This window comes from Perognathus longimembris, chromosome 20 (genome assembly GCF_023159225.1).
Source record: "Perognathus longimembris pacificus isolate PPM17 chromosome 20, ASM2315922v1, whole genome shotgun sequence".
Taxonomy (NCBI): Eukaryota; Metazoa; Chordata; class Mammalia; order Rodentia; family Heteromyidae; genus Perognathus; species Perognathus longimembris.
The window spans coordinates 30,959,908-31,230,147 of record NC_063180.1 but is presented as its reverse complement, the minus strand read 5'-3'; the positions used below and the strand labels follow the sequence as shown (position 1 = coordinate 31,230,147).

Genomic DNA, 270,240 nt, shown 5'->3' with positions numbered 1-270,240 from the left:
AAAATAAGCACGTATTCACTGCTGCACTCTCGTGTAAGCAAAAGGGTCTCTGGCCTCACGCATAGACACAGCGTCCATCTCCAAGGCAGGGTAGGGCACTGGTTGGCACCCAGGACTTCAGATGAGGGAAGTCCAAGGGCAGTCATGACACTCCGCACTGACCATCACTCCCCGTCCCCAGGCACCAGTGAGCCCCACCTGCCTCTGTCTCCAGCATTCATCTTAGGTGGTTAATTGGAAAGAAGAGTCTCATGGACTTTCCTGTGTGGGCTAGCTTTGAACCATAAGCCTCAGTTCTCAGCCTGCTGAGTAGCTAAGAAGACAGGCCTGAGCCACTAGTGCCTGGCTCTTATTTTCCTTTCTTTACTAGTGTCCATTTCTTCTACATTATTTGTCATTGTTCATTTTGCCTGTTTCCTCTACTCACAGGTTTTTCTCAGGTACCTGAAAATCTTTTGTTTTCTTTAATAAAAGGCCTAGCTAGGTGCCAGTGGCTCACACCTGTAATCCTAGCCACTCAGGCGGCTGAGATATGAGAATCATGGTTCAAAGCCAGCTTGGGGTAGGAAAGTTCATGAGACTTTTATCTCCAATTAATACCAAAAATCTGGAAGCAGACCTGTGACTCCAGGGATAGAGGGCCAGCCTTGAATGAAAAAGATAAGGGGCAGAGTCCAGGCTCTGAGTTGAAGCCCCGGGACAAAGACCAGCACAACTATTGAAAGCAAGAGTGGTGCTAGCTAGGGCTGTCCAGATGCTTCCCTAGAGCACCACCTGGTGGCCGTCGGCAACCTTTCCCTCCCTCAACACAGAACCAGAAGGCCCCATAAGCTGCTGACTCCCAAGCCCTGGTGCCACCGCAGCTGACTACACATACCTGGATGAGGTCCAAGATCCCAAGTTCGCTCTCTGATGAGTCCACACAGAACACGAAGTAGAGGGTGGCGTAGTGCCGGTAAATCAGCTTATAGTCAGAACCGCCAATCAAGCTGCACAAGATAGGAAAGGCTGACATGCCTGAACCAAGGAATGAGAAGGGCCCACAGAAAGGGGAAGGCTGGACACTAGAGCAGGGCCCTTTCCACCACATGAAGGGCAACTGAGTTTGGCAAAGGTAGCTGAAGCCTTCACCTCACCTGCCCTCCCTCCCCTCCTCACAGGGGCTGCACATGGTAGTACTATTTCCCAAAGCAGCCATGCTAGACCAGGGCAAGCTGCAGCAGGGCCCCCCACCTGACACTTGAGGGTGCCAGGGAAGCCATAACAATGGCCACACGGGAGAGGACAGGGGCTGACAGGTTACCTTCCGCCTTCCAAGAAGTTACAGATGTTGTCGTCCCGCTTGAGGACGAGATGGAAAGTCTCCCGCACAATCTGCTGCTGAATTTCTTCTGGCTGTAGCACAATGAAAACAAAATCAGTGGGCAAGGCTAAAGAGCCACACCCCAGGAATGAGGACAGAAAGACGGAAGGACAGAGGCAAGCTCAGCCTCCTGAGTACCCCGAGGAAAGACAGCACTGATGTCCGACTATTTGTTGTTTTATTAGTCATAGGGCTTGAACTCTGGGCCTGGGCACTGTCCCTGAGCTTTTTCCGCTCAAGGCTAGTCCTCAACCACTTTAAGCTACAGCTCCATTTCTGATTTTCTGGTGGTTAATTGGAGATTTCTGGTGGTTAATCAGATTACAGGTGTGGGCTATTAAAGCCTGGCTTTTTAAAAAATATATACTTCAATTTAATCTTGTAGTAAAATATAACTTAGATGAGTTTGTTGGCTCTGGCTGTAGTCTTGCCTACTCAAGAGGCTGAGATTTGAGCATCTGAGTAGCTAGGATTACAGGCATAAACCGCCAACACCTGACCCTTAAGACTCTTACCTCCAATAAACTACTCAGAAGAGCCTAGTGGCAAGAGTGCTTGTTTCACTGTTTCGCATACATGAAGCCTTGGGTTTGATTCCCTACCACCACATATATATATAAAACGGCCAGGAGTGGCGCTGCGGCTCAAGTGGCAGAGTGCTAGCCTTGAGCAAAAAGAAGCCAGGGACAGTGCTCAGGCCCTGAGTCCAAGCCCCAGGACTGGCAAAAAAAACCAACCCAGATGCCCCTCCATAGACGAATGGATCAGGAAAATGTGGTACATATACACAATGGAATTTTATGCCTCTATCAGAAAGAATGACATTGTTCCATTTGTAAGGAAATGGAAGGACTTGGAAAAAGTTATACTAAGTGAAGTGAGCCAGACCCAAAGAAACATGGACTCTATGGACTCCCTTATTGGGAATAATTAGTACAGGTTTAGGCAAGTCATAGCAGAGCATCACAAGGCCCAATAGCTATACCCTTATGAACACATAAGATGATGCTAAGTGAAATGAACTCCATGTTATGGAAACAATTGTTATATCACAGTTGTAACTACTTTCAAAGTCCTATGTGTATGTGTAGTTTCTATTATTGATGATGTTCTTGTATCACCTTCCTGTGTTTGTACCTACACTATCTCTGTAATCTTATCTGAGTATATTGGAAACTGTGTTTACTGGTATTGGAAGTAGGAAATTCAAAGGGAATACCAAATTTGAGAGACACAGGGTAAAAAAAGAGAAACAACTACAAAAGCAATACTTGCAAAACTGTTTGGTGTAAATGAACTGAACAACTGAACACCTCGGGGGGGGGGGGGAGGGAAAGGGGGGAGGGAGGGGGGCATGAGGGACAAGGTAACAAACAGTACAAGAAATGTATCCAATGCCTAACGTAAGAAACTGTAACCTCTCTGTACATCAGTTTGATAATAAAAATTTGAAAAAAAAAAAGAAACAATACTAATAACAATTGGTGAATATTTAGCCCTACTTGTTGAATCACTGAAGTCCTGTTAAAAATACTAGTAGCAAAATTGTTTATAAAAATGAGAATAAAGGCAGACACTAAAAGAAAAAAAAAACGAAAAAGAAAAAGCTGGAAGTGGCAAGTGGTAAAGCGCTAGCCTTGAGCAAAGAAGCTCAGGGACAAAGGCCAGGCTGAGTTCAAGCTCCAGGACCAGCACCAAGAAATTAAAATGAAACAAACTATAACCTGTTTTTACAGCTCCATAAAAAGGCAGGGGGGGGTGACTGGGAATGTGGCTTAGTGGTACAGTACTTGCCTAGCATGCATGAAGCACTGGGTTCGATTCCCTAGCACCACATAAACAGAAAAGGCCAGAAGTGGCACTGTGACAACTTAAACAAAGCCCTGAGTCCAAGCCCCAGGACTGGGAGGGGGGTGTGGGGAAAAGGCTGGGGGTGTGGCTCCAAGAGTAGAGCATTTAAACATTAGTACCACGCACAGACACACAAAAGGATATGATGAAAATTCCAGCAAAAGGGATTAAAACCTGAAAGGTTTATTAACTTGCCAATAGATAGATTCAAGAGTAGCTCAGGTGGAGCTGAGTCCTGACTGAGTTTTCTACTTCTCTCTTGGGTCTCATTCCGAAATCAAGCCACAAAGGAAGTGTTCAGCCAAGCGCTGTGGCTCAAGCCTGTAATGCTAGCTACTCAGGAGGCTCCATCTCAGAATTACAGTTCAAAGGCAGCCTAAGCAGGAAGCAACAAAAAAATCCAGATGTGGAGCTATGGCTCAAGAGTACTAGCCTTGAGCACAAAAACTCAGAGACAGCCCTGAGTTGAAGCACCACGACTTGCACACCAAAGGGGGGGGGGGGGAGGAAGGAGGAGGAAGAGGAAAAAAGAGGAAGAAGAGAACAACAATTCAGAGACAGGAGGCAAATAATAAGGCTTGTGTTTTTCCAGAGGGATGCTTTTGGAAAATTCAAACATGACCACACTGTGCCCTCTCATGACAATTTCTCACCACTTCTCCATTTTTAAAGAGACCTTTTCCCTCTACATAGAAAATGAAAGGTATCTAGGAGTGGAAAGTTCCAGCCAATAATAAAGTAAAATAGCTCCAAAAAGGAACTTTTCCAGTTCCTAGATGGAAAAGAGAAGAAAAAAAAAAGCCAATGACTCTTTGACATTTAAAATTCTATGGAAACATGTTTTCATTTTTTGGTGGTGGTGGTGGTATTTGTTTTGGGTTTGTTTGGGGGGCTGCAAAGGAAGGGGGTGCAGAAAGGAGGGGCTGAATAAATGCAATGATGCTATCCAGTATGCACTAAGTGCAAAATGAACTATGTAACTTGTGGGCATGGATGGGGGAGGGAAAGTGAAGGATGAAGTGACACTGTCCAAAAAAGAAATGTAATCATTACCAGACTTATGAAATGGTAACTCCTCTGTACATAACCTTAATAACAATTAAAAAACATTAAAAAATAAAATATTATTAAGGCCTGGGAATGTGGCTTGGTGGTAGAGTGCTTGCCTAGCAAGTATGAAGCCCTGGGTTGACTCCTCAGTACCACATAAACAGAAAAGGCCAGAAATGGCCCTGTGGCCCAAGTGGTAGAGTGATAGCCTTGAGCAAAAGGAAGCTCACGAACAGTACCCAGGCCCCGTGTTCAAGCCCAAGGAAGGGCTGGCAAAAAATAAATAAATGTATACATAAATTTTAAAAGTGCAGTTAACAAGCATCACAGCTGGGAAGTGACGTCGTCTGAAGGAAGTGACGTCATCTGAAGGGTTTCCCACTGAGACGAGTCCCACCGTCACCCACACTTGGGGCCCAGAGTCTGAGTGTCACAAAACGGAACGGAAAGGCCAGGGTCTGGGACGCGGGAAGAAAGGTTGGGGGCGAGGGGCGTGGGGCGCCAGCGGCCGCCCTGCGTCCAGACGGAGGCCCAGCGCGAAGCAGGAGCCCTGGGCAGGCCTTGAGCGGTGCCCGCCGACACCCAGGGCCGCGGGGCTCGGGGACAGGGCCCCGGGGGGCGCGGCGAGGTCGTCCGCACTCACGAAACGCTGGTAGAAGCGGACCAGCCGCGGCTTCCCGTGGTTGTTGAAAACCAGAATCGCCTGGATCATCGTTGACAGCCACGCTTCTCCCTGCAGTACTTCCAGAAGGCACCTACTTCCGCCACAACAAGGGGACTTCCGGTTAGTGTCCCGCTAATAGAGCGCCCCCGGGAGCTTTTCCGGACGGCTTTCATATACGTCATCCGGGCGTCCCCGTCCCATTCCGGAAACACAGCCCGCGCGCGGAAGGGTCCGCTCTCTGGCGCCCTGGAGAGGCCTGCGGGTTTGGGTGCTGCTGAGCGCGGGTGGACATCGTGCCGCGGCGGACTGCTGTATCTCCACTTACATGGCAAATGGCAGAATGAGAGATCTTTAATGCAATTTTATATCAAAACACTGGCGATCGCAAATTGGTAACAGGCTTGTTGCCTGTGCAGGTGAAGTGGATCGTGCTGCAAGTCTATCCAGGGGACTGGCGTTATGTATGAAGTCTTCATGACATTAGACTCCGAGAAATTAAATGCATTGTTCTACGTACTTACTAGAAATACTACAGGAGTTTTCAGAATTGGTCTGAGACATTTATATGACACCGGGAAATGTTGGTGGCCTATCTGGTATTACAATGGAGTCATATTACATGGAATAAATTTTCACTGCGCAGGATTGCAAGTGAATACGGTAAAGCGTGACCGGTAATTGTATCTAAGGGGAGGGCCAAGTCTCTGGTGACCCGGACCAGGCCCTGGACTGGGCTTTGGTGTGCCAGCCTTTGGGTCCTGGGCACCTCAACCAAGGTTCTCATCTGTCCAACAAGCATGGAGCAGTTTCCTTAATTGGGAAGTCGGAGGGAAGTCTACTCATCTCAGACAGTGTTACAAACACAAAGGGAGCCAGCACTGGAACAGGCCAGTGCAACAAAAGTGATTTTAAAACAGAGGTATAGACATAAAGCTTGTTTTTGGTTTTGTTTATTTATTTATTTATTTATTTATTTTTGTGTTTTTTTTTTGTTTTTTTTTTTGTTTTTTTTTTTTTGGCCAGTCCTGGGGCTTGGACTCAGGGCCTGAGCACTGTCCCTGGCTTCTTTTTGCTCAAGGCTAGCACTCTGCCACTTGAGCCACAGCGCCACTTCTGGCCATTTTCTGTATATGTGGTGCTGGGGAATCGAACCCAGGGCCTCATGTATATGAGGCAGGCACTCTTGCCACTAGGCCATATCCCCAGCCCCCTGGTTTTGTTTTTTTAAATAAAAATCCAAAGGGGGCGGGGGGAACAGATGTGGATGTGTGGCTCTGGTAGACTCTAGGCTTGAGCAAAAAAGCTAAGGACCATGAGTTCAAGCCTCACTACCAGCACACACACAAAAACAAGTGTAGGTTTTAAGTTTGAATCTTTGGGTTCAACTTCCTTCCTCTGAGAGTAGGGAATCTCAGCACTTCAGTCTGATATGCAAAAATACGGGTAACTTTCTGTCCCAGAATTGCTGTGCTCATTAAGATATTCTAAAGTACTTAGCATACATACTAGCACTAGGGCTGGGAGTTTGGCCTAATGGTAGAGTGCTTGCCTAGCATGCACAAAGCTCCGGCTTCCTCAGTACCACATACACAGAAAAGGTCTGAAGTGGTGCTGTGGCTCAAGTGGTAGAGAGCTAGCCTTGAGCAAAAAAAGCTCAAGGACAGTGCCCAGGCCCTGAGTTAAAGACCCAGAACTGACAAAAAAAAAGTACTATCACTAGAAGCTCTATGTTCTCTGCCTATAGTGACCATGGAAAGCACCCAACACTGTCTGACCCATGAGGGAGACTGGGTACTCACCAGGTCACCACTGCCCCCTCTTCCCGGAGCTGAAGCACAATCCCTATGACATGGTCACATAAATTTCAACTAAGGACACACAGACTCCCCATCTAGATATCCACACCAATCTGGGCTTGGGTACCCTCCCCAGGGGGCAGTGGTTATGATGAAAACAGGATTTTTTGTTTCAGGATCATGGTGCACCTAGAAGACCATCAACACCAGATAAGAACCCAGTTGGTGGGGAGGAATTCTTTCTTGAAGATTTATTCATTGGTAGAAAGTTCTCAAAGTACAAAACAATGAGCAAAAAAAAACGGTAGAATCAAAAATGTGTCCCAGAACTAGGGGTGCAGCTTGGTGGCAGAGCACTTGCCTAGCACACGTGAAGCCCTGGCTTTGATCCCCAGCACCGCTGGCATCAGGCAGGGACCCTCTCCACCCCCAGCCCTTCCACCATACAGGCCACAGCCCGGGATCCCTCCACCAATGTCCTGATCTTGGATTTGATTTCAGCAGAGCTTGTTTAAAGGCTAACTCAGAGGCAGCATCAGGAGAAGCAGGTAGAGCCTGGCTGGCTGGCTGCTCCCTTCAGCTCCAGGGTGGAAGTGGAGGGGGCCAATTCTCGAAGGTTCCACAGGAAGTGCAGGCTGGACCTGGAAGGCATCCATGGCCCATGAATATCAGTCGTCCTAGAGAAAGACAAGGGGCAACAGACCTTCTGTGAGTCTTCAGACAAATGAGGGTTATGTCACGTGCCCCCCCCCCATCCTTGGAGCTGACCCCACAGCCAGCCTGGCAACTCTACTGTTTGACAGCTAACTTTATTGGAACAAAAGGACCTTCACACACTGTCCACCGCTTTGGCCAAAACCATTGCTCTCAATGCTCCATGGAGGGGGAACTTTCAAAATCTACAGTGCTGGGCACTCTGGCTCATGCCTATAATCCTAGCCACACAGGAGCTTGAGATCTGAGAATCAATGTTTGAAGCCAGCCTGGTCAGACAAATCTGAAAGACTCTTATCTCCAAATAATCAGCAAAAAAAAAAAAAAGAAAAATATCTGGAAGTGGAGTGGTGGCTCAAGTGAGAGAGTACCAGCTAATTGAGGAAAATGCCAGGTAACAGGGAGAGGCCCTGAGTTCAAGCCTCAAAACTGGAAAGGGAAAAGAGAAGAAAACCATGTGGTTCAAGTCAGCCATTTTCCAGCTGTTCTGGACGGGGTTTCAGACTAACAGACGTGGGGGTGGGGGTGTGTACACTTTCCACGGCATCAGTGTATTCACCTGAAGCAGACGTACTGAGACCCCAATGACTATCGCTGGCTCCTTCTGCACCCCTTCTTCCCACTCCTGGCTTTTAGAAATCTTTGGGGCTTTATGTTAGATTCAGCTCCATGGATAGCAAGGTCTCAGAGTGGCCCTCTCCATAAATTCCTTGAAGAAATTTCCCTGATGCTAACAGTCTCAGTATTTCCCTGGATTTCCAACAAAGCAGGGAGCATGATTTACCCTGGGTCTTATCCTGCTGCCACCAGAACCAGGATGTCTAAACCTCTATGAAGACATACACAGGTACCAATGCCAAGTACACGGCCAACCTTGACCTGACCTACCCACTCCTCATCCTCTGCCCCGTCTCCCTGCTCGCGGATCTCAGGGGTCCCCTCAGAAGATTTCTGAGCCATGATGTTGTCTGTCCAGGACGCCCCTGTCTTTGCATCACCAGCAAAATTACACTTGGTCACTGTTCCAGCCTCCAGCTTGGCTATCGACTCTGAAAGGAGAGAAGAATTCAACTGTCCCCCTCCTTGTGTCTGGAGCTAATCTGGAAAGCCCCCCCACACACCAGGTCTGGGTTGTCATAGTTCTCTCCAGGCCTGGGTGGGGTCTCTGGGGCCCTGGGTAGGACTTGGCAACATGAGGGTACACTGCTTACCTAGGAAGGGGCCATTGCCCCGAGTTTTCAGCCGTACCCCGGTCCCCAGCTCCAGCTCCATGGCCTCCATCTCTGACTCAGGCATCCAGAAGGCCACCGTGTGCTCGGGGGTGAGGCTGGCTGTCAGGGCCAGCAGCTCTGGCTTGTTCACCAGCTCCTGCAGGGCCTCCGGCGTGAGCCTGTCTGTGTCCCCCTTGGCCTCCACCTCTGCAGGCATAGGGGTCTCAGGGTCAGCATGCCAGACGGCAGGTACCTCAGAGGGCCCCAGGGGAGGGCTGAGTGCCACCTGTACCCCATTGCCCATAGGGTGGGACCCAGCACCCCAGTACTCATCAAGGAACCACAGTCTGTGCTGACTTCCTCTGTGTCATGGGAAATAGGCATGGAACTGGGGCCTACCAGAGAAGAGATGTGAATGAAGCCAGGCCTGTATAGTGCTTGGCACTATGCCTGCCACACAGCAGGCTTGCTATGACAGTTAACATGTGTTTTTGTTTGTTTGGGGTTTGTGTGTGTGTGTGTGTGTATGCCAGTCCTAAGACTTGAACTCAGTGCCTAGGTGCTGTCCCTGAGCTTTTTTTTGCTTAAGGCTAGCACTCTACCACTTGAACCACAGCTCCACCTCCAGCTTTTTGTTGGATCATTGGAAACAAGGGACTCACTGACTTTTCTGCCCAGGCTTCAAACCATGATCCTCAGATCTCAGCTTTCTAAGGAGCAAGGATTACAGGTGTGAACCACAGTGCCTGGCTTATAAGTTACCCACCTTAAGATATGGTTGTAGGGCTGGGGATATGGCAAGAGAGCTTGCCTCGTATACATGAGGCCCTGGGTTTGATTCCCCAGCACCACATATACAGAAAATGGCCAGAAGTGGCGCTGTGGCTCAAGTGGCAGAGTGCTAGCCTTGAGCAAAAGGAAGCCAGGGACAGTGCTCAGGCCCTGAGTCCAAGGCCCAGGACTGGCCAAAAAAAAAAAAGATATGGTTGTAACAGCACCAAGTGGTGGGGACAGGGCCCAAGAACCCAATGAGGATCTGGGCAGTAGATAGGAGGTTGCCAGGCCTTGGCTTAGCATAGGCACAGACACTGAGAGCCCAAAGCCAAGCTCCAAGGGGAAACTGCTAGACTGTGGGGAAGAGCAGAGTTGGGAAGGACAGTGTGATCCCTGACTGAGAGCAAGTGAGGAACAGGAAGGAATGTGCCAGGGACACCCCGGCCTCAAGGCCAACCACACTGAGAAGCCACTGTGTAGGTACTACGAGTCAGAGATGGGGCCCGCCACGCAGAGGGGGGCACAGAGGGACACAGAGGGCAGAGGTCAAGCACCTACTGTAGGAGGATGGGAGGAAGCCAGTGTTCACCTTCCTGGTGTCACTGAAGTTGGGCTCGATTTCATTTCCCTTGGCATCAAATTTCCGGCGGTGGATGCGACTGGGCCTGATGTATAGTACATAGTAGCGTTCCTGGGGCGGGGCAGAAGAATGAGGGGCTGCTCCGTCCCCCACCCCCAATCCCTCACCTCTATCCTAGAATCCCACCTCCATTCAGAGAGGCCCAGGCTCCTTTGACACCCCGTTTGAATATCCATCCAGCCATGCACCCATGTGCACTGAGCCACCAGGCCATGGGCACAAAATTCCACGCAGAAGTTGTAGCCCAAGCACTGTGACTGCCAGATACCTTAAGGCTAGGGTGGGGTGCCATCAAGATACCATAGAAAGGGCACTGAAGCTGGGCCAGGAAGCTCAAGCATTTAATCCCAGCCATTTGTCCCTGGACACCTAAGGGGGGAGAGGGGAGGTGGTGGTGGAGGGCATGACCCCAGGAGCTAGGGCAGCAAGGCAGAGGGCATGGGGAGGCACAGGGTGATATCAGGATAGATCTGGTAAGGACTGGCCTTGTCCTCTCTGGGCCCAGGGCTGCACTGTAAGATTCAGCCAGGCCCTGCCCCCCACCCCCCACCCCTGACCTCGGAGGCACAGCCCACAGGCAAAGGAAGGGACTACAGGGTCTGGGCACTGGTGAGGCCGCACCAGGAGATGCGGTGGCTGGGGACTGGGAGTCCTGGGGGGGGGGGGGGGCTCACCTTCCTGCCCTGGGCATCAGAGATGCTGTGCCGGGAAACTTCGGCCAGGTGTCCCTCCAGCAGGACGCCGGGGCCACTGCAGGGAGAGAGAGACGCCGCGGGTTGCGACACCACTGCCTTCGGAAGGAGCCACAACTCTAGCCCCGGGCCCCGCGGGCCGGGCCGGGCCGAGCCGGGGCCGGGCCAAGCCGGGGCCAGGCAGGAGCCGCGCCGGGGCCTCCAAGGGCCAAGGGCTGGGGTACCAACTGCACCCCATGGACAGCGGGGTCCGGAGCCATGGTCACCGCACAACCTGGCCCTGGTGGGCGGCGGATCCCCGGGTCCCTGGGCTGGGGGCGGCCCTCCCTACCCCTTGGTGGGCGGCGGGGGTCCCCGGGCAGGCTGGGGGCGGCCCTCCCTACCCCTGGTGGGTGGCGGATCCCCGCGCTGGGGGGGGGGGGGGGCGGCCCTCCCTACCCCTGGTGGGCGGCGGGGTCCCAGGCGCCCGGCAGCCGCGCGCCCCGCACCGCCCGGTTCCGGAGCGCGCTGTCGTCGTAGATGCGGCTCATCGCCTCGTCCGTCGCCGAGGCCCGCGGCCCCTACCGCAGGGATTCCGCGGTGCACAGCGGGGAGCCTCCCGGAGGCCGCGCCCGGCCCCGCTGGTCACGGCCTGCGGATCCAGGAACGGCACCGCCCGCCTTGGTGCTCCCAGGCCGGACTTAAAGGCGCCGAGTCCCATCCCGACGCCCGGGCTGTGCACCGTGGCCGCAGGGTGGGGAGGGGCTGAGGCGCTGGCCACTAGCTCGCTGGCTCTCCCTCTCTCCCCCTCTCCCTTTCTCCCTCTCCACTTCTCTCTCTCCTCTCTTTCTCCCTCTGTTCTCTCTCTCTCCCCTTCCCCCCTCTTTGCTACTGAAGGGATATCCTGCACCCGTGCACAAAGGGGAAATTGAGGCCCAGAGAGCAGATTGGGGAGATGGGGTGGTCAGCATGGGACCCCCCCCCCACCGTAGCAGGGAGAGGCCTGGGGGTGCAGACCCGAAGCCTGGGCTTAGGGGTCAGATCCGTACTGCACCTTACCATACGGTGGGAGCCGGGACAACTCCCTCTCCCTTTCTAAGGCCCAGATCCTTCCTTTGCCCACACTGTGCTTGAACTCCTCCAGCCCCGCCAATACGCCTTGCCCAAACCCGTCAGTCTGCAAGTACAGTTTCCAAGAAGTAAGGAAGGGATCCCCTTAAACCCCGGGGTTTGAGCTTCGCTCCACATAACACTATGAACCATGCCCCCCAGCCTTCCGTGAATGATTTTTTTTAATGGACATTTACTACTGGGTTAGCATAAAGATGATTAGATTATAATATATGAAAACATCTTCTAAGGTCTCAGATTGGTTAGACTGGGTTAGCGGGCACCATTTTGGAAGGCGCCCAAATGAGGAACACCTCTGAACCCTCACCGAAAGTCTATAGAACAGGCTGCTTTAAGCCCCGTCTCAGGAAAGGGAGAGTTTTTGTCTTGTTTTGTTTTGCCAGTCCTGGGGCTTGAACTCTGGGCCTAGGAACTGGTTCCTGAGCTTCTTTTGCTCAAGCTGCAGCACCACTTCCAGCTTTTTCTGTTTATGTGGTACTGAGGAATCAAACCCAGGGTTTCATGCATGCTAGGCAAGCACTGTACCACTAAGCTATATTCCCAGTCCATGGATGAGTTGTTGCATCTTAACTCAAGCGCATCGGCACAGTCTGCAGACCAGGCAGCCATAAGGAGAAGCCCAGGGCTGGGCTCAGGCTGGACAGTGCTCAGGCCCTGAGTTTAAGCCCCAGGACTGGCAAAAAGAAGGAGAATCCCTACCTACACTGGTGGCTTATGCCTGTGTCATCCTAGCTGAGATCGGAAGATCTAGGTTCAAAACCAGTCCTGGCAGAAAAAAAATCTCTGATCTCCAATTAACCACCAAAATGTCAGAAGTGGCAGAGTACAAGCCTTGAGGAAAAAAAAAAAAAGCTAAGGGTCAGTGTTTGGGTCCTGAGTTCAAGCCCCCCTGTTGGCATTAAAAAGAAGAACTAACCTAGAAGCAGCAGCAAAACAGCCTGAAAGAAACACAAAGACACTACAGAGCAAAAACCAAACAAAGGCTGCAGTGGGGAGCCAGAGAAGCATCAAACAGAGGCTAGGGGGAGGACTAAACCATCCATCATGCTCCATCAATAAATGCAAATACAGGACCTGGTTTGGAAAGAAAATCTATGGTGGGGTTTGGATCAGACATCTCTTAATGTCACCTCAGTGTGCTGGCCTCACATTCTTCTATCTACACTGGCAGAAATGCCTCCCGTCCCCCTGTGAACACTTCACCCCCCCCCAAACACCCCTGCATTCACTCCTGAGTTCAAATCCCAGGACCAGCACACAAAAAATTATTACAGGGCTGGGGATATGGCCTAGTGGCAAGAGTGCTTGCCTCGTATACATGAGGCTCTGGGTTCAATTCCCCAGCACCACATATACAGGAAATGGCCAGAAGTGGCGCTGTGGCTCAAGTGGCAGAGTGTTAGCCTTGAGCAAAAAGAAGCCAGGGACAGTGCTCAGGCCCTGAGTCCAAGCCCCAGGACTGGCCAAAAAAAAAAAAAAAATTATTACAAGCCGGGCATCAGTGGCTGATGCTTGTAATACTAGCTACTCAGGAGGCTGAGATGTGGTTTAAAGACAGACCTGGCAGGGAAGACCCTGAGACTCTTATCTCTAATTAAACACAGAAAAAGTGGGGAGTGGCTCAAGTGGTAGAGTACTAGAATTGATAGAGCAATGCTCAGCCAGCCCCAGAGTTGGAGCCCCAGAACCAGAAAAAAATTATTACAAAAACCTGTCACCATTTACCAAAGACAGCTATGATATATGTCCCAGTACAGCGAAGAAAAAAAGGAAGGAAAGAAGGGAGAGAGGTGTAAGGGGTTGGAGGCATGGCTCAGTTGGTAGGGTGCTAGCCAATGAGTGAAAGCATCCAGTACCAAGATGGAGATCCAGTCTCAGACCAAAGAGAGAGAGAGAGAGAGAGAGAGAGAGAGAGAGAGAGAGAGAGAGAGAGTATACATTTAACCTAAGAGTAAAACAAACTTAAATCAATATTTATTGGCAATTTGTGTCTTTCTTCTTTTATTCTAGATCAATCTGGAGGTTTATCCATTTTATTGATCTTCTCAGAAAACCAGCTTTTGTCGTGTTGATTCTCCTCTAATGCTTGTTGCTTTCCTATTTTATTGATTTGTTCTCCTATTTCCTTCTTAGTCCTGACTTTTTGAGTTGAATTTGCTCTTCCTTTTCCTTTTATGTTTGAATTCACAGAAATTTCCCATTTTCTTTTTCCTATTATTATTATTATTATTATTATTGCCAGTCCTGGGGCTTGAACTTAGGGCCTGGGCACTGTCCCTGAGCTTCTTTTGCTCAAGACTAGCACTCTACTACTGGAGCCACAGTGCCACTTCCAGCTTTTTCTGTGTATGTAGTACTGAGGAATCAAACCCAGGGCTTCATGCATGCTAGGCAAGCACTCTACCACTAAACCACATTGCCAGCCCCAAATGTCCCATTTTTCTATAACAAATGGTTGTACATCTATTAATTTCCTTCTGAAAGGCCTGTGTGCATGTGGTGATTTTGTTTGAATGACAGGTTACATTTCTTCCAAAAAAATTAGGATATTTCACTTTTTTTTTTTTTGCCAGTCCTGGGCCTTGGACTCAGGGCCTGAGCACTGTCCCTGGCTTCTTTTTGCTCAAGGCTAGCACTCTGCCACTTGAGTCACAGCGCCACTTCTGGCCGTTCTCTGTGTATGTGGTGCTGGGGAATCGAACCCAGGGCTTCAAGTATACGAGGCAAGCACTCTTGCCACTAGGCCATATCCCCAGCCCAGGATAGTTCACTTATTTTATGACTTAAATTTAGGGCTTGAGCACTGTCCCTTTGCTTTTCTGCTCAGAACTAGTGCTCTACCATTTGAGACACCCTTCCACTTCCAGCTTTGAGGCTGGCTTGGAATCTTGATCCTCAGATCTCAGCCTCCAGTGTAGCTAGGATTATAAATCTGAGCCTTGGAGCTCAGCTTTGACCTTGCCTCTTACTTGGGCACTTAATCTCTTCCTGTCCTCTGAGAGTGACAGGTGGCATTTAGCCCAGAGCACCCAAAGCAGGGAGATGCAAAAGAGAACTAAAATAGAGGAGGTTATTACTTGTTTTCAGAGAGAAAGCCTAGGAATTAAAACTCACAGCTGTAAGTGCCTAGGTGGGAAGTCATATCCCAAATCCTAAACCCCACCCCATACCAAAGGATTCAGTTGGCTTCCTTCAGCCTAAAGAGAGAGCTGGACAAACTATTCCAGGATTAGGGGCTAACTTAACAAAACAAAGACACACTTCCCACCACCACCTTACCCTGGGGTCAAGTGGGCCCAGAGAGCCGATATTTGTTTTTATGCTAGTACTGGGTGTAAGGTCTACCCTCTGGAGGACTTCATGAAGATGCCCACCCCCCTCAAAAAAGTCTGTTTCTTCATTACTTAGGTAACTTGCATACCTGAAGGTAGCCACCTCCCCTCCCCTGGCCACACCTCCCTGCCCTTGCCCTAGATAAGGCATGGGTGGATCGTGGGTCAGCCCTTCTTTCCAGCCACCTGCCAGCAGTTCAGCAGACCTTACATTAGGGCTTGAATTTAGGGCCTAGGCACTGTCCCTTAGCTTCACCCTCAACTTCTTGAGCCACAGCTCCACTTCTACCATTTTGATGGTAGATTGGAGATAAGAGTCTCCTGGACTTTTTGAGCTCAGCTAGCTTGGAACCAAGATGTTCAGATCTCCTATCTCAGCCTCCAGAGCAGCTAGGATTACAGAAGTGAGCCACCAGGGCCCAGCCCCCCACCAACCCATCTACAATGGAATGCTTGGAACTTTCCCGCCCTGGGGACTGTGCTGACGTCAGCCCTGTCAATTGAACCTGGAGCCAGGAATTCCTTGGGGCCAATCAGAGTGAGTATTCAAACCCCAGAGGGTAAGGTTGTCCTAGTCCCCTGCATGGAAACCACCTGGCTTTAAGAACTTCACTCACACTTACCCTTTTCTTGACTGACTTCTTTCTCTGGAAGCCAGAACTGGGACAGCTGCACAGAGAACAAGAGCAAGCTTTGTTTTCTAGTGTTGCCAATCATAGTCAGAACATGCACGCATGCGTGAGTGCATGTGCACAAGTGTGCCTGTGTGTCTGTGTGTGCACACGTGTGCACCAAACATACTAAACCAGAGGTGTCACTGAGCCTTAAATTTATGATTAATTTTTTAAAAATCAAAAAGAAATATTTTTAAATAGAATAAAATTTTAAATACTGACCTGTACAGTAAGTGGAAATCAGGAAATATGCATATACTATCAGATCTTATATATAAAAGTAGAGGCTGGAGCCGGGCACTGGTGGCTCACGACTGTAATCCTAGCTACTCAGGTTCAAGGCCAGCCCAGGCAGGCAAATCCTTGAGACTCTTACCTCCAATTAACCACCAGAAAACGAAGTGGTGCTGTGGCTCAAGTGGCAGAGTGCTAGCCTTGAGCTGAAGAGCTCAGGAATAGTGCCAATGCTCAGAGTTCAAGCCCCACAACCAAAAAAAAAAAAAAGTAGAGGGTGTGCGTGGGTGGCTCATAACTGTAATCTTAGCCATTCAGGAGACTTGAGAGCTGAGAATCTTGATTGGAAGCCAGCCTAGAACCAGAAGTCAGTAAGACTCTTATCTCCCATTAACACTTAGAAAACTGGAAGGGGTGCTGTGACTCTAAGTAGTAGAGCACTAGCCTTGAGCAAAAGAGCTTTGGGGGCTGGGAATGTGACTTAGCGGGATAGAGTGCTAGCTTGCATGAAGCCCTGGGTTCTATTCCTTAGCACCACACAAACAGAAAAAGCTGGAAGTGGCACTGTGGCTCAAGTGGTAGAGTGCTGGCCTTGAGCAAAAAGAACCAGGGACAGTGCTCAGGCTCTGAGTTCAAGCCCCAGGATTGGCAAAAAAAAAGCTCTAGGATAGTGCCTAGGCCCAGCGTTCAAATCCCATGACCAACAATAAATAAATATATATATATAAATACATATACATCTTTATATAAATTAATTACTCTGGTGAGATACACACCAAGGCAAATGACTCTCCCTGCCTGCCATGGCAAGAGTGTGTGTGTGCATGTGTGTGTGTCTATGCTTTCTTATCTTCCTGTAATAAGCCACTATTGCTTTTCTAATAAGAAATAAAATCATTTTGAGGATTGACCAGAGAATAAACTGACAGATCAATAGAACAGAAGGGGAAACTGAGAAAGAGATTCAATAGATAAGGAATCTGACCTGCAGTAAAGGGGGAAGTGGGGTCGATGGCAGTTGCAGGATGGCAGTTGCATCCAATTCTTTGGCTTTCCTACTTAACAATTTGGAAGATAAAGTTGAACTCTGTCTTACACCAGATGCTAAATGAAATCTTACATTATGTGAAACCAAACAAAAACTTGGATTTTTTGTTGTTGTTGTTTTAGAGTTAAAAACTTGGATGCTTTGGACTGGAGGCAGGCTCAAGGAACAGAACACCTGCCTAGCAAGCCCAGGGTCATGAGTTCAAAGATAGGCCATGGGAGCTGCTGCGCACTGGTAGCTCACTCCTGTAACCCTAGCTACTCAGAAGACTGAGATCTGAGAATCAATGTTTTAAGCCAGCCCAGGAAGTTAAGTCCCTGAGACTCTCGGCACTCATTAAAAGCCAGAAATGGAGCTGTGGCTCAAGTGCTGGAGTACCAGCTTTAAGAGGAAAACAATAGGGAACCAAGCCAAGGGCCTGAGTTCAAGGTCTAGTACCGACACAAAAACAAAACAACATGCTTTTTACAACTAACACCTGTAAGGGTCCCCAGAAAGGAAACCTGCCACATGGTTCAGGCAGAAATGATTTTACTGGGGGGAAAGCAAAATGCCAACCAACACAAGATGGAGGTGTGGAGAGACAGAGGGGAAGGAAGAAGGGAAAAAGAGAGAAAAGGAAAGAGCCGGGACTGTGTTGAGCCAGATTATATAGGAAAAGGTGGGAGATATGGCCAGGTGGATTGGATGTGACCTCAGAGAAGGAGGAGGTAACTTCCTCCAGGTGTGCCAGTTACCTAGGTAACGCAGGTACTGGGTGCAGACTTAAACAGGTAGGGGGGCATCTGCATGGAGCCCTCCCTGGGGTGGACTTTACAACACCAAATCACAGAAATATATTTGTGACATTTATAGCAAAGCATGGAATCAATATGAATGTGTTTATGAGTAGAATTACAGAGAATAAATGGAAAAAATAAAATAGCAGCAGTTGTAAGCTATAGAGATGAGCTTAATGGGTATTTTAATTTTCTCTTTTACTTTTTCCTATATTTTCCAAGCATTTACCTATTAAAAACATGGCATTATATTTTTCTAACCAGAAAAATGTGGTGGCTGGAGGTGGAGCTACTGGAAGAGCTCTTGCCTAGCATGTATGAACCCCATCCCAACACTGCAAAATAAGAGGGACGGATGGAAGGAAGGAAGGACAGATGGATGGATCTGTGACTGGAAGGAATGATATGCACCCAGGGCTTCAGGCATGCAAAGTAAGCAGTCTACCACTAAGCCACCTTCCCAGCCATCTGTGATTTTTTTTTTAAGCTAAAGAGAAGTATATCAATAAAAATAAATAATAAAGAGAAGATGTGAAAGGAAATCAGATGGCTTTAAGGTTTGAAAAGAGAAAGTTGAAGCCATTTAAAAAGAAAAAAATAAGCCAGGTGCCAATGGTCACACCTGTAATCCTAACTACTCAGGAAGCTGAGATCTTGAGGATCTCTGTTCAAAGCCAGCCGGAGCAGAAAAGTTCCTGAAATGCTTACCTCCAATTAACCACCAGGAAGCCAGAAGTGGAACAGTGACGCAAGTGGAAGAGCGCTAGCCTCGAGGAAAAAGGGTAAGAGTGAGTTCCCAGGCCCTGAGTTTAAGTCCCAGCACTGGCACCAAAAAAAGTATTTTGCTTAAAGTGCTACAAAAAGTCTGGAAAATCTAACACTAGGTGTTTCTGAGCAGGCGAAATGAGGGCTGGGAGTAAGAAATGAAAGTAACTTCAAACATTTTCCAAATTCTGAAACATTTGTTGGTGTTACATTTTAACATTTAGTGTAAATATTTTAAGGGAAAGAAATAGAACAACCAGTCAGGAGCTGTGGCTTATACCTGTAATCCCAGCTACTCAGGAGGTTGAGATTCCAGGATCAAGGTTTGAAGCCAGCCTGGAAGCCCAAGCAAGAAAGCCTCTGAGACTCTTGCCTTGAATTAATCACAGAAAAAGACGGAAGTGGAGCTGTGGCTTAAGTGGTACAGCGCTAGTCCTGAGCAACAGGGAGCTCAAGGGACAACATTCAAGCCTAGAGTTTCAGCCCACTTTCAAAAACAAACAAACAAAAAAACAGACAGAAGGGGCTGGGGATATAGCCTAGTGGCAAGAGTGCCTGCCTCGGATACACAAGGCCCTAGGTTCGATTCCCCAGCACCACATATACAGAAAATGGCCAGAAGCGGCGCTGTGGCTCAAGTGGCAGAGTGCTAGCCTTGAGCGGGAAGAAGCCAGGGACAGTGCTCAGGCCCTGAGTCCAAGGCCCAGGACTGGCCAAAAAAAACCAAAAAACAAAAAAAAAAAACAGACAGAAGATCCCAGGTCAATACAACGTACATTCTTCCCAGTGTAGATGTGTGTGTATCTGTCTGTCTGTGTGTTGGTAGGTACATGATAGACAAACAGATGACAGTCAGACAGATAGCAAAGGACTTAGATTGTTTCTACAAAAAGATACAAATGGCTAACAAATACAAGAAAATATGCTTGGCAGGATGAATCAGAAAAATGCTGATCACAGTCATGAACCACTAGAACAGAATGGCTACTATAGGTATCTAGAATAGCTACTCTATTTATATGACAATACATGTAATATATAGCTATGTCCCAGTCAACAGAGTACATGTATCCTTTACAAAGTACACATAGAATCTACATGGCAGACATCCTTAGGCCTCTCCTCTGAGTGGCTCACAGCCTTGTGACATCACCTCCTGCCACCAGTCTTGATTGGATGACTGACTCTGCAGGGGCAGAGCTGCCTACAGCAATTGGGCCCCTGTGAGCAGGCCTCTGTTGGAGACTTGAGGCCTGGCTTTGTGTTGGAGTGCGAGTTCTGGGCTTGGGGCCCAGTGGGCTTTCATTATTTTATGCCCATGACGGGATCTGAAGAGCCTTGGGCATCTTCATTACAGTCTGTGGCATCCACAGGGTTAGGGTTCCAGAGAGGTTGGAGCTCACTTTCCCAAGGGCTTCTGGGTCCTGAGATCCTTCCCTGTTCCTCTTGACTTCTCAAGGATCCCTCCCCAGCCCCCTCTCCTGAGACCCCAGGCAGAGTCCTGGAGACCCCAGGGGTCCTGGTGGGTTATTCTGGGAGCAGCTCTTTAAGAATGGAAAATTCTAGAATGAGAAGCGAAAAGTAGACACACACCAGTGGCCACCACAGGGGCTCTAGATGGCACCAGAAGGTAGGGCTGGGGACTTAGCCCAGTAATATAGTCCTTGGCCTAGCATGAGCAAGGCCCACCCTACACAGACACTCCCTTAGTGGGCTATATACACTGTATGTTTTTGCCCAGGCTGGCCTGGACCAAAAAGGTCCTCCTACCTATGCCACTCCTGTAGCTGGGATGATAGGCAGGAGCCACTGCACCCGGCACTTACTGAGCCTTCCACAGCTCTTCACGCAGCTCACCAGGTGTCAGAGGTAGAGTTCCACCTGCCTTTGGCACACATGGAGGCCCTGAATGCTCAGGAGGTCTCACGTGGCTTGCTCAAGTCTCGTGAATCCTGACAGAGCCAGACTCGACCCTCAATCTCCCATATCATTCACCCACGGTGGTTCCTGCTGAGGAGTGGCCAGCCCCTAGCTCCCTGTTGCCCACTCTCTTCTAGAACCTTCTAGCGAACAGTCTGGCAGGACCCTGGCCAGGAGGCTCACAGCACCTGGGCTCCCCTCCTGGTCTCCCCGGCTCTGGCTCTGCCTGGGGCTGGCTCCCCTCCCCCCCCTGGAGGATGGCTCTGTGTTTCAGGACAGAAGCCAGATGACAGCACAGTGTCTGTGGAGCCCTGGGAACATATGTGGCGCGTCTATTTGGGGGTGCTGAGGAGCCTGGAGCTCCGACTGTTTAAAAACATTCCTTCTCCTGCAGCAAGACGCATCCTCCAAAGAGGAGTATGAAATCAATAGTGGAAATCCAAATTGGCTCTGAGACTCACTGATCTAGATATGGAGAGGAGAGAGAGAGAGAGAGAGAGAGAGAGAGAGAGAGAGAGAGAGAGAGAGAGAGAGAGAGATATGAATCAGGGAGGGTTTTTTTTTTTATCTTTCCTTTTCTAAAAATTGTAAATGACAGAATACCCAACCCACATTAAACAAAATGTAGATATATTGGCATATATAGCAGCAAAGCCTCAAGTGTGGTCCATATTCAGGTGTAGCTTGATCAAGCAGAGTGATTCTAAGTCCCAACTTCTCAGCTCTGCTTCTCCACTATATTGGCTTCACTTTTTTTTTTTTTTTAATTCTAGCAAGTTAGTTCCTTTTCAGGAAAGGGAAAACCTAAGGCAAATAAGCAAACAACTGAGTTTCACTGGCTCTCACTGTCCTGACTTGGCTTAATGCCTTCTTTGAACCTGGGTGGGGAGAGGGGGGAAGGAAGGAAAAAAGGAAGGGAGGGAGGGAAAGGACACTGAGTCCAGAGAGGCTCCCAGTGTCACATAGATAGGAGGTAGAGCTGGATTTTAACCCAGCTGGAAATTGAAGTGAGAAGTGAGAGCCGGGCCATGGGCAGCCTGTTCACGCAGTATAGGCAAGCACTGGGGATCTAGGTGGCAGAAGAGAAGGTGCAGGCCCAGAGGGTTCCTCTCTGACATAGCCACTTAAAAACCCACTGGCAGCTGGGTACCAGTGGCTCACACCTGTCATCCTAGCTACTCAAGAGGCGGAGATCTGAGGACTGCAGTTCAAAACTAGCAGGAAACTCGCTGAAACTTTTATCTCCAATTAACCAGCTAAAAACCAGAAATGGAACTGTGGCTCAAGTGGTAAAGCACCAGCCTTGAGTTGAAAAAGCTAAGGGAAAAGTGTCAAGGCCCCGAGTTCAAGTCCCAGGATTGAACAACAAAAAAAAATAGAACTTTATTTCTGCTTGTTGGGATGATGGGTAATTTTCATATTTTTCCTTTAGCCCTTGGAGTACTTACCAAATTTCTTTACCAAATTTACCATTTTTCCTACTGCTTGAGCAAGCTACATCACACACACACACACACACACACACACACACACACACACCTCCATATAACTAATACGTACAAGTTGGTGAGCTCAGACTGTAGCCCACATGTTAGATCACCCCATCAGGACAATTTGAGTGTCCACTGCCTCCAGAAGTTTCCTCCGGTCCGCCAGAATTGTTTTATGTGCTGAGAATGATTATATTGTTTTACAACAATTGCTTAGATATTTCAAAAGCTAGTTCTAACTTCTCATTCATTTGTAGTGAAAGACTTGGCCCAGCTTTCCAGAAGCTTCCTGGTGAGCTAAGGAGCCAGGCCACCCACACCCACACCCACACAGGTTGTGCTGCTTGAAACAGTCATTCCTCTTCCCTAGGAGAAGTTTGGTGAACTAAGAGGAAAGAGGAACTGGCCATTTTGGTGGCTGATTTGGGCTCTGGATTGCATGGCCTCTATTGTGGGAGGGTATTGTTTCCAAAGAGAAAAGAGCTTTTTGTAAAGGGAGATAAAGGGTGGGAAGGGGGAGGATGGGGGAGGATGAGGCAGGGCTGGGCAGATAGATGCCTGGAGAGAGGCCGGGCTGACACCACTCTGTGGGTGGACTTGTGAAGGTCCTTGGGCTCTGTCCTCCCTGCCTGCCCTGGGCCTCCATGTGTGGCCAGCCCTGTACCTGGGCTGTGTGTGTCCATAGGGGCCCAGTAAACAATCATTGTCTGTGAGAATCAATGGAAGCATGAAGGCAACAATCTGAAATAGAAAATCTGAGCCGTGCAAGGATCAGGTGCTCTCATGGTTGGTTTCTTTGGGTCTTCTCTCTCTACGCTAGGGGTTCTAGCCCTGTCCTGAGCTGCCTGGGGCTTTCCACCAAACAAGTCAGTGTCACTTATCCAGTCTTCAGTGATTCCACCTGCCCATGCCAGCCAGCCCTTCCTGCTGGTTCTGATCTCTGTCGTCCCATTCCCTGTGCTCCCCATGCCCCTTCACTGACTGGATTCCTGATGGAAGGCTTGGTGTTAAAAAAATAAAAAAGAACAACAAATCAAATATTATCAGGAGGCTGAGATCTGATGGAGGTTCATTGCCAGCCCGGGCAGGAAAGTCTGTGAGATTCTAATCTCCAATGAACCATCAAAAGAGCCAGAAGAGGAGCTGTGGTACAGGAGGGAGCACACCAGCCTTGAGTGGAAAATGCTCAGGGACAAACACCCAAGCTTCGAGAGTTCAAGCTCTAGGACGACTAGCACAAAACCACAAAAAGAAGTGAAAAGGTCATACCCTTGCTGAGACCAGCTCCTGTCCAGATTTTCCAGTTTACACAAGTGTCATGTGTGTGTTTCTTGTCCCACCTCCATTCCTCCAAGCAACCCCAGGGGGTGGGCAGGAGCACTTGTGGAGGAGTCCCAGCAGGAGGTGTGGGGGTGGAGGGCAGGGCCTCCTAAGAAAAGGGGAAACCAAGGCTAGGGGTGGTGGGGCCAGGGCCTGTGATTCCAGCAGTCAGGATTACAAAAGAAGAAAAAAGAAAGGAAGGGAGGGAAGGGAGGAGGGAGGGAGGAAGGAAGATGTTGAAAAAAACAACAACTGTAAACTGTACACTGGGTGGCTAATTCTGAGGAAGTTCCTCCTTCCACAGTGATGACCACAGGAAGTGTTTAATCTTCTCTGGGCCTCAGTTTCCTCATCTGTAAAATGATGACACCTAAAATGCAATAGGAGCCTGGCACAAGGAAGACTATATGAGAAGGTTATGGCGCTGAGATAAAAGTGGAAGTCTGCAAACCTCCCACCAGTCCAGCTTGCTGTTGGAAGGAATTAAGAGGAACGAATCTGGGAGTACTACCATTTGTTAAGACTGAAAACGTGGGCGTCTCTATCTCTAGACAGGAAGAGCAATTTGTGACACATTACTGGGCGAAAAAGATTACAATTCAGTAGGTGTAGAGTGAGGCTGGTTTTGTAAAATAATAACAACAAAAATTTACGTGTATAGTCACTAAATACTTACTTTGTGTAGTTTTATTACGTGAGCTTACATGTAGAAATAGACACATCAAACATCCACTTTCAGTTTTACTTGGTGTTCACATTCCTTCACAATAAAGTTGTGGCCCAAGTGTCGGATGTGGACACGCAGGAAGATGGGGTGTCTGTCTTCTTGAACCAGGAGAGGTGTATGCTACTGCCAAGCTCATCTGTGGTTGGCCTGGGGAGCCTGAACCCCAAAAGTGAACTGGGGCTCTAGAGAAGTCAATAACTCAGCCCTATCTGGAGTGTACTTGTTCTTCCCCAAAGTTTCTCTGGATTCTTATTTGCTTCTGGGGCAGGCTACAACTTCCTAACCACACCTGTTTGGTTCTGGTGTTTCCCAGGCTCTTGATCTGGTGTGGGTGTCCCCAATGCGGCCACCTTTGAAGGAATGTGCTCCACTGTGGGACTGGTGAGTCACTCTGGCTTCAACCCATAATCTCATGTCCAGGCTGCCAGGGCCCTCCCTGTCCCTCCTTCCTTTATGGTCCTGATGAATAGAAGAAACTTAGCACTGGTGCTCAGGTACCAAATGCCATGCTGGGTGGGGGCTCCTGGAACCCTCTGGACCAGGTAAAAGCGGGTACTTCCGGTCACATTGTTAGAGGAGAAAATTCAGAATCTGTGGTTGGATTGCCCAGGGATTTGCAGCCAGTTAAGTCTGGGCAATCAAGCATAGGACCCAGTCTCTGAAACCCCACAAATCTCGTCCCCATTGTTTGAGTGAGGAAACTGAGGCTGTCATTCACCCAAGTCGGAACCCTTGACAAATGGGAGGGCTCTTACTGTCCTCCAGTCCTTCCTTCTTGAATGCTAACGCCTTACTCCCAACTTGTACTCAAAGCCACAGCAAGTACTTGAATTCCTGGAGGTTCCAAGAACCTGTAGGACTGTCCTCCCTTGCCCTGGGGACAGGCTGTTCCCTTGTATGTATTTGGCTGGCACAGGCTGAAATCTTCTCCAAGTACTCTAGGCCAAGCACCTTTCTAAGTGCTTACTTGGTTCTCTCTTGGGCCTATCAATGGCATGGTGGTTGCCTCTTCTTGTTCCTCCCCCTGCCCAAAAGCCAGGGTAAGAATCTCCTCATGCTGATGGCTAGATCTTGAGCAGCCAGCGCCTTGACTGCCAAACAGTGAATACTTAGCCAGGGTTTGATGAACAAATGTTTGACCAGACCCTGTGTTTTGCTTTGAGGAGTGAGTTTGGCTTGGCAGAGCTAAGCCACCGGGGCAGGTAATTTCCTGGTGTTAGTGAGGGTGCAGTGAGCTGAGTAATAAACAAACAAACAAACAAATAAACGCTCATGTTCTGGCAGAATCAAACTTTGGTTTCTGTTTTTCTCATTCCTAGTTAGAAATCCATGGTGTCCTGAGTGACTGAGGAGGTGCTTCCAGCACCAGGAGGTGGTATAGGTGGGGTGAGGGTCAGTAGCCTAGGGGCCACAGACAGTGAAAGCTCAGGCCAGCAGGCTGGGGGGGGGGTGGAGGAAGGGACAGACTCTGGTGGGGGGTACAGTCATTGGGGAGACAATGGGGAGACCCTCTAGTGAAAAGCCAGAGGGAGCAGGGGAGTGTGGGCACAACTGAGAAGGGGTAGGAAGGGGGAGAGGGAGAGAGTGGCAGGATCAAGGCTTTCTCCTTCTTCCCCAAGACCATACTCAGCTGTAGTCGCCCTCCCTTTGTTTTGCACCAAAGCCTTCGGGGGTCCCACTGAGACCTCAGTTGCCCCCCCCCCCCCCGCACTCCCCCGCCGGGCATCCAGCAGGTGCCCAGTACTTATTGGGGAAATAATAAGAAACATGAGTAACTTTGCCCTGGGAACTTTCTCCCGGTGCTCCCCCACTTCTCCCGAGGAGCCGAGGGCAGAGCCGGTCTTGGGAGCTCGCCCAGGCGCCCCATGAATAATTGACCCTGGCGGGCGCTGTCCACGAGCTCAGCTCCACCGGCAGGCTCACAGTGGAGAGGCGCCTGGAGGCGGGGTGGGTTGCCGGGGACCCCAGCAGTGCGCCATCGGGGCCAGAGGCTCAGGACCGACTCGGGGTGTGTCAGTGAGGCCCCCCCCCACCTCCGGGCCGCCCCCTCGAGCGTGCTGTGCCGTCTAGGGCTCAGCTCACAGTGCTCCTGGCTCACGACTTCACAACACCCTGCACTTGGAGGGACCCCGCACGCTGGGGAGGGGGGAGGTCCTTCCTTCCCAAGGGCGCCCTTTGCTGCCCCCGGGGGTCGCCTGGGCCCCCGCGGTGCGGGCTAAGGATGCCCCCCCCCATTCCCATGCGAGCTCCCGAACGCTCCCTTCCCCCCTTGTTAATCTTTGTTCCCCTTTTCTGCTGAGGAAAAGAAAAAAGAGAGAGAGAGAGAAAGAAAAGAAGGGGGGAAAAAAAGGCGTGACTTGATTTTCAAACGAAACTCCCACGGCAAACAAAACGCTTTTAGAGAAGCGAGAGAGGAGGAAGGAGGAAGGAGGAGGAGGAGGAGGAGAGGGAGAGGCCCGGCTCGCCTCCCCCCAGCCCGGACTGGGGAGAGCGAGGGACAGAGAGAGAGGGGGGGGAGGAGAGGGGGAGAGGAGAGAGAGAGAGGAAGGGAGGGAGGGAGGAAGGGAGAGAGAGAGAGAGGGAGAGAGAGAGAGGAAGAGAGAGAGTAAGGGAGGGAGGGAGAGGGAGGCAGGCCGCCGGGGAAGAGAGGAGAAAACTTGGGCGGACGGGAGGGCGCCGGGGAAGGAAGTGAGAAACAAAAGAGAGATAAAAGGGCGGCGCTGCGGGCGCTGCGGGAGGAGGAGCCGCCCGCATCTCTTCGCGTCAGCCCTGCCTCGTTCCCTTCTTCCAGGGAGGGAGGGAGGGAGAGAGAGCGAGAGAGAGAGAGAGAGAGAGAGAGGAGAGGGAGGGAGGGAAAGCGAGGGAGGGGGAGAGCGAGGAAGAGAGCAATCTACAGAGGAGAGAGGGAGGGGGCAGAGAGGAGAGAGGAAGAGAGAGAGGAAGAGAGAGGGAGAGAGGGGAAGAGAGGGAGAGAGAGAGGGGAAGAGAGAGAGAGAGAGAGAGAGAGCCGGAGCGAGGGCGCAGGAGCGGCGGCGGGCGCGCGTGGAGGCGGCGCGCGGCGGCAGTCGGGGCGGTGGGCAGCCAGGCGCCCCCCGGCCCGGCCCGGGCCCCCGAGGACCCCACGCAGGAGCCGCGCCCGGACCCAGGGTGAGTGTCCCGCGTCGCCGGAGCCCCGGCTCCTCCCCTCGGCGCAGACCCCGGGGCGCAGGGGGGACGCGGGGGTGGGCGCTGCGGCCGCGGCCGAGCCGCCCCCGGCCTCCCCCGGGGACCGAGCCGCGCCCCCCGCGCGCCCCGCGCCGCAAACATGTCGTCTCCTCCTTGTACTTCCACGTTCCCGCATGCCGGGAGCCGGGGGAGAGAGAGCGAGAGCGGGGAAGAGGAGAGATGGCGTCGGGGGGGAGGGGAGGGGGGAGGCGAGCGCGCGAATCAGAGAGAGGGAGAGAGGGAGAGAGAGAGAGGAGGAATGGAGGGAGGGATCGGAAGGGAGAGAGAGAGAGAGAAGGGGGAAGGGGGGAGAGATAGGGAGAGGGAGCGAGGGAGGGAGAGAGGGAGCGAGGGAGGGAGGGAGCGAGAGAGAGAGAGAGAGAGAGAGAGAGAGAGAGAGAGAGAGAGAGCAAGCAGAAATGAAAGGAAAGCGCGGCGGCGGCGGCGGTGGCGACGCCGGGCCCGGGAGGCGGCGGCGGCGGCGGCCCGGGCCCCGCACGGTGGGGTCCCCGCACGTGGGGTCCCCGGCGCCCGGCCGGCTCCCCCGCACCCGGCCCGGGACTCCTAGTCTCACCCCTCGCCTCCCCGCGGCTTCACGCAAACTTTCCTCTCGAGGCGGGCGGGGCGGCGGCGCGGCGCCGGGCGGGGGGCACCGGGGCGCCCCCGGCGCGGGGAGCCGCGGGGACCCCTCCCGGTCCCCGCCCTGCGGCCCGGCGCGGCTCCGGCCTGGGACCTGTTGAAGGCGCTGGCCGGCTCGGGGTGGGGGCGACGGCTCGCGGGGTCCCCCCGCAGCCGGCGTTCAGCCTCCCGGGGCTCAGTTTCCCCCCCCCCCTTCTCCGTCCTCCTCTCCGGGTCTCCTCGCGGTCGTTTTCTAATGGAACGGACCTGTGGGGCGCGATCGCCGGCGTCGGGCCGGGCCCAGGCCGCCAGGTGGGCGCGAACCCCTGGGTGCCACCACCCCAACCCTGGACTGGCGAACCAGAGCCGACGGCGTTGGCGGGTTTATTTATTTTTCCCCTACTTGCCTTTTAAGATGACTTTTTACAGTCCCTGCAAGTGCGCCCTTCCAGTCTGAGCTGTGGTTCTGGAGACCGAGGGGTCGGGGCCCCGCCCCGCCCCGCCGGCCTGGGTTTTACCCAACCCCAAAGGGTAGTGAAGCCATGGGCGCCCGGCTCCGGGTGGTTTGGGCCAGGCCCAGCAGTGGCCCCGGAGGCCCCTCCGGGTCCCCGCGGAATCAAACGACCAGGCCTAGCGCCCCACCTGCCACGGGGCCTCCTGTTCCCATTGGGAGCTCTCCACCTATGGCACCTGGAGGAGACTTAATTAGGAGCGGGTGACCCCCAACAGGTGTGGGGAGGGGGGCTAGGCACTCGTGGGGGTCACCCGGCCTTCTTTGAAGACGTCCTCAGCCCTGCCTTTGTACACGTGTAAGTTAAGAACAGTCAAAGTTCACTTCTGCCTAGTGGAGGGCCGGGGTGGGTGGGGAGAGATTGCCAGCAAAATGGTAAAGCCTGCCTCCATACTTATATTCCCATCAAAGTCCCTGGCCTGTCTGGTTGTGATTTTTGAGATGTAGTGAGGACATCCCGTCTTCGGTTGCCAGTGTTATTTTGCAGTTTTCCTGGTGATTGTCCACCCTGGTAAATCTGGACCCATCACCTCCCAGTCTTGGAGAATCCCATACATAAGCCCAGCCACCCCACAGGGCTGCTTCCAGCCCCTGGGGTGGTGATGAACAGGGAGGGGGCGTGAATAGGGCTTGGCCTGATTGCCTGAATTCTGCCCTGTCAGGGATCTGCAGGGAGCCCCAGTGGGGGCCAAGGCTCAGGCTGGGTCCTGGGCCCTTTGATTTGTCATCTCAGAGCTGTTCTCCCCCGTTCCCCTGTGTGTGACCCATTGGTTCTGTGTTTAGATCACCTCTCTTCCAGCTCTAGGTTCTCAGTACTGAGAGGAGAAGTTAGGAAAGGTCTGGAGTAGGTGGGGTTGGAGGAAGGGACTACCAGAGATTTTGTACAACTTCTGTTTTGTGGCCCAATCCTGTCTGTCCTTGAACTCTATCCTCCTCCTTCAGTCTCCCTGGGGCTGGCATTACAGACAGATACCACCACACCCTGCTCTGGTTTAGCTTCATTTTTAGATAGGATTAAATAGATAGACACAAGGAAGAGCCCTCTGCCCCTTGGAGGACACAGGCGAAGGTTCACTGCTCCTACCAGTTCTGACACTAGGTGCTGACTCTTTGTTACCTCCCACATCCTACGTGACTCCCCTTGGCCTGGTGCCCAGCAGGGTCTCAGTTTGTAGAACTAAGGAATCCGAACTACCAGGCCTCAGTGAATAGTGGTTCATTTGGCCGTCAGTTCAAAGGAACCTTGGGCTCATATGTAGGAGCCAGGTAAACTGTCTTATTTTCTACATACCCTGCTCTGGGAGGTTTGAGAGCCAGTGGGATTACTAGGAGAACTGGCTATTTTAATACTGACTTCAAAGTCCAGCAGTTCCGCAGGGTGGAAGTTTAGTCATCAGGATGTCCTAAATTACCATCTTGTTTTATTTTTGGTGATACAATGGATTGAACTCAGGACCTTGAGTTTGCTGGGCAGGTGCCCTACCGCTGAGCCATGCCTCTGGTCCTAAATTACCCCTTTTTCTTTTTTTGGGTCTCCACTACTTTCTCCATAATTTGTACTTGTATGTGGCTTGTTTAGGATTGGACAGAGGGAAAAGAATACAGACCTAAGGAAGGATGAAAGCTCTACACATATCTGCATTCGTGGATTAGGACATGCTAGAATGTTTGCTTTGGCGAGTGTAGAGGTCTTTGCCTTGCTTTCTTTTGTGTTTATTTGGCTCTTTCCCAGCCTAGAAGCTCTCTTGGTCCGTTCCATGGTGGACCCTCCATAAATACTTGTGGAGTGAATGTTCTGGACATTAGAAGCAAGATTTTCCTCTCCTGAGGAGCCCAGAAAAGACGCGCAGAGGCAGGGACAGGCAGGTGATTGATGGCTGCCGCAGAGTTGTACGGTGATTCATTGTTTCAAACAAGCTCTAGACAGGTGAGACAGGAGGGGGCTGGGAAGAGAGGATGGAGAATGGGTGGAGGCTCCAACAAACAATAGAGAGGTTTTGAATTGGACTCAGAGATGGGGAGAATGATAGAATTTTACATCCTGGGCCTGGATTATGTTAAATGCGTTATGTATGTCCGTAAATCATCTCCCATAGTCCTCCTGGCTGTTCTCATCTGATAGCCTGGGAAACAGAGCACAGTGGAGTTAAGTTATCTGTCCAAGGGCACAGAGCTGGTACCTGAACCCAGGGGACTTTGGACGTGGTGTCTCGGGAATGCTTCGGGTTCTTCTGGAAGGGTGGCAGAAGTGAGAGGAAAGCCACTGTCACATTGCAGTGGAGTGAGGCTGGTCAGGGTGGCCGTGGCGCCCGGAGGTGCCTCATTCTCGGAGAATGAGTCGGGCTAGGGTGGTACCCAGGGCCCTTTGCACGTGCTGAGCCAGTGCTCTGCCATGGGGCACATTGTTGAAATTGGTGGGGATTGTAAAGGTAAGAAATGTCACTTTTCTCAAGGCTGCTAGATGCTGGCCCTCTACAGGAGCCGAACTTCCACTCCATCATGCCCGACCAACCTTTTGCAGACCAAGGCAGTCTGCTATAACCACCATCATGAGGGTCCCCTCCTCCTGGAGCGTACAGTCTCGCTTCTAGGCAGACATTAAACTAATAATTACATAAATACTCTTTTAATTACAGTTGTTATAAATGCTTCAAAGGAAGAAGTTCAGAGGCATAGGAGCCAATAATTAGGGGGTGGGGGAAGGGACACCTTCCCAAAGGGAAGGCACTTAGACAGCACCCTGGGGGAGGAGCCTTCTGCTAAGGTGCCAGGGTCTTGTGTGTGTGTGCGCGCGTGCGTGTGCGCACACGTGTGCCTCCTTGCGTGTGGGTGTGCTGGTACTGGGGCTTGAACTCAGGGCCTGGGTTCTGTCCCTTAGCTTTTTTGCTCAAAGCTAGCACTCCGCCACTTGAGCCACAGCTTCAGGTCCCGCTTTTCGGTACTTAACTAGAAATAAGAGTTTCAGGGACTTCATGCCTAGGCTGGATTTGAACCTCAAACCTCAGATCTCAGCTCCCTTATAGTAGCTAGGATTACAGGCATGAGCCACCAGCACTTGGCTCAAGAATAACTTAAAAAATATATTGCTCTATATAGCGAGCAATGGGATGGGATCTCTTTTTAACAATGGGAGAGAGAAGTGGACATTATTGTTTTTATTTGTTTCATATAACCACCTGGACTGCTTTTGAAGTTGAGTATTGACAGATCCTTTGTCTTTGTTGAAGAAAAAAGTGCTGTAGAAGGGACAAAACTAAAGGTGTTGGCCATCTATAATACAAGACTGTAATTTATAGCATAGAGCTTCCTCAGGGTGGAGAATTTTATGTCCTTAAGAGATAGAAAATCGTCCCCCTGTGCGGTATCATATTGGTTTTCCAGGCTGGAGTGGTCACTCCTTAAGGAAGACATGAGATCTTTTTCACTGCTCCCCCGGGCGGGCGGGTAGGAAGTTTTCAGATGTGTGTTTCTGAGTTGGCACGTCCCATGGCCTGCCAGGGTACTGCTTGGCACGTTTACATGGGGGTGCATGCTAATGGTCCACCCTGCCTGTCTTCGCATGATTGGTCGGTGAAGGTAGAAGTGTGAAGAACATCACAGTGTCACCTGTGAATTTGGACCTAGTTACTGGAATGTGCGATTGCATAGGAGGTACTCTAAACGTTTCCCAAATGTGTGTACATTTTGGTATTTGAGAGGCTTTTAAGGCTTTTTGGTTGTTGTTGTTGGTTTTGTTTGGGGAGGGGTGTGTGTGTGTGCAAGCGCGCCCATGCTTTCTCGCCAGTCCTGGGGCTAAACTCAAGGCCTAGGTGCTCCCTTAGCTGTTTTTTGTTTTTTTTTGTTTTTTTGCCAGTCCTGGGCCTTAGACTCAGGGCCTGAGCACTGTCCCTGGCTTCTTTTTGCTCAAGGCTAGCACTCTGCCACTTTAGCCACAGCGCCACTTCTGGTCTTTTCTATATATGTGGTGCTGAGGAATTGAACCCAGGGCTTCATGTATACGAGGCAAGCACTCTTGCCACTAGGCCATATTCCCAGCCCCTCCCTTAGCTGTTTACACTTAAGGCTAGCACTCTACCACTTGACCCACTGCCCCACTTTTGGCTTCTTACTGATAATAAAAGTCTCACAGACTTTCCTGCCCAGGTTAGCTTTGAACTGCCATCCTTAGATCTCAGCCTCCTAAGTGGTCAGGATTACAGGCGTGAGCCACCAGTGCCCAGCAAGGCTTTTAGCTTTTGATCCTGAATCGGACCTGAGACTTGCAGCCGCCTTCCCGGATGCTCCTCAGGATCTTCTGATGCTTGAATAATTAACGACACTTCAGTGGAACTTTCCTTCCCCTGCTTCGGGACATCCATTCCTCCCTGCAAGGGCCAGCCGGTGAGCGGTAGCTCCATTCCTGGCTTCTCTTCTGCCCTTCCCAGGGCTACTTGGTAACTTAAGCAGAGGTCTTCTGTTTCCTCTGCAGAGCTCAAGGGAAGGAAGTTTGCTCCCTCCCACACTGCGGGGGGGAGGGGGCTTTTCTGCCTTGGTTGTAAAACAATTCATTTCCTGTCACTGATGAGATGATGAAGTCTTAGCTGGGAAACTACCCCTCCTGCTTTTTCTTTCACATGAGGTCTTGATGTGTGCTCAGGATGGAGACCCTGGCCTGGGTGATGCCTCTTCCTCTGCAGGTGCTGTCCTCAAGCAAGGTCAGAGGTGATCTTGCCCCTCAGCAAGGCTGAGCAGGGGAACAACTTCCTTGTCCTGCCCTCTGCTGGTTGTAGGAGCTCTAGGGCTGGGCTCTGCGTTGTCCTCTGTGACCCCAGGTGGGCTGGGGGCTCCCCAGGAAAACCTCAAGGACCCTATGCTATGAGTCCTGGCCTGGAGATAGTCATCTGTCAGGAAACAAGCTGGTGTGTTTTCCTGGAGGAAGCTGTAGAACAAACATCCTGCCCCAGTGTAGAGACACCCCCTTCCCCCTTACTGGTGGGCTGAGGATTTCCTGAGTAGCCCAGACTCTGGCCCAGGGGATACCTTAGGCACCCTGGTCAGTCCTGTTCTTGGGGGGTGGGCCAGAACAGTGTGGGGGGTGGTTACTGAGGAAGTCACATTACCCAGACTAACTTGAGCCTTCCTGTTTCTTCTGCTAGCTTCCTCCTTTTCCGTTCTTCCTCCTCTGCTCCTGGGCCGCCTGTGGCCATCCTAGGGCTGCTGAGAGCCTTCTTTTCTCTTCCTGTCCTTGTGTCACCACCCCTGTGCCCTCCTGTCCTGGCAGGCCTAATGCAGCCCAGGCCATGGGCTCCAGGAGGCCCAAGTACCTCCTTTTAAGAGACCCAGTGTGCCAGCTGCTGCCCGGATGGGTTTCAGAAAACAAAAACACAAAGGCCCAGCTCCTGAAGGGGGCCGACAGCTGGGTTTCTAGGAAGCTGGTGATGACTTGTGCGAGGCGGGCGCAGGCAGGGAGAAGAGCCGCGGCTCCCCTGGGTGGGCTTTGTTGAAATTTTCATTCATTCTTTCTCTCAAAGTGCCAGCAACGGTGTCACTCTCTCTGTCACTTCTCCCTGTTAGGTGTCTGGCTGGGGGCGGGGGGAGGAATCTGTCCTGTCCTCCCTCACCCTGCTCTCTCCCTCCTCCTGTTCGTGATAACTCATCACAGAGCCCACTATGTCCATGTGGAACTTGTCACTCTGCTGCTGTGGTCAGTTAAGATTTGGCAAAGGTAGGAGTTCACTTTTTTTGTGTATATATGCTGGTCCTTGGGCTTGAACTCAGGGCCTGCTTGCTGTCCCTGAGCTGTTATGCTCAAGGCTCGCGCTCTACCACTTGAGCTCTGGCTTTTGGTGGTTCAGTGAAGATAAGGATCTTTATGGGCTTTCCTGTCCAGGCTGGCTTTGAACTGTGATCCTCAGATCCCAGCTTTCTGAGTAGCTGGGATTATAGGTTTGAGCCTCCAGCACTACTTGGTGAGGGGAGAGGTCCACAATTAACAATGTGCATGTACTGAATGGGATGGTGTCATGCAAGAGGCCTACATAGTGGGGTGAGGGGTCCTCTGAGCACCGCAGAGTCTCTGCGGGGTGCTGGGCCCTACATCCTTGTGTCTTGATGGCCATGTGATTATTCTCCACAGAGAAGGCTGCCTCTGTGGTCAGGCCTCTTTCTCCTTGTTCTTTTCCCTCTGGGTTCTTCCTCCTGCTCACCCCTCTCAGCCTCTGCCCTGCATGTCTCAGGATGTAAGGACACAGGACAGAGTCAAGAGTAAGCCACCCCCCCCCCTTTTGGGGGACAAACCTGGTGATGGCAAAATGTCCAGAGAGGGAGCCCAGGCGCCCAGCAGGACGCAGTCACCTGTTCTACTGCGCGAGTTGTGTGTGCTATGATGAGCGTGGGAGTTCCTTACTACCTCCTCCTCCCACAGTGTCTCCTTCCTTCCAACTCCTTCTCCCTCACTTGTCCCCTCTGGGTGGATGGCCACAGAGCAGGCCTTCCAGGTGTGTCTTGGGCTCGTGTAGTGCTGGAGTGGGCAGTGAACATCCTGGTTTGTCGTTCTTGCTTCCATTTCCAAAAACCAGGCCGGACACCGGCCGTCTTTAGGTGTTGGCATTGTCTGGGTGTAAGTCTGTGTGTCTCTGGTCCTTCTCATGGCTTCCTTGACTCCCTGACCTGGCCTTAGGCAAATAAACATTGAAAGCAGTATTAGTATTGTTAGCTGGCCTTAGGGACATTTGGTAAATACAGACAAATGTTTGAGCAAGAATTGTTCATAACAATCCCCAACTGGAAGTGACAGCAGGCCAGGTCCTCTCGTGGTGAATTCTCCATCTTCAGCATGGATATATCAGGCTGTATCTGAACCTGGTACAAGCACACTCTCTTGATAGACTGTATGGCAAGCAAAAACTTCTGGAAGACTCTGTGTTGTAAGCACGCATATGCTTTGCTAAACATTCTTGTCAGCTCCCAGTAGCCAAATGCAGGAATTCCTTTCTCACCATGACAAACCCCACACCAGTGAGGGTCCTTTGACTGCCCCACGGTAAACCTAGCCAAATTATTATGCATTTAAAAAGCCAAGTGCCAGCCTGTAATCCCAGCTACTCAGGAGGCTGAGACCTGAGGATCAGGGTTTGAAGCCAGCTTGGGCAGGAAAGTCTGGGAGACTCTTATTTATTTCTAATTAAACACCAAAAAGCCAGAAGTAGAGCTGTGGTTCATGGGGTAGAATGGCCAGCCTTGTGTGGAAAAGCTAAGAGACTGAGCCCTGGCTCTGAGCTCAAGCCCCAGTATGGGCACATACAATTATTGCACACAATTAAACAAACTCCAGCTATAAACCAGCTACTGGCAAAATGTAAAGCACTCTCCTAAGTTATGGGGCCAGGAAGGAAATAAAGAATAGCGTGACACATATTTAGAGAAATGTTGAAAGCCCCAACACCATGTCACCAAACCTATGGGAAACAGCTGGCGCCCTTCTCTTAGCCTTAAATGCTCTCAGTATTAAAAAGGAGAGAAGAAAAAGAATAAACCCAGCATTCAGCCTGAGATCTTAGAGAAAAATAAAAACAGCCCTAAAGGAAAAGAAGAAAAAAGTGATGGCAGAAGTGAAAACAGTGACACAGTGAATTTAGCAAATATATCCAAGAGATAATTATGTTTTTAAACAAACAAGTCCACTAACCTCTGGCAAATTATTTGAGCAATAAAACTGATAAAGAAAACACAGTAGGGGCTGGGAATGTATGTGGCTTAGTGGTAGAGTGCTTGCCTAGCATGCATGAAGCCCTGACTTCGATTCCTCAGCACCACATGAACAGAAAAAAGCTGGAAGTGGCGCTGTGGCTCAAGTGGTAGAGTGCTAGCCTTGAGCAAAAGGAAGCCAGGGACAGTGCTCAACCCTGAGTGCAAGCCCCAGGACTCGGGGGGGGGGGGGGGGAAGAAAACACAGTAATAAGAATGGGAAAGGGGGGCTGGGAATATGGCCTAGTGGTAGAGTGCTCGTCTCATATACATGAAGCCCTGGGTTCGATTCCTGAGCACCACATTTATAGAAAAAGCTGGAAGTGGCGCTGTGGCTCAAGTGGCAGAGTGCTAGCTAGCCTTGAGCAAAAAGAAGCCAGGGATAGTGCTCAGGCCCTGAGTTCAAGCCCCAAGACTGGCAAAAAAACAAAACCAAACAAAAGAATGGGGAAGGGAACATGGCCACTTACAGGTCTGGAGTTTTTTTTTTTTTTAAATAGAAAATTGATGCAGAGAGAATAAGGGAAATGTATTCTTAACTGGGCGCTGGTGCCACACACCTTTAATCCTAGCTAATCAGGAGGCTGAGATTTGAGGATCACAGTTCAAAGCCAGCCCAGACGGAAAAGTCCCTGTGGGACTCTTATCTCCAATTAACCACTCATAAACCGGAAGTGGCACTGTGGCTCAAAGTGGTAGAGCAACCAACCTTAAGCAAAAGAACTCAGGCACAGTGCCCAGGCCCAGAGTTCAAGCCCCAGGACTGACAAGAAAAATAATAAGCAAGGGGCTGGGAATGTGGCGCAGAGTGTTTGCCTCGCATCCATGAAGCCCTGGGTTCGATTCCTCAGCACTACATAAATAGAAAAAGCCCAAAGTGGCGCTGTGGCTCAAGCGGTTGAGTGCTAGCCTTGAGCAAAAGGAAGCCAGGGACAGTGCTCAAACCATAAGTCCCAAGCCCCAGGACTGGCAAAAATAATAATAATAATAAACAAGTCTATACCTGACTTACATAACTGTGACCCCTGTGTATATCACCTTTATAATAACAATAAACTTAAAAATAAAGATTCACAATAGTAGCTGAAATTTGAGAATCTCAATTAAAAGGGGACCTTTTGGGGGAGGAATTTATGATCTTTATTCAAGCGCTGCCTCCTCTAGCCCAGAGTGCTGTACCCCAAGGGTCATGGCTAGTTAATTTCAAATTTGATACAGCTGATAGTGGTACAGTGTTCCTTGGTTTTAGCCAAAGATGGAGAGCTCTCTGGTTCATTCTAAAAGTCAAAGTCATATGGATTGGCTGGAACACGGCAAAGAACCATGTTAAAGAATCCAGTAGTATTTTACACAAGCCATCACCATAACCTGGCGTTTTGAGGAAAAAAAAAAGAAAGGTCATTATTAGGAAAGCTTAATATAGCAACTGCACCATGCTAATGAGTTAAAGAAGTAAAACTATACTAACTCCACTATATGTAGGGGAAGAAATTGATTAAATTGAACAGTCATTTCTCCCTAATCAATATGCTGTAAAGGGAACCGAAGGGTGCATTCTAAGCATGATGGGGAGAGGATCAGTGTTATAAATAACTAATAAACACTAGCGGCATCGCTGTTACACCAGAAACACAGTGCGGTCGCCGTGGCCATCGTGTGTAATACTGCCATTCGATGTTAGCACCATCATGCTGAAGTAGAAATAAATATTCAGAAAGAAATAGAAAAATGGGGGCTGGGGATATAGCCTAGTGGCAAGAGTGCCTGCCTCATATACGCGAGGCCCTAGGTTCAATTCCCCAGCACCACATATACAGAAAACGGCCAGAAGTGGCGCTGTGGCTCAAGTGGCAGAGTGCTAGCCTTGAGCGGGAAGAAGCCAGGGACAGTGCTCAGGCCCTGAGTCCAAGGCCCAGGACTGGCCAAAAAAAAAAAAAAAGAAATAGAAAAATGGCTCATGCCTGTAAATCTAGCTACTCAGGAGGCAGGGATCTGAAGATCAAGGTTTGAAGCCAGCCAAGGCAGAAAAATTGGTTGTAGGAAATGGCCAGCTGCCCCTTCCTCTGTGTGTGTGTGTGTGTGTGTATACTCGTGTGTGCATGTGCCATGCTGTACCGTGACATGGCAGTGGTGCTGGATGGTAGCAGGCTTGTCAGGAGGCAGCCATCGGTTTCCTGCTGATTAACTCTCTTCCTTTCCGTCTTCTAGCAGCCAGCAGAGCCTGGCAGTCCGTTGGCCAGCCTCCTCGGCCTCCAGCTAGCTCTGGAGTTCCCACCTTCCTGCCTACTGCACCCTTTTGCAGGCCTTTAGATGGAGCCCGCTGGGTGGGGTGCCTGGGCTTTGTTCTGTCCCTGGGTGGGGTGCCTGGGTTCCAGCCACCTTAGGTTTTGCCTGCAGGTGTGTTTGTTTCATTTGCACACCTGGCACCTGGCAGGGAGTCTCTGCCAAGTCATCCCCTGGTTGGACCTAAGAGATTTGGTCATTTGAGTTGCAAGCCGTCTGGCAGTGTCAAGAGCCTGTGCCTACTTGGAGAAGGCCCACTGGCCAGCAGGGGAGGAGGCGTGTGCAGGGGGGGATGCAGGGTCCCTAGCGGACATGGTTATGCTTGAGTAGCAGAGACCAGGCAGAGAAGGTGAGTGCATGGGGGAAGGGGATTGGGAGCAGCCATGGCTGGCGTCCAGCTGTATCTGTATGTGATGACCACATTGGCCACCCTAGTGAGTGGTGTGGAGGCCATTGGAGTCTTGATGTCAAGCGCTGAACTGAGCTGGGGTGGATGAGGCCTTAGGCTCCCGATGTGGACAGACTTAACATGGTTGCTCCACTGCCTGTGTAGAGTTGCTGCAGTAGGCAGGGCTCCCAGGGCAGGGGAGGTGTTGACATCCCATCTCCCCTCCCCCACTTTTTTTTTTTTTGCCAATCCTGGGGCTTGGACTCAAGGCCTGAGCCAGGGACGAGTTCTTTTTGCTCAAGGCTAGCATTCTACCACTTGAGCCACAGCACCACTTCCCGCTTTTTTTCTTTATTGTCAAAGTGAAGTACAGAGGGGTTACAGTTTCATATGTAAGGCAGTGAGTACATTTCTTATCCAACTTGTTACCTCCTCCCTCTTTTTCTGCTAATGCAGTGCTGAGGAATTGAACCCAGGACTTCATGCATGCACTCTACCACTAAGCCACATTCCCAGCCCCACCCCACCCCCTCTTTTTTAAAAATTGTTTGGTGGGTCCTGAGGCTTGAAGTCTGGGCCTGGGCCTTGTCCCTGAGCTTTTGTGATCAAGGCTAAAGCTCTACCACTTGAGCCACAATTCCACTTCCAGCTTTTTGATGGTTCACTGGAGATAAGAGTCTCAGCCTTTCCTGCTGGGTCTGGCTTCAAACTGTGGTCCTCAGATTTCAGCTTCCTGAGTTGCTGGGATTATGGGCATGAACCACTGACACCTGCTTCCTTTTTTTTTGTTCTTTATCTACACTTTCTTTAAAAACTCTGACACTCCCTTCCTGCAACCCTGCTTCCTTCCCCTCCTGATTGCTTCCCCCCTATCCATGGCTCTTATCTGGGGAAGCCCTTCCCACTGAGGGCCTGGCACCGGAATGTCCCCAGAGGCTGCTGTAGAGTGGCTTGGGCGAGAGTCTCCCTGCTGTGAGGGCTGACCCTCCTGGGGCCCTCTGCCTCTGTCCAGATGGCCCATGCCCATCAGGTTCCTGGAGTGAGTTCTCATTGTTAGCATTTGTCACTCGCCACATTCATCTGTCAAGCCTTACTGGCCACAGTGGAAAGAAAGCCTGCTCCATTCCCCGGCTGGGGACACACCAGGAGCCCCAGTGACAGAACCAACTTGGCCATCCATCCCAGAGACAGCAACTCCCATGAGGGCCATGGCAGGATGTGTGAAAGGTTAGACAGAAGCGAGGCCAGGTCCCGTCTGGCCTCCTGTCCCCTCTGAGAACAGATCTACCCTGGGTTCTGTGATTTCTTGGCCTAAAACCTGGCTTCCTAGGACTGTGAGGGCCATGGGCCCTCTGTGGCCTTCGTGGTGCTGTCTACCCTGTCACCCTGTCTCTAGCCTCTGTCCCCCAGTGTGGCCCTTCTAGACCAGTGCCCGGTGGCTTCTGCCCAGAGGACCTCTGGGAAGGGAGGAGGAAATAGCAGATGTAGGAAGTCAGGAATAGGGGAAATCTGGTTCCCATCCACAGCCCCTTGGGGCAGAGTGAGGGGTGCAACCTGATGTTCACTCGGCTTTTTAGCCCTCCCTGGTCTCTGGGGTGGCCTGGGCCCACGGGTGCAAGGGGAATGCTGGGGAAAGAGGCCCCAGCCCGTGCCTACCTCGTGGTGAGGACACAGGGGAGTACAGAGCAGGGACGGGGACGGGGCCCTGCGGTTCAGAACGGGGCACAGGCTGGGTGACCAGCCAGGACCACTGTTGGGAAGAAATCTTGGGTGTCTCACGTACCCTGCCAGCATGAGACAGGCTAGGCTGGGCTGAGCTGGATCACTGCAGTGGCCCTGAGCTGATGGAAGGGAACCCCTGGTTTCAGCACCCCACTTCAGGAGCCACAATGAGTCTGAACATCTTAGGGTGGTAAAATATGGATATGGCCCCAGAGATAAGACATGGGTGTCCTGGCGGCCAGGGGTCTCCTAGCCAGCCTGGCTGCTCAGGCACCGCTGAGCTGTGCCACTAGTCATTTCCCTGTTGCCCACAGAGCTGGGAAGGGCTGGCCGCGGCAACACCGGTCCCTGTTGCCTTTTCTGTCCACTTTGGCATTCAGTCCAAATAGAATTTTGTGAACCTTAGGGCTTGAACTCAGGTCAGGGCCTGGTGGCTGTGCTCTACCACTTGAGCCACGGCTCTACTTCCAGCGTTTTTGGTAGTTAATTGGAGATAAGAGTCTCATGGACTTTTCCTGCCTGGGCTGGCTTCAAATCGCAGTCTTCCGATCTTTAGATCTCAGTCTCCTGAGTCGCTGGGATCATAGGCGTGGGCCACCAGTGCTCAGCGTTTCACATTTTTGTTTTTAAATTGCCAAGCTTGACAGAATAGTGAAGAGCCCTTGGCTTGCTCATTGTCACCATTTGCCCATCTTTGCCCTTCCTCACAGACAGATGATTGTGGAGCGTCCATTTGAAAGCCAGGTGCTTGACCCCTACGTATCTCAGCCAGGTATGTTTCAGGAGGTTGGATGCTAAGTACCGGTAGCTGGCTCAGCACCCGTGTCTGGGCTGGTGGCAGGGTTCAAGAGGTGGATCTCTCATTCAGATTTCCCCAATTGTCCTCCACAAAATGGGTTTTGTGACTGTTTTCCTGGTCGGACAAGCTTTATGCCTTTTATTTTCCTTATTCGGTTTATTTCCTTAGGGTCTTTTAACCCAGAAAGGCCTGGGTGCTGGGTACAGGCTTGTGAGGCTCGGGCTTTGCCAGCCAGCTGTCTTCTAGCATGGCGCCTGCGTGTTTGCCTGGTTGAATAAGTTCATGTTCTGTTTGCATAGTTTCAAAACTAGCCCGAAAGTCGCTTCGTTGTGTCTCCCAGAAGGTCCCAAGGCGCGGGTGTTCCCCCTGGAGGTTGCTCCCCTTTGTCCTTGCCTGTGAGTCAGACAGACACCCCTCAGCATGAGTAACTTTATATTGTATTTCTACCGTGTTCCAGCTGACTGTAAAGATGATTGTACGCACTCGGCAGCAAGTCTGACCGGTTGGGCAGGTGTGTGGACCGGGGCACAGGCTGGCATGGCTCTGTGGAGACAGTTGGGGGACAGGTTAGCGTAGTTCTGTGGAGGCAGCTGGGGGACCGGGCACAGGTACCAGGGGGACTGGATCAGGTGTAGGGTGGGCCTGCCGCCGCCCTGGCTCTGAACTGGGTATCGTGGGATACGGGCCAGCCTTCCTCCAGACTCCAGGTGGTGGCTCTGAGCTTTTGTCACCAAGTCCAGGTTGCTGCCTGCTGGAGTTGTGCAGGTCATCTCCAGCCTGGACTTGCCCTGGCCACCAGCTGTCACACCACTCCCCTCCCTCCCTGTGCCTCCCTGGCTTACACCTGGGATCTGGGAAGCCAGACGGCCACAGCCTGTTAGGACCCAGCTCAAAGGCTCAGGCCCAGGACACCCCCTGAGATGCACCTACCTGAGACCTTCTCTGTGCTTCCCAGGCCTCCTGGTGCTGTTTTTTCTCTACTCCTGGGGGTCTACTCCTAGGGGTCGCTGAGGCTATGAGGGAAGACACTTAACTTGTGAGAGGGGAATACTTGTGAGAGTGTCCACACATGCAGGCTGGGGGTGGGGCTTTGAGGAGCCTGGCCCACTGCCTCCTGGGTGCCCCACCCCGCAGGGTCGGTGTGGCACAAAACAGCCTACTCCCCTCCTCAATTCCTAAGAGTTGGGGCTCCCCTGTCCCATCCTGGAGGCCTTCCCCACTGTGTTCTCTCCACTCTTACCTGTTGCCAGTTGTGGGGCTTCAGTTCTGGGCCTGGCACTGTCCCTGAGCTCTTCAGCTCAAGGCTAGTACTCTACCACTTTGAGCCACAGTGCCACTTGGGTTTTCTGGTGGTTCATTGGAGATAAAGAGTCTCACAGACTTGCTTGGGCTGGCTTTGAACCGTGATCCTCAGATCTCAGCCTCCTGAATAGCTAGGACTATAGGCGTGAGGCACCAGTGCTCAGCTTCTTACTTGCTTAAATAAAAGTAAACACAGGCTTCAGATCTCAGTCCTCACACCTCAGCTTCCTGAGTCGTTAGGATTACAGAGACGCCAGTGTCTGGCTGTCTTAATATCCTAAAGTAATTCCATGTGGCGAAGCTGCCCTGACCCTGTCTGCCCAGGCCTGCCCTTCAGCTGGACATCTGCACCCCTGGCTCCCGTCGGAACCAAGGCCCCTGCTATGCCAAGTTGTAGCTGCCCGACGTCCTGCCTGTCTAGTATACTATGCCCTACGATTTTGAATATGAGGTCAGTGCAGCCCATTCATGGATACTGCCCTAGGAATACGTGGGAGAGCTGGCTGGCACCAAGTAGGCACTCAATAAACACTCGTTATTTGCATATGCCAAACTGAAATGCAAAAGTGGCTTTGCATTGTGGTTCTATTAAGTTTTGGCTCCAGAGCTCCCGTTTCTTTTCCAGGGGTCCCTCTATCCAGCATCCTTGATGACTTTGGAGTCTCGGGGACCCATTCCAACTTCAGCCTTCTTGACAAAGATGGCAGAGTCACTGTGCCCCCTTCCAGCTGCACACACACCAGATGGGGCTTCAGTATCCTGGGGCCCTGTTGGCCCTCATTGCTTTGTAATTGCAGCCCAGGCCTGTGAGCCAACCTAGACTGAGAGCTCAATAGACAGGGAAGGCTGAGCTCGCTCAGTCAATCAATCAATCAATAAACCAATCAGTCTTCCTCCCGCAGCCTCTCCTCCAGGCATCTCTCATTACCCAGGTCTGATGATCAGGCAGAAGCAGCCTCTGCGTAAAGGTGACCCCATTTCAGGTTTGTCATGACAGCCAGGAGGGACAAGAGAAAAGCAAGACAAAGAAGAGAGCCCTGGATATTTGTCTGACGTCTCCAATGGAAGTCTGGGAGCCTTGGTGCCTGGGCTGAGGCTGTGTGTGAGTGCTGCCACCCCACAGCTGGTGTGTCCCAGTGTCCCAGGCAGGAAGTACAGAAAACTGCACTCTCCTCCTGGGCTAGTCAAGACCCAAAGACTAAAGGAAAATCTAGATCCCAGACCAGCTGCAGTGGCATACACCTGTGGTCCAAGCTGAGAGGCTGATGTGGAAGGAGATTCCCATCTCAAAGGAGAGAAAAAGAGAAGGAAGGATGGCAGCCAGCCAAGTGTGGCAGTGCACACCTGGAATCTCAGCAGTTGTGCGGCTGCGGCAGGAACCTTGCAAGTCCAAGGCCAGTCTGGGTGACATGAGACTCTTGACGATGTAATCATGTGAGTGCAAGCCTGACACCACAGAGGCCCTTCCTTCTGGGAGGACAGTGACGCTACAAACAGCCAAGGCACGGAATGAACCCTACACCGTGGGAGTGGCTTAAATAGAGAGTACCGGCCCAGCAAGCATGAGGCTCTGAGCTCAGGTCCCAGGGGTATCGAGTGAACGAATGAATGCAAGATAAAGCATAAACATAATAGTAACATCAGTAAACTAATCACATTTTTCAAAAAGGAACAGAAAAAAGTAAACTTTTCTTCCTGTACTTGGGAGGCTGAGGTAGGAAGAGCATGAGTTCAAAGCCAGCTTGGGCTATAAGGCAAGACCCAGTCTCAGAAAAATCAAAAGTGAGGGCTGGGAATGTGGCTTAGCGGTAGACTGTTTGCCTATGCATGAAGCCCGGGGCTCAATTCCTGGACACCACATAAACAGAACAAGCTGTTGACAGTGAAAGTGGAAAGAGTGGCCATTTTTAGAAAAAGAAAATTAGTCTGAGGGTACTTGTTCATGGTCCTGGAAAGTAAGAGGATGTGCTTAGACACAGTGCAAACAGTGCATTTCAGTTAGATTATAATGTAAGTGTACAGGAGATGGGGAAGAAGCGTTCTTCATCAACAGATACTATTGTAGGGAGTACAATAGGGACTCCCTATTGTAAGGACTCCATCTTGACATGGTAGGGACTGTTGGGGGGGAGTAGATTAGGTCAACCTGACCCCAAAATTCTGCTTCTGTAAATGGCTTGCTTAACTTGTTTGTTTCTTGCCCTATCGCCTGCGTCAACCTCCTACATCTGTGTTATGCCTTTACCTTTATAAACCCCAAATTGAGGACTGCTCCGGGTCACAGTGGCAGCTCGCAAGCATGCACTGAGTCCCTGGCTAGTCAGCCCACTTTCCACTGTCGAAGTTTCAGCTCCTGAGTCTATGCTGTGTCCCTGGCCGGTCAGTTTGCTTTTTGCTTTGCTTCCCCAATAAATCCATCTTTTTGCTTGAAAAGAAAACGAACAAAAAAACAGAACAAGCTGGAAGTGGCGCTGTGGCTCAAGTAGTAGGGTGCTAGCCTTGAGCAAAAAGAAGCCAGGGACAGTGCTCAGGCCCTGAGTTCAAGCCCCAGGACTGGCAAAAAAAAAAAAAAAATCAAAAGAGAGCTAGTGCCAATGACTTACACCTATAATTCTAGCAACTTAGGAGTCTGAGATCTGAGGATTGCCTTGGCAGGAAATTATCACATAGCTGGAAGTGGAGGTGTGGCTTAAATGGGAGAACGAGAGAGAGAGAGAGAGAGAGAGAGAGAGAGAGGAAACTCAGGGACAGTGCCCAGGCCCTGACCTCAAGTTCAGTCCTCAGCACTGGCGTGCACGCGCACACACACACACACACACACACACACACACACACACATCAAAAAAGAAAGCCCACCCTTTCCTCCTTCTGAACAGCCTCTCTTGAGGCTAACTGGTCTCTGGGCTGTTCAGGAATGTCATTCATTGCACGAGAACCTGGTGGGCTGGCCTTCTTCCCTGGGCACCACTATGGGCCGGACAGACTCAGTACAGGTGGAGTAAGGCCCTCAAAACACCCAGGGCCACAGGGCCCCGGGCTCTCTCAGCCACTGCCAGGCCTGGGACAGGGACAGCTGACCCTGAAATAGAGCTGATGGCTGCCAGAGAACGCTTCTCGGGGTGTCATGAGTTTGGGGGGGATCTTTACAATAGCTCTTTGATGTCTCTCCCACGAGCCAGCTGTATTTTCCGTACTTCGAGTGGTGAACTTAACGGTTTTCAGCCTCTCCCTCCCCAGAAAGGAGAGAAGGAGGAAGGAAGAATGGGCCGGCATTGTCCTGTGATTGGCACTGTGTGTGAATGGGGATCGCTGCTCCTTTTCAAGCGCCCCTTTCCATCCCCTGCACGCTGCATTCACGCTGGAACATTCTTTCAAAGCTTCTGTCTTTCTCTCCCTCACCCTTTGTGTGCGCCCTCCTTCTTCTTGCTTCTGCCTTTCATTCCCGCTCTGCCATCTCTCTCCCTCCGATGGCTCTCTTCTCCTCTTTTTCCCTCCCTTTGCTTCTTCTATTCAGTTCCTCTTTTTTCTTTTCTTTTTGCCTTACCCCCCCCCTCCATTAAAAAAAAAAATCTTTTCTTCTTCTTTGCTTTTGAATAGCGCTTGTGTTTTCAAGGGAAAGAGACCAGGAGAGAAGTGCTTTCATTGGAGAAGGGAGCCCATGGGTGTTTTGTTGTTTTTTTTCCCTCCATCACACTCCCCAGCGTGCACTGAGCTTGTGGGTCTCCATCAGCCCCGCTTTGAGGGGTCGCAGTATGTGGGAAGCTCCCCGCCCCCCCCCCCCCAGGCCAGGCGAGAGGCACATGGGAACCCCGGCAGCTGGGAGAGATGGAAGGAGGCAGATGTGAGATTCTGTGTTTTCTGCCTGGCCTGAGGTAGGGCTAGTGTTAGGGGGAAGGTCAAAGGTGAACATGAATCCCCAAATCTCTGTTAGCACCAGGAAAGGGCTTGTTAGAAATGGCGGGCGGTGTGAGTTCACGCGAGAGCTGGTCCACGGGCACTGTCCACAGACATCCCATTAGCCTCCCCCCCCACCCCCCAGCCTCCCACTAGCTTGTCCCACAGCTTCAGGAGCAGTGGGCCCCCAGGGTGACCAGGCCTCAGAATGGCCCTCTGGAGAGGAAGGACCTGCCTTCTGGCTTCACACAGAAGCTGTGTTGACACATGGCATATGACAAGGCCAGAAATGACCCCCTGCTAAACTCCTACGCTGCCCACAAAACCTGCTTGGGACCCTGCTTCCCCAGGTAGAGTTAATCACAGCTCCCTTTGTATGCCTGGGACTTTGATACTTTTGATGTTGTTGCTATGATTCACCATGTGTCTGAGGTCAGAGACTATACTATGGTTTTTTATTTGTATTTGTTCTGTTTTGTTTTTTGGTGCCTGTCCTGGGGCATGAACTCAGGGCCTGGGCACTGTGCCTGAGCTCTTTTGCTCATTAAGGCTGGTGTTCTTGAGCCATAGTGTCACTTCTGGTGTTCTGGTGCTTCATTGGATATAAAGAGTCTCACAGACTTTCCTGCCCAGGCTGGCTTTGAACCATGATGGACGGATCTCAGCCTCCTGAGTTACTAGGATGACAGGCCTGAGCCAGTGGCTTGCCTGGCTTCAGAGACTGTGCTGTCATCTCTGTGTTGTCATTCTCCCAGGCATTCCCAGGAGAATGCTGCTCCACCCACTCCCCCGGCGCCGTCCACGCCTGCTGCAAAACGGTGTTGCCACACACCAGTTGTGCAGTGTTTTGAACCTTAGAATCTGAGACCTGGAGGTCAGAGGGGACATTGCCCCTTCCGAGGCGCAAACCCGGCCCGCTCCTCCTCTACACCCCTGCCTGGCATGGGAGTGGGTGCCGCCTGAATGTTGAAGCGTGGGCGCAATTTGTCATGGCAGCTGTGGAGCTGACAGTCGGTGAGCGCCCCAGAGGCTGTGAATCCTGCTGGCTCCTCCGGAGGTTACCCTCCCCCCATATCCCCCTCCCCAGGCTCCGTCATCTAGAGTGGCCAGGGCCTCCCCCAGGAAGATGGGGGGCCAGATGAGGCTGGCAGGAGCAGGAAGGGGTGGCAGCCAGGCCTGAATGGAGGACAGGCCATGAGTCAGGTGCTCCGAGCTTCCTGGAGGGCGGGGCGGGGTGGTGTTTGCCAGCTCTGTGGGTGACATGGGCTGTGACCTGTCTAGGCCTCTGTGAGCCACACATGATGTCCTGTGTGGGGGATGAGGTGGAAGGGATGGAGATGGGTGGGGACACCACTCCTCTGTATGTCTACTGGAGCGGAGCCCTCACATGGGCCTCAAGGGCAGGGCTCGGGGACTACCAGGTTATTCCAGTTTAGACAAGAGTACTCATGCTCCTCCCCCCCACACACCTGCAGATGCTGGGGAGCAGCAGGGACAGGGCCCCTAGCAGGCTGTTCTCCTTTAAGGCTGGACATCGGGACCTGGCTGTGTGGCCCCGTGCTAAGAATAGCAGTGAGGCCTCCGGGCAGCCAGGTCCTGTGTTTAGTACTTCCCAGGCAAAGACCTGGCATCCAGCTCCTATCTACAGTCCAGGCCAGTGCCTCATGACCTGCTGGGAAAATTGTCCTCACAACCTGATCTGCTGGGGACTGTAGGTGTGCACACTAACCTAGGATGCTTTGTCGGTTGTGGGGCTTGATCTCTGGGCCTGGGCACTGTCCCTGAGCTCTTCAGCCACTTCTTGTTTTCTGGTGGCTAACTGGAGAAAAGAGTCTCACAGACTTTCTTGCCCGAGCTGGCTTTGAACTGCGATCCTCAGATCCCAGCCTCCTGAGTAGCTAGGATGACAGACAGACATGAGCCACCAGCGCCTGCCTACCTAGCTCTGAGTGTCTTATTTAAACCACCACTAAAAGCTTGGACTGTAATGCCTCATACCCTGTAAAAGACATAAGGACTGGCTAGACTGTATTGTTCAGTTCAAGGAATATGACAAGGAGAAGAGTGCATATGTTTTCAGAGTTGAGAGGTGTGGCCTATAATCCCAGCCCTTAGGAGACTGAGGATTTAGAGTTCAGGGCCAGTCTGGGCTACCTTGCTTGATACTATCTCCAGAAAGAAAGAGGTAGAGGAGGGAGGGAGGGAGAGAGGAAGGAAGGAATAAAATTGTTCAGAACAGGTGCAGCCCTTTAGTAGGTGAGTAATAATGATATTTTCGGTCCCTGCCTGGTGACACTGTGGATGGAACAGTGAAGGCAGAGGCCACCGTATTTGTAGGTCACAGGGAGATACTGTGTGTATCACCCTGTTTGGATGTCACCCAGTGTCAATGATTAGATGGGACACTTTTTTTTTTTTGGTGCCAGTGGAGATAGTCTCAGGGACTTCCCTGCCTGAGCTGGCTTTGAACCATGATCCTCAGATCTCAGTCTGCTGAGTAGCTGGGATTGCAGGTGAGAGCCACTGGTGCTGCCCTGTATCTGGAAGTAGTTACCTACAGAGCATGCTTTGAGCAGCCATACTCTGAAGGCTTCCTCTGCCTTCCTGGACCTCAGAAAGGCCCAGAAGCAAGTTGGTAATGGATGGTAGTGCTGTGAACCCACCGGGGGCTTGGGTCAGGGTTAGATGAGATAATGCATTTGGCCTGGGCCAGGACAGCACCGCTGAGGGCAGCAGGCCAGTCTGCCCCACTGGCATGAGGATTTTGTCTGCACACGCGCTGCCCAGAGCCTGCTAGGAAGCCCTCGTGCAGTCAGGCCTGGAAAAGTCTCTCTCTGTAAACTGGAACGGGCCCAGGCCATCCCTTCCCTGCCTGGCTTTCTGAGTCCTGGAAGAGCTTGCAAGTTTCCTGTGGGCTGAGGTTCATTTCCAGCATCTCCATTCTTTCCTTGAACCCCACCAAGTTGTTTTTACCATGTGTTCACCCTTGGCCTCCGTGTTCACCTTCGGTCTGTCTGCAGGGGCTTTTGTGATAGGGAGAATGTATCACACATGGGGCCCAGGCAGTCTTGTTTCTTGTGTGCATGCACGGGTTGCAGTGGTGAGAGCAAGGAAATGGGTTGGAGGCATGGCTCAGTTGGTAGAGCGCTAGCGATGAGCAAATGTTTCAGGTATCCAGTTTAAGACCCAGTCTCAGACCTTTGAAAAAAAAAAACTGGGCTGGGAAGGGTGGCTTAGTGGTAGAGTGCTTGTCTAGCATGCATGAAGCCCTAGGCTTGATTTTTCAGCACCACATATGCAGGGAGAAAAAGCTGGAAGTGTCACTGTGGCTCAAGTGGTAGAGTGCTAGCCTTGAGCAAAAGAAACTCTGGGACAGCGCCCAGCGCCTGAGTTCAAGCAACAGGACTTGCCAAAGAAGAAAAACAAAAACAAAAAACAGCTAGGAGCAATTGTTTTTCTTTTATTTTTATTTATTTATTTATTTTTGGCCAGTCCTGGGGCTTGGACTCAGGGCCTGAGCACTGTCCCTGGCTTCTTTTTGCTGAAGGCTAGCACTCTGCCACTTGAGCCACAGCGCCACTTCTGGCCATTTTCTATATATGTGGTGTTGGGGAATCGAACCCAGGGCCTCATGTATATGAGGCAGACACTCTTGCCACTAGGCCATATCCCCAGCCCCCAATTGTTTCTCAAATGCAGTTTCACCTCGGTACCTGACTCCCAGTATCTTAATCTTTTCTAGCCTCACCAGAGAAGCAGCTATTGGGCATGGGCAGGTTGCTTGTTTCTCTCTCTCTCTCTCCCTCCCTCCCTCTCTGTCTGTGTGTCTGTGTGTGTGTCTGTGTGTGTGTGTGTGTGTGTGTGTTTGAACTCATGGGATTTGAACTCATGACTTCATGCTAGCTCAAGTTGTCCGTAGGTGCTCTATCACTGGAACTTTGCCTCCAGCGCAGCATTTGGCCAGTTATTTTAGAACTATGATCTTTGGGACTTTTCTGTGGGGGCTGCTATTGGAACTTGAGCCTGTGGCTCTCCTGAGTGTCTGGAATTACAGGCATGAGCCACCAGTACAGGCAGGGCCTTGAGGAAACCCTCACAGCCTGCAGGGAATGCTGGGCGTCTTGTTTTTTTCTAGTCATCTCCACTAGAATCAGGCTAGCATTCAGGTCACCTGCATCTGTGTCAGGTCTGGGCACAGGCTCAGGACCTGTCCAGTGACCTTCCCAGAGCCTCCCGCTAACCCTCCTGTCTATCCAGCACCACTGCCTCCCCGCCAGCCTCTGCCTCCGCCTCTGTGAGCCAGTCCTGGGGCTTGAACTCAGGGCCTGGGCTCTGTCCCTGAGTTGCTTTTGCTCAAGGTTAGCACCCTATCACGTGAGCCACAGAGCTACTGCCGGCCTTTTCTGTGTATGTGGTACTAAGGAACCCAGGGCTTCATGTATGCTACACAAGCACTCTACCACTAAAATGCTCCCCCCCCCCCCCACACACCCTCCGTGTGGCCCCTGCCTCCTCGGAGCAGCCCACCTGGCTGGACTGCGCCTGGTCAAGTTCAGGTAGGTGGACTTCTACTCCTCCCACGGGGCTTCCGCTCTGCTCGCTGTGTGTACATGTCACCTGCGAGGGGAGCGGGGAGAGGATGGCCGCCCCGTGCGTCACTCCGTATGACGTCCACGTGTGTACACTCTGCCGAGCCAGCCTGCCAGCCAGATGGCCCCTCCTTCCCCCGTCCGCCAGGCTGTATGTGAATGGAGGAGAGGCTGCGTTACTCTGCGCCTGGCACCCATTGGGACCTGACTCCGGTGTGTGGGTGACTGCAGAATCAATGCTGATCGTGGCACGGGGGTGGGCGGGGAGACAGCACTGCCAGGGGCTCGGCAGGCATGAGGGCCAGGCATGGAGGCCGGCTGGTTGGCTCTCTGGGTGGAGGGGAGAGGGCTTGGGAGCACTCCCCCAGTCTCCTCCTCATCCACCCCGCCTGCTCGCCGCTCCTCTTGTCATCAGCCCCTTCCCATCTCCAGGCTTCAACTAGGGTTGGTGATCTTCGGGCCCTACCCAGGGCCCAGTCGTGATGGCCTAGTAGCAGTAACAGCCCTTTCACTGTGGCCCTTCTGTGTGCTGCAACCCTCCTGTGCGTAGCCTCCTCGCCCAACGCCCACCAGATGTGTTATTTCCCTTCCCTTCATTGTTTTCTATTTTTATTTTATTTATTAGTTTGTTTGGGCAGCACTAGGATTTGAACTCAAGGTCTTACACTTGTTCATCTGACACTCTGCTACTTGTGCCACACCTCCACCCTGTTCGTGTGTTGTGTGTGTGTGAGTGTGAGAGTGTGTGTGTAACTGTCTCCTGGTATCTTAATCTTCTTACAGGAGAGTTACAGGCACGAACAGCCAGTGCCTGGCTCGCCACCTGGATCCCAAAGGGGACAGACCTGAGGTTAGATTCAGTTTCCATTTATTCTCTAGCATATTCGGAAACCTGGGCAAGTCCCTCAGTACTTCTGAGCCTCAGTTTCCCACTCTGTGAAATGCTCTTCGTTGCTAAGATGCTGTGTTCTGTACACACAATTTCAGTGGGATCTCATCTCAGCCAGCCTAAAGGAGGGGCTCAGTGTGTGGCCGTCTCTTCCTGCCATTGTCCATGGCCCCCCTGTTACACACTGGAGACGAGGCCTGCGAGGTTGGGGAGCTGTCTGAGAAAGTACAGCTGACAGTAGCCCGGCTGGGGGCGGAGGACATGGAGGGGGGCCGCTCCTGGCTTTTTCCTTGCCCTGCTCTTCTCTTCCTCCTTGGGCTCCCCAGAGGCTGGCCAGCCTTTTAGGAGAAGGTCATCGTCACCTCTGGGGGCTTGGGTCCTGGGTCTCGCTGTGTCCTGGCACAGGCAGGCCCTGGCCAGCTGCAGACAGGATGGGCCAGGCGGGAGGGACATTGATGACACAGCTTTTTCCGTCACACTGCCCATGGGGCTCCCCCCTACACTGGGAGAGAGGGAAGGGGGCAGTGAGGAAGAGCATGGCTGGTCGTGTGACTTGGGTGCATGGCAGCTCCCCCGCCCCCCGCTGGTAAGACAGACCAGCCCTTTTTTTTTTTTTAATTTTTTTTTTTTTTTGGGTGGCCAGTCCTGGGCCTTGAACTCAGGGCCTGAGCACTGTCCCTGGCATCCTTTTTTTTTTTTTTTGCTCAAGGCTAGCACTCTACCACTTAAGCCACAGCGCCACTTCTGGCCGTTTTCTATATATGTGGTGCTTGGGAATCAAACCCAGGGCTTCATGTATACGAGGCAAGCACTCTTGCCACTAGGCCATATCCCCAGCCCACAGACCAGCCTTGGTTCTGCCTCTGGCTCTGGACAGGCTTCCTTACCTGGGCACAGGCACATGGCTGGGGTGGTCCTGCCCTTGCACCATCCTGAGTGGGGTTCAGCTTCTCTGGAGGAGCTGGGGTCCCTCTAGGGTGCCTCCCCCAGTGGGCCCTGTCTTCCAACCCCCACCTGGGTGTCTTCCTTCCTCTCCTGGGTGAGGGCTGGGCTGTCTTTCCTGATCTAGGTCCTGACCCTGAGGGGAAAGCAGAAAGGCAGTGGGGACCCAACTAGAAGAGAAGGCATGATGGGACCGGGGTTTTCCCTTCCTTCCTTTTTTTTCCTTCTTTAAGCAAGAGATGAGTAAATGTTGCCCTGAGGCCACAAGAGGACATTGGAGGAGACCAGAGGGAAGTTAGAGGGTGGGAGAGGCCGGAAGCAAGGGGGGGTAGGTTGCATTCCCTCCTGCCATGGGGGAGAGATGGAAGGAGAGAGATGCAGGAACAGAAGACCGGATGGCAGAGCCAAGGATGGGGTTGCCATGGAAACGGAAGAGAGGAGGAACGGAGGGAGAGGAAGACAAGATGGAGAAGGCGGAGGGCTTTGGGAGGGAGGGGCTCGAAGGAGCTGGGTGAGGAGGAACAGAAGCTTGATGGCTCTGGGGTAGCAGAAAAGGGGAACAGAAATTCCACCAAAAGAAAGCAGAGAGGGTAGACCCAGCCAGGTGAGGGAGGGTTACCTTGCCACCCACAGGGTGCTTGCCTCAGTTCCACATGTGTGAGATGAAAATGTTTCTCCCTGCTCCTAATGGACCCCTTGGGTCTAGAAGAAAGGACACGTGCTGGCCACGGGGCCTGGCAAAGTTCAAGCTCAATACATAACTTGTTCCTTCTTTTGAGATTCTTATCTATGGCCCTTGAACTTGTGCAGCCAACTTTGGATTTTGCTGTTGTTGTTGCTGTTTTTGTTTGTTTTCTGTTATGTGAACTCGGTGACTTTGGTGTTCACCAGAGCTCTACAGTTTGAGGAAGAGATTTCTTTTTTGTTTCTGGAATTGGAGGAAAGACAAGGAATCTTCCAGAAACATGAGGCCTGTTGTCCCTAGCCCAGGGGGGAGGAACTAGTCCTACAGCTCAGGAAAAGGAAGTGGGGGAGGGGGAAGCCCATCAGTCTCAAAAAAGAGGGGAAAGAGGGCTAGCCAAGATGAGCGGCAGCCCCTTGGGGCTTGTGGGTTGGTGGGAGGAGCTGGGGCTCAGCCAATCTGTCTACAGAGAAAAGGGGAAGCTGAGGCACCGAGAGACTCCCGTCAGGAATAGGCTGTCCCCTCCCTGGGGCCCAGTGGTGCTGGCAGGAGCTGGAGGTCTTGCACAAGGCCTCAGTGTCCAGCTCTCCCTTCCTCTTCCTCTCTGGGGTGGGGCCAGGGGGGATTTACCTGTCAGATCAGGGTGAGGACAATGGGGAAACAGGACCAGCCAGCCAAGTTTCACTTCCGGGAAAAGCCGGGACTTGCATTTCCCCTTTTGCTGAGTTCTGCTTTGTCCCCGGGGGCAAAGGGCCCAGAGCCACCCCACCCTATTCCAGTCACACAGCTGGTGACAGCCCAAACTGCCCAGCCTGGGCAGTTTGCCCTAGCCAGCTGCCCCAGGTGAGGGCTTTGCTGGGTGCACTAGCTGACACCTAGCAGGTTCTCAAGGCGTTGACTTAACACACGGACTTAGTATTCAATTGCAGGCATAGGGAGGAAGGAACCAGATGAAGAGGCAAAGCTGTCCCAAAGCCCTGGACTGTGCTCAGGCCAGCTGCATGCAGGGGTGGGGACCCACTAGGCCCAAAGGCTGGCACCGTCACAGTGCCTGAGTGCACAGAAGGCCCAGAGCGCCCTGTGTCTTTGGTTGGTTTGTGTTTTATTTCTCTGTGGTTATTGTGTGTGTGTGTGTGTGTGTGTGTGTGTGTGTGTGTGTGTGTGTGTGTGTGTGTGTGTACTAGAGCTTGAACTCAGGACCTAGGCCCTGTCCCTTAGCTCTTTTCATTCAGAGCTGGCGCTCTACCACATCTCCACAGTTGGCTTTTGGGGAGTTAGTTGGAGATAAGAGTCTCACAGGCTTTCCTGCCTGGGCTGGCATCAAACTGGGATCCTCTGTTCTCAGCTGGGAACCAACAGCACCTAACTGATTTGTCTTTGGAAACCCAAGACTGGCCTTCAACTCTTCTCCTCCTGCCTCAGCCTCCCAAGGGCTGGGATGAGAGGAGGGTACCACCATACGCAGATCTTGGCTTTTGAGATGCTGTACTGGGAGGTGGGGGAGACTATCTGGGCGTCACCAGATTATTCTGGTTGGTTCTTTCTTCAAAATGGCTCTTGTCCTTCCAATCCCAAATCGGACTGGACGGACTTCAGGGATCTCACCTGGCGTCTGCCTCACTCTCTGTGTCCCAGGTGACACGAGCTGTGCTGGCCCTGCCCGGCCTCCCTCCACTCCAGAACAGGGTGAGAGAGGGTTTCCAGGTGAGGAAGAAGCTGAGTGACAGGGGTAGACCCTGTGCCGGCTTTTGCAGATGAGGAAACCAAGTCACCTGCCCAGGGCCACAGAGCTGGGCCGTGGTACTGTGGAGTGGGAACTGAGCACTGCATAATGCAGCTGGTGTGGGGGGGGGGCGCTGTGTGGGGGCAGGAAGGGGTCCTGCTGAGTCTCAGAGGTTATACTTCCCTCCCTCCCCAGGGGCAATGCCCAGCTGGGGGAAATGGCTAGCCTGACTCCCAGGCTTTGTTTCTTGGCCTCCACAGCCTCTTTCTCTCCTTTCTTCCCTCTCCCTCCCTCTCCTTCTCTCTTTCTCGCTCTGTCCCTCCCTCCCCCCTTCAGCTCCTCCTCTACCCCTCCTTCTTGTGTCTTCATTTCTACCCTCTCCCCTGTGCTCTCTTTCCCTCTTCTCCCCCCTCCTTTTTCCTCTTTTCCTCCCTTCTTCCTCTCTCCCTCCTCCATGATTTCCCTTCCCCCACTCTCAGCACAGCTACACTCAGACAGCTTCTGTCTCTCTCTCTCTCTCTCTTCCTGTCTGTCTGTCTCTCTCTCTCTCTCCTTGCCTTTGATATTTGCTGGCTCAAGTGGTGTGTGGAGACCAGGGTAGCCCTGGAGAAGGCCCGGCTGCATCTGGCTAATGGATGCCCTGTCCGAGGCCAGGGTCCTCTGAGCCCCTGTATTTTGGGCTTGGGGGATTTTGTTCTGTGTCTTTGATCTTGGAAGGGAGGTGCCACCAGGGGCTGTGGGCCACCAGCAGCACCCACTGAGATCTCCCTAGGCTCTGGGCATCCCACAAGGAAAGGCATGGGAGGGAGTGAACCAGAGGCTGGTGCAGGAGAGTCGAGCCCGCCAGGGGGCGCTGCCGAGCTGCTCCTCTGTACATGGAGACTACAGACAGCAACACTTAACACCTTTCCCCACCAGGTGGTCAGTGTGAGAGAATGCTGGGCCCACTGGCCAGGCGGAGGCACCTGCTGGCCCTCGGTGACCAAGGCAGCCTCTGAGAGCCCAGGAGGCCAAGTCAGAGCCATGAAGTGACCAGACAGGGCAGCAAGGGGTAGAGGCCCAGGTGGGGTCCCAGCTCTACTCCATTATGTGGCTGTGAAGTTAGCCCGGTGAGCACTCTATGCTCCTAGGTGGGTTGTGGCTCCCATTGGCACCTCTCCCCACCCCCTCTCCCGACCTGACCACCTGTTGCCGCCTGGGCATCTGTATTCTGCCGTCTCCTCACCACCCCTGTGGAAATGGAGAGCACAGAGGCCTGCGTTGGAGGCCATGTGAGCCATGAGCCACAACACTCAGATTTGAGCTCAGAACGCAGTGCCAGCTTCCTAGCGTGGTCTTCACCGAGATCAGCAGGTCCCGCCTCTGGGGAAGTCTAGAGAAATTGCTGAGTTCAGCGTTTGTCCAGTACCACAGCGCATACACAGGGCGCCCGGTGCTGTGTCAGGCCAGCCACACACAGGGCAACGACACCCCCAGCTTGCTCAGAAAGTGGGGTGGCTGCCAGGACCACCACAGCTGGGTCCAGTGGGCTCCTCTGTGGCACAGGGAACGCAAAGCCCGCCTCCCACCCCACTGCTCCAGCTTAGCGGGTGATTTCTGCACAAATGAGTAAACAAGTGCCCAGTTCTCAGCGATTGCCCTCACAGCAACCAAAGTTTTGCTGAACGTGAGGCCTGAGGATGAGAAAACCCCTCAATTCTGTGTCCCACAAACGACGATGTTTATGTGTGTGCGTGTACACGTGCCAGTTCTGTAGCCTCGACGCTCAGATCCTCCAGGTCTCAGCCTCTGTGGCGGACTTTTCTTAACATGTGCGTACGGCTTAGGATTTTGAGATGAGTCCCGTCACCTGCTATGACTATGGAGCTGTCACATCTTTTCTCTGGAGGCTTAGATGGGGAAACTGAGGCATGAGAGTATCTGCACAGCTACCTGGGGCAGCTTCGTCTTGAGTGTGCCCCCCCCCCCAACCCAGAGTTCCAGATGGACCCCAGCCCCTGACAGATGCTGCCTGCTGATCCCACAGTACACAGAGCGGCTCTAAGCTTAATCTCCAGTGTCTGTCTCAAGACAGTTCCTGTCTGGGGTATTTATAACCTCAGGAAGAGGAAGCTCCGTGGGGCGCTGGGAGGCTGGGGCCCCAGGCCTGGGCCTGTTTCCTGGGGAAGAGCTGTCAGTTGGCCACATGCCCGGCTCCAGCCCTGGGAGGAAATCAGGCATTGTAGGTTGGGGCCACCCAGGGACGGTCCTCTGGTGTGTGCACACTGCCCTCCCTCTGGTGTGTGTCAGCCCCCAGCTGGGGCATGGGGACTTCCTGGGGGCACACCAAGGTGCTCCAGAGTTCCGGAAAGCCCTGGTGGGTGCAGTGCAGAGCGGCTCAGCTGGGGCTGGCACCTCGGGGTGGGAGGGACGACTGTGGTGTATGCAAAGCACAGGTTGCACAGGGCTGAGCAGGTGCATGCCCCGGCTGCTGGCGCCCCTGGGAGGGAGGGCGCATAGTGCCAGGTGAGGTGGGTGGCTTGGCTTTGTGTACCGGAACTGATTAGATCAGAGACTGTGACTTTGGACCTGGAAGCTAGTTTGTTTTTTTTAAATCAATATGAATTTAGAGGGGTGCGTGCGTGCGTGTGTGTGTGTGTTCCCTCCCACCACCACTACCACCACCCTTAGGTGCTAGTTCTGGGGCTAGGTGTACTCTCTGAGCTTGGTGCACAAGTGCTCTTCTTACTTGAGCCTCAGCTCCACTTCGGGCCTTTTGGGTAGCTAATTAAAGCTAAGAGTCTCAAGGAGTCGCCTACCCTGGCTGGCTTCGAACCACAATCCTTAAAGCACCCAGCCAAAGTTAACATATTTAAATATGTAATGTTTCCTTAATCGAGAAAAGTAATAGCCCTCTCCATAAGACAGACATTTTACACCCAAGCTGACGAGGTGGCAGCCGATGTTCGAGACCAGATTTATTTTTGTATGTTGACTTGTTTTTATCCTATATATAAAAAGCCATTCTTACAGCCAGAGCCACCGCCAATGTGACAGTTGTTTAACACCTCACAGTAGTCTCGAGAGCTGTGTAAAATTAATTACCCCGGTGGCAGAGCCGGGGGGATGGCCGCATGGTGGAACGTGGTCCCTATCACATTTGAGTTGATGGTGGTTTTGATCGGTTCTTCAAGTAGTGGAATTGTTAAGTTTTTGCTTTTCTGAGTTTTTGCAGTTTCTGGAGACTTCTGGAAGGACTTAGAGGGTACAGATGGCAAATCACGAAAGTGCAACCTCCCTGTTTTACAGGTGGGGAGACTGAGGCCAGGTGGGGGCGGGGCTTATCCAGGAGTCCACGGGGGGAGGCGGCACTGGCTACGCACTGTTGGCTCTGTAATTATAAGCGTATCCTGCTCTCCAGGCAGAAAAAGATCTAGGGAGTCTGCGCTATATAGAATTAGCCCTTTCCCTCCTCTTCCCTCCCCTCTCCCCCCCTTCCCCCCTTTCCCTTTCCCTCCCCTCCCCTTCTTCCTTTCCTTCTTTGCTTCTTTTTGTGCTGATACAAAAATGGTTTGAACTCACAGCCTTTGGTCCTCCCTTGTCTTTTTTACTCAAGGCTGGCACTCCACCGTTGGCGCCATGGCTCCACTTTCAGCTTTTTGCTGGTTAATTGGAGATTTAAGAGTCCCTCTGATGTGTCTTTCTGGGCTGGCTTTGAATCTCGAAAGCCGATCTCCGCCTCCTGAGCGGTCAGGATTCCAGAGACGGTCCACGGGTGCCTGGCTGTGACCTGGCAGCTATAATCAGTGTGCCCCTCTCTCCCACAGCGATGCCCTCCTAGGCGGCCTGCGCGGGATGGAGCGCTTCAAGGACTCAGGGACACAGACCGACGCTGTGGTGGTGCTCTCCCTGGCCCAGGCTGCCGTCCTGGGCCTGGTCTCCGAGAATGAGCTCTTCGGAGCGACCATAAGCGCCGAGGCCTTCTACCCTGACCTAGGGCCTGAGCTGTCCGGGACGACTATGGGGGACCCCGGGCCGCCGGGCCCCGATGTGTACCAGCTGGCGTGCAATGGGCGGGCGCTGGAGGAGCCCGCCGAGGAGGAGGTGCTGGAGGTGGAGGCCGCCTTCGAGAAGCACACGCGGCGGAAGACGCGGCCACCCGTGCGCCTGGTGCCCAAGGTGAAGTTTGAGAAGGTGGAGGAGGACGAGGAGCAGGAGATCTACGAGGTATCGGTGCCCGGGGACGACAAAGACGCCGGCCCAGTGGAGGCGGCAGCGGAGGCGGCGGGCGGCGGCTGCGAGGCCCTGGTGCAGAGCAGCGCCATGCGGATGATGGACCTGAACGCCTTCAGCCGCAAGCTGCGGCCGCTGCGGCACACGCCCCGCACGCCCCGGCCGGAGCTGGACACGGCGCCCTTCGAGCCCCCTTTCCCCGAGCCGCAGCCCGGCATGGCGCTGCCCGGGCCTGAGGCCTTGCCTGCTGAGTGCGGGTTCGAACCAGCCCACCTGGCCCCACTGAGTGACCCCGAGGCTCCTGCCCTGGCGTCCCCGGAGCCCGGGAAGCCGGAGTCCGGCTTCGTGTGGCAGGAGGCGGGGGAGTTCGAGGCAGATGCGGCAGGCTCCACGGCCGAGCGGCACAAGAAGGCACAGCTGGACCGGCTAGACATCAACGTGCAGATCGACGACAGCTACCTGGTGGAGGCGGGCGACCGGCAGAAGCGCTGGCAGTGCCGCATGTGCGAGAAGTCGTACACGTCCAAGTACAACCTGGTGACGCACATCCTGGGCCACAACGGCATCAAGCCGCACTCGTGCCCTCACTGCAGCAAGCTCTTCAAGCAGCCCAGCCACCTGCAGACGCACCTGCTCACGCACCAGGGCACGCGGCCGCACAAGTGCCAGGTGTGCCACAAGGCCTTCACGCAGACCAGCCACCTCAAGCGCCACATGCTGCTGCACTCCGAGGTGAAGCCGTACAGCTGTCACTTCTGCGGCCGCGGCTTCGCCTACCCCAGCGAGCTCAAGGCCCATGAGGTGAAGCACGAGAGCGGCCGCTGCCACGTGTGTGTGGAGTGCGGCCTGGACTTCTCCACCCTCACCCAGCTCAAGCGCCACCTGGCTTCCCACCAGGGCCCCACGCTGTACCAGTGCCTCGAGTGTGACAAGTCCTTCCACTACCGCAGCCAGCTGCAGAACCACGTGCTCAAGCACCAGAATGTGCGGCCCTTCGTGTGCACCGAGTGCGGCATGGAGTTCAGCCAGGTGCACCATCTCAAGCAGCACTCCCTCACGCACAAGGTAAGGCTGCCCGCGTGCTTCGGCATGGCCGAGAGGCGCTCAGACACACTCATGTCCCCCCGCCCTGTGCCCACTGGTTTAGCTTCATGAGGGTGCTAGCGAGAAATAGAAGGGAGCGTCTGTTTTCTTGTGGTTCAAGGCCATCCAGGGAAAGAAAGTCTATGAGACTCTTTTCTCCAATTAGCCACCAGAAAAGTGGAAGTAGAACTGTGGCTTAAAGTGATAGATGGCTAGCCTTGAGTGGAAGAGCTCAGGGACAGTGCCCAGGTCCTGAGTTCAAGCCCCATACGGGACCAAAAAAAAGTAAAGCAAAAGCGCAAGACCCTGAGTTCTGGCACTAGTTTGTTTTATTCCTAATAATAGGGTTTAAATTTGTGCTTGCTAGGCAGGTGCTTTGTGGCTGAACCATACCTCTAGTCGTGTGTGTGTGTGTGTGTGTGCGCGCATGCAAGCACTTAAACTCAGGGCCTGGGCACTGTTCCTGAGCTCTTTTGCTCTACCACTTGAGCCATAGCTTTTTTGGGGGGTGATTGGAGATGGAAAACCTCACGGACTTTCCTCTCCAGGCTGGCTTTGAACCGCAGTCTTCAGATCTTAACCTCCTGAGTAACTAGGGTTATAGGTGTGAGCCATCGGTGCCCAGCTCTGAAATTAGTTTTTTAAATAGAAGAACTTACTAAAAGAAAAAAAAAGTTTTTTTGAATGAAATGTTGATAGGACGCTTGCAGGACCAACAGAACACTGTTTGGGAGTCATCTTCTCTCATTCCTAGATGGGAGGCCAGAGGCCTGGATGAGCCCAGGGAGGGGACACAGCAGGCAGAAGGGCAGAGGAAGCTCTTTGTTCCTCCCCCTGTCTGAATCCGTCCTTTAGGAATGGGCAAGATAGATTGGGTGCTCGAGGACTGCTCCATGTAGGACATTCTGAGGGAAAAAAACACAGGTGGTCCAAGCATGCATGACTGATCTCGTGTGCCCCCAGGTGCAGGCCTAAGTGCACAGGTGCGCTGGTGGCAAATTGTAAGGCCACACCATCCTTGCACTGGGTTCCATGTCCTGCATTATCCCGGGGTTACTCGGGAGCACCCCCAGAAAGCTTGTGTAAAGTGAGGCCCTGACCGTGATGGGCGTCCGCTTGCCCCCCTCCCCCCAGGGTGTGAAGGAGTTCAAGTGCGAGGTGTGTGGCCGTGAGTTCACGCTGCAGGCCAACATGAAGCGCCACATGCTGATCCACACCAGCGTCCGGCCCTACCAGTGCCACATCTGCTTCAAGACCTTCGTGCAGAAGCAGACCCTCAAGACACACATGATTGTACACTCGCCTGTGAAGCCATTCAAGTGCAAGGTACTCGGGTGTCGCCTTGTCTGTGCTTGGGGCACCCAGGTTTCTGGGGTACCCTGGGTGATGCCTTACCTGGCTTGGGGGTGGTCAGGTCAGGGTTGCCAGGTGAGGTCCACAGCCCAGAAGTTGTGTTTCTGGAGAGCCAGGGACCCAAGGGAAGGTCCTTGTGTAGTCGCAGAAGGGGCCCGGGTCTGGGACTCTGTGTGGTGACATCTGAGTCCTGGACTTTCCCACCCAGCTCTGAGAGAGGGGGCGGCGACCCACATAGCAGTGGATGGATGACCAGCCAAAGGGGGCTTTGGCCTACACCAACGGCTCACACCTGTCATCCTAACTACTCAGGAGACTGAGATCTGTGGACCATGGTTAAAAGCCAGCCTGGGCAGACTCCTATCTCTAATTAACTGGCAAAAAAAGCTGGAAGTGAAGCTGGGCACTGATGGCTCATGGTCTGTCATTTTAGCTACTCAGGAGGCTGAGATTTGAGGATTACAGTTCAAAGCCATCCTGGGCCGGAAAGTCAACGAGACTATCTCCAGTTAACCACTAGAAAACCAGAAGTGGCGCTGTAGCTCCAAGTGGTAGAGTGCTAGCCTTGAGCAAAAGAGTTCAGCGTCCAGGCCCCTAGTTAAAGTCCCCCCCCAGCCCCGCCCCCCCCCCCCCCCCCGACAAAAAGAAAAGCTGGAAGTGGAGCTGTGGCTCATGGGGCGGAGCACCAGCTTTGAACTATAAAGCTAAGCAGGAGCTCAAGGCCCTGAGTTCACAAAAATAAAGGAGAGGGCTTTGCCCTGCTGTGGAGGAGGCACCTGGGAGAGGACCAGGGATGGGGGCTCCCACAGGCTCACGGCTGCTGTGTTCCAGGTGTGCGGGAAGTCCTTCAACCGCATGTACAACCTGCTGGGCCACATGCACCTGCACGCAGGCAGCAAGCCCTTCAAGTGCCCCTACTGCTCCAGCAAGTTCAACCTCAAGGGCAACCTGAGCCGGCACATGAAGGTGAAGCATGGCGTCATGGACCTCGGCCTGGACAGCCAAGGTGGGTGGGCCGTACGCAGAGGACGGAGTGGGAGCGACAGCAGCGTGCCGCCCTCGGGAGCCGCCTGGCCAGCTAGGGGAGCAGGGAGGCTGGCCAAGGCCGAGACCTCAGTGGGGTGGGCTCAGAGCTGGAGAAGGGGGGACCCCGGGGGGACGTGCTGGCAATAATGGTGGGGTATTTATGTCTGCTTCCTAGGAGTGACATGAGCTCATGAAAACAATACTATTAATAAAAGTAATAACTTACATTTATCGAGTGCTGTGTGACTGGTGGTCCTCACAGTGGGGTTGGCTCTGGCACTGCCTCCCCCCCGCTTCTACAGAGGCAGAAACTAAAGGGCAGAGACAGAAGGCCATTAGTAGAGCGCTGGCCGCCTCGTTGTCGCGAGATGACGTTTGATAAGGGGCGGATGGGAAGAAAGGACAGAAGTAGGGAGGGATGGCAAGAGAGGAGGTAAGAGAGAGGCCATGGAGCTCACCACGGACACACAGAGGGCGGCGCTGAGCTTCCCAGCCACAGAGAGTGTCACAGTCGGGTGCACTCTGCACAGTGCCTGCCGGAGAAGGTTCCCTGTGCTCACAAGAGAGAGGTATACATAGGCCTGCCACTAGGATCTGTGAGAACATTCCAGCACAGCTGGTAGAAGTTTCAGAGGTGTTCACAACAGCCTCTCCCTTCAGCCCCCACACCACAGAGCTAACCATTGACCTCTGACATGGCAGGGTGACTGGCCATGTTGGAATTTCTCCCTAGATGGCAGCAGGACCCCAGTGAGTGCTCCATGGGCGGGCATGGATGCCCTGTGCATGGAATCTTGGCATCCTTGCCCCTGGTGTCTGTCCAGCCCCGCCCCCTGGTCAGGTGCTGTTCTGCATGGGGTCCTGGGTGATGGTGGTGTAGCTTGGTGGGGGGGGGGGGGGCAGTTCCCCTAGGACGACGGTTGAGGCCCGGCTTCCGCTGCAGGAGGGCAGGTGGGAGAACTGGAATCTTCAATAGTGCCTGGGTCCTCACTGGTCTGCTAATTAAAGATCTCACTTTGAGAACACGTGACCTCAAGCCAGAGCCATGGTCCCGGTTATCACAGGCTCTTTAGTGGCTTCTAGCAGTGGCGTCTGTCTCCTCTGTAGCTGAGCCACCAGGGGAGATGACGGAGCCAACCTGGCCTACACAGATGGTGCCAGGATGGCCGGACCACTGTCTCCAGCCCGCCACTAGCCACTCTTAGGGTCCACAGCTTCCCAGTGGCCACCAGAGGACACGGTGCTGGTGAGGGGCGATTAGCCTATCACTTGTAGGTGCCAGCAGGTTCTAGGTGGGATCACCTGTGCTCTATATGGCTGTCATTTGGGGAGGTAGATCACTGTAAAAATATGTAACAATAATAGATTGTTTGCTAGGCCCGACTGGACTGAGCCAACAAACTTAAAGATGACCGGGGGGTGCCCGGTAGAGACAGGGAGAAGCTTTCCCCCAAGTGTTTCATATAACTTCCTTGCTCATAACCAGCTGTGTAATTGGAGGGCAGGAAAAGAACTGGCCCAGGCTATGGGGGTTGGGAACCCAGTGAAGTGGATGTAGCCAATACACAGTTCAGCCTGGCATGAGCTAGGACATGGAGAGGCAATTGGGAGCTGACGTCCACAAGGATGTCAGAGTCTGTCAGGCCCCTCTCTCTGCCCTCAGCACCAGCTGGGATTTTCCTCCTAGTCCCAGGAGGGCTGCCAGTGCGCACAGGAGTGAACCAGTCAGAGCCTGCTCCCTTTATAGTGCTTTGAACTCATTGGAGAGAAGGTTTAAGAAACTGACTAGCAGTCATCTCCAGACCAAGTGACCAGATTAGATCGTGGAGTTCACCTCCCAGACTCTGGGTGTCATAACTGGGCTGGTAGTACTGGGATCTACTGGTTGGAGAGCAGAAACACAGCCTAGTCAGTGCCTTGCCATAAACAGGAGGAAGAACTATGCCCCAGATGATAATCCAGCCAAGGTCAGAAGCCCTGAGTGTACTTAGCAAGGTCAGATTCAAATGCATATTCTCAGTGGGTGGGCAGAATATGTAGTGGGTGAGCTGTAGTCCCTGCCAACCAACCTCTCTGGGTGAGCCTCTGCCTGCCAGCCTCCGGAGCCTCCCGTTGGCTAGGCAAGTGCTCTACCACCCAAGCTAAGCTTCAAGTATACCTGGAATACCTCCATCTGGCTGTTGTTAAAACAATAAGAGCTCTAGAAAATAAGATTTCAGTTTGATAAACTAACCAGCGGCCTCTGTGGAGCTGCCTTGGGTGTGTACACACGTCCTTGGAGAGGCCAGGAGTAGACTGGGTGGAACTGGTTTAAAGCAGGAATGCTGGCAGGAGGTCAGAGGACAAACTAACTGCTCTCTCCAGCACCTTCTGGCAGAGCCGTTGCAGTTGGAAACAAGAACACTGGCGGGGTAACAAACTGATGAACCTCTCTGAGCCTCAGCCTTTTGATTTACTTACTGAGGTTGCTGTAAGCATTGGATGAACTGGGTATGGGAAGGGTTTGGTGAGCAGTAGGTGCTAAACTAGTGGCCTTACAGAGCCTTGAGGAAGTGCACAAGGATTTCACGTTGTGAGAGTGAAAGGAGGCAGAGCTAGGAATGTGGCTTGGTGGTAGAGTGCTTGCCTAGCACGCATGAAGCCCAGGGTTCGATTCCTCAGCACCACATACACAGAAAAAGCCAAAAGTGGGTGCCGTGGCTCAAGTGGTAAAGTGCTAGCCTTGAGCAAAAGAAGGGTACAGGGACAGTGCCCAGACCCTGAGTTCAAGCTCAGGGCTGGCAAAAAAAAAAGAAGAAAAGTGACAGAAGTTTCAGCAGGGGCAGTGGCTGCCCCAAAGTCCATGCCCAGACCCCTCAGTGTTCACATAGTACCAGGCTGCCAAACCTTGAGAACAGTCTCCGAATAAGTCCTGTGCCAGCGGTGCACGCCTGTAATCCTAGCTACTATGGAAGCTGAGATCTGTGTATGGATCGAAGTTCAAAGAAATCCTACTCCACAGTTAATCCAAGGAAACACTGGACAGGAGGAAGTGTGGCTCAAGTGGTAGAGCACCAGTCTTGAGTGAACAAGCCAAGAGAGAACATGAGGCCCATGAGTTCAAGCCCTAGTATGGGCATATACAAAGAACGTCACCAGCCTCCTTTGCAGGGGTGACCGGCTCCCCACCAGGCAGTATCCAGGCCTAACTCCACCCTTCTCTTACAGACCCCATGATGGAGCTGGCGGGCCCCGACCCCTCTGAGCTTGACAGCCAGCAGGAGATGGAGGACTTTGAGGAAAATGGCTACACCTTCGCTGGCGTGGATGGCAGCACTGAGGCCAATGCGCTCACCGAGCAGGCTATGAAGGAAATGGCATACTATAATGTGCTATAGCGGGTGGGGGCCCAGGTGTGGGGGGATGTCACGAGGGGGGGGTGAAGGGTGGGGAGGCCCACGGACCCCACCCCAGAGCACAAGCTACTGTCCCACAGTCCCCAGCCCCCCACTACGAGCCATGCACCACCACCACCCCAGGGACCTTTCGACCAAATGGAGACTGTACTACTGGCCTCGTCCTGGCGAGGAAAGGGACACAGGCCCTGGGCTGGGCCCCCCTGGCCTGCTGTGGGCGGGTGGGAAAATGCTGGCAGGATCCAAGGACCCAGAACAAGAGTCCTGACAATTGAGCCAAGCTTTGCTTCTCCTCCAGGCCAACCCCTGCCTGGGCGGGAGGCGGGGAAGGGTATCTGAGCTCCCATGCTGGCCAGCACTGCCCCCCACCCAGGTCCACAAGCCCCTTCCCCACCCACCACTGAACAGTCAGGCAGGGCACTGCTGTCTACCTCCTGGGCCTGCCCAGCCCCCAGCCAGCGTCCTCCCTTGTGCCCCTCATCCCTGCCCTTCCGCCCTGTCTGGGAGTGCAAGTCCCCTAAAGTGAGTGGATTGGGACGAATGTCGCTCGCATCTGCCCTGCGTGGGGCACCTCCGTCCTCCTCCATCCAAGGAGATCGGACACTTGCGTGAGGCCTCAGGATGCCAGGAGCCCCCTAGGCCCAAGGCAGTGACAGGGTGAGGCGTCTCTGGGGACCCCCAGGGGCATCCTCAGGGAGGCCAAGGACACCTGCCGGGGACGAAAGGACGCCCAGCTTCTCATAAGCAAGTAGGTGTGTTGAGGATGGGGTCTGTCATCCGGCTCCCAGAAAAGGGCAACATACTTAAAAATGAAGACCATAGAAGAAAAACAAAAAGATGTTTTAGCAAAAGGGGGTATTTTGAAGATAATTTATTATTTCCTTTTCTTTCCAAATCAGTTGTCACTTGTTCCCCTCCTTCCCTACCCCCCCCCCATTTTTTTTGGGATGGAGATACATTTGTTTGTTTTCTTTTTCTTTTTCTTTTTTTTTTTTTTTGTGCCAGTGCTAGGGCTTGAACTCAGGGCCTAGGTGCTGTCCCTGAGCTTTTTTTTTTTTTTTTTTTTAAGCTCAAGGCTAGTGCTCTACCACTTGAGCCACGGCTCTACTTCCAGCATTCTGGGCAATTAATTGGAGATAAGAACCTCAGACTTTCCCGCCTGAGCTGGCTTTGAACCACAATCCTCAGATCTCAGCCTCCCAAGGGGCTGGGATGGCAGGCATGAGGCCACGCCGTTTCTTCTTGAAAAGCTGTGTGCTGTGAGAGTGCCCCCCCCCCCTCCCCAGCCCGACGCCACCTGGCCAGGCTCTGGCTCCCAACTGTAGCTACGGGCTGGGGGCCTGGGGAAGCTGGGGCCAAAGGCAGAGGGAGAGCCCAGGCTGATTGCCCTGTGCTCACTGCTGACTGCTCTGGAAACCACAGCTGACAGGCCCAGGGCGGGGAAATAGCACATTCAGGAACTCTGGGCATGCAAGCCCCCAGCTCCAAGCCTCTGTGGGGAGGGGCTTTGCTGGGAGCCACTAGCATGGGCCAAGAACCCAGGATGAGCTTGGTATGCAGGAGCTTGCCCCTGCTCCAGCCCCAACTCCCTAAGTGAAGGAGTGGGCCAGGCCACCAGGTGCCTGTGATCAGAACAGGGAGTGGGGTTGAACACAGTGGCTCCGCAGACTCCAAGGCTCCGCCTCCCCCCCCCCCCCCATGTGCCCGCCGCAATGCCCCTCAGGTGGCAGTGACTGCAGCGTCCCTGCACAAGACATTTTTCCCCTGCTGAGCAGAAGGCTTCCCTCCTGTAAACTACCTCTTCCCACAGCATCTTTCTCCCCCCTGGTACCAAAAAGCACCCCGCACCTCCTTCCCCCACCCCTCCTGCCAGCACAGTGGCCTTGGTCTTGGGAGCCAAAGGGGAAAGTCTGGCCCAGGTGGGGGGGAGGGGGTCACCTCCAAAATCAGCAGCAGCCCTCTGTGAGGTTCTACACTTGAACGCCCCCTGCCCTGTGCCTGGTACCTGGGCAGTGCAGAGGGGTAGATGGCACACGCACAGTTTGAGCCGGGGTGGTCTTGGTGAGGTCTTGCCCTCACTCCTCCCCAGCCTCCTCAGCCTCCTCAGGAGAGGCATGGCGGGGGGGTGGGGGGGAACTCCTGGACGAATTCCATTCTAACTTATTTTGACGTGTATACAAACCAACTGTTTTAGAGATTCCTCTTGTGCAGAGCCCTACTGTGTTTTTATGTTCCTGTTGAAAAGAGAAGTTTACTTAGCAATAATTATAAATAAATGGAATATTCTTTAGTGAGAGTGCTCCTTCCCACAGCTTTTAGGGGCCCCCCTCCCCCAGAATGAAGGCTTCTTGTGTCACTGGGGGAGGGGGGACCTGTGGCAGGCCCCTTCAGCAGGCAGCAGCTCCAAGCCCAAGGGAAGGGTACAGGCTAAGGCCTCCAGACTCCCCACTCCTTCACCCCAGGACAGAAGCCCCAGCTTTTCCTGCAGCCCTGAGGGAGTTGGGGAAGTGGGGGCAGCCAGCATGGGGGAAGGGCTGTGGCCTGTGCCTGAGCACCAAGGCAGCAGTGAAACTTGGGGTTGCTATAGTAGTCCTGAAGGATTCCCTTGGTATTTAGGAGAGACTGGTTGTAGGGCGCCCTCTTCCCATACCTTAAAGGTACCAAAACCCAAAGGTGACCAAAACAGAACCCACATGCATTGTCCTCTCTACAGTTTTGGGGAGATGAAGTCAGATTCAAGTCTGAGTTTGATAGGCAGGTGTTCTACCACTTGAGCCACGCCCACATCCACACCTACTAATGTGAATATCATACACATACCATATCACTCAAGGCATAATGATGTGGGGGGGGAGGGTCATAGGCATGACTCCCCCCCCCCCCCAATCCTGCAGCCACAGTTCCACTTAGGGATTTTTGGGGGGGGTAGTTTATTGGAGATAGGGACTTTACTCCCCCCAATTCTCAGATGTCAGCCTCCTGAGTAGCTAGGATTATAGGCATGAGCCACTAGTGCCCAACTAGGCATGTCTTTTAGATGTTTCCATCTGTTTGAGACAGCACTGTGGAACTGCGTGACCCTGGATGGCCTCAAACTCAATCCTGCCTTAGACCCACAGGCATGAAATACCACAGCGGGTTCTTTACAAATATGTCCAGTCTGAGGTTGGTGGATCTGAGGACGCAGAGCCTGTGTGTATGGAGAGCTGACTATTTTATCAAGTACAAGTTGACTTGACTTGGGTGTAGCTCGGTGGAAGAGTGCACACCTGAGACGTTCAAGGCCCTGGGTTTGATCCATAAATAGCTCAGAAAAAAAAAAATAGGTACTCAATGTTGTTTGCCAGGACATTTGAACTCAAAGCATGTACCTTTGGAACGACTTTTTGTCGCTTCACTTGTCTAGCTTTGCTGAAGCATGGTGAAAATACAAGTGTGGGATCCACGGATCGGGACTACAGGGGTCCCCCTCCCTTCTCATCCAAGTATGCCAAACCCAATAGCCCTTCAAAGCAGGCACATGGGGAACCTGATTTTAGTAATAGAGAAAAGGGCAGATAGAGGCCCAGAGACATTGAGGTTAAAATTAACACAACCAAACATTAATATCCAGATCTGGGCACCAGTGCTTCGTGCCTGTAGTCCTATCAATTCACGAGGCCGAGATCTGAGGATCATGGTCCAAAACCACCCTGGGCAGCAACGTCTTGAGACTTGAGGGTCTCTGCCCCAGCTGCCCCTTCCCCTCAGGAACACACACTACAGACAGTTTTGTGAAGAGCTTTTTAGTAGCTAAGTAGGACCCCATGTGTTCAAGGCAGTAAAAATGACGGTGCGGAGCACACTGACCGGCTGAGGTAAAGCACACGGGGAGGAGGGGAGGAAGGCACTCAGACTTTTGAAAACATCTCATTAAAAACCAATTGTCCCCTAGGAAGGCCTCCAGAGAGTGGGGCTGTGAGGCTCAGCCCTAACACATGTGGGGAGGGCCCAAGCACCAGGGCTGGTCCACACCGCGGCCAGGCAGCGCCTCCCTTACGGCTGGCCCAGAGCTCTGTCCAGGTTGTTCTGGATGGCGTCCAGGAAGTCTGTGGTGTTCAGGTAGTGTTCATTCAGCTTCACACTGCCAGGGGAACGCCAGGTACATCAGGGGCAGCTCAGGCTTCCCCGAGGCCATCAGACCCTTCCTGCTAGGGCAGAGCCTGGGCCTGGCCCTCTGCTGTCTGGCAGAGGCCATGGATACCTACAGCTCACTACCAAAGGGCAGAGGAGCACTGCACTGATTGAGCAGGCATCTAGGAAGGCCGATCTCTTTGTCTAGGCCCCTGGATGCCACAGTTTCGATGGGGATGGAGGAAGAGCCAAGCAGGGGCCATAGGGGACCCATCATTAGACTGAGCCAGTCCTCAGCACTGAGCACTGAGAGCTGGTCCTGCCCCAGGCCCTTGGCAGCTACTCTTGTCCCTCAGGGATTTCCTAGCTTCCTCCCACCTGGGCTGAGCTCCAGCCCTGCCCGGTGCCCCAGACCACGCACTTGCTAAGGCCATGGATGCAGCCTGCCAGGTCCTTGGTCATGGCTCCGCCCTCCACAGTTTCCACGCACACCTTCTCCAGGGTCTGGGAAAACCTGCAAGTGGGGGGTGGGGGCAGGCAGGGTGAGACCCTGCAGAGGTGAGGGCAGACCCCTCGCACAGGCCTTGCCCTCTGCCTCACCTGATGAGGTCCTGGTTCCCATCTAGCTTGCCCCGATGCTCCAGGCCCCTAGTCCAGGCAAAGATGCTGGCAATGGGGTTGGTGCTGGTAGGGCGGCCCTGGGGATAGGGGTCATGGGTCACTGGTGTGTATAGGCACCTGCTCCTAGATGGATGGGCCAGCCAGCCATCAATCAGGGCCAGAAGCATTGGGCCTTGGGGTAGTCGTCCTTGTGCATGGCCCCCACTCACCTTCTGGTGCTCCCGATAGTGGCGGGTGACCGTCCCGTGAGCAGCCTCTGCCTCAATTGTCTTCCCATCCGGGCAGACGAGCACAGATGTCATCAGGCCAAGAGAGCCAAAGCCTGACAAGCAGGAAGACCCTTCTGTCAGCATAGACTCTCCACTCAGACCACCCAGGGCTGAGCTCAGCGCCCCACCCCCCACCCCCAGTGCAGCTGCAAGGATCCTGGGGGGGGAGGAGGGCTGTTGCTAGCATGCTAAAACACATCCCCACCTCTGGGATCCCCAAGGTCCAGGACCCCAGACTCCTGTAACTCCCAGGGGGTCATTTCAAGAAGAAGAAGAAAACAGCACTGTCTAATTCATAGGATATCTCTGCTGGCTTGGGGCTACTGTGAAGCTTTGTGATTTATTTCCAAGTTTCTCAAATCCAGAAGTCAGTTCACAAGACCTTTTCTGTGATCAAGGAGCCTGGGGCCCAAAGGCAACTCCATAGCACTGAAATAAGGACTCTGCAGACCCCAGGAAGGCCACGTGGGCAGTCTGCATATATAAGAAAATGATTTGCCCTTGAATTTCTGCTTTTCCTTTGTCTGTGTGCCATAGTCCTTGGGCTTTTTTTTTTTTTCTTTTTTTTTCTGGAGACAGTGTGTCACTGTGCAGCCCAGGCTGATTACAGAGGATGAGAGGCCTGGGGTCCTCCCAGCATACCCTGCGCCAAGATGTCCGACTGTACGTCTCCATCGTAATTCTTACAGGCCCAAACAAAGCCACCTGAGGACTTCAGCACCTGAGCCACCATGTCATCGATGAGCCGGTGCTCGTACCAGATCTTGTTCTTGTCAAAGTCGGTCTTATAGTGCCTGGGAGCAAAAGGGCTTGTTGCAAGGAGAGGACGGGAGCCTGGCAAGTGAGGGACCCCTCCCCGAGCCTCAGCACCAGCCCAGGGCACCAGGACAGTGCCCTCCCCACACGGGAGGAGGATAACACCCGGGCGGTAGGAGGCTCTGGAATCTTCGGGAAGCAGCAAAGGAAGAGGCTGTTACTTGTCAAAGATCTCCTGGAAGATGTCCTTGAACCGCCCATCGTAGGCCTTCAGAATGGTGTTCTTGGTGCTCATGTACAGCGGCCACTTCTTCTGGATGGCATACTGGAAGCAGCTATGGGCAAAGCCCGAGATGGACTGCAGGAAGAGTAGGCACAAGCTGCCATGGTATTCCAGCCAGGGGACTGCCAGCTCTCCTCCACGTTCCCGGGCCAGTTCTCCACAACATAGGCCATCCGTGCCTTCCAAAAACCCACTTAACCCCAGCTACCATGGAGTGGGTGTTGGTGATTGTGGCTGGTCTGTGAACTCCCCCCAAACTTCTGATAGCAAGCAACCACTCCGACTTTGCTTTGGAAGGCTCTCTCCTCCTCCTCCACCTTCTCCTCCTCCTCCTCCTCCTCCTCCTCCTCCTCCTCCTCCTCCATTCCTGGACCGGGCAGCTGGGGTAGGTCCAGGCTTCCAGTTTACTGGCCCACTGCCTTAGCCAATCAACTTAGCCAAACAGGCTGTCCTGATGTCCTGTCTCTGCTCCAAAGGGCCTCCCCAGGCCTCCGTGATTGGGTCAGAGATGGTCATGTGACCCAGACCTGGAAGTAAGCACTCTCTTCAGATAAAGTAGCCAGCCAGGCAAGCAGGAGGGTAAGCTTAGAAGTAATTACAACCATCAGCCCTGCCAGCACAGAAGAGAGGAAAGGTGGACAGAGATGGAGAGACAGGCTGGGGAGGGGACACCAGGCTCACCTCGTCTGTATTGTACATGCCCATGCCCACGCCACCCGCAGGAAAGTTGTACACTTCCCACTCCTTGGCACTGCTGCCATCCTTTGGGGTGAAGACCATCTTGAACGTGCCAGCCCGATCCACCACGAAGTCTGTGCACTTGTACTGGGGAGCAGAGAGAGGGGTCAGGTCAGGGGCTCCCGTGAGGCCTAGGACCACAGACTCTATCTCCCAACCAGGCCTACCTGATCGCCATGAGCGTGCCTGCCAATGGTGATGGGTTTAGTCCAGCCAGGTACGAGGCGGGGGATGTTTTTGCAAATGATGGGCTCTCGGAAGACAGTCCCCCCCAGGATGTTCCGGATGGTTCCGTTAGGGCTCTTCCACATCTTCTTCAACTTGAACTCTGTGAGGTCAGAGGCAAAGTGGGGCTGAGTCTAGGACGAGAATGGTGAGGCTTCTGCTGGTGCCTTTGCCTGAGCAGAGGATGAGCCAAGGCCCCTGCGCTGTCGAGAGGATTAAGGGAGCTGTGTGTGTGGCACGCCTGGAGCAGAGCCTGGGCTGGGGCCAGGGTCTGCCTCCACCTCCCCACGTCCCCCATGGAGGTAAAGCACTAGCTATCTGAGGAACCCTAACTTCCTCCAAGCCCTCATTCTGGCCCCAATCCCACTCCAGGCACTACGACCGGGACCCTCCCCAGCACACCCCCACCCGTGTCCTGGCACCTTCCACTCGGGCCTCGTCGGGAGTGATGGTGGCACACTTGACGGCAACACTGTACTTCTGGGTGGCCAATGCAGAGTCGATGGTGACCTGGTCATTGGTCTGGTCGCGGTTCGGGAGCCCAAGATCGAAATACTTAAGCTGGACATCCACATGGGGCAGGATGAGCTGGGGAGAGAAAGGGCAGCCCATTAGTCCTGGCTTCGGAGCAGGAACAGGAGGAACAGGGGCAGGCCTGCAGTCTGGACTGTGGCAGGAAGTACCTGGTCAGGGAGCGCAGGGGAGGGCTGAGGCTGCTCCTCCTCCGCAGGGCCTGTGCAGAGGTTAGGCCTCCACAGAGAGCACTGAGCATGTCAGCTTCCATATCACACGGCCCTGAGCATGGGCCAAACCCCTACCTGTACCATCTGTCGTGGCCCAAGAAGTAAGCCACGTCCCAGCCTTGGCCCATTTAGATTTTTCTAGGCAGTGTGCCCCTCACATCCTCCAAGTGCTCGGAGACCTTCACAGTTAGAAGTGGAGGTCTCCACAGCGGGGCATGGAGGTTCGTGCCTGTAATCCCAGCACTCTGGAGGTTGAGTTAGGAAGGTCATGACTTCACTACATAGTGAAACACTCTCAAAACATAGATAGAGAAAGAAGCTGAAGCTGGCCACTGTGGCTCACACCTGTTATCCTAGCTACTAGGGAGCCTGAGATCTGAGGATTGCGGTTCAAAGCCAGCCTGAGCAGAAAAGTCTGTGAGACTTTTTGTTTGTTTTTTTTTTTTTTGGCCAGTCCTGGGCCTTGGACTCAGGGCCTAAGCATTGTCCCCGGCTTCTTTTTTTTGCTCAAGGCTAGCACTCTGCCACTTGAGCCACAGCGCCACTTCTGGCCATTTTCTGTGTATGTGGTGCTGGGGAATTGAACCCAGGGCCTCATGTATACGAGGCAAGCACTCTTGCCACTAGGCCATATCCCCAGCCCTGTGAAACTCTTATCCCCAGTAAACTATTAAGAAAAAGCTGGAAACGGCACTGTGGCTTGAGTGGTAGAATGCTAGCCCTGAGCACAAGAGGCTCAGGGACAACTCCAGGCCCCGAATTCAAGCCCAAGACCAGCAGTGAAATAGAATAAAATAAAGAAGTGGTGGTCTCAGCCTTTCTTCTGTGAGCACACACACTGTGATAGGGACCACTCAGAGCTCCCAGGGCTTCCCTGGAAGCCACAGGCCATGGCGAGGATCCAGATGGATAGGACATGGGATTGGCCATGAATCCATGCCATTAAAAAAAAAAAAAGAGCCAGGCACAGTGGTGCGCACCTATAATCTGAGGTACTCAGGAGGCTGAGGCAGGAAGATCACTTAAGTATGGGAGTTCAAGGCCAGCCTGAGCCAGACTTCATCTCAAAAAGAAAAAAAGTTTGAGTGGGCTAAGCAGCCACTGGCATGGTGGCTCACGCCTGTAATGCTAGCTACTCAGGGAGCTGAGATCTGAGGAGACCCTTCATCCCCATTTAACCAGCAAAAAGCCAGAAGTGGAGGCATGACAGAAAAGCCTAGCAAGAGCATAAGCACTGAGTTCAAGCCACACACACACACACACACACACACACAATTTTCTGCACAAGAAAGAAGCCTGGCCAGGAGGTAAAAGCACTGCTGTCGACCAGAAAGTGGTGAATCCTGGGGGCCTGAGCCACTCAGCCCTGCCCAGAGAGCCGCCCCCGGGGCCGCACCTTCTCCTTAATGAACTGCCAGATGATTCGAGTCATCTCATCACCGTCCATCTCCACCACCGGCTTCGCCACCTTGATCCTCTTGTCAGCATCTAGAACCAGGCATGGCACATCACACCCTGGGCAGGGCACAGGGGAGGCCCTCCTCCCAGCCAGGGAAGGAGAGGCGGATAGTGCCTGCCCCCCCACCTCCCCTCCTGAACAAGCAGCTCCCCTGCATGTGCCCAGCCCCCCCCACCCCCCGTGGAGATGAGCCTGAGTGATGCCCCCCCCCCCGGGCCCAGGAGCTGGGGTCAGCCTGGCCTGGGGGGGGGGGGGTGTCAGCCTGGCCACTCAGGTCCTGTCCCCAGGAATATGCAGAAAACAGTAGAGGTGGAAAGGACCTAGCCAGGTTACTTGCCCAGAACCAAAGAAAAAGGAAACCCAGGGGCTCCTGCCCCAAATCCTCAGGGTAGGCAGAGACCCTATTTATCCAATCCTTTTTTTTTAATTTATTTTTTATTTTTTGCCAGTCCTGGGGCTTGAACTCAGGGCCTGGGCACTGTCCTTGGCTTCTTTTTGCTCAAGGCTAGCACTCTACCACTTGAGCCACAGCGCCACTTCTGGCCTTTTTTGTTTCTGTGGTACTGAGAATGGAACCCAGGGCTTCATGCATGCTAGGCAAGCGCTCTACCACTAAGCCACATTCTCAGCCCCCTATCTAATCCTTCATAGTTTTCCTTCCCTGTAATTATATCTGCAACTCACTATCCTTCCAATAAAATTCTCTCAAGGTTCAGGCTCAGTTTACCACCTAAAAGTTATAGAGCTTGAAAATGGCCAAGCTAGGAGGACCCAGACCAGGCATATGTGGCTCCTGGGATTGGAGCTGAGTCCCTCATTCAAGCTGCCTCACATGAGTTAGTCCTATAGCAAAAAAAGCCAACAGGTGGCTGATGGGGGGTCCAGAGCCGAAGTGGAGGGGGCCAGCAACCAAGGGGCTCTTCAAGCAAAGTCCGACTTGTGAGATTAACCGAGTGTAGACAGGACAGCAGCACACTCCTCTGCCCACGGCCTGGGACAACACAACAAGCCTCAAATGGACAGTGCCATGCACACAGACACCAGCCAGGAACTGCCCTGCGGAGCACTGAGCCTTTCCTGGAGCAGCACCCCAGCAGCCCACGGCTACTAGGTTGCACACACCCTCATACAGCACAAACCAGACAAGGATTGGAAACATTTCCTTGTGGACAGAAGACAGAAGCCTACAAAACACAAGCCTCAGGCTGGAGACACCGCCCAGCCCCGTGGTGGAATATGTGTCTAGTGTTTGTAAGGCTCTGAGTTCCACTGCTAGTGCTGCGGCAGAAACAAAGCCAGGGGCCTGTGACTCACGCCTGTAATCCCAGCTATCCAGAAGGCTGAGATTTGAGGATTGTGGTTGGAAGCCAACCTGGGCAGAAAAATCGGTGAGATTCTTTTTTTTTTTTGGCCAGTCCTGGGGCTTGGACTCAGGGCCTGAGCACTGTCCCTGGCTTCTTTTTTGCTCAAGGCTAGCACTCTGCCACTTGAGCCACAGTGCCACTTCTGGCCATTTTCTGTATATGTGGTGCTGGGGAATTGAACCCAGGGCTTCATGTATACGGGGCGAATACTCTTGCCACTAGGCCATATCCCCAGCTCTCTGTGAGATTCTTTATCTCCAATGAATCACCAAAAAAGCCATAAGTGGAAGTGGGGCTCAAGTGGTAGAGTGTCACCGTTGTCAGCGCCCAGGCCCTGAATTCAAGCCCCAGAACCAGTACACTAAATAAATAAAGTCCTTCCTAGAAGTGAAAGCCTTAGGAACATTATGTCGTTACACAGACTCGTTGCAAAGACAAATGTTATACAATTCCACTTACGTAAGACACCGGGAGGAGTCAAATTCACCAAGAAAAGTGGGGTGGCCAGGCCGGGGACAGGGTAGGGGGTGGGGAGTTACTGTTGGATGGATATAGAATTTCAGTTTTGTAAGATGAGAAAGTTCTGGAGATGGTCGGTGCTGCTGGCTACACCCAACATGCCCAACACTAGTGAATGACACACCTGAAAAAGGTTAATATGGCAAATGCTATATTACATTTCCTGCCAGTATAGAAACGTAAACATTAAAATGAGGAACTTGAGCTGTAGGGGGAAAATTTTTTTTTTTTTTTTTTGGCCAGTCCTGGGCCTTGGACTCAGGGCCTGAGCACTGTCCCTGGCTTCTTCGCGCTCAAGGCTAGCACTCTGCCACTTGAGCCACAGCGCAGCTTCTGGCCGTTTTCTGTATATGTGGTGCTGGGGAATCGAACCTAGGGCCTCGTGTATCCGAGGCAGGCACTCTTGCCACTAGGCTATATCCCCAGCCCGGAAAAATTTTTTAAAAGCAAGAATAAGCAAGAGGCCCTGAGTTTAAGCCACAGCACTGGCACAAATGAGTGAGAGAATTTAAACAAGCCCCTTTCAAAAAAGCAGAAAATGTTACATACAAACTCCTATCATTGGGGCTGGAAGTGTGGCTTAAGTGGTAGAACATTTGCCTTAAATGCTCAAGGCCTTGAGTTCTAGGTCCCAGGATATAATAAATTAATACAGATCAATTTAAACAAAAACCAGTCACAGCCTGTTTTGAAGAAGGGGCCCCACAGCAGCAAGAGGACACTTCCTGGGGCCCAGCTGAGCGGCTGAGGGCACCTCTTTTGCTCCAGCCTGCCTTGTGTGCTCTATTACCCCCAGATCGTGGGATCTCCAGGCCTTGCTGATGCTCAGCCTGCATGGTGGGACAGTGCCACACTCTACCCCTCGAGGACCATGGTGACCAGGCCCTGGAAACTCCTAGGAGGACAGCCACCGGCAGTTTCCGAGTGACATGTTGCAACACTGCTTCCTGCAGGGAAGCGTGTGGGGCAGAAGGATACCAAGTCACAGGAGGCCCACCGAGCCTCCTCCCCAGCATGGGGAAGGATTCTAAAGGGGCCCTGCTTCTCCCAGAGGCATCCCCTCCCTGGAAGGCAACCCCAGACGCCTCCACATTCTTCCCAGCCAACGACCAGGTTGTGCTGGAGCCACCTCCCTCTCTAACTCCCACATCCAGACCAGCGACAAATCTTATTGGCTCGCCTTTCAAAACATATCCAGAACCTAGCCATTCAGCATCCAAGCCAGCACTGACCTGCCAGAGCCTGTCAGTGTCTCTAGTCCCGCCCCCCAAAGTCAGAACACACTTGTTAAAATGTTAAGTCGTGTCACTCCCCAAGCCCTGCAAAGCCTCCTTTTGTAAAGATCAAAATCCTCAAAAATGGCCTGGAACCCAGGCTGGTAGCTCAGGGGTAGAGCATATGCCTAGCATGTAAACACATAACATGTCCAGTTAGTGAACAATGTATCTTGATCAATCACACCCCAACGCGCCCCCCCCCCATTCTCCCACTTCCTACCTAACCCTTTACATTCTTGTTTGTTCGTTTCGTTTTCTTTGTGTCTGTACTGGAGCTTGAACTCAGGCCCTAGGTGCTATCCCTTTGCTTCATCACTCGAGGGTAGCACTCTACCATTTGAGCCATAGCTCCACGTCTAGATTTTTGGTGATTAATTGGAGAAAAGTCTCATGGACTTTTCCCCCCTGGGCTAGCTTTGAACCATGATCCTCAGCTCTCAGCCTCATGAGTAGCTAGGATTACAAGTATGAGCCACTGGCACGTGGCATTTGTGTTTCCGTTTTGATAGATTTCACTTTTTTTTTTTTTTGTCCAGTCCTGGGGTTCGAACTCACCAGGCACTGTCCCTGAGCTTCTTTTGCTCAAGGCTAGTGCTCTACCACTTGAGCCACAGCATCACTTGTATTTATTTTTCTATTTATGTGGTACTGAGGAATCAAACCCGGGGCTTCATGCATGCTAGGCAAGCACTCTACCATTGAGTCACATTCCCAGCCCCAGAAGATTTCACTAACTTTCTGCTCCCACTGGTCTCAAACTCTAGCTCCCAAGTAGCTAGAAGGTTGGGTTAAGGTGAACTTGGGTTTGTGGTCAGGGCTGCCCTGTTGCCACTGGACATGCTGCCACCTCTCCCACCAATTGCCCCTTCTGGGACAACTGCCACACAGAGGCTGGGGAATTCTGGCCAGCAGAATGCACCGGAGGCATAGTGTGACCCTGCCTATAAACGGCTCATTGCCCGGGAGCAGCAGACAGCCCTAGCAGTTTCCGATCTGCAATCTGCTCCAGCGGTGTGACTCAGTGCTAGTTTGCCCAGCACAGGTGAGGTTCTAGGTTGGATCTCCAGCACCAGAAAAAGAAAAAAAAAATGCAGCCAGATGCAGTAGTTCACACCAATCAATCCCAGCTACTTGGAAGGCCTAGGCAGAAGTATCACTAGTTAAAGGCCTGCCTGAGCAACTTAGGAGACCCTATCTCCAAGTATCAAAGGGCTGAGGGTGTAGCTTAGAGGTAATGCTCTTGCTAGCACATGCTAGGCCCTGGATCCAACCAAGTACTTCAAAACAAAAGTAGGTTTGGAGGAGTGGCTCAGGTGGTTGAGCACTAGCCAGTGAGCAAAAGGGTTAGGTAACAGTTCCATTCCCAGTCTTGGGAAACAAAACAAAACAAAAATCACAGCTGGTTGGCATTTTTAATACGGCCTCATCTATAGTATAAACCCCATTCCTGATTTTTCTTCTTCCAGGTTTAGCCCACTGAGGAGCAGTCTCCAGCACCTCCCACCCCCAGCGCAATCAGCCCCGCAGGTCTCAACTCCAGACAGAACATCTGAGCATTCAGGAAGCCACTGCCAAGATCTGCAGGTGACATAGCCAGGAGTAGAATAAAGACAGGCAGGTAAGTCTTGCAGTGGTTCACGGCCCAGAGCTCTAATTTATCAGAACCACCAGCCGCCCTGGCTGGAGGCTGCATGGTTAGAAAGAGACTTGTGTTGGAATTTGACCAGCGGCAAAGTCACAGGACCAGGTTAGCCAAAAAAAAAAATCCTTTCCTTGTCGGTGAGGGGAATGCCAAGTATTCTGTCTCCAGCAGCAGTGCCAAGTAACAAGTGCCAGAGCCCTCTGTGGTGCACACTAACCTTTCCACCCCAAGCATGCCCCTCTAATCACCGCCTGCTCAGGGACTTTGAGAAGAAGCTGCAGCTGACTGCTTTGTTCATGTGAAGCCCAAGTCATGTCCTCAGAGGAGCCTTATATTGTTGTTAGTGTGGTCTTCTCTTGTTTTGTTTTTCCCTTTTAACATCACAGCATAGGAAGAACTGGAGCCAGGAAGGTGCCTGTGGCTCGTGCCTAGCTACTCAGGAGGCTGAGACAGGAGGTTGGCAGTAGGAAGTCCAGGCAGAAAAGTCTGTGAGACTCTTAGCTCCAAGAAACTACCCAGAAAAGGCCAGATGTAGCGCTGTGGCTCAAGTGGTAGAGTGCTAGCACAAAGAGGCTCAGGGACAGCACCCAGACCCTGAGTTCAAGCCCCAGGACCACCAATTAAAAATAATAATAAAATAAAGCCATGATGCCCTGAGGTTAAGCCCCAGTCCTGCACTAAATAATAAATAACTAAATAGCGGAAATTGGAAGAAAATCATTTAACTGGTACCAGAGTTACAGGACGCGGCCCTAAGGGAACTCAAGTGGGGACTTGAAACCCCATGGAGTTTCAGAGCTGACTCTTTAAGAGAGAAAACCTCCTTGGCAGGAGAGGCAAGGCTGGCCCCCGGCTCTAACACGGTTAACGATTACCCCACTCCACTCCGGCCAGGGCAAGCCTGCCCCGCTCATCCTCCCTCCTCCCCACCCCCACCCCGCTTCCTCATTCTCCAGGCTAACACCAAGGGCTCTCTGCCAGGTCCGAATAGAAGTTTCCCTAGCAACAAACATCCGAAAAGTCTGAGGCCTTTTGTAGCAGGGCACTGGGTGACCAAGGTGAGGGAACGGCCAACGCCTCAATGCCAGGCCGGACAGCCTGCCTGGGCCATGGAGGTAGGCCACGCTCCAGCTCGCTCGCTCGGGAGGAGGCAGTCCTCTCCCGAGCAGATAGATGCTGGGCGCACTGTGTGGCAGTAATCAGAGAAAGTGATGTTGGTTGCGCGGCTGGATCTCTGCAGCCAAAGCAAGTCAGTCAGGGAGGCTGGGGACGGGGCTGGGGTAGCTGGCTGTGGGCATGCGCAAGGCCCCGGGGTGGATTCCCTGCACCGAAAGAATGAGAGGGGGAAGGGAGGAAAAGGGGAAGAAGAGAAAGAGGAGGGGGGAGGGAAGAGAGAAGGAAGGGAAAAGAGGGAGGGGGGAAAAGAAGGAAAAGACGAAGGGAAGGAAGGGCAAATCGGAGAGGCCTGGGAAGGAGATTCCCGCGCAACGGAGGGGCTGGGGGGGAGTGGCAGCCAAACAAAGGCGGACCGAATGCCAGCTGTCCAGTAAAGGCTCCCAAAATAGCCGCCGTGGGGCTGGCGGCAAGGCCGGGTGAGCGCAGAGGGCGAGGGGGCGGAGGGGATGTGTCCCCACCCGCCTTTGTCTGCGCCAGGACGTACGGCACCCCCCCCCTCCCCTGCCGGTCCCCCCACGGGGTGGCCTGTGTCCACCCAGCACAGCACCCTCTGGGGCGGGACACCCCTAAGCTCCCCCCCCCCCAACACCAGGGGCACAGGGCAGCCCCGAGCCCAGCCCTGGCAGTGATCGCCGGGGTCCTTCCAGTCCCCACCCCGGTGCCCGGTGCGGCCCGGTGCGGCCTGGTGGGCGCGCGGGGTCCCCAGCCCCGGGAGTTGCCACGCCGCCCGGCCCTCCGCGTGGCACTCACAGTGGCGCCGCGGCTGCTCCGGCAGGCTGGGGGTGGTCAAGGCCGCCGGCGCCCAGGCGGGCCCGGAGCAGCCTGGAGCCGTGCGCAGGGAGCGAAGGACCCGCAGGTAACCGGCCATCTCGACGCAGGGTGGGCGAGGGGCCGCGATCCGAGCGCGCGGCTCTCGGCGGGGCCTGGCTGGGTCTCCAGCGCAGGATCGGGGCGGGGCTGCAGGCTGCGGCCTTATTGGGCATTATCTGGGAGGAGGCGGGGCCGGGCTCCGGGTTCCTCACCCCTCCCTCCCGCGGTTCCTCCTCCTCCCTCGCGGCCCCTGGGGTTCCCGCCTCACCGGAGCCCAGCGCTCCCCCGGAACCGCGCCGAGCGCTGCTCCACCGGAGCGGGCCCCCGCACTGGCTGGCTGCCGGTGGCCGACACCTCGCTTAAAGCCTTGTGTCCTTGGCGTTTGGTGGCTGAGTGAACCTGCGGGGACACCCATCAGTTGCGAGTTCCGCATTCTGGAGCCAGGACCACGCACCGTGGGTCCGCGTGAGTCAGCTCCCACATCCAGCCCACCATGTGGCTTGTCCAAGACCGAGAGCAGAAATTCTTTCCAAGGGACTGGGAATATGGCCTAGTGGTAAAGTGCTCGCCTCGGTATACATGAAGCCCTGGGTTCGATTCCTCAGCACCACATATATAGGAAAAAGCCAGAAGTGGAGCTGTGGCTCAAGAGGTAGAGTGCCTTGAGCAAAAAATAAGCCAGGGACAGTGCTCAGGCCCTGAGTCCATGCCTCAGGACTGGCAACAAAACAAAGACAAACAACAAAAACAAAGAAATTCTCTCCAAGGCTCACTGGGTCGCACTGCGCGCCCTCCCCTCCCCTGTATCAAATGGGAGGGAGAGGCCTCAGGGGGGCCAAGGAGGCCTCAGAGGGGCCAAGGTGCTGAGCCATCGCCACCTTCGGCTGCCAAGTCCCATATGGGTAGCCTCGAACCCAGGGCCTCCAGCGTGAGAAGCAAGCTCGTCGCCAACACAGGGCGTCCAGCAATGTGAGGCAAGCAAACAGTTACTGGAGCGTGCCTTGTCCGTTTTTATCTGTTTGTATTGGAGAGGCGGGACCCATGGGTTCTGGCAACAGACAGCCAACTTGTTACCTCTTAACCCGTTTTCTTAAAATAGACACCTGCCAAGGGCTGTGTTTTATTTAGAAAAACCTAACGAATCCTTCTGCATTCCCAGGTGCATAGATTCAGTGCGAACAGGAACAACCTTTCTGCCCTGTGTCCCTAGCCACCAACATGTGTGTGTGCATGGTGCACGTGCACACACACAGCCTCATAATGAACATTGCCAGATGGAACTGCCCCAGGAAGGTGACCTTGAACCGCTGACTTCAAAGCTTCCCTCCAGTACAATCAGGCCAACAGAGTTACTGCTTTGGATCTGGAGTCCAGTACAGTGGGCCCAAGGGGAGGCTGTGTTAGAACTCCCAAAGTCTAATGTCTCTGTCAAAGATCTGGTCTGGAGCAAGTGTGTCCCTTTACTATTTTCTCAATTCTCTCGCTTAAAATACGGGTAGAGGGGCTGGAGGCATAGTTCAGGTTGTAGACACAGGTGATAGAGCACCAGCCTGGGAGTGAAAGAGTCAGACCCTCAGTTCAAACCCTGGTCCTAGAAAAACAAAACAAATACACTGGTAAGCTAGGCACTAGTGGCTCGTGCCTATAACGCTAGCTGCTCAAGAGGCTAAGATCTAAGGATTGCAGTTCAAAGCCAGACAGGACAGGAATGTCCATGAGATTCTTCATCTCCAATGAACCACCAGGAATGTGAAGTGGTGCTGCAGCTCAAAGCAGTAGAGCATAATAAGCCTTGGAAGAAAAAGAACTCAGGGACAAAAAGAGCTGAGGGTCCGTGTGCAGACCCTGAGTTCAAGCCCCACTACCAAAACACAACCCACTGGGAGATACTGGGAAGGTGTTGGCATTTGACTTTCACACTGGCCTGGAAATATGGTCATATGAAGCTTCTAGACCTCAGTCTTCACATCTGTACAGCAAAGGAGCCAAAGGTTGTGGGGGGGGTGCGCGCATGCGTACGTGCCAGTACTAGGGCATTCATTTTCTGGAGTGTCTATACACAAAGAGTGATATTTGGCACTGAGAGCTAGGGAAACAGGGTCTCTGGGCCTAGCTGGGGTCCTCCAGGGAGGGTAGGACTGCAGAGGTCCCCGTAGCAGCTGCCTGGACATGCACACAGCAGAACAGTGACTCAGCCCTTGCTCCCGGCTGGAAGAATGGCCACGCCATTATTAGAAATGGGAAACCTGCAGAAGGAGCGGGCCATGGGGGAGAGCTATTTATGGGCATCTCCCCATTGACTTCCTGCCAGCAGACTGGCTCCTGTCCCCCACTCGATTTGCCCTGCCACTTTTCCTAACACCTTCCCGCAAAAGCAGAGTCCTCTACATCCACCCCACAGCCCCAACACCTGCAGTGGCTCCCACTGAGTGGTACAGTAAAACCGGGATTGTGTATGCCATCCACACCCTGTTTTTCATCACCATCCTCTTGTACTTTCCTTCCTTCCTTCTTTCCTTCCTTCCTTCCTTCCTTCCTTTCTGCCCTGGGGCTTGAACTTACTCCCTGCACCTAGCCACACCCTACATCTCCACTTTCTGATGAACTGGGATCTGAGTCTCAATTCTGGATTTATTTTGTTTTTCTGAGTGTGTTTTCCAGGCTTGAACCCAGGGTCTGGGTGCTGTCCAGATTTGTATTTCCTGGTTATAGGCAAGGGATACAACCTTAATCGTAACACTTGGGACGCTAAGGCTGGAGGAACAAGTTTGAGGCCAGCCTGGGCTACAGAGTGAGTTCAAGGTCAGTCTTGAACCTTGTACATATGCAATCCTATCTCAAATATTGTTTAATTTAAAGCACACATCGTGTGTGTGTGTGTGTGTGTGTGTGTGTGTGTGTGTGTGTGTGTGTGTGTGTGTGTGGTCAATACTAGAACTTAAACTCAAGGCCTGGGCACTGTCCCTAATCTTTTGTTTTTGTTTTTGTCATCCTTGGGCTTGAACTCCGGAACGCTGGGCTTGGGCCCTGTCCCTGAGCTCTTTTGCTCAAGGCTAGCACTCTATCACTTAAGCCACAGCACCACTTGCAGTTTTCTGGTGGTTAAGTGGAGATAAGAGTCTCACTGAGCTAGCTTTGAACCTTGATCCTCAGATCTCAGCCTTCAGTGTAGTCAGGATTATAGGTGTGAGCCACCAATGCCCGGCTTTGTTCCTAAGCTTTTGGGCTCAGGGCTACTACTTGAGCCACACCTCCACTTCTGGCTTTGGGGTGGTTAATTGGAGATCAGAGTCTCACTGACTTTCCTGACTGGGTTGGCTTTGAACCTCAATCCTCAGATCTCAGCCTCTAGCGCCTAGCCACACATCTAAATTTAAAAACCAATGGACCCGGGCTGGGGATATAGCCTAGTGGCAAGAGTGCCTGCCTCGGATACACGAGGCCCTAGGTTCGATTCCCCAGCACCACATATACAGAAAACGGCCAGAAGCGGCGCTGTGGCTCAAGTGGCAGAGTGCTAGCCTTGAGCGGGAAGAAGCCAGGGACAGTGCTCAGGCCCTGAGTCCAAGGCCCAGGACTGGCCAAAAAAAAAAAAAAAAAATGGACCCAGCCCCTTAAGTTCAGTCCAGCTGCCCAAGCCCTTTAAATGAAGGCTTCCTTTAAGTGAAGGCTTTTTCCTCTGGCTTTTGGGAAGGGTTAAAACCCAGGGGGAGAGGAAGTGAGGTCAGAGGAGAAGGACACCCACAGATTGGCTGGAATGAGCCCAGGGTCTCCACAAGGGGACACAGGATAAAGATCAGAGCAAAGTGACTTGACCCTCAGGAGTCTTCTCACACGGGTGGAAGTGTGGTTGGGAGGGCCTGACTCTCCCAGGAATGCTGGGGCCTTGCTGCCTTTCCCACTGGCCAACTGCCCAGAACCCACGGAAAGTTGATGTCTTTGCCAGAGTCAGGACAGAGGCATCAAACTGCATTTCTAGTGCTGTCATTTCTTTTCACCACACAAACGCACTCATGCATGCACACACACACACACAGCGAAAGCGAGAGAGTGAGAGAGAGAGAGAATATCTTTTAAAACCATGTTTAGGCCAGGCTCCGGTAGCTCATCACTGAAATGCTAGCAACTCAGGAGGCTGAGATCTGAGGATCACACCTTGAAGCCAGGACAATCCTAGAGATTCTTTGTTTTGTTTTTTTTTAAATTGCCAGTCTTAGGGCTTGAACTGAGGTCCTGGGCACTGTCCCTGCACTTCTTTTGTTCAAGGCTAGCACTTTGCCACTTGAGCCACAGCGCCACTTCTGGCTTTTTCTGGGTACTGAGGAATCGAACCTAGGGCTTCATGCATTCCAGGCAAGCACTCTACCACTGAGCCACATTCCCAGCCCAGTCCTAGAGTTTCTTATTCCCCAATGAACAACCAAAAGATAGAAGTAAGCTATACCTCAAGTGGTAGAATGCCAGTATTTAAAAAATATTTTTTATTTTATATTTATTTATTTGTTTGTTTGTTTATTTATTTATTTATTTTGCCAGTCCTGGGCATTGGACTCAGGGCCTGAGCACTGTCCCTAGCTTCTTTTTGCTCAAGGCTAGCACTCTGCCACTTGAGCCACAGCGCCACTTCTGGGCATTTTCTATATATGTGGTGCTGGGGAATATGTGGTGCTCAGGGCTTCATGTATGCAAGGCAAGCACTCTTGCCACTAGGCCATATCCCCAGCCCTAAAAAAAAAAAATATTGTTATTATAAAAGTGATTAGAGGGGCTGGGGATATGGCCTAGTGGCAAGAGTGCTTGCCTCATATACATGAAGCCCTGGGTTCGATTCCCCAGCACCACATATATAGAAACCGGCCAGAAGTGGCGCTGTGGCTCAAGTGGCAGAGTGCTAGCCTTGAGCAAAAAAAGAAGCCAGGGACAGTGCTCAGGCCCAAGCCCCAGGACTGGCAAAAAAAATAAAAAGTGATTAGAGAGGGGTTACAATTACATAAGTTAGGTCATGAGTGCATTTCTTTTTGTACAATGTTACCCTTTCCCTTGCTTTCTCCCAGTTTTTCCCTCCCATTCCACCCACAAGTGGTATAGTTCATTTTCTCTCTCTCTCTCTCTTTTCTTTCCTTCCTTCCTTCCTTCCTCTCTCTCTCTCTCTTTCTTTCTTTATTTTTTCTTTTTTTTTTGGCCAGTCGTGGGCCTTGGACTCAGGGCCTGAGCACTGTCCCTGGCTTCTTCCCGCTCAAGGCTAGCACTCTGCCACTTGAGCCACAGCGCCGCTTCTGGCCGTTTTCTGTATATGTGGTGCTGGGGAATCGAACCTAGGGCCTCGTGTATCCGAGGCAGGCACTCTTGCCACTAGGCTATATCCCCAGCCCTCTTTCTTTTTTCTTTGTTGTTGGTAGTGGTCATGGGGCTTGAACTCAGGGCCTGAGTGCTGTCCCTGAGCTCTTTTGCTCAAGGCTAGTGCTCTACCACTTTGCACCACAGCTCCATTTCAGGTTTTTAAATGGTTGATTGGAGTTTCTCAGGGACTTTTCTGCCTGGGCTGATTTTTAACTGACATCCTCAGATTTTAGCCTCCTAAGTAGCTGGGATTACAGGCATGAGCCACTAGCACCTGGCTGTATAGTTCCTTTTTAACATAGTGTCCAGTGAATACCATTGCTACATTTGTTCACTCTTATTCCCTCCATTTCTGTGCTTAGAATGCCAGTCTAAAGGGGAAAAGCTAAAGGACAGAAACCAGGACCTGAGTTCAAGCCCAGGTGCCATCATATACACACAAAAACAAAACAGATTTGAGAAAATCGGGCCTTGTAACTTGGTGGGAGAGCCTTTGACTTTGGTTTGGACTCTGTCCTGAGAGTTTGGACTTAAGCCCTAGCACCAGAAAAGGAGCAGAGTGGATTTAAACGTAACCACAATTGAAAAGCTCTTTGATACTATTTTGGTTCCCACATTGTAACTATGAAAACGATCTCTTACACATTTTGTTACCAAAAAAAAATCCTGTTGGAATGACTTCTTTTTTTTTTTGGCATGTGGTAGTGGCTTGTGTGTAATTCCAGCACAGCAGCAGTAGGAACACAGCTCCACTTCTGGAAATAAGAGTCTCACAGACTTTCATACCCTGGCTGGTTGATTTCATGCCTCAATCCTGAGATCTCAGCCTTCTGAGTTGCCCCTGGCAAAACTGGCAACTTTTTGTGGTCAGCCAGGCACATCTCATTTAACAACCAAAAGAGAAGATTAGGAATAGGCTATGCAGGTCCTAACGTTTTTTGAACAGTGGTTTCATTTCTTGTCATTTTAATGATTAGTAGTTTTTTCCAGCCTTCTTTCCTGGTTTCATCTCCACTCCTGAATGTTCTTTGTTTTTTTTATGTATTCTTATGACTTCCTGACACCTTGCCCTAGCCATTTTGACTCAGTTTTGTTCCTGAGTTATTTCACTTAGCACAATGTCCTCAAGGTTCATTCAACAAATACCTCTTTTTTCTTAAAAAAAAAAAATTGCCTATTTTGGGGCTGGGGATATGGCCTAGTGGCAAGAGCGCTTGCCTCGTATACATGAAGCCCTGGGTTCGATTCCCCAGCACCACATATACAGAAAATGGACAGAAGTGGCGCTGTGGCTCAAGTGGCAGAGTGCTAGCCTTGAGCAAAAAAGAAGCCAGGGACAGTGCTCAGGCCCTGAGTCCAAGGCCCAGGACTGGCAAAAACAAAAACAACAACAACAAAAAATTGCCTATTTCAAGCCCAGCACCAGGAGCCCACGCCTGTAATCCTAGCTACTTAGGAGGCTGAGATCTGAGGACTGAGGTTCAAGAGCAGCCTGGGCAGGAAAGTCCAAGAATGAGATTCTTCTCTCCAATTAACCACTAACAAGAGATGCTTGTACCTCAGCATGTGGAACAGCTGGACCATCTTGTAACACCTCACGGTTCTGTGCCTAACCGCTGGCTTTCAAAGTTCCTGGTATCTAACTATTGTCTCTCCTGAGCCCCAGCTGCTCCAAACCCCAGCAGGCCTTCTTTTGGGGGGACAGACCCCCCCCCAGGCTACTGCAGGGGTGACCTTTTTCCTCCCTGGCTCCAGGCTGTCCTGCATTCTGATCCACCTGCATCCACACCCATAGAGGCAGACTGTCCTGGAATGTGCAATGTGCTGGGCGTGTTTGTGGCTCATTGTGGCCAGCTGCTGGCCAGTCCACCCTGTCAGGTGTTCCCAAGGTCAAGGGGAGCAAGGCCAGAGAGCCTGATGGCCAGGTTGGGGGTGGGGGGAGGGAAGGGATGCCCCTGCTCTGGGCCTCAGTGAGGAATGACCTTGGTCCTCAGATCCCACCCCTCTGCTGCCCTCAAGAGTTTAAAGTCCTTGATCCAGTCCAGGGCCAGTGGCTTCACCCTGTAATCCTAGCTCCTCAGGCTAAGGTCTGAGGATCATGTTTGGAAACCAGCCTGGACAGAGAAGTCCATAAGATCTTATGAACAATTACTCAGCCAGGAGCCAGAAGTGGATGGAGCTGTGGCTCAAGTGGTAGAGTGCCAGCTTTGAGTAGAAAAATTAAGCAAAAGCCCGAGGCCCTAAGTTCAAGCCCCCATTACTGGCACTGTGTGTTATGTGTACGTGTGTGTGTACGCATGTGTGAGGTATGTGTATATTGAGTGGCATGTGTATATGTGTGGTATGTATATACGTGTGTATTGTGTGCGGTGTGTGGTATGTATGTGTGTGTGTGCGTGGTATGTATGGGGGTGGCATGTGGGGGGAGGGGTTTGTTGCCCACACTGACCCCTTTCCTCAGAAACGTATTTGCCTTTGATCATTCGGACCTGAGGTCTAGGAGGAGGCAGGTGGATGTCCTCTCACTGGGTCAGTGGTGGGCACAGGTGCTACGGGATGGCTCTGTGATCGGCTGGTCAGGTCTGTCTGGGCAAGGCCAGGCCCCGGAGAGGCAGGTGGGAGAAGTCTGTGTGCTCTGGGGACAGGAGTCCAGGGAGGCAGGGGACAGTGCCCTGGAGGCCCCGCAGGATGTGTGGTGGTATCCAGCCTAGCTGAGTGGAGCAGCAGCTGCCCATGGACAAGGTTGGTGTGGGAACTGTGGGTGGAGCCCTGTGTGGACTCGGGTGGGAGGTCTGCTGGCAGGCAGGCCTGTGCCTGGCGCGGGGGCACCCCTCTTAGTCAGCACCACTGGGGCTGTACCACACAGCACAGCCTGTATGTGTGTGGCCCGTACTGTGTGGTGGGCAGTACCACGTCACACGAGCCATACCACACAGCGCGGGCTGTACCACGCGGCTGCACAAGTACAGACGCCCGAGCTCTGGCAGGGCCCGAGGCTGACACATGCAGGTTGGGGGAGCAAGGAAATCGTTCCTAAGAAGCAACACAGGACCCTGGAAAAAGTCCGGGAGAGTGTGGGGGCTTCAAAAGTACCCAAAAAGGCCACCGGGGAGAAGATCAAAAAGATGCCAAGAGAATCCTGCAAGAGAAACTAATCGTGGAGCTGGCAGTTTTGTGTGAGAGCACCTGTGATTTCTACCACTCGGGAGGCTGAGATCTGAAGACTGCAGTTCAAAACCAGCCTCAGCAGACGCATCCAAGGAACTCTGGTCTCCAACTCACTGCCAGAAAGCTGGAAGTAGAGCTGGGAGCCACGGGCGCATGCCTGTTGTCCTACTCAGGAGGCTGAGACTTGAGGATTGTGGTTTGAAGCCAGCCTGGACATAAAATTCTGTGAGACTCTTATCTCTAATGAACTACTCAGAAAAAGCCAGAAGTAGCCAGAAGTAGCACTTGGGCACAAAATGGTAACCTGCTATCCTTGAGCACAGTGAGGCTTGGGGACAGTACCAAGGCCTTGAGTTCAAGTCCCAGGACTGGCAAAATAAATAAACAGCTAGAAGTGGAAGTGTGGCTCATGTGGTAGAGCACCACCTTCAAGGGAAAAAGCCAAATGAGAGCTCAAGGCCCTGAGTTCAAGTCTCAAAACTAGTGCGCAGGGGCTGGGGATATGGCCTAGTGGCAAGAGAGCTTGCCTCATATACATAAGGCCCTGGGTTCAATTCCCCAGCACCACATATACAGAAAACGGCCAGAAGTGGTGCTATGGCTCAAGTGGCAGAGTGCTAGCCTTGAACAAAAGGAAGCCAGGGACAGTGCTCAGGCCCTGAGTCCAAGGCCCAGGACTGGAAAAAAAACAAAAACTAGTGCACATGCACAGACATACAAACACACATACATACATATACATACCAATCAAAACAAAAAATGGATCTGATGATATATATATATATATATATATATATTTTTTTTTTAACCACATTAGGAAAAAAAGTCAGAGCCAGATGCCGGTGGCTCAAGCCTGTCATCCTAGCTGCTCAGGAGGCTGAGATCTGAGGATCATGGTTCAAAGCCAGCCTGGGCAGGAAAGTCCATGAGACTCTTATCTCCAATGAACCACCAGAAAACCAGAAGTGGCGCTGTGGCTCAAGTGGTAGAGTGCTAGCCTTGAGCTGAAGAGCTCAGGGACAGCGCCCAGCCCAGAGTTCAAGCCCCATGACTGTTTAAAAAAAAAAAAAAAAGTCCTATAGTGTCCTTGACACTGAATTTGTCACAGGACCCCCCCAGGCTCTGGCTCTGCAGCCCTTCATTTCTCTAGCATCCCCCACTGCCCTTCTACTGTTGGGGTTTCACACACACACACACACACACACACACACACACACACAGCTGTTTAACCAGTGTTTAACCAGCTCTCTCCTATCCCCTTCCTTGGCAAAGTGACTAATGAAGATATTTTCCTAAACAGAGCCTGTTCTCACTTCTGAGTGCATGGGGACCGCCATCTGGAGCCTGCATCGGTCCCTGGAGAAATCGATTCAGGGGAGATACCAGCTGAGGCCCCTCTGCCGCTCCGTGCCGCCCTCCTCCCCGGCCGCCAGTGAAGGGACCTGAGGCTGGCCTCGGCAGTGCCCTGCGGCGGCCTGCCGACAGCCCTCGGAGCATCCCAGAGCAAGCCTCAGAGCCAGCCGGGCTGCTGGCACTGGTGGCTCATGCCTGTCCTCCCTGCTAGTCAGGAGGCTGAGACCTGAGGATCAAGGTTTGAAGCCAACCTGGGGAAGGAAAGTCTCTGTGTGAGACTCTCTCCAATTGAACCCCTAAAAAGCTGGAAGCAGAGCTTTGGCTCAAGTGCTACAGCACCAGCCTTGAGTGGAAAAAACTGAGAAGCGGCTGTGGGCCCAGCGTGAAGTGTGTTTGGCCTATCTTTTTATTTCTCATCAGCTTCAGCTCAGAAGGAGCCACTTGCGAGGCCACTGGCCATGGGGATTTCTCTCCAGCAGATATATTAGGCAAAACCAGGCCAGCTTCCCCCAGTAGTGCCACTGAGGTGCCTGGGTAGCCACCCTGGCCTCCTCCTCCCACTTCCCACCCACCATTCCATCTGTGCCCAGTTTTTTGTTTGTTTTGTCGGTCCTGGGGCTTGAACTCTGGGCCTAGGTGCTATCCCTGAGCTCTTCAGCTCAAGGCTAGTGCTCTACCACTTGAGCCATAGCACCATTTCCAGTTTTCTGATGGTTCATTGCAGGTAAGAGTCTCATGGACTTTCTTGCCCAGGCTGTCTTTGAACCGTGATCCCCAGATCTCAGCCTCTTGAGCAGCTGGAATGATAGGCAGAAGCCACCAGTGCCAGGTTATTGGTGCCCAGTCTTACCTCTTCCCTGGCAGTCTTTGCACTGAACTTTGGCCAAAACTGTTCCATAAATGTCTTCTCTTTATTCATCTATTTATTTTGAGACAATAACTCATCAGGTGGCAGAAGCTGGCCTTGAACTTGTGGTCCTCCTGCCTCGTCCACTGGAATGCTGGGATTACAGGAGTAGGCTACCATACTCAGCCACTTTTTCCCATTTTTAACCAGAGCAGAGGCTTGAATTAGGTCTGTGAACGTTTGTGTGTGCTTGCTCTCTCCTGAATTCTAAGGGGTGTGAAACCCACAGGAAGATCTGGAACTGACGCCACCAAGTAGAATGTTCTAGTATCTGTTCTTTTCAAGACATTTCTGGCAAAGAACCCCTGCTCCCTACTCCTCCCTTCCCCCACATGCTCCATCAGGTGGAGGCCTTTCTGTCCTAATGATGTGCTGTTAACTTAATCTCTGAGCACAGTCAGATGGGTGTAGCATGAGTTAGGACATCAGCACATGAATTTATTTTATTTCTTTTTTTGCCAGTCCTGGGCCTTGAACTCAGGGCCTGGGCACTGTCCCTGTCTTCGTCTTGCACAAGACTAGCAATCTACCAGTTGAGCCACAGCACCAATTCTGGCTTTTTCTATGTACGTGGTGCTGAGCAATCAAACCCAGGGCTTCATGTATATGAGGCAAACACTCTACCACTAGGCCATATTCCCAGCCCCAAGAGTCAGAAATTTTTACTGTGGCTTTAGAAACACCAAAACACCTTTTCCCACATATTCACACTGAGATTCCAACTTGCCGTCCCCACCCCCCTTATGCCCCCAGTAATTTTTTTAGTGCTGAGATGGAACCCAGGGCCTTACATATGCCGGGCAAGCATTCTACCATCAAGCTGCAACCCTGATAGGCAGGGACTCTACCACTTGAGCCATGCTTCCATCCCAGCTTTTTACTGGGCATTTTAGAGTTGGAACCACGGGGACTTTTGCTCTTGGGCTGTCTCTGAGCTTCAATCCTCTGGATTTCAGCCTCTGGGTAGCTAGGATTACAGGTTATCTTTTTCCTTCTTTAAATGTGGTTCTTGGGATAAAGCCAGAGCCTCTTGTACTCTTCCAGGGATATACATCTCAGCTTCAATGATTTGTGCTCTGTTCTCAGTTTTTGTAGCTCTAGTGTCTTCACAAGTCAAAGCAAAACAGAAATTCTGTCTCTGGGAAGGTCAACCTGCGGTGCCACTTGTGGCCACCAGGAGGTGCACTCTCCTCACTCCTGGGCTAAGGGCCCAAGGTGGCAGGGCAGGTCCAGCGGTGCCAGGTCTCAGCCTCGCAGGGCTAGGAAAGGGGCCCCTGAGACCAAGACTGGGGTCTCCACAGGTCCCCCCTCCCCAGGCTTCACCTATTCCTGCAAGTCTGTCAGCAGAGAGGGTGCACATCTGGGGCGCAGAGGCTCTGTTGGTCAGGCTGGGGCAGAGGTGACGTTTAAATTACAGACTGGGCAGGAGTGCTATGCTGGCAGCTTGGCCCAGGAGCCAGCGGGGCGGGTGGTGTCTGGGGCATGACCCGGGCTGTGGTGAAGATTAGGGTGCTGGGTGGGGCCTGGCTGGGAAGGCTGAGAGACCAAGGGTGTGACCCCCACACACACACACACAACAAGAGAGATAGGTTGCTTGGGGCGGCCTACTGTGGCTCCTAGCCTGGGTGGCTGGGCACTGTGGGGTGGGTCAGGGTGAAGCCCACACGTGTTCCTCCCGTCCTCTCTGGTCTGGTCTCAGTCTTCCTGAATGTTACTTCTCTAAAGGTAGCTCTTCCCAGCCCAGCCAAGCGACCTGCTTTCTCCACTGACAGGCCTGCCTGCCTGCCTCCCCCTTCTTCCTCCCTCCGTCCTCTTCCCAACCTCAGCTCATCCAAGTAGACAGCACTTGCCTGGGGCCCGCTGTACAGGCCCCGTGGAGATGGCGGACATTTCCCTCTCTCCTGGTCTCTACAGTCCCCTGGTCTCCGTAAGCTGTTGCTTTTGCCAGCTTGTTTTGTGCCAGTCCTGGGTCTTGAACTCAAGGCCTGGGTGCTCTCCCTCAGCGTTTTACACTCAAGGCTGGTCCACTTGAGCCACACACATCTCCACTCCCAGCTTTTTTTTTTTTTTTTGGCCAGTCCTGGGCCTTGGACTCAGGGCCTGAGCACTGTCCCTGGCTTCCTTTTTGCTCAAGGTTAGCACGCTGCCACTTGAGCCACAGCACCATTTCTGGCCGTTTTCTGTATATGTGGTGCTGGGGAATCGAACCCAGGGCCTCATGTATACGAGGCAAGCTCTCTTGCCACTAGGCCATATCCCCAGCCCCAGCACTCCCAGCTTTTTAGCGGTGAGCTGGAGATAAGAGCCTCGTGGATTCTTCTGTCCTGGCTGACTTTGAACTTCAGTCCTCAGATCTTAGCCTCCTGAGCGGCTAGGATGACAGGCGTGAGCCTTCAGCACCCCCAGTTGGTCTCCATTATTTTATTCATGCCTCTCCCTTGGTGGGAAGTTCTCCCTGCCCCTCTCTGCCCAGCCAGATTTGACCATCGTCCGTCCTTAGTGGCCTCCTCAGGCCTCGATGGCCTGCCGCGGCTCCCCGGGTGTGAAAGCCCAAGGTGGGGCTGGTGACGCCCGCTGGCCCGGCAGGTCCTGCCAGCATGTGGTGTCTGCTCTGTCTTCACAGCCCAGGCTGCCAGGACTTTCACTTGGCACAACACCCGCCGTGACTTCTCTCCTACTGCACGGCGTCCATGGTTGGGTTAGGCAAGGACGGAGAGAAAGGTATTGCCCCATTCAGCCATACCATGGGCGGATGGGAGGAGGACTGGGCCAGGAGCATTGTGTACGGACACCGCCTTCGCCGCCTCTCCCTGGGTACGGACCCTGAGCTCTTTTCACTCAAAGCTGGTGCTCTACCACCGGAGCCACAGCTCTGCTTCTAGCTTTTGGGTGGCTCATTAGAGATAAGAGTCTCATGGGCTTTCTTGTCTAGGGCTGGCACATGAATAGGCCCAGGGGCTTTGGTTTGGTTTATTTGGTTGAAATCTCCGTTGTGTCTTCCCAGTGCAGGACCACCACTGTCCCATGGGTGGTCGCGTCTGCAATGCCCTGTCTCTCCTCAGGGTGGAGCTAGAGAGCCCTAGCCACCCACCCAGCCAGGAGAGACCCTCACCCAGCCAGGGGCCCACCCAGCTGTCACTCCCAGATTCCTCCTGAGGAAAACATCTGAGCCCAGCAGTGTGAGTAATGCTAGGTTTCTCTTCTTTTCTTTTGCCTCTAGTGGGAAATCACCAGGTCTGGCTTTTCTATTTGGATCCCTTTGTTCTTGGTCAAAGCAGCCTTGTAAAATGACACCCTTTTCACAGGTCTCTGGCCTGTGGAACAAGCACTTCAGGCTCCCCCTGGCCCTTACAGGGAATATTAATTAAGGTTATTGGTCTGCTGAGGAAACTGAGGCTTAGTGTTGGTGATATGTTTGAGGTCCCAAGCTGTGGGAAGAGGGGGGCGGGATGTGGGACACGTGTCAAGTCATTCCGTAAGTGTGATCTGGGTGATTTTACACAGAAACCTGGGCTCTTCCAGCTACTTGGGAGGCCGATATCTCAGAATCATGATTCAAAGCCAGCCCAGGCAATTAAGTCTGTGAGACTCTTATCTCAATTAGTCAGAAAACAAGCTGGAAAGGAACCAGGTGCCAGTGGCTCATGCCTATAATCCTAGCTAGCTACTCAGGAGGCTGGGATCTGAAAATCAAAGCTCAAATTTAGGGGCTGGGAATGTGGCTTAGTGGTAGAGCGCTTGCCTAGTGTGCATGAAGCCCTGGGTTTCATTCCTCAGCACCACATAAACAGAAAAGGCTGGAAGTGGCGCTGTGGCTCAAGTGGTAGCCTTGAGCAAAAAAGAAGCTCAGAGACAGTGCCCAGGCCCTGAGTTCAAGCCCAGGCTTGGCAAAAGAAGAGGGAGGAGGAGGAGGAGGAGGAGAAGGAGGAGGAGGAGGAGGAGGAGGAGGAGGAGGAGGAGGAGGAGGAGGAGGAGGAGGAGGAGGAGGAGGAGGAGGAGGAGGAGGAGAAGGAAAAGGAGGAAGAAACAAGGCTGAGCCACCACCCCCCACACACACACCCCATTTCAGTGGTCTAAGGTCAGTGGTGAGAGCCAGATGAAATTCCAATGCCAAGGTCATAGAGGCTGGTGGCTGGGACTTGGGTGTTGTCACACCACTCTCCTGCATGACCCTGGAGAAGTCACCTTGCTTCCCTGTGCCTCTCTTCCCCAATCTGAAGAATGAGAAGATGGCAAGGGTTAAGTGAAATGACCCAGATGGCCATAGTAAGAGGCACCACCTGTGCCGTTGTTGTGGTTGTAATGAAATCAGGAGACCTCCCCCAGGTCACCTGCCTCTTGGGTCACGGGGGACCCAGGTCCCGTGGGAGCAGCAGCTCCTGGGCCAGTGCAGGTGTCTGGGAAAGTTTGTAACTGGATTAAAGAGAGCAGAGGCCCCAGGTGCTCGCTCGCTTGCTCGGTGCTTTGGCTGGCTGGGGGCCAGTTTCCTGCTGGGGCAGGTTGCTCCTGGTAGGGCTGGCTCCGTGGTGCTGTCCCCTTTTCCCTGTCCCTGGGCTGCCAGCTGGAGGCTGAGGCTGGGCCCAGGGAGGGGGAGGCGCCGTGGTCACAACCCAGCCCGGGCAATGCACTTCCTCTCTGGAACTCTGCTGGGGTCAGGGTAGCCAAAGCAGGAAGCCCTGGGGCGCTGGGGGTGGCTTTCTAGGGCTGGAACTTTCCTTCCAAGCTCACTCAAGGACACTGGCCTTGGTGGGAAGAGACGGAGGCTGGAGCCTGAGGTCTAGGGGTTGAATGCTGGCTGCGAATGGAGCAGGGGGTGTTCCCCCACACACACACTTTGATCCGCTTGCCCCTTTGCCCTGGAATGCTTGTGCCCAGGCCTTCACTCAGGGCCTGCCCTCAGGGGTCACTCCCTGGGCTCCCCCTCCCAGCAGCCCCAGCCTGAACCCCTCTCCCATCATCACCCTTGCTGCGCTGTGGGGAAATCCAGGGCACATCTGGCACAGACCTGGTGCTCCCCTCACACACCTGGAGCACAGCTGGCGCTCCTCTTGCTCTCACTTCTCTAGAGTTCTGTTTTCATTTGTCACACCCTTGGTGGTTTCCAGACCCCTTCATCTCCCTGCAGAATCTTCTATCGTAGGTACTCCCACAGTGCCTGGCTCTCTGGACACCAGGAGCTCCCCACAGGGGCCCCAGCTCAGTCCCCGGTGCCCCTCCGCCCCCTGGTCTGCCCCGTGCTCTGCTGCAGTGGCTTTCACAGTACGTGTGGCGCGTTTGCTTTCCAGCCCACGCTCATCCACGGCGTGGCGCCTACCACGTGCCTGTAATAGCCCTGTGGGGCAGGTAGGGCAGGACCATAAAGGTTTTATACAGGAGAAAATTGAGGCACTCTGAGGCTTATAGAACTTGCCTGGGGCTGAGTGCCTCCTTAGCTGCAGGGCCAGGACTAGAACTTGGATCTTAGGAAGAGATTTGCATGAGCCACAGCTCCACTTCTGGTTTTCTGGTGGTTAATTGGAGATAAGAGTCTCAGGGACTTTCCTGACTGGGCTAGCTTTGAACCACATCCAGCTTCCTGAGAGGCTAGGATGACAAGGGTGAGCCACCAGGGCCTGGCTGCTCTAAATTTTTTGAGATCTCCAGGTGTCAGACATCCCTCAGTACCCAAGTGGGTTGGTCCCGCGCCTCTGTGAATACAGCATCTAGATACTCAAGTCCCTTAGATAAAACCACATTCATTTGCATCTAACCTATGGACATGCTTCTGTGCACTTTCAGTCATCTTGAGATGACTTGTCATATCTGATACAATGTAAATCTTGGAGTCAGATGTGATGCCTCACCCCTGCCATGAATGATGACTCACTCCAGCACGGAAGAGGCAGAGGCAGGAGGATCCCAAGTTCAAAGCCAGCCTGGGCTACATAGCAAAACCCTGTCTCAAAAAAACAAAGCAAACAAAAAACCCCCAAACCTCTAATCCGGTATGGTGTCACAAGCCTGTAATCCTAGCTACTTGGGGAGGCAGAAACCAGAGTATCACAGTTGGAGCCAGTCTTGGCACAAAGTTCGAGAATGTTGAAAGGGATGACATTGATCAAGGTATATCGTATTTGTAAACTGCTTTGTTCATCGGTGGCTCCTTTATACAACTACCTAAAGATTAGAAAAAAAAAAAAACAACGACTTTGCATGGCTCCATCTCAGTGCAAGGCTCGAGATAGGGGTGTGTATCTGACATGCCAGCAATGGGAGGAAACAAATAGGGTCACAGTCCAGCCCAGCCCAGGCATAAAGCAAGACCCTACCTCAGAAGCAACCAGCAAAAGCCAGGTGCCAGTGGCACCTATCCTAATCCTAGCTATTTGGGAGGCTGAGATCTGAGATGTAACGTTTGGAGCCAGCCCAGACAGACTTTTTTTTTTTTTTGGCCAGTCCTGGGCCTTGAACTCAGGGCCTGAGCACTGTCCCTGGCTTCTTTTTGCTCAAGGCTAGCACTCTGCCACTTGAGCCACAGCGCCCCTTCTGGCTATTTTCTATATATGTGGTGCTGGGGAATGGAACCCAGGGCTTCATGTATATGAGGCAAGTACTCTTGTCACTAGGCCATATTCCCAACCCTCAGGCAGACTCTTGAGGCCCTTATCTCCAGTGAACCAGCATCAAGTGGGAGCAGCGGGAGCTGTGGCTCAAGTGGTAGAGTGCCAGCTGGGAGGGGGTAAAGCTTAGTGCAAGGGTGAGTCACTGAGTTCAAACCCCAGTACCTCCCATAAGCAAAAACAAGCCAGCAGGGCTGGGAATATGGCCTAGTGGCAAGAGCGCTTACATGAAGAGCGCTTACATGAAGCCCTGGGTTCGATTCCCCAGCACCACATATACAGAAAACGGCCAGAAGTGGTGCTGTGGCTCAAGTGGTAGAGTGCTAGCCTTGAGCAAAAAAAAAAAAAGGAAGCCAGGGACAGTGCTCAGGCCCTGAGTTCAAGGCCCAGGACTGGCCACCAAAAAAACAAGCCAGCAGATGCTATGTCGATGGTGGTTGCTGTGTGCTGTGCTGCTCAGGGTGTGAAGGGGGAGAGAGGGCACGCGTTCAGTACAGTTATGTCTGTCTCGGGCCTGAGTGCTTTGTGCTGACTGCTTGGGTGGATCGGTGCCGAGGGAAGCTGCGGACACGGCATGCGGGTTGCACACACGTGGTCACCCGCACATGTCACCCAGGTGAATTCCAGAATCGCTGCCCTCTTCCTCCACGGCAAAATGCCGACTCCTCCCCCAGTTTCTTCTGCCAGGAATCACAGCAAATGCTTTTGCGCCTTGGCTGCATAGCACTTAGTACCGAGTACTTAATGTGCAGTACCTCCGGGGAGTACTCAGTACAAGTACTTAGCATTCTACCCAGTGCTTCACATATATTCAGTGGCAGATGAGGCTCCAAGAAGGGACCCTCCTGGTATTTCCACAGGTTTGGGTCAGAGACCTTACATTATGTATCTAAAACCAAACAACTGCTAAACATAAAAAGATCTAGAATAGACCTATCAGTGGATCACAATAGCTCAACAGCTATGTACATATGATCATATAAGATGAGGATAAGCAAAAACAACTCCAAGAGGAGGACACAGGAGGACTCTATTATTGACGTTACATTTAAAGTTCTAGGTGAATTTCCTTTGGTGTACGCTGCCACGTGGCTACTGTATATGATTTTGGTACACTGGGAATTGTATATATGCCTACCTGACCTAGGGAAGGGAAAGAAAAATGAGGGTGTAAGACATCACAAGATATGTACTGCCTTATTATGTAACTGTACCCCTTTTGCACAACACCTTGTCAACAAAATTTATTTAATAGTAATAATAATTTTTTAAAAAAGGGACTCTCCTATACGGGAAAATGGGGAAGGCGGGGCCTTCTTGCCACGCTTACCCGCGTGGGAATTCGCCCAGCTGCAGGGAAGACAGAGTTCCTCGTGTTTAAGTATTCAAATCATAATGCCATCTTTAGATGCCTTCGCCTCCTTTTGCTCACCGCGGCCTTTTGCTGGGTCTTTCAGGAGAGGGAAGAGACAAGGAGCTCCCAGCTACCCTGTTGTGATGGACGGATACAGACCAGCTCCTCAACACAGAGGCCTATACCGGCAGGAGCAGGTGACCATATGCTGGTGCCAGTCTTGGGGACCTTTGAGGGTGACTCTTCAACCTTCTCTGTTTCATTTTGTTTTAAACCTAGGATCTCACTATGTAGCCTGGACTGGCCTTGAATTCCCCAACCTGCCTCGAACACCCCTCCGTGCTTGGATCATAGGCATGTGCCATCTCGCCTGAAACTCTCTTCTTTATGCATCTTTGTGTTCTCTGAAGTCTCTTTAGTGATCACCACATCAAGGATTGGACAGGGCAAGTGCTCTACTGCTGAGCCATAACCCCAGCAGCCTCGGAATTTTTGTTTGTTTGTTTGTTTTTACCGTGATTTTTCCTTTATAATCAGGCAAAAAATGTAAAGTCGTTTCATTTTGGAAAACTCCTTGGGGAGGCTGAATAGAAGAAAGAGACCCTTATGGGTGAATGACAAGTGTCAGTCAAGGCCCTGTGGAGGGACCCTCGAGTTGGGTCACAGTGGTGAGGTGCTGAGGGCTAAATAGCTGGTTTCTTTCTTTCTTTTTTTGCCAGTCCGGGGCCTTGAACTCAGGGCCTGAGCACTGTCCCTGGCTTCTTTTTGCTCAAGCCTAGCACTCTGCCACTTGAGCCACGGCGCCACATCTGGCATTTTCTATATACGTGGTGCTGAGGAATTGAACCCAGGGCTTCATGTATACGAGGCGAGCACTCTTACCACTAGGCCATATTCCCAGTCCTAAGTAGCTGGTTTCTGAAGAGTGAGGTAGAAATCTCAGCTACCATCCTCCTCTGTAGGGCTGAGGGTTAGTGTCCAAAGGCGTCGTGGTGATGGGGGAGAAAGGCCGGGAGAGAAGTGACTCGTGTCCGGGCAGTGAGTGGTCATGAGTCACAGGGCAGGCGAGCGTGGAGTTTCCAGGCCGTTAACTTATCTGCCCGCACCTGTGTGAGTCAGGGCAGCTCAGCCAGGCGAGTGCATCCACCTCCCTGCCCTGCCCAGCCACACAGACACCTCAGCTGTGCCTCACAGGAAGGTGTGGTCCATACGCCATGCCACGGAAGCCACACACAGACCTCCGAGGGCCGAGAGAGGCCAGGAACTGTCCATGGACCCGAGACAGGGTACACAAATGTCACTACGTCCTTTCCTGTAAGGTTACCCTGGTCTGTCGCTCAGAGCAGCTGTTTCCTGAAGAACCGGAAGCAGCCAAGTTGTCCTTCCATAGTGGTCCATTATGAGACATCGTGGCACATCCAGAGAGGGGAATGTTATAGAGCTGTTAAAAAGGATGAAGGAAGCCAGGCATCCATGGCTGTAACCCTAACAGAGCAGGAGCAAGTGCTGAGCAGTGGTGATCGGAGGCAGGAGTTCGAGGCCAGGAGGAAAGACTGCACAGCCCTGAGAGGCCGCCACTGTGCCAGCAGAGGCGTGGGGGCCTGGCAGCGGGCAAAGCGGGCCAGCAGATAACACAGCTGCCGGGGCAGCTCAGGAGAGATAAGTAAGCAGCAGTGCCCAGACCAGAAACACAGCCACGGGACTGTGGGTTTGGTTTTTAGGAGAGAGAAAATGGGGGGAAAGGCTCCATGATTCAAGAGTTCAGAGAAATTTATCTTAAGAAAATAATAAAGAGGCTGGGAAGGTGGCTTGGTGGTAGAGTGCTTGCCTAGCATGCAGGAAGCCCTGGGGTTGATTCTCAGCACCACATACACAGAAAAAGCTGGAAGTGGAATTGGGGCTCAAGTGGTAGAGTGCTAGCCTTGAGCAAAAAGAAGCCAGGGACAGTGCTCAGGCCCTGAGTTCAAGCTCCAGGACTGGCAAAAAAAACTTTGCTCCCTCCCTTCTTCTGATCTCAGTGCTCCAGGCTGGGCCAGAGAGCACGGAGTGGCAAAATCCTGGTCTGGGCAAACCCCAATGCCCAAGAGAGACCATGCCATTCTGAGTACCACTGCTCTGGGTGCCGGAGCTGAGCGGAGCCCGGCTTTCTTGTCCTAATTTCCCATGCTGGGCCAAGCACGGGTCCAGGTGCTGCGCCGATTCTGTCTGAAGCCGGGCAGCCATTCCTAGGCCAGGCCCAATGTCCTTGGCATCCGGCCCTGTGTCTGCCAAACCTGGAGAACTCGGCGGGCCCTGCCGACCAGGGCTGGCAGAAACCAAGATCTTGTCCTCTTTCCACTTAGACAGGCATGGGCTGTGGAGTTCTGGAAACTTCTGACCTTTTGTAGGGCATTTCCAGAGCGCCTGCTAGGCTGGGGGAGGGGCTGCTCTGTGACTTAACCCTTTCCCTGCCAGGGGAGAGTGGAGGCCATCGCCTGTTTCTTGTTTGATAGGCTGGGGAGGTGGTGGGTGGCAGGGGACAGAATAGTCCTGAGCGCAGAGCTGTCCCCTGTGGGTGGACAGGAGCTGGGCAAGGGTGGTGAGGGCTTTGAGGGAGGGGGAGGGCTGGCAGGAAAATCAGGAGAAAATTCCGCCTGCCCAGTAGAGAGGCCCACTAGAGGCCTGGGACTGGGGGTCAGGTGGGGACCAGGTGAGGGCTGGGTGAGGGGTATCTGCACCTAAACTCAGGACTGCTCCCCTTCTTGGCCACCATGGGTCTACAGAACGTCATCAGCCACGCTGCTGCAGACATCTGGGGCTAGCTTTGAGATGGGTCTTATTAGGTTGCCAGGCCTCTGCTGAGAGGAGCTAGGACAACATGGGTCAGAGTGAGACTGGAGTCAAGAAGGCAGGAACACCCAGCCCTGATGTCACACCAGAGGCTGAGAGCTGAGAATCACTGTTCAAAGCCAGCCTGGACAAGAAAGACTGTGAGACACTCAAACTCCAATTAGCTACCAAAAAGCTAGGAGTGGCTCAAATGGTAGAGTGCCAGCTTTAAGCAGAAAAGCTAAGGAACAATGCCTTGAGTTCAAGGTTTAGGGCTGGCACACAAACACACAGACAGACACAGACACACAGTATAAGTGCTGAATTATCCTTGCTTTTTTATTTTTTATTTTTATTTTTGGCAATCTGGGGCTTGAACTCAGGGCCTGAGCACTGTCCCTGGCTTCTTTTTGCTTAAGGCTAGCACTCTACCACTTGAGACCCAATGCCACTTCCAGCTTTTTCTGTGTATGTGGTGCTGAGGAATTGAACCCAGGGCTTCATACATGCAAGGCAAACACTCTACCACTAAGCCACATTCCCAGCCCCTATCCTTGCATTTTTTGTTTTGTTTTGTTTTGTCAGTCACGGGGGCTTGAACTCTGGGCTTGGGTGCTGTCCCTGAGCTCTTCAGCTCAAGGCTAGCACTCTACCACTTTGAGCCACAGAGCCACTTCTGGTTTTCTGGTGGTTAATTGGAGATAGTCTCACAGACTTTCCTGCTCAGGCTGGCTTTGAACTGCCATCCTCAGATCTCAGCCTTCTGAGTAGCTGGGATTACATGTGTAAGCACCAGTGCCTGGCTTCTTTTGTACTATTTCATAAGTCAGGTAATGAGTAAATTCTTTTTGTTAGTCATGGGGCTTGACCTAAGCACTGAGCACTGTCCCTAAGCTCATTTAGCTCAAGGATAGTGCTCTACCACTTTGAGTCACCATTTTGTTGGATTTTTTTTGGAGTGGTTAATTAGAGATAAGAGTCTCACAAACTTAACTTTCTTATCTAGGCTGGGTTTGAACCACAATCTTCAGATCTCAGCCTGCCGAGGATTTCAGGTGTGAACCACCAGGGCCCAGAGCCTGTTTCCTTTTGGACAATGTCGCTTCTTCCTTTGCTTTCCTGCAGTTGCTTTTGTTGTTTTGAGACAGTCTTGCTACCTCCTCCAGGCTGGCCTGGAACTTGAGATCCTCCTGCCTGTTTGCAGAGTGCTTGAATTACAAGTGTGAGCCACTGCCCTCACCCTTTATTTAAAAAGAATAGTAGTCAGATGGCAGTTAAATATACAGTCTCTCATATACTTACTTTTGTAAAAAAAAAAAAAAGAAAAGTGCAAGTTTTAAACAGCTGACAGCCAACCTGAAATACAGTGTGACAATCTTATAAAAACCAAGCACACTCTTGCCATGGATTCTGGGGCGAGCATTCCAGAAGAATGAGATGTCCGTTCATACAGAAGCTGCTCGTGGCTGCTGGCTTTGTAATCGCTCCAAACCAGAAGCAGCCAAGGGTCCTGCAGCTCAGCGGTGAAGAGTTCAACTCTGACCCATTCACTCTATGGCACACAACTCAGTCATAAAGAACTGTTGGGCGTAGTGGCACACATCTGTCATTCCAGCACTTGGAAAGCTGAAGCAGGAGGAGCCTCAACTGAGGCCTATTCTGGGCTACATAGTTAATTTTGGCCAGCCTGGGCTGCGTAGTAAGACCCGTTTTTTTTTTTTTTTTTTTTAAACAAAGAATAAAAGAAAGAGCTGGGGATCTAGCTCAGTAGTAGAATATCATCTCAGTATGTGGGAAGGTTTGAGTTCATGTCCCCAATACCACATGTGTACAAATCTGCATACACACACACACACACACACACAGAGAAGAGGAAAGGGGTGAGAAGGACAGAGGTCCCACCTTTGATTCCAATTATATAATGTTATTAAAATCATAGACCTAAAAGCTGTATTTGTGGGGACACAGGCGGAGGGGGACATGTGTGGACACAGTCACTGAGCTCCCTTGAGATGAGGGAACAATTCTGTCTTTGTGTGTAGTGTGTATACAAAAGGCCCAGAACCACATACTTGTGTGTATATAGTACACACACACACGTGCACATGTGTGCATGTGGAAAATGGGTGAAAACTCACTGATAGGTCTATATTTAACATTGTAAATATGCATATATATAATTTTTTTTGCTAGTATTGGGACTTGAACTCAGGGCCTGATGTTCAAGCCCAGCTCTTGACTCTCACAGCTGGTACTCTACCACTTGAGTCATGCCTTCAGTTCTTGGCTTCTTGCTGGCTACTTGGATATAAAGATTTGTCTGTACAGGCTGGCTTTGAACTGTGATCCTCAGATCTCACTCAGTCTCCTGAATAGCGAGCCACCAGTGCCTGGCTCAGGCTGAGCTTTGAATGTTCCTTTTCTTCGTGTGTGTGTGTGTGTGTGTGTGTGTGTACGTACATACTAGGCCTTGAATTTGGCACTGGGGTATCCTTCCTTAGCTTTTTCTCTCAAGGCTGGCCCTTTACCACTTGAGCCATTCCTCCACTACTGTTTTTTTTTTTTTTTTTTTTTTTTTTTGGTGGTGAATTCAAAAGTCTCACAGACTTTCCTGCCTGGGTGGGCTTCCAACCATGATCCTCAGATCTCAGCCTCCTGAGTAGCTGGGATGACAGGCAGGAGCCACCAGCTGGTGCTGGGCAAGTAGTGTCATTTTTCATTGTGATTTCCTGTAACAAATGAGAGTTGATGTGTCAACAGGCAACAACCTAACCACTGCAGCCCTTCTCTTGGAGCCTGCAAAGATGGCCCAGGGACTTAGGACTCTGGCTGGCAGAGGCCGGCTCCGGCTAGCTCCTCGCCAGAACTGGTTGTTCCAGGAGCCGCCCAGGAAGCTGTGGCTGCTCTCCAGAGCCAGCACCAGCAGAGCTGGCCGGGGTGGGCCAGGCCGGGGTCACTGGACCACAGGGGCAGGTGTTTATTTAGACGCATGCTCTGTCCACGCCTAGGCCCAGGTCACCTGCAGGACGGAGAGGCCTGCTGTGGGGACTGAGACTGAGGGGGGAGGGCCACGGGCAGCCTCCCGCAGGGGCAGGGGAGGTGGTCAGCCTGGCTGAGCCCAGGAGGGGTCCCCCATTCCCCTATTCCCACTAGGGGTGCTTCAAGGTCAGGGAGAAGGTCGTGAAGGGTGCAGCCCCAGGCGGATCAAGGTCACCCCCCCCCCTCCTTGTGAGAGTGAGCTGGAGAGGGAGGAGGGGGAGGGAGGGGGAGGAGAAGGAGGAGAAAGGGGAGGGAGGCCGGGGGAGGGTGGTGGAGCCCAGGCCTCCAGACAATTCCCGTAAACACGGGGCGGGGCCGGCGAGGCGGGCGGGGCGCAGCATTTCCGGGGACACGGAGCACGCCTGGACTACGGTTCTCCAGACACTCCTGGGCCCCGGGGGTCCCCGCGCACAGGTGGCTCCTGGTTGGGCTGTGACTGACTGCAGGTAGGCGCCGGGGGGTGGGGGAGGGGGGAGGGGGCGGGTTGGGGGGTCGCGCCTGGGGTGGAGGTGGGGTCTCTGCCCTGTGGCTGGGCACCCGCGGACCCCACTCCGTCCTGCCCGCCCCCTCCCACGAGGGCCCCGCCTGTCGCCCTCGGGCCTCCGGGGAGTGCGTTGCCATGGCAGCCGGAGGCCGGGCTCTTGTTGCCATGGCCGCCGGGGGCCTCGCGGGCCGCCGATCCTTTCCGTGCACCCTGCGGCACCGCTCGCGCCGCCCCTGCTCCCGGGTCGGTGGTGGGACCTGTCTGGGTTCCCCCTCCGGTGGCGGGGACGGGGGTCTCTGATTAGTCCCTGGGTCCTGGCTGCTTTAGCAACAAGGTAGATTTCAGGGCGGGGGGGGGGAGGGGAGGGGAAGCAGAAAGGTGGGGTCCTGGGGCTTTATCAGAACCGTTGGGGTCCAGTACCAGGTCAGCCAGGGGGAATTCCGGTCCTGGAACCCGCAGGTCCCCGCAGGTCCCCGCACGCACGGTGCAGCACCTGCAGTGTGAGTTCAGAACCGCGGGCGCCTGTCAGGCCCCGGGGAGGGAAGCACAGGGCTTTAATCCAGAGATGCCTGCATCGGAGCGTGGGGTCCCTCCTCCCCACGGCCCAGACACTGGCTGAAGGCCAGGGCTTGAACTCCATTTCCCGGCTGTGTCTGTGGCCCTTGGAGATCAGGGCTGCGCTTCGTGTGTGGAGAGCTCATGCCCTGGGCGACTGCTGACCTAGACATGGGGGCCCGCTGGGTGTGGTGGTGGTGGGTGAGCACTACACGTGGAGCACCCTGGAGGCCCCAGACTCCATCCACAGCACCACAACTAATGATACAACAGGGACCCATCCCAGCCACCCAGGAGGTGGAGGTCTGAGGATCTGGGTTCTTATCTCCAATTAGCCAGCAAAAAGCTGGAAGTGGAGTCGTGTGTCTCAGGTGGTACAGTGCCAGCCTCAAGCAAAAAAAATAAATAAATAAAAGCTAAATAAATTCAAGCCCTGCTACCAGCACACAGAAATAGAGAAGGCCAAAATTCAGGGAAACAGGGCTGAATGGAGGAAAGGATGAGGGAAGAAGAATGAAAGGAGAAGGAAGGAGCAAGGAGGAGAGAGAGGGAGGGAAGAAAGAAGGAAGGAAGGGAAGAGGAAGGACAGACAGCTTCTGGCAAGAACTGATGAGGAGATGGCACCGGTTGAAATTCTGAGCCTGTTAGGACAGTCTGTCCCTCTAAGTTCTGGAGTCTGCAGATCCGGGGTCTGGTGCAAGTCCTGACTTGGGGCTGTGTGGCCCCAGCAAGGCCCTGGCTCTCTCTGTGCTTCCGTGTCACCTGTGGAGTGGGTCCCTCCCACTGTGGAGATTAAATCTGTGATGAAATACAAAAGGCCAGCCTGGAGCTCACTTATGTAAGTGCTAAGAAAAATATCTCCCATGCTAATGGCCTCTTTGATTTAAGTGGATTTGTCAGCTGTTTCGTGTCAGGGTTGTGCAACTCCTCCAGGAGGAGGTATGGTTCCTTTTGATCCAAGAAAGGTGAATTTGGAAAAGTTCTCTTTTGGGAAGAAGTCTGGGTGTCTGCAGGCAAAACTGCCTTAAAGCAGCGTTTGCCTCGTTTTGGGAGGGGGGGTGGCGACCAGAGGAAAGCTCTGATGCCTTTCCTTCAGAAATGGATGTCTGTCTTGAGGTTCCTGGTTTCCACGTGGGGCTGGGGGCACCCCCTTGCTCTGTACATGTACAAGGCTGCCCTGGGAGCCCCTGGCAGCCATCTGGGAGAGGGGCATTATGGGAGATGTGATGAGAGCCTCACTGTGCTTTTTGGGGGTCTGTGGAGCTGGTCTCACTACTGTCTTGGGTTTTTGTTGTTGTTGTTGTTGTTTGTTTTGTGCATGTCCTGGGGCTTGAACTCAGGGCCTGGGTGCTGTCCCTGAGCTTGTTTGCTCAAGGCTAGCGCTCTACCACTTGAGCCACAGCGCCAATTCAGGCTTTTTCTGAGTGGTTTCTTGTTGATAAGAGTCTCACAGACTTTCCTTCCTGGGCTGGCTTCAAACCCTGATCCTCAGATCTAGGCCTCCTGAGGAGCTGGGATTACAGGCATGAACCACTGGTGCTTGGCATCTAGTCTTGTTTGAGTTGTCACCTGACGTTTAGGTGGCTGGTGGGCACCCCAAGTCCATCTATGTCTGCTATCCTTGGAGCTCCAGGAAATTGGTGACCCCACTTGGTCTCTCCCCTGCCAAACCTGCCCGCTCTCACCCACCCTTTGGGCTCGGAGACACAGACAGCCACAGCAAGCGTGGTCAGCATCCACTGGGTCACCGGAAGGGACAGAAACTTGGAGTGTGTGGAGGTGTTCATTGCTAGGAAGGGAGGGGCTGAGGAGAGTGAGCTTTGGGCCTCTGGGGCAGAGGCAGGACTCTGGCCTTCAGAGGTCAGTGGCTCAGGCTAGGCAGGGCAGAGTGGATTTAGGGAGAAGGATGTGGGGAGCCAGGTGCCTGTGGCTCACACACTTGTCATCCTTGCTACTCAGAAGGCTGAGATCGGGCTGGAGATATGACCTAGTGGCAAGAGTGCTTGCCTCGCATACATGAAGCTCTGGGTTCAATTCCCCAGCACCACGTATACAGAAAACAGCCAGAAGTGGTGCTGTGGCTCAAGTAGTAGAGTGCTAGCCTTGAGCAAAAAGAAGCCAGGGATAGTGCTTAGGCCCTGAGTCCAAGCCCTAGGACTGGCAAAAAAAAAAAAAAAAGGCTGAGATCTGAGGACTGTGGTTCGAAGCCAGCCCAGGTGGGACAGAGTCTGTGAAATTCCTAATCTCCACTACACTAGGAAAAAAGCCACAAGTGGGGCTGTGGTTGTACGTGCTACCCTTGAGCACAAAAGCTCAGGGACAGGGCTGGGGATATAGCCTAGTGGCAAGAATGCCTGCCTCGGATACACGAGGCCCTAGGTTCGATTCCCCAGCACCACATATACAGAAAACGGCCAGAAGCGGCGCTGTGGCTCAAGTGGCAGAGTGCTAGCCTTGAGCGGGAAGAAGCCAGGGACAGTGCTCAGGCCCTGAGTCCAAGGCCCAGGACTGGCCAAAAAAAAAAGCTCAGGGACAGTGCCCAGGTCCTGAGTTCAAGCCCCAAAACTGGCACGCCAAGACAGAAAGAGAGAGAGAGACACAGAGAGAGAGAGAGAGAGAGAGAGAGAGAGAGAGAAAATGGGTGGCAAGTGGAGAGATGGTGCCTGACTCCTTGGTACCTGGAGAAGCCTGTCAAGAAGCACCTGGAGGCCCGGCCTGGGGCCTTGCACCCATCAGAGGTTGGAGGGCAGGAAAGAGTCACCTGCAGGTATGAGCCGGGCATCGCTGGCTCCCAGGCTTTCTAGTCCCTTGGTGAGCCGCCCATGGGCACAGAGGGCACCTCCTGAACTCAGGGCAGTGCCGGCATGGACTTCATGTTCCGCCCTGCCTGCGCAGGGACAGGTTGAGCCCTGCCGCCTGCAGCTCGGCCCTGTGGGGCGGGGATCCCTCGCGGGGAGGGGAGCGGCTGGCTCAGGCCCCAACAAGCCCCAGTGGGGGCGGCCGCTCCCTGCCACCGAGGGTGCACCGGGTGGGGCCGGCTGTGGGAGCTGCAGCCTCAGCACCGGGCTTGCAGGTGGCAGCTGAGCCCCAAAGGAAGGGCCTACAGGGAACCACTCGTGTGTGCATCCAAGATGGCTCAGTGGTAGTGCCACGGCCCAGGGGTGACCTTCACACCAGGGGGTGGTGATGATGTTTTGGGGAGATGACCCAGGGGCACTGCTGGTGACTTTACAGGTCCACTCCATGTCCCTCAAGTCCTGCTAGGAAGCCAAGAGCAGAGGGCTTGTGCGGCCAGCCACACAATGGGCTGAATTCCTTTGCTTTTTACTTATTTATTTTCTCTGTGCCAGTACTGAGAGGTTTGAACCGAGAGGCCTGGGTGCTGCCTCTGAAACTTTATTTATTATGTATTTATTTTTGCTCAAGGCTAGTGCTCAACCACTTGAGTCACAGCTCCACTTTGGCTTTTTGGTGGTCAGTATCATGGATTTTCCTGCTGGGGCTGGCTTTGAACCGTGATCCTCAGATCTCAGCATCCTGAGTAGTTGGGATTATAGCCCAGTCAGTGCTGAATTGTTTTGTTTCTACAGAAGAACCAGTGGGGGAGCTCACTGTGTTCCACAGTTTCAAGGAGGGGGAGCAGGGGGGGAAGGAGGAGAGGGAGAGGGAAAAGGAGGGGGGAGGGAGAGAGGGAGAGAGAGAGAGAGAGAGAGAGAGAGAGAGAGAGAGAGAGAAAGCTGAGGGGGGGAGGGATCTAGTGTGGGGAGTAGAGGTGAGGCTGTTTGTTTACTCGCCTTGCCAGCCCCTGGGTCCCAGCTGCCCGAGATCAGAAGGCAACACCAGTGCTGGGTGGATGCCCCATGGAAGCGCCCAGCCCCCAGGGCCTGGCAGCCATTGGCTGATTTCAAAGCACACGCTGGGTGTGCCAGCGTGTGGCCTCCTCATCTAAATGTGTCAAGGCTGCAGCTGAGCTGGGCCGGGTCCCAGGTCCCTGGGGCGGAGAAGAGCAACTCCCCCGGCCTGGGCTGGGTGGGGAGCTGCCATCGCTGGGCAGACTGGCATCCACCGAGGGCTCGGGGCTACGAGGGGATGGTGGCAGGGGGCCAGCACCTGGAAGCTGGGCTGCAGCCAGTGCATGTCTGTGAGGCTTGGTGGGCAGCCAGGAGCAGGCAAGCCTGGTGCTGCCCCAGAGGGCCGGGGCGCCCTGCACTCGGGCTCCACGGGGCTGCCGGAGGCCCCTCCCCCACCGACAACCGGGGACGCCCAGCTGCTCGGCTGAGCCAGACCTGCGGTGCCCAGCTCCCCTAGGCGTGTGTGTGTGTGTGTGTGTGTGTGTGTGTGTGAACAGCAGCCTGGCAGGGCCCATCATGATCAACGCCACCCATCCACGCCCAGATAGAGATTTGATGGAGGGACAGCTAATGAGTGTTTTTGTTATTGTTGTGCCAGTTACTGGAGCTTGAATTCAAGGTCTAGATGCTCATCCTTTAGCTTTTTGGCTCAAATCACTGGTGCTTGACCACTTGAGCTACAAGCTCCACTTCCGGCTTTTTTTTTTTCTGGTTAATTGGAAATAAAAAAAAATCTCTCTTTAGGGCTGGGGATATGGCCTATTGGCAAGAGCGCTTGCCTTGTATACTTGAAGCCCTGGGTTCGATTCCCCAGCACCACATATATAGAAAAGGGCCAGAAGTGGCGCTGTGGCTCAAGTGGCAGAGTGCTAGCCTTGAGCAAAGAAAAGCCTGGGACAGTGCTCAGGCCCTGAGTCCAAGGCCCAGGACTGGCAAAAAAAAAAAAAATCTCTCTTTAATTTTTCTGTTGGGGCTAGTTTGGAATTACAGTCTTCAGATCTCAGCCTCCTGAGTAGTGAGGACAACAGGCGTGGGGCATGGAGAGCCTCCCAGGAGGGAGGGGGTCGGGCGGGCGTGAATGGGCGGGCAGATGTCATGATAAGTTCCTCTCCTTGTCTGGGGCCATGGCAGAAGCTTTGCGTTTCTCTCTCTGGAGCTCTTTATAAACGCTGACATTCCGGCCCGGAAACCCTTGCCTGCATCCAAGCGTGGCCGAGAGGAGCAGAAGACCCGTGGTTGGTGTGGGAACCAGCCTCTATCTAGCCCACGGGAAATCCGCTCCAAGATTTTTTTTCATTTCTTTTGTGTTCTTGTTCTTCCCGCCCAGGGAGCACACAGTAAAGCACTCAACTAACAGACAATGGGGGGGGGGCAGGGGGAGCAGGATAGAGCCACCGCCACGCTGGGGTGTGGATTGGTGGGCTCTTCCCCTGGGGACCCTTGTGTTGCCTGCTGTGGGGGGATGGAGATGGTCACTGTTCTCTGGGGCTTGTTGGCCGCCGGAGTCACAGACATGCTTTTGGAGTACTTGAGCCGCCTGGGGCAGGATATAATTAACCACAGAGATGCACAGCCCTGCCTTCTCAGAGAGCATGAACTTAGGCCTCACACAGCCCGATGTTGCCAGGATGCCAGGGCCGACCCACCTCCTGCCCACTCCAGAGCTACTGAGGCAGGGATTCAAGCTTTGACAGGTGCCAATCAATCCGGTAGCCACCGGCCAGGTATGGCTGTAGGTAAGAGTGGCTGGTGGAAGATACACAAGGAAATGTACTTGGACTTTCGCATCATTTCTTAGGATTTTTCCCCCCCATCATCTATATCTTGTGCTGATACTGGGCTTTGAACTCAGGGCTTGGGCACTAAGTTCAAGCATTTTCTATTTATTTATTCTTTGTCCTGGGGCTTGAACTCTGGGCCTGGGTGCTGTCCCTGAGCTCTTCAGCTAAAGGCTAGTGCGCTACCATTTTGAGCCACCGCACCGCTTCTATTTTTCTGGTGTTTTAATTGGAGATAAGAGTCTCACAGACTTTCCTGCCCTGGCTGGCTTTGCACCTCCATCCTTAGATCTCAGCCTCCTGATTAGGTAGAATCACAGGCGTACGTCAGCCATCAGTACCCAGCCAAGCATTTTTTTTTTCCAGCCCTGAGGCTTGAACTCTGGGCCTGAGCACTGTCCCTGGCTTCTTTTTGCTCAAGGCTAGGACTCTGACACTTGAGCCACAGCTCCACTTCCGGCTTTATCTGTATATGTGGTGCTGAGAAATCGAACGCAGGGCTTCACATATGTGAGGCAAGCACTTTACCACTAGGCCATATTCTCAGCCCCCAACCATTTTTGCTTGGCATTTTGCTCAGCCTTTTTGCTCAAGGCTTCTACTCTACCACTTGAGCCATTGCTCCACAGCAGGCATTTCACTAATTGGAGATCAGAGTCTCAGGGATTGATCCTCAGATCTCAGTAGCTAGGATTCCAGGTGGGAGTAGACATCTCCCCAAACTAAGGATGTTACTTTGTTTTACAGTACTGAACATTGCACTCAAGGCCTCCTGCTTGCTCTGCCAGGACTCCACCATTTAAGCCTCACCCCCCTCCCCAGTACCCCCTGCCTCTCTTGCCTTTCACCTGATTGACTTCTCTGGTGTCCAGTGTGGTTTCCTAGGGTGTTACTCCCTAGATCAAGGGGAGACGATTGGGTGGTCCCTAATGCAATTGGGTGGTCCCCAAGGCATCGCAGCAGGTGGCCAGGCATCAGCCAGTCCTGTTACTGCCGTTACTACCTTGCTTAAGGTGGCACCCCCCAGATCTCTCCTTCAGAGCCTCATTTTCCCGTTACCCAGTCGTTAGCAGGACAGACTGTGACAGGACATTAGCAGGACAGTCTGTGGGCGTCCCACCCCCTCCATTAGGATCCTTGCTTGAGTCAAGAGTTTTCTAATCATTTCTACATTTATCAGCAACCATTTCCTGTAAAGGAAAACCTTCTCTTTACCTCTCTCCAACTTTGCCTGTGCACTAATGGGCTGCATTTTTATTTCGGTGCATTAGAGGAAGCCATTACTTGGTGATGCCGCTGGAGGCTGATGGAGATCATCAGGCCTTCCTGCATCCTTCTGACCCCATTAGTCTTGGGTCACATCTTTCCTCTCTGGCTCAGCAATGTCCGGGAACATTCTCCTTTTCCTCTTAGGTCAGAGATTACCTTGTGCTTTCCTTTTCATTCTCTAAGAAATGGTGGTTGCTTTTTTTTTTTTTATTGACCAGTCCTGGGACTTGAACTCAGGGCCTGGACTCTGTTCCTGAGCTTCCTTTTGCTCAAGGCTTTCTATCTTTCTACCACTTGAGCCATAGCTCCACTTCCAGCTTTTTTTTTTTTTTTTGGTCAGTCCTGGGGCATGGACTCCAGCATTATCCCTGGCTTCTTTTTTGCTCAAGGCTAGTACTCTACCACTTGAGCCATAGCTCCACTTCTGGATTTTACTGTTTATGTGGTACTGAGGAATCAAACCCAGGGCTTCATACATGCAAGGCAAACACTCTACCCCTAAGCCATATTCCCAGCCCCTTCCACCTTTCTTAATAGTTAACTGGAGATTAGAGTTTCATAGACTTTCCTGCCTGTCTTCAAATCTCAGTCCTCAGATCCCAACTTCCTGAGTAGCTAGGATTACAGGCAGGAGCATTGGTGCCAAATACCTGCCTATTACTATTATTTGTGTCAGTCTTGGGGGCTTGAACTGATAGCCTGCGTGTTGTTCCTAAGCTTCTTTCCCCAAGGCTAGTGCTCTACCACATGAGCCACAAATATACTTCTGGCTTTTTGATGCTTTAATTAGAGATAAGAGTCTTACAGACTTTCCTGCTCGAGCTGGCTTTGAGTCTGGATCCTCAAATCTCAGCCTCCTGAGTAGTAGGATGATAGGCGTGAGCCACCAGAAGTGCAAGTGTGCCCTCTGTCCTCACTTCCATCCCTCCACCCTGAAGAACCTGGTGGAGAGATGAGGGGTTCTGCTGTGCTGGGCCTGCAGCTTACTATTACTATTATTTATCATCAGTGACTTGCATTAAGGTGTAAGAAATGCTTAACCAAGTTTAGGATGACTCAAAAAACTAGGAGGGAAAGCCAAAGGTATGATAATAGGATCAATATTCAAAATGACCTCAGTGGGATGAAACCTGGGCCAGAACCAATAGATTTAAGAGATAATTATGAAGTTCTGTATGGGGTTGATGAAGTTCATGGGATAATTTCATGCTTGTGGGTGCTCTTCACTGGGTCAAAGTCCACATTACAGTGTACTTCTGGTTGTTAGTTGACATGAGCCAGCAGTATTCTGTCTCTGAGGTTACTTTCCATCAGCCAGTGTTTATTGACTGTTGGCCTACTTTGTGTCCAGGCACTGTTGTATATGTTTTTGTGGTTGATGTTATTTCTGCCAGTCATGGGGCTTGAACTCAGGGTCTCATGCCTTTGCTTGGCTTTTTGTGCTTAAGACTGGTGCTCTTCTACTTGAGCCATAGCTCCACTTCTGGCTTTTTGTTGGTTAATAAGAGGTAAAAGTCTCATGGACTTTCCTGCTTGGGCTGGCTTTGAACCTTGATCCTCAGATCTCAGCCTCTTGAGTAGCTAGAGTTACAGGTATGAATTGCAGGTGCCTGGCTCTGATTTTGGTTTTCAAAGACTCTTTCTGGCTGTTGTGTTGAGAGTGGATTGTAGGGGAGCACAAAGAGGAAGTGGGGAGACCCATGAGGAGGGCTTTGAATTAACCAATTGAGATGGGTGGGGCCTGGGGGTCCCGGCAGGTGCAGAATGGTTAGGTTGTGGACTTGCTAGTGGACTGGATGAGTGGACAGGGGGGTGGAGGGTGCTAACCTCTGGCAAAAGCACTACATGGGCAGCTTCAAGATGGAATTGCCATCAGATGCCACAGAGAAGGCTGTGGTTTGGAGTAGAACCTTAGTAGTTTGGGGGGCAGCAAAGGGGAGAGGAGAAAGTTCATGTGGGTTTGGTATCCTAGTCAGCCAGCCAGGTGGAAATGGTGGAAGCCTATTGGAGTTCAGGATGGAGCAGGGAGGTCTTGGCCCAGGCACCCAGACCTGAGCGAGGGTGGAAGGAAGCGTGGGGTGCTGGTACTGTCCACGCTGCCAGTGGGATTCTAGGTCCTGTGCTCCCAGCCTGAGCCCCCTGCACCCCACCCCCCAGCTGCAGGTGAGGGAAACAAAGGGATGGGGTTCTGGTGGCAGATTTTGGCTGAGGGGGTGAGAAGAGGCCAGGTTGCAATAGTCACAAATTCCGGAAGATATGGTCGCTATTGCCATGGAATGAGTCTTTTCACCATAGCCACTGGGGTTGCACTTAGTACCCCCCTTGCCCGCATGGAAAAAGCTGAAACAGGATCCCCAAACCAGTGGTCCTTTCAGTGATACTTCTTTTTTTCTGTGCTGGGGTTTGAACACAGGGCCCAGGGCATGCTGGGGTGCTCTACAACTGGAGCCATGCCCCCAGGAGCCCCCCCCCCAAATTGGTGGCAGAGCCCAGGGGTCTGGGCTCCGTCCGATCTGCAGTGGGCACCCTTGGAGGGTCTGGGGCCTGGCAGGTTGTGGGGAGTACCGCCCCCCCCCCCCCCCGCCGCGTTTAGTCCTTTAAGGCTGTTGGCAGGTCTCCCAGACCAAGGCCCAAGGCTGAGCCCGGTGGGTGATAGCAGCCAGGCTTGTGTGAACCCTGGGGTCTGACACCCGATTCGTGCAAATAAAGACCCAGGAGCCAGGGACCCTGGGCTCTGCGCCAGGTGGGAGCTGAGTTTATTGGATCACCGACAAGCCGGTGCGGGGAGGGTCCCGGAGGGGGAGGTGTCTAGGAGGAAGGGAGATCCCGAGGCACGGGGGTCCCGGAGGGGGAGGTGTCTAGGAGGAAGGGAGATCCCGAGGCACGGGGGTCCCGGAGGGGGAGGTGTCTAGGAGGAAGGGAGATCCCGAGGCACGGGGGTTCCGGAGGGGGGGGTCTAGGAGGAAGGGAGATCCCGAGGCAAGGGGACCTCGGAGGGGGGTCTAGGAGGGGGTTCCGAGGCAGGGGGACCCCGGAGGGGAGGGACAGGAAGCTAGGAGTCAACCCACGACTCGTTCCCAGCAGGTTCCCGGACCTGCCCGCCCCCTGCCTCCCCCACCCCCCCACCCCCGCTCCCCGGAAGGCGGACGGGAAGGGGCGGCTGGGCCCACGAGTCCGGAGAGACCTCGGCTTCTTCCCCCTCCGGGCCCGGCGGCGGAGGGTGCGGGTGGGAGGCTGGGACCCCGGTAGGGCGGGCGCTCGGCCCACGTGACCGCTCACCCCACCCTCCCCGCCCGCAGGTCGGAGGCGGGGGCCGCCGAGCGGCTCGGGCCGGGGGCGGGGCCGCCGCCTGCGATTCAAGTTGAGCAACCTGAGCCGATCCCGGGACGCCGAGACCGAGACCGAGACCCACGACCCGCGATCCCCGCGCGGATCCCGGCCGGTCGCCGAGCCCGATCCCGGACCCACGACTCCCCCTCTCCAACCCCGGCCGACCGCCGATCCCCGATCTCGACCGCCACGACCCCAGCGCGGTCGCCGATCCGGGCCGCCATGGTCCGGGCGCGGGGCTCGCGGCTGTCCCCGCTGCTCCCGCCGCCGCCGCTGCTGCCGCTGCTGCTGCTGCTGCTGGAACTGCTGCCCCTGGCGCGGGCGCTCAGCCCCCGGGTCAGCCTGCCACTGGGTGAGTGCGGGGCGCTGGGACAAAGGAGGGGCCGGGGTGGGGGGGCTCGGGGTCCGCGCGGGCCCCGCCTCTCCGCTCGCGGGGCTCGGGGAGGGAGCGGCCGCGGCCAGGCCCCCTCCTCTCCTCTCCCCCTGAGTGGGGAGGGGGGCTGCGGCATGCGCACCCCGCGGGGCCGGGGTCCCCCGCCGGTCCCCCACCCGCCCCCCCCCCGCGCGTCCGCCGGCCTTTGGAGCCGCCCCCGAGCCCGCCATGGCGCACGGCGCGGTAAACACTGGGGTCTGGTTTTCCCTGCCTGTCGCCAGCCACCCTCCCGGACGGGGGCGGGAGAAGGGGGGGCTGGCGTCCCTCCCCGACCTCCAGCCGTATCTGGCCAACCAAAGGGGACCCCAGGCTCTGTGTCCTGCTAGGGGTCCCCAAACCAAGGAAGCCACCCTCGAGGTAGCCAGGCCCCCCACCCTCTCGCTCCTCTCCCTTTCCCTGGTTGCTTCTCAGGCTCCTCCTGCCCCGCCACCCCCCCCCCAGGAATTATGGAGTTGGGTCTCAAGCCCAGTCAGTGCCTTTTGCTCCCTGCACCCCGGTTTCCTTATCCTCAGAAATGGAGTGCAGCCACAGATGCCTTGAAAGCTACATTAGCCACCGTGTGGGCTGGACAATAGATTTCTGCAGGACCGTCCTTCCCCTGAGGTCTTCAGGTTGTTAAGATACCACACAATAAATGAGAGGTGGCAGCCTCTACCACACTTCCTCCTCCCTACAGCTTCTCCACCCCTAAGGAAAGAGTTAGCATCAGCACCTCAAATTAAGGCCAGGGCCTCAGTGGCCCCCAGTAACCCTGTCTGAACCTCCTATCTGAAACATCACAGATGACCTAGAGTTCAAGTCCCACCTCAGCCACTTAGTGCTCATATGACCATCTCTGGGCCTTGGTTTCCTCCTCTGTAAGATGGGGATAATCACCGTGCCTGCTGATAGCTGGAGATGGTGAAGATGGATTCATGGTAGGCTGAGAAAGGCCTCAGGATAGGGCTTGGTGCAGAAGCCGCTTGGTAGGTGAGGGCTGGTAGTGCTGTGTGTTACACTGGGACGCTCCGCTCCTGCAGGTAGCTGGGTGGCTCTGCCTAGGGTTGGGTGGGGTGGGTGGGTTTGACTCCTCCAGCCTCTGGGGTGCCCCATGGGGTGAACTGAGGAAGAACAGATGTCCTGCGATGCTATACTGCCCAATAAAGCTCACTACTTCTGCTGCCACGGTGACTCTCCTGATGCGGAGACCCTTCATCTCTAGGAGACAGTAGGGAGTCAGGGACACTGCTCTTGTGGACGCTGCTTAGGTCCGGGGAGGCCTCATGTTCCACTGCGGACCAGGGTAGCGCCTCTCCTGGGGTGGCGGCCTGGCAGAACTGGCCAGTGGGGGCTGGGGCAGCTGAAACCCCAGTGCTCCAGGACCTGCCCTGTGACTCCTGTGAACACACACAGGCTGTAGTGGGGACGTGTGTCACCCCGGCACTCCCGCATGGGGCCTGGCTCACCCACGTCAGCGCAGGCCTGCAGAGGGGTCCTAAGGGCCTGAAATGCCGTCTCCGTCCCCTCCCGCTAGGTTCTGTGGCTGGGTCTGCCCAGAGGGAGACCCCTTTTCTTGTTCTAAGGCCCTGGGATAAATGGCTCACAGCATCCCAGGAATGACTAGGGAGCACATGGCCATCCTAGGCTGAACTGCCACTATGCCTCAGTTTCCACCAGGCCCTCAGTGCCTATCTCCTTTTGCCCTCTACATGCCAGGCCCCGTGAGTCCCCCAGGGGAATCGCCTGGCGGAGAGCAGGCTTGCCCCTGCGTGGGGCCTGAGGTGGCTTCCTGTCTTCTCCCTGGGGGTCTTGTTAGATGTTCCTGGCAGCCTGCCCATCCTGCCCCCCCACTGTGGCCATAGGATGTGGGGTCCCCTGGGACCCTCCCCCCAAGGTCCTCTCAGGGGCCACACCCCCTTTCCTGCCCTACCCTAGTCCCCTGGGACACCGATGCTTGGGGACAGGTGCTCTATCCATGATTTCCAAGTCCCCACAGTGGGAAGTCCAGTTTGTGCTACCTTAGGGGTCCCTTCTAGACACCGGCTCCTATGAACGGTGTGGGAGCAAGGGGTGGCATGGTCCCCTCTGTCTGCGGTGGAAGGAGGCAGGGCCAGGCAGGAGGAGACAGGGCCGGGTGTACGTCCTGTCAAAGGGGTGTTACAGGGGACAGTGTGGGATTAGGGTTCTCTGCACTAAAGGTTGCCATGTGAGTTTCAGGACCAAAGTGTGGTCAGGAATGACATGGACTGCGGGGCCTAGTGCCTCCCGGCCTGGTCACATGGAAAGAAAGGAAACAGATGTGTTCCTCAGGCCCACCAGAATTCCCCAGGCCCCCTTGTTATGAATGTCTACACCAAGCCCACCCCTTTAACCCCAGCTGCTCAGGAGACTGAGATCTGAAGATGGTGTTTGAGCCATCTTGGGCAAGAGAGTCTGTAATCCTTACTGTCAGTTAACCATCAAAAAAGCCAGAAATGGAGCTGTGTCTCAAGTGGTAGAGAACCAGCCTTGAAAAGCTAAGAGACAGTGCCTGGGTGCTGAGTGTAAGCCCCAGGACTGACACAAACAAGTTAATAATAATAACAACTGATCAGAGAGTAGGGTGCTGGGCCGGATCAACTGTTTGTCCTCAGATCCCAGAGCTGGCCTCCAGGATCGAGCCCCCCCCCCCCGCCCCCCGGGTGCCAGCTACCTGTGTCATCTCCTCCTGCCTGGCTCCTGGCCTCCCCATTGGTGTGGCTGGGTTGGGGCAATTTAGAACTCTGACTCTGGATGCTAAGAGCCTGACTGGACTGGACAATGAGCAAAAGCATCCGGTCCTGAGTTCAAGTCCATGCCTGTTTCCACGCTGGCCAGTCTGGGGTAGTGGCAGGACCCATCCGTTTCCCGGCTTACTAGAGGATTACATGAAATAACAGATGTAGAGTGTCTGGCACCCTGCCTGGCACGTGCTGCGTCCCCAGGAATAGGTGCTGGCTGTGTGTGTGTGGTTTTAGCTGCCAGGGCTGTGGTCACACGTGCTATGGGTGCCGTTACCCCCCCCTTCCTGGGGAGAAGGCTGCACCCTCTCCCCGTCCCCCCTCCCTGCTCTCGACATAACTCTTGCACAATGTGGGGGCATCTCCGCATGTAGCCGGCATGTTCATCCTCCAGGCTGGGGACGTGGCACGGTGTGGGTCAAGACTCCATTCAGGCCTTGCTTGCTTCATCCCCTTCTTTGAGGTCTCCCTGCTCGTTCTTTAGCCACCACTGTTGGGTGACCATCCTTGCCACAGGGCTGGGGTCAGCACGTTCGTGGAGCCTGGAAGAAGGTAGTGGGGAGATGGCCATGGGCGTGTCTGTCTGTCCTGTCTTGTGGACAGGCTGGGGTCCTGAAGGGCTGGAGTCTTGCCTTGGTGTGTCATGGGAATTCTGCATGTTCCCCAAGCAGGGCCTAAGTGGAGACTTGCCTCCTCTTTGGCCTCCTGTGGGAGGAAGAAGGCCCGTCCTGGCGCCCAGGGGCATGCCACTAGGTGGGCTTTGGGGAATGGAGGTGTTCAACCATAGAGAGCACAGTGCTGAAGCTCAGAGAAGCTGATTTATTCAGTCAGGGGCATCAGCTAGAAAAAGACAAAGCCTAGTGTGGGCCGAGGCTCCCGACTCTTCAGAACCACATTCTTCCCAGAACACAGCACCTGCATATCAGTTGTCTGAAAGTAGTTAAATGAGCCAGCTTTGCCCTTCAGTAATGGACTAGTTACGTAATTCCATCTGGTAAGGAAATCAGTTGAGGTCACTCCTGGGCCTGGCCCGGGGGCCAGCCGAGGCCCGAGGGCATGACCAAGTTGGAAATACGGCCTGCGGAGCCCGCCAGGCACATAGATTGCAAGCAGGGAGGTGGTGGGCCAGCACCAGCCCAGATTTTATTTGACTTCCCAGTGGCTTAGGAAATTAAATTAGTGGCTGATATTTAGAATTTAGCAATTCTTTTTTTTGCCAGTCCTAGGGCTTGGACTTAGGGCCTGAGCACTGTCCTTGGCTTCTTTTTGCTCAAGGCTAGCACTCTACCACTTGAGCCACAGCGCCACTTCCGGCTGTTTCTATATATGTGGTGCTGAGGAATCGAACCCAGGGCTTCATGTATACGAGACTAGCACTCTACCACTAGACCATATTCCCAGCCCACTTAGGAGGTTTTATATATTAAAAAAATCCAGGTTTTCCAGTTTTTAGAGGACCTCATTCCTCCGGGTGGCTGCACCCACCAGAGCCCCACTGGCAGCCGGGCCTTTCCCGGGGAAAGGGGTGTGGGGGCTGCCCGGCTGCGTGCTGGTAACATCTTCCCAGCACCAGTGACTCTCCCCCAAAAACTGGAGGAGACATGGCATCTCAACCTGCATCCCCTTGGCGTGCTGAAGTGGGGGAGCGCCTCTCGAAGTGTGTGGACACGAAGGGTTCCTGGCAGCCGCTGGGGTGCAGATGCCCGAGGACAGGTGTGATGGGCATCTGAGATGACCCCCCGCTGGCTGTGGGCAGGGAGGAGAGGAGAAGAATGGACACTGGTGGCAGGAGTGTGCGTGGGTGTCAAGTGTTCTAGGCTGGACATTTAAAGGAAACAAGTGCTTTGGCCCAGCAGGGTCTCCTGGCTCTGTGGTTGGGGAGTTGGGGTTGTTTGTACCCAGTGGCCCCAATTTCCTTAGACCAAGTAGAAGCCTGAAGGTCCGGGCATGGCTTACCGGGTGAGAGCCCGCGTGTACAAGACCGTGGGTTTGATTCCTAATACTGCTGTAGGAAGCAGAGGCAGCTGGGTGTCAGTGGCTCACACTGTAATCCTAGCTACTCAGGAGGCTGAGATCTGACGATCAAGATTCAAAGCCAGCCTGGTCAGGAAAAGTCTGTGAGACTCTTACCTCCAATTAACCACCAGAGAACCGGAAGTGGCGCTGTGGCTCAAATGGCAGAGTGCTAGCCTTGAGCTGAAGAGCTCAGGGGACAGCACCCAGGCCTAGAGTTCAAGCCCAACTGACACACACACACACACACAGAGCAAAGAGGCCGTGGAAGCGTGGATGGGGAAAGGGACTGGGGAGAGTGGACGTGGATGAGCTACATCCTCCGTGGGCCCAGGAGGGTGGGTGGAGCTCGGGCCTGCACTGGCACCAGCAGCCCTGGCAGCCTGGCGCAAACCGCACGATCTGGGGCCCCCTGGGAGGCTCCCTAGTGGCCGTGGCAGAGGCCAGGGAGAAGAGCAGGTCCCTGGGGGGGAGCCCTGGGCTTCTGGTTCACTCCTACCCCAGGCTGTGAGCGGCCCTTCCCTATGAACTTCGCCCTGGTGATGGCAGTGGTGGGCCAGGCAGAGCCGGGCAGGGGTGGCTGCCACTTCCTGCCCCGCGCTGGGCGCGTACCCAGGACTCCTGCTCAGGTCAGGCCTGGATCGACTTCACTGCTCATCGTAGCTCAGGCAGCCGCTTGAGCGGCTGCTGCTGTGAGTGGACCCCTGTTCCAGGGACTTGTCCCAGCCCAGACTCCTCGGTGTGCACAAGTGACAGGTGACCCCTTCCCCTTTCCTGGCTGTGGCTCTCAGGGAAGCTGGGACTTCCTGGCTTCCTCCTGCTGGGGCCTGCAGAGGGGGCGGGTGTGAGGGCCAGGTCAGCATCTTGAGCGGTGCCAGGTGCTGCAGAGAAAGGTGGGGTGGGGCTCTGAGTCACGGTGTTACCGAAGCCTGCAGCTGGCCAGCCTGGGTGGGGACCTGGCTGAGCCCTATTCCCGTCTTAACCCAGAAAACTCCCAGCTTCCGGCTGAGTCAGGGAAGGGATGGGGTGGAGGGTCTATGGGGCTGGGGGCTGAGTAGTTTCCACATCACTTCCTGCTGAGAGCCCACACACCTTGGGGGGGGGGGGAGCTGGGACTACAGGTATGCCCAGCCTAGCTCACCCTTGCTCTTGTGGGTGGGGCAGCCCTCTGGGTAGGGAGGTTTTAGGCCTGCTGGGAAGTCAGCCATAGCCCAGGCCAACCGCCTCTGTGAGGACAAGATTGAGGATGAGGGGACCCCCAGACATAGCAGAGACCCACAGAACAGACTGAGTGACCGAGACTTTACCAGCCTCTCACAGGGAGCCTGGCACAGAAACAGCTCCCTCCAGCCTCTCTGTGCAGAGAACACACAAGCATGGGCAAGCCTTGCGGCTGCACAAGCACACGTGCGCACGCGCGCACACACACGTAGGCAGGCTTAGGCAGGGCCTCCGGGACAGACGTCTGCACAGACACTCTGTCACTCCGAGGTGACCCCAGGCCCCCTGGGAGCTTAGACAGCTGAGCACGCACCTGCCCAGGCACGCAGCTTGTGCCTGGAATCCACACACCCGTCCCAGGTGCTGAGCTTGCTTTTAAGCTGCTTCTCGCAGCTCACCATGAGACCCTCATAGCCACGTCCCTGAGACCCTTGTCACCACATCTACGCCGCACGAGCCGCACCCCGGCGTGCAGGTGAGGAGACCTGGCTCCCCCAGCCGCTCCACCCTATCCCTCTGGCTGCTCTGGCCCAGCTGGATTTTCCTGCAGGGTTCGGGGGTTTTATTTTGGAGTCACTTGGGCATTGACCGCGTGCCAGACACCCCGCCAACATGGGATAATGTGTACAGAGGTGTTTTGAGCATGGCTGAGGCAGCGCAGGTTATTATGAAGATTATTATTTACATACATAATCTCATTCCTGAACAGCCCTGCCAGGTGGTGCTATTATGATCCCATTTTGCAGATAAGGAAACCGGGGCCTTAAGAGGTTAGGTTGTTTGTCCCAGTCACCCAAAGCTTTCTGAGAAGCAGAAGCTGGACTTGAACTCAAGTCTCTTGACTCCAGTCTACCTTGCAGCCAGTGGGAGCCACCAGTCCTGATGAAGTCCAGAAGGGCAGGGGTCCTCAACACACACACATACACACACACCACACACCACACACTTTTCCCCTTTTCTCTTTAGCCACAAGGGGGTTCAGCACTAAATGTACAGCTCCTCTCTAGAAGCAGTGTGGATACTTTATGATCTGCTTTTATGAATCTTTCCCTCCTTTCTATTTAAATGTCTTTGTTCGGTTCTCCACACACACACACACACACCCGTCTCTGCTTCTGACTTAATGTTTGCATTGCACTCCGTTCTTTGCTTTGTGTTGGTGCAGTCTGAGGAGCATGCTGGGCTACTGGACATAGACACACACACACAGTCATTGGATTGACGACCCTGTCGGCTTGTAGCTGCTTTGCTGGCTCAGCATTACGCCAGGGCGACTTTGTTTACCTGGTCACAGTCCACTGGCCCATGAAGATGTGCTGGGCTTTGGCTGGGGGCTGTGTTCTTTTGTGTTTTTAGCTTCTCATCAGCTGTTTAGGATTTTTTAAATCCTTTCTCTCCAAACCCATTAGCTGCTCAAAGCATAAACAAGAGCCAGGTGGTGATTTCGTTTGTGTCTCCTTCCTGCACTCTTGATTTGCATCATTCACATCACTCAAGTGTAATCTCTCCCGTGACATCCACAAGAGGCAGAAATCCACCGGCAGTCTCACTTCCCGCTATTTTTCCTGTTTATATTTTTCTTTCAGGGTAAAAGAATCAGTTGTGTATACTATTTTGGCCTCCATGTTTTGCTTACCAGGAGATACTTAGTATCATTGCTTATTATCACACATCTTACAACATTGGATGCTACTTAAAATTACTATTAATCAACAGAACGTGTGTGTGTGCAAGCGCAGGTATCAGAGCTTTAACTCAGGGCCTTCCGCTTTTGCTTGGCTTCTCCCCGTCCCCCCCCCCCCCCCCCCAGCTTTACTATTTGAGCCCTAGCTAGCTCTACTTCCAGTGTTCATTCTGATGGTTAATGGAGATGAGGTTCATGGACTTTCCTGCTTGGGCTGGCTTTGAACATGGTCCTCGGATCTCAGCTGCCTGAGTTGCTAGGATGACAGGTGTGAACCACCAGCACCCAGCTGAGTAAACCCAACCCTTCACCACCCGTCCCCTCGCTGACCTTCCTCCCTGTAGCTTGGCCCATTCTAGAGTTTTCTCTAGGTAATGCGCGTCCTCCTTTCCCCAGGTTCGGAAGAACGGCCGATCCTCAAATTTGAAGCAGAAAACATCTCCAACTACACGGCCCTCCTGCTGAGCCAGGACGGCGCCACGCTGTACGTGGGCGCGCGGGGAGCCCTCTTTGCGCTCAACAGCAACCTCAGCTTCCTGCCCAGGGGGCCATACCAGGAGGTGAGGGGCACTGCCCGGAGCTGGCAGTGGGCAGGAAGGGAGAGGAGGACGCCCTGGGACTCCCGGCCCTCGGTCCCTTTGCACACCGCTTCCCTCTCCTTCCCTAGCTGCTGTGGCCCGCAGACACAGAGAGAAAGCAGCAGTGCAGCTTCAAGGGCAAGGACCCCAAGGTGAGCCAGGGTGGGCAGAGATGGGGGGAGGGGGGCTGACCAACCCCTGCCCCATCCTCCTGTCTCTAGACGCCTAACACAGACTAAGTGCCAAGCATCAGCCCCCTGGCATGGGCAGTGGGGTGAGAGTTGGGTCTCTCTGAAGATGCCCCGCAATGTTGGGGCCTAATGGAGGCTGCCCAACTTCACCTCCTGCCTCTCCTCCTCCCTCTCCCTGGCCCCAGCCCCATTCATAGAGCCTCCTGGGCGGGGGGGGGGGGGGGGGCGGGGAGCGGGGAGGGCGGGGGGCGGGGAAGCCAAGGGAAAAGAGCTCCAACTTTGGGGTCAAGGTTCAAGTCCTTCCTATCTTGACTCATCCTTTATTCTGCCAGTGTCTACAAAGCATTTCCTTTGGAGAGGGGCAAACCCTAGGGCCTTGAACTTGCCTGGCAGATACTACACTCCCAGCCCCCATCTCCCCCCCACTTTTTTTTTGTCAGTTGTGAGGTTTGAACACAGGGCCTAGTCAGTCCTTAAGCTCTTTCACTCAAGGCTAGCACTCTACCACTTTGAACCACAGTGACACTTCCAGTTTCCAGGTGATTAATTGGAGATAAGAGTCTCAAGGACTTTCCTGACAGGGCTGGCTTCAAACCTGATCCTCAGATATCAGCCTCCCAAGTAGCTGGGATTATAAGCATGAGCCACCAGTGCCCAGCTCAACCCCCTGTTCATTGAGCACATGCTCCATGCTAGATAAGAGTTGTGGGAAAGAAAAAACAAAAAAAAGTGCCAGTCAAGTCAGTTCAAAAGGTGGTGGGGGTTATTCTTAAAAGTACAAAGAGATATTTGAGCAAGACATTGCCAGCCTGAATTTGGGGGGTGGAGGTGTGGAGAGAGGAACAGTTTTGGGGCCTCAGTTCTCTTTGTGCAAAACTGGGAAAGCAGTGGGAGAGTTGAGCAGAGACAGGATCTAGAACCTGGTCTTTTTCAGATCATTTGTCCCTTCCCAGTGTGTTGGTCAAGTCAGTGACCCGAGAAGGCCAAGTGCCATCCTGGGTTTCATAGTGAGACCCTGCTATGAATGAATGAATGAATGAATGAGAGTAAGTGACAGAACCAGAGCTGTGGCTGCTGTTCCCAGATCTGAGTGTCCTGCTGCTGGGTGGGGCCTGGGGTTCCGGGGGGGAGGGAGGGTGCTGGGCAGCGCCCCTTGGTGGCACGCCTGGGCATGACACCCTGTTCCCCCACAGCGTGACTGTCAGAACTACATCAAGATCCTGCTGCCCTTGAATGGTACCCACCTGTTCACCTGCGGCACGGCCGCCTTCAGCCCCCTGTGCACCTACATCGTGAGTGCCTGGGCCCTGCGCCTCCTGCCCCACCCCAGAGCTGTTGTGGGTGACGGGAGGCCCAGCTTCCTAGCCCTGGGGGTTGGGGTGTCATGCAGGGGAGGGGGCGAATGAGCCCAGTCCTCATTCGCTACATGCCCTGAACTGTCTGTCTGCCCATTCCAGAACGTGGCCAACTTCACCTTGGCCCGAGATGCAGCGGGCAACGTTCTTCTGGAGGATGGCAAGGGCCGCTGTCCCTTTGACCCCAATTTCAAGTCAACGGCCCTGGTGGTCGGTGAGTGACCAGGAAGTTGGGCAGGGGCGGAAGGGCCAGGCCTCAGCAGTGGCTCCTGGCTCAGGCTGGTGGCTAGTGGCGGCCCACACTGAGCTGATTCCCAGGACTGTGTGTGGTGCCCAGTGCTGAGTTCCTGCTTCGGCAGGGGGCAGGGCACTGGGGTCACCTGGGCCCTGGTTGAGGAGCAGGGGGCAGGAGGCTGGGGTGACCCCAGCCCTGAGCAGGGAGCGATTCCCACGGGAACATTTTCTTGGCAGATGGCGAGCTGTACACAGGCACAGTGAGCAGCTTCCAGGGCAACGACCCAGCCATCGCCCGGAGCCAAAGCCCCCGTCCCACCAAGACCGAGAGCTCCCTCAACTGGCTGCAAGGTGAACACGGGCCTCCCACCCTGTTGCGGGTGCCCCTCCTAGGGGGAGGGGACCTCCCCCAGTCTCTGGGGTCCTGGCTGACTGCTCCCCACTGGTCCATGCAGACCCTGCCTTTGTGGCCTCAGCCCACATCCCGGAGAGTGTGGGCAGCCTCCAGGGTGACGACGACAAGATCTACTTCTTCTTCAGCGAGACTGGCCAGGAGTTCGAGTTCTTTGGGAACACCATTGTGTCTCGAGTGGCTCGCGTGTGCAAGGTGAGCAGGCCCAGCAGGCTGGGCGGTCGCTGCCCTAGGTCGGGAAAGCAGTGAACGTTGAGCCTTCTCCTGACTCACCCCCTCTCTCCCTCTCCCTCTCTCTCCTCCTCTGCCTCGGGCCGTGACCCCATCCCGTCCGTCTGTGCTGCAGGGCGACGAGGGTGGCGAGCGTGTGCTGCAGCAGCGCTGGACATCCTTCCTGAAGGCCCAGCTGCTGTGCACTCGGCCGGAGGACGGCTTCCCCTTCAATGTGCTGCAGGACGTGTTCACGCTTCGGCCTGGCCACGACTGGCGCCGCACCCTCTTCTATGGGGTCTTCACATCCCAGTGGTAGGGTGCCCGCCACTGGCTGTGGGGAGGGTGGTGGGCAGCAGGCTGGGCCCCCGGCCTCCCCTGGCCCCTGGCCTCACCTAGCCGCTTGCTTGCAGGCACAGGGGCCCCGCGGGGGGCTCGGCTGTGTGTGTGTTCAGCATGGAGGACGTGCGCAGGGCCTTTGAGGGCCTCTACAAGAAGGTGAACCGGGAGACACAGCAGTGGTACACGGAGACGCACCCAGCGCCCACTCCACGGCCCGGCGCGGTAAGTAACCCCCCCCCACCCCAGCCCCACTCTATGCCGGCACCAGGCCTGCCCAGCACTGGCGGATAACACAGCACTCAGCCTTCTTGAGGCTTTTCTTCTCTTTAAGATGGAGCTTCTGTAGTCGCCCCTCCCCACCCCATCGCAACTGTGGGTTGGTTATTTCTCTGTGCCACTTCCGGAGCTTGAACTCAGGGTCTAGGTGCTGTCCCAGAGCTTTGTCTCTCAAGGATAGTCCTTTACCACTTGAGCCACAGCTCCACTTCCTGCTTTGTTTCGGTTAATTGGCAATAACAGTCTCGTGGACTTTCCTGCCTGCGCTGGCTCTGATCTGGAATCCTCAGATCTCAGCCTCCTGAGTAGTTGGGATTATACAGGTATGAGCCCCAGGCACCTAGCTTTGTCAATAATTTTATCCAGAGGTTGGGAATATGGCTCAGGGGTAGAGTGATTGCCTAGCATGAGTGAAGATCTGGGTTCAATTCCTCTGTACCATATGAACAGAAAAGGCCAGAAATGGCACTGTTAGTCAAGTGGCAGAGTGCTAGCCTTGTGCAAAAGAAATCCAGGGATAGTGCCTAGGCCCTGAGTTTTCAGGCCCCAGAACTGGCAATAATAATAATAATAATAACAATTTTATCCAAATGGTCCTTGGCAGGTAAAGATATGTCCTCCACCCCTGCAGGCTAGGCCTAGGCCCCCAGACTAGCACACCAGGAGTGTGCTAAAAGCAGATGTGCTGCGTCCCCCGGGTAGCGTGGCCTCCTGGTGTCCCTGGCTCACCAGGCTGCTTTTCCTCCAGTGCATCACCAACAGCGCCCGGGAGCGGAAGATCAACTCCTCCCTGCAGCTCCCAGACCGGGTGCTGAACTTCCTCAAGGACCACTTCCTGATGGATGGGCAGGTCCGCAGCCGCATGCTGCTGCTGCAGCCCCAGGCCCGCTACCAGCGTGTGGCCGTGCACCGAGTGCAGGGCCTGCACCACACCTACGATGTCCTCTTCCTGGGCACCGGTGAGCCTGAGCACCCCAGCGGGCCTTGGCTCCCAGGGAGGGCGTGGTGGAAGGGGGCGTGGCCGGTGGGCGGGTCTGCGATGGGGCGTGGTGGAAGGGGCGTGGCTGAGCAAGGCCCGTTCCTGTGCCAGGTGATGGCCGGCTGCACAAGGCGGTGAGCGTGGGCCCCTCCACGCACATCATTGAGGAGCTCCAGATCTTCTCACCAGGACAGCCTGTGCAGAACCTGCTCCTGGATGGCCACAAGGTGAGGGCACTGGGAAGAGCCCTGCGTCCTGCTGGGGGCCTCCGTTAGCACCAGGCAGGCCCCACTGTGGTCCTCCCTTGTCCCCAGAAGGATGGAGAATTAACAGAGCTGGTCATTGGCAGTCACCCTGCAATCCCAGCTCCTCAGGAGGCTGAGGTCTGAGGATTCCGGTTACGAGCCATCCCAAGCAGTGAATCTTATGACATACTTAGCTCCATTAAACCACCAGAAATCTGGAATTGGAGCTGTGGTTCAAGTAGTAGAGCCTCAGCCTTGAGTGAAAAAGCTAAGGGACAGCACCTAGGCCCTGAGTTCAAGCCCCAGGACCCACACACGTACAAAAAAACCCAAACAGAATTGAGGCTCATGACCCAGGCTGTCAGAAAGTGGGGGTGGCGGGGACCTGATAGAGACCCTTGCGGTGGCTCTTGAGGACCCTGGTGCTGGCGCCCGCTGCCTGTGCCCACCCTTCTCCCTGTGTCTTGACTGCAGGGGCTGCTGTATGCCTCCTCCCACTCGGGCGTAGTCCAGGTGCCCGTGGCCAACTGCAGCCTCTATTCTACCTGTGGGGACTGCCTCCTCGCCCGCGACCCCTACTGCGCTTGGGACGGCACCCACTGTCGGCACGTCAGCCTGTACCAGCCTGAACTGGCGTCCCGGTGAGTACTCGCCTGCAGACCCTGTCACCCCTGCATGCCAGGCCCCATCCCTTCCCTTGCTTTTCAAGCCTCTCTGGATGCTGTCATTCATACCCACTGACTGTCTACATAGTTATTCCTTTTCTAAAAAATCGGCTGGTGCTGGGGTTTGAACTCAAGGCCTGGCACTTACTTGCCTGATGCTCCACCCTTCAAGCCATGCCTCCAACCCCTGCATACTTTTTCCTGCATTCTCCCCCTCCCCCCTTCCTCTCAGAAGTTTGCTAGGTCAATCAATAATTGACTGAGGCTAGGCACCAGTGCTCATGCCTGAAATCCTAGCTACTCAGGACCCTGAGACCTGAGGATCATGGAACAAAGCCGGCCTGGGCAGGAAGGTCCATGAGACTCTTATCTCCAGTTCATCACAGAAAAAGCCAGAAGTGTCACTGTTGCTCAAGTGGCAGAGTGCCAGCCTTGAGCAAAAAGGAGCCCAGGGACAGTGCCCAAGCTCAGAGTTCAAGCTGCTGGACCAGCTGCCCCCGCCCCCCCCCAAAAAATCACTATGGTACAGGCCTATAAGCCCAGCTATGCACAACATCCTAGATAGAGTCTCGGCCTGAGCAGGCAAAGCCTGAGACCCTACCTTAAATACAATTGCCTACTTCAAAAAGACCCAAATAGGAATTTACAGACCTTGACCTTGGAGGTTTCACTGAAAGGACCATGACCCTCCTCCACCCATAGACTCAATGTCCTCAGCTTTTGTGCTTGGTCAAGGTTTCCATTTTCTGAGTACATCAAGAATTCTCCTTCTTTCTGGGCATCATGGCATGTGCCTGTTACCCTAGCTATTTGGCCAAGATTGGGAGGATTGTGGTTCCAGGCCAGCCCAGGCAGAAACGTTCACAAGACATCCATTTCAACAGAAGCTAGACACTATGTGCACCTGTCACCCCAGATATAATGGGAAACAAAAAGTAGGAGGGCCGCAGTCTAGGCAAGCACCTGGGCAGGAAGCAAGACCCTTTCATAAAAATAACCAGTGCCAGGCTGGGAATGTGGCATAGCAGTAGAGTGCTTGACTAGCATGCATGAAGCCCTGGGTTCAATTCCTCGGCACCACATAAACAGAAGTGGTGCTGTGGCTCAAGTGATAGAGTGCTAGCCTTGAGCAAAAAGAAGCTCAGGGGCAGTGCCCAGGCTCTGAGATCAAGCTCCAAGGCTGCCAATAAATAAACAAATAAATGCTGGCAATAGAAATAACCAACCAACCAGTGCAAAAAAGGGCTAACATACACAAGGCCCTGAGTTCAAACCCCAGTACCACCCAAGGGGAGGAAAAAAAAAAAAAGAATTACCCTTTCTTGCCCGACATGGTACAGTGCGCCTATAATCCCAGCACTTGGGAGGCCGAGGTGGGAGGATTGCAAGTTTAGGGCCACGCTGCACAACAAAGCAAGATCCTGTCTCAGACAAATTAAAAAAAAAAATCTTTTGTGTTTATTGTTCAGATAATGACCTTAGGGAGACCCAGCTGTCCTGGATTTTTTTTTTTTTTTTTTTTGGCCAGTCCTGGGCCTTGGACTCAGGGCCTGAGCACTGTCCCTGGCTTCTTCCCGCTCAAGGCTAGCACTCTGCCACGTGAGCCACAGCGCCGCTTCTGGCCGTTTTTTCTGTATATGTGGTGCTGGGGAATCGAACCTAGGGCCTCGTGTATCCGAGGCAGGCACTCTTGCCACGGCTATAATCCCAGTCCCCTGTCCTGGATTTTATCTGAGGACACGTTGTGCATTTTGTAATGAAGGAAGGAACGTAGCTGGTAATAGCACGTAATGTCTACTGGCAAGGAGAGGTGTTCTCAAGCCCCCCGTGGGGGTGGGGATCTGCCCCACCCACCACTTTGGGCCTGGAGCTCCCTGAGCCTCAGGCCCCCTACCCCGTCCACCTCTCTGTGGAGGTGGGAGAGGCATGGCCCATAGTACACCCCAACCTATTCACCCTCTCTCTGGTCCCCAGGCCATGGGTCCAGGACGTCGAGGGGGCCAATGCCAAGGAGCTGTGCAATGTCTCTGCAGTCAGGCCTCGATCTTCCGTGCCAGCAGGTAAGGGGGCTTGGCGTGTTCTCTCGTAGGCCTGGGTGGCCCTAAAGGTCCTCCCTCACCTTCTCCTCCTCCCCCGCAAGCAAGGCTCTAGAAAGTGAGCCTCAGGACAGTCCTGGGCATCCTAAGTGGTCCGTGGAGGAGCAGGAGCACAGCTGGAGGAGGGGGGTGAGCCGGGACTAATGTGGAGCCCAGCCTCACTCTGCCCCCTGCCTCTGCCATCCACAGGCAAGCCCTGTGAGCCGGTCCAGGTCCAGCCCAACACGGTGAACACCTTGGCCTGTCCGCTCCTCTCCAACCTGGCTACCCGCCTGTGGCTTTACGATGGGGCCCCAGTCAACGCCTGCGCCTCGTGCCGTGTGCTGCCCAGCGGGGACTTGCTGCTGGTGGGCGGAGAGCCAGGGCTGGGCCCGTTCCAGTGCTGGGCCCTGGAGGGGGGCGTCCGACAGCTGGTGGCCAGCTACTGCCCCGAGGTGCCTGAGGACGGGGGTGCAGGGCCGGGTGGCAGGGCGCCCATGGTCATCAGCACGTCTCGTGTGAGTGCGCCTGCGGTGGGCGCAGCGGGCTGGGGCGCAGCCAGGTCCTACTGGACCGAGTTCCTGGTCATGTGTGCGCTCTTCGGGCTCGCCGTGGTGCTCCTGGTGCTCTTCTTCCTCTACCGGCACCGGGGCGGCATGAAAGCCTTCCTGAAGCAGGGCGAGTGTGCCAGCGTGCACCCCAAGACCCGCCCTGTGGTGCTGCCCCCGGAGACCCGGCCTCTCAATGGCGTCGGGCCCCCCAGCCTCCCTCCTGACCACCGGGGCTACCAGGCCCTGTGGGACAGCGCCCCCGGACCCCTGGGCGCCCTCGAGTCGGAGAAGAGGCCCCTGAGCATCCAGGACAGCTTTGTGGAGGTGTCCCCCGTGTGCCCCCGGCCCCGGGTCCGCCTGGGCTCCGAGATCCGGGACTCAGTAGTGTGAGCTGGCTCCGGCGACCCTGAATGCGCAGAGGGACCAGCTGGACCCCACTCCTCGGGAATGCCCCACGGCGCCTCGAGCTTCAGCCACACAGCAAGGACCCCACGCCGCGGCCCTGCTGTCTTGGCCGGAGACGGAGCCAGGACGCTGCTGCTCCTCAAGGAACCTGAGCCCTTCATTTAAACAGCGGAAAATGTGAAGCCACAGCGGGGAGTGCCCACCGGCACAGCTGCCCAGTGCCACATGGACGCCCTGCGCAACGTGGACGGTGCGAGGCACCACCCGCCCGCCTTTCCTAGACGCCCCAGGCCAGGGCAGCGGGGCTCAGCCGGCCTGGGGTGTGCCAGGGCCGGCCTCACCTCAGCACCTCAGGGACCAGAGGCCTTGAGCCCTCACCCTGCCCTGCGCTCAGGCCCAGCCCTGGACTTTTCCGGCCTGTATCAGGCCGTGGCCACTCGAGGGCAGAGCAGAGCCTAGAGGAGTTTGTGACATGAACACTTTCCCCCAGGGACACCTGGAAGAGACTCCTTCCCTCTCTCATCCCAGCCTGCGAACCCCATTTCCCCACCCAGACACCCTAACTGCACCCCAACTTCTCGTCCCTTCACCCCTCACCTGTCTCCACTGTAAGGGATACCGACACTGCCCAACACCAGAGCCCTCCATCTGGGTTTTATATTTTTTTAATAAGATGCACTTTACTTTTTTTTTTTTTAATAAAATCTGAAGAAATGTTTAGTCATAGCCCTTCCTGTGAAAAGACTTTTGCTTCTTGAGTTTGGTGTTTCTGGGTGTACCACACCTCCTCTTCCTTGGGGCCAAGGGAGTCAGGGCCGACCAGCCAGCAACACTGGGGGAACTTGGTCACTGTGGGCAGGGGTCACACTGTGTACCACAACCTTTTACTTTGCATCTGGTTCAGTTCAGCCAGGGTGAAAACAGGTTTCTGTTTTCTGATACTGGAGCTTAAGCTCAGATAAGATTCTTTTTTTTTTTTTTTTATTGGTTGTGGGGCTTGAACTCTGGGCCTGGGCGCAATCCCTGAGCTCTTCAGCTCAAGGCTAGTGCTCTACCACTTAAGCCACAGTGCCACTTTGGTATTCTGGTGGTTAACTGGAGATGAGAATCTCACAGGTTTTTCTGCCCAGCTGGCTTTGAGCCATGATCCTCAGATCTCAGACTCCAGAGTAGCTAGGATTACAGGTGTGAGCCACCCAGTGCCTGGCTCAGACCATCCTTAGATCTCAGCCTCCTGAGTGGTTAGGATTACAGGTGTGAGCCTCAAGTGCCTGAGAAATAGGGTTTTTGTTGTTTGGTGCTGGTCCTGGGGCTTGAACTCAGGGCCTGGGAGCTATCCGAGTTTTTTGCTCAAGGCTAGTGCTCTACCATTTGAGCCACAGCTCCGCTTCTGCTTTTTTGGTAAGAGCCAAGTGTCATAGCCTTGCTATGGGCTGGCTTCATACTGCGATCCTCAGATCTCAGCCTCCCGAGTAGCTAGACTATAGGTGTATACCACTAGTGCACCCAGCTGAGGGTTTTTTTTTAATATAATTTTTAATTTCTCAAGTGATTTCATCATAAGATGTATCTAGCACAGTTGGGCACTGCACGCCTGTAATTCCAGCTACTTTGGAGGCTGAGGGAGTTGGACCAAGAATTAGAGGTCTCTCTGGGCAACTACATAGCAAGACTTTACCTCAGAGTTACAGTCTTCTAACGCCTGTACAAATTCACACCACGACCCCCCAGTCAGACTTGGTTAAGTTCCAGCCCTCATTCCACCTTAGTATTCACACCCCCACTTGGGGTGGGGATGGTTTGGTGTCCCGTTGGCCCCTCTTGGGTGTGACTTTCTTCTCAGCATGATCAAAGTCCAGCCCTTCTCCAAAGCGTTTCTGGTGTCACACGCAGGGCCAGAGCTTCTCATGCTTTATTACTCATTAGCAGAAACACAGTGATGACCACAGTAGTATGGGGAGGTCCCCCCTGTGGGGGGCCAACTGCACAGTGCCAGCTCTAGCCTAGACAGGCCAGCAAGGCTGGCCTGCACATCTCGGGCTTCACTGGGTGCAGTGCAGCGCAGTAGGAGCCATCTTGGATGGGGACCATGCTGTCACAGGACAATTTTAAAGGAGCTGCGAGAGAGAAGAGTGGGTCAGGCTGCTGCCCACTGAACCTAGGGCCTCCTACATCTCCAGCCCAAGTTAGGTTTGCTGATGGTGGGGACTAGATCCTCTCCTTTCTGGTAAGGGCCGTGTCCTCCATGCACTGGCCCCTTCCCTCTGGAACACAAGCAGCCTGAGACATTCAGAGGAAGCAGAAACTACCACCCCACTACTATCTCCCATGGCAGGGTGAGGATCCCTGGACACCCAGAATGCCACTGTCACACCTGGCAAAGTCCGGAGAACGGGAGATGACGTGCTGGAACTCAGAGAGATTGATGGTCCCATCCCGATCGATGTCTGACTCTTCCAGAATCTGAGAGAGGGGAAGCTGAAACCAGGGCCCCAGACCTCCCCTCTCTCGCTCCCAGGCCGGGTGAGGCCCAGCCTAGTGCTGCCCGCACCGCCACTCACGTTGTCGATGAGCTGCTTCATCTCTGCTGCGCTGAGCCGAGTGTCCTCACCCTCGCCCGTGAGGCAGTTCACAAGCCGGCTCAGATCCTCCCTGTCCAGGGTTCCGTCATCATCAAAGTCTGCAGAAAGGACACAGGCGGCCAGAAAGAAGTCAGGAGCTCCTCAGTTCCCACGTGCAAAGCCACGTGGAGAGGACCAGCGCTTACCGAAGATGCGGAAGGCGTAGTGGGACTTGATGTCTGGGGTCGCCGTGTCACTGAACACACTCAGGAGGTCCAGGAAGTCCTCGAAGCTCAGGCTGTCTCTGGTGGGGGACGTGGAGAAGACCTTGCAGATTCTCTCCTTGAAGGGATTGGCCTAGGTGAGAGAACTCTGTGAAGGTCACAAGGAAGGTCACAGGATACAGCCTGGTCACATGGGCAGCAAACCCTACTTAGGAACCTTGAGAGAGTTCAGGCTTGTGGGGGAGAAGCTTCTAGGCCAGGATGGAAGCACACAAGGGCCAACCCAGTCAGCTGGTGAACAGGCAGCAATGACTTCCTGGACATATAAATCAAAAGCATCTACAAACTAGGTGTGGTAGCACATGCCTGTAATCCCAGCTATCTGGAGATAGAGGTAGGAAGACTCTGGTGCAAAGGTAGCTAAGGGCAAAAGTAATGGACACTAAAAGCAAAGAGGACTAGGGTGTGGTGGTACAGCTGTTAGCCTAGCAGATGTGAGGCCTTAAGTTCAATCACCAAAGCTGGAGATGTGGCTCAGCCACAGAGTGCTTGGCCCTGGGTTCGAACCCCATGACCACCTCCAAAAAAGGAATATACAACATAAGTAGGTGAGAGCAGAAAGAGGAAGGCATCCTAAACAAAGACAAGACAGGCTATGTTAAAACACACTTAAGGGCTGAGAATATGGCTTAGTGGTAAGAGTGCTTGCCTTGCAAGCATGAAGCCCTGGGTTCCATTCCTCAGCACCACATAAACAGAAAATGCCGGAAGTGGCGCTGTGGCTCAAGTAGCAGAGTGCTAGCCTTAAGCAAAAAGAAGCCAGGGACAGTGCTCAGGCCCAGAGTCCAAGCCCCATTTATTTAGCAATAAATAAACACACACAGTTAACAACTATCATGTCACAGGTACTGGGCCAGGCTCTGCAGCGGAAACTTCACAATCAGCCTGGGCAACAGGTCTCCCAAACCCGAATGAGATAATTCAGTTCCTCAAAGGGACAAAACTTTTTTGAACCTCTAACAAGATGTTCTAGAGCCTTAGTTTAAAAAACACTGTTCTAGATAATTCTTCAGGGTGCTTTGGTAAAGTCATTGATACCAGGAAATCAGGGTCAAGCAGGAAAAAGGCCTGAATGGGGAGGGGTGATATCAACTCCAGTGGGTGGGCATCAGGGGTCCAGCAGTGAGGGTGGATGCAGCTTCGTACCTTGAGTTCTGGAAGGCTGAGGATCCGCTCAAGGGACACTCGAGCCTGCAGAGACTCCTCCACACCCATGTGTTCCTGAGGCAGCAGCTCACAGAACCTCTTGTGGGCTCTGGCAGAGAAGGGGTACATGTGGGTACTCTGAAGACATCCAGTCCCCTGTAGGCACTACTTCCCAGCCCTGCCACTCCCTGCCTGTAACCATCACCAGAGGCTGGGCCACACGCAGAGAACTTGGAACCAAGGCAGCCAAAGAGAGCTAAATCTGGCTAGCCACCAGGGGCTCACGCCTGTAATTCTAGCTTACCCAAGAGGGCCAAGATCTGAAGATTGTGGTTCAAGGCCAGCCCATGCATGAAAGTATAATAGACTTTCATGTCAAATTAACCACCACGGGGCTGGGGATATAGCCTAGTGGCAAGAGTGCCTGCCTCGGATACAGGAGGCCCTAGGTTCGATTCCCCAGCACCACATATACAGAAAATGGCCAGAAGCGGCGCTGTGGCTCAAGTGGCAGAGTGCTAGCCTTGAGCGGGAAGAAGCCAGGGACAGTACTCAGGCCCTGAGTCCAAGGCCCAGGACTGGCCAAAAAAAAAAAAAAAAATTAACCACCACAAAGCCGGCAATGGAACACAGTGGAGTGCCAACCTTGAGCAAAACAAGGCCTGGAGTTCAAGCTTCTAAACAAGTAAAATAAAATAAAAATAAAGAGGCTGAGAAAGGAGGCAGAAGTCAGCCCTAACCCACAGGAAGAAAAAGAGCAAAATTAACACCTCTTTCCCACTTTAACTTCTAACTCTCCTCCCACTCTCTTGTCCTCCTCAGGAACCGCACCCAGGTCCCCTGGCTGTCAATGCCATTTGCTCTGCATCTAGTCTTGGGCAAGACTTGGAGAGCAAACCTCCCTGCCCCCGGCCTCCTGGTCCGTGGTGCCCACTGCAAACTAGGTGTGACGCGGAGCCCAGGTCCTGGCCCAGGGTCAAGTGCTCCCCCTAGCCAGTCCGGATCCCCGAGACCTCTCTGCTTTTGCCAGTGGGCAAAGTCGGCCTACAGCTACAACAGCCCCTGGCGAGGCAAGGTGAGGCGAGGGGAGGGGAGCACAGGGCTTGAGATCGCCCAGCTTTTACCCCCTCCGGAGATGCCCAGCAGCCCCCGCCGGCCCGGCGGAATGAGGACAGCGGGACTTGTACTCCGGTCTGGCCACCGGTTCCAGCACCGTGGAGCCTCCCTCTGGTCCGGCCAGCCCCACTCCCCGCAGGCCCGGAGGGACGGCACCATCCCCAGCATCCCCTCCACGGCCGGCCCCCGATCCCCGGCCGCGGCGGGTCCAGGCACCACTCACAGCAGGATCTCTTGCTTGGTCAGGAACGTCAGGTCCTGAAAGGCAAAGCCACAGAATTTGGGGTCATCAGGCCGCCCGCTGCCAGACCCCGCTCGGGCGCAGCCCCACGCGCGAGCCCCGGGGCCGGGCGACCCGCGCACCTGGTACTCGGCCAGCAGCTCCTTCGACAGACGGCTGCCCGAGCCCCCCATGGCCGCGCCGAGCGCTCCGACAACTCTTCCTGGGACGCCGCAACTTTCTCACTTCCGCCCTCGAGCCGCGTCCCCGCCCCGTCTCCTCGGCAACCGTCCCCGGGACCGCTGCCCCGGACTCCGCCCCGGGCTCCCAGCTGCGCTCAGCACGCTAGGCGAGCTCCCGGAGTCCCAGCACGCTGGAGGCGGGGCCGGATGCATCTGGGCGGAGCCTATGCTCTTGGCTCGACAGCATTTGGTCCCGCCTCCAGCGTGCCTGGGGCGGGGTTGGAAACCTATGGGCGGAGCCTTTGATCATAGCCCCGCCCTGCCCCAGGCACACTGGAGGTGGGGCCAAATGCTTCTGGGCGGAGCCTATGTCCCTGCTCCCGCCTCTCTTATGGGCGTGGTGCATGCGCCGCGCGCGTGGTGCCGACTACGCCTGCGCGCTGGGCGACGCGACCTCCGGACGTTCGGAAGAGCGGCTGCGGGACTTTCCTCTCCGTGAGCCCGGCCTCGCCTGCAGAAAGGGTCGGTCGCAGTCCTGAGCCGGGCCGTCTAGGGTACATCTGCGAAGCTCCTGCAGCCCAGTGACCAGAAAAGCTCCAGACTCGCTCCGCCCGCGCCTCTGAAGGCCCCGCAGCCCCGCGGAGGCCGCAGGCCCGAGGCCGGCCGCGGAGGACCCGCCCATGCCGGGCGCTGTGTGCGGTCGTCTTCCATTCTGGGAACGGGAGAACGAGGTAGGCTCCGGGTTTCCCATCGCGGTTGCGTAGGTCCGGGGGTGTCCATTGATAGATCTGCCCGCGGGCATTTAGGAAGGAAGTGGTCAGGCCGGTTCTTATCGTTAACCGATGCTAGGCCTGCTCTGTCCCCGTCCCCAAAGTACCTCCATCCCGCCAGGGAGTCCCATGACCTGTTTGCTTTTGTCCCTCTCAACCCCCAGGACAGTGTGGCATATAGTAGGCCCTCAGTAGATAGTTTTCGAGTGCAAACACGAATGAGCTAATCTGGTCTACTGGAGGAGGTGAGAATTCCGAGCCCCTGGGATGTGGAAGTCTAGGTGGCCTTCATTATTGACCCTCCCAATTCATTCGTGCATTTATTTTCATTGGCAGAGAGGTCTGAAGTGAAGGCTTCCCACCAGCTAGACAAACCACCCCTCAGCTACCTTCCAAGTTTATCCTCTGCTGAGCTTTGCAGTCTACACCTAGGCAGGTAAGTCATAGTTTAAAATCATTAGGTGGTTAGAGACCTGTGTCCTGGCCCGGCCCACTGTAATGGTAGGCCTCCTTCAGTAAGTCTTCCCTGAATCTCAGGGTTGTCAGCCTTATGCAGTTGCCAGTGCTTTTCCCAGACAACTTGTATTATGTGCAATTTAGGGTTACTGGAATTTATGATTGGGTTAATGTCTCTTCACTGTCCAGTCCCGGATCCGGACCTAGTCTATGAGAACCAAGAACCTCAGGTCCCAGGTGGACAGTTGTTATGTCAGTATTTACTGAGTGACTGTAGCTTGCCCAAGACTCCAGCATAAGGTGGACATCTGAACATGACTTGGTTTATATCAGCTGTAACCACAGGGATGTCTCACATTGTGAAGTAACCATAAGGATTTTCCTAGAGCTCACGGGCTTGGAGAGTTCACCAAAGGATGACCTGGCAGGGAGAACTTTCCACCAAGGGAAACATACGAGTAAAACCACAAAACCCAAGCCTGTAATCCTTGCTACTCAGGAGGCTGAGATCGGAGGATTACAGTTTGAAACCAGCCCAGGCAGGAAAGTCCATGAACTTCTTCCCTCCAGTTAACTGTTAAAAAGACAGGAGAGCTATAGCTCAAAGGGTAGAGCACCAGCCTTGACTAAAAAAGCTAAAGGACAGCACCCAGGCCCTGAGTTCAAGCCCCAGTACCAACGCACGCACACACACACACACACACACACACACACACACACACAATCTCTCTATGTCAATGTGTGAGTTCCACCACGTAGAAAAGTGTTAGGTAGAAAAAGCACCTTTGTTTTTCTTCCCCTTATGTAGCCCAGGTTGGCCTTAAGCTTGTGATCATCCTCTGCCTCCTGAGCGCTGTGATTACAGGCACGTGATACCACACCGGATTCAAGATTCTGTTTTAAAAAGTATTATCAGCAACTTGCAAGAAACACCCACTAGGAAAAAAGGAAGCCCTGTGTTGCCCTTCTCTTGTGTGGGGGTGCTGCTCCTCACAGTCATGGCGCCGGTGCTGTGGAAGGGACTGGTGGGCCTGGGCCTCTTCGTCCTGGCCCACGCTGCCTTCTCCGCCGCACAGCATCGCTCTTACACGCGCCTCGCAGAAAAGGAAGATGAGTCACTGCCCATGGATACAGTTTTTCAGACGCTTCTGGCCTTTGCGGTTACCTGTTACGGCATAGTTCATATTGCAGGGGAGTTTAAAGACATGGATGCCACTTCAGAGCTGAAAAAGAAGACATTTGACACCTTGAGGAACCACCCATCTTTTTATGTGTTCAATCATCGTGGTCGAGTACTGTTCCAGCCTTCTGATACTACGAAGTCTTCAAACCAGGATGCACTGTCCTCAAACACATCGTTGAAGTTAAGAAAACTTGAAAACTTGAAAAGTTAAGAAAACTTTACAAACGAAGTAACAGGACAAAGAAGTGAAGAGTGGAGTCTGGGGTAAAACATACATACACACATAAGTATATTTCAGATTCGTTTTAAAAAGATCTATGGCCTTTGTACATTGTTAATCAAATCATTAATGGAATGTAAGTTGTCTATTTTAGATCTGTCTTTTTTTTTTTTCATTTGAACCGACTCCATAATTTCTGTAAAAGTCATTGTTTTAAAAGCATTTCCTTGAAAAGTGTTGGGTTTTGGAATTATTAAGTTTCTTCTTCTTTTGTATTGGTTTTTAGGAAGCCTTTTGAAAGTCCTGTATGGCTACTCTGTTCTTTAGTGTGAGTGACAGGGAGGTAATCAGCTCTTACCAGATGGACTTCCCTGATGAGCCCCAAGGGGTAACTTCACCATTTTCTGATGTCCCCTTAAAACATAGCTCGTGCCAGTACTAGGGATTAAACTAAACTCAGGGCCTTGCACTCTTGCCTGGCTTTTTTCACTCAAGGTTGGCTCTCTGCTACTTGCGTCACACTTCTACTTCTGGCTTTTTGCTTATTGGTTGGAGGTGAGTGTCAGGGCTTTCCTGCCCATGCTGGCTTTGAACTGTGATCTTCAGATCTCAGCCTCTTGAAAGCTAGGATGACAGGTATGAACCTCTGGCAGTGGGCTCCTCTCCTATTTTTTTTTTGTCTGTGATCCTTTCAGGCCAGCCCATGGCGACTCCTGGTGATGTAAATGAAACTTCATATCTGCTGTCTCCCAACATCTCGGACTGGGATGGGCAAGTCATCCCTGACTTCACCTATGGGCAGGAGGAACTGGCAGTAGAGGGGGTTCAGTGGCCGCAGGTCCCCAGGGCCCTAGACACACAGCCATGGTCCCGCTTTGACTCTGCCCTCCGTGCTGCCTGGACACAGCGGGTGGAGCTGGGGCTCTTCCGCTACCGCCTGGGCACATTGCAGACTCAGACCCTGCCTGGTGCCGTGGGGCTTGTGGCTCAGCTGAACGTGGAGCGCGGGGTACAGAGGCGGCGCCCCCAGGACATCCAGAGTGTGAGGCAGGCCTTTGACCCCCAGCAGTTTAACTTCAGGAAGATCGGGAGGGGTGAAATTCTATTCCGTCTACGCCCTGAGCCCTCCTGTGGCCGCCAGGATGAGGACAGTGACACCCTGGTGGTGATCAATGTGAGTCCCCTGGAGCATGGACATGTGTTGCTGGTACCAGAGCCTGCTCTGGGGCTCCCCCAGCGCCTGCTGCCCGGGGCGCTACGGGCCGGGTTGGAGGCTGTGCTGTTGAGTCTGCACCCTGGCTTCCGAGTGGGCTTCAACAGCCTGGGGGGCTTGGCCTCCGTGAACCACCTCCACCTACATGGCTATTACCTGGGTCATAGGCTCCCTGTGGAGCAGGCACCCAGTGTCCCCCTGGACCCCAGGGGCCGTCTGCATCTCCTCCAGACCCTCCCCGCGCCCGGCTTCCTCTTCTATGCTAGCAGGCCAGGGCCGGACTTGGAGGCCCTGGTTAGCAGGGTATGCCGGGCCACGGACTATCTAAGTGAGCATGAGATTGCACATAATGTGTTTGTGACCCGCGGAGCTCCACCTGGAGAGGTGTCACCTTCCTCTGTGCTCACTGGGCTGCGAGTCCTTCTGTGGCCCCGGAAGTCCAGCTTTGGAGTAAAGGAAGGCGAGGCTTTCAACGTGGCCCTCTGTGAGCTGGCAGGGCACCTCCCTGTCAAAACCTCCAAGGACTTCAGCAGCCTGACAGAGGCAGCAGCTGTGGCCCTCATTCAGGACTGCCTGTTGCCCCAGGCCCAGGCGGAGGAGGTTCAGGCCGCCCTCGTGGCCCTGGTGGCCAGAGAAGAGCTCTAGCCCTCCCCGGTGGTGGGAGTGCCGGTCCCCAGGCTGTTCATTTTCATGATTGCCTAGGATTCTCACGAGTCAGCCTAAGAAGGATAAAGGAAGCACTGACAGCTGGGCTCTGAATGGGAGAAATTGGAATAAATTTCATGATGTACTTTATCTGGTGTTTCTGCTGCCTCTTTCGTCATGAGAAAGTGTGTGAGTTGCAGGCTCCTGGCTCCATGTGGGGACCGGACCCTCATGTTTGCCTTTGCTCTGATGGTTATGTCCCCCCAGCCCAGGGCTGCCATTGTCCTCTCTCTCTCTTTTCCCCCTTTCTCATTAAGGTTTTTTTGTTGTTGTTTTGTTTTGTGGTTTTGTGGGGGTTTTTTTGTCAGTCATGGGGCTTGAACTCTGGGCCTGGGTGCTGTTCCTGAGCTCTTCAGTTCAAGGCTAGTGTTCTAGCACTTGAATCACAGTGCCACTTCTGGTTTTCTGGTGGTTAATTGGAGATAAGAATCTCATAGCCTTTCCTTCTTGGGCTGGTTTAGAACCCAGGCATGAACCACCAGTGCCTACGATTTTACTAAGTTGCACAGGCCAGCCTTAATTCCCAGGGCTCAAGATCCTCCTGCCCCAGCCTCCCAAGTATTGGGACTGCCGATGAATGCCATCACCCCAGGCTTGTCTACCACTCTTTTTTTTTTTTTTTTTTTTTTGCCAGTCCTGGGGCTTAAACTCAGGGCCTGAGCACTGTCCCTGGCTTCTTTTTGCTCAAGGCTAGCTAGCACTCTACCACTTGAGCCACAGCACCACTTCCTGCTTTTTCTATATATGTGGTGCTGAGGAATCAAACCCAGGACTTCATGTATATGAGGCAAGCACTCTACCACTAGGCCATATTCCCAGCCCCTCTACCACTGATTTTTGTGTCTCTGTCTCTCCCTTGGCATCTCGCCCTTCATCCCTTCTTCACCTCCCTAAAATTCCATCTTGAATTTCCTCCAGCCCCCAGTATGAATTTATATGTCATTCACATCATCTCATGTGAAAATAATTCCTCGCAGCTCCACAGTGCAGGTCCTCTTACTGCTGTATCCACAAGTGAAGAGATGGTGGCTGACAGATATAGTCACTTGTCTAAGGTCAAGCAGCTAATACAAGGCCATGAAGCAGAACCCAGAATCTGAGGATGTCTCTGGTCAGGAACTCCAGCTCTGAACTCACCCCCTTATGCCAAGTCAAGAGACTTGGCAAAGTCTGCTTAGCAGCCACAGGACTTCAGTCTGTCTTCAGCTATTTTGGAGCTATAGATGTGAACCGTGGCCTACATAGACATAGTATGGGAGGGATGCATACATACGTAGTGGCAGCCGTAGGTGCACTGGCTGTACCATTACCTCAGTCCTAGTTTGGGGGAAAAACTGATCTTTGTCATCATTGCTCAGGATAAGCCAGTCAGCAATGGCAGGTGGTTATCAGGAGACTCTAGTTCCTCAGGAGCCATTTCAGTCCCTTGTTATAAAGATGCTACTGGTCAGTAAGGATTCCCCTTCCCGGCTCTATAGTGAGGTGACTCCGCAGAGATGTACAGAATGCTGCAGCTGCTGGGAATACGGCCTAGTTGCAAGAGTGCTTGTCTGGTATACATGAAGCCCCAGGTTTGATTCCGCAGCACCACATATATAGAAAATGGCCAGAAGTGGCGCTGTGGCTCAAGCGGCAGAGTGCTAGCCTTGAGAAAAAGGAAGCCAGGGACAGCGCTCAGGCCCTGAGTTCAAGGCCCAGGACTGGCAAAGAAAAAGAATGCTGCAACAGTGCCCAGCTGCCCCTTGCCTGGGCAGTAACCTGTGAGTATCTCATCTGCCACCAGAATTCCTCCACAAAACACTCAGGGGCCATCATTTTGTCGTGGATTTTTGGAGTTGGTAAAAGAATACCAAGATGGGAGAATAAGAGAGCTAGGATTCCTAGAAGAATAAGGAAGATGATGGTCAGCTAAAGAGGGGCACACGCACCGCTGGTGCTGAGCCTGGGAGATTGAAAAGGTCGCATTGCTTTGTTTTCTGTGCTATGCCAGTAGCCTCCACATTGATTCCAAGGGAACGGGCCAGTCAGTGCTGCCCGGAGTGCTTGTGTGTTATACAGTCCTGTCCCCCTTACTCCTTTGGATTGTTAAGACAGCAAAGGAAAATACTGGTGAGAAGTGAGTGCAACAGAAATGATGGCTGCCACGCTCCTGCCTCCAAACTTCCTGGGGAAGAAGAGTCCCTAACACGCAGGATGGGGTCAGACGAACTTCCAGAGGTGGGTGCCAGCTGCTGGCTGAGAAGGCTCCCAGCAGAAGTTTGGGCTCCTGTGTCCCCCAATGGGATGGGGCTGGCCCTGGCTGTGGGAGGCCTTGGAGTTTCATTGGGCTCAATCCTGCATGAAGCTTTAATGCAGGATTTTAGATAGATGTTTTCTATTCCAGAAGAAGTTACAAAATGCCACTGGGTTAAAGTAGACGATGCCCCCATAACCATATTACAAGGAAAACACTTGTAGAGGGCTGGAGATGTAGCTCAAGGAGTAGGGTGCCCCGTTGGAAAGCAAACGACTCTTGATGACACCCGGGAGGGTGTGGCTCCAGGAAGCCCCGCCCCCAGAACGCTACTCCAATGGGGGGTCATCTTCGTCTCCATGGCGACGGCGGCGCTGCCGCCTGGGCCGCCACCCGGGACCTCGGAGCCGGGAAGTTGACCCGAGGGGGAGCCGGCTCCCCCTCCCCCGGCGGGGACCCGCAGTCGTGTGGAGCAGAGAGGCGCGCCCTGGCGTCCAGCTACGCTGGGGAAGAGCCGGAGCGGGCGATGAGCGAGCGACCGAGCCCAGCCCCGGGACGCTAGGGGCGGGCCCTCCGCTGTCCTCGCCACCTCAACCTCGGGTGGGCAGTGTCCGCTGGAGTGCGGGGCCCCAGCTGCACGCAGGGAGAAACTGAGCCCTGGGGCAGGGAGAAGAACGGCTAGAGAACCTGTGATCTTCGGCCATCTTTTATTTTCTGCTAAGATTTTTTTAAATAACATACATTATTATCCAAGAGGGGGTCGGTGGTGACATTTCCATACTTGCATAAGTACACCCATCAGCTTCACCCCTCTGTCACTCTTTGTCCTCCACCCCGCTTCTTAAAACAGCTTTCACAGTAGCCTTCACCCTTGCCTATGGAGGCCCCTCCCCCTCCCCTGGACCCTGCCTCTGGCTAACACACACCCGCCACAGAGCCTGCTTTACTGTTGTTTTTCAAGTGTACACTAATTGTGCCAAGAGGTTTCAGCATGATAATTCCTATGTGCATTCACACACATATGTACATATATATATTACATTGCCTATTTTGAATTCAAATATTAGAGCTGTTCCCATTTTTTCCCTTTTTACATTTATTTTGTACATGCATCTTAATCAGACTGAGCTTCTCTATTGCTGTTTGTTGCCTTGTCCCGCCCCCCCTTTCAGTGAGATTCTTTATGCCATTATGCCATCTTCATACATGAAAGCTATGCCTTTCAGTGTTATACACTCTGCACCATTCTTTCTTCCTCTTCAGCTGTATTTGAAAGCAGAGATCTTGCCATACATATGCATAGGCTCTCCCAGCCATCTCCTTTCCCATTCACTAACAATGATGGCCAAAACCAAGGTCGTGGCTCCTGCCAGCTCTGACCTCCTGCATGGACTGTGGTGTGTCCCTATCCCCCACTACTTGGCAGTATCCCCTTCTATGAAAGGAATGTTCTGTTCTGACATCCTTTCAACACCCTGAAGAGCCTTCAAGTGAATTCCTGCAGGCCTGGAAGGAGATCTCATATCACATGTCTATATTGTTCCCACCCCTTCCCCTTAGAATCTAAGACAATGGACCTGAGTGCCAGTAAGTCCAGCGATTCTGAGGAAGACTTCGCAGAGGAAGAGGATTCGGGGGAGGAGTGTGTGAAAGAGGAAGCTGCCATCCCTTCTAAACCTTTGCAACAGGCAGTCTCAAAGACAAATGAGAATGGGGTTCGCTTAGCCATTGTAGCCAAAAAAATTCCAAAGAAAATTATAGCCACAACTGACACAGATGAAGCTGGAAGGCGGAAGAGAAAGCGGAAACGCAGGTGCCCTATCCCTGAGCAACCGTGGCTGTTTGGCTCCTGGGAGCCACCCCCAACTACACCAGCAATTCTTTTTTTTTTTTCCTGCCAGTCCTGGGGCTTGAACTCAGGAACTGGACACTGTCCCTGAGCTTCTTTAGCTACCACTTGAGCCACAGCACCACTTCCCCTTTTTCTGTTTATGTGGTACTGAGGAATCAAAGCCTGGGCTTCATGCATGCTTAGGCAAGCACTCTACCACTTAACCACATTCCCAGCCACCCACCAGCATTTCTGAGGTGGGATCCAAGCTCTTCCCTCAGCCTTTGCAAAAGGATGGCTCGAGTCATTCACCTTTAGGTACAAGAGAAACAAAAATCAGGACCATCGGGACTGGTTCCATTTGAAATTTCCTCATGTTTTTATCACCCTTGTCCATCCTTGAAGTTGCATCTAGAAAAAATGCATTAGTGTCGTGAATGTTTTAGGTATCTCTTCATCTCAGGGGCTGGCCCCTTCCTTGCTCAGCCTGATTTTTGTTATCCCTCCATTCCAGACCCCTGACTATCAACCTGACCAACTGCAAGTATGAGAGCGGTAAGCACCAGCAGCTCGCGCCCAGGGCTGTGTACCAGGGAGGGGCTCCAGTCAGACCCATTCCCCGGGCTTTGCCCTGCTGGCCTAGAACCTATATTGAAGTTCTTGGGTCTTCCCCACTGGGCTCCTGGAGGCATTTCTAGCAGTTTAAATTAGTCTCAGTGGTAGGGAGGTTATTGCCACAGTTAACTAACAGGAAAAAGGAAAAACAGCAGAGTTGTTATTGTGCCCATTTCCGCTAGATTTTAACAAGAGATGAGACAAGATCGAAGTTGTTGGTTTTTTTAAATGATTTTCAGGGATGGTTGTGAGAAGGGGCTATAGATTAGTGATGGAAAGTTTGCCTAGCATGCACAAGGCCCTGGGGTGATCCCCAGTGCTGAAAAACAAAAACAAAAACAAGAGGGGCTGGGAATATGGTCTAATGGTAGAGAGCTTGCCTTATATACATGAAGCCCTGGCTTTGATTCCTCAGCACCACATATATAGAAAAAGACCAGAAGTGGCACCGTGGTTCAAGTGGTAGAGTGCTAGCCTTGAGCAAAAAGAAGCCAGGGACAGTGCTCAGGACTGGAGAGAAAAAAAAAAAGACCATAGTTATTTTTATGGACTTTGAAGGCACTTCAACAATTAAAAAAAAATCACCAGCTAGGTCAGGCTTCTCCTTCCTCCTCTCTTCCTCCTGTCATCAGTTGAGAGGCCTCCAGTTGGGCCAATATGACCCCTATGTAAGGTACAGGCCAGACAGAAACAGTCCTGGTCAAGAGACAGGGCTGAGAGAACCAGAGGGCCAGATTCTTGTCTTCATCAGTTATGGTGGCAGGGCCCAGCATGATGGGCACATGCCAATTCATAAACTTGGAATTCAGATGGGGGGGGGCAGAAGAACTGCCTCCCTTTCAACCTTTGGTCAGTTCTGTGTTGTCCCTTCCCTGACCCAGCTAGAGGTGCAGGTCTTGTTTCTGGAACCTGTGCAGGCTGTACTGACAGTGCTGTCTCCGCAGTGCGACGAGCAGCAGAGATATGTGGCTTGAAGGAGGTGGGGGAGGACGAAGAGTGGACTGTGTACTGGACAGACTGTTCTGTCTCACTGGAACGAGTCATGGACATGAAGAGGTTTCAGGTACCACCACCCTGGCCTAAGATCCCAAATGACACCACCCCCACCCCTCCACCCTGGCACTTCCTGTGGCTATACGCTGTGCATCCGGGTCTTCCCCTGGACTCAGGGACCTCTGCTCCAATGAAAATATCCCCTTGGTGGTCACACTCCATGAGATGATGTGCTCGGCCTGGAGGCATCTGTGACTTGCCTGCCTCTTGCAGGACAGGAGGGGGACTGGGAGGCAGCTTCAGAGCTAAGTGCAGAGGATGTAGCTCAGTGAATGGGCACTTGCTTTGCATGCCTGAGGTCCTGGGTTTGATCCTAGGAAAAGACAGCTAACAGCAAGTCAGCTGAATGGTCCAGCCACCCTCAGTTTATGTTTGGCATTCCACAACCATTGAGACATCAGTGTGGTACAATGCATGGTGGCACAAACACCTGTGAGCCTGTCACTTGGCAGGTTGAGACATTACTTTCGGAAGTTTGAGGGCAGCCTGACCTACGTATCAAGACCGTTTCTCAAAAATAGATCAGTGAGCTCCTATTTAGTGGTTAGTAATAAGTCATGCATAGCTTCATGATGGTGATACATTTCTAAGAAAAAAAAAAACTTTTTTGGCTGTGTGCCTGTGGCTCATGTCTATAATCCTAGCTACTCAGGAGGCTGAGATCGGAGGAGGTTCAAAACCAGCCTGGGGGCTGGGGATATAGCCTAGTGGCAAGAGTGCCTGCCTCGGATACACGAGGCCCTAGGTTCGATTCCCCAGCACCACATATACAGAAAACGGCCAGAAGTGGCGCTGTGGCTCAAGTGGCAGAGTGCTAGCCTTGAGCGGGAAGAAGCTAGGGACAGTGCTCAGGCCCTGAGTCCAAGGCCCAGGACTGGCCAAAAAAAAAACAAAACAAACAAACAAAAAAAAAAACAGCCTGGGCAGGGAAGTCCACGAGACTCTTATCTCCAATTAACCACCAGAAAACTGGAAATGGCACTGTGGCTCAACGTGGCAGAGTGCTAGCCTTGAGCAAAAGATCTGAGACAGTGCCCAGGGCCCTGAGTTCAAGCCTCATGACTGTCAAATGTCAAAAAAAAAAAAAAAGTGCCCAGAAAACTCAAAGAATTCTGGGGGCGTGGCTCAAGGGATGGCAGGGCTGAGCAAGACAAGCAGCTGGGCTCCCAGCAGACACACAGCAGTGCCTGTGGTCTCTGGGCAGCTGGTTCTTAGTCTCATGATTTCTTTGTATTGCCACGTGTTATTCCAAAGGGGGTGTGCGGTGTGTGTAGAAGGCTGGGTGACCTGGCTGGTAGACCCTTGTCCAGCCCCCCTATTCCCTAGCCCTGGTGTGGAGGCAGGGGACCGGCCAGTCAAGGATTTGTCCAAGGAGCCTTGGGATTTTTCACCCTAGTGGTGATGCACAGTGTGTGCCTCTGTTTCCCCATCTCCCTTAGCTTGCCAGTCCTCCCTTGCTTCCAGTGGCTGGAGTCACCACAGGCTCTTTTTCAGAAAATCAACCACTTCCCTGGTATGACTGAAATCTGCCGCAAAGATCTGCTGGCCCGGAACCTCAACCGCATGCAGAAGCTGTATCCCACCGAGTACAACATCTTCCCCCGAACCTGGTGTCTCCCGGCAGAGTGAGTGAGCCTTGCCCCAGGGCGCCTAGACAGGGGTCACCTCCAGACTCTGGCCTGGGACCTAGGCATATCTCAAAGGACTGGAAGTGGAGGAGGGTTCCAGGAAGCCCAGGCCAGAAGCAGGAAGCCCTCCCTAGAACAGAAACCTTTGACCAGCCCCTCCCTGCACACAGTTATGGGGACTTCCAGTCCTATGGTCGCCAGAGAAAGACCCGAACTTACATCTGCAAGCCAGACAGTGGCTGTCAGGGCCGGGGCATCTTCATCACCCGGAACCCCCGGGAGATCAAGCCTGGGGAGCACATGATCTGTCAGCAGTACATCTCCAAGGTGAGGGGCCCTCACAGCCCACCTGTCCCTGGGCAGGGCTCAGGGTCCAGCCCTCCCAGCTTGACTCACTCAGAGGCAGGATGGAGCCAGGATCCACAGCTATCCTGCTCTAGTCGGAACTCTAGTTTTCCCAGTTCCTAGTTGGTGTGGGGGAAGGGGGACAAACAGGTTTCTTACCCACTTTCTGTGGCCGTTGCAAGGATTCATTGTATCATTATGCACTGGAAGCATTTGCAAGGGTGGCACATAGTGTTTAGTATTTACTATTTCCTCTGGGTTTGCCTGCTCTCAGCCCTTTCTCATTGATGGCTTCAAGTTCGACATGCGAATCTACGTCCTAATCACATCCTGTGATCCTCTTCGCATCTTTATGTACGAGGAGGGCCTGGCCCGTTTTGCCACCATGCCCTACGTGGAGCCCACCCATAACAACCTGGTGAGGGACAGGCGGCCATCCCCTTCTCCTCCACTGCCACAAGGGCTGAGGGAGAACTGAGGAGCCAGGGATGTCACTCTCCCACAAGACCAAGGAAGGGAGCCAGTGGGTGCCACTTGGCTGTGGGAATGGCACAACGATCCTCACTAGAGGTGCCAGGTACCCTCTCCCTCTGGATCTTCCAGGACAGCAGCCGGGGAAGAGGGCTGGAGATGAGCAGTTCTGGGGGTGAAGGGGTGGGCAACACAGAGATGAGAGGAGGGCTGCCCAGAAGCAGCCTGAGCCCACTGGATCTGCCTTCCACAGGAAGATGTCTGCATGCACCTAACCAACTATGCCATCAACAAACACAATGAGAATTTTGTGCGGGATGAGTCCATGGGCAGTAAGAGGTACCCTTCTCTGTCTTCTCCCTCCTGTGCCCCTAAGCCTACAGTCCCTGGATCCCATGAACACCTGGCTGGCTTTCGGCAGGTTGAATGCCTGAGCTCTGCTTTTATAAGCCTGGTCCTGTGCCCGAGCTGAGCGCAGACTCAGTCACGAATAAACCCAGTAACTGACCCCGGCTCCCACTGCTAGTTGTCCTGTAAAGCACAGGGGCCACCACACAGAATTAGGGTTCATACCAGGGAGCCTCCTCCTGCAGCCAGGCCCTGCTGGCATAGAAACTGGCCTTCCTCTGAGCACTGGGCCTCGCAGGAAGCTGTCGACCCTCAACGCTTGGCTACGCGAGCACAACTACGACCCCCGAGAGCTGTGGGGGGACATTGAAGATATCATCATCAAAACCATCATCTCGGCCCACTCTGTTCTCCGCCACAACTACCGAACCTGTTTCCCCCAATATCTGAGTGGAGGCACATGTGCCTGCTTTGAGATCCTTGGTTTTGACGTCTTGCTGGACCACAAGATGAAGCCGTGGCTGCTGGAGGTGAGCCTGCTCTCCCGGGCCTTGTCTGACCAGGGTCCAGAGCCTGCGTGAGCACACCTGTGAATGGGGCCCTTGGGAACAGAGAAGGGAATGGGATGGGGAGCAGCACAGGGCATGAGGCCTCAGCCCTCTAGACCTGCCAAGGGAACCCTGGTGGCTCCTGGTCCCGGCTGTGCTTTGAAGGACTTTGCAGTCAGGCTGTCTGCCCGGCGACATGCACAGCCTGGGCATCTGACCTCACCGACCTCATCTCCCCCACCCTGGAGCTAGGCGTGGGAGAAACCCCCACCTTCTCCGGTGGTCTGGAGAGGGGCCGATGATGTCTCTGGCGGCAGGTAAACCACTCTCCGAGCTTCACCACCGACTCCCGTCTCGATCGGGAGGTGAAGGATGCACTTCTGTGTGATGCCATGACGCTCGTGAACCTGAGGGGTTGTGACAAGAAGAAGGTGCTAGAGGAGGAAAAGCGGCGCATGAAGGAGCGCCTTTTTCAGTACCACCTGCCGCTGCGGGAGAACAGGTGCGCCCCATTGGCTCGCTGCTCCACTTGTCATTGCTCTCCTGGGAGTAGAGCCCTCCAGAAAGGGAAGGCCACTTTGTGGGGGGAGGGGGAGAACTGATGACCTATGACAGATACTGTTTGCACAAATCATTTACATCTAAATGGATACTAAATCCTATATGCAACATATCCACAATTCAAGCAACACAACAGTCTATCTTCTGCCCTTCTCCAGCTACCCAGTTTTCCTCCCTGGAGCCAATCAACATTCTCAGTGTAAAGTTTATACCTGCACAAACCATTAAAGCACAAATACAATGCATTTATTGAAAATACTTCTCTTCCTATCTAACTACACCATCGTGAAACTTTCACACTTCGTATCCTGCATGGCAATGTATTTTTTATTTTTTATTTTTTTGCAGTCCTGGGGCTTGAGCTCAGGGCCTGAGCACTGTCCCTGGCTTCTTTTTTTGCTCAAGGCTAGCATTCTATAACTTGAGCCACAGTGGCACTTCTGGCTTTTTCTATATATGAGAAGCTAAGGAATCGAACCCAGGGCTTAATATATATAAGGCAAGCTTTCTACCACTAGGCCATATTCCCAGCCCCTTTCATAGTGTTTTGATTTATTCATATAATTGTCACACTTTGCGTATAGGTAGATAATACTTAGATTTTTTACAGATAAATCAAATGTTTGAAGTCAGCCTGGTCAGGAAAAGTCTGAGAGACTCTTACCCTAATTAACCTCAAAAGGCACAAGTGGAACTGTGGCTCAAGTGGTAGAGTGCTAACCTTGAGCCAAAAGAGCTCTGGGACAGTGCCCATGCCCGGAGTTCAAGCCTCTCCCCAACCCTCCTAAATGTTCTGTAGTGAATTTGTATTGGAGTTCTTGTGTAAGAGTGAACTCAGATTTCTGAAAGCCAAGCCTGTTTACAGGCCGTGGGCCAGCATCTGTTGGTTCTTTTGCATCTGTTTCTAAACTCCTTTGTTTCTGGTATTGACATCCAGCAAAGTGCAGCTCCCAACGTTCTCAATTACAAGAGACTTGCTCTCTATTCCGGCTTCACAGTAATGCCCAAAACTCCTGGCTACACACAAGGTGGGACTGGCCAAACACAGGCATGGCAGAGGCCCCCCCCCCCTCCCCTGAGCAAGGGGCGTGGAAGGCCAAGCAGCCTGGAGAAGGTTGTGAATGCCTAGCCAGCCTCGCTTGCCCTTCTGAGCATTCTCATGGCTACCCTCTCGCTCCCCGGAGCTTGGTTTCCACAGGCAAGAACAGATTGAGTCATCCCAGGCAGCCATGCTGGATCAGGAGCGATATGAAGACTCCCACCTCGGGGGGTACCGGAGGATCTACCCTGGGCCTGACTCAGAGAAGTATGAGCCCTTCTTCAAGCACAATGGCTCCCTCTTCCAGGAGACTGCTGCCTCCAAGGCCAGAGAGGAGTGTGCCAGGTACCTGGCCCTGCTGCTTCCCAGCTGCAGGCTGGTGGGGCAGCCCCCCAAAGCTGCCTCCCTCCCCAGCAGGGGCAGTGGAAGCCCAGCACTTGAGGAAAGAGGAATGAACTAGCAGATCCTTAATGACCCTGTCCTCTCCAGGGGGTGTCTCTTCTTTCTTGTCTTTCCCATCAGTTCCAAGTCTAGATCATAGTTCCTTTCTCTGCCCATCCCTTCACCCCCTTCTCCCAACACAATACCTCTCAGTGTCTGAAGTCACCCTGTCTCCATCAGGCAACAACTGGAAGAGATTCGTCAGAAGCAGGAACAGCAAGAGAACTTGAGCACCAAAAAGAGAAAGGAAAACAAGGACCAGATCCAGGGAGAATCAGCTGGGGAGAAGAACCGGTGCAAGGCAGGGGCCCGGGCACTCTACACTCACTTGGTTTACAGAAACCGACACCAGGAAAAAGAGGTGTCAGGGGTTTTGTGGCTCTTTATCTTTCTGCAGGGAAGTGGGTTGGGACTCCTAGAGAAGGGAATCTCTGCTGGCCTCTCCTCCCCTTGCCTGAGAGATGAGTTCGTAGTCAGTAGATTGAATCTAACCTTTTGGAATGGGAGGTCAGAGAATGGACAGCAAAGGGAACCAGGCCATCATGGGCCAGGGGAGGGAGGGAGGCGGAGCAGGCAGGGGTCAGGGAGCCATCCTTGCTGAGGGTTGGGGACTTGACCTTGGCGATCCTGCATTCATCTCTTGTGTACCCTGTAGCTGCTACCAGTACCAGACACCATGCAGCCTCAAGAAATTGTGGAAGAGGAGGAGCTAGAGCGGATGAAGTCCATGCTACAGAGGGAGAATCTTATCAGAAGCCTGGGTATTGTAGAGCAGCTTCACCGAATGCTGCACCTTAACCACCGGGGCCAGAAAAATCTTCCTGAGTATCGGGTGAGGGTCCCTACGAACCCTCCCACAAAGCAAGGGAACAAGGGCTGCGATGCCAGCTCATGGTGGTGGTTAAACCAAAGGAGGTTGATGTGATGGCATCAGTTCATGGAGCTTGGGAGAGCTGAGTGCACTGGGCCTTGGGCCAGGGTCTGTTGGTTTTTTTGCATCTGTTTCCAAACTCCTTTGTTTCTGGTATTGATATCCAGCAAAGTGCAGCTCCCAACTTTCTCAATTACAAGAGACTTGCTCTCTATTCCCGTTTCACAGTAAAGCCAAAAACTCCTGACTGACAAATAACAAGGCCACCAGGACACTGCTTGGTAGTTTCTGTGTAATCGTCTCCCTAGCACCGCCAGTGGCCTGGCTATATAGGAGAGACAAGTCAACAATCTTGGGCCAACAAAACGGCTGCCACATTCACTATTCTCTGGGCAAACCCGCTGGGTGCTCTGTTTTTGTTGAACCCCAAAGGAGAAACTGGTTAAATAGTGGCTATGGCCGGCCTAGAAGAGATTTCTCAGTTACCTATTTTTTCCAACACTCCATCCGGCCTCAGCAGAAGTGTGATAAGGGACTGCTCTTCTCCTCTAGCCTAGATTTCACCAGGACGGGCTGGGTAGTCAAGAACTGCAACCTCTGAATCTGGTGCCATTGGTGCTCCTGAGAGGGGCTGTCTCAGAGCAGGGACCCCCTCATATCCTGCAACCACTTCGGCCCCATATATTGATCCCCAGGATCTTAGGGCCACTGTCAAGCACAAATGCTGCAATTGTACAGCACTCTTGGTACCATCTGAAGCCCAAGAACTTCAACTGGACGGGACACTCAGCCGCCACTGGCTCCTGTTCATTGTCAATGAAGAATGGTAGAAGGCCCTATTTTTCCAGCGCCAGAGTCAGGCTCACTAGACGTAAGTATAACAAAGTAGTTACAGTTACCTTGACCTGTGTAAATTTTCAATATTGAACAGAAGTGGGATGTGAGTAGAATACAGTGCTGGCTCTGTAGGAATGGGGGAGCTAGTGGACCCATTTACTTTCTTCGGTGTAATGACCCTGGTGATCAATATGGCAGAAATCTAGTCCAGGTCCTTAACAAGGGTAATGGGGAATTCTGGTCAGAGGTGCAATTGTAATCGAGTGTGGTAATGATGCTAAGGGGACACACTGGGTGCTACTCCTGTGTGTATTTTTTTTATTTTTTTTTTGCCAGTCCTGGGGCTTGAATTCAGGGCCTGAGCACTGTCCCCTGGCTTCTTTTTGCCCAAGATTAGCACTCTACCACTTGAGCCACAGCGCCATTTCCGGCTTTTTCTATATATGTGGTGCTGAGGAATGGAACCCAGGGCTTCATGTATAGGCACTTTACCACTAGGCCATATTCCCAGCCTCTGTGTGTCGGAGTTTGGATCATCTTTGGGGAAGAGGTGAATGAATCTTTTCTGTGCGTACCAACTCAGGGGGACCCATATTTTCACTGCAGAAAGCCAAGCCAGCAGAAGGCTAGAAGCTATAAATAGAGTCCTGGCAGAATCGGTGCCACACACTTTAACTCCAAAGCAGGGCTATCTTCTGCAACGGGAAAGAGAAGACAGCAGTTCATGGACTGAATATGCCTTGCCCTCCAAGGTGAACTCCGAGTGCAGAGTGGTCAAGGCCAGGGCCGTCACGCTCTGCCCTGCCTCTGCCCCCGTGACGGATCCGGCCGGCAAAATCCTCAACCTCAGCCAGTACAGGTAAAAGCAGGAGGGGAGCCCAGCCACTCCACCTACCCTGGACAACCCCCCTCAGGTTTCCGAAGGCGCAAAACCAAAGACTGCCACCGAGTTCCAGTTTGCCAATTTCTGGCCAGGAATCCTGTTTGCAAAAGGCAAGACACCAAGAATTCTTCAACACTTGATTCTTTGGGGACCGGTAAAGCCGAAACGCTGAAGGGCCGAGGCCGGCGTGTTGTGGGCTCCTCGAGCCTAGGCTGGGTTTAGTTCTGTGGGGGAAAAGTCCGGACCCTGAGCGCGGCCCGGAGCGCGAGATCCCGAGGCGACGAGGAGGCCCCCTTCCCAGCGGAGCCCGGTGCCGTGCGATCCCGCGGGGCCTCGCCCTTTCCCGCCGGCGACTGGCAGGCCTGGGCGGCCTGGGCCGGAGGGCGGGCCTCGGCAAGTGAATCCGTCTTTTTATTAAAGTTTATGTCGTTTTCCAGGCGCGTCCAGTACCTCATTTAGACCCATGCGAGGAGGTAAGCCACAGGTAGGGGCGGGGTAGCGTGCGACCAGGCGGCTAGACCGAATACGATCCAGTTCTCCGCTCCCGTGAGGGAGACCAGCGACGGGGCCCAGCTTCCGATCCGTACCGGATATCCTGTCCATCCCCGTTTCCGGTCCCGCCCCCAGTCCCGAAGCTGAGCCGCTGTGAGCTACGGAGAGCTGGTTTGCGTCGACATGGCCGCTGCGCTGGGCCTCTTGCTGGCTGGCCGGGTCCGCCCCTTTGTCGCCCGCTGTGGGCTCGCGACCCAGGGGGTGGCGGGCCCTGGCCCCCTCGGCCGAGAGCCGGACCCCGATCCCGATTGGGAGCCGGAGGAGCGGGAGCTACAGGAAGTGGTGAGGTACCGGCTCCTTCCCGGGCCCGCGGCCTGAAGCCGAGCCCGACGCCCTGGGGCTCCAGGCTGGCCAGCGACTCCGGAGCTCCAGGCCGCGCCCGTCCGCAGCGGCCCTAGTTCAGGCCATCTGTGGCGCTGGGGTAGGGGTTCATCTCAGCTCCCTCGGGACCGAGTTCCCCTCCTAGTGACACTAACATCACCTGTCTGTAAAGGCCTGCATGCTCACGGGCAGTTAGTTACCCGTCTAGGCGTTAGGTTTTCGGGGCGGTGTACGGAGCGAGGTTAAGCCGGCAGTTATGGATGGGTTGCCTTTGTCTCCACGCATGGCTTCTGCCATTGGTTCTCTCCCCCAGTACCCTGCAAAGACAGAGAAAAGCAATCCGATTCCAGAAAATTCGGAGGCAAATGGAGGCGCCAGGTGCCCCACCCAGAACCCTAACGAGGGAAGCCATGGAGCAGATCCGGTAAGCCTTTTGGTACCTCTTTCTTATTGGAACACAAGTATAAAGGATGTACTCCAGTTAGTCCCCTAGATTGAAAAGCTGTCTTTGAGAGCGAGGCCTTGAGTTCCACTATTGAGCTGCTTTTCCAGCCCACATGTAACACTTGGTAACGTTATGGCACAGTTGATTTGTTTTTGCTACAAATTTTTGCTTTACTTGTTTTGTTTTTATTTTTTTGCCAGTCCTGAGCCTTGGACTCAGGGCCTGAGCACTGTCCCTGGCTTCTTCCCGCTCAAGGCTAGCACTCTGCCACTTGAGCCACAGCGCCGCTTCTGGCCGTTTTCTGTATATGTGGTGCTGGGGAATCGAACCTAGGGCCTCGTGTATCCGAGGCAGGCACTCTTGCCACTAGGCTATATCCCCAGCCCTTACATTTATGGATTACCAGGTGGTATTTTTTTTTTTTTTTTTTTTTTTTTGGCCAGTCCTGGGCCTTGGACTCAAGGCCTGAGCACTGTCCCTGGCTTCCTTTTGCTCAAGGCTAGCACTCTGCCACTTGGGCCACAGCGCCACTTCTGGCCGTTTTCTGTATATGTGGTGCTGGGGAATCGAACCCAGGGCCTCATGTATACGAGGCAAGCTCTCTTGCCACTAGGCCATATCCCCAGCCCCTTTGCTACAAATTTAAAATAGCAAATTGCGGGCATCCCGGCATGTTAACTCTGAATAGTAAATCATGACTTTCCCAACCTAAGGTCCAGTAACGGGGTTCCATGATATGTGCATTTTTCGGGGGGGGGGGGGGGCAAAAAAGGATCAGTAACTTAAAGGTGTTTTTTTTTTGTTTGTGTTTGTTTTGTTTTGCCAGTCCTGGGCCTTGTACTCAGGGCTTGAGCACTGTCTCTGGCTTCTTTTTGCTCAAGGCTAGCACTCTGCCAAATTGAGCCAAAGCGCCACTTCTGGCCTTTTCTATATATGTGGTGCTGAGGAATCAAACCTAGGGCTTCATCTATACGAGGCAAGCACTCTTGCCACTAGGCCATATTCCCAGTCCCTTAAAGAAGTTTTGAAAGGGACTTGTTTAACGTGTTAAGTTTTACGTTTTTCAAGTTTTTTTTTTTAATAGGGATTCAGTTTGTAGCCTAGGCTGGCCTTACATCCATAATCCTGTGTGCTTGAATTCTCAGCATGTGCTACCACATCCTGCTGTATTTTTGTAAATAAATATTTGTTTTGAATAGGTAATGAATTACATATTTTTAAAATCCTAGTCATAGCATAGATTATAGCATAGCCAGTCTCGCAGTGATTCTTTTTTCTTGGCATTTGGTGTGGTTTGAAGTCTCCCTCTAGAGGGCTCTCATGCATTCTCTACCTAACATTTCCCACAGTGTCACTGTGTACTCATGCCCCCAGTCAGGTGTGTGCCCCTGCCTTCTCTGGAGCCCACATGGTGGTGGACAGCAGTGGGAGGCATTTGATTACTGTGAGTTGAAGTGACTGGCTAGTGTCAGGTATTGGTGCACAAGAATGGAGCACAGCTGTGAACTGGCACCACACAAGGACTGCATCTGCAGCTTTTGCAAGCCTCCTCCTCTTCATTTTCTTATCCCTAGTGTCATTGGTTTACTATTCTGGTAGGAGACTTCTTCACAACTTGAAAACCTGCTCCTTTTTTCTGTAGGTATTTACATAAGGAATTTGCAGAGTCCTGGTCAGTTCCCAGACTGGCAGAAGGCTTTGATGTCAGCACTGATGTTATCCGAAGAGTTCTAAAAAGTAAATTTATACCCACTTTGGAGCAGAAACTGAAGCAGGATCAAAAAGTCCTTAAGAAAGCTGGGCTTGCCCTCTCTGCTGGGCAGCGCCAGGGCTCTGAACACAGCTTGCACCCATGCAGTGCAGGCCACTTGGTGTCAGGCTCTTTGCTGATTCCGGGGGATGAAGCCTCAGCCAAAAGTCAGAGTCACCACACCTCCTTGAAAGTGATTCAGTCAAGTACTCACAGTACAGACACTCCCAGGAGACAGAAGGGGAGGAGTAAAGGAGTCGACGGCCTGGGGAAGAAGAGCTTGGTTCCCATCACTGCAGCCTTGGGTCATGAGAGAGAACTGTGGAAATTCCCCAGCCGTGATCCGGAGGACACTAGACCTGACAATGGTACATCGCCAAATGGTGATGGGCTGCAGGAGCTGAAGGCAGGGGAGCCAGATGGCCAAAACTTTAGCAGCAAAGTAGAACAGAGGGGGCGGGAGTTCTTTGACAGCAATGGGAACTTCCTATACAGAATTTGAGCTGGGACCTATCTTTAGAATTGACTTGGGCAAGTGTATTTGGGGCTGACAGGCTTTTTTTTTTTTTTTTTTGCCAGTCCTGGGCCTTGGACTCAGGGCCTGAGCACTGTCCCTGGCTTCTTTTTGCTCAAAGCTAGCACTCTGGCACTTGAGCCACAGCACCACTTCTGGCCCTTTTGTATATATGTGGTGCTGGGGAATTGAATTCAGGGCTTCATGTATATGAGGCAAGCACTCTTTGCCACTAGGCCATGTTCCCAGCTCCCTGACAGACTTTTTGCCTATGAATTGGCCACTTTGGCGTCAGAGGAAATGAGGAGCCTGCAGTTTGGATAGATAGATTGAAGCTTCCTGGAGCACAGCTTCTGGTCTGACCCCCATGGATTGGCAATCTTTAATCAACTGTGTTGCCTGGACTCCCTGTATATTGAAATCTGCCATTTGTATGGTTATGAGTTTCTGTGATACTTGTAACAATATTTTTGGGAGGAAATGAGAAGCCTGTCTTCTGACCTCATTTCCTTCTTGATCGCTGAACACTAATGGTTCTGGGTTGTCCCGGATTGCTCAGTCAACTGTTGGTTATCCTTCTGAGCAAAAATAAAGTCCAGTGTAATGATGCAGCATTCTGTGGCTTGGCTCTCTGGGGCTAGGGGAATTTAAGAACTGGGGGAGTGACTGAATGAAAATGGTGAAAAGAAAGGGAAGGAACCTAGAACCCTTATTCAACTTAGAACAGTGGGATCCAGAGGAGCCTCCTATGAGAGCTATGAGCAGAGCACCCGGCTCAGTGATGGATTTTAAAGATGAACATCTCTCTCTTAGTTGCAAAAAAGTAGAAAGCAGACACAGGCTTTAAAGTCACCAGTGTAATCTCCAGCCATATTGTAAAGGTTAAATGACTTCTGATTCTACAAAGGTGCTGTGAGGTGGGTGATAACAGATTTCTGTCCTTTTTTCAAGTAAAATTCAGCTGAGTGTTAGTGCTTAGTCATGACTCAGTTCTCCACTCACACAGGAACACACACTGTGTAGGACGCATTCTAGAGTACTAGCTATAAATAGAACGAACATGAAAAAAACAGATCATGTCCACCAGCATCTCAGTTTGCCGTCCATGTTTCAGTGTATGAAGGTTGTTAAAACACTGACATCCCAACCCTGTTACTGCCACTGGTTGGAATTGTGATGAAACAGCAATTATGACATTATTTGTTCTTTGGTGTACATGACAAAGCCCTGTCATATAACCAAAGTTCTAGAATCCACGGAATACGGAATAACCGTTGCTCTCAATGCCTGTCATCATCAAGTAGTTCATAGTGAAGACATTTTTTTTTTTTTGCCAGTCCTAGGGCTTGAAGTCAGGGCCTGGGCACTGTTCCTGAGCTTTTTTTTTGCTCAAGACTTAACACTCTACCACTTGAACTTCAGAGCCACTTCCACCTTTTTCTGCTTATGTGGTCCTGAGGAATCAAACCCAGGGCTTCATGCATGCTAGGCAAGCGCTCTATCACTAAGCCACATTCCTAGCCGACACTGATACTGATATTTTTATATCAGTGTTACTCTGATGGACATTTGTCATGAGACTTAAGAGGTATTAAATGCTGCTTGACAAGCTATAATTTTCACTCTTGGAGGTTATCTGTCTCATAATGAGACTAAAACTTTGGAGATATGAGTTTTAGTCTCCTCCCATTGCCTTGTTTACTGTTGTCACTGTGACCATATGCATGACAAAAACGGATTTATTTTAGCTTAAATTCCAGAGGTTTTCAGCCCATATAGTTAGTGCCTACTTTGGTTCTGGGACCATGGCAGCAGATGCATGTGGTAGAAGCTATTTGTCTCATGTTGATTGGGAAGCAGAGAGGTAGGGACTTGGGACCAGATAAAACCTTCAAAAGACACCTCTAGTAACCTACTTCCTCCAATGAAGACCTTCTGAACTTGGCTGAAGTTTGGATGAATAAATTGGCAAAAATGGGGCTGGGAATATGGCCCTAGTAGTAAAAAGTGCTCGCCTCCTATACATGAAGCCCCGGGTTCGATTCCCCAGCACTACATATATAGAAAAGGCCAGAAGTGGTGCTGTGGCTCAAGTGGCAGAGTGCTAGCCTTGAGCAAAAAAGAAGCCAGGAACAGAGCTCAGGCCCTGAGTCCAAGGCCCAGAACTGGCAAGAAAAAAAAAAGGCAAAAATAAAAATGATTAGGCATTCAATCACTAGATTAGGTGGTTGTTAAGTTCCCCAAACACTTCTTCATTCAACCTTATTGAAGTTTGTTAAGAACTGGGACTACGGGCTGGGGATATAGCCTAGTGGTAAGAGTGCCTGCCTCGGATACACGAGGCCCTAGGTTCGATTCCCCAGCACCACATATACAGAAAACGGCCAGAAGCGGCGCTGTGGCTCAAGTGGCAGAGTGCTAGCCTTGAGCGGGAAGAAGCCAGGGACAGTGCTCAGGCCCTGAGTCCAAGGCCCAGGACTGGCAAAAAAAAAAAAAAAAAAGAACTGGGACTACAATAATGAACACAAGGGTGTTTACATGGGGTGAAAGTGAGGGATGGACACTGGAAAATTAAACAGGATATTATGGTACAATATAGGAGGGAGCTGCTTTCTTAACAACAGTAGTAATAGGTTTTTGTCTGTTGGGTTTGAAGTCTGGGCCTGAGCACTGTCCCTGAGCTTTTCCGCTCAAAAGTTAGTGCTCAACCACTTTGAACCACAGTGCCACTTCCCAGGTTTCTGGTGGTTAATTGGAGACAAGAGTATCAGGGAATTTCCTGCCCTGGCTGGCTCCAAACTGCAATCTTCAGATCTCAACCTCCTGAGTAGTTATTACAGGTATGAGCCACCAGCACCTGGCCTTATTTTTAATCTTTTTTCTTTTTCTTTTTAATACAGAGGATTGAGCCAGAGCTGCCTTTTACCTACCCCCCCCCCCCTTTTTTTTTTTGCTTCTGAGACAGGGTCTCATTGCTACCATTTCTGGTGTTGGCCTCAAACTCAATCCTCTGAGTAGTTGGGATTATAGGATAGGCATGCACCATCAAACCTTTGGGGCTTGAATTTAGTTTATTTGTTTTGTTTTTGTTGCCAGTCCTGGGGCATAGGGTCTAAGCACTGTCCCCTGGCTTGCTTTTGCTCAAGGCTAGCACTCTAACACTTGAGTCACAGCACCACTCCAGGCTTTTATCTGTATATGTGGTGCTGAGGAATCGAACCCAGAGCTTCATGTATACCAGGCGAGCACTCTACCACTAGGCCATATTCCCAGCCCGGTCCTTACTAGGCAGGTGTTACACCTCTTGAGCCAGATTCCCTAGGCTTTCCTCCCCGTTAAATCCACCACTCCTCATGTTATCCCCCAGTCAATTCCCTTTGCCAAAGGCAACCGCTTTTTTAGTGGTTGGTTTTTTTTCCACTGTAGATTTGTGTTTTAGAGCCTATATAAAAGACATCAAACGTACTCTAGCATTCTGCCTCTTTCGTTGATTCTCTTTAATTGTACAAATACACCAGTTTATGTATCTATGTTTCTACACAGAGCAGGCTAGACTTAAATTTCACGAGCCGTACAGCTATCCTCCTCCCTTTCCACCGATTCCCGTCTCTCTACGCTTCACAAGCCCGGATCGCAGGGTTGAGACTAAACTGCCCTGGAAACTGAGACCTCCAGGATCGGTGCCCTGCAGACTTGGGAGTTGGCGTCGCCCATTTTACTAAACTCTAGGGAACCGGGCACGTACCCAAACCTTACTTGAACGGGCCAGATGTGGCTATATACTTAAAAATGACAGTAGAATCACTTCATGCCAGGAAGCCCTCACTGGCCAGAAAGGAGACTCGAATGTTGCCGCTTCGCTCCCGGTTTTGCGATGTCCCTTTTCGGGTGCCGTCCACTTCCGGTTTCGGGGGCGGGACTTCCGGACAGTCCCGGAAGTCGGTCTTTTCGGTCTCTCAATCCACCGCTGTCCCGAGCCTCTCTGACAGGGGGTGGGGGAGGTGGCGGGACTGGACGGGACGGCCTCGGTGCCCGCGGGTCTCCTCTCGGGGCCCCGCGCTGCCGTTCTGTCTGGCCGGAAGGTGGCCATTCATTGCACGAGTGCCGCTGAGCCGCGGGGACCCCTCGGGGGAGCCCGGGCTCGAATTCGGGGGGCTCCGGGACTCGGAGGGAGGCGCCCGGGTGCCGCCGGCCTTGTCTCTGTCCCCGTCCCCGCTGCGCGTTTCTCCCTTCGCACACGGTGGCTCAGGCAACCGCGTCCATGGCCTTCCCCCACCGCCCCGACGCCCCGGAGCTGCCGGACTTCTCCATGCTCAAGAGGCTGGCGCGAGACCAGCTCATCTATCTTCTGGAGCAGGTCAGTGCAGCGCCCACCTCGAGCGCCCAGCTCCCGTTCCATGCCCTCGGAGCTCCCGCGAAACGTCCAGCATGGAGCCCTGCACAAGGAAAGCCGAAGAGAGTGAGGACGGCCCGGCCAGAGAACGAACGGGCCTGTGCCGTTGTTCGTAGCAAGGAAGGAGGAACCCCGGAAACCGCATCACAGGGGATTGATTGGAAGATAGTTCAGAGATCCTTCACTAGTGCGTCAAGGGGTTCAATGAGCGCCAGCCAAGCCTCTGCTCCTAATCTAGCTGCAATGATCTAGGCGTTTCCCGGAGCTAGAATGTGAAGGATACACTTTTTTTTTTTTTTTACCAATACTGGGGCTTGAACTCAGGGCCTGAGCGCTGTCCCCGGCTTCCTTTTTGCTCAAGGCTAGCACTCTGCCAACTTGAGCCACAGCGCCACTTCTGGCCTTTTCTGTATATGTGGTGCCGAGGAATCGAACCTAGGGCTTCATGTGTAAGAGGCAAACACTTGCCACTAGGCCATATTCCTAACCCCTACACACATTTTCTTTGGGATACAAGCAAGCATGATACTGGCGGATGGACGGGGAGAAGCAAAGTTGAAGAATGGGGAAGGCCAGGGCATAAACAGAAGTGAGAAGAGAAAAAGTTACAAGGTAGGGACTGGGAATGTAGCTCAGCCGTAGAATGCTTCTAAAGGAGGCTCCTAGGTTCCATCCTTAGCACCCCTTAAAAAGAAGAGGAGGGGCTGGGGATATGGCCTAGTGGCAAGAGAGCTTGAGGCCCTGGGTTCGATTCCCCAGCACCACATATACAGAAAACGGCCAGAAGTGGCGCTGTGGCTCAAGTGGCAGAGTGCTAGCCTTGAGCAAAAGGAAGCCAGGGACAGTGCTCAGGCCCTGAGCCCAAGGCCCAGGACTGGCCAAAAAAAAAGAAGAGGAAAAAAGAAGTTACATGTGAACAGTAGACAGCCACTGCAGATTCCAACACCCACCTCCCCATTTGTGACCTGATGTAATTCGCCATGATTCGGACAGTGATGGGGTAAATGGGCAAAGGAAGGTCAGTTCCTGGGACCAGAGATCAAACCAAGGTAATAAAGAATAAAGACTCATAGAAAATTGGTTGCAGTAGAAATGAAGTCATGATATATCTTTTAATGCATAGCAAAAGATGACTCAAAGGTTTAACTGGTTAGTTGTAAATGTTGACAGGGATTCTGGTGTGGATGAGTGGGATAGGGATAGGGGAAGCACTAGCCTGGATTTTCTCTTCCATTTCGTTTTTGCAGTGCTGGGGTTGAGGGGTGGGTCAGGTGTTGAACCTAGGGCCTCACAAGTACAAAGCACATGCTCTACCATTGAGCTACATCCCCAGCCCTGCCCTGGATTTTCTAAGTTCTGTGTTGCTTTTATAACTAAAAGAAAAATAAAACTTGAAGAAAGTGTCACAGTTAGCTGAGGGTAAAACTTGGTTTTGTGGTCTTTGTCTTGGTTCTTCATGAGACCAGAGGTTGTTGGTGTTGGGAGGGGAAGAAGTAGAGGGGAAGAGGGCTACGGGGGGGGCGGGGTGGTGGTGGTGTCAAGGTCACTGGTGAGCTGAAGGACTGAGTGACCATCAACTTGAGAAAATAAATATCTTTCCAGGGCTGGGAATGTGGCTTAGTGGTAGAGTGCTTGCCTAGCACTCTAACCCTGGGTTCGATTCCTCAGCACCACATACACAGAAAAAGCCAGAAGTGGTGCTGTGGCTTTGAGCAAAGTGAAGCCAGGGTTCAAGCTCCAGGACTGGCAAAAAAAAAAAAAAAAAAAAGCTTTCCAAGATAGGAAATACCAAGTATGGGTGAATAAGAAATGAGCTGATGTAAATGATATCCAATGTCTTTCCAACTCAGAGATGTGGTCCTGTGGAATGGGTGGTTGGACACATTCTTAGCTGAGGGAGCTTTTGTGATGTATGAGTGACTGACTGACATACTGTGTCTTTTCAGCTCCCTGGGAAAAAAGATTTGTTCATTGAAGCAGATCTCATGAGCCCTTTGGATCGAATTGCCAATGTTTCCATCCTGAAGGTATTTCCCTTTTTCCCAGGGGGACTCTTGCTCCTCTTTCCTCTTCAGTTTTTCTTTATATGAGCAGTGTGAATTGATGAGGGATGATTACCTTTTTGAGGTAAAGATAGGGTGGATAGGGTGGCTCAATAAAGTGGACAAAGGGATTAGTGATGGTGTTGGTGATGTTTCTGCCTTGTTTTCTATTTGGTTTTCCCATTGACAGCTCAAGGAAGGTTCAGGGGGAGTAGTTAGGGAAGCAGTTTTATCCCATTCCTAAAGTTACCATAAATAGGGGGCCCTTAAGAGAAGTCTTTGTGGGCTGGGAATATGGTAGAGTGCTTGCCTCATATACATGAATCCCTGGGTTCAATTCCTCAGCACCACATACATAGAAAAAGCCAGAAGGGGTGCTGTGGGTCAAATGGTAGAGTGCTAGCCTTGAGCAAAAAGAAGCCAGGGACAGTGCTCAGGCACTGAGTCCCAAGCCCCAGGACTGGCAAAAAAGCAAGAAAACAAAAACAAAACAAAACAAAAGAAGTCTTTGTATCATGCTTTGTGCCTTTAAGTCCTCTTTCTTCTGTTTTTCTGTCATCTGTAGCAACATGAGGTAGACAAGCTGTACAAGGTGGAGAACAAGCCAGCCCTCAGTTCCAGTGAACAGTGAGTGTCTGGGAGAGTCTGTTTTGCCTCTAAATTAGAGGCATCCATGGCACATTTACCACTCAATCTGTCTATGGCTGAGATCAGGCATCATGGTGTGGCTCTGGCAAGTGATACAGTTCACTTCCTGAACTTCTACAACTTCATGCATACATTATTGCTTAAGTTCTGAACGAATCTCCCATTACCCTTTTTTATCCACCTCCCTTTTTTCTTAAAACAATTTCCACAGATTATTCCATTGTTCTGTTTTCATACACGAATATAAAGAACTTTCATTGCGCCAGGTGCCAGTGGCTCACACCTATAATCCTAGTTATTCAGGAGACTGTGATCTGAGGATTGTGGTTCAAAGCTACTTAGGTAGAAAAGTCCATGAGACTCTTAGGTCCAATTAACCATAGAAAACCAGAAGTGGAGCTGTGGCTCAAACTGGAAGAGTCCTAGCCTTGAGCAGAAAAGCTCAAGGACAGCTCCCAGGCCTTGAGTTCAAACCCCTCTAAAGGACAGTGCCTAGGCTCTGAGTTCAAGCTCCAGGACTAGCACAAAAACAACTTTGACTCATCCTCTTTTACTCTCTCCATTGGTTCTGCTGACCTCCTGTTGATAAATGACCTGTACAAAGTCTGTTTGATTGTATTTAATTTTTTTTTCTTGGCATCAGTACTAAGATATGAACTCTAGGCTTTAGCTCTTAAGCTCTTGCTGGGCTGACATTTGAACTACTGAACCACAACTCCAGTTTCAGCATTTTGCTGGTTAATTGGAGATAAGAATCTCTTGAATTGTTTGCCTGGGCTGGATCCCCACTGAGATCTTCAGATCTCAGCCTCCTAATTACCTAAGACTATTCATATTAGCGTGCCCAGATTGAGTATATTTTTTGTCTGCTGAGTTGGAAAGTATTTTACAAAAAGGAACTTCTGGGTTGGCAACCCAGCTAATGAAGAGACTTGAATTGAAAGGTGTTTTCTGTGGTTGGCACATGGTAGGTCAAGAGAGCTAGCCTTATTTGTTTTAGGATAAGACTTTAGGCCCTATGGGAAAGGGCAAATGGGCCAGGTGCAGTGACTCAAGCTTGTAATCCTAGCAGCTTGGGAGGCAAAGATCTGGGGATCGCAGTTCAGTACTAGCTAGTGCAAAAAAAGTTCATGAGACTCCCACCTTAATCACTAGCTGGGCATGGTATCTCATACTTACCATAGCAGTCATAGGGGAAGCACAAAGAAGATGAAAAGTCAGGCCAGCCCAGGTATAAAGTGAGACCCTATCTCTAAAAACTAGCCAACCCCAATAAGGGCATTGGTAGAAGCTTGGGAACCACCAAGGAAAAGAAGTCAGTGGTAACAAGATGGGATGGTTTAGTTTCCTCTGAGCTGCCCTAACTAGCCCCATGAGTTCTCTTCAGCATTATTCCTTTCTTTCTCTCCCTTTTAGATTGTGCTTCTTGGTCAGACCCCGCATCAAGAATATGCGCTACATTGCCAGTGAGTATGGCATGGTGCTCCGTGTCACAGAGATCTAGAAGCTGGTGGGCAAGATGGAAACATCTTGGCCATGAGGACCCTTTCATAGAAATGTGTTGCCAGGCATAGTTGTGCACATGTGTTATTCCCGTACCTGGGAGGAAGAAGGATTGTGAGTTAGAAGCTATCCTGGGGCATATAGCAAACCATGTCTCACAAAGACAGACTGAGAAAGAGTTCCAGGGGCCTAGTACCTGTAGAGGGCATTTCCTCCCTCCTTGTGTCTGACACATGTCCATGGCCTGCTGGGCTGTATGCCTTTTCTCTATAGGTCTTGTTAATGCTGACAAGTTGGCTGGTCGAATTCGAAAATACAAAGTGATCTTCAGCCCTCAGAAGGTGAGATTTTTTTTCCTTGTGGCACTACCTAACTTGAGCCACATCTCTACATCCAGCATTATTGTTTAGGCTCTGAATAAGCCTGCTGAATAGCTAGGATTGTGGGAGTTAGCCACTGGTGCCTAGTTTCATTTGTCAACTCTTCCTCCCATCCTCTAAGCCATTGGAGTCCTATTCAGAAAATACTTAACTGTGCCTATAACTTTCAGGGTTTCCCCTACATTGTCCTGGAATTAACTGGAAGTTCTAGGTCTTACTTGGATTTCTTAGATCCATTTGGAATTGGTTCTTGTACAGGTGAGAGGTAGAGGTCTAGTTCTAGTCTCCAGCAAGTGGATAACCACTTTTCCCATTTGCTGAAGAGACTATCTTTTCTCTGGTGTCTTTTTTGGCTCTTTTGTCAAAAATTAGATAGCGGTAGCTGTGTGATTTTATTTCTGGATCTTTTTTGTGGTAATCCCAGCTACTGAGAGGTCTGAGATATAAATTTGAAGGACAACTTAGCCTTGTCTCAGATTTAAAAAGAGCTGGGCATGTAGCTCACGGGTACAGTGCCTAGTATGAGGCCCTGGGTATGACCACTAGTACCACAAAAAGAAAGACCCAGAAAAATGAAAACAAAAAGAAACCGGGAAGAAAGTAGTTACTAATCAACTTCCTTTTGTCTTTCAGTTTTATGCATGTGAGATGGTGCTGGAGGAAGAGGGAATCTATGGAGGTGAGAGGAGATGAATGTGAGTGGAAAGGGAGGAGGAGGAGGAGGAAGAGGACATAGGAGGGAAGAATTACTGCCTCACCTCCCAGCTGCTGCTTCTCCTGCTCTTCCTGTTGGTCTCCCAGGAGGAGATGTGAGGGGAAGTTCTGGGAGAAAGATGGGAGCAGGAATAGGACCTCAGCCAGGAGTAGGACTGCTTGTTGCTATTCTCACCTACTCCCATCTTCCAGGTGCTCCCTCAGGATGCACTGACCCCCCTGGGTTGTTGAATATGTTCTTCCTGCTGTGGAGTGTTCTTCACCCTTCAATTCTGTACCCAAATATAGCTCAGATTCTAAGCGTATTTGTCACATTTTTAGGGAAGGCTTTCCTTTACCCTTGGTTGTGGTTAGAGCCCTGTCAGTTGTGCTCTGAGTTGGCTGTTTTTCCTTTTGTGCTGGGGATTAATTGAACCTAGGGTCTTATGTTCACTAAGCACGAACTCTTACCACAGATCCAGCCCTCCAGCCCAGGGATGGCTGTTTTGCTTCTCAGGAGCACAAATGTAATTAGGTGTTTTGTGTCATAATTTGTGTGTTGCACACCTACTGCATGAGATTGCAAGCTCTAGAAGACAGAGCAGGCCCATATTGCTCACTGCTGTCTCCCGCGTGCAGCCGAGCCCTGTGCATGGGGGATTGCAGTAAATATTTGCTGAAGAGTGAAGGAGTGTTCCCTCAACACAGGACTTGAACTTAGACACTAATGCAAATCCTCCACATGCCACTCTGTTGTACACACATTTTTTTTTTTTGGGGGGGGGGTCTGTTATGGGGCTTAAACCCAGGACCTGGGCTCTGTCTCTGAGCTTTTTTGCTCATATAGCAGTCTACTATTTTGAGCCACAGTGCATATGGGAACCACCAATGCCCAACTTGTATTTGATTCTGTAAGAATTTGGTGCTAAGGGCTGAAGCTGATGTGTAGCAGCCCTCCGGGATTGGTCGCGCAGCTATGGCAGGTCTTCACTCAGCGTGTTGCTGGGGACCTTCTCAGGAGGCTGACTCTCTCTGTTGCTGCAGATGTGAGCTGTGATGAGTGGGCCTTCTCTTTGCTGCCTCTTGATGTGGATCTGCTGAGCATGGAGCTGCCAGAGTTTTTCAGGGACTACTTCTTGGTAAAATGCAGAGCCCTTTGGGTCTTGGTGTCAAGGTATAGCAACAGTGATGGGATCCAGTGGCCTAGAAACAATGGCTTAACCTTTGCCCAACTCCATAGTTGATCACAAGTGATAGTGATATGATGGTTGAAGGCTAAAGGTTGCTTTGCATGGGACTTCCTTTGGGGCCATTATAAGGAACTCTGGCCAGCATTCCCCAGACCTCACCGCCCCTCTCAGGGCTGCTCAGGCTAGCCATTCTCCACATGGGGGTGGGGTTGATCTTGATCTTTGTGGCCCACATGGTCCCTGCAGGAAGGGGACCAGCGTTGGATCAACACAGTGGCTCAGGCCTTACATCTTCTCAGCACCCTCTATGGACCCTTTCCCAATTGTTACGGGATTGGCAGATGTGCCAAGGTAAGAATGCTCCCAGATCTGTCTTCAAAGTCTGTTTCTCCTGTTTTGTCAGTTGTGGGGCTTGTACTCGGGGCCTGGATGTTGTCCCTGAGCTTTTTCACTCAAGACTAGTGCTCTACCACAGCGCCGTGTCCGGCTTTTTCTGAGTAGCTTATTGGAGATAAGAGTCTCACAGACTTTTCTGCACAGGCTGGCTTTGAACCACAATCCTCAGATCTTAGCCTCCTGAGTAGCTAAGATTACAGGCATGAACCACTGGTACCCAGCTTCCCCTGTTCTTTACCTAGCAAGGCTTGTCTATGGGCAACTGTAATGGTGCTGAGACCTGTTGTCACCTTGCTTTTACATTCCAGAATAGTTGCCCAGAGGAGAATTTGTGTGGCTAACAAAAAGGCAAAAGCCAGGACCTCTGGGTCATTCTTCTGGATTGGTTACTATCTTTAAGGGCAGGCTAACACTCCTCCACTAGTCTGAGGAGTGAGGGGCAGATGGGAGTGGAACAAGTTCATGATGTTCACAATGGACTCCATTCTTCGTGGTCAGATGAAGTTGCAAATGGAAAAGGTTGTGTCTTCAGGTTTGGAGCCACAGTAGGGATGTAGAATTGAAGATATCTTGGGCCCTTGCAGATGTCATATGAACTATGGAGGAAACTGGAGGAAGAGGAGGACAGCGAAGCAAAAGGCCGAAGGCCAGAGATCGGACATATCTTTCTCCTGGATAGAGGTAAGTGATGCCTAGCTCTCCTCTCACCTCGGGCCCTGGAAGACAGGGGAATAGGAAAGTAGTGGTCACATGAGGCTCCTGGCACAGGCCTGGGAATCCCCACACTGATAAGAAGTGTGGGTGTGTGGGCCCAGTGGGCACTGGGGACCTTCATGGCCGGGGTCTCGGTTTCAGACATGGACTTTGTGACGGCACTTTGCTCCCAAGTTGTTTATGAGGGCCTGGTAGACGACACATTCCGCATCAAGTGTGGTGAGTGTCACACTCTTCTGCTTCCCACCCTGCCTCTGGTGCCTCCCACCAGGGGCCTAGGCTTATGGTGGAGACTTAGAGTCTGAATGTGCTGGTGGCGGGTGTGGGGGGGGTGCTCAGGCCTCCACCACAGTTCAGGAATGTAGGAGGCCTTTCTGGAGATCCTCATAGCTGTCACCTTTGCCCTCATAGGGAGTGTGGACTTTGGTCCGGAAGTCACATCCTGTGACAAGAGCCTGAAGGTGCTCCTCAATGCCGAGGACAAGGTAAGCTGGGGGAAGGGCTTCCTCACTGGTGATTATGGGGATGTACTAGAACCCGCTTCCTGTCACCAGCTCAGCTGTCTTTCTACCTCTGTTGGCACTGCCCAATGCTCTTCCCAGGCTTCTTCTCAGCCTCAGGCAGGGACAGGCTAGGGGCAGATGGGTAATGCTTCCGACCTTGTTCTCTTGCAGGTGTTCAGTGAGATCCGTAATGAACACTTCTCCAATGTCTTTGGCTTCCTGAGCCAGAAGGCCCGGAACCTGCAGGCCCAGTATGACGTAAGGACCTACCCTTCTCCCCTGCCTCCTTGTCTCAGTGCTCCCTTCCTAATACCATAACAGACAACTGTGTCTTCTCATGGTTTGGTGGCCACTGAGGGAGACAGGTGGCTTCTCGGGGTGCTGACTTTATGTGGGTTCCCCCACAGCGCCGGAGAGGCATGGACATAAAACAGATGAAGAATTTCGTGTCCCAGGAGCTCAAGGGGCTGAAACAGGAGCACCGCCTGCTGAGCCTCCGTAGGTGCCAACCTGGGGAGAGGGGAATGCTTCCTGGGGCGCTGTGCCCCTAGGGAGATCCTTGTGTTCTCCTTAATTTTTTTTTTTTTGTTTGTTTGCTAGTCTTGGGCCTTGAACTTGGGGCCCGGGCACTGTCCTTGAGCCTCTTTTGCTCAAGGCTAGTGCTCTAGCACTTGAGCCACAGTGCCAATCCCAGTTATTTCAGTGTGTGTGATACTGAGGAATTGAACTCAGGGCTTCGTGCATGCTAGGAAAGCACTCTACCACTAAGCCACATTGCCAGACCTTGTGTTCTCCTTCTGTCTAAAGCAAAGACATGCTTCTGGGTTTTACCTTAAGAGATTTTTTTCTTCTGGACCATAAAAGGGATCTTTGCAGAACCAGGAACATGTCAGTTCCCTTCTTGTCCTGTCTACAGATATTGGGGCATGCGAATCCATCATGAAGAAGAAAACCAAGCAGGATTTCCAGGAGCTCATCAAGACTGAGCACGGTCAGTTGCAGGAGCCTCACTTGGCTATGCCTCCCACTCCCACCCTGGCACCCAGACCTAGGCCTGCTGAAAATATGTTCTCTGGCTTTTTCCAGCTTTGGCTGGCTGTGTGCAGTGCTGGTTCCTGCTAGAAGTCCTGGGGTCCCTAAACCACCCCAAAGATGGAGAAAGAGATGGGAGACAGACACCTATTTGTTAGCATGTAGGTGGCGACCGTTGAGCTGATCTCCCAGTAACAGGCTCGCCTCTGGTTTCTCGCAGCACTGCTAGAGGGGTTCAATATCCGCGAGAGCACCAACTACATAGAGGAACACATTGACCGGCAGGTGGGCAAGCAGGGTCACCAGGGCTGGGCATGGGGTTTAGAGGTGGGGTCACTCAGGCAGGAAGAAGAGAGATCACGAGTTACTCACTTTAGGTGTTCCTGATCCTTTCTTCCTTGCAGGTGTCACCTATAGAGAGCCTTCGCCTCATGTGCCTCTTGTCCATCACGGAGAACGGTAAGTGCAGAGGACCAGAGATTGAGAGATCTGCCAGGAGACAGAGAGGGTTGTGAACGACAGATACAAGCACCTCCCTGCTTTGTGGGCTCGTTTTCCTTTAATATAGAGTGGTTTTTGTTTGGGGTAAAGTACCAGCAGGCCATAAGGTAATTTACTGACCAAGTCTAAAAAAGGATCGCTTCCAGATCACCCTAGAACAGCGTATGTAGATGTTAGGACTGCATAGGTGCAGAACCAAGTGGTGTGTCTCTCATCATCCCATCCAACCTCCTGTTTTCAACAAGGTTAAAGGGACACCCAACTAACTGATTGCCCAGGACTTCTAGCACATAGGGAAATGCCTGTGCTCTACCACTTGAGCCATAGCACCACTTCTGGCTTTTTCTATATGTGTAGGGCTGAGGAATCCCAGGGCTTCATGTATGCAAGGCAAGCGCTGTACCGCTAGATCATATTTCCAGCCCCCCTCAACAAGTTTGTACATTTTGCTCATTCTATATAAGGATTTGGTTTTTTGTTTTGTTTTGTTTTTGGCCAGTACCAAGATTTGAACTCGGGGCCTGTGCTTCTTCAACTTGGCTTAGCTAGGCTGGCACTCTACTACTTAAGCCATGCCTTCAGTGTAGCTTTTTGTTGGTTATTTTGGTTATGGTGGACCTTTCTCCCTTACCTGGCCAAGAACTCTGATCCTTAAAATCTCAGCCTTCTGAGTAGCTAGGATTACAGGCACATACCATCTGTGCCTGGCTCTGTTTATTGCTTTATTTTTCCCACCATCAGGTTTGATTCCCAAGGATTACCGATCTCTGAAAACCCAGTATATGCAGGTAAGAATACACTGAATCACCTCCCGCTGCAAGACTCTTGGGCTCTGTTCACATTGCTGACTTGCATTTCCTTCAGAGCTATGGCCCTGAACACCTGCTAACCTTCTCCAACTTGCGGCGAGCTGGGCTGCTGACAGAGCAGGCCCCAGGGGACACCCTCACAGCAGTGGAGAGTAAAGTGAGCAAGCTCGTGACGGACAAGGCCGCAGGTGAGCAGGGAGCGCAGGTGATCCCTATCCCCACTCCGGGGTGTTCTTCCCCCTTTCACGTGGGCAGGGCCTCCACTCTGGAGAATAGCTACACTTATCATGTGCTCACCCTTAACACACATTCTCATTTATTCCTCAAAGAGACTAGGCGAGGTGAGTTTTCTTCCCCTCATTTCTCAGACGAGGAAACTGAGGCTGGCAGAAATTAAATGGCTTGGCCCAAGGACCTCAGTTAAGTCAGTCAGGTCAGTTTGATTGCAAAGTGTGTTGTTTAACCCCAAAACTGGGGTCGCCCTGTATCATCCTGTAGACTGCACATAATGGGCAGACTCCAGGGATGCCCTGGGAGGAAGACAGTGAGTGGGAGGCCTGTTGGGTCCCAGTCCCATTGGCTCCTGCGATGCGATGCCTCTGCACTTCACGTGGTTCCTCATGCTGCTCTCGTCCCCAGGAAAGATTACCGACGCCTTCAGTTCCCTGGCCAAGAGGAGCAATTTCCGTGCCATCAGCAAAAAGCTGAATTTGGTATGTGGAACAGGGCTCCATGGGGGAGGCTACCGGTCCTCCCTAATATGCATTCCCCAGCAATAAGTAAACTTTTGTGTCCTATTTTTAGGGGAATTCTTTGATGGATTTGTAACATGAGTTTAGTTTAACAGTAAGACAGGACACAAAGATAAACAGTAGCAGGTACCTGCCGAATGCCAGAGGATTGGAAGTACAGGCTTCTATGCGCTCTGTGGAGGGGTTGCAAAGGGAGACCCTCCCCCCACCTCAGCATTTCACAGGGTGGGGGCATGGCACACACTTCAGGGCACTTGTGGGAATTGAACAGAAGCAGCCATCTTGGTTATGGAGTCCATCATGGATTCCTTTTCATTGAAGTAAGAACTATTGTTTGGTATATGCTGCTTTTTGTTTTGTTTTTTGGCCAGTGTTGGGGCTTGGGACTCAGGGCCTGAGCACCCTGGCTTCTTTGTGCTCAAGGCTAGCACTCTACCCCTTGAGCCACAGCGCCACTTGTGGCTTTTCCTATATATGTGGTGCTGAGGAATTGAACCCAGAGCTTCATGTATATGAGGCAAGCACTCTACCACTAGGCCATATTCCCAGCCCTATATGCTGCTTTTTATTTGTATCTGGCCCTTTGAAGAGTTGAAAAACCCAGTGGTCATTTGGCTAACGTAGTACCCCTGCTTCCAGATCCCACGCGTGGATGGCGAGTATGACCTGAAAGTGCCCCGGGACATGGCTTATGTCTTCAGTGGTGCATATGTGCCGCTGAGCTGCCGGATCATCGAGCAGGTGGGAACAAGCCGCCACCCTCGTCCACTCCCACGCCCTTGGTCCCCAGCCCGTCAGTGTGGCAGCCTGGCGGTCTGCAGACCTGAGCAGCACTCACGCCTCCCCAGGTGCTGGAGCGGCGGAGCTGGCAGGGCCTGGAAGAGGTGGTGCGGCTGCTCACTTGCAGTGAGTTTGTGTTCACAGGTCGGTAGCACTGCGGGAGGGTGTGGGGCAGGATGCAGCACCCAGTTCTGGTGTCAGTGAACACGGAATCTGCTCTACACAGACATGACCAAGGAAGACAAGGCTTCCAGCGAGTCCCTGCGCCTCGTTTTGGTGGTGTTCCTGGGGGGCTGCACATTCTCTGAGATCTCAGCCCTGCGGTTCCTGGGCAGAGAGAAGGGTAAGATAACACAGGGGTGAGGGCAGGCCTGCAGGGGCTCTGGGGCACCAGGTCCCCCACACTGGAAGGCTTTCCTTCTGCCTCGACAGAACATGCCAGAGCAGGGAGCCTGCGGGCCTGGCAAACTGTGCTACCCAGGGTCTAATACTGATGTGTCTGTGCACTGCTGCTGTGACCAGCAGGCGCTGTGGGACCGGAGGGGCTCCATGCAGCTTCTGTGGGGACCCAAATTCTGCCACTCCTCTTGACTCCTTAGGGTACAGGTTCATTTTCCTGACAACAGCTGTCACAAATAGTGCACGCCTCATGGAGGCCATGAGTGAAGTGAAAGCCTGAAGTCTTCCCCAGACATGCCCCCCTGGGGTACAGGCACTGGTACCCTGCTGCTGCCACCTGCTCAGAGCTGGAGGCCATGGAACTTACTGGGGACTTGGGAGATCTGAGGAGAAGATCACATCCTCCCCTGGGATGTTTTTCCTTTTGTCTAATACAGGTCATGCTGCTAAGATGTGGGGGAGGGGGGAGGAATCCCGTGGTAAATCCTGTTCAAGTGTCACTGTAAATAAAGGCTCTGGACATGTTCTTCACTAGAGAAGCATGGGCTGTATTCCTGTAAGGGTCCTCACTGCTCTCACTGCCTTCCTCATCTTTACCTTCCCAGAATTATGAAATATAATCACATACATTAGTGGACTCTTCTTAACCCTCTTCGAAACTCAGCTTGATCTCACTGATGAACACCCTTCTCCCTATCCCCTTTTGTATTATTATTATTTTTTTTTTGGCCAGTCCTGGGGCCTGGACTCAGGGCCTGAGCACTGTCCCTGGCTTCTTTTTGCTCAAGGCTAGCACTCTGCCACTTGAGCCACAGCGCCACTTCTGGCCATTTTCTGTATACGTGGTGCTGGGGAATCGAACCCAGGGCCTCATGTATCCGAGGCAGGCACTCTTGCCACTAGGCCATATCCCCAGCCCCCCCTTTTGTATTTTTGAGGTAGGGTTTTGCTATGTTGCCTAGTGTGGTCTTGAACCCACATTCCTCCTGCCTTAGCCTCTCAAGCACTGGGATTACATGTATGTACTGCAATGTCCAACTCTTTTTTTTTTTTTTGGCCAGTCCTGGGTCTTTGGACTCAGGGCCCGAGCACTGTCCCTGGCTTCTTTTTGCTCAAGGCTAACACTCTGCCACTTGAGCCACAGCACCACTTCTGGCCATTTTCCACATATGTGGTGCTGGGGAATTGAACCCAGGGCCTCATGTATACGAGGCAAGCACTCTTGCCACTAGGCCCTATCCCCAGCCCTGTCCAACTCTTAAAATATTCTCATATTCATACTGCCTCGTCTCCTTCTATCCTTCTCTCTCTGGCAACCAAGGAAGTTTATTAGGAAAGCTAGAAAGATAGTGCACAGTCCAGACACGGGTGTGGACACGTCTGCTAACAGGTGCCTCCTTGAAATTCTTATGTTCAGCTCCCATGGTACTCATTTTTGTCTTCACATAGTCTAGGTTGGACTTCTGCTTCCTCTAGTGGCAGCAGCCTCTGCTCTGCCTGTCCTGCTTGTTGCCATCCTCCCTCTTTGTTGCCACCTAATTCCAAATCTCAAGTTTTCATCTCCCAAGGGTCATACTAGTATCTCCTACCCAGTCACTCCACAAACTCAATGTGTCTAAAACTCATAACCCCCAAAATCCTCCCCCCCCTTTGAGTGTTCCATGTTCGAGCATGAAAGATCAAAAAATATTAATCGGAAAGGCTGTTAGTTTACCGAAAGAATATATGGCTTCACAACACTTGCCCAGCCAAGTAAATAAGCAGTGACCTTGCACTGCACTTACACTCCAGAAGACTGCCCACTGAAAATGTAAGAGGGCCCTGTAATGGCGTCCATCATACACACCCAACACTCAGTGTTTCCATGCTGAGTACCTACCTGCTCTGATGGCTGCCCGTGATGGCTCATCAGAACTACAGTGTGTAGGGCCTGATAGCAAATCTGCTCCATCCCTGGGTACAACCAAGAGTGTAAGTTTAAAAACATGCTGCCTGTATTAGTGGTGGCATCCTTTACCTCTAGTGAAAGAGCAAATAAGAATTTACCTGTTACAGTTGCCAATACAGGAAACCACAATTTAAGTAATGTGAATCAAATAGAACATGCCACTTTTCCCTCTGAAAAAAAGAAGCTTAAATATTCAGTAATATTCAGGGTTCTTGGGGGTAACAAAAGAAGGGAACTTTGATGTTCTCACTGGGACTCATAAAAAACAGTGCAAGATGCAGCAGCGATTATGTGTGCTAGGAACATAACCTGACCTAAAAACCCGGACTCTATCTCCAGTTCTTGGGCGCAGTTGGGGATGATTGGTGCCTTGGTTCGGGCTCAGGCTACAGCTCCCGGGCTGCTGACCGTGACCCTCCCACCCTGAGGCTTCCAGCAGGGGACTTCCCTGCTGTTGGGTGGCATGTGTCTTAAAAGAGGTCTGAGATAAAATGTGGGTCATATCTAACCCCCCAAATCTACTCATTTTACAAAAATGCCCACCCCCATTTTTTTTTTTGGGGGGGGGGGTCGGTCTCGGGGCTTGCGCTCCGGGCCTGGGCGCTGTCCCGAGCTCTACAGCTCACGAACTTGAGCCCCAGCGCCACTTCCGGTTTTCTGGCGGTTGGTTGGAGATGGGAGTCTCCCTGACAGTCCTGGCCTGGCTTTGAACCGCGATCCTCAGATCTCAGCCTCTTGAGCGTGGGCCACCAGCGCCTTTTGCCAAACAAAACAAGAAAAATGCAGTTTATCAGCAAAACAAGGCGCGGTACCAAAAACAGATGAGTTATGATCCTGACCGTCCAGGGGCAGGGCCGGAAGAACAAGGTTCTGACACGAATCGGATAAAATCTAGAAGAAAACCCGTCCAGGTGTGTGCCGGTTTCCTACGGGGCTCGGCTCCCAGCGAGGAGAGCCAAGCGCCAGGCTCCGTGCTACTCCGGGAACCGTGGTTCCGGCCCTTCCGGCGTCCTCGGCGGGAGGCTCCCTCATTTTCCATCCGAAGTTGGCGGGCTGGGCGGGGCTTGGACGCTGTCCCAGACTCCCGAGGCCTGCGGGCTCTCGGACGTACGCTGGCGCGGAGAGCAAGCGCAACCACGGCGGCGACGTGCGCACGCGCACGCCCGGTCCTCCAACTCCCATCTCCCCGCTCCGCCCGGAACGCGGGCTCCTCCCACTACGCAGTCGCCACCACCGTCGGTGGGGCGGGGCTAATGCGGTCTTCGCGAAGAGTGACGGAATGGGGCACCAATCGCAGCGCTGCTCCGCCTTACGGCTGGGTTTGAAATTCTGCCGGGCCCAACGGCTCGCGGAGTAGTTTCCAAGCCGCCCGGGAGGTTGTCGGCTCTGGCTGTTTCTGCCGTATTCGGTCCCGTGTGGCGGAGTCCGGGTTGGGACTCGGCTTCGTGGAGCGCCCGCCATGAGGAGAAGGTGCGGGGCGGTGGGGAGCGACACCAGTTGAGGAAAGAGGCGCGGTGCGAGGTTCGAGAAGCCTCCCGGGGTCCGGGCCTCAGCGTCAGCCCGCGAAGGGAGGAGAGGGGCGGCCGCCGGTGAGGCGGTGGACGGGGACGGGGAGGACGCTGAGTGCAGGAGCGAGGCCGGGGACGGGGACGCGGCGGGGGCTGAGCGCTGGGGCGAGGCCGAGGACCGGGCGAGGCCGCGGAGGGCTGGGCGCAGGTGGCGGGGACGCGGCGGGGGCTGAGCGCCGGGGCGAGGCCGCGGAGGGCTGGGCGCGGGTGGCGGGGACGCGGCGGAGCCTGCGCGCGGGGCTGAACGCGGGACGAGGTTGGGACGACCGGCGCTTCCCGGGGCGGGCGCAGCTGCGGGGACGCGACGGGGCTGGGCGGGTGTTCCCGGAGGAGGGCGCCGGTGCGGCGGCGGGGCCTCCCCTCCTGGGCGGAGCCTTTTAGGCCACGGCGGTAACAGGTTCTGGGGTGAAAGCTGGCCGGTTGAGTCCGGGCCCTGCTGGGGAGTGTCGGGTGTGGACCCTGCCGGACGCGGCGCTTTATGAATAGCGCGTCGGACTCTTCGAGGCGTTGTAGGGTTGTGGGTTGGTTACTAATTCCGATCTGGTTTTGTTTTGGTGGTGGTGTTGGAACTCGGGCCTCTGGTTGGTGACATTGGGGCCACGCCTCCGGCCGGCTTTTCCAAATGTCTATCTTGGGGGAATGGGAATGGGATACAAGTTATTAGTACCCCTGCAAAAAAGCAAATGAAGTATACGGTTATGGATTAAAGTGGTCACTATTTTGGTTTGTTGTTATTGTGAAGGTGATGTACAGAGAGGTTACAGTTATATAAGCCAGGTAATGAGTAACATTTCCTTTTAGACAATGTCACCCCTTCCCTATCGCTCTCCCAGTTTTTCCCTCCTGTCCCCACACACAAGTTGTGTAGTTTATTTTCAACATAGTGTCCACCGAGTAACACTGCTGCATTTGTTTACGCATTGTCCCTCCCATTTTTGTGCCACGCCTTCCCCTCCCAAAGATAAGACAACAAAACAGCAACTAGTGCTGCATATTTTCAAATGACAGCTTTAAAATACAATCCACACACCACATAATTCATATACAAGAGCTGTACAATGATTTTTATTTTATTTTTTGGTGTGAGTCCTGGGACTTTAACTCAAGGCCAGGGCACTGTTCCCAAGAGTCTTTTTCTCAAGGCTCGTGCTTGCTCCGTCACTTGAGCCTTAGCACAAGCACTTCCAGCTTTTTCTAAATATAGTTTAATAGAGATGGAGACTCATGGATTTTCCTGCCTCAGCTGGCTTGGAACCACTGTTCTTGAATCTCAGCCTCCTGAGTAGCTAGGATTATCTCAGAGCCTCTGGCACCTGTCTGGATTTGAACTTCCTATCAACAGAATTGCACTGATGCACCCTTGCTTGTCTGGCCTCTGTTGCTCATTCAAATGTGTTTTTCCTCTCATTCCCTATATAACGTTAGTTTCTCTTAATTTTTTTGTTGGATTTGAGGTATAATTTCTATACAATAAAGACAATTTATTTATTTATTTATTTTTATTATTATTTTTTTTTTTTTTTGCCAGTCCTGGGCCTTGGACTCAGGGCCTGAGCACCGTCCCTGGCTTTCTTTTTGCTCAAGGCTAGCACTCTGCCACTTGAGCCACAGTGCCCCTTCTGGCTGTTTTCTGTATACGTGGTGCTGGGGAATCGAACCTAGGGCTTCATGTATGGGAGGCAAGCACTCTTGCCACTAGGCCATATCCCCAGCCCCAAGACAATTTATTTTACATGTTTGTTTAGAATTCCCTAAGGGGGGAATCATATAGCAATAGTACATGTGTTTCACTTTTTTGTGTGTGTGTGCACCAGTCCTGGGGCTTGAACTCAGGGCCTGAGCACTGCCCCTGGCTTCTTTATGCTCAAGGCTAGCACTCTGCCACCTGAGCCACAGTGTCACTTCTGGCCTTTTCTATATATGTGGTGCTGAGGAGTTGAACCCAGGACTTCATGTTTACAAGGCAAGCACTCTACCTCTAGGCCATATACCCAGCACCGTGTTTCACTTCTTTCATTTTACGTGGTTCAGGATAATGTTGAGCATTTTAATTTTCATTTTGTATTATTCCATTGTAGGAAGGTGGTGTTGATCCACCAAAATCAGACACCTAGACTCTAACTTCCATGCTATTCTGAGAAGTTAGTGCTCTGGTGACCACGCCTGTGGCTTTGAACATATGTGTGCATTTCCTCAGGTTCATACATAGAGGTTGAACTGTTGGGTATGGTTAGCAGATACTGCCAACAGGTGTTGAGATGATTGTACTAGTTTATACACTGTATGAGCACTTGATGCTGTCTTTAATTTAGCCATTCTCACGGTTACTCATTGTAATTTAAGGATAAGAGCAAAAGCTGGGTTCTGGTGGTTTACACCTGTAATCCTAGCTACTCAGGAGACTGAGATTTTAGGATTGAGGTTCCAAGCCAACTTGGGCAGGAAAGTCTGACACTCTTATCACCAATTAACTACCAGAAACACTGAAGTGAGGTGTGACTCAAGTGGTAGAGCACCAGCTTCTCTCTCTCTCTCTCTCTCTCTCTCTCCCTCCCCCTCTCCCTCTCCAGTTCTGGGGCTTGGACTCAGGGCCTGAGCACTGTCTCTGGCTTCCTTTATGCTCAAGGCTAGCACTCTACCACTTGAGCCACAGTGCCACTTCCCACTTTTTCTGTTTATGTGGTGCTGAGGAATTGAACCCAGGCAAGCACTCTACCACTAAGCCACATTTCCAGTCCCTATGTATATCTTTTAAGTCTAGCTTTCACATATGAGTAAAAACATACAACATTTTGTTTGTTGTACTTGGCTTGTCTCACCTGATAAGTTGCCAACTTTTTGTGGATATTCTTACCAGTAAAGGCTTTTTGTATGCCTCTTGTGTGTGTGTGTGTGAGTGTGCGTGCATACACGCACATGGGAATGCATGCACTGGTCCTAGGGCTTGAACTCAAGGGTCAAGGTGCTGTCTCTAAGTTTTTGTGCTCAAAACTAGTGTTCAGCCACTTGAGCCAAATCTCCACCTAATGGTTTTTGGTGGTTAACTCAATGTAAGAGTCCCATGGACAAAAAACCCCAGGCTGGCTGGGAATTTTGATCGCCAAAGATCAGCCTCCTTAGTAGTTAGGATTACAGGTGCGAGTCACTGGTGCTTGTCAATCTAGCTATTTTTCAAGAAGCTTTATAAACTTTTTTTTTTTTTTTTTTTGCATAGGCTGCCCTTGAACTTTTTTTTTTTTTTTTTGGCCGGTCCTGGGGCTTGGACTCAGGGCCTGAGAAGGGTCCCTGGCTTCTTTTCGCTCAAAGCTAATACTCTACCACTTGAACCACAGCGCCACTTCCAGCTTTTTCTGTTTATGTGATGCTGAGGAATGGAACCCAGAGCTTCATGCATGCAAGGCAAGCACTCTACTGCTAAGCCACATTCCGAGCCCCTTGCCCTTGAACTTTGAACCTCTCTTCAGTCTTGGAAGTACATAGGATTACAGGGGTGTCACCAGCAAGTAGCTGAGCTTTTTGTTGTTTTGCTTTGATTTTTATTTATTTGCCAGTCCTGGGGCTTGAACTCAGGGCCTGGGTACTGTCCCTGAGCTCTTTGATCAAGGCTACCACTGTGCTACTTGAGTAACAGTGTCACTTCAGTTTTTTCTATTTATGTGGTACTGAGGAATGGAACCCAGGACTTCACGCATGCTAGGCAAGTACACTACCACTAAGCCACATTCTCAGCCCAGCTGTTTTTTTTGTTTTTTGTTTTTGCCAGTCCTGTGCCTTGGACTCAGGGCCTGAGCACTGTCCCTGGCTTCTCTTTGCTCAAGGCTAGCACTCTGCCACTTGAGCCACAGCACCACCTCTGGCCGTTTTCTACATATGTGGTGCTGGGGAATCGAACCCAGGGCTTCAAGTATACGAAGCAAGCACTCTTGCCACTAGGCCATATTCCCAGCCCCCCAGCTGTTTTTTTTGGCCAGTTCTGGAGCTTGGACTCAGGGCCTGACACTGACTGTCCCTGGTCTTTGTGCTCAAAGCTAGCACTCTGCCACTTGAGCCACAGCGCTGCTTCTGGCCGATTTCTATATATGTGGTGCTGAGGAATCGAACCCAGGGTTTCATGTATACGAGGCAAGCACTCTTGTCACTAGGCCATATTCCCAGCGCTTTAGCCCAGTTGTTTTGATTTTTAAATAAAAGCATTTATAATTCTATATTGCCATACATAGATTCATTGGTCCAGATCCTTAGTGTATTCAGAAGATTCAATTTCTATGAATGAATGTGATAATTGAATTTTTCTAGTACAGCAATTTGGGTAGAGGGGAGAGAGAACAAAAGTGAGTAAAGCCAGATTTTTTTTTTCCTTTTGCACATAGGGTCTTGATATATAACCTAAGCAGGCCTCAAACTCAAATCTTCTTGTCGTAGTATTTTAAATGCTGGGATTATTGGTGGGGGGGCCACCATCTCCAGCTTGGATCCTTGTTTTCAATTTTACTTTTTCTTTAAGAACATTGAGAAATTTAGGGGCTGGGGATATGACCTAGTGGCAAGAGTGCTTGCCTCGTATACATGAGGCCCTGGGTTCAGTTCCCCAGCACCACATATACAGAAAACGGCCAGAAGTGGCACTGTGGCTCAAGTGGCAGAGTGCTAGCCTTGAGCAAAAAGAAGTCAGGGACAGTGCTCAGGCCCTGAGTCCAAGCCCCAGAACTGGCCAAAAAAAAAAAAAGCAATTTAGTTCTTGGAAATACTGCTTTTTTAGTCTTGAAGAGACAGTAACTGATCTAACAGGCAAAAAGAAAGGTATTTCTTTTGTTTTTCTGTTTCAGTGAGGTGCTGGCAGAGGAATCCATAGTTTGTCTCCAGAAAGCCCTGATAGACCTTCGGGAAATATGGGAACTAATTGGGATTCCAGAAGACCAGCGCTTACAAAGAACTGAGGTGGTAAAGAAACACATCAAGGTGAGTTGAGTGCTATTGGTGTCCTTGCCTTGAGACAGAAGTAGAGATCTTAGTGTCTTACCTGAGAGCAGACATTTGGTCAGCTGTACTCAGATAGCATAGGCTCTTCCTGGTTTTATTTTTAAGTACTTTTAGAAATTTTGAAATGACCAGGGTTTTGGTGTTGAGGTCTCAAACTTTTATGAACTGTTTTCTCTTTTATAGGATCTCCTGGATAGGATGATTGCTGAAGAGGAGAGCCTGAAAGAGAGGCTTATCAAAAGTATATCTGTTTGTCAGAAAGAGCTGACCACCCTGTGCAATGAGTTACATGTAGAGCCTTTTCAGGTGCGTCACAACCCAGAGCAGAGGTCTCAGAAAATCCAGCATGGATTTAGGAAGTATCGTTTAGGGACTGCAGATGGAAGGCTTCCCTGTAGGGATGGTGCTAGCATGGGAAATGGCGAAGACAAGCTGTCTGGCTAATCAGTTCCAAGCCAAGCTATAATCCCAGCTACTCAGGAGGCTGAGATCTGAGGACCACAGTTTGAAGCCAGCCTAGGCAGGAAGTCTTCTAACAGAGGTATGATATTTTACACAGGAGGAAGGAGAAGTGACTATCTTGCAGCTAGAAAAAGACTTGCGCACTCAGGTGGAATTGATGAGGAAGCAGAAGAAGGACAGAAAACAGGAACTGAAGCTACTTCAAGAACAAGACCAAGAGCTATGTGAGATTCTTTGCATGCCCCCCTATGACATCGATAGCACTCTGGTTCCCAGTATAGAAGATCTGAACCAGCTGAGGAAACACGTGGCAATTCTGCGAGAAACAAAGGTATACTTGTAGCCCATACCTCCACCTCCACCTGGCCTTCCTCTAGGCACCTTGTAAAACCTTTGTTTTATAGGACTCTAGACATGAGGAGTTTGTCAACATAAAGAGACAAATCATCCTGTGTATGGAAGAATTGGAACACACTCCAGATACCAGCTTCGAGAGAGATGTGGTATGTGAAGATGAGGATGCTTTCTGTTTGTCTTTGGAGAATATCGCAACCCTACAGAAACTACTTCAGCAGGTAATGTTCTCTCAAGATACATATGATCTGGGATCTTACCAGTATGCAGAGGTCTGGGAAAAAATGGCTCTGTGTGTGTGTGCACGTGCGTGTGTGCGCGTTCCTGCATGTGTGCACGTGCTAGTATTGGAGCTTAAGCTCGGGGCATGGGTACTTTTCTGCTCAAGGCTGGTACTCTGCCATGTGAGCCACACTTCCACTCTGGCTTCTTGCTGATTAGTTGGAGATGACTGTTTTGGCTTTGTCTATCCTGATTTGTATGCCCAGGCTGGCTTCAAATCATGATGCTCAGATCTCAGCTTGTATTACAGGAACCCAGCTTCACACATGGGTTTTTCCTAGTTAACTGGAGATGGGGGCCTTTGGATTTGTCCGCCTTTTTGGTTAGCTTTGAAACACGATCTTTAGATCTTAGCCTTTCAAGTAGCTAGGATTACAGGTGTGAGCCACAACTACCCAGCCAACACTTTTTCTTTTTTCTTTAAAGTGGTACTGTGTATTACCTGACTTAATGTAATTGTAATACCTCTGTATATCACCTTTATAGTAAAAATAAGACAAAAATAAAGTGGTGCTATCAGGGCTGAACTTGGCCTTACACTTGCTTGACAGATACTCTACCACTTGAGCCATTCTTCCAGTCCTGCTTTTAGCTGATTATTTTGGAGATGGAGGCTAGGAAACTTTTTTGCCTAGGCTACCCTTGATCAAGATCCTGCAGATCTCAGCCTCTTGAGTAGCAGGATTATAGGCATGAGCCTTTAGTGCCTGACTAGCTTTTCTTTAGTTTTAAATGAAGGTCCAATGCAAGTTAAGATAGTAAAGATAAACATAGTCTTGATTTTTAATCATTTTTTTGGTGATGGAGATTAAACTTGAATCTTGAACCTGAGTACCACCTTGCTATATCCATAGCGTGGCTCAAGTTGTAGAACACCTGCCTAGCAGAGCACATGCCCTTGAGTTCAATCATCAACATCAGTACTGCCAAAACAAAATTCTTAATTTGTATATGGATAAGAACTGTTAATTTTAATATGAAGTTGAAATTTTAAATGAAATATTAGCCATTTGAATTAGCCTAGTGAAAGGAAAAAAAAAAGTTTGAATCTCAATGACAGCCTTACAAGTTGTGTTCAGAGGCACCACAACATGCCTTTAGAACTGTGTAAAAGTGAGCAGTGCAGTGGTGCACATCTATAATCCTAGCACTTGAGAGATGAGGCAGGAGGTCTTGAGTTTGATGCCAGCCTAGGTACATAGACCCTTTCTCAAAAAAAAAAGACTGGTGCCAGTATGTCATGCATGGAACCATAGGTACTCAGGAGGCCAAGAGACTCTTTATCTCTTATTAGCCACCAAAAAAACAGAAGTAGAGCTGTGGCTCAAGTGGTAGAGCACCAGCCTTGAGTGAAAAAGCTAAGGGATAGATCCTGAGTCCCAGCCCCAGTACTGGTACATGGGGAAAATAAAAAATGGACAGGTGAAAATACTTTTTCTCCATGAGGGTCTAAACATTTCTTTGAGGAAGCCAGAAGGCCAGTCTTTTCTGTGTGGCTGTTTTTAGGCAACATCTTTTTTTGCTACAGCTGGAAATGCGCAAGTCACAGAACGAAGCATTGTGTGAGGGGCTCCGTGCACAAATCCATGAGCTATGGGACAGGCTACAAATACCTGAGGAAGAGAGAGAAACCATGGCTACACTTATGACTGGTTCAAAGGCCAAGGTCAGGAAAGCGGTAAGAAATGCTGTGGGTACTGTGTAACCTCTTTCTTCTGCAAGATGTCCTTACCACCTTCTCCTTGGGCCAGCAAAGGATGGCAAGTAGCCTGCTTGTTTTTAATCTTCTTAGATTTCTTCCTTTTATATGTCATTGTTTATTGTTGATTTTCTTCTGTGGCTTTGTGTTGTAAATTTTTTTTTTTTGCCAGTACCCTGCCACTTGAGCCACAATGCCACTTTGTTTTTTGTTTTTGTGGCACTGAGGAATCGAACCCAGGGCTTCATGCATGCTAAGCAAGCACTCTAATACTAAGTCACATTCCAAATGCCACTTTTTTTTGCTGGTCCTGGGGCTTGAACTCAGGACCCAGACTCTGTCCCTGAGCCCCTTTGTGCCCAAGACTAGTGCTCTACCACTTGAGCCACAGCCCCACTTGTGTGTTGTAATTTTATTGAATAAAAGAAACTTTTATAGATCTGTGTGAAAATAAAATATGCTGACCACCATTAATTCTTTTTTTTTTTTCAGCTGCAATTAGAAGTGGATCGGTTAGAAGAATTAAAATTGCAAAACCTGAAGAAAGTGATTGAGGCGATTCGAGTAGAAGTGGCTCAGTACTGGGACCAGTGTTTTTATAGCCCAGAGCAGAGACAGGCTTTTGCCCCATACTATGCTGGTGAGTCTTCATGGCCTGCTCACTGGACTTTTGTAATAAGCCCAGAATAGACCTAGCTAACTTCCCGAAATCTTTCACTTAGCCTTGCGCTGGTGGCTCACGCTTGCAATCCTAGCTACTCAGGAAACTGCTCTGAGGATCTCAATAGGAAGCTAGCCCAGATAGGAAAGTCCTTGAGACTCAGCTCCAGTTAAATACCAAAAAGCCAGAAATAGAGCTGTTGCTCAAAGTGGTATAGTGCTAGCCTTGAGCACAAAAGTTCAGAGACAGTGCCCAGGCCCTGAGTTCAAGTCCTACAACTGACAAAACCTCTCAAACTTCATTTCATAAGAACACTGAGGACATTTTGAGGGTTTTTTAATTTTCCAGTGCTGGGTTTGAAATCAGGGCCTTAAGCTTCCTAGGCAGTCTACCATCTAAGCCATGCTTCCCTTTTGTAGTAGCTTAACCTGGAGGCATATAGCAGGTAAGTAAATACATGTCTGAGCCTATAATTGAGCCCAAAGAAATCTAACTCATAAAGCCCTTGGAATTCCAAGTCACTGAGCTGAACTCAACAATGCAACTGGCCTAACAATTCAGATTTAGACAGTTTCCATGACCTGACCCATCTTTCTGTTTAGGCAAGACAGAAAAGAAGAATATGAAAGAAACCTATGGCAAATTAGAAGATGACAGATTTTAGAGAATAATCCTTTCAATCCTCCCAGCTGATTGAGACAAGCTTCGCTTTTATTCTGTGTTGTTTTTTGTGGTGATGGGGTTAGAAAGCAGGACAGCACACAGGCTAGGCAAGCACTCTACTATCAAGCTACTCCTGGATTTTAAACTACTGGGTCTGTTTGTTGCAGATAATTTTACAGAAAACCTGCTCCAGCAACATGATGCTGAGGTTGTGCGGTTAAAAAACTACTATGAAGCTCACAAGGAACTCTTTGAAGGTGTTCATAAGTGGGAAGAGAGCTGGAGGCTTTTCTTAGAGTTTGAGGTACTGCCCTAATTTCTGTTTTCCCCAAAGCGAAATGAAGCATTGATAAAGCATACCCTGATCCCAGTTGAGGCAGGAAAATTGTGAGTTCTAGGCTAACTTAGACCACACAGCAAGACCTTGTCTCAAAAGAACACTTGCACTAGTGGCTTGTGCCTGTAATCCTAGACTCAGGAGGCTGAGATCTGAGGATCACTGTTCAAAGCCAGGCCAGGCAGTAGTGAACAGACAACAAAAAAGCCAGAAGTAGAGCTTGTTACTCAAGTGGTAGAGTGCCACCCTTAATTAAAAAAAAAAAAAGATAAAATAAAGGTCCTGAGTTCAAGTCCCAGTACTGGCACACAAAAAAGAATCAGTCCAGTTTCCTTTGTTCTTTACCAGGCTTCTGGTATCTTGAAGGGAAATAATTATTTTACATCTGATTTCCAAATCAAAAATTATTCTAACTTTTTGCCCTTGTTTTTTAGGTGACCAAGAGAGGGCACCATGCTAAACCTACCCTTCCCAAACATGTGTCATAGAGTAGTGTCCTAACCAAGGAAAGCAGTCGTGCAGCCAGTGAGTTACTTTGTAGATTGAAAGGAACTCAGGGTCTTGTGCACCAGTGAGTGCCCACCACTGGGAGGTGCCTCCGGGACAGTGTTGCTTATTGCTGAGAAGAGACAGGACTGCAGAACCCAGTCATGTTGACATTGTGTTCTGTTCCATGAGAAAAAGGAAAACCTAGCAGAAGTAACCAGTCCATCTAGTCTGGGTTTTATTCAAATAAGAATGTATTTTCAGTCAGTCAGGTCTGGTGGCTCACACTTGTAGTCCTAGCGACTCAGGAGCCTGAGATCTGCCAGCTCAGGCAGGAAAGTCCTTAAGACTCATACCTTCAATTAACCAACAACAAAAACAGAAATGGAGCTGTGCTCAAGAGGTGGAGCATTAGCCATGACCAAAAAGCTCAGGGACAGCACACAGCCTTGGGCTCAAGCCCCAGGACTGGCACAATAAATGAATGAATCTCGTATTTTTCAGAGAAAAGCTTCAGATCCAAGCCGATTTACAAATCGAGGTGGAAATCTTTTAAAAGAAGAAAAACAGCGAGCCAAGCTCCAGAAAACACTCCCTAAGGTAACATTGTTGTAATGTGGGGTTTTTTTTTGTGGTGTTGAAGATCAAACCCAGCTTTCTACGGTGGCAAATGTTTCACCACTGAGCTCCATCCTCAGACCTGTGGGCCTGTTTCTGTGTACCCTTTACCCGGAGACTGCCCTCTACGCTGGGTTTAAGTAGGATAGCAGCTGTGGTATAACCACCTCAATTCCCTGCATACTCATTTGCTAGGGCTATCATAATCAAGCAATGCAGACTGGTGGGCTGCACAGAGGAGACGTCAATTTTTTCTCCATTCTGGAAGTCTGAATCTGTGTCACTGGCAGGGTGGTGTCTTGTGTCTGTCATAGGTAGCCTGTCTTCACTCTAGCCATGTCTCTCCATCACCTCCAGTCAGTAGGATTAAGATCCATTATACCACCTCATTTCATGAAACCTTTTCAAAGAACCTTTCTCTAGACATTCTTAGGTCTGGGGGCTATGAATGTTGGACACAAAGGCAGCCTGTAACACAAGGCTCACTTATAATTCCCTTCATTACTGGTTTTACCCCCCAGTCCTGAGACTTGGACTTAGGGCCTGAGCATTGTCCCTGGCTTCCTTTTGCTCAAAGCTAGCATTCTACCACTTGAGCCACAGTGCCACTTCTGGCTTTTTGTTTTTTCATTACTGGTTTTTAATAATAGCCTTTATTGATTTGTGTCAGGTACTATTTCATGGTGTTTTTTGTTTTATTTTTTGCCAGTCCTGGGCCTTCAACTCAGGGCCTGAGCACTGTCCTTTCTTTTTGCTCAAGGCTAGCACTCTGCCACTTGAGCCACAGTGCCACTTCCAGCTGTTTTCTATATATGTGGTGCTGGGAAATCGAACCCAGGGCTTTATGTATACAAGGCAAGCACTCTTGCCACTAGGCTGTATTCCCAGCCCCTTGTTGATTTTGTTTGTTTTTTTGCCAGTCCTGGGGCTTGAACTCAGGGCCTGAGCACTGTCCCTGGCTTCTTTTTGCTCAAGGCTAGCACTCTGCCACTTGAGCCACAGTGCCACTTCTGGCCTTTTCTATATATGTGGTGCTGAGGAATCGAACCCAGGGCTTCATGTATACAAGGCAAGCACTCTACCAGTAGGCCATATTCCCAGCCCCTTTCATAGTGTTTTGATTTATTCATATAATTGTCAAACTTTGCGTATACAAACAAAAAGAAAAAGCTGATTTGAGCCAGACTTTGCACAACACACCTATCATCCCAGCATTCAGGAGCCTAGGCAAGAGGAATGAATTTGAGGCTAGCCTGGGCAGTAAGATTTTTTTTTTTTTTTTTTTGCCAGTCCTGGGCCTTGGACTCAGGGCCTGAGCACTGTTCCTGGCTTCTTTTTGCTCAAGGCTAGCACTCTGCCACTTGAGCCACAGCGCCACTTCTGGCCGTTTTCTGTATATGTGGTGCTGGGGAATCGAACCAAGGGCTTCATGTATACGAGGCAAGCACTCTTGCCACTAGGCCATATCCCCAGCCCCAGTAAGATTTTTGTCTCAAAAGAACAGTGTCCTTATTTAGACTCTGAGGTCTTGGGTTTTTCCTTCTCAGTGTGTTGGGAAGGAACCATCTTGGCTCTTGATTGCTCACTTCTGACCCCCATCCACGTGGGGCCAGTGCTCTGAAGTTGAGCCAACAGATTCATTCTTCAGGGTAACCATTTCATTTGGTCATCGCACCAAAGTTGAATTAACGTATCATTGTTTCTGGTCTCAGCTGGAAGAGGAATTGAAGGCCCAGATTGAAACATGGGAACGGGAGCACTCAAAGTCGTTTGTAGTGAATGGGAAGAACTTCATGGACTATGTGGCAGAGCAGTGGGAGACACATCAGCTGGAGAAGGAGCGAGCCAAGCAGGAGCGGGTAAGTGAGGGAGGACTGTTAGGGGCCCCATTGCTGCCCCAGGCCACAAGATGTCTTCTGGGGACTCATCATGGCTGCTTCTGACTTTCACACAGCAACTAAAGAATAAGAAACAGACGGAAACAGAGATGCTCTATGGCAGTGCTCCCCGTACACCCAAGCGGCGAGGACTCACTCCCAACACGCCCGGCAAAGTGCGCAAGGTATGATGTCCTCGTGTTCCCTTAGGGGTTCCTAAGGCCCTGCATGGTCCTCCCTTGTTCCCTGTCCTGCTGAGTCATTTCAGGCTGAGGAAGGGCTTATACCCTAGCTCTAATGTGTGCCAGTTTAAGTTTTTGTGTTAAATGCAGTTAGGTAGGGACCATTAGTTACCAACATTTTATGATGAAGAGCCCTTCAGAAGTTTCTGGGTTCTGTGAAGTATTTTCACCTGTTTCCTCCTACAAAGTTGATAGGGATTCTTTGTAGCTCTGGATTCCCTTGTCAGCTCTGTTAACAGCTTTCCTGTTCATCACTTCTGGATGCATCTAACTTGAAAATAATCCAAAATAAAATATAAAACTTGGGGCTGGGTGTGATTCAAGTGGTAAAGCACTGCCTGTATTGAGTGCCTTATCTCCAGTATCTAGACCCCACTTGGGGTCTAGGAGCCCTGACTCAGTAGCAACATCCTCCTGCGTAGCTTCAGTACACCAGTAGGGGCCTCAGCACATGCAGGAACAGGCTAAAGCCGAGCCCACCTGCTACCCCACTGGTTTCTCAGTCATGGATCTTTGCATCTCCTTAGCTGAACACTACCACCATGTCCAACGCTACAGCCAATAGCAGCCTTCGGCCCATCTTTGGGAGTACAGTGTACCGCTCTCCGATGTCTCGACTTCCTCCTTCTGGCAGCAAGGTTGGTACATGGTAGAAGGAAATGCCCATGTTTACCCAGAGGCCCTGCTTACTTACTCAGACTCATTTCTGGATCTCTGGATTTGAGAGGCTGAGTTGGCAGATACAAGCCCCAAGCCTCACTGGTGCCAAGAAAGCTGAGCATCTTGCATGGGCTGACTCCCACATAGCGACAGTCGTCATTACAGCCACATACTGAAGAGGAGGCAGAGTGGCTCTGCTAAGCCTAAGAGCTCATCCTCAGGGACAATGTGCATCAGTCGCTGACTGGGGGTTTTTGTGCACTTAGTGTAAGGTGATTTATTCTGTCCGTCCTTTCTTTACAGCCAGTCCTTTCTTCTACCTGTTCCGGAAAGAAAACACCTCGTGCTGGCAGGCATGGGGCCAACAAGGAGAATGTGGAGCTCAATGGCAGCTTCCTGAGCGGTGCGTATCCTGACTCGGCCCCCATGCAGCGCAACTTCAGCGTTAATTCTGTTGCCAGCACCTATTCTGAGTTTGCGGTAATTCACTTTTCTAAACTACCAGTCTCTGGGGAGCACACAGTTGGGGCACAGCGGGCATATTCCCAAGGACCCCCAGGCTGTTCAGTCAGTACAGGCAACTTGAAAGCTGGCCATTCCTGTCGTGCCTTGATCATGTGAGGAGATGGGTGGCTTAAAGGGGGCTATAGGAAGAAGTGGACTATAAATCAGGATCGTTCTGCTTAAGCTACATCATTCCCTGGCTGCAGGGGAGACCATAGATCACTGCCCTGGTGCTTGCTTGGTGGAGTTCTTGGTAATCCCTGCATGTCCCATGTCCCTTTTCCAAACTGATCTGTCATCTACCTTCACTCCCATCTGGGCACAAGCACACTAACTACAGAAGCTCTTTATACAAAAGAGGTGACAGTTCTTACTATGGACATCAAAGATGAGTGTCTTGCTCCCATATACTGTTGGCTAACATGGTGCAGATCAGTAAGAAAACTTGAATCGAGGCTGGGAATGTGGCCTAGTGATAAAGTGCTTGTCTAAGCAAGCATGGAGCCCTGGGTTCAATTCCTCAGTACCACATAGCAGAAAAAGCTAGACGTAGAGCTGTGGCTCAATTGGTAGTATGCTAGCCTTGATCAAAAGAGGCTCAGGGACAGTGCCCAGGCCCCAAGTTCAAGACCCAGGACTGGCAAAACAAAACAAAAACACCTTGAATTGCATTCTTAGCCCCACCTAGTGTCAGGCAATATTTAAGTGCCCTCTCCAATTGTGATTATCAAAGACCTAGAATGTGCTGACAATAGAAGCCCAGGGAAGGCCCCAGCTGTGTGCTGCTTGTCATGAGGCTCTTGGCCTGCCTGCTGCTTATTTCCTGGACTACTTTCCTAATCCTTCAGGGCTGTGGCACTCACTAACTCTGTCTGCTGAGGCTGTCTCCACTCACCCCCAGCTCAGCTCTAACACAGTGGCTAAAGCATGCATGAGGCACCAGGTCAAAGCAGGGCCTCCACTCCTGGTCTACAGCATTTGCCTTTTCCTCAGCAGGGCTTTCTCCCTCAGTGGCTTACCAGGGAGAGGGGAGCTGCCCTCACTCCCCCTCCATGGAGGGGGAAGAGGCACTGCACAGGGTAGGGAAGAGGCAGGTCACTGGAAGAGGGGACAGCTGGAGCCCACTTCCTTCACTTGCTTACAGCTTGAAAGTGCTACCTCTGGGTAGTCCTGGCTCTCACCTGCTGTTGGTCACTGTGGATGGTCCTCACACTAACTCTGCTCGTAACCTATCATTCTCAGTGTCATTCCTACTTTTCTCCTCTATACCCTCCGGCAGGAGATCAAAGCACCAGCAGGTCTTAAGGCCCTCAGCCCCAGGGATTGGTAAATAAATGGTCTGGCTCATGGGTTTATCAAGGGCTCAGATTAAGCTTCACAAGTATCATGGTAGCTCTGAAGAGAGGGATTTTCTGGTGGGGAGTTTAAGAGCACACACCGGCTGTGGAAAGGGACTGGAGCATGTGTGTGCACACATTGTCTGTAACGAGCAGAATGTGATGAGCCTCACCTCCTGTTCCCAACCCCCCACTTATTCTTGGGGCTCCCCACACCTACAAGGGAGGGGTGCGTGGGGGAAGGCTAGTGCTGCTGCTGAGGTTACTTGCTTCTCAACAGCGGGAACTTTCAAAAGCCTCCAAATCTGATGCTACTTCTCGAGTCCTCAATTCAACCAACATCCAGTCCTGAGAAGTGCTGCCCAGATGGCCAGCTCTGGATTCTTCCTGTTCCCAGACTGGTGATGAACGTGTGAAACCGGAGCAGTTTTAAGGACGCGAATGAGGGGTCCAAAGACTAGCTTTGTACTCAAGAATCCCGTAAAACTTGGTTTGTCAGGAAGTACAAATTTAGCGTCTGGGACTTGATTTCTTTCTCTGTCCCATAATGCTACTTACTGGAGCATGATCAAGAGCTTACGTTAGTTACTGTTGTAGGAAGACGAAGTAATTCTGGTTGGCTTGTATAATTAGTAATTACCATGCCTGTTGTATAATTTGCAACTTATTTGACTAATTTTGTCGCGACTGGTAGCTTTGCTGTCACCGCACAGACAGCTCCACAGTCTTGACTGGGAGGGAGTGCCACATTTGTGCACAGTTGATTCAGTGCACCCTTTCCATCTAGTAGTCAGCAGCTTTGCACACACTACCACTAGGGAGCTGGTTCTACACTTGCACCCAGGGCGGACTCCTCCCTGGCTGATCCTCCCAAAGCACTATTTATTCCTGCCCTGCCTGCACTACTGCTGTCAGTACACTAAGTGTTTCTTGAAAGCTTACCTGTGCTGACTTGGTCCATAGTGTCAGCATCTCTAGTTAGAGGTGTACGATCCTGTTTTAATAGATATATATACATGTATTATATATATATATATACATGTGTTAAATTAAAATGTGTATAGTTACCTTTCAAAAAATACATTGTGATGGTGTCACTTTTCCTCAGATCAGTTAAGTTTGTGGTTGGTTTGGCCTGTGAACTAAAAAGGCTAAAAGGACATAAAAGAAACTTTTAGTTACAAGTATGATTTTTATATGTCCATAATTTTTCTTAAAATCAGGCCTTACACACCTGTAAGGCCAGTGCTAGGGGCCTGAAGCAGGATTGTGACCTTGAGACCAGTCCAGATAATGCATGAGGACCCTGTCCAAAAAAAAAAGTCAGTGACAAAAATTTGTTCCTGAGGTGGGCAGTGGCTCATGCTCATCTTTCTAGGCTGAGGGTTGCAGTTCAAAACCAGCCTGGCCAGTAAAGCCCCTAAGAGCCTTAGCTCCAGTTGTCTGCCAGAAAACTGGATGTCGAGCTGTGGCTCAAGTGGTAGCACACTAGCCTGAAATGCAATGACAGCACCCAGGCTGAGTTCAAGACCTGAAACTAGCAAATTTAGACATGCACAGGAAAAGGTGCAGGTCAGAATGGGCCCCAGAAGCCTTCACATTTTCACACCTGATTGCACATACAGATGTCCTATAATAAAAGTTAAAAATGCAAAACCTTGTGAAAGAATGATTTCCATATAGGATCCAAATGTTAAATCATCCAAAGAAACAGGCATGATTCATCAGAAGAAATATAAATGCGAGCTACTAGGAAAACAAGTTTGAATGGAAAAAAAATCTCTAAAAAGAAACACAACTTAGGGCTGGGAATGTAGCTTAGTGATAGAGTGCTTGCCTAGCATGCATGAAGCTCTGGGTTCGATTCCTTAGCACCACACAAACAGAAAAGGTTGGAAGTGGCGCTGTGGCTCAAGAGGTAGAGTGCTAACCTTGAGCAAAAAGAAGCCAGGGACACTGCTCAAGCCCTGAGTCCAAGCCCCACAGACTGACAAAAACACACACAAAAAAAACCCCAAAAACACAGCCTAAAAAATTTCAGTTGCAAAGCAGAACTAAAAATTAGTCTAGGGATGTAGTTCAACTGGCAAAGCTATCTAGCAAGGCTGAAGCCCCAAATTTAAACTCCATATCTGCGTTGGCAGAAGAAAAAAAGCAGGAAATGTAAAAGCATATCAAGTCTGAGGAAGAGCTCAAAAGTGTGAACAGAGGGGCTGGGGATTTGGCCTAGTGGCAAGAGCGCTTGCCTTGTATACATGAAGCCCTGGGTTCCATTCCCCAGCACCACATATACAGAAAATGGCCAGAGGTGGCGCTGTGGCTCAAGTGGCAGAGTGCTAGCCTTGAGCAAAAGGAAGCCAGGGACAGTGCTCAGGCCCTGAGTCCAAGGCCCAGGACTGGCAAAAAAAAAAAAAAAAAAAAGTGTGAACAGAGCAGTATGGGTCCTGGTGAAACACCATCAAGAAGGGATAGGGTGAGGAAACAGAACATTTAAGGGAATAAAGGCCAAGAGCCAGGTGTGGGATATAAAATGAACTCGCAAACATCAGTAGCTTTTCTGCATACCAAGAATGAGCAGACAGGAAAACAATTCCATAAAACGTGTAATAGCTTCAGGGAAAAAAAAGCTAAAATACCCCAGGTCAGGTGCCAATGGTTGACACCTATAGTTTTAGCAACTCAGAAGACAGAGATATGAAAGTGGTTCAAAGCCAGTCTGGGAAGGAAAGTCCATCAGATTCCAATGAACTACCAGAAAGACACCCCACTACCCTCCCCCACCCCCCCAAAAAAAACAAAAGACATTTTACAACAGAAAACTCCCAGGCAGGTAGGGTGGTACATGCCTATGATCACAGCACTAGGGAGGCCGAAGCAAGACCCCAGCCTACATAGGGAGACTGTCTCAAACCCAAACTTCCATGGCCAATAAACGAATGAAAGCTATCCAGCCTCTAGGACAGGGCCACTAATGGAACAGGGAGCTATTATACAAGCTAAAGATATCTCATGGCCTACCAAGACTATGTTGAACATTCTGCCAGACCCCGATCACATGCAGACTACACTTCTCGGTGCTTTGTGTAATAACAGCCTGCCGACCACATTTTAAAGACGCTCAAGACAGCCAAGTGCCAGTGGTTCAAAGCCCACTTGGGCAGGAAAGTCCATGAGATTCTCTCCAATGAACTACCAGGAAACTGGAAGTGGTACTGTTGCTCAAGTGGTAGAGTGGTAGCCTTGAGCAAGAGTTCAGGGCCCAGGCCCTGCGTTCAAGCTGTATAACAACTAAAAAGTATATCTACAGGACACAAAACACCAAGTAAAGAAATATATAGCTCCAGGCCACAATGTAGATAGTCATATAACACTGAGGAGCACATAGTTGGGCTCAGCTGCAGAGCGCCTGCACTGCCAGACCAGACAGTTACACATGACTGGTTCCGTTCACCTGGCACTCAAAATCAGGGCGGCAAAGTTCTATGTGAACACAGGTGGCTCACGCCTGTAATCAAGGTGGTGCACCATGTCCTGCAGTGATGAGGTGGGAGGCATGCCAGCCCCCCAGTGTGGAGAGAGCCCGAGAACCCCACCACTCGGCAGCCATTTCTAGGCCACAATGGGGAACGCCGCTCTGGCCGAAGTGAAGGAGTGGTGGCTGCAGTTTCCTCCACCACAGTTTGCTCTGTGGCTTTTCTATAGGTGATTTGAAGAACATACACATACATGCACACGCACGATGTCAGCTCTCCCCCTTTTCCACCGCGTACACGTAAGTGTTCCAGGGCCCACACGTGACGGCCTTTACGTGGAGCTGATTATCTATGAAGTATTTCACACGCCGGGGCTGATCCAAGCTGGTGCTGTCCCCATGGCCAAGCTGTCCATATTTACCTGAAGTGGAAAGAGCCCGGCTGCCATCCTCCTTGCTCCTGCCCCCTCACCTCTCCCTGGGCCTACTGCACAGCCTTGGGAGCACACAGCTCTGCCTCCCTCCTGGGGACACATGCCCAGCCCTTTTTCTATCCCCAAAGTCACTGGCCTGCTGAGTCTGTGTGCTCTCACCCGCTCTGCCCCCTCCCCCCCCCCCAGTGTAGGACACAGCAGTTTTCACTTACCCCAGCCCCAAGTGTAGAGCTCCCCTGCTCCTGCAACCAGAGACAGAGGTACTTGCTTCTACGCTCCACCAGGACCCCTTGTCTTGCCCAGCCCCACTACAGCAGCACGTTCCAACGCCACCTGCTCATTACAACTATCATGTCAGGGCTGGCAATGGATCCAGCTACACCAGGTGACTGGCCCCTATTACATGGCTACTGAATCGGGCTGTGTCCATCACATTTGTGGAGGATGGACGTTAGCCTGCCTCTAGAAGGAAGAACCTTCTGGGCCTGACAGGCTGGGAGCTACTATGGTGTGTTGGCTGGCTGAGATGCAGGTAAGAATGACCACGACCAACATAGCTTTTTCTTTTTTTTGGCCAGTCCTGGGGCTTGGACTCAGGGCCTGTGCACTGTCCCTGGCTTCTTTTTGCTCAAGGCTAGCACTCTGCCACTTGAGCCACAGCGCCGCTTCTGGCCGTTTTCTGTATATGTGGTGCTGGGGAATTGAACCCAGGGCCTCATGTATACGAGGCAAGCACTCTTGCCACTAGGCCATATCCCCAGCCCAACATAGCTTTTTCATTAAAGGAGGCAGCTGCTTAGTACAAGACAGACTCACTTTTCAAGCCAAGCATGATGCTACATGCCTATAATCTCAGTACTTCTGAGATGAGCTGGTGATGTTGAGATCAGGCACCCTGGGCTACAGAGCAAGTGCTAGATGAGCACACTAAGATCCTGCCTGCCTGGGCAGAACCTCCTCCAGACTAAGCAGCAGAGTGCTAAACTAGAGGTGAGGCTGAAGAAGGTCCAGCTATGAGCAAGAATGCATAATAAAAACACCATGATGGGTACTCAAATGGGGAAAGGGATGAAGAGGGGCAGAATGCAGTCAAGAATGCCGTGTCTAGGTTAGGAATATGGCCTAGTGGCAAGAGAGCTTGCCTTATATACATGAAGCCCTGGGTTTGATTCCTCAGCACCACATATATAGAAAATAGCCAGAGGTGGCGCTGTGGCTCAAGTGGCAGAGTGCTAGCCTTGAGCAAAAGGAAGCCAGGGACAGTGCTCAGGCCCTGACTTCAAGCCCCAGGACTGGCAAAAAAAAAAAAATTCTGTATCTATCCTACTAAATTAGGAAGAGTGAGGGAAGGGATGGGTAGGAGAGGGATGGGTGAGAATGTGCAAATTGCTTTTTTTTTTTTTTTGGTCAATCAGGAGGCTTGAACTCAGCCTGGGCGCTGTCCCTAAGCTGTTCTGCTCAAGGCTAGCACTCAACCACTTTGAATCACAGCTCCACTTCCAGTTTTCTGGTGGTTCACTAGAGATAAGAGTCTCCTGGACTTTCTTGTCCAGGCTGGCTTTGAACTGTGTCCTCAGATCCCAGCCTCCTGAGCAGGTAGGGCCACCAGTGCCCAGCTAAAACTGCTTTGTTAAATGGCAACTCTACTTAAAGATAACTTAAAAATAGAAAGCTGAGCGTGAGCTCCTGAGTCCAAGCTCCAATACCGGCATGCACATGCGCACACGCGCGCGCACACACACACACAGTGGCCCATAGGTTCTACTGGGGATGTAGGTCACTTGCCTAGCACACAGGATAGATACTTCGGTTCAGTCTCCATCCACAAGAAAAATAAAAGATGCTGGGTAAGGCTAGCCTAGGCACAGTGATTTCTCAATTTTAAAAAAGGGCAAAACTTGGGGCTGGGGATATAGCCTAGTGGCAAGAGTGCCTGCCTCGGATACACGAGGCCCTAGGTTCGATTCCCCAGCACCACATATACAGAAAACGGCCAGAAGCGGCGCTGTGGCTCAAGCGGCTGAGTGCTAGCCTTGAGCGGGAAGAAGCCAGGGACAGTGCTCAGGCCCTGAGTCCAAGGCCCAGGACTGGCCAAAAAAAAAAAAAAAAAAAAAAGGGCAAAACAAAATAAGGACGATGCTCAGGTAGCCCACACCTGTTTCTGCAGCCTTCCATCCCCATCCCGAGCCCACTCACGTGTCACCACAGCTGTGTGCCGGGACCCACAGCTGGCCTTGACAGCCTCAGAGCCCAGGGGAAGGTCCAATAAGGCGGGGAAGGGCTGGACAGCTATGAAGGCGGCGGGGGCTCCGTCCTCACTGCTGGCTCCTCCCTTCCCGTCGACGTCATCTTCTCGTCCTGCAGTTTAGCATGATTACACGGTGCTTAGCACCGAGCATGTCATCTCCTTGCATTCCACTGGGGCTGGCAGGCTTGTAGCTCTGCAGTGCCCAGCAGCAGCAAGCTACAGGGGCTCAGTGCTGTGTGCTGGGGTGGGGTGGGGGGAGAGGCCTCCCACTCTGTGCACTGTGGCCCCAGCAGAGCTCAGCCAGTAGAGGACAGCGCAGCCTCAGTGTTGGGCAACTCACCTTCCTGGGGGACTGCCTTCTCTGCCAGGCTCCTAATGGGCAGGGCCAGCTGCCCCGACTCATTCCAGCCCCAGATGTAAATGTCCCCAGCCTCTGCAAGACAGGAACAGCCCACCCTCAGCTCCGTGCACAGCCAATCCGTCCTGCACAGCCCTGCAGCTTCCTTGTCTCTGCCCAGGTTCCCTTCTAGTCAGCCAGCGAGTAGCTCAAGAGGCCCTTCGGCCTCAGCCACCCATGGCTGGGACTCCAGGCGTGTGCCACGGTGCCTCACACTTCCTTTACACTGTGCTTTGCTAGACCTCCATTTTCTGTGCATGCTGTAAACTTGTTCCTGCACATACCCCGGCCTTTCTGCCCACCGGCCCTGGTCCTGACAAGCCTCTGCCTTGGCTCTGACCTCCTCACCCCCCCAGCACTGCGTTCATTCACACAGTGCTCCCTCTGTGCTGGTCTTGCATGCATTTGTTTTGTGCCCAGGCTCTTGCACTCACTGGACAGGGGCTTTGCCCCTGAGGTCCCCTCTAACCCAGCTGGCGCTTTAGTTCTTCCTCTCACAGAGCCCAAGACTACTGGCTTTGAACTCAGGATTCTCCAGCCTCTGCCTTCTGAGTGTGCTGGGATTACAGGCATGTCAAGCATATCTACCCTGCACTTATCAAATATACCCACCTAATTACCACAGTAGCCCCAACGGGAGTCCGATGACAGGGTCCCCACTTCACACAACATCCCCACTGAGGCACAGAGAGGAGCCAGGCCAGGGCTTACAGAGGGGTACCTTGTCACTCAGCACTTCAGGGCTGCAGATGCCATTCCTGAACCTTATGTGGGAAGCTTTCTATCAGGCTGCTTCCAGCCCTCCAGGCCAGGGAGTGGAACCTGGCTTCCAGCCTAAGCCACGACCTGGAGTCTTGGGGGCTCCCAGAGTAGGAACCAGCTGCACCTGGGGGCCGCCATGGCAGTGGGGCCAACACCAGCCCCGGCCTGGAGCGTCAGCTGGGTGCCACATGGGGCCACGTTCGGGTCTTTGCCCAGGCCTGGGGGGGTGGCGGGTGGAGAGGGCAGAAGGGCAGGAGCTGCCAGCGTCGGCTCGGCCGGGCTGAGCCACCCACCGAGGGCTGGCATGGCCCGCCCCGGCCACTCACCGCTCAGACACGCCGAGTGCCAGCCGCCGGCCGCCACCTCCACCATGAGCAAGCCGTGCAGGGCCTCCAGCCGCCGGGGCTGCAGCTCCGCCTCCAGCGTCCCGTGGCCCAGCTGTCCGTGCCTGAGCAGGGAGCCCCGCGTGAGCCATGGCCCGCTGAGAAGCCCCTCCGCGTGTGCACGCGTGTGTGCGTGCGTGCGTACCTGCCTGCCTGCATGCTCACCTGCCTCCGCCCCAGGAGAACACCTGGCCGGCCGCGCACAGCAGCAGCGCATGCTCCGCACCCAGTTGCAGCTGGCGCGCGCGCAGCTCTGGGGCCAGGGGCCGGCGGAAGGGCGGCTGCGGGCTCACGTAGGCGCTGGCGCCGGGCAGCAGGGGCAGTGCGCCTGCCTCGCCGTCTGCTTCGGCCTCGGGCGCCAGGCTCTGGGCCCACAGGGGCTCCCCGCGCAGCGCCGACTGGGGCGCCCAGGCCTGCAGCTCGGGCCTGTGGCCCGGCCGCGCGCGCAACACCACGAGCAGCCGCTCTGAGGCCCACGCGTCCCGGCAGCCGTCCGCAGCGCCGCTAGCGGAGCCGGACAGCTCCAAGCAGCCGCTACCTGCGCGGGGGACAGAGCGGTGTTGGGCAGGGAGGGGGCCCATCCCGTGGGGGCCGGGTCTGGGGGGGGCCGGGCGGGGCGCTCACGGGTCACGCAGGCGGTGTAGCTCCAGCTCGCGCTCACGTGGCACGGGTCAACACCTGCCCGCAGCGGCTCCGGGCTGGGGACGGCCTTAAGCCCGCACCCGGAGCCCAGAGCCTGCCCGAAGGCGCAGAAACCGAAGCCAAACCAAGTCCCTGGCCGCTCCTCGGCCATGTCCCGAGCCTTCAGCGGCCTGGCAGGCTTGGGCCGAGGCTGCGATGGAGGGTTATGGTGCGATCTTGCAGATAGGCCACTGGCTATAGCTGCCTTCCCTGAAAAACACGGGACAGATGCTGGATAGATCTGGGGAAGAAACGCACAGAAAACAACAGCGAGGAATTCAAACACAATTAATGAATGGCTTTACTAAAACGAGAAAAACCAAAACATGAAGCACAAAGAAGCCAGGCACTGGCATTCCTGAAATTCTAGCAACTCAGGAGGATGAAAACTGAAAACCAGCGCAGTTTGAGGCCATCCATCCCTGGCAGAAAACCTCCCTAGACTCCATCTCCAAAATAACCAGCAACAAGCAGAGCTGGATGGATGTATGGCATGCCAACCCAACCCAGAAAGTGCAAGGTACTAAGTTCAAACCTCAAAACCTCCCTTCTTCCCCCCACCCCCCAAAAAAAGCACCCAGGCACTGTTTTGTTTTTAAGCCTTACACTCTCTCATAAGCTGTAATATTTAGTAAAAAGGGGAAGGAAAGGTGAAAAGAAGAGCTCTGTTTCTGGCCACGTTGGTTTCCCCACGTAATGTGCTCTGGTGAGGAAGGATTTTTTTCAAGACACTTATTCTGGGCGAAGAAAACACTTGGCAAAATGATCCCTCTGGGCACAAAGTGCAAAAGAAAATCGTGATCTCAACAGCTGCGGTGAAGGAACCATCTGGACAGACTCGAGCTCTAATGGGAGCTCAAACACCCGTGTCACAGTGAGAGCCGAGGTCAAGGCCCCAGTTGGATAAACAGTGTAAGAGCAAGAGAGCAGAAATACAGCAGGTGTCAGAACGAAGCTAGGCACTTACGCTACAGGGTGCAAAGCATCGCTTTAAGTATCTGTGACGGGACAGTATTCGGCACACCTGTTACCAGTTACTGTCTCACAGGTTCAGCTTGACAGGAACTCTGCAGCCATTTTTCCAGCCTCTGAGATCAGTCAGACTGGAGGGCTCCAGACCCCACATCTTCCATGACCACTCCCAACCCAAGGGGGTCTCTGATCTTAATTCTGTGCCCTTCAAGTCACCCCGGTGGATAATCTCAGAGAAAACTTGCAGACTGTCCAATCGGCGGCGTCCTCGGACCAGACTGGCAGCCGGGTTTGAAGAGCCGCGGGCTGGGCGAGGCGGCCATTGGCCGCCGCGGGGCCAATCACCAGCGAGAAGGGTGACGTCACCCCGGCCGGACCAACCCCCCTCCTCACCCGCAACAGCCGGGACTCGCTCCCCTTACCGCAGCCGCCTTTCCGGTCCAGGCTGAAACCTCCAGAAGACGGTGGGTCTGGGACTAGAACCACTGAGAAGGGAACCCTCCTAAAAACTCGAGGAAGCCAGGAGAGGGAGAGCAGCCTGTGAAACCTGCAGGCCCCACCACTCACTTCCGTCTGTGAGGCGGGAGCTAGGTACTGCACATGCGCACACTGACCACCAACCAGGAAGCGGACACACTAGGACACCTAGGTTGATTGGCCTGGGTGCTGTCATTTGCATCTACTAAGCCAATGAACTTCAAGCTTGGAGCTCAACTCCAGAACCGCCCACCCAGGAAGGCGGGACGCAGGCCGAGGGGTGTGCCTCTGGGCTAAGGCTCCGCTGTGGGTTTTTTTGTTGTTTTTTTTTTTTGCGGGAGAGAAGCATTAGCTGCGACCTCCCTACTCCAAATCCCAAGCATTGGGATGTAGCTCAGTGGCAAAGCGCTTGCCTAGCAAGTGCCCAAGTATTGCCTGGGCAAAGGGCTGGGGGGAGGGGTAGAGGGAAGTGTCACAGGAAAATTTGCAAGATAAAATAACTATTGAAGGGGGGGCTCTGGGGGGGGGAGCCTCCTGTCATCCCAGCTACTCAGGAGGCTGAGACCTGAGGATCACAGTTCAAAGCCAGCAAGAAAATGAAACTTTTTTTTTTTGCCAGTCCTGGGGCTTGGACTCAGGGCCTGAGCACTGTCCCTGGCTTCTTTTTGCTCAAGGCTAGCACTCTGCCACTTGAGCCACAGCGCCACTTCTGGCCGTTTTCTGTATATGTGGTGCCGGGGAATTGAACCCAGGTCCTCATGTATACGAGGCAAGCACTCTTGCCACTAGGCCATATCCCCAGCCCGAAAATGAAAACTCTTATTGCCAAGGAAGCACTACAAAACTGGAAGTGATGCTGAGGCTCAGTGCTAGAGCTTTGTTGAGTCAAAAGGTCAGTGACAGTGCCCAGGCCCCAAGTTCAAGCCCCAGGATTGGAAAAAAAGAAGAAAAGAAAAGTATTAAAGCCAGCCTCAAACCTGTAATCCTAGCTACTTAGGAACAGATTGAAAATTGGGGTTTGAAGCCAGCCCAGGCAGGAAAGCATGTTGACTCTGTGGCTCAGGTGGTAGGAGGAAGAAAAGCTATGGGAAGCGAGCTGACCACCTCAGCAGCCCTTCTTACCGGAGGACAGAGCACTCGATTTTTCGTCCCACACACTTTATTACTGGGGTGCTCACACTGCTAGGCTGCTGTGCCTTTCCTGGTGCCAGAGCCCACGCCACGGGCTGAGTTTGGGATGCACCCTCCCCATCCCAACGCCCTACAGTAGTGTGCAAATCAAGTCTTGAGTAAGGCTGGAGGCAGTGTTGGCAGGGCAGGGCCATGTGACTGAATGTGGTCCCTAACTCAGAATGGAGGACAGGAAAGTGCAGCTGGGCAGAACAGGCAAGCGTCCAGCACCGCAGACCCATCAGGCGAAGCCACTTCTGTCCTGGGTGCTGCAGCAGGGCCTGGGGCCCTCACTCCCCATCGCGGCTGGGCTGGATAAGTCCATACTCCATGGCCTTCCCCAGGGAGGCTGCAGCAGCCCTGGTGATGGGGCTGCGCTCACCCTTGGCCAGCACAGACAGGATCTCCAGCACCTCACTCTCCATCAGGGTGCTGGCTATCTCCCTGGAGGCCTCCACCATGTTCAGCACCACCACAGCGCCCCGGTGCTGCAGCTCCCGGTTGGGGCTCAAAAGCAAGGCCTGCAGGATCTCCAGCCAGTGTGTGGTCTGCAGGAAACAGCAGGGGTGACCATCCACCCACCAGCAGGCTAGGACCTCCCCCACCAACCTGCACCCCACCCCGCTAAGAACAGGCACTGACCACTTGCGGAACCCGGCTGCAGAGTGCAGGCCGCATGGAGGTGAGCATGGCCAGGCCCCCCGCAGCCGCCCGGCGCAGCAGCTCATCCTCCTCCCCGCTGTACAGCACCAGCAGCTTCAGTCGGTCATTGCCCTCAGCTTCAAAGAGGTCCTGCACCTGGGGGCCAGATAAGGAGAGGACCCCAGTGGTCAGAGCGCAGAGCCCTCTGCACCCCCATCTTCCAGGACAACCCCCCCCCCCCCCGTACCAGCCTCACCTCCTTGCTCATGGCCAAGTTACACATGCACTCGGTGGCCGCCCGCCGGATCATCTCGTGCTCCTCAAACATGTAGCCCTCGATCATGGGCACAGCCTTCTCCTTCAGGATCTTCTGTCTGCAGGACGAGGTGGACGGCGGGGTGGTCAGGGCCTCTGCACACAGCCCCATGCCATGGAGCCCTGACCCATGTCCAGGCCCCCCTGCACCGGGCGTGGACGCGGCCCAGCAGGGGCTCGTGGGAATGCTCAAATTAGGGTGCAGAAGACCAGCTGGTGGGGGGGGGGCGCACCTGGCTGCCTTGCTTACTCCTCTGCATGACCCATATGGCCCGTGTCATGTGACTACTGTCTGGCAGAAGGGCAAGTTCTCAGTGGCAACTAATGTGGGCTCAGGGTGGCAGCCCGTCGTAGCAGCGAGAATGGACTGAGGGGGCACCCCTGGGGGCGGGGCCTGGCGCCCTCATCCATGCCTCTTCCCTGAACTCCATGAGCTGACTCTGTAGCCTTCCCCTTCACAGGCAGAGCCATGAGCTACACTCAGCCAGGCAGTGTGACTGAGGCTCCGGACGGAGGGGGAGGGCAGAGCCAGTCCCAGAGCCTGGAATGTTCTCTCTCAGTGCCTCAGTCTCTCTCAGCCTGTCTCTCCCTACGTAGGCAGCAGAGAGCTGATGACCCAGGGTGGGGTTCGGATCCAAGTCCAGAGTGCAGCCCAGGCCTACACCCCTGGGACTCACCGGAGCCTCTCGCTGATCCCCGCCAGGTTTGTGAGAGCCATGAGGGCCTCGAAGTTCTGCAGTCCTGAGCAGTTGAGGTGCAGCAGGGAGACCAGGGGCCGGACAACCTCATAGATCTGTGATGTGCACCCCCTTTCAGGTTCCATCCACAGGGTGCCCGCCTCCCCCCGCCCCCTTGCCCAGGGCTCGGCAAAGCCGCCACTTCCTCTTGGTCCCAAGCAATTGTGAACCCAAGCTGCAGGCCAGTGGGACCCAGCGAGGGAAAGCGAGGTGGGCCGCAGGGCGGGAGACTCACGCGCTCGCCAGGGAAGGTCATCTCGGGGTTGGAGGTGATGGTGAGCTTGGCCAGCGCCTGGGCTGCCTTGGTCTGCCCCACATCGGTGCCTTCCAGGGCCAGCGGGAGCAGAGCCTGCAGGAGCAAGCCGTGGGCACGGGGACCACGCCAGGGCACGAGGCCCCGGCCCTGGCCACCCCGCTTGCCCTCGCACACCCTCTCCCCCGCCCAGCTCACTGGGCCAGCAGCCCCTGCTGAAACACTGAGGCGCCCCAGGCCCTGGAGTGAGGAGAGAAGGACCCCACCATGGAGGGAGCCTCCCTTCCCCCACAGGACGTCCTCTCCCTGCAGCACAGGCCCGCCCCAGCCCTGGCACCCAGCCTACCTTGCCCCCACCCTGGGCCACCACAGTGCCTCGGTCCTCTGCATCCTCCACCAAAGCCAGGAAGACCCTGCGGGGAGAGTGGGGGTGCATGGTGGATCTGGGCCCTGGGAGGCAGACACCCCATCCTTGGGCTCAGCAAAGGAAGTCAGTCAAGTGGGGGCCCCTGCTCCAAGACCCAAGACCCACCTGGAGAGCAGCTCCCTGCAGGAGCTGGTGAGCACCGGGCTCTCCGCCTTCACCATGCACGTCATGGCGGACACCACGCCTGCCGCCAGCAGCTTCTTCACCCGAGCACGAATGAAGCTGGGCTTGTCCTGGGGAAGGAAGCAGCTTAGGAAGGGCCCGGCTGGTAGGAAAGACAAGGGGACCGCGGCTGACAGGACAGGAAAGCCCCCCCCCGACCCCGCAGCAGGGCACTGGGGAAGCTGCAGCAGGGACCCCCACCGTACCTTGGGGTGCTGCTCAGGCACAGGCTGCTTGGCGTACTTGGCCAGCTCCACCATCTTGGGATCCGGCTCCTCGTAGTCGTAGCTGTTGGTGCAGTTGACAAGAGCCGAGGCCACAGCAAAGAGCACCGACCTCTCCTCCGACTGCCAGGAGCAGAGAAGACACTCAGCCCGGCAGAGCCCACTGGTGCCCAGGCCTGGGCTGGACCCACCGTCCAATGCGCCTGGCTCTGGGGGAGATCTGAGACCCCACTGCACGGACGCCCCTTGTGCCCATGCCGGGCGGGCAGCCGGGCCCTGCCTCCCGCGGCCAGAGCCACTGGCCAGCCGCTGGCCAGGATGCCGGGGGACCACAGGCCACCTTGCTGAGCTGGAACAGGGCCTTCAGAGCCACCGTGTCCTCCACCAGCTCTTCCTTCACGTCGGCGTCGAAGGTGAGGTACGCCAGGCCCTCCGCCGCCCAGCGCCGCGTGCCCGCGTCCATCTGGTCATTGCACAGCCATCTGCGCATGCGGGGCAGAGGAGTGCCATGAGCACAGGGGGGCGGGGACAGGGCCCGCAGAAGTAGCCCAGCCCCTCCAGGGCTCACACTCACTTCCGACACTGCTTGGCCAGTTTGAGAGTGGATCCTTCGGCAAACTGCTTCATGCTGAAGTCGGTCCCTCCAGCCGAGCCAAGCTTACACAGCCCCTGGAGGGAGAGGATGAGGCCAGGGGGCTGGCGGGGGGGGTGGGGGGCCGCCCCACCCCACCCCAGCCGTCCCTCCCCGCGGGCCGCCTCCCGGAGCAGCAGGTGTCACACACAGAGTCCTGGGCCCAGTCCTCTGCCGGGCCCCAGGGACGCCTGGGGAAGAGCCAGGGAACGGGCCCTAGATGAAGGCCTCACGGGCTGGGCACGGCGGCACTAACGCCCAGCTCGACACACGCAGTACACAGGCCCACACAGCCAAGGGGCCTAGACACGGCCTTTCCCACGGCACGTGGGGACAGCGTGAGGCAGCGCACACCCCGGCATCTGGGAAGAGCCTGTCCCTCATCTCTGGCATGCTGGGTCCCGGCCGGGTCCCTCCCGTGCCCAGCCGCCCGCTCACCACCAGCGCCCGGATGCGGATGCTGTCGCGCTCGCTGCGCTTGTACAGGTCCTTCAGCAGCGAGACGCCGTTGGCCGTGATGAACGAGGCCCGCTTGGCCTTGCCCGCAGCATGGATCAGAGCCTCCACCGCCACCAGCTGCTCGTCCTCGCGCGTGGAGGCGCAGAGCGCGATCACGCTCTCCATGACACCGCTCAGCTCCAGGGCCCTGTTGCCGGCGTCACATGGGCCCTGCAGGAGGCACGACACCGTCTGGATGGCCCGCAGCTTCCCGGCCAGCTCCTGGCCCTCGAACCAGCTCCTGAGGGCAGAGGTTGACAGCTGTCATGCCAAGGCATGCTTGAAGGCCTCGCCCTGCCCCGCACCGCCCTGACAGCGGCCGAGGGCACACAGAGGAGCTGCCCTGGGACCCCAGTGCCTGGGGCTCCAGATCTGCCCCCCTTCAGCCTCCCCCACGCCACCTGATGCCACCCTGCGCTTTGTGGGAGCAGAGACTCCATCCTGTCCCCAGGGCTGGGGGCCCCTCGGAGTTAGGACAATAGCTTTGACTTGGCGTTTGTATCAGACACAGAGCGCAGTAAGCACTCGGTAAGCAAGCTGCACAACACGAAGAACCAACTTAGGAAAAACTCCCTGGTGAATCACTTTGGAAGAAATGACACATGCTTGTGGTGCTGGCAACTCAGGAGGCTGAAGCAGAGGTCTGCTTGATTGAGGCTGCGAGTTCAAAGCCAGCGTGGGCAACACAAGTGAGAGCCCATCTTAAAAAAACAAACTGCCACTCGGCTGCAAGCCTGCCATGGGTGGTACTGGGGGCACGGGTGGGGGACGGGGATGGGTAGGGGACGGGGATGGGGACTGGAGGGGACCGGGACGGCCGTACCGGATGTAGTTCTCACAGAGCCGGTGGAAATTCTCCCGCTCCGCATCACACTTCAGGTCATCAAAGAGCTTGCTGAGGAGGATGGAGGCGCTCATGCGGCTGTTCCCCGACATGGAGAGCTCCCCAGAAGGGTCCTGCACGGAACCCCCCACCTCCAGAATCTTCTTCAGGCCTGGAAAGACAGAACATTGGTGGCAACTCTGAAAAGTAAAAGGAAGAGGCTTCCAGAAGACCATCCAGGCAGTGCAAAGAGGCTGCTAAGAAGCCCCACGACCGACAAAAGAAGTCTATGGACTTTCCTGCCTGGGCTAGCTTTGAACTGCCATCCCTAAGATCTCAGCCTCCTGAGTAGCTAGGATTACATGAGCCACCAGGGCCCAGCTGACAAAGTTTTTTTTGATGTGTATGTGCAGGTGGATAGATAATGGGGCTTGAACTCAGGGCCTGGGTGCTGTCCCTGAGGGTCTGTGTTCAAGGCTAGGGCGTCACCACTTTGAGCCATAGTGCCATTTCTGGCTTTTTTGGTAGTTTACTGGAGTCTCACAGGTTTTCCTGCCTGGGTGGCCTCAAATCCCAAATTACAGGCATGAGCCATGAACACTGGCTTGACAAATATCTTGACTACATCCACCCTCCTTCTCTCCCCTCCCCCCCACTAGTACCCACCCCCTGCACAGGATGTGGTCCTGTCATTCACTCTTGGAAGTGTACTAATTGTTCAAGGGTTTCAGTGCGGCATTTCACGCACACGTATCACAGTACTTTCACCTGCCGAAAGTCTCGCCTGGGGGAAGTCCCCCTGGGGGCCTGGGAAGCGTGGCAGTGCACACTCTGTGCACACACAGGGCAGTGCACACGCAAGGCAGTTCTATGGCTATAGGGCTGCCATTCACACTGTCGGGGAGAAGCCTACCTCGGCATGCCTTCACGAACCCCATCACCTACCCTGGTCAATGACCCAGAGCGTGAGGCTGTTGTCGGGGTCCTTCGGAGACTTGCGAGGCACCGCTTTAATCAGGAGGGTCAGGGCATTGTCCCGGCCTTGGCCAGAGACCCCCGCTTCCGTCAGGAGATCCAGGAGGTTGCTGATGAGGACCTTCAGCTCCCGCGCAGGATCTGCGATAGGAGCGCACTCACGGTCAGCAAGTGAGATGGCCTGGGCTCGTCTCAGCACCGAAACACAAAGCCAGGAGAGAGGTGGGCTCCACAGTGGCCTGCCCCTGCCCAGCCCCTAACTGCCCCTCACAGTCAGAGAGACACAGGGAAGGGGGGGCCTGCATCCCGAGCCAGTTGCTGAGCTCTAGACTTCCCCCTAACATCTTGGCTACTTAACATCTCGAGTAAAAGCCAGGTGTAGTGGTGTACACCTGTAATCCCCGCCCTTGGGAGGCTGAGGCAGGGAGATGAAGAGTTCGAGGCCAGCCTGAGCTACACAGTGAGAAACTCTCTGAAGCCATATTCATGAACAACTTGGGAAAGAAGTGACGAGGCGGAGTCGGCCATTTGCACTCACCCACGATGATGGCTCCTTCTTTGCCTCGGAAGCCTTTCCTGACGCCCTCCTTCAGGGCATCGAACATAACCTGCAGCAGGTGGCAGGCGGCCAGCGACACCGCCTGGTTCTCCACACCCAGGATGGAGACCACGCGCCGAGTTCCCAGCACGCTCAGCGTCGCCACAGTCTGCGATGCAGGGAGGCAGAGAAGCCCAGGTTGGTACTGGGGGCGTGGCCAGGGGTGGAAACCACTGGGGTGGAAGGACCAGTTCCTAGCAGATGACTGACGCCTGACCTGGGGTCAGGCTTAGACTCCACCCTCCCTGCCTCCTGCCAGAGAAAGCAGGGGACACTTGGGCCCTGGCCACAGCTGCTTGGGCTCAGGCCTTTCCTGAGGGACACAAAGCTGGACAAGGCTGACCACCAGCTCCTCCCCAGTGTCTCCCCGAGTGGGAACAGCACACGGGGTGAGGACACCCATGAAAAGGCCCCTATGTCCACAGTACAGGACCCCGGTGGTCCCTGTGGCTCCACCCAGCCTACACACAACTGAGGAGGCTGAGGGAGACACAGAACTCGCATGGTCTGACCTCTTGGCCCTGAGAGACCCTAAGTCTCAGCCCAAATTTCACTTAAAGAGACCTCACGTCTCTGTGATGCAGAAATGTGGCTTCCGCTAAAAGCAAGGGCACAGCCACCAGCACAGTGGCACACATCACAAGTTCAAGGCCAGCTGGAGCTATCCGCCATGAGACCCCTGTCTCCAAGTCAATTAAGCAAGCCAACAAATGGACACAAGGGTGGAGAGCAGTCCCCGGGCTGACGCCAGCTCAAGCCAGCGCTGGGGGCATGGGTGCACTCCCAGGGCCGAAGGCTCATGCACCACCCCACATCAGGCAAAGTGCACAACTCCAGGCCTCTAGGTAAAGAGGCAGTGAGTGACATCACTGATCACGTGACTACATGAGAAACACCCTGCCCCCTTCCCTGAGGCAAGGCCAGTGTGCGCTTTAAAGCAAAGGCCCCTGTCCTGGTGCTTGAACTCAGGACCTGAGCACTGTCCCTCAGCTTCTTTTGCTCAAGGCTAGCACTCTACCTCTTTTGAGTCACAGCACCACTTCCAGCTTTTTCTGTTTATGTGGTGCTGAGGAATCAAACCCAGGGCTTCCTGCATGCTACACAAGAACTCTACCGTTAAGCCACATTCCCAGTACCTCTAACGTCTTTTTGTAATGAGGAATGGAGGGATAGAGGATGGACAGATGGACTGAAGCCCACCTACCCGTGATTGGTGCTCGGAACAAATGCCGACCAGCGTGCGCAGGGCTGCCAGCATGAGGTCGGGCTCCCCTGTGTCCAGAAGGCGCTGCAGGAGCTGAACCCCATTGTTCCGGAAGATCTTCTCAGCCCCTGCGTCCTCCCGGGCCAGCACCACCAGGTTCTGAGAAGCCTGCAAGAAAAGCAGTGCTGTTATGAGGACCCCGCACCCTACAGGGCAGAACGAAGATGACACTATGTACCCCTGACCTTGCTATCTGACCAAATAGGGTCCTAAGCCCCAACAGAGCCCTAAGGGCTGGGGTCGTGGTCACCTTGTAGCTCCTGGCATCAGGCTTGCTGGTAAGATTCTGCTTCCCTTACCGTGGTCCACACGAGGACCACAGCTCCGAAGTTCCTGACCCAAGCAGTGCCATGGTCCACATAAAGATCAGAGCCATGCAGTAGACCTGGCCAGCAGAAAGAGGCCAGCACTGGCCAGCAGGGACCAGCTATGGGCCCAAGCTCAGCCCCCACCAGCTCATTCCCTGGCCTGTACCTTCTGCTTCTTCTCAGTGCCTTTCTCTTCTGGGTCCAGCAGGATCTGGAACATCTGTTCCACCTTGGCGTCAGTGGAGGACATGTACCGCACCTAGGACAAACCAAGAAGGCAAGACGTCACCCCTCCGCAGAGACATCACACCTCCCCAGTGAGGATTGCCTGGGCTCAGGCCAAGCACTGAGCCACCTGGGCAGGAAGAGACTTGCCAGGCAGCTCCTCCTGAACTTCCCAGAGCTGTTTTCCTCCTGAGTTACTTCCTGCTTGAGCATCCAGGACAGTACTATTGCTAAAGGCAGTGTCCTTTTTTTTTCTTTTTGCCCAGTACCATCGTTTGAACTCAGGGCCTCTGCTTGGCTTGCACTCTGCTGCTTGAGCCATGCCTTCAGCCTGGCTTTTCACTGGCTATTTTGGAGGTGGGAGTCTCACAGGCTTTTCACGCAGGCAAAGCTCATATTGCGGGTGTGATACCATGCACTCCATGCTATCATCTTAATTTGCTGTTTCCTTGCCTATACCGAACTGTTGTGTCTACACCTCTGACCCAGATCTCTCTAGCACTCTCACACACCTTCTCCTGAATCTGACCCCCGATGCTCCGCAGGGCCTCCTGGAAAACTTTGTTCTTGGGCTCTAGGCTCACACATCTCTGCAGGTCGAGGACAGCCTGGTCCAGGCGGCCCAGCTTCTCCAGGGCTTGGCTTCTCCGGTAAAGTGCTTTGACATCCCCTCCGTCCTTTTCAATGGCTGAGCACAAACAGGAGCTCTGTCAGGGCGCATGCTCCACCGTCTTCACGCAGGAGCAGCAGGGAAAGGTCTTGAGGGCCAGAGGAAGGTGGGGGGACGGAGGTGGGGCTCGGACTTCAGCCTCAGAAAAGGTGAGGTAGCTGCAGAAAAGGAAAGGCCCAGCAGAAGTGGGAAAGACAGCAGGCAGACGTGTTCCAGGGCACAAAGGAGAGGGTGATGGTGCAGTGGTCCCCGAATCTGCCCACCAGAGAAGACCCACACACAGCTCCGGGTGAGGCCCCACGTGCCCCTACCTTTAGATGCTTCCGTTTCTGCTTTGTAGTAATCTTCCTGCAAGAAAGACCAGGAGGCTGAGGACAGGCACCAGCCGCACAGTTCCTAAGTCTGATCCCCTATCTCCCCATCAGGTAACCGCGGGCTCCCCAGGCAGCCGCCTAGAGGTGCGAACCCGGGTCGGGCCGGGGCCAGGGCCGGGGTGGGGGACCCTCACCAGCTTGAGGTGGCAGGCGGCCCGGTTCCGGTGCAGCACGGCCTGGTCCGGCGACGGCGCGCCCAGCTCCAGGGCCTGGGTGTAGGCCGACAGGGCGCCCTCATAGTCCCCGCATTTGAACAGCTCGTTGCCCTCCTTCCGCAGCTGTTCCACGGAGGTGGCCTGGGGGGAAAAGAGCAGTGGGCTCGGGGCGCAGGGGGGCGGTCCGGAGGCCAGCGGGGGCGCCAGGGCGAGGCCGGGAGGCTAAGAGCGGGCGGAGGTGGCCGGGGAATGGTCAGGGCAGGAGCCCTGAGAGGAGAAGGGAGATGGGTGCGCTCCCAGGGGACAGCGGATCGGGACTCAGGGGTCCCCGGACCACTCACAGTCATTGCAGAGCCGATCTCGGGGCCCACGAAGGCGAGCGCAATCTCTGAGGCGAGGAGCGCCCGTACCCGGGAGGCTGGCGTGGGTTGCCCCGCCTCGGCCTGACGTCAGAGTTGCGTCAAAAGGGGCGGGGCCCCGGCAAGATACCACGCCGGGGCGGGGCCTGGTGGAGGGGCGTGGCGAGAGGCGGGGGCAATCGGAGTGAGTCAACGAGGGTCGATGGGCGTGCTCGGGGCGGGACTAAGAGGTCTACGTCGTGGAAGAGAAGGGGCGTGGCCACGAAGAGCGCGTACGGCAGGGGCGGAGCCAAGGGGAAGAGAGCCGGGTAGGGGCGCCGGGCCGGGTCCAGGCGCGCACTCGCCTCGGGCGCGCTTATCCCAGTTCTGCCGGGACTTGCAGGGGCCGCGCAGCCGAGGACCGGGAAGGAAACCCCGGGCGGCCGCAGCCTCGGCTCGCACTCCGGCCCCGACCGCGACAGAAGTGTACGAGGTCTGCGGTCATCAGCGCCAGCAGCAGCAGACTGTAGAGGCCCAGCGCCAGCAGCGGGCCTGGGCCCCTGTGGGTGGGGGGGGAGAGGCAGTGTCAGGTCCGCCCCTGCAGACCAGGGGGTCTGCGGAAGGTGCGGGGCCCCCTCCCTGTAAGAACGGGCTCGCACACGCTCTGCACAGATCCAGGAGCTCCCCTGACGACGCCCGCCTGTACCACACGCGGTCCACGGCTGGCCGCCCCCTCTCCACCCGCACCCGTCCCACGACCTGCCGGGCGCCCGCTTTCCTGTTTCCACCGCCCCGAACTTGCCCTTCACAGAGTTGTTTGCCATCTTCATTTATGCTTGCTGCCTGTCCCTCCGCTAGTCGGTATGGCCCAGGCCTCCCCTCTCCGCCACCGGAATTTACCAGCCGAACCCCCCCGATCTGGAACACCCCGGCCGGGAGTTCTCACCTGAGGATGGGTGGGGGCCGGAGGGAGGACAGATTGACTTGGTACAGGGCTTCAAATTCAGCGCGGGTGCAGCAGTAACCCCCTGAGGCCTGCAGGTGGCAGCAGTAAGCTTCCTCCGGGGTATCCGAGAGCCGAGGGCAGAAGAAACCAGGGTAGTATCCACCATCAGCATCCCGGGTGGTCTGGCACAAGTGGGGGTGATGGGCCAGCGCTGGAGAGAGACATGGGGTCTGGAGGCAAGCAGGAGGGTCTGTCCACGCCCCACTCCAGAGGTGCAGCTTCCCCCCTCCCAGTGTCCCCTGGGACAACCTATGCCAACTTCAGGGCTGCGGCCAGGGTACCTGAGAGAGAGGAGTGCTGGGCGAGGGAAGTCCAGGTGAGGAGCAGCAGCAGGACCACACACATGCCTGTGGGCAAGGAGCCCGGCCACCGCCAGAGACCCATGAGCGGTTGCTTCCCCCTCAGCCCTGGTCCTTGGAATCCCAGACTCCCATGCTGCAAACAGAATTAAAAATCAAGGCCCCAGGGTTTAGGCACCACTTCCACAAACCCAGAGCCCTCCAGAACAGCCTTCTAGACAGATGGTACAAGCCCCTTCGCCCCTACCTCTTGTTGCAAAATGGGATGCCTGTGGCTCCACACCACCTAAGGTTTTCCGAGCAAAAGGCTCAGGGGAGTAGAAGAGGGAAGGACGCGTGAGGGAGAAGTTGAGCCATTTGCCTGAAGAACAAACATCTAGAGCAAATGTGTTTTCCTCTACTCACTCTCCAACTTCTAGGCTGCTGCAGAAGCCCTGGGAATTCCGGCCACTCCTTTTAGCCCTAGAGACCTCAGTGCAGCAAGGAACTTCCCTCCCTAACTGCTGCTATGTGCTACATAGCAACAAGGTTTCCCTGAAAACCAAGCCAAGCCCTTTCATTGGCTTCCCTTGGGCCGTATCTCCCCAGCTACCAGCCCAAACACGAAAGCTATTGGTCCCATAGGAGTAGATTTAGTAACTGGGATGCCTCTTAGGGGACTGCCAGGTCTTTCTGACCCTCATACCTCTCAGCTGTCATCCCTAAGAAAATTTCTCTGGAAGGCCCAAGACCAGCCATATACTAAACCAATTCCGGCCCAGCCTGGTCATCTCACTCCCAAAACAGAAGGGACAAGACTCATCACCCCAGGGGCCCACAGTGGAATGTCTGGGGAGCCAGGCAGGAAGCAAAGCAGGGCTGGGGTGGCATCTGAGACCTGCGAACCAGCTATTTAAAAAGCAGAGATCAGGAAGACTGAGATTTGAATCCATCTGGGCCAAAAACACAGTGAAAGATCCACATTTGGCCACTCTAATCTCCAGCCCCTCCCTTATACAGTCACCTTGGGACTTGAGCAAGGACGGGATTAGTAAACATCGGTGGCGTGTTAATCAGACAGGAAAAGCCTTATTGCAGCCTGAAGCCCAGCCTCCCAACATTCAGTGTCTAAGGCATCCAAACAGGCTGGGGCAGACTGGAGCTGTGCCTCATTGGTATACAGCCTGCCTTGCAAGGTGGAGGCCCTGAGTTCAAACCCCAGTCCCACACCAGGAAAGGGGGGGGGGGGAATGCTGCAATTTATTAGTATATCAAACATCCTGGGATAAGGATCACCTGGCGCACAGCTTTGACCAGAGCCACCTGAAGGAACATGCCAGTGACACTGCAGCCATCCTGGAATCTAGGAAGGACTGCACCACGGCCTGACATCAGTGACTCTCCTTGTAACCAGGCCCCATCTGACCAGTCCTATGACTGCATTCCTGACCACAGAACACGCTGTACATCGCTGCCCCAACTCTCCCCAACTTGGCCCAGTGGCATTCAACCTTTCTCTCTGATTTACGTGTGTGTGATATTAGCATTTAGGGCAGTGTGGCAGACATAGTCTGATTGGGACTCCAGGATCTGCGGGGTTTTCACCCCTAAAATTGCAGTTTTTCCGAAGCACCACTGCCTGCGAGCCTAAATCTGAAGCAGTTGTGCCAGGCTCCCAGGCTGGGTGCCACAGCCACAGGCCTCCCCGCGGGAAGGGTGTGTTAGGAGCGCGCTGGCAGGCTGAGGGCCGCGCGTGCCTCCCGGGAGGAGCTGAGGCCGGGTGAAGTGTTTTGCTCCACGCCGTCCTCTCCGCGCCCCCCGCCACCCCGGTCCCCCGTTACTGCCAGGCCGCCCTTGATCGTCTCCCTGGAGCTGGGCCGGGGTCCTGCGGCCCGAGCGGCAGTTCACCGCGGCCGGTGGGAGCCAGGGCCTCCGGCGCGTGAGGGGGCGCTGTGGACGCCCGGTCCGGACGGCGACTCCGTCCCCCGCCCCGGGCGCCACCCCGCCATGGGCTCCGAGGCCGCGCAGCTGCTGGAGGCGGCCGACTTCGCGGCTCGCAAACACCGACAGCAGCGACGGAAGGACCCCGAGGGGACCCCCTACATCAACCACCCCATCGGTGGGCGCGCGGGCCGGGGGAGGGCGGGGAGGGAGGGAGCGGCGCGGGGCGCGGCCGGCTCTCCGGAGCCCCAGCGCCCTCGGGCGGGCGTGGGGTGACGGCTCTGCCCTCAGGTGTGGCTCGGATCCTGGCGCACGAGGCGGGCGTCACGGACATCGCGGTGCTACAGGTAACCTGGCGGCCCGCGGCCGGGTCGCGGGGGGCGGGGGGACCGTGGGCCCGCGGGCTGACCCGGAGCCCGCCCGCAGGCGGCCCTGCTGCACGACACGGTGGAGGACACCGACACCACCCCGGAGGAGCTGGAGCTGCGCTTCGGGGCGCAGGTGCGGCGCCTGGTGGAGGAGGTGACGGATGACAAGGCCCTGCCCAAGTCCGAGCGGAAGCGGCTGCAGGTGGAGCGGGCGCCCCACAGCAGCCCGGGCGCCAAGCTGGTGAAGCTGGCCGACAAGCTGTACAACCTGAGGGACCTGAACCGCTGCACCCCCGTGGGTACGGGCCGATAGGGCGGGGGACCCCCGAGGCCTTGACTTTCAGAGCAGCGGGGCCGAGGGTGAGGCGTCCAGGGGGCCACGCCCCCCGAAGGTCATGGCACTGCCCCGCACCACGCTCTCGGGGACCCCAGGCCCTCGGGGACCCCGTGTGAGCAGGTTTCTGCCCACCCTTCTGCAGGATGGTCAGAGAGCCGGGTCCAGGAGTACTTCCAGTGGGCAGCGCAGGTGGTGAAGGGGCTCCAGGGCACCAGCCGGCCGCTGGAAGAGGCGCTGGAGCAGCTGTTCCGGGAGCGGGGGCTGACTCTCTGAGCGGGACCAGGCCACGCTGGATTCTCACCCCCCCCCACCCCATTTCCCAGTGTCTTCAACTCAGCTCAGACGTCAATGACTAAAAGGCATCGGGGTTTCCTCATCGGGGTGTCTCGGTTGTACCCCATCCTTCCACCGCATTTCCTGCCCTCCCTCAAGTTTGGGTCTGCTTGCTGTTTTGTATGGTGGGGCCTGGGGCTTGTATAAACGCGGATTCCAAAGGCATATGGAGAATAATCACATTTGTGGGTGGAAGATTTAAGTTGCCTGCTGCTCCAGCTCTCGCCTCTCAAATGCCAGGTGGAGGCGCTCAGCCCTCTGAGATGGGCATCTTTGTCGGGGAGATGGGCTATGTGGCTGTCAAGTCAGATTGCATGCCCTGGGAGGGAGCCTGCTGCTCAGGTGCCCTTAAACGTGGTTGAAAAGGGCACCATGGTCACTGGCAACTCTGCTGCACGTGAGGACCCCGCAACATGAAAGGACAGGAGAGTCACCTCGGTTCTCTCTCCACTGGGGGAAATGAGTGGGGCCTGGGGTACCTCTGGGAGGGGTCCGCTTAGACCTGGGTGGTCCCATGTGGGGGTGGGTGAAGGGCAAGGAACGCCCACTTTGGATGTAAAGGAACTTGAGCAGAGCCCATATGAACCAAAGTGGCATGCTATGTTCTAGGGGATTTGTTGTTGTTGGTGGTTGTGGGGCTTGAACTCTGGGCTTGGGTGCTGTCCCTGAGCTCTTCAGTTTAAGACCTAGTGTTCTACCACTTGAGCCACAGAGCCATTTCTGGTTTTCTGGTGGTTAACTGGAGAGAAGAGTCTCACAGACTTTCCTTCTTGGGCTGGCTTTGAACTGTGATCTTCATAGATCTCTGCCTCCTGAGTAGCTAGGATTACAGGCGTGAGTCACCTGCACCCGGCTCCCTCTGTACCTTTAGAATACAAAGATGAAGTCTACCATGAGGTGCTTGTTTCAGAAAACATCAGGAAGGGCTGGGAATGTGGCTTCGTGGCAGAGTGCTTGCCTTGCACGCATGAACCCCTGGGCTCCATTCCTCATCACCACATAACCATAAAAATCTGGAAGTGGCGGTATGGCTCAAGTGGTAGAGTATTGGCCTTGAGCAAAAAGAAGCTCAGGGACAATGCTCAGGCCCTGAGTCCAAGCCCCAGGATTGGCAAAAATAAATAATTAGGAGAAAAAAAGGGGGCAGGGGGCTGGGAATATGGCCTAGTGGTAAAGTGCTTGTCTCATATACATGAGCCCTGGGTTGGATTCCTTAGCACCACATATATAGAAAAAGTCGGAAGTGGCACTGTGGCTCAAGTGGCAGAGTGCTAGCCTTGAGCAAAAAGGACAGTGCTCAGGCCCTGAGTTCAAGCCCCAGGAGTGGCAAAAAACAAAAAAGAAAAGAAAAGGGGGCAGGTTCTCAATTCTTGCTGCGTCCCAGGCTACACTCCAGTTCTGGTCTCAAGCGATTCTCCTGCCTCATGCTTCTAACAGTATTTTGTGTGCCACCACAATCTACAAAACCTGTTTCTTTTTTTTTTTTTTTCTGACTAGGGATTGAACCCATGCACTCTACCACTAATCTAATACCTATCCTCTTAAATGTTTTTTTGTTGTTTGCTTTTTTCTTTTTTTGTCAATTGTGGGGCTTGAACTCAGGGCCCAGGTGCTGTCCTTGAACTTTTGTGCTCAAGGCTAGTGCTCTTACCACTTTGAGCCACAGTTCCATTTCCACTTTTCTGGTGGTTAATTGGAGATTAAGAGTCTCATGGGGGCTGGGAATACGGCCTAGTGGCAAGAGTGCTTGCCTTGTATACATGAAGCCCTGGGTTCGATTCCTCGGCAACAGATATATAGAAAACGGCCAGAAGTGGCGTTGTGGCTCAAGTGGCAAAGTGCTAGCCTTGAGCAAAAAGAAGCCAGGGACAGTGCAAGCCCCAGGAGTGGCCAAAAAAAAAAGTCTCATGGTCTTTCCTGCCTGGACTGGCTTTGAACTGTGATCCTCATATCTCAGCCTCCAGAATAGCTAGAATTACAGGTGAGTCACCAGCACCCAGTCCCTTGTAAGTTTTAAGGTAAAATGTCCATAAGGAAACTTATGCTAACCACTTGTGAAGTGAGAGGCACCCTGGTCTTCAAGACCCTTTCATACTGCAGAACTGGAACTATACACATTAAACTTTTCCCATGCCTGTCTTCCTGGCCTCTGGCAATCACTGTGCTGCTATTTACTCTGTATGAATCTAACTACACTAAAGGTAGAGTAGAGTCAAACTGTGGTTGTCCTTCTGTGATTGGTTTAATTTGCCATAATGTTCTCAGCATTCATCCAGGCAGGAGCATGAGTCTGAATCTCCTTCCTTCTTAAGGCTGCCAAATTTGATTCTATTGAATGGGAAGGATGAGAAGGCTCTTTACCAGGGAAAAGGACCCGCCCACCTCTTCTATCATTGCACTAAGTCCTAAGGGCCCACCTTTTACGGAATTAGCATCCCCTCCTCTACCCAATGCCATGTCTCAAGTCACAGCAGTCACTCCCAAATACCAAGCAGCACTCCTCCTGGGCCCCAGGAGGCTTCCTGAGTCTAGGCTGCCCTAACTACCTGAACTCACTTTCAGTTCAATTAATGTCCTGCCACGGGACAAAATGTCAGGAGCCAAGATAATCTTGCCCATGTCCCCCTGGCTGAAGTTGTTTTTTGCAATGTCTGGCCTCCAGTGTTGATGGTGACCCTCAAACTGTGAACCTCAGAGCCACAGCCCTCAGTGGCTATGGGCAGCTGCCTGCTCCATGCACGGGAAGCCCATTTCCAAATGACACACTCCTCTGGTGCTCCTCCCGGAAGGAATTACTTTGCCCCCACTCCCGGCAGCTGGTTCAAACCTAGGAATGTCTTCTCCCCTACTATTCTGAGGCAAGCTCTGCCCTGGACACAACGACCACCCCAGGTCCCCACATCAGGATAGGACAGAAACTTACACACTTGACTAAGCAGTTCGGTTATCCAACTAATCACCGTGGTTCCCATCAACTGAACGGCTTCACTGCACATCTAAGACTTTAGAAGATAACATCCTTTATTTGGCTCCTTTTCTAGATGGCTCTGGTTCTCTCCCCTATCACCTGATTACACATCATCCATTCTCGGGTAACCCATGGCATTCTTTATCACAGCTCCGGCCCGGGGTCCCTCTGAAGCCTCCGGGAGCCTGCAGGAATCCAGCTGCCACTGTATCTGCAGGTGGCAGCCCGCAGGCCCTGGTGACGCCATGGAGACCTGGGTCAGGCACTTCCTCCCAGAGCTGCTGCTGCTTAAACTCTGTGGTAAAATCTGTTTATGTTCTCCTATGCCACTTTAGCTTTCACACTATGCTTTGAAAAGACCTTGCATCAGTGAAAATACATTTCCCTGAATAATTTTGTACTTTTCTTTCTTTCCCTTCTAGTATTATTTCTGTACCAGTACAGGGGCTTGAACTCTTGTTGGCTTATTCATGGCTGGTGTGCTACCACTTGAGCCATGTCTCTAGTCTGGCATTTTTACTGGTTAATTGTGGAATTTACCACCCAGGCTGGTTTCAAATTATGATCCATGAATCTTAGCTTCCTGAATAGCTAGGGTTGCAGGTGTGGGCCCTGGCACCCAACTCTAGAAGTGAGGTAGAGAGCGAACTCCAATAGGCATCTATTTATTAAATAATCCATCTTTTCCCCACTTAAAACACTGACCATACAGGAAACTCTTATGTGCCTGGGTGTTTCTGGTGCCCCACTGAGAGACAGGAATGTCACACTGAGTCCAGGACCTTGGGGTATCTGGAGGGACCAGGGCCTCTTACTGCACTGGTGCTGAAACCAGCCTATCACAATCGCCACGGGAGCTGTCTGGGGACTCTCCTTGAGCGGCAGACCTGAATTCCAGAAGCAACAAAGCTCGCTGCACTTGCACTGAAGTTATGGGCTGGCTTTGGGGAGAGCCACGATCTCAGTTGGAACACAGACAGCACTAGGCAACTTACAGGGTGTTCAGCTGCTGTAAGCATTTTGGGAGGCAGCTCTACTGGGTACAAAGAGTGGCAGGGGTGGCCTCCCAGCACCATTAGGAGGGCCAGGCGCCACTGCTGGCAGCACGCCCCTGGCCACTCTGACTCTGGTGGCCTGGGAGGTGGGAAGTGGTAGCATGCCACTGCCCGCCTGCTTCTGACGGATCTTTATTTCGATTAGGATGTTCCTGTCTACTCAAGAGTCTTCATGAGGGATGGGTTTCAGGTTTTACTAAGCGTCTCTTCAGATCTCTAGTATTCTCTATTAACTGAAGCTGAAGGAGAGGCTTGTGAGTAGTCTCCACAGTCTCACCTGCCACGTCTGACTGCCACTGGGCCTGGGGAGGCTTCAAGGCCAGGCTGCGGACAGCGGGGGGAGAGTCATAGGGCGACCCTCATGTTGGGACAGCCAGGCTGCGGACGGCCAGGCTGTGGATAGTGTGGGGACTGGGGGGGGGGGGGGACAGCCAGGCTGTGGACAGCGTGGGGATGGCATGACAGCCAGGCTGTGGACAGCGTGGGGATGGCGCGACAGCCAGGCTGTGGACAGCGTGGGGATGGCGCGACAGCCAGGCTGTGGACAGACTGTGTGGCAGCCCACACGGTGGGGGGGGGGGGAGACACGGGTCGTGAAGGTTCACTTTCTTGCCATGACTGAAGCCCCGTGGAGAAGGGGCTTAGGGGCAGTGTGCGTGAGGTAAAGGGAACACCACTGCACAAACCAACAGGCAGCCCAGGTGCCTGACTGGAAACGGGGGATGAGTACCTGGTGTGGCCTCTGACCCCTGGCCGTGGGTATCTAGACCGTCTCGGCAGGCCCACGCCAGAGCACGCAGGCCCAATGGCAGCCATCACAGAAGCAGAGGCTACTGGGCCCTTAGGAAAAGAGGGATTCCTACTCCTTCCCCACCGCTACAGGGGTCACAGTGCCCCCTGCTCTTCTGTCAACAGGGCCCCAGGAGCTAGCTCTCACTGTCGTCACCTGTGCCTTCCTGACCTGACAGCCCAGACCTCTGAATCCCATTCTGGGAAAGGCTGGGCACCTGGGCCTTGCCCACCTGGGCAGCCTCTCCAGCACAAAAGCAGAGTTTGGCACAGCCCACCCTGCCCAGCACCTCCTTTCTGCATGTCACTGGTGTCGGCCCTTCCTGCCCCAAACACAGAAGCAATACACAGCAAATGAGGTCGGAGCCCAGTCTGTCAGTGCTGGGGTGGAGCCCAGTGCTGTCCAACCCAGTCTCTGGGGAGCAACTTGTGGGACCAGGCGCTAACCCAGGCGAAGGCGGAAGGTGGCAACCTCCATGGGCTCCACGTACACGTCTGTGCTGTTGGACGGGGCGGCCAGTGGGTACAGCAGCGTCAGAGAGGTTGGCTGGAGGAAGCGCACGTCTAGGCCATGGAAGAGGGCCCCCAGGTCTACCTGTGGGAACAGGCAGGCATGGTGGGGCTCGGCACTGGACAGCTTGCATCATCTACATAAACTGTTACCTCTACAGGCCAGGAACTGCCAGCGGGCCTCTTAAAGGAAGCACATAGGCTCTGAGGACTGTATTTCTGGAGCTTCCTATGAATTGTGTTCAGTCTCTCCTCAGAGCACAAGTTCTTAGGCTCCGCACCTCAGTAATGGAGAACGTGTGAACTGTTCCCTCTCCTTCCAACAGCTGGGGAGGCTTGGGCCTCTGCAGAAGGCCTGCTCAGCCTCCCAGCCTCCCTCAGGGGCTCCCCACCATGCACTGAACCGGCTCACCTTGCCTTGGCTTGTAGTACAGTTGAAGCCCAAGTTCTTGGCCTCGAGGCCGCAGTCAAAGCCCTTGCGGTGTAGGATGAGAGCCGCATCCTCTGATGGCAAGGAGTCCTCCTGGGAGACGAGGGCAGGCCATGAAGGCAGAGGCCCTGCGGGTGAGGGTGGGGGTGGGGGTGGGAGGCGAGGGCGAGGGCAGGGCTGAGGCCCAGGCAGCATGGCTCACCTCAGCAGAGAGCATGCGCAGGTTGAGCAGGTGGAAGTCGCAGGGCAGAGTGTAGGCCAGAGGACGGAAGGGATGCAGAGCTGAGCCAGAGCCCCGACTCCCCGCCACAGGCAGAGCGAGCACCGGGGTGTTGAGGTACGCGGAGGTCAGGTGGCTGAGGAGGGATGGGTAGCTGGTAGAGTGCTCGTATCGGACCTGCAAGGGGGGCGGGGGGAGGGGCAGAGCCAGGTGAGGCACAGGCTGGCTACCGCAGCCCAGCCCTCGTGTGTGGCCACTTCCCATGGCAGTCACCTAAGAGAGGCAAAGGAGGCTGTTCCGTCACACCTTTGGTGTTTGTCGGTCGTTGGGCTTGGACTCAGGGCCTGGGCACTGTCCCTGAGCTGAGTGAGCTCTTTTGCTCAAGGCTAGTCCTCTACCACTTTAAGCCACACAATGCCACTTCTGGTTTACAGGTGGCTAATTGGAGAAAAGAGTCTCACAGAGGGCCAGGCACCAGTGGCTCACACCTGTCATCCTAGCTACTCAGCTACTGAGACTTGAGCATCATGGTTCGAAACCAGCCTGGGCAGGAAAATCTGTAAAGACTCTCATCTCCAATAAACTACTCAAAAAAGGCCAGAGTGGCACTGTGGTACAGTTCAAGTGGTAGAGAGCTAGCCTTGAGTACCAAGAGGCCCAGAGAGAGATGGGGCTGGGAATATGGCCTAGTGGTAAAGTGCTCACCTTGTATACATGAAGCCTTGGGTTCAATCCCCAGCACCACATACATAGAAAAAGCCAAAAGGGGCACTGTGGCTCAAGAGGTTGAGTGCTAGCCTTGAGCAAAAAGAAGCCAGGGACAGTGCTCAGGCTGAGTTCAAGCCCAGGACTGGCAAAAAAAAAACAAAACAAACAAAGAGACCCAGAGTTTAAGCCCCAGGACCAGCAAAAAAAAAAAAAAAAAAAAAAAAAAAGTATCACGGATGATGCCCATGCCCAGGCTGGCTTTCAACCGTGATCTTCAGATCACTGTCTCCTGGGTAGCTGGGATTACAGATGTGAGCCACAGGTGCCCAGATGCATCTTTTTTTTTTTTTTTTGCCAGTCGTGGGGCTTGAGCTCAGGACCTGGGCACTGTCCCTGGCTTCTTTGTGCTCAAGGCTAGCACTCTGCCACTTGAGCAACAGTGCCACTTCTGGCTTTTTCTATATATGTGGTGCTGAGGAATCAAATCCAGTGCTTCATGTATAGGAGGCAAGCACTCTTGCCACTAGGCCTTATTCCCAGCCCTGCATCTTTTTTTTTTAAAGACAAGGTCTGCCTATGTAGCCCATGATGGCCTTGAACTCTTGGCTCTCTTGCCTCACACCTGCACAGCTGGGGTTTTAGGCATGCACCACCTCTCCTGGCTAGGCCAATTCATGTCTATTTCGTTTTTCTGTTACTGGCACCACCTCCTCCTGGAGACCCGGCCTCACTTCCTCTACCTCCATCTCCAGGCCCAGCCAGTGGCACCCAGAGCGCTCCGCCTGCCTGACACCTGCTCCAGGATGCTCCACTCATTGGAACAGACCCCAGCCCTCCCCACAGGGCGGTCCTGTCACCACAGGTGGCACCCACTTCCCTCTCTACACAGGTGTGAGCCATGGACACCTGCGGCAGCTTTGGCTACAGAGACAGCATGCGCACAGATCTACCATGTCATTTGCCCCTTACCTCTTCCCTCCTGGCCATGTGAGGGGCTTGGCAAATGCAGATGGCCCCTACCACAGCCTAGGAATGAAGCCCTGCTCTGTCCTCCGCAGGCTCCCAGCTACAGTCCCACAACCCTAGGCCACCCTCAGCACAGAGCTCTGGCTCCCGGGGCCTTGGCCCGGATTTTACCTCACTGCCCACGGTTCGCCGTTCCAACAGGAGGCGGAAGTGGTTGCAGGTTATCTTGTTGTCCTTCAGCCCTTGGCCGAGGCCCCGGTTGTCATCCTGCATTAGCCGCCGGTCCAAGATTACCTCCAGCTGGCCTGCGAGAGCCGACAGTGAGCCCCCAGCTGCCATAAGCAGACCCTAGCTTGGGAGGAGGAGGCCTCCCATGGGCCCTCGGGAGGGGCCTGGGGAGCTGGTCAGCTCAGTCACCAGGGACCCCTAGAGCTGGGAGGGCGAATGTGGGGCTGTCCTGGGCCCTTCTGCCAAGAAGAAATGGGACAGTCAGGACACGCTGATCCCAGGGCTCACTGCTGGACTCAAGAGCAGGGTTCAGGCCCAGGGCCTGGCAGACACAGAAGTGAGTGAGCTGGATACTAGTGGCTTATACCTATAATCCTAACTACTCAAGATGCTGAGATCTGGGGATCGTGGTTCAAATCTAACCCAGGCCCAATTAACCACCAAAGAGCCACAAGTGGAGCTGTGATGTAAGTGATAGCGCACTAGCCTTGAGCACAAAAGCTCAGGAAGAGCACCCAGGCCTTGAGTTCAAGCCCCAGGACAAGCACAAAAGGAACAGAAAAGGAAAGGAAAGAGAGGCAGCAGATAGAAACCATAACAAGCAGCTGCGTCACCGCGGTCTCCCTCCCTGGGGCACTGGCGGTGACTGAATGCGCGCTCTCTGTGCTGCCTCTGTGTGAGGTCAGGCCAGGCAGAGGTTCTGATGCCTCTGGGCTGCCGGGGAACAAGGGTCAAGACATGGGGAAGGGTGGCTGCGACCCTACAGCTGCCGGGCTGAACATCCTTGGCTCTCTCGCAGGTTCCCTGCCATTACTTGACTTCTGTCCTGTCTCAGTGCCAAGAACAAGGACAATGTCACCCCAAATCCTAAGGTAATCCCCTTGTAAGAAAACAACCACTTAATACAGTGCATCAAGGGAACAGAGGGAGGTGCTAGGCAGGGTGCTGCCCGCACGCAGGAGCCACAGAGCTCCGCTGCAGACACAGGCTTTCAGTCCCACGTTGACACTCGACCCTTCCCCAAGCAGGGAGGGGTGAGGCTGGAGAGAGGAGACAAGATGGCAGTGGGGGGCTGGGGGGCACTGTAGATTTCCACTCACCGTCACCAAGGCTGGAGACGCCCAGGGCCTGGGCAGTGTGCAGCGTGAGGCGCTTCTGGGCGTCCTGGATGTAGGCCATGACCGGCATGGGGTAGAAATTGGCCTGCAGGGGCAGCTTCTTTAGGTACCGCCGGGGCTGTATCTATGGGGCAAGGCCAATGAACAGGTCAAGAGCATCTGGGTCCATTTAACCTTAATAGGTGCCCAGTCTGAATCCAGTCCTTTCTGCACCCTGGCCCTGTGCCTGTGATGCCCAGACCCGCCCAGGAGGCACCTGGAAGCCATTGAGGTCCGTGAAGAAGGCGCCTTGGCTTTTGATGTCCGTGTCGATGCGCAGGGCCAGCTCCTTGTTCACGTAGTCCCGGATGTCCACCAGGAAGGACACATCCAGTGACAGTCCCTCCACCCCTGGCACAGGCACAGGGGGAGTGAGGTGAGCTTAGCCTGAGGCTGCGCCGGGAGCCAGAGCTGAGCTAGGGGGGCTCTGCTCAACCTCTGCACCCCCAAGGGCACCCATCCCACATGAAACCTCCGGGACGGTGTGTGGACAGAGGGGACCTGTGGCACAGAGCCTGTGCCTCCTCCCGCCCGCAGGGCTCACCTGGCAGGTTGTAAATCCTGACAACCTGGCGAACATGCTCGTAGTATGTCACCACCTCTGAGAAGAAGGGGCCTTCAGTGACCCGCAGTACAGGGGGCTTCTTAGGGGTGTAGGGCTGGAGAAAGAGCAGGCGGGCCCTGAACCCAAGCACAGATGGCAGAGCGGGAGGGCCCGGCTGGCAAGGGAAGCTCCCCCCAGGGGCTCTGCTTGGAACCTGGGCAGAGTGGGCCCTTTAAAACCCTAAGTTTGAGCTGCAGTCCACCAACCCCCTTGGGGCAGCAAAGACAAAGCCCCCGGAGGCAGCAATCTCCTCCCACCGTCCGCTGGGTGTGGTGGGACATCTTCCACGTACCTTGGCCTCGCCATCCGGCAGGAAGAGGTAGGCCCCACTCTTGTCTTTGGACGTGCGGGTGCCATAGACGAGGAACTTCATGTCCAGCCGCTGTTCCTGCTCCTCATCCACCCTTCGGATGCTCTGTCAAAGAACACAGCCCTGACCCCTGGCCCCATACCAGCATGTCAGGCCTGCTCCCTGGAGGGCACAAACTCATTTCCCCAAGGTGCCAAAACCAGTGCCAAACCTTGTCCTTCAAGGCCCATATGTTGAGGGCTTGTTCCCAGAGGGGGCCGGCCCTACTGGGAGGTGGTGGAGATTCTTCAGTAGAGTCGGGGCCTAGAAGAGGCGGGGCCTAGAAGAGGCGGGGCTAGTGGGGTGGAGCTGGTGGGCTTGGCCTAGTGGAGGTGGAGCTGGTGGAAGGCGGGGCTAGCAGAGGCAGGGCCAAGCAGAGGCACATCTAGTGGACTCAGGGTACTGAGGCTTGAACTCAGGGACTTGCAATTGCTAGGCAGGGGCTCTAGCACTTAAGCCACACACCCGGAGCCCTAGTGGGAGGTCTCAGGCCGTCTAGAGGCACATCTTTGAAAAGTGGACAGAACCCCATCGCTTCCTCTCTCTTGTACCCTCTTTTGTATCCTAGCTATGAGGGGCTTTGCTTCACAGCCCCAAAATAATGGGTCTGCTTGATCATGGCCTGAAACTTGCAAAACTCTGAGCCAAAATAAATCTTTTCCCTTTGTCAGATGATAAACTCAGGCATCTGGAATAGTGACAGGAAGCTAACACAGCAGCTTCGTCACACTGCTGGCATGAAGCCGAGTTGGCCCACACCCCGGGCACTGTCAGTTCTACACAACCCACTAGTGCGTGTGTCCTGCCCAGCCATGGCCCCTGGCCCTCCCCCAGTGCTCCTGGCCCTTTACCTTGAGGAGCCCGGTGAGGCCTGAGAACCAGACCTGCATGTAGTGGTTGCTGATGGCAAAGTCACTGGGGCTCGAGTCCGTGACACGGAGGGGAAACGCATCGTGCCGGCTGACAGCCAGCTTCAGGCCTTGCAGGTACACATGCACGGAGGAAGGCAGTGTGTGCGGCCCATCTGGGCCCAGCTGCAGCTGCAGCACGCCCAGGCCCAGGGCTGGCAGGCGCATGGGCACAGACACCTGTAAGCACCGGGGGGGAGGGGGGAGGAGGAGAGAAGGGGAGGTGAGGAGGAGGGGTAGGGAGTAGATGCTTGAGACAAGCCCAACTACACTCCCAGCTTGGGGTTCTGGTCCTGAGATACTGGCTCGCTAGCTGAGAGCTGAGCAAGCCCCTGCCCCACCTGCTCCCTCCTCCAAAAGCACCCTTCCTGCTTGGCAGACTGCATCAGACTAAGTGATGCCTGAAAAGCCACGGAGGGGCTCCCACACGCTAGGCTTTCAATCAAGTAGCGTGGTGTTGCACACCCATCATTCCAGCGCTCAGGAGCATCGCAAGTTTAAGGCCAGCCTGGCTACGTAGGGAGTTTAAGATCACCTGTGCTTACACATCAAGACCCAGTCTCAAAACAAACAACAAAAGATTGAAAAGCTGGATATAATGGCTCACCCATGTAATCCTAGTTACTTGGGAGGCTGAGATTGGGAGGATCATGGTTTGAGGCCAGCCCAGGCAAAAAGTTCATGAGACTCCATCTCAACAGAAGCTGGACATGGTGGTATGTGCCTGTCATCCCAGCTATGGTGGAAAGCATAAATACGAGGATCATATCCCAAGTGAAAAGCAAGACCCTACCTCAAAAATAAGCAGAGCAAAAAAGGCCAGAGGCGTGGCTCAAGGAATAGAACGCCTGCCTAGCAAGCATGGAGCCCTGAGTTTAAACTCCAGAACTGCCCCGCCCCCACACCCCCAAGAAGCAAGCTCTCAGTAAATATTTGCAATGCTGTAGGGTATTCCTATAGTCTCAGCTAGTGGGAAGCTGAGGCAGGAAGATCACTTGTCCCTAGGGTTCAGGCCAGCCCGAGCAACATAAAAGACCTATCTCACACACACAAATGGTTGTTACTGAACTGTCACTGTTGCTGCCGTCCGAACCTTCACCTTCTCTTCCAATCCAAGCCTGCCCTGCCCTGGGGGCAGCCCTTCCCCACCTGCTCTCCCCGGAACCTGGGGGGCAGTGGGAAGCCCAGGAAGAGCCATGGACAAGGGCAGAGGCCCACCTGGTAGACGTCCGGGACCATGTCGGTGGCGGAGCTCCAGTGTGCGCTGATCTGTGCGGCCAGCGGCTGGCCCTCCTCCGTCAGGACCCGCACCCGGGGGGAGTCCACCAGCACGGACACGATGCTGAGCCGCTCCTGCTCCAGGGGGTTAAACAGCACCACGAACCTGTGGGTGGAAGCTGGGCTGACCCAGGCACTGCGTGGGGGCAGCGGGCAGGCGCAGCCACTGGGACGGGCTCTGCAGGGCCGGCAAGTGTGGGGACAGGGGCACGCGGGGAGCCCGTGTGGCTCACCTGGGGGAGGAGCCCAGCTGGACCACAGTGCGCTCAGGCAGGGCATCGTGACTTAGGCGGGTGTCGTCCTGGGGCGAAGTGGGCAAGAAGGAGGGGACCGTGAGGGGCTGAGCCTCCTCCACCCCACTGTTCTGGAGGCAACCCACTACTGCCCTGTGGACTCTCCCACGCAGGAAGAACCATTGCTCTCTGGATGGCACGGCACCCACCATTTGGAGGAAGGGCGCCTCCAGGTCCACGTGGTACGTGTCCTTGTCAGCCAGCACTAGGTAGTGAGCGGCGTTCATGATGACCTGCTTCAGGCTGACCAGGGAGCGCAGCAGCCTGCAGTGGGGAGGAGAGGGGGCGTGGGGATATAGCATTGGGGGGGGGGGCTCCACCAGGCCGGTAGGCCTACCCTCTGCTGGTGACAGGGAGCTCATACCTGACCCCATAGTCCACCACCACCGCTTCCTTGGCAGTGCCGGTGATGGCATCATGGTGCTGGAAGAGTCCTAGGGTGCGTCGCGCTTCCGTCAGGAGGGTGAAATCGGAGAGTGGGTACCTCCCGGCCTGCCCAGCGCGGCGGACATGAGCCACAGCCAGGCTGTAAAGAATCTCTGCCCCCCTGCCCGGAGAGGCAAGTCAGTGGCCACCCGGGCCCCCCACGCTGGGCAGGGCCTCCCTCTGCATTCCCGTGGCCTGGGCTTTCTGAGGAGTTTCATGAGCTCCATGTAAGATGGGGACTACCCTGTGGGGCATACTGTGTGTGTGAGGGGGGCCCCCCCTGTGGGATGCACGGTGTGTGTGAAGGGGGCTCCCCTGAGGGGTACACGGTGCGGGGTGGACCAGGGGCTTCACTCTGGCAGGAAAGCAAAGGGCCTTACCGCAGGTGGCTTTCCAGGACACGGTCCAAGCTCTTGTAGAAAGGCCGAGAAGTGTAATAGCCCGTCCAGTAGTGGTCCTCTCGGTCAGCATAGGAGAAGAAATCGCCGCTCAGCGTGGGGAAGTCGGGTGGCCGGGCCCCGGGCTCCACGCCCGTCCTCTTGTAGAGCGCATCGAAATACTCAGAGAGGGTGCCGAACTGAGCCTGTGGGACCCGCGCCCAGTCCCGTCAGTGCCAGCCTCCGGGGGGGGGGGGGGTCTGGCCAGCAGTGCTGGGGCAGGACAGAGAAGGGACCTCACAGAAGCGGGCCGGGGAGGGGACGCTGCCCCACACCCGCACACCTGTACATGCAGCTCGGGCTTGCTGTTGAGAAAGTCGAAGAGGCGCTGGTAGTTGAGGAACTGCGCGTCCCACTCCTGGGGCTTGTCGTAGCGGAAGTCGTCACCCAGGGGCACCAGCAGCACCTTGCTGCGGAACAGCCGGGACTTCTTCCGGTACTGGTCCAGCAGCAGCGCTGCCCTGCGCAGGGAAAGACCCGGCCCGGTGAGGCCCAGGGCTGGCGATGGCCCAGGGGGGCTGGCCCAGGTCAACCCCTCGGCCTCCCCAGAGCAGAGCTGCCGGGCTGCAGGGGGTGGAGCCCTCATCCTCTTGTGTCCAGCTACACCAACAGCGCCTGTCCAACTTCTACCTGGCAGGGCAGAGTGGGTCGTCCCCTCATCCCTCTCACAGCCCCATCCATTCCTCCTCCTCCACCTGTGGGTGGCCCAAGGTGGGGCGGACTGCCAAGGGGAGACAGAGTCCCCAGCCACGCACAGTCACGGGGCAGCATAGCTGGAGCAGCCAGTTGCCATGTTTTCCTGGGTCGCTCAGGTCCTCTCTACCTCCTGAACTCACGTTCTACTTGTGTCTTGTCACAAAATGACAGATCGACTCTGGGGCCCTGAGCTTTAGAGAGCACTCTACCAGAGAGCTAGCCCCGGGCCCCCACGTTCTGTCTTCTGAAGCTAAGACTGGAAGCCTGAGCTTCCACCTCATAAATCCTGTGAAGCGCCAGCTCCATCCTGCCCAGCCTCGAGCAAGGAGCACAGAGCTGAGCTACACAACCAAGGCTCAGGCCAGGGACATGGCTCAGGTGGCAAAGTGACAGACTAGCGAGTGTGGGGCCCTGAGTTCAAATCCCAGGATCGACAAAACACACACACACACACACACACACATATTCCAGACACCAGGACCAGGACTGAGTGACTTTGAGATTACGTGACTACGTAATCTCTCAGCATTTAGAACAGTGCCTGACATATGGTAGAAAAGACACGGGAATATGAGCTCACTTTTTCATATATTTTCTGGAGCTCCATGGTTCATCACTAGCAGCTCCTTCTTTTTTTTTTGCGCCAGTCCTGGGCCTTATACTCAGGGCCTGAGCACTGTCCCTGGCTGCTTTTTGGTCAAGGCTAGAACTCTTCCACTTGAACCACAGTGCCACTTACGGCTTTTTCGGTGTATGTGGTGCTAAGGAATCGAAACCAGGGCTTCATGTGTACGAGGCAAGCACTTTACCATTAGGCCATACTCCCAGCCCATCTAGTCCTTTTTTTGCTTTTATTTTGTTGTTGGTCATGAGGCTTGAACTTGGGGGACCTGGGCACTATTCCTGAGCATTTTTGCTCAAGACTAGTACCCTACCACCTTGAGTCACAGCTCCACTTGCATTTTTTTTTTTTTTTGGAATTGCAAATAAGCATCTCACAGGGACTTTTGTGCCTAGGTTGTCTCTGAAACTCAATCCTCAGCCTCCAGAGCAGCTAGGATTACAGGCATGAGCACAGGTGCCTAGCTCCCTTTCTGCTTTTAAATCAACCTATTAAGTGGTGTGTCTGGATTTGCGCTCGCCAGCTCCCACTCTCTCGTGTGGCTCAGAGACCGTGTTCACAGCAGGAAACGCAGGCCTCCTCATGCTGGCTGTTCTGAGCTGGGTAGGATTAAGTTACAATGGCAGCTTTTGGAATAATCCATGTCACTTAGCCTCAGGTTCTTATCTGCAATGGGCATTTGTATTTCTAGAAACAAAGGGTCATTTTTCTCCTTCTCATCACGTGTTCCACTGCTTGGATGCCATAGAAACCAGGCCTTGTGACGCAAAAACCAGTCCAGCCCGCTAAGATTTTTTTTTTTCTTTCCCAGTGCCACTAGTAGGTCTTGAACTCAAGACCTCCAGATCTTGCTCAGCTTTTTCACTCAAGGCTGGTACTCTCTCTACCACCTGAGCCACATCTCCATTTCTGGCTTTTTGGTGGTTAATTGGAAATAAGTCTCTGTGACTTTTCTACCTAGGCTGGGTTTGAACCATGTTCCTCAGATCTCAGCTTCCCGAGGAGCTATTATTACAGGCATGAGCCACTGGCACAGTCTAATTGGTTGTATTTTTTAAGTTCTCGGGTGCTGGTTTTAGCCTGTGACGTCTGCGTGGCAGGCTGTGCGGCAGGGCCGCACACCTCCCATGAGTCTGAGCAGGATCCTGACCATGGAGGCTGAGGATACAGCTGGCGGGAGGGGCCAAGTCACAGCACCAGAGCCAAGTCGGAGCCCAAAGCTGATGGCTGTCAGCTGGCTCTGGCAGTTTGGTAGGACACCAGGAAATGCCCACAGCGGGGAAATGAGAGCCGGGAGCAGGGGCTCCTTAGTGTCAGTTCTGTTTTCCAGGGAGACACGGAAGAGCCACTGCCGCCGCTGAGGCCCTGCACTCACTCAGCACCTGCGCTCACCCTGCTTTGCTGTGCAGCTAGTGTCCATGTGGCGCCACCCACCCAGAGGCCAGGACGCCTGACTCCTCAGGGGAGGGAGACCACTGCGTGTGCCCAGGCAAGGGCCAGAGGCGGATACCTGTCTGCCACATTGGCCTCCGTGATGGCCCGGGGCGGGACCTTCCACGGGCAGTTGATGCGGCCCCCAGGCAGGCGTTTGAAGTCAAACTGGCAGCAGATCTTGGGGTCGGGGCCGCAGGTGTGAGGGACGTCGTAGCTGTAGAAGGGCATCATGTGGCACAGGATGTCTGTGCTGGAGTCGGAGTCTACAGAAGACACAACAGGACTCAGCCACCGTGAGCAGCCTTGGGAGCTGGGCACGGGGACATGTGGGCTAGGTCGCCACAGGCAATGGCAGTCCTGACAGAAGGCGGCACTGGCACTGAGAATGTGTGGGCTAGGGGACAGGATGCAGATCTCCTCACTGGAGATGCGCTCGGGGCTCCCCAGGACCCTGGAGTTGTAGTAGACTCTGCAGAAACTAGAGGTCAATCTGACCCCCTCCCCAATCAGGAGAAGAGGCACCCTGAAGTCAGGGTCCTTCTTTCAGTGCCCCTCCTGCTCCTCCTGGAGGGGCATGCTGCCCGGGGCCCCTCCTCTGCCAGCCTCACCCCATGTCTGCCTCCACATGAACTCCAGGCTGTGAGTGGCAGCAAAGTGCTTCTTGATGGCATAATGCACCCTCTGGATCAGCATGCTGGTCAGGTTGGCGCGGCGCAGCAGGTAAGGCATGGTGGAGCTGTGTCCAAAGGGGTCCACTGCCCAGCCAGAGCGTGGGGTTGCACCTGGGGCAGGATGCGGAAGCCAGCGGCCCTGAGCTCTCTGGCCTCTTCCAGGGTGGGACCCCAGCCCAGCCATGCGAGCCAGGGGACAGAGGCTATGGTACCAGCTCATGTTGGCCATCCTGCCAGGTCCCCTTACAGCACCATGCCACCGCACTCCAAACCAGCAGCGAGTTGGGACCTACCGAGGTTTCTCTCCAGCCACTGGTGCCCCTCGATGAGCTGGTCGATCAACGCGAAGTAGTGCGAGTTGGCCTCATCCGGCATCACCCAGCCTCCCGTGGCAATCTCCAGCTGCCCATTTCCCACCAGCCTGAAGGCAAGGCCTCACGATGAGGCTGGGCCAGGGCCACCCTGGGCCAGACCTCCCAACCCAGGACCGGGAGCACGAACACTGCCCCCCTCCTTCCTCTCCAGTCCACCACGACATGGTCCTGCCCTGCTTGGCACCCTGCTATACTCCCAGGAGAAAGGCCTCACGCTTCCTCTCCACCTCTGCTCAGACTACTTTGATTTGTCTCAATCAATACCAGTGACATTTGAGCCTCCACCCTCATCTCCCTGACTGCTCCGAGCCTCCTCCTGCCACCCCAGCCCCACCCAGCCCAGGGCACTGAAGCCAGCCCTGGCATGCCACCCTGACTGCTGCCCACCTTCGCACAGCGGCTCTCTTTTGGGCACTGATGTTGCCCCACCACTTGGCAAAAAAGGAGACTTCTGCCCAGAGGAAGCGCCGCCGGGGGTCCTCCTGTAGCTTGGACACCATGCCATTGAGAATGTGCTGTGTCTGCTCCGCGTAGTACTTGTCAAATGTCTTGATCCAGCCTGGGGAGCAAACACCAGTCTCCTGAGGACGCCCCCAGCTTCCTCAACTGCTCCTCCTGGGTTTGTGGTCAGGAGGCCCAGCCCCACACCCCACACCAGGCCCCTGGGCCCTCACCTGGGTCGTTGTGCGAGTGAGGCACCACAAACACCTGCAGGTCTTCGGCATCCCAGTCGCTGGGGCTGTAGGAGATGTCGAAGCCTTGCCTCCACACCCCGCCCTCCACGTTGTCATATGGCAGCTCCTCTGACACAGCCAGCATCTGCAGGGCAGGAAGGAAGCTCAGTGCCCGCCGGGCCGCCCCAGATCCCTGCCCAACACTGACTCTTACCTGCAGCTCTGGCTTCTGGCCCCTACCCCCCAGAGCAAACTGGCAGTCTTGGGGAGAGATGGAGAAGAAGCTGGGCCGTGCCTCTGGGAGCACCACCCAGGAGCCATTGGCTGTGTGGTAGGGCAGCAGGGCAGGTGGGCCCTCGGCGTTGGCCGTCAGCTCCAGCACAGAGTCCTTGATGTGGCTGATGATCTCATGGTTCTCCTCCAACAGCTGCTCCAGCTGCTCAATGCGGTTCTGCAGCACAGAAATCTGGCTCTGCCAAGAAACCAGAAAGCCATCAAGCCATAGCTGAAGCCACAGCAAGGCTCTGCGTGGCATCCACCACAGGGGCTGAATGCTCCTTCTCCCCAGCAGAAGCCAGAGCAGGAGCCTACAGGGACCACATGCTCTGTGCACATCGCTAATGAGGACTCAGATCTGTGCAGAATGTGGTATCTCTCTCTAGCTCCTGGATGGTGGCGATTATATCCCACATGCCTGTGCTCAGAATCTATCTGTGTTGCCTGTCCACAGTATGGCACTGAGAAAGACCCCAATAGAACTTACTGGGAAAGAATGCTACAATTGATTAGCAATGCCTGCCAAGAATTCAGGCCAGAATAGCAATGCACATAGCTGTTTCTTCTTCCTCCTTTTTATTTTGGCCAGTCCTGGGGCTTGAACTCAGAGCCTGAGCACTGTCCCTGGCTTCTTTGTGCACAAGGCTAGCACTCTACACTTGAATCACAGCGCCACTTCTGACTCTTTCTATATATGTGGTGCTGAGGAACAGAACCCAGGGCTTCATGTACGCAGGGCAAGCGTTCTACCACTAGGCCATATTTCCAGCCCCTCCGGCTTTCTTTTTGCCATTACTAGTTTCCAGTTCCTATTGGGGCTGGGGGTATAGCTCAGTGGTGGAACACGTGCCCCAGGTTCCATCTGCAATGTACTTCTTCCCCCCAAGAAAGCCAGAAAACATGAGTCTTAGAAAGGAATGCTCCTGGGCCGGGAATGTGGCTTAGAGGTAGATCGCTTGCCTAGCATGCATGAAACCCTGGGTTCGATTCCTCAGTACCACATAAACAGAAAAAGCCAGAAGTGGTGCTGTGGCTCAAGGGGTAGAGTGCTAGCCTTGAGCACAGAGGCTCAAGGACAGAGCCCAGGCTCAGGACCAGCCCTACCAAAAAAAAAAAGAAAAAGGAAAGAGGGCTGGGAATGTGACTTAGCAGTAGAGTGCTTGCCTTGCATGCATGAAGCCCTGGGTTCCATTCCTCAGTGCCACATAAACAGAAAGCCAGAAGTGGCGCTGTGGCTCTTGTGGTAGAGTGCTAGCCTTGAGCAAAACGAAGCCAGGGACAGTGCTCAGGCCCAGAGTTCAAGCCCCAGGACTGGCAAAAAAAGTAAAGAATGCTCCTGTCCTCGGCTGGCATGGCTCTCCAGGGGTAACAGCTTGAGTGCAGGAGACCTTACTCACTCACCCGGGGGAAGTTCCCACCATTCTGGTGTCGTGTGGGATCGTGTTGCACTCGATCCAGCATCAGGTACAGGGAGAACACAGCCACACAGAAGATAGCCGCCCCGCACACTGTCACCTGCTTTTTCAGCTTCATGCTGGCCCCACAGGCACCTGCCAAGGAGGACACCACCCTCAGTGAGAGCTGGCCTGTCGCCTTTGCACACAGTCCCTGCAGGGGCCTTCCCACCAAGCTCCAGTTCCCAAGGGCCGTTCCTGAGAAGCACCTGCGGGTCTGACTCCACTACAAAGCAAGCTCAAAGCACCAAACCCCAACACTAGCTGTGGACCCTTCCTGACCTGAAGACTGAAAGCACAAATAGGTATCTGGGGTTGGTGGGGCCAGTTCCTGGCCAGGAAATACAGGAAATAACACCCTCCTCCACTGCTGCTGGGAAGCCATCCAAGATAACAAGACCTAGCCCTGCCCACAGTTGAGATACACCAACTGCAACTAGTTTCCTGCAGCCCGCCCACTGGTCAGCCCATGTCCCTCCTGGTCACATGACTCTCTCAGATGGATACACTGGTCTCTATTTTGTTTGATTTGCAGAGACAGTGGCCAAAGGCTGGGAGGTCTTTGCCCTGTCCTCTTGATCCACAGTGGCTTTCAGCAGAAACAAAATCAGGCGCTGACCCTGTCTCAGCAAAAACACAGGTTTCTGGTGCTCAAATCTGCAATCCTACTCAGGAGGCTGAGACCTGGAGGACTGTGATTCAAAGCCATTGGAGGCAGAAAAGCCTGCTAGATTCCATCTGAATTCCATCTTAGATTCCAAGCAACCAGCTTGAGACCTAGAGCTCAAGCTCCAGTACCAATACAAAAAGGTAAAACAAAGCCGGGTAATGGTAGCATACGACTGTAATCCTGGCTACTCAAGGAGGCTGAGATTTGAGGATCACAGTTCAAAGCCAGCCTGAACAGGAAAGTCTGGGAGACTCTTAACACCAATTAGCCACTAGAAAATTGGATGAGGCTCAAAGTGGTAGAATGTGAGCCTTGAGCAGAAAAGCTCTGACAAAAAAGAAGGTTTTAAAAAAAATGGAAGAGGGAGAGGAGGGGAGAGAAAACAAGAGCCAGGCATTGGTGGCTCACACCTGTAACCCTAGCTACCCACAAGGCTGAGATCTGAGAATCATGGTGGAAGCAAGCTGAGGCAGGTCAGGCAGGAAACTGTGAGATTCTTATCTCCAATTAGCCACCAGAAAACAGGAAGTGGAGCTGTGGCTCAAAGTGGTAGAGCACTACTGGCCTTAAGCAAAAAAAGAGCTCAGGGACAGTGGACAGGCCCCTAGCTCAAGGCCCCTCCCCCCCAAAAAAAAGCAAACCAGCAAGACAGGTGTCGGTGGCTCGGGCCTGTAACCCTAGCTACTACTCAGGAGGCTGAGATCTGAGGACTGAGGTTCCAGGCCAACCAAGGCAGGAAAGTCCATGAGACTCTTAACCTCCTGTTAACTAACAAAAAGCCAAAAGTAGAACCTGTGGCTCAAGCTCAAGTGGCAGGGCGCCCAGGCCCCGAGTTCAAGCACGAGGCGGGCGGGCGGTGGGGGGGGGTACGCACGCGCAGTAAGATGCTCACGGTTCTAACCGCTGGTTGGTGCTGTCCGGCTCGGCAAGCGCTCCCTCCTGACCCTCCTGGCCCCGCAAAACTTGCCTCCAGCAGGCTGTGGCGTCCTCCGGTGACGCCGGCGGTCCGCAGGCTGCGCAGGGGCGGGCACCGCGGCTCGGGGGCTGGAGGCCGGGCGCAGGCTGCGGGGCCGGGGCGGGGGCCGGGCGGAGAGCTCAGCCACCCCCGCGCGGTGCCCTACTTATGGCGATCCCGCCGAGCCCCGCAGTATTTTTAGCCCTTGGAAGCTGGGCCTCGGCCAGAGGGGGTGGAGCTGGGCGCGGGAACGGATCACCCGAGGGCCGCACCTGCCGCCGGGTGTGCGAGCGGCCTAGCCCCGCACCCGAGAGGGGTGGGGGGGAGGACGCGTCTACGGCGGCCCAGGCCGGGCCTCCCACCTCGCGATCACGCAGCGCCACTCACGCTCCCCCGCCCCAGCCCGGCCCGGACTGGAGCCGCCTCCGCGCCCTCCCAACCCGTGAGCGTCCGTAGCCAGCCTCTGCGCAGCTCCGGGCCCCGCCGCCGACCTACCGCACCACTCATCCCCGGGCCCTGCGGCCCACGAGCCCTCAGCCCCGCAGGCCGGTGCCGAGCCCGCCCACCGGTCGCCCCCGGCACCGCGCTCCGCAGCCGCGCTCCCACGGGACCAGGGCCGCCAGCACGCTCGCCCCGCCCTCCGGCCACGCCCCTCGCCAGGGACACGCCCACCTCCCCGCCCCCGCTCTGTCAATCTCGGACGTCTGCGAGGCCTCAGTGCGCAGCCTCGGAAGCTGGGGTCGAGTTCAGAGCACGGCACCGTTCTGGCTTTTCCTGGAGCGGTCCCAACGATACCAGACAGTGGCATCTCAGCCCCCCACCCCCCCCTCCTCGCCAGTGAGACCTAGAGAGTGTTCCCGCAGCCTGAGTCCCGCAGCCCGGTTCCCTGGGGGCGCTTCCCAGGCAAAGGCGCTAACCAGATCCCTTTACGTGTTTCTCCACACCCCGCACCTCCCCCTTTCCAGGGCTTCTCCGTGGGTCATAGCTTTACGGCATAATAGACAATGCTGCAGTGACCATTGCCACGAAGTCTAAGAACCCCTGAGCCAGGCGCCACCGGGGGGCTCACACCTTTAATCTCAGCCACCTGGGAGGCAGAGATCTCTAGGAGGGTGTCTGAGGCCAGGCAGGCCTACACAACAGAGGCTACCTCTCAACCAATAGCTGGGCACGGTGGTGCATTCCTGTCACACTGAGATTGGGAGAATCAGAGTTCCAGGCCAGCCTGAGAAGAAAAGCCCACGAGACTCCACGGCAGATTGAGCAGGGAACTGGGCGGCAGTGTGCTCACCCCACTGGAGAAGCACAGCCTTCCTCCACACCCTCTGCTCTGGGCAGAGCCCTAGCTACCCTGAATTTGATGTGGCTTGTACATGTCCATCAGGGCAGCAACTCTGGCATGGATGGACCAGTGACTTTTGCACCTGGCTCAGGCCTTGACCCGCACCCAGGCTGCCGACTGCCCAGGCCTGGAACTCACCACCCTGCCGGTTCTACTCCTCTGTGTGAACCTGTTCTAGGAAATGTCACCACCTTCTGGCCAAAGCTTGTATACCACCATGCACTTTGGCTCTGCTGTCTCACATGGAAAACTGCCCACCCAGATCATGTCTGCTATACCTGTCCTCCCTTCCTGGGTCCACTAGCCACTGCAAAGGCCCTTCCTGACTTCGGGAACCTTCCCTCCAGAGAAGTGCACATACCAACACACAGATGGGCACACACAGTTGTTTTTTTTTTTTTATTTCGGTCTGGAACAGGAAGGAAGAGCCCTGCCTGCAGCACAGCCACAGGGGTGGGAGCCCAGGACCCCCTCTTGGTGTCAGGGGCCTCAGGCTTGAGGATGGGGTGCCAGCCTCACCGGTGCCGCTTTCGGATGCACTGCAGCTCCTGGCAGATGGTGCTGAAGCTGGGCCGCTGCCCTGGCTCGTAAGCCCAGCACTGTTCCATGAGTCTGAACACGGCGTCAGGGCACAGCTCTGGGCAGGACAGGCGGCCCCCTGTGAGGATGGGCAGAGCACACCGGGCATGGGGACCAGGGGCTGCGCTTCCTTGAGCGGCCTTCTTGTCCACTGTGGATCCCAAGACAGAGGCGTGGCTTCCAATCTCCCACCACGTGCTGCTTCTGCACGTGGGCCTCTGTAAGCCCCTGTTGCCCATTTTCCCATCTGCAGGGTGTGTGACTCCCATCTTATGTGCAGTGAGGAGGAGGGAACACCGCATGGGGCCTGCCACAGAGGTCCAGTGTGCCCTGGCTACCCCGTGGGAAGGTTCCAAGTTAGCAGAGGAAGCATCCAGAACTCCGGAAGGGGCTTGCCTTACCCTTTTCCACAAACTCCCGCGTTTGTTGGTTGCTGAGGTTGGGGTATGGCGAGACTCCCAGGCTGAAGGCCTCCCACAGCAAGATGCCGAAGCTCCACACATCACTCTCGGAGGAATAGCGGCCTGCACGGGGGGGGTGGAGGGAAAGGGGGCGGCATGAGGGGCTGAGGGCCCTGCAGGCCCAGGGCCTGCCTGCACCCAAGACCCAGAATGGCCGGGGATCAGCTTACCATAGTTTAGGGCCTCAGGCGCAGTCCACTTCACAGGGACTTGTCTGAGGCCCCCGGAGGCGGCGTAGATACCATCTTCTTCCTCCCGGGACATGCCGAAATCGCTGATCTTCAGGACATTCTTCTCAGTCACCAGACAGTTCCGAGCAGCCAGGTCCCTGGGTGAGATAGGGCAGGGCCCCTCAGCCAATGTCACCCAGCCAGCCTGGGCCAGGCACCCTAGACAGCCATGCACTGATGCTGCTTCCTGCCCAGCCTGGAGTGGGCTTGGGGGGTGGGGGTGGGGTTCTGGGTGTGAACACTTCCCCCTGACTGTGGTGGGGGCTGTTGGCCTCTCCATGTGTGTGCATATGGACGGGCCCTGTCTGCAGGGGGCTGTGTGAGAACATGTATGCACGGGTGCGTGTGCACGCATGCGTGCCTATGGGCAGCCGCCTGCGCGTAGCTCGCTCACCGGTGGATGCAGCACTTGCTCTCCAGGTACTCCATGCCGGCCGCGGCATCCCCAACCATCTGCAGCAGAGCCTTCACGCGCAGCCGGGCCCCCTCCGTCCGCAGGAAGGTCAGGAAGTCACCCCCTGCAGGTGGGAGCCTTGAGCACAAGCTTCGGGCCCCACCCTGGGGCGCCCCTCACCCTGCACAAACCCCAGGCTCCACCCCAGAGGGCCCCTCACCCTGCACAAGCTCCATGACGATGTAGATGGGCTGCTTCTGGGTGCAGACGCCGATGAGACGCACAATGTTGGGGTGGCTGTACTGCTTCAGGATCCTGGAGGCAGTGCCACTTAGGTTCCACATAGCCCGGGCGCCCCCGCCTGCCACCCACCTCCCTCCAGGAGCCCCGGGGAGGAGGGCAGGAGGCCCCAGAGACAGAGGCCTGGTGACTATTCCTGCACACCAGGGGGACCAGGTGCAAGGACCTGGTGTGACTGTGGTCACTCACCTGGCCTCCTGCAGGAACTTGGCCTTCAGGTCGGGCGGAAGCGTCTCCCGACAGGACTTCACGGCCACCAAGGTGTTGTCTGCACGCAGACGTCCACTGAACACTTCGCCAAAGTTCCCCTGAAATGGTCTTGGGCTCCCACCAGTTCCAGGAGACCCAGCCTTCCCCAGCCCCAGATGCGGTCCCCCTGGCTCTTGGGAGTCTGCCCCCTAGTGGGGAACTGAGGAAAGTCACCCACACCTGCCACAATCTCCAGGTCACAAGGAAAAGTCCAGAGATCACTTCTCCGAAGTCATTCTGATGTGTACGTAGGGAAATGACTCCCCTCGTAAGTAGGCATTTTGGGGCTCATTCACCCTCCTGTACACAAACCTCTTGAAAGGGCAGGAGTAGGGTGGGGTGGGGGTGCTGGCTGCTTCGGGGGTAGGGACCATCCTCCGTTTCCTGACCAGAGAGTCAGGGATATACATTGAAAACCAGTGTGAAGCAGGGAGGCTGAGCAGGTGTCTGGAGGGTGGGGCCTCAGGTGCGACTCAAGGGGGACCCCGGAAGTAGCAGGCAGGGTGCCGGGGGCTGGCAGAGGCTAGCGTGGCAGGGGCACACTCACCCGCCCAATCTGCTCGCCCAGCACCAAGTCCTCATGGTTCAGCACCCACTTGTCCTGAGGCGAGGGTTAGGAGCAGAAGTCAGCCCAAAAGAGGGGTGCTGATCGGCTCTTCCCGGTGCTCTGTCTCATCATGGGGCCTCGGTGGGTGAGTCTGTCTGACAGACAGTTCCTCTCGGGGGGGCACAGGGACCCCCGGTTTGGTGCTCGTCCCCCATAGGGAGAGCCACTTGGGCATTCCTGGCAGAGGCCAGCCATCTTGCTGAGCGGTACTCGCTTGTGCAGGCAGGATGGGGACCCGGGGAGCCCCTCGTGCTGATGGGAGGGGACACTGACCTGGGGCCCCTGGGCACAGCTCACCTTGGGTACAGGCCTGAACAGGACCACCCCGCTCTTTTTGGTGAGGGGCTGCTGGGTGCACAGCAGGTGGTCGATGAGCAGGGGAATGCTGGGAAAGCCGTCCCCCTCCAGCCGGTACAGGTTCTGCAGGGCAGAGGACAGGGTGGGTGGCCGTCATGGCTGCCAAGGCCAGGCGGGGCAGGGGGGGAGTGGGGAGCAGGAGGGGCACCTCCTGTGAGCACACGCCTCGCCACCCTGTGCGCCAGGGGACACACACCACACGCGGAGCCCCCTCCAGCCAGGATGGGAGGTGGCAGCTGGCACACGGGTCGTGTGGAGGAGAGGGAGGCCCACTCACGTCAGAGCACTGGATGATGAAGTGGCGGGGCAGGCCGTCCCAGAGCACCGACAGCACGGACTCCTGCTTGCCCTGGCTCTCCCGCACCAGGAAATCCCCAGACTGCACCAGCAGCTGGGCCACCTCCGCCCGTGGCAGGGCCCCATGGTACCACAGCTGCTCCTGCAGGGGCTTCTGCACCTCGGGGACCAGCTGCACCGGGGGCGGGAGCTGGCAGGGGGCACTAGGGTCACTGGGCCAGCAAGGGGGGCTGCCAGGGTCACTGGGCCAGTGAGGGGGGGCCTCCAGGGTCACTGGGCCAGCAAAGGGAAGGGGTGTGAGGGTCACTGGGCCAGCGGGGGTGGGGGGGCACCAGGGCCAGGGCCCTGCTCAAAGCCCTCTGGCCTGGGACCCCCAAGGGGCAGCAGAGTCATCTGCTGGCCCTGGAGCAGGCTGTGGTCTGGGCTGTTGGCCAACGCCAACTTAGCTGATGCCCCTTCTCTTCCCAGCCACAGACCCCAACCATTCCCAGAGCAGGAAGGGCCATGGAGAAACTGAGGCAGCTGGTCCCGGGGAACAGATAGGGCAGGTGGGGAAGAAGAGGACATGGGATGGGGTAGAGACCGGGGCAGCCTGGGCAGGGCCTCCTGTCTGGGACACCCAAAACACCAAGGTGGGGGTGTGGGGATGAGTCCAAGACCCTTGGCCTGTCTGCCTCTTAGGCAGTGGCAGGGGCCCCAGTACCACTCACCGAGAACTTGGGGCGGAAGATTCCAGAGAAGTGGCTCTTAAGGAGCTCGAGCGTGGGCGTCCGTCCCCCATCCCGCTCCTGCTCCTGGGGCCAGGGACACACGTCAGCAGGTGGCCAGGCTTGGGGAGGGGGAGGGCGACAGTGAGGAGCGCAGCCCCTGTGGGTGGGTGCGCCGGCAGGGGCGGGCAGGGCGGGGGGGCTCACCGAGGAGGAGGTGGAGTGGCGGTCCTCCTGCAGGAGCAGCACCGCGGGGGGCTCGCCCGAGCCCAGCTGGTCCACCTTGGTCCGCAGCAGGTCGTGCTGGGCCTGCAGCTTGGCTTGGCTACACAGCGCCACCTGCAGCCCCTGCAGCGCCTCCTGCAGCGCCTGCTTCTTGCCCAGCAGCTGCACCCTGAAGGCAGAGGCGGGGTGGATAGGGCCCGGCGGCAACAAGGCGCATGCCCGTCACCCGCGCTGCTCAGGAGGCTGATATCGGAGGATCACAGTTCCAAGGCAGCCTGGGGAGGACAGACTCTTCTCTCCAATTAGCCACCAAAAAAGCTGGAACTGGAGGTGTGACTCAAGTGGTGCAACACCAACCTTAAGTGAAAAAGCTAAGGGGCAGTGTGTGGAACCTGAGTTCACGCCCCAGTACTCCAGTATCAACACACACACACACACACACACACACACACACACACACACACACACACACACAGAGGCAGGGGTGGGTAGAGAGAGTCAGGGGCTGAGTGTGCAGTGTAGGGGTGCTCACCGCTCCCGGGGGTGCGTGATCTGTTCCTCATCACAGAGCTCCTGTTGCAGCTGACTGACCACCTGCTGCCGGCCCAGCACCGTCTCAGTGGCCACAGCCAGGTCCTCGGTCACCGCGGTCAGCCTGCCCCAGGAAGGGCAGAGTTCATGCCCGCCCCCCCTGCCCACGTCAAGCCCGGGATCCCGCTGCAGCCTACCCTCGCCCAGAGGCCCCACGCACACGTGCTGCACACTCTCCACTGTCAGCTCGTTCAGCTGCAGCTCCCCGGGCTCCAGGGGCTCCCCACCCTCCTCCAGCAGTGACTCGTCAAACGTGACGCAGGGTGGGATGTCAGGAGCGGACCTGCGGGCCGGGCAGACACGGCAGCAGTCAGGGGAAAGGCAGAAGCCTGGCACATAGCTACAAGCCCAGGTGCCAGCGCCGGCTTACCCATGCTGCTGCAGGAAGCCTTGGTATTCCGTCTCCGGCTGGATGCGGGCAGCGGCTGCGGCCATCTCCCGGTGAATGGCTACCACTTCATCCTGCACCAGACTGCTGATCTCCAGATATTCCTGCAGGATCTCCTTCCTTCCCCCCCCACCCCCATAAGGGACCCCAGTTAGGGGTCTCAAGCTGGGAAAGACGAGCAGCTTAGCCAAAGACCCAGGGTTTTGCTGGGTTGGCCCCTCGCCTCATCTCCCAAGTTGGCAAATGCGAATCGTTTCTACTTTCCGAGTTGGGGAGCCTTCCCTAGCCTTTGACATCGACCTTGTGAAGAGGCCATCCTAGGACTTGCTGTTGAAACTTCCTCCCCTGCTCTCAGGCCTCCTGATTCCTTTTTCTTGTCTTTTTGTCCCAGCATCTATCCTTCTATTATCCTTTCTGATTAGTTTTCTTTGTGATGGTCCAGGGACTTGAACTCAATGCCTGGGTATTGTCCCTAAGCTTTTGTTGCTCAAGGCTACTTGAAACACAGCTCCACTTCCAGCTTTCTTGGTGATTAATTGGAGATAAGAGTCTCTGGGGCTGGCTTTGAACCATGATCCTCAGATCTCAGCCTCCTAAGTAGCTAGGATGACAGGCACCACCACCCAGCTGTCCTTCCTGTTTGATTTCTCTCCTCCCTCCAGGCGTGTGGAAGCTCCTTTCTGCACCCTCTGCACTATGACTAGGAAAACGTAACTGTACCCCCTGGCTCAGTCCTCAGTCCAGGATCTATTCTCACGACCCCACGTCAGCGCTTTTCCAGGGCTGGTAGTGGGGTAAGGGCTGTCCCAGGGCAGGGCAGAGCGGGCTGCGGGCTTACAGGATGTGGGCCATCTCCTCGTGCAGGTCTTGCAGCGACTGCAGGAGGCCGGGCAGCATGAGCTGGTGGTGGTGCTGGTGGTGCAGCTGCGCTGCGCGTACCCCCAGCACGTAGCGGTTATGGTGGGCAAACAGCTTCCACAGGCTGCGCACATACTTGTCCTTGGCTTTGTCTCGGTCCTTGTCTGCCAGAGATGGGCAGTACGCATGGGCGTGTGTGCCAGCCCGGAGGCCGTGCTCAGTCCGGGTCTCCTGTGGGCTGGATCCCCCCTCCCCCACCGCCACTGCCAGCAAGGGAGGACACAAACCTTTGCTCGCCTCCTGGTATTTGCGCCTGGCCTGGGCACTGTCCCGTGCCAGGGATCTGTACTGGCTTTTCAGTTTCTCAATGTCCTGGCTGTGGGTCTGGGGAGAGAGGGGGGTATGGTGGGGGGGCAGGTCCCCAAAAGAAAAGAGTCCTACTTAAGAGGGAGCCCTGGAAATGTTCTGCCAATCAGGTAGGCAGCACATCCAAGCTCATCCTTCTGGAAGGGTCTGGAGGGTCAGAGTTGCTGTGGGATGGACAGGTCTCTGGGGAAGGTAGAATGGAGGTGTGGCAAGATGGTGCAATTAATATGCAAATGAACACACGAACGAATGAATGACAAGAAAAGTAAAACAGGCTCTGTTAACGAGTTGGGACCAGTGGGAGGAGAAGGAAAAGAGTGAATATGGTCAAGTAGTTTAATAATTTATTAGTTAATTTCTGTTTTGTTAGTCCTAGGCCTTGAACTTAGGACCTGGGCACTGTTCCTGAGCTTCTTTTGCTCAAGGCTAGCACTCTACCACTTGTGCCACAGGACCACTTCCGGGTTTTTCTGTTTATGTGATGCTGAGGAATCGAACCCAGGTCTTCATGCTTTCTAGGCAAGCCACGTTCCTAGCCCGCAAGTAGCTTATTTGCATGTATGAAAATTATATGATAGAACCTGTTGGAATTGTATTAAGAAGGGGAGGGAGGAAGAGTGATGGAGGAAGGAGTTTGGTGGGGACAGAGTGTTACACAATGAAACTCCTTGTGCAACAAACATATGCTAATTTAAAAAAGCCAGGCATAGGTGGCTTACACCTGTAATCCTAGCTACTCAGGAGGCTGAGATCTGAGGAGCATGATTTGAAGCCAGCCTGGGCAGGAAAATCCATGAAGACTCTCATCTCCAATAAATACTCAGAAAAAAACCGAGAGTGGTGCTGTGGCTCAAGTGGTAGAGGGCTACCTTGAACACAAAGAGGCTCAGGGCCAGTGCCCAGGCCTTGAGCTCAAGCCCTAGGACTGGCGAAAACAACAAACAAACAAACAAACAAAACCACAAGTGTGCAATTATAACAACAATAAGGAAGGGCAGATCCTCAAACTAGACAATCTTTTGAGGAAATAGGTGAGCAAAAGACCGCATTGGCCACCAGGGGCCGCTGTGGTCCACAGCAAGCCAGGCTGGACCTGGTGGAAGGGGTGTGGCACTGTGGGTAGGGCTCCCTGAACATGGAAGGCTGAAGCTCCAGAGAACAGCAGCAGCGACAAAGTCACACAACCTGGACTGAGGAGCTGTGAGACTCTTACCCTCCAGGGGTCCCAGGAGGAGGCAGCCCAGATCAAAGGCCCAAAGGCCCGGGCCTCCATGCCTCTCACTGGAGCAGGGCTGGGGAGGGAGGGTGGGCTTTCCAGAGCAGGCCAGCCTCACCCATCCTGTGCTGGGCTCAGGCACAGACAATGCAGGGACAGGCCCTGCTGCCAGCCCGAGTGGGGGAGGAAGGGAGGAAGCTGGAGCCGGGCTGCACCACCCGCTCTAGAGGCCAGGCCTGCGGTCAGGGACTTCCACTTCCCCTTTGAATGCAGAAGCTCTTGTGTGCTGTCCCCCAATGCAGAAGGGCCTGCGGCACGGCCACTGATGATGATAACCCTCACCTTGGTCAGCTCCTGCTGCAGCTGCTGCCACTGCTCGCTGTAGGCCTTGCGCAGCTGCTGGCGCTCGCGGATCAGCAGGCTCAGCTTGCTCAGGGGCCCCGAGTTCAGGTCTTCTGCGTGCTGCCTCAGCACCCGGCTCAGGCTCTCGGTCTGGCTTGTGATCTCGGTCCAGGACTGTGACCCCATGCCGGAGGGGGAAGCAGGCAGAGGGAGACAGACAATGGCCCCCCCAGTCCACCCCAGGGGGTTTCAGAGAGGACTGGGATGGGTGGGATCACTTCAGGGAACCCCACCTGGCTGACGGGGCTGTCGGAGATGCTGCCCCGGCTCTGGCCTCCGCTGTCCTGCAGGCACATGTGGTGGAGCAGCCCCGCGTACTCCCGGTCGCTCTTGACCCTCTGGGCCATCCACTTCCTCAGGCCCTCCAGAAAGCGCAGCTCGGAGTCCTGCATCTGCTGCACGGCCCCGTGGCCCTGGAGGCTGCACAGCTCCGAGGAGAAGCCCATGGCCGTGTCCTGCGGACAGAGCAGGGCCACCACTGGGGGCGAGGTGGCAGCTGGAGATGGAGGGGGTTCTAAGGGGCTGAGGGGGGCTGCAGGGCAGGCTGCAGGAGTGGGGGGTCGCGCCAGAAAAAGCAACTGGCGCAAGACAGCAGCCTGATCCTACACACACACACACACACACACCGTTCCTCAGGCCAGTGCCCCTCCCCCGGTACCCCAGGCGGGTACCGCAGGCCAGGGCCCTTTCCGCTGCTAGAACCAGCAGCTACCATGGCCCTTAGCAGGGTCAAGCTGGGCCCAGTTGGAGCCTGGGGTAATTACATAGGCAGCTGCCATCCTGCCCTCAGTGCCCCCCCCATCCTGCCCTCAGTGCCCCCCATCCTGCCCTCAGCTTCCCCCACCCCCATTCTTCCCCTTGTGTCCCCAGCCCCGCCAAGTTAGGGTTCTGAGATGGGCCGGCGGCTGTCCTCCCACCCTCCATCTCCAGCCCCCCTGGTCCCCTCTGGCCTCGAGGCTGGGGTTACCGCAGGCAAGGCAGCGGCTTGGCGGCTCCGGCTCCCCCTCTAGGGCGGTGGGACGACTGAGGCCCGCGCCCTGCCGGCCAGTTCCTGATTCAGTGCTTCCTCCTCCCGTGGTTTTGGTTGGCCCCAGCCAGGCAGGGCTGCCGAGGGGAAGGGGCGGGATGGGACTGGCCAGGCCCAGCCCCACAGCGCTGGGGCCACGGAAACGGAAGGGAGGAGGAGGTTGGGAAGAATGGCCCAGTGAGCCAGGGCTTGCACCAGGCCCTCCCCAGGGCCCTGAACCGCCAGGGAAGGCCAGGCAGGAGGGCGGGGCAGATGGCAGGTGGGGCCGGGCAGGTGCAGGCTCTGGGGAGCCCATAGTCCCTAAGGGCTAGGGAATGTCCTCAGTTCTAGCACCAAGTTGGGGTGTCAGGGTGGCCATGGAGGGGAAGGGGAGTAGACCTAGTAACCCCACCCCCACCCCATTCAGGTGACAGCATGCATTTATGTAAAATCCTCAAATCAGTGACCCATCCGGCCTCCCGGGCACAAGTCCTGACAACCCCAGCAGGGATGTGGGGGGTGGGGGGAAGATCTGGAAAGCAGAGCCAGGAAATGGAGGTATGTTGTGTCTGCAGGACCCTCTTTGGCTCCCCCCCCCCAAGTCATCTTGGCTGTCAGCACCCAACTTAGGCTTCAGATGGCAGCCCAGAGCCTTCAACCCTGGGGGCCCAGAGAGGCACTAGCTCTGCCTGGGCTTATGTTCAGTGGCAGTATTCTCCCAGCACCCCAAGAAGGCCCTGTAGCCTGCTGGCGATGGCTGGGGGCTCATGGGCAGCCAGGCCACTGCGAGGCCTAACTGGTCCCAGCCCCCAGCCCCCATCCCCATCCCCATCCCAAGGATGCAGTCAGCAAGATCTCACAGGAGACAAGGCCTGGTTTGCATAGTCTGCACGTTTAATCACTTTAAAACCTTTAACATTATCTCGTGTCCATTAAATAGAACCAACAATGCTGGGCCTGTTTAAATTACAAGGAAAAAAAAAATCACCGTGAGCCAACCCAGTATCTTACAAAACCAGCCGGGCTGGCCACGGGGAGGGGGAGGGGGGCCCTCTGGGCAGGCGGACACCAGGGGGCTGGGGAAAGCGAAAAGGGGGCTCCCAGATGGGAGGAGACTGATTGTCCTACTGGGAGGGGTGCAAAAGGCACGTCAGAAGAGGGGGTTGGGGGCATGATAGGTCAGTGCTTCCCCACCGGGGCACAGTGTTAGCGGGGGCTTGGTGGTATACCTGCCCACCCCTGGCACTTGGAGAGCCAGCGACCCTAAGCCCTTGGCACAGCCCCACATGAAGCACAGGTGTCAGCCTACCTCCCACCAGGACCCCCTTTCCCGGAGCCTCCAGCCGGCCTGCCTCTTCAGGACTCAGGCACTGCCAGTCCTCAGCAACATGCCACAGTGCCAGCCTCGGGGCTGGGTGGGCAGCCAGGAGAGAGGAGGGTGGACAGTGGGTGTGAGGAGGTGGGTGGTCCAGCTGCTACCCCCATTAAAAATACAAAAAAAAAATCATCTAAAGTGAAATAATCACAAAGTGAAAATATATCCTCAAACAGCTCCTGAGATCCCCACGGGGGAAAGCAGCATCGGGTGGGAGGCGGGAGGGCCCGGCTGGGCCACCGTCCCTCCCCACCACCCACCCAGGGGCTCCCGGGCTGTGAATGCCAACAGCCCTGGTGGCCCCGGGCTCAGAAAACAGGGACTTGGGCCCTGGCAAAGGAGGGTGCTAGAGGGGACAGGGTGGCCAGGAGCCAGGGGCTCCACCTGGCCCAGGCCAGCCAGTCAGCCCCAGCGGTGGAGGCCCAGAGCGCAGAGGCAGGCCCCACGTGCACCCAAGCACCTGCCCTGCCTTGGTCCCTTCCTATGATCAAGGCTTCTGCCACCGGAGGCTGGAGGCTCCCCAGGGGTGCGGGACAGGGTCAGGCAGGAGAGCCCTTGGGAGGAGGCCTCCTCCCGCAAACGCCTCCTCGGCCAGCTCCCTGCTGCCTGGACGGGGCCATTATTGCTTTAGAGGGGCAAGGAGGGGCAGGGGCTGCAGCCCGGGTCAGGAGTCCCCGGGAAGGGCCGCCCCTCTGCACCACAGGCCTCTGCTGGGCCTCAGCCTTGGAAAGCTGCCCTAAAGGTTTCACTCCTCTCTCCCCGTGGAGGGAAGCAGGGGGCTCGGCGAGGCTCCCCCCACCCCCCGGCTGGCTCAGCCACTGGGTGGGCCTGGCGCTGGGGTGGGAAGCAGTCTCAGCTCCTCCAGCTGCCCAGCCACGGTCCAAACCCAGTTTCAAGATACAAAAATACTTTGGTGAATTAAAAAGTGCCCGAGGTGGGGTGAGCTTGAGGGCTGGGCATCACAGGGCACTCTGGTCTCTGATGAAGGCGGTCCTCTCGCCCCGGCCCTCGTCCTCCTCCGAGTCGGAGGGGCCCTCCTCCTGCCAGGCCTCGGGGGGCAGCCCCTTGTAGGAGATGAGGCCGCGGTCCATGGTGTACACCTTCACCCCCCGGAAGCTGAAGCCGGAGCGCAGCTGCAGGACGAGGAAGACGGTGACGAAGACCAGCACGATGAAGGCGCAGCTGAGGCCGGCCACCACCTCGGGCAGGTGGGAGGGCAGCAGTCCGGCCTGCAGCCGCGGCTCAGGCTCCACCTCCGCCGGCCGCCCAGGAGGTTGAGGCCGGGACTCGCGGCTGCTCTGGCTTTGCCGGGAGCACATCTGCTCCACGGGGTCCAGGGTGGCGTGGCGGGGGCAGCTGAGGCAGTCTGTGGGTGCGGGGCCCCGGCAGGTGGCACACGAGGAGTGGCAGGGGACGCAGACGCTGGCCCGCATGGTCTCCACGTCATTCTCCGTGCTGTAGTGCGTGTCGAGGACTTGGGGGGTGAAGCCGGGGGGGCAGAGCTGGACACAGCTCTTCTGGTGCAAGGAGAAGCCTTCCTCACACACTGTGACATGGAGACGAGGGGCAGTGTCAGGCGGACATGGCCTCAGAGACTGCAGCCCCTGGGGAACTGCCTCTCCTTCCCTCCCACCATCCCCGCCCCTCCCCCTCCCCCCCCCCCCCCCCGCGAGCCGCCACCACAGCAGCACCCTGACCCACAGCAGCACAACTGACCCACGCAGGCCTGGCTGGATGTGAGCATCTTGCAGCCGCTGCTCTCAGGGGGTGTGGGGAGCCCCTCCGGTGCGGTGCCGTACAGCACAAGCGTGAACTTGGTCAGCGTCCCTGTTCCAGAGTGGAGGAGGCAGTGAGAGTTTGAGGGCCCCCCCTGTACCCAGCACCAGACCCCACCGGTCAGGCCCCCCCCCACCGCCCCGTGGCCCCCACTACCATAGTTGTTGGCTTCACTGGTGTTTTCAATCTCCAGGACCCACTCGCCCGAGGGGTCCTCGTCCCACGAGTGGGTTGTCATGAACGCCCAGTCGTTGAAGCCGTCCGCGGAGTAGTCGTGTGGCCTGGAGCGGGGAGGGGGCGATGCACAGGCCTGAGGCTGGGGTGGCTCCTGGAAGGGGGACACCTCCCCCAGGCCACGCCAACCCGCCGCCTAGAAATGCCTAGGGCTCTCCGGATGGGACATCCTCAGCCACGGACTCCAGAGGAGCATGGGAACCTCACAAAGGGGCAGAGGGCTGACACATTACACAGCCGCGCCGACGGGGCGGCAGCACTGGCACGTGATGCGGGCAGTGCTGCTACGGTGGCGGCGCTGGCAAGTTCCATGGGCACAAGCCAGAACTGCAGGACATGACATGTCCCACAGGACAACGCTGCTCCTCTGCAAACGCCACAGCCCCTTCACCGAGTAGGGTCTGGCGACTGCTGGGGCCCATGAGTGAAGGAGGAAGGGCAGGAGGGAGAGCAGTGGCGGGGCGGGGCACGCACCTGGCGGCCAGCAGGGTGGAGCGGGTGCCCATGGGGCTGACGAGGTGGATGGCCAGGTCCCCGCGGCGGTTGTAGGACAGGGTGAGCCGGGCCTGCGCGTGCTCCAGCCGGGTGACGTGGCTGGGCTCACCCAGGCACGCGCTCACCGTCTTGCGCACCTCTAGCCGTTTGCCAATGTCCCTGTGCAGAGAGTGCTGTGAGGGCGGGCCCGACCGGCCGGCGGCCCCGCGGCTGACCCCCGCGGCTGACCCCCACGGGCTCCCTTCAGGGCCCGGTCCTCACTTGGGCTCCGTGAGGATGTCGATGACGCACTTCCGCTGGGGGGGTACCGTTGTCCAGTTCTGGGCCAGGGCCACCATGGCACCAGCGTCCAGCAGCCCATAGCCATATGAGTGGCTCACTGTGGGGGCAGGGAGGCAGTCAGCAAGTGTGGGACCCGCCCGCCAGGGCCTCGCCCCTGGCCCCTGGCCCTCACTCACCTTTGCGGCCCACGCCATTGGTGGCCCAGTCATTAGCGTTGAGGTGAGCTGGTTTTGAGGTTTGTACCACCAGGTGCTGCATGTCCCGCCAGGTGAGGTTCTTGCTGCGGAGGGAAACGAGACGCCATGCTCAGTGCTTCTAGAGAAGCTGGAGACCAAAGGCTGGCCTTAGAGAGTGACTCAGGAGGCTGAGATCTGAAGATCACAGTTCAAAGCCAGCTGGGGCAGGAAAGTCCATAAAACTTTTTTTTTTGGTTGGTTGTGGGGCTTGAACTCAGGATCTGGGTGCTGTCCCTGAACTCTTTTGCTCAAGGCTAGTGTTCTACCACTTTGAGCTACAGTACCACATCCAGTTTTCTGGTGGTTCATTGGAGGTAAGAGTCTCATGGACTTTCCTGCCCAGGCTAGCTTTGAACCACGAGCCCCCAGATCTCAAGCCTCCTAGGTAACCAGGATTACAGGTGTGAGCCACCAGTGCCCAGCTTCAATAAAACTCTTAATCTCTGAAGAAAAGAGGGAAGTGGAGCTGTGGCTCAAGAGGTAGGACAGTAGCTTTGAGTAAAAAAGCTGAGAGACAGGGCTGGGAATGTGGCTTAGGGGTAGAATGCTTGCCTAGCATGCATGAAGCCCTGGGTTTGATACCTCAGTACCACATAAACAGAAAAAGCCAGATTTGGCACTGCGGCTCAAGTGGTAGAGTGCTAGCACCTTGAGCAAAAAGAAGCCAGGAACAGTGCTCAGGCCCTGAGTTCAAGCCCCAGGACTGCCAAAAGAAAAAAAAAAAAGCTCAGAGACAGCACCCAGGCTGAGCTCAAGCCCTAGGACCAGAACACATGCACACACATACACACATGTGACACATGACACTTGCACACGAACACACACACACAGAACTGGGGTGATGGGGGCTGTCGCCCATCCACTTACTTGGCCTCCAGAGTGAGAGCGATGATTCCAGCTGCCAAGGGGGCAGAGGCTGAGGTGCCCGTGTGAGACTCTGTGCATTTCTGCCGCAGGTCAGTGGTCACCTGCAGGGACAGTGGTGTTGGGGATCTGTGGTGGTTGAAGGGGCTGGTACTGCTGATGGTATGGTGAGCCAGGATGGAGACACTTGCTTCTCCCACCTGCTAGTTGGCTGTGGCCAGCCCATGTGGCCGCTCTGGCCTTAGTTTCTCAAGGAATAAATGGGGACTGGGAGGTAGGGAAGCAGCACAGGGTTTTAGGGAAAAGTCTGTGCCACCCGAGGGCTTCCTGGCCCTCCAGGTATGTCCCTAACTCATCTTCCATGGAGCTAGGCCATGAGGGGGCCTGAAGGCGGTCTAGCTGCCCAGCCCAGCCCCAGCCCCAGCCCCACTCACGATCTGCTTCTCGTTCTGGTTGCCGCTGCTGTAGGTGGTGGCCAGCGTGGACGAGCAGGCCTCGCTGTACCAGGGCACGTTGCCGAGCTGCGTGGCGCTGCTGATGGACAGCGTGTAGATGCTGTTGGTGTAGCCGTCACAGTTGCAGCTGTCATGTTCCCGGCCCCCATTCCCCGAGGCCCAGACAAAGATGGAGCCCAGCCCCCCGCGGCCCTGCGGACAAAGTGGGCTGGGGTCACTGGGGATTCGGCCTTGGGGGAGGACCGGCAGCAGGGGCTGCTGCAGACCGGAAGACTAGAGTCTCATTCTCAGGGGCTCCATGCCTCCTCCCATGCCCCCTAGGAAAGCCTGGGGGGTATCATGCCCACATAACACAGTGGAGCACACCAAAGTGCCCACAGGGGGGATCTCTAGGAGTGGGCTATGGATGGCTTTTCCTTTTCTACCCCTAGGTTTTAATCATTACTAGACTGCCACTATGGCGCTATAACTCTGGTGATGCCGAGGTCAAAGCTAGGGCCTCAGACTGAGGACAGGGTGCAAGAAGCACAGCATCTGACTAGCAGACACCAGCACCAGGCTCTGGGTTCAAACCCCAGCACTGCAAAAAAAAAAAAAAACCCCATGTCTGTACAGACAAAGCACATGGCCGACCACTGAGCTACATACACCCCAGGTCCACTAAGTGCTTGAATAAATGCAGGTTGTGCAAGGCTGACAATAAGCACTGGAGTAAGTGGAATGGAACAGTTCACAGGTGAGCTATGGAAAAGTCAGCACTGGGCCAGCCCTGGAGGCAGGGGTGGGACCCCGTTCACCTGGCTGACCCCCCGGAAGAAGGCCTCCTCGGCCAGGCGGGCCGGGCCATCCACAGTCTTGCCGTCATCCTCGGGGCCCCAGCTGGCACTGTAGATGTGGATGTGGCTGGGGTTCAGGCCCAGTGAGCGGGCCTCCACTGCGTCGGTCACCTCACCGTCCAGCATGCGCACCCCTGGCCGGAGGGTACAGGAAGAAGATGCTGCAGCAGCCCAGCTGCCAGGGGCACCCCGGGGGGCCGGGATACCCTCAGTCCTTTGCCTTCTGAGGACAATACCCAAAGAGGAGAGAGGAGACACCGCCATCTGCCCCAACCCCACACCCTGCTCAAGCGGAATATCTAGAGGCCTCTGCTTCGAAGAGTCAGATGGACTCCTGCTAAGAGGACGCCTACTTCCTACCATGTCAGCAGCCCTGGGAGTCCAGCAGCTCTCAGAGTTGCTAGGAACCCAACAGAATAGCCATGCTGTCAGAAGGATCCACAGTGGGAAAGTGGCAGGCACTGGCCAGATGGGAAGCGGGCGGAGAAAATCCCACCAAGTGGCATTCTCACCTCCAAATGAGGGCAAATGGGTGGGGCCAAGGCTTCACTCAGCTCCAGTAAGGGGGGAAGCGGGGGTGGGGTGGGGGGGAGACAAGACAATACTCAGCTCCAATGAGAGCAGAGTGGCGGGGCCACACTCACCTCCAATGCGGGCATTATAGGCCACGCCCACACCACAGACACCGTTGTTGGCCACTGCAGCCACTTCACCAGCACAGCGTGTGCCATGCCTGCCAGGGCCGAGAGCGCAGCGTTAGTGGGGTACAGGTACAACCTGGGGGCAGGAAGGAGCCACAGGACCCCTACCCAAGCCTGTCATCACCAAGCCTTCCCAGACGAAGAAGTCTCTACTAGACTACCAAAGATACACCCAGCCCCAGCCCTGCCTCAATGGAAGAGAGAAGGGGCCGGGACAAGAAGCCAGCCATTCCTTGCCTGTTGTCATTCATCTGTGTGTAGCGGGGCTGGGGGTCAGGGTCCTGGTCATTGACATCAAAGCTGGCTCCAGGATCCTGGGAAGAATGAGGTCATGTCAGAAGTGGCCTGATTGTGCCAGCGAAGCAGGACAGCCCCCTAGGGGTCCCTTAGTGGGGATCCCAGTCTCCCTCCCCCATGCCTCCTCACATAATTGCCTGCCAGGTCCGGATGGTTCTTCTCGATGCCGTCGTCCAGGATGGAGACCACAATGCCATGTCCCGTGAAGCCCTGCGCCCAGGCTGCCTTCACATTCAGGTCCCGCTGTGTGATGCCAGACTGCAGGGACACCCAGCCTTGTGACTTCCATGATGGGGCAGGTGGAGTGAGGTGAGGGCTCACCTTAAGAATTCCCTCACCACCCCAAAACTCTGTCTACCCATCCCGGCTCCTGAAATGCCAGCACTGGTGGGATGGCCTCTGTGGTAGTGGGAAGGACTCAGGGAGGGCAACTTCAGGCTTGGCAGGAGGGGCTAGGGAGACTGCCCAGCCGGAGGAAAGAGAAGGAATTAGAGCAGGGCACGATGTCAGCCTAATCTGCCTTCAGGGCCTCGTGGTGGGAGTGGGCAGCGTGGGGAGCAGGGCCAGGGCCCAAAGAGACTGCATACCAGGTACCACTGCTGGGGGAACTTGGGGTCCGTGGGTTCCTGGTATATGTCTCGTTTGGTCCTTCGCTTCGCCACCTGCTGCTCCAGCCAGTGTACCTGGGAAGAAGAGGTGCACAGGTTGGGGTTGGGCTCCTGGGAACAGTGAGAAGGGGAGGTTGCGGGAGAGGAGCTGGGGCCGTACGCACCTGAGGCTCCCTCTTCAGCCGGCTGTGCCGCGGGAGGTGAGGGGACAGAGATCGCTTTGTCACTGCTCGATGCCAGAAGTGGTAATAGTCACCGAAGATCTGTGGTGGAGGGGGAACAGGGATGGGCTTTCCATCTGCCAGTCTCAGAGGAGATGGGGATGGGGTGACCAGAGGCAGCAGAGGGCAGGAGGATCTGGAGAGACCATGCAGGGGATATGGGGCTCCCCTCACATGGGGTGAGACATGGGGTCCTGGGGGTCTAAGCAGCTGTGCTAAGGGCCCACAGGTTGCACAAGCCATCACAGCAGATCTGCCTCCTCCCAGAGGCTCTGGAGGTTTCCTGCTCCCTGGCAGCACGCCTAAGTTCCCTACCCCACCCTTGGACAATGCCCTATGCCCAGGCCAGCAGGCCAAGTGGAAACACCTACCTGACCCAGGTTGTGAAACCCATGCTTTCGTGCCAAGCTGTCAGCCACAGCTGGGCCTCCAGGGATGTGCACGGCCCACGTGTTGGTGAAGACCTTCTGGCCACGGACATCAGCTTCCAGCAGGACCAAGGCTGCTGCTGCCACCCAGAGCAACCAGGGCCTCAGCTCCATGGGGGGGAGGTGGCCAGGACCCCAGAGCTCCCGTCGCCTCTGCCTGCTCACAGGGCTTCCGCTCCCAGGTGTCTGCTAGCTGCCTGGGATCCAGGGCTGGCTGGCGGGGGCATGGGTCCAAGCTGGGAAGGGCTGGGGACAGGATGAGGGTTGCTGGCTTTGAGAAACAAGAAGAGAGAGAGTCAGTCCCTCCCCAGCTCTGCAAGAAGGATGCCCTCGATCCGACCCAGAAAAGGGCTGGGAAGAGAGGTGAAAACATCCAAGTGCTCCCCAGAAGATAACCCCATTCTCCCCCCCCAAAGATGTCCAACCTCCTCCCAGCCTCTTTCCATCATGAAAACAAGTCCAACATAGGAAGCATGGAGGCTTGATCCACTCCAAAGCACAGACAAATAAAAGCTTGCCACAATCAAGGAAGGAAAGCTCCATTACAAAGCACTATGTACACATGATCCCATTTTGTTTTTAAAACTATTTATACCTATGTATTTATACATAGCCCAAGACACAATCTGGAAGGACACCCGCTAAAGTGTTAACAATGGTTCTTTCAAGACAGTGAGAACTACGAGTGGTTCCTTTCTCTTTGTGTCACTGTCGAGCTCCACAATACCTAGCTATATTTTATAAAAGCATAAAATGTTGGGTTTTAAAGGTTGTTTTTTTTTAAAAAAAAAAAAACTGAACAGGGCCTATCCAACCCACTAGGGTTTCCTGGTTCCACAACACAGAATCCACCACAGTGACATGAAAAGACTCCCAACCCCTGGTGGGAAGGGGGTTAGGACTGGGGGGGTGGGGGCAGGCTCTGAGCCCTTGGGATTATGGGAGCCTCACCTCCCTCCAGGGCTGAGATGGCAGCCATGGTCAAGCCACTGCTTCCTGGGGAAGAACACTGCGGCCCACTGGGCCTGGCCAGGCCCCAGCCATCCCTCTGGTCCAGCCCCCTACCTTGCGTAATGTGAGCCAGGCAGCCAGGCCAAACACAGGCTGCTGAGCCAGAAGCACCAAGGTGAGCTGAATCAATAGTCCGTGTGTGGTTTTTCCTCCCTTGGTAAACAAGACAGTGGGACTTCTCTGCCTGGGGCCACATAACTGTCCCCACACTAGGGCCCCTGACTATCCAGAAACCCAGCACTAAGGAGGCAGCAGTGGGTAAGGTCTCAGTGGGGCTGCTGGGCACCCCGTCTAGTGCAAGGCTCCTTGAACCTTCTCACCTGCCACAGGGTGCCGCCACCCCCATGCCCAGCCCAAAGGAGGCCATTCCACCAGAGGGCAAAATGAAGGTACCCAAAGGCCTGGGGATAGGAGGGCAGGCTTGCTTCTGGGAGCCCCTCACCCCTCTAGGGGCCTCTCTGGCAGCAACGGTCCCACCCTGTAGTAGCCCAGGGGACTCCACACAGGGCTCCAGGGGTATTTTCAGTTTATACCAAAATAACTTGACAGCTGACAGTAGAAGATGAGCCTGGAGCAGTTCCTCAGCACCCCTGCCGGGCAGAGTCCACAGGGCTCAGGGCAGGCTGGGAGCCACAGGCCATGTCACCTAGGGCAGACAAAGCCAGCATGGGCCACTGATAGGTAGCACTATGTCCCAGTGGAGGGGGAAAGGGACTTCAGGTTCCCTTTTAAGATGTGGGTGAAGAGCCCTGGTGGCTCATGCCTGTAATCCTAGCTACTAAGGAGGCTGAGATCTGAGAACCTGGGTTTGAAGCCAGCCCAGGAAGGAAGTCCATGAGCTTCTTCTCTCAATTAACCATCAAAAAGCCAGAAGTGGAGCTGTAGCTCAAGTAAGAGAGCTCTACCCTTTAGTGAAAAAGCCCAGTGAGAGCGTGAGGACTTGTGTTCAAGCCCCAATACACAACAACCACAACATGGAGCCTAAGGAGCAGAGCTCTAGGCAAACAAGACCATTTCAGCCTTCTTTCCACACAGCTAGGGTCCAGATGCCACACAAACAGCCCTCTGGCCACAGTGTTGTGAACCAGGTTGGAGCCCTCCAAACCAAGGCTGGGTGCATCCAGATCTAGTCCAGGTTCCAGCACACAGAGGTGGAGCCACAACGGCTGGGTATTGAGTGTTAAGATAGCCAACCAGCTATCTAAGAAGGCAGGCTTTAGGCGCAAGTCAACAGCCCCCACCCTCCAAGAAAGCAGGCCTGCTGCCTTCCACACAGCGTCCCTAGCCTGGCCAGTTAAGCTCAAGGCTTTCAGAAGGGGAAGCCCCTACCGATCAAGGCTTTCAGAAAGGGAAGCCCCTACAGGATCCGCCTCACTATCCTGGACAGAGGGAGGGTTACCCTCAAGCCCCAAAATGAAGCAGGAGCTGAGAACAATGAATGAACCGGCTTCTCCCCACCCCCAGCCCAGACTCTGACTCACCCTCTGAGTCCTAGTGGTCTCAAACCAGGAGGCTTGCTGTCAGTCTAGCTTCCCTCCATCTGTCTCACGGGGCTCTGTGTTCTGCCTGGCCCCCGAGAGCAGCCGGTACTCTTCCCGGCTGTGCTATGTTCTTGGGCAAAGCCCCAGAGCCTCTGGGCACTCCCAGCTATCCTATCCGAGGTGGGGCTGCTGTTTCCCAGGCACTGGGATCTGGCTGGGACACAGCCACACAGCAAGTGGCAGGGCCACTAGGAGGCCCAATCGCATCTGTCCTTCCAGCGGGGACCCCCAAGCCAGGGCCCACTACAGACACTCAGCACTCCCCTGAAATCTGCCTCCTCTACAGTCTGCTCTGCTGGGTGGTCTTGAACCAGTCACTTCCTCTTTCTGGGCCTCAGTTTCCTTGGTGGTAAAAAAAAACAACTGTTAGACCAGAGGTCTGCAAACTTTTTTGTTTTAAGCCACGGAATTCTCTTCTAATAAGAAAATAGAATGCAACGGAGGTGGAAGCCCGGTGTAAAGGCCACAGTTAACGCAGGCTGTTGTCAGGTGACCATGGTCCCAGGCTAAGTGCCCCTGGCCGACAGCTGCTCAACCCTCACTAGGCCCCATCACCAGGTTCCCCTCATACTGTCCGTCAACCCCCACCCCGACCCAGGGCGCACGGGTAGATGAGGCTGGCCCCCTGGCACACCGGTGAATGATGAGGTTAGCCCGCTCTCTCTCTCTCACACACACACACACACACGTGGACCACACACACACAGGTGGACAAGGCTAGCCCCCGCACCCCCGGGGCACAGGCAGGGCAGGCTAGCCCCCTGGCACACAGGTGGACCAGGCTGGCCCCAAGCACAGGGTGTGGGGAAAGGAGGAGCTGGCGACGAGCGCCTGCGCCAGGCCGCCCCTCGGTCCCGTCCACCTCCCGGAGGCAGCCGGGCCCATGCACGAGCGCCCGGCCCCCCCACCCCCCCGCCAAAGACCCGGGCCGGTGCCGGCGCCCGCGAGCACCGCACACCTGCGACCCCACGCGGGCCGGCAGCGAACGACCCCCGTCTGCGGCCGAGGCCGCCCCGGCGGCTCGCAGGCCGTCCCGGGCCCCGCGGAGCGGCCGAGCCGGCGGCGGCCCCGGGAAGCGCCCGGCCCGGCGGGGAGGCGCGGGGCCCCCAGCGCCTCCGGAACCGGCTCCCCGCCCGCCCCGGCGGGGCCCCGCGGGCGCTTCCTGAGGTCAGAGGGCGCCGGGCCCGGCGGAAAAGTACCGGCGGCGCGCGCCCTTCCGGCTCCCCGCGGCTCCTCCCCGGGGCCGGCGCGAGCCAGGTCCGGAGCCCCCGCGGCCCGCTCCGGCCCGGCCCCGGCGCCCCCGGCCCCGGCTTCCCCCCCCCACCCCCCCCGCACGCGCTCGGGCTCCCGCCCTCCCGGCCCGCCGCCCCCGGCGCCGCCTCCCCCGGGCCCCGCGCCCCGGCCGCTCACCCTGAGGAGCCCGGGCGGGGAAACTTTTCCGGGCGAGCGCGGCGGCGGCTCGGCGCCCTCGGCCGCGCGGGGAGCGGGCTGCGGGGGCCCGAGCTCGGCGCGGTCCCCGCGCCCGGCGGCGGCGGCGGCGGCGGCGGCGGCGTCACGGCGCGGCGGGCGGGCGGGCGGGCGGCGGCGGCGGCGGCGCGGCCTCGGCCTCGGCCCGGCCGGCGCGCGGAGCTGGGCTCGGCCTGGGCTCGGCGGGGGCAGCGGCCCGGCCGCGGCGGCGCGGCTTGTTTACCCGGGCCGCTGTCACGGCGGCGGCGGCGGCGGCGGCGGCCCGGCTCCTCCCCCTCCGCCGCGCCCCTCCCCGCGCGGCGCCGCCTCCGCGCTCGGCGCCCGCGGCCGGGTCCCGGTCCCGGTCCCGACCCGGCCCATGCCGCCGCCGCCCCCGGGCGCCCCTGCCTCCGGCCGGCGGAGGGGAAGGTAGGAAGCGGGGCCGCAATCCAGGCCCCTCGGCCGCCTCCCCGCCCGTGCCCCGCGCTCGCTCCCAGCGCTGTGGGGACTCGAACTCGGAACCCGAGGAGCAGATGGAAAGGGCAGGGCCCGCAGGTACCGGAGCCCGGGACGGGCGGACGGGGCGGCTGGCCTCCCCTCTCGCGTGGTCCGGGCCCGGCTGGGCGTGGCGGGGAAGGGGCCCGGCTGCGGACCTGGGCAATCCCGGTGGCAGCTGCGGGCTAGGTTTGGCTCCCCGCTCCCAGGTGCGAATGTACCTGAGCAGCCCACCTACTTTTTTTTTTTTTTAAACTCTCACATCAACAGGGAGCCAGACTCCCTGTTGCATTGGCTGCTGCATTATCTTCTCATTTAACCCACACAGTCCCCCCAGGCTGACATTAGGAATCCCATTTTACAGATAAGAAAACTGAGGTACATGACATTTAAGCCATTTGCTTGAAGTCCCACAACCAGCAGGCCTCGGCCTCGGGAAGAGACTTCGAACATTGGCAGAGGCCAAGCCACTTGTATTTTACTAGCTCGAGCCTTGGCCTCCCTGGGTCCCTGCCCTAGAAAACGTCTGTGCTACTTGGCTGAGGCTGACAATGCTTGAGCTAAGAAAAGAAGGAAATGTGTCCAAGATCTTCCCAGGAAGGGTTATTCCAAGGTCGCTGGGCTGCCTCTGCCCATCTCTTCTGCTCCCAGTGGGATAACCTGGCAGGCCCCAGGTCTACCCCCCACCCCCCTATAACTCATTTCATCCTCACACCAGCCCTGTGAGGTGCCCCCTTTAAGCTCCACTGCCGGCAGTGTACAGGGGAGGCTATGTCCTTACCTTCTGAGCCTCCGTGCACCCCTCTGTAAAATGGAGAAACAGTTCATGCAATCAAGTGCTGTTTGGGTACCCTTACAAACACTGCAGAAACTGGGAGCTCAAGGATCATGGGGTCCTTAAAGTCCATAAAGCTAGGTGGTTCCTTCCCGGATCAGGACGTTTCCCCCTAGAAAGGACTGTGGGGGGCCGATCAAGGTAGCCCCTAGGAGCTCCACACAAGGCTGGGAGAACAATACTCCGGTTTTGAGACTGAAGCAGGAAGTGAGTCACAACTTACAACTTTTCCTTGGGCTCTGAGCAAGAGAATCCTGTGGAGGGGAACGGGTGACAGGGTGGCCCCACCTAGGCTGGCCTCTGCCCCTCTCAAGTTTTCCCCTGGCCTAGGTCAGCCTGGGGAAAAAAAAAAAGCAATCCTGAGGCCTGGGGGCCTTGGTTGGCCGGGCCAGGGTGGGAGGTTCCCTGTCCCCCAGGCGGATTCCACAGCAGCATACACTGAACTGTGGCTCACAGGTGAATCACTGAAGGAGAGTACAGGCGCAGCTGAGAGCCCGGTAAGCCGCTCGCTGCCCCGGCGGGGGTTGGGGGAAACCTCACCACTTCTGTCCTCTCATATTTGGTGGGAGAAGGTCCACATCAGATTGTACTTTGTAGCTAGGCACTGGTGGCTCACGCCTGTCATCCTACCTACTCAGGAGGCTGAGATCTGAGAATCACCGTTCAAAGCCATCTTGGATGGAAAAAGCTGTCAGACTTCTTATCTCCAACAAACTACTCAGAAAAAAAAAAAAAAAAAACTGAAAGTGGTGCTGTGGCTCAAGTGGTAGAGCTTTGAGCAAACAAAGTTCAGGGACAGTGCCCAGGCCCCGAGTTCAAGCCCGAGGACTGGCCAAGCTTATATTTTGTAGCAATTTAACAAATACACATTTGGAAGCTACTTTGGAAAGACTCCCATCTCCAGCTTCCACCAGGCCTGTAGCAGGTTTTGTTCTTGCCATTGCTCGCAGCCATCCACCAGAGGCTTAAGGGCTTCCTCGTGGGGCAGCCTCAGGAGCCTTAGAGTACAGGAGTGAGCAGGGCCTGGGGCTTGTGGGTAAAGCCAGGACAGGGAGGGACTAGGAGGCATCTGGGAGGAAGGGAACATGCAGCCAGCCAGGCCTTTATTCCTGTGTCTGGAACAGATCCTCCAGGCTCCTCGGTAACTAGAGTTCCACAGTCCCATACCTTCCCCCACCCCACCCGCCTCCCTTCCCCCCCTAGAGTGCTCTGGGAGTCCCCATTTCGCAAGCCTGACCCCCCACTTTGGGCAGCCTCAAACAAAGCCGCCAGCAACAGCGTGCACACCTGGCTTTAATCATCCAGCCGCTCAAGGGAGGGCAGGAGAAAATGTAATTGGTGCTTTCTCTCTGAAAGGGCGAGACTTGAGAGCTTTTGGCCTCGTCTTTTTGCTTACCTGCACTTTCAGGAGCGTCTGCAGCAGCTCTTACGGCGCAGTAATGAAGCTCTAAGTCATGCAGTTGGGTGAAGCACGCCAGGGCCTCAACATCCAGCCCCAGAAGACCCGGGCTCCACGTGAGCAGGTCGCAGCCAGGCCCCGGTCGCCTCCCAGGGCAGGGCCCTTCCCGTTCCCGTTCTGGCTAAACCACTTGGGGGAAACCCCCTTATAGGACAGAATTGGATGTCTGTGGGTGGGGGGAGGAGCTGGGGGCTGGAAGTGACACGGTGGTGACAGATCTGGTCACGTTGAGACTGGATCCCCCCCCCACACCCAGCCTTCCTCATTTTCCCATTTATTGGGGTGGGTCTGCACTTACCTTTTACTGCCAGCCTCTGCCAAATCCAGACACCGGGTTTAGTGGCTTCCCTCGGC

At 54.2% G+C, this 270,240-nt stretch overlaps 18 protein-coding genes and 3 long non-coding RNA genes across 38 annotated transcripts in view; 12 read left to right on the top strand and 9 right to left on the bottom strand.

Annotated features, from left to right (window-relative positions):
- Positions 1-5,034, bottom strand: part of Ap3s2 (adaptor related protein complex 3 subunit sigma 2) — a 15,310-nt gene extending 10,276 nt beyond the window's left edge. Inside the window, exons 1-3 of the mRNA XM_048369469.1 lie at positions 4,908-5,034; positions 1,304-1,395; positions 878-989 (exon numbers count right to left, since the gene is read on the bottom strand). Coding sequence (XP_048225426.1) covers positions 878-989; positions 1,304-1,395; positions 4,908-4,976 — 273 coding nt within the window. The 5' untranslated portion in view covers positions 4,977-5,034. The remainder of the gene's footprint in view (positions 1-877; positions 990-1,303; positions 1,396-4,907) is intronic.
- The window catches only part of LOC125368479, a 13,393-nt gene extending 5,975 nt beyond the window's left edge, over positions 1-7,418 (top strand). Inside the window, exon 3 of the long non-coding RNA XR_007214239.1 lies at positions 7,279-7,418. This is a non-coding gene — a long non-coding RNA (uncharacterized LOC125368479). The remainder of the gene's footprint in view (positions 1-7,278) is intronic.
- On the bottom strand, positions 6,961-11,401 carry Arpin (actin related protein 2/3 complex inhibitor). Its single transcript, XM_048369467.1, has 6 exons — positions 11,194-11,401; positions 10,738-10,813; positions 9,982-10,114; positions 8,650-8,856; positions 8,327-8,487; positions 6,961-7,401 (listed from the first exon to the last, which is right to left on the bottom strand). The coding sequence occupies exons 1-6, from the start codon at positions 11,283-11,285 to the stop codon at positions 7,393-7,395; spliced, it is 678 nt and encodes a 225-aa protein (XP_048225424.1). The 5' UTR covers positions 11,286-11,401; the 3' UTR covers positions 6,961-7,392.
- Positions 11,402-27,212: 15,811 nt separating this feature from the next.
- On the top strand, positions 27,213-67,023 carry Znf710 (zinc finger protein 710). Of its 2 annotated transcripts, none has more exons than XM_048368597.1 (5): positions 27,213-27,301; positions 59,232-60,702; positions 61,855-62,046; positions 62,905-63,079; positions 66,307-67,023. In XM_048368597.1, exons 2-5 carry the CDS (start codon positions 59,260-59,262, stop codon positions 66,474-66,476), a joined length of 1,980 nt encoding a protein of 659 aa, XP_048224554.1. In that variant the 5' UTR covers positions 27,213-27,301; positions 59,232-59,259; the 3' UTR covers positions 66,477-67,023. The 2 variants fall into 2 exon arrangements, with proteins under 2 accessions (XP_048224554.1, XP_048224555.1); XM_048368598.1 differs by lacking the exon at positions 27,213-27,301 and adding an exon at positions 47,225-47,614.
- Positions 67,024-69,885: 2,862 nt separating this feature from the next.
- Idh2 (isocitrate dehydrogenase (NADP(+)) 2) lies at positions 69,886-82,626 on the bottom strand. The gene is made up of 11 exons (XM_048368599.1): positions 82,430-82,626; positions 75,639-75,730; positions 73,922-74,087; positions 73,442-73,602; positions 73,218-73,361; positions 72,475-72,611; positions 72,140-72,291; positions 71,438-71,550; positions 71,208-71,305; positions 71,029-71,121; positions 69,886-70,617 (listed from the first exon to the last, which is right to left on the bottom strand). Exons 1-11 carry the CDS (start codon positions 82,545-82,547, stop codon positions 70,530-70,532), a joined length of 1,362 nt encoding a protein of 453 aa, XP_048224556.1. The 5' UTR covers positions 82,548-82,626; the 3' UTR covers positions 69,886-70,529.
- Positions 71,885-73,734, top strand: LOC125367899. Its single transcript, XR_007214188.1, has 3 exons — positions 71,885-72,023; positions 73,087-73,091; positions 73,724-73,734. It is a non-coding gene; the product is annotated as an uncharacterized LOC125367899 (long non-coding RNA).
- LOC125367900 lies at positions 79,646-80,253 on the top strand. Its single transcript, XR_007214189.1, has 2 exons — positions 79,646-80,011; positions 80,086-80,253. It is a non-coding gene; the product is annotated as an uncharacterized LOC125367900 (long non-coding RNA).
- Positions 82,627-106,943: 24,317 nt separating the features above from the next.
- Sema4b (semaphorin 4B) lies at positions 106,944-134,964 on the top strand. 3 transcript variants are annotated; one of them, XM_048368762.1, is made up of 15 exons: positions 106,944-106,991; positions 118,294-118,676; positions 126,810-126,973; positions 127,081-127,143; positions 128,376-128,474; positions 128,640-128,751; positions 129,009-129,122; positions 129,227-129,378; positions 129,530-129,708; positions 129,807-129,957; positions 130,760-130,970; positions 131,102-131,217; positions 131,710-131,876; positions 133,875-133,960; positions 134,186-134,964. In XM_048368762.1, the coding sequence occupies exons 2-15, from the start codon at positions 118,547-118,549 to the stop codon at positions 134,914-134,916; spliced, it is 2,475 nt and encodes an 824-aa protein (XP_048224719.1). In that variant the 5' UTR covers positions 106,944-106,991; positions 118,294-118,546; the 3' UTR covers positions 134,917-134,964. The 3 variants fall into 3 exon arrangements, with proteins under 3 accessions (XP_048224719.1, XP_048224718.1, XP_048224717.1); XM_048368761.1 differs by lacking the exon at positions 106,944-106,991 and adding an exon at positions 107,381-107,503; XM_048368760.1 differs by lacking the exon at positions 106,944-106,991 and adding an exon at positions 108,688-108,934.
- Positions 134,965-136,827: 1,863 nt separating this feature from the next.
- On the bottom strand, positions 136,828-140,589 carry Cib1 (calcium and integrin binding 1). The gene is made up of 7 exons (XM_048368764.1): positions 140,402-140,589; positions 140,262-140,296; positions 138,923-139,031; positions 137,699-137,849; positions 137,493-137,611; positions 137,306-137,394; positions 136,828-137,048 (listed from the first exon to the last, which is right to left on the bottom strand). The coding sequence occupies exons 1-7, from the start codon at positions 140,450-140,452 to the stop codon at positions 137,027-137,029; spliced, it is 576 nt and encodes a 191-aa protein (XP_048224721.1). The 5' UTR covers positions 140,453-140,589; the 3' UTR covers positions 136,828-137,026.
- A 955-nt stretch (positions 140,590-141,544) lies between these two features.
- Positions 141,545-143,222, top strand: LOC125367991 (ER membrane protein complex subunit 5-like). The gene is made up of 2 exons (XM_048368765.1): positions 141,545-141,646; positions 142,475-143,222. The coding sequence occupies exon 2, from the start codon at positions 142,665-142,667 to the stop codon at positions 143,058-143,060; it is 396 nt and encodes a 131-aa protein (XP_048224722.1). The 5' UTR covers positions 141,545-141,646; positions 142,475-142,664; the 3' UTR covers positions 143,061-143,222.
- Gdpgp1 (GDP-D-glucose phosphorylase 1) lies at positions 141,548-145,077 on the top strand. Its single transcript, XM_048368763.1, has 2 exons — positions 141,548-141,646; positions 143,765-145,077. Exon 2 carries the CDS (start codon positions 143,773-143,775, stop codon positions 144,925-144,927), a length of 1,155 nt encoding a protein of 384 aa, XP_048224720.1. The 5' UTR covers positions 141,548-141,646; positions 143,765-143,772; the 3' UTR covers positions 144,928-145,077.
- Positions 145,078-148,791: 3,714 nt separating this feature from the next.
- Ttll13 (tubulin tyrosine ligase like 13) lies at positions 148,792-158,914 on the top strand. The gene is made up of 14 exons (XM_048369486.1): positions 148,792-149,033; positions 149,566-149,606; positions 150,611-150,729; positions 152,214-152,344; positions 152,518-152,674; positions 152,967-153,110; positions 153,417-153,502; positions 153,810-154,041; positions 154,377-154,561; positions 155,819-156,004; positions 156,281-156,461; positions 156,756-156,932; positions 157,524-157,842; positions 158,415-158,914. The coding sequence occupies exons 1-14, from the start codon at positions 148,792-148,794 to the stop codon at positions 158,669-158,671; spliced, it is 2,457 nt and encodes an 818-aa protein (XP_048225443.1). The 3' UTR covers positions 158,672-158,914.
- Positions 158,915-159,307: 393 nt separating this feature from the next.
- On the top strand, positions 159,308-162,887 carry Ngrn (neugrin, neurite outgrowth associated). Its single transcript, XM_048369484.1, has 4 exons — positions 159,308-159,530; positions 159,878-159,988; positions 161,652-162,313; positions 162,534-162,887. Exons 1-3 carry the CDS (start codon positions 159,367-159,369, stop codon positions 162,259-162,261), a joined length of 885 nt encoding a protein of 294 aa, XP_048225441.1. The 5' UTR covers positions 159,308-159,366; the 3' UTR covers positions 162,262-162,313; positions 162,534-162,887.
- Positions 162,888-166,233: 3,346 nt separating this feature from the next.
- On the top strand, positions 166,234-179,627 carry Vps33b (VPS33B late endosome and lysosome associated). 3 transcript variants are annotated; one of them, XM_048329447.1, is made up of 23 exons: positions 166,234-166,630; positions 168,613-168,693; positions 169,274-169,335; positions 170,773-170,822; positions 171,133-171,200; positions 171,873-171,918; positions 172,977-173,071; positions 173,369-173,473; positions 174,103-174,199; positions 174,374-174,451; positions 174,644-174,717; positions 174,907-174,993; positions 175,143-175,233; positions 175,652-175,726; positions 175,988-176,052; positions 176,172-176,226; positions 177,010-177,056; positions 177,133-177,265; positions 177,717-177,790; positions 178,469-178,570; positions 178,678-178,753; positions 178,836-178,952; positions 179,209-179,627. In XM_048329447.1, exons 1-23 carry the CDS (start codon positions 166,535-166,537, stop codon positions 179,286-179,288), a joined length of 1,854 nt encoding a protein of 617 aa, XP_048185404.1. In that variant the 5' UTR covers positions 166,234-166,534; the 3' UTR covers positions 179,289-179,627. The 3 variants fall into 3 exon arrangements, with proteins under 3 accessions (XP_048185404.1, XP_048185405.1, XP_048185406.1); XM_048329448.1 differs by lacking the exons at positions 178,836-178,952; positions 179,209-179,627 and having other exon boundaries at positions 178,651-178,734; XM_048329449.1 differs by lacking the exons at positions 178,469-178,570; positions 178,678-178,753; positions 178,836-178,952; positions 179,209-179,627 and adding an exon at positions 177,882-178,176.
- Positions 179,628-182,306: 2,679 nt separating this feature from the next.
- On the top strand, positions 182,307-198,765 carry Prc1 (protein regulator of cytokinesis 1). Of its 2 annotated transcripts, none has more exons than XM_048330008.1 (14): positions 182,307-182,426; positions 187,351-187,483; positions 187,688-187,810; positions 188,064-188,297; positions 188,371-188,541; positions 190,131-190,280; positions 190,794-190,941; positions 191,793-191,929; positions 192,953-193,048; positions 194,779-194,925; positions 195,021-195,128; positions 195,713-195,823; positions 196,149-196,248; positions 197,967-198,765. In XM_048330008.1, exons 1-14 carry the CDS (start codon positions 182,416-182,418, stop codon positions 197,993-197,995), a joined length of 1,698 nt encoding a protein of 565 aa, XP_048185965.1. In that variant the 5' UTR covers positions 182,307-182,415; the 3' UTR covers positions 197,996-198,765. The 2 variants fall into 2 exon arrangements, with proteins under 2 accessions (XP_048185965.1, XP_048185964.1); XM_048330007.1 differs by having other exon boundaries at positions 196,149-196,325.
- A 133-nt stretch (positions 198,766-198,898) lies between these two features.
- Positions 198,899-207,771, bottom strand: Rccd1 (RCC1 domain containing 1). Of its 5 annotated transcripts, none has more exons than XM_048330011.1 (8): positions 206,007-206,503; positions 205,548-205,920; positions 205,326-205,447; positions 204,181-204,273; positions 203,789-203,950; positions 201,805-201,834; positions 201,413-201,580; positions 198,899-198,992 (listed from the first exon to the last, which is right to left on the bottom strand). In XM_048330011.1, the coding sequence occupies exons 1-7, from the start codon at positions 206,173-206,175 to the stop codon at positions 201,429-201,431; spliced, it is 1,101 nt and encodes a 366-aa protein (XP_048185968.1). In that variant the 5' UTR covers positions 206,176-206,503; the 3' UTR covers positions 198,899-198,992; positions 201,413-201,428. The 5 variants fall into 5 exon arrangements, with proteins under 5 accessions (XP_048185968.1, XP_048185967.1, XP_048185969.1 ...); XM_048330010.1 differs by lacking the exon at positions 198,899-198,992 and adding an exon at positions 207,458-207,771 and having other exon boundaries at positions 200,878-201,580; positions 206,007-206,304; XM_048330012.1 differs by lacking the exon at positions 198,899-198,992 and adding an exon at positions 207,458-207,771 and having other exon boundaries at positions 200,878-201,580; positions 206,007-206,273.
- A 1,182-nt stretch (positions 207,772-208,953) lies between these two features.
- Unc45a (unc-45 myosin chaperone A) lies at positions 208,954-218,409 on the bottom strand. The gene is made up of 20 exons (XM_048330006.1): positions 218,305-218,409; positions 217,943-218,104; positions 217,746-217,782; positions 217,277-217,452; positions 216,706-216,798; positions 216,172-216,339; positions 214,908-215,076; positions 214,340-214,510; positions 213,395-213,566; positions 212,512-212,812; positions 212,017-212,111; positions 211,783-211,924; positions 211,425-211,565; positions 211,162-211,289; positions 210,976-211,042; positions 210,612-210,725; positions 210,317-210,432; positions 209,581-209,698; positions 209,325-209,480; positions 208,954-209,230 (listed from the first exon to the last, which is right to left on the bottom strand). Exons 1-20 carry the CDS (start codon positions 218,308-218,310, stop codon positions 208,973-208,975), a joined length of 2,790 nt encoding a protein of 929 aa, XP_048185963.1. The 5' UTR covers positions 218,311-218,409; the 3' UTR covers positions 208,954-208,972.
- Positions 218,410-221,553: 3,144 nt separating this feature from the next.
- On the top strand, positions 221,554-222,929 carry Hddc3 (HD domain containing 3). Of its 2 annotated transcripts, none has more exons than XM_048330014.1 (4): positions 221,554-221,704; positions 221,818-221,873; positions 221,953-222,193; positions 222,374-222,929. In XM_048330014.1, exons 1-4 carry the CDS (start codon positions 221,593-221,595, stop codon positions 222,502-222,504), a joined length of 540 nt encoding a protein of 179 aa, XP_048185971.1. In that variant the 5' UTR covers positions 221,554-221,592; the 3' UTR covers positions 222,505-222,929. The 2 variants fall into 2 exon arrangements, with proteins under 2 accessions (XP_048185971.1, XP_048185972.1); XM_048330015.1 differs by having other exon boundaries at positions 221,953-222,189; positions 222,374-222,509.
- Positions 222,930-226,181: 3,252 nt separating this feature from the next.
- Positions 226,182-244,304, bottom strand: Man2a2 (mannosidase alpha class 2A member 2). 4 transcript variants are annotated; one of them, XM_048330002.1, is made up of 23 exons: positions 244,217-244,304; positions 242,039-242,187; positions 240,576-240,833; positions 240,362-240,506; positions 240,075-240,246; positions 239,607-239,734; positions 239,251-239,424; positions 238,719-238,905; positions 236,174-236,351; positions 235,834-236,036; positions 235,392-235,574; positions 235,177-235,291; positions 234,968-235,035; positions 234,675-234,840; positions 233,400-233,636; positions 232,492-232,614; positions 232,140-232,254; positions 231,813-231,946; positions 231,539-231,680; positions 230,382-230,515; positions 228,519-228,713; positions 228,299-228,409; positions 226,182-227,971 (listed from the first exon to the last, which is right to left on the bottom strand). In XM_048330002.1, exons 1-23 carry the CDS (start codon positions 244,221-244,223, stop codon positions 227,819-227,821), a joined length of 3,477 nt encoding a protein of 1,158 aa, XP_048185959.1. In that variant the 5' UTR covers positions 244,224-244,304; the 3' UTR covers positions 226,182-227,818. The 4 variants fall into 4 exon arrangements, with proteins under 4 accessions (XP_048185959.1, XP_048185958.1, XP_048185960.1 ...); XM_048330001.1 differs by lacking the exon at positions 244,217-244,304 and adding an exon at positions 244,100-244,118; XM_048330003.1 differs by lacking the exon at positions 244,217-244,304 and adding an exon at positions 243,654-244,074.
- Positions 244,305-244,674: 370 nt separating this feature from the next.
- Positions 244,675-254,384, bottom strand: Fes (FES proto-oncogene, tyrosine kinase). 2 transcript variants are annotated; one of them, XM_048368836.1, is made up of 19 exons: positions 254,253-254,384; positions 253,519-253,740; positions 253,226-253,399; positions 251,589-251,685; positions 251,282-251,465; positions 250,426-250,563; positions 250,216-250,338; positions 249,997-250,119; positions 249,447-249,633; positions 249,243-249,326; positions 248,513-248,722; positions 248,176-248,298; positions 247,819-247,872; positions 247,212-247,330; positions 246,943-247,037; positions 246,723-246,846; positions 246,269-246,426; positions 246,039-246,161; positions 244,675-245,716 (listed from the first exon to the last, which is right to left on the bottom strand). In XM_048368836.1, the coding sequence occupies exons 2-19, from the start codon at positions 253,729-253,731 to the stop codon at positions 245,574-245,576; spliced, it is 2,472 nt and encodes an 823-aa protein (XP_048224793.1). In that variant the 5' UTR covers positions 253,732-253,740; positions 254,253-254,384; the 3' UTR covers positions 244,675-245,573. The 2 variants fall into 2 exon arrangements, with proteins under 2 accessions (XP_048224793.1, XP_048224794.1); XM_048368837.1 differs by lacking the exon at positions 254,253-254,384 and adding an exon at positions 253,957-253,961.
- Positions 254,385-255,163: 779 nt separating this feature from the next.
- Furin (furin, paired basic amino acid cleaving enzyme) lies at positions 255,164-267,173 on the bottom strand. Of its 3 annotated transcripts, none has more exons than XM_048368838.1 (16): positions 267,062-267,173; positions 263,043-263,370; positions 262,615-262,713; positions 262,430-262,525; positions 261,972-262,124; positions 261,783-261,859; positions 261,489-261,577; positions 260,806-260,978; positions 259,988-260,200; positions 259,557-259,657; positions 258,630-258,733; positions 258,433-258,550; positions 258,151-258,330; positions 257,599-257,723; positions 257,383-257,493; positions 255,164-257,212 (listed from the first exon to the last, which is right to left on the bottom strand). In XM_048368838.1, the coding sequence occupies exons 2-16, from the start codon at positions 263,211-263,213 to the stop codon at positions 256,626-256,628; spliced, it is 2,397 nt and encodes a 798-aa protein (XP_048224795.1). In that variant the 5' UTR covers positions 263,214-263,370; positions 267,062-267,173; the 3' UTR covers positions 255,164-256,625. The 3 variants fall into 3 exon arrangements, with proteins under 3 accessions (XP_048224795.1, XP_048224796.1, XP_048224797.1); XM_048368839.1 differs by lacking the exon at positions 267,062-267,173 and adding an exon at positions 265,592-266,431; XM_048368840.1 differs by lacking the exon at positions 267,062-267,173 and having other exon boundaries at positions 261,972-262,100; positions 263,043-264,140.
- Between the last annotated feature and the right edge of the window lie 3,067 nt (positions 267,174-270,240).

Coding starts and splice junctions, on each gene's coding strand:
- Arpin (XM_048369467.1), bottom strand. CDS start 11,285: ATGAGCCGCATCTACGACGACAGCGCGCTCCGGAACCGGGCGGTGCGG. Junction 10,115..10,737: donor CTGATGCCCAGGGCAGGAAG/GTGAGCCCCCCC, acceptor GCCCCGCCCCAG/GAACGCTACTATGTACTATA. Junction 8,857..9,981: donor CTTCCTCCCATCCTCCTACA/GTAGGTGCTTGA, acceptor CTATGCCTGCAG/AGGTGGAGGCCAAGGGGGAC.
- Znf710 (XM_048368597.1), top strand. CDS start 59,260: ATGGAGCGCTTCAAGGACTCAGGGACACAGACCGACGCTGTGGTGGTG. Junction 60,703..61,854: donor AGCACTCCCTCACGCACAAG/GTAAGGCTGCCC, acceptor CCCTCCCCCCAG/GGTGTGAAGGAGTTCAAGTG. Junction 63,080..66,306: donor CCTCGGCCTGGACAGCCAAG/GTGGGTGGGCCG, acceptor CTTCTCTTACAG/ACCCCATGATGGAGCTGGCG.
- Idh2 (XM_048368599.1), bottom strand. CDS start 82,547: ATGGCCGGTTACCTGCGGGTCCTTCGCTCCCTGCGCACGGCTCCAGGC. Junction 73,362..73,441: donor GGCACGCTCATGGCGATCAG/GTAGGCCTGGTT, acceptor TCTGCTCCCCAG/TACAAGTGCACAGACTTCGT. Junction 72,292..72,474: donor TTCCAGGAGATCTTTGACAA/GTAACAGCCTCT, acceptor TTTTGCTCCCAG/GCACTATAAGACCGACTTTG.
- Sema4b (XM_048368760.1), top strand. CDS start 108,900: ATGAAATACAAAAGGCCAGCCTGGAGCTCACTTAT. Junction 118,677..126,809: donor CCGGGTCAGCCTGCCACTGG/GTGAGTGCGGGG, acceptor TCCTTTCCCCAG/GTTCGGAAGAACGGCCGATC. Junction 129,709..129,806: donor GGGGTCTTCACATCCCAGTG/GTAGGGTGCCCG, acceptor GCTTGCTTGCAG/GCACAGGGGCCCCGCGGGGG.
- Cib1 (XM_048368764.1), bottom strand. CDS start 140,452: ATGGGGGGCTCGGGCAGCCGTCTGTCGAAGGAGCTGCTGGCCGAGTAC. Junction 140,297..140,401: donor AGCTGCTGGCCGAGTACCAG/GTGCGCGGGTCG, acceptor TTTGCCTTTCAG/GACCTGACGTTCCTGACCAA. Junction 139,032..140,261: donor ACCAAGCAAGAGATCCTGCT/GTGAGTGGTGCC, acceptor CTTCTCTGCCAG/AGCCCACAAGAGGTTCTGTG.
- LOC125367991 (XM_048368765.1), top strand. CDS start 142,665: ATGGCGCCGGTGCTGTGGAAGGGACTGGTGGGCCTGGGCCTCTTCGTC.
- Gdpgp1 (XM_048368763.1), top strand. CDS start 143,773: ATGGCGACTCCTGGTGATGTAAATGAAACTTCATATCTGCTGTCTCCC.
- Ttll13 (XM_048369486.1), top strand. CDS start 148,792: ATGGACCTGAGTGCCAGTAAGTCCAGCGATTCTGAGGAAGACTTCGCA. Junction 149,607..150,610: donor CAACTGCAAGTATGAGAGCG/GTAAGCACCAGC, acceptor CTGTCTCCGCAG/TGCGACGAGCAGCAGAGATA. Junction 156,462..156,755: donor ACCGACACCAGGAAAAAGAG/GTGTCAGGGGTT, acceptor TGTACCCTGTAG/CTGCTACCAGTACCAGACAC.
- Ngrn (XM_048369484.1), top strand. CDS start 159,367: ATGGCCGCTGCGCTGGGCCTCTTGCTGGCTGGCCGGGTCCGCCCCTTT. Junction 159,531..159,877: donor GAGCTACAGGAAGTGGTGAG/GTACCGGCTCCT, acceptor TCTCTCCCCCAG/TACCCTGCAAAGACAGAGAA. Junction 159,989..161,651: donor GAAGCCATGGAGCAGATCCG/GTAAGCCTTTTG, acceptor TTTTTTCTGTAG/GTATTTACATAAGGAATTTG.
- Vps33b (XM_048329447.1), top strand. CDS start 166,535: ATGGCCTTCCCCCACCGCCCCGACGCCCCGGAGCTGCCGGACTTCTCC. Junction 173,474..174,102: donor GGATTGGCAGATGTGCCAAG/GTAAGAATGCTC, acceptor GGGCCCTTGCAG/ATGTCATATGAACTATGGAG. Junction 176,053..176,171: donor AGGAACACATTGACCGGCAG/GTGGGCAAGCAG, acceptor TCTTCCTTGCAG/GTGTCACCTATAGAGAGCCT.
- Prc1 (XM_048330007.1), top strand. Junction 195,129..195,712: donor CGCCCGGCAAAGTGCGCAAG/GTATGATGTCCT, acceptor GCATCTCCTTAG/CTGAACACTACCACCATGTC. Junction 195,824..196,148: donor TTCCTCCTTCTGGCAGCAAG/GTTGGTACATGG, acceptor CTTTCTTTACAG/CCAGTCCTTTCTTCTACCTG.
- Rccd1 (XM_048330010.1), bottom strand. CDS start 206,175: ATGGCCGAGGAGCGGCCAGGGACTTGGTTTGGCTTCGGTTTCTGCGCC. Junction 205,921..206,006: donor CTACACCGCCTGCGTGACCC/GTGAGCGCCCCG, acceptor TCCCCCGCGCAG/GTAGCGGCTGCTTGGAGCTG. Junction 205,448..205,547: donor TTCTCCTGGGGCGGAGGCAG/GTGAGCATGCAG, acceptor CTCCCTGCTCAG/GCACGGACAGCTGGGCCACG.
- Unc45a (XM_048330006.1), bottom strand. Junction 212,112..212,511: donor TCCGCATCCGGGCGCTGGTG/GTGAGCGGGCGG, acceptor CTCTCCCTCCAG/GGGCTGTGTAAGCTTGGCTC. Junction 211,290..211,424: donor TGCCTGAGCAGCACCCCAAG/GTACGGTGGGGG, acceptor TTCCTTCCCCAG/GACAAGCCCAGCTTCATTCG.
- Hddc3 (XM_048330014.1), top strand. CDS start 221,593: ATGGGCTCCGAGGCCGCGCAGCTGCTGGAGGCGGCCGACTTCGCGGCT. Junction 221,874..221,952: donor CGGACATCGCGGTGCTACAG/GTAACCTGGCGG, acceptor GCCCGCCCGCAG/GCGGCCCTGCTGCACGACAC. Junction 222,194..222,373: donor GAACCGCTGCACCCCCGTGG/GTACGGGCCGAT, acceptor ACCCTTCTGCAG/GATGGTCAGAGAGCCGGGTC.
- Man2a2 (XM_048330002.1), bottom strand. Junction 240,507..240,575: donor GCCAGAAGCCAGAGCTGCAG/GTAAGAGTCAGT, acceptor CCTGCCCTGCAG/ATGCTGGCTGTGTCAGAGGA. Junction 233,637..234,674: donor TGGTCCCGGACGTCTACCAG/GTGGGCCTCTGC, acceptor CGGTGCTTACAG/GTGTCTGTGCCCATGCGCCT.
- Fes (XM_048368836.1), bottom strand. CDS start 253,731: ATGGGCTTCTCCTCGGAGCTGTGCAGCCTCCAGGGCCACGGGGCCGTG. Junction 250,120..250,215: donor GTGGAGAGTGTGCAGCACGT/GTGCGTGGGGCC, acceptor TTCCTGGGGCAG/GCTGACCGCGGTGACCGAGG. Junction 247,873..248,175: donor TGTTCAGGCCTGTACCCAAG/GTGAGCTGTGCC, acceptor CCCTCGCCTCAG/GACAAGTGGGTGCTGAACCA.
- Furin (XM_048368838.1), bottom strand. CDS start 263,213: ATGGAGCTGAGGCCCTGGTTGCTCTGGGTGGCAGCAGCAGCCTTGGTC. Junction 258,551..258,629: donor CAATGGCGTGGGCCGCAAAG/GTGAGTGAGGGC, acceptor CTGCCCCCACAG/TGAGCCACTCATATGGCTAT. Junction 257,724..258,150: donor TCCACCCTGCTGGCCGCCAG/GTGCGTGCCCCG, acceptor TCCCCGCTCCAG/GCCACACGACTACTCCGCGG.